General features: G+C 35.5%; 8 protein-coding genes and 1 long non-coding RNA gene across 11 annotated transcripts; 6 read left to right on the forward strand and 3 right to left on the reverse strand.

The window, feature by feature from the left end:
• Nucleotides 1-563: 563 nt before the first annotated feature.
• Nucleotides 564-22,706, forward strand: LOC121416050 (GTP-binding protein 10-like). Its single transcript, XM_041609490.1, has 9 exons — nucleotides 564-696; nucleotides 9,431-9,636; nucleotides 10,516-10,607; nucleotides 13,584-13,728; nucleotides 15,459-15,532; nucleotides 16,135-16,187; nucleotides 16,947-17,132; nucleotides 19,148-19,265; nucleotides 21,438-22,706. Exons 1-9 carry the CDS (start codon nucleotides 640-642, stop codon nucleotides 21,659-21,661), a joined length of 1,155 nt encoding a protein of 384 aa, XP_041465424.1. The 5' UTR covers nucleotides 564-639; the 3' UTR covers nucleotides 21,662-22,706.
• Nucleotides 22,707-25,226: 2,520 nt separating this feature from the next.
• On the forward strand, nucleotides 25,227-27,099 carry LOC121416051 (bis(5'-nucleosyl)-tetraphosphatase [asymmetrical]-like). The gene is made up of 2 exons (XM_041609491.1): nucleotides 25,227-25,404; nucleotides 26,417-27,099. Exons 1-2 carry the CDS (start codon nucleotides 25,287-25,289, stop codon nucleotides 26,719-26,721), a joined length of 423 nt encoding a protein of 140 aa, XP_041465425.1. The 5' UTR covers nucleotides 25,227-25,286; the 3' UTR covers nucleotides 26,722-27,099.
• Nucleotides 27,100-43,935: 16,836 nt separating this feature from the next.
• LOC121416052 (serine/threonine-protein kinase ATR-like) lies at nucleotides 43,936-103,460 on the forward strand. The gene is made up of 62 exons (XM_041609493.1): nucleotides 43,936-44,020; nucleotides 46,258-46,361; nucleotides 48,894-48,985; nucleotides 49,596-49,796; nucleotides 50,321-50,491; nucleotides 50,935-51,047; nucleotides 52,339-52,430; nucleotides 53,244-53,358; nucleotides 53,854-53,990; nucleotides 54,637-54,800; nucleotides 55,629-55,780; nucleotides 56,633-56,889; nucleotides 57,727-57,850; nucleotides 58,279-58,693; nucleotides 59,436-59,503; nucleotides 60,110-60,200; nucleotides 60,662-60,756; nucleotides 61,778-61,881; nucleotides 62,510-62,608; nucleotides 63,519-63,709; nucleotides 64,396-64,528; nucleotides 68,201-68,359; nucleotides 69,027-69,123; nucleotides 69,627-69,848; nucleotides 70,234-70,326; nucleotides 70,928-71,029; nucleotides 71,897-71,992; nucleotides 72,570-72,743; nucleotides 73,185-73,342; nucleotides 73,845-73,964; nucleotides 74,541-74,760; nucleotides 75,415-75,483; nucleotides 76,117-76,254; nucleotides 76,973-77,127; nucleotides 80,555-80,747; nucleotides 81,378-81,515; nucleotides 81,923-82,106; nucleotides 82,566-82,747; nucleotides 84,041-84,146; nucleotides 84,554-84,704; nucleotides 85,574-85,727; nucleotides 86,598-86,713; nucleotides 87,063-87,254; nucleotides 87,574-87,651; nucleotides 87,986-88,085; nucleotides 88,927-89,049; nucleotides 89,344-89,522; nucleotides 90,005-90,185; nucleotides 90,493-90,603; nucleotides 91,302-91,370; nucleotides 91,657-91,743; nucleotides 92,273-92,391; nucleotides 93,242-93,371; nucleotides 94,740-94,829; nucleotides 95,540-95,647; nucleotides 98,194-98,282; nucleotides 99,009-99,077; nucleotides 99,810-99,905; nucleotides 100,313-100,466; nucleotides 101,521-101,672; nucleotides 102,151-102,253; nucleotides 102,663-103,460. Exons 2-62 carry the CDS (start codon nucleotides 46,273-46,275, stop codon nucleotides 102,834-102,836), a joined length of 8,334 nt encoding a protein of 2,777 aa, XP_041465427.1. The 5' UTR covers nucleotides 43,936-44,020; nucleotides 46,258-46,272; the 3' UTR covers nucleotides 102,837-103,460.
• A 5,316-nt stretch (nucleotides 103,461-108,776) lies between these two features.
• LOC121416054 (collagen alpha-1(XVII) chain-like) lies at nucleotides 108,777-144,529 on the reverse strand. Its single transcript, XM_041609494.1, has 13 exons — nucleotides 143,969-144,529; nucleotides 133,456-133,507; nucleotides 122,326-122,397; nucleotides 121,870-121,905; nucleotides 120,823-120,876; nucleotides 116,759-116,833; nucleotides 115,499-116,266; nucleotides 114,580-115,155; nucleotides 114,020-114,145; nucleotides 113,473-113,601; nucleotides 111,722-111,868; nucleotides 110,297-110,469; nucleotides 108,777-110,003 (listed from the first exon to the last, which is right to left on the reverse strand). Exons 1-13 carry the CDS (start codon nucleotides 144,404-144,406, stop codon nucleotides 109,539-109,541), a joined length of 3,111 nt encoding a protein of 1,036 aa, XP_041465428.1. The 5' UTR covers nucleotides 144,407-144,529; the 3' UTR covers nucleotides 108,777-109,538.
• A 1,159-nt stretch (nucleotides 144,530-145,688) lies between these two features.
• On the forward strand, nucleotides 145,689-149,503 carry LOC121416056. Its single transcript, XR_005970094.1, has 3 exons — nucleotides 145,689-145,886; nucleotides 146,508-146,598; nucleotides 147,953-149,503. It is a non-coding gene; the product is annotated as an uncharacterized LOC121416056 (long non-coding RNA).
• Nucleotides 149,504-150,080: 577 nt separating this feature from the next.
• Nucleotides 150,081-156,112, forward strand: LOC121416055 (G-protein coupled receptor Mth2-like). Of its 2 annotated transcripts, XM_041609495.1 has the most exons (4): nucleotides 150,081-150,650; nucleotides 151,629-151,776; nucleotides 152,941-154,974; nucleotides 155,673-156,112. In XM_041609495.1, the coding sequence occupies exons 3-4, from the start codon at nucleotides 153,505-153,507 to the stop codon at nucleotides 156,009-156,011; spliced, it is 1,809 nt and encodes a 602-aa protein (XP_041465429.1). In that variant the 5' UTR covers nucleotides 150,081-150,650; nucleotides 151,629-151,776; nucleotides 152,941-153,504; the 3' UTR covers nucleotides 156,012-156,112. The 2 variants fall into 2 exon arrangements, with proteins under 2 accessions (XP_041465429.1, XP_041465431.1); XM_041609497.1 differs by lacking the exon at nucleotides 151,629-151,776.
• A 7,027-nt stretch (nucleotides 156,113-163,139) lies between these two features.
• On the forward strand, nucleotides 163,140-173,775 carry LOC121416057 (lysyl oxidase homolog 2-like). Its single transcript, XM_041609498.1, has 5 exons — nucleotides 163,140-163,273; nucleotides 165,362-165,691; nucleotides 166,206-166,327; nucleotides 170,794-171,007; nucleotides 171,647-173,775. Exons 1-5 carry the CDS (start codon nucleotides 163,141-163,143, stop codon nucleotides 172,369-172,371), a joined length of 1,524 nt encoding a protein of 507 aa, XP_041465432.1. The 5' UTR covers nucleotide 163,140; the 3' UTR covers nucleotides 172,372-173,775.
• A 16,985-nt stretch (nucleotides 173,776-190,760) lies between these two features.
• On the reverse strand, nucleotides 190,761-217,831 carry LOC446173 (orthopedia). Its single transcript, XM_041609499.1, has 3 exons — nucleotides 217,370-217,831; nucleotides 211,567-211,925; nucleotides 190,761-192,116 (listed from the first exon to the last, which is right to left on the reverse strand). The coding sequence occupies exons 1-3, from the start codon at nucleotides 217,479-217,481 to the stop codon at nucleotides 191,502-191,504; spliced, it is 1,086 nt and encodes a 361-aa protein (XP_041465433.1). The 5' UTR covers nucleotides 217,482-217,831; the 3' UTR covers nucleotides 190,761-191,501.
• Nucleotides 217,832-260,419: 42,588 nt separating this feature from the next.
• On the reverse strand, nucleotides 260,420-280,958 carry LOC121416058 (nucleoprotein TPR-like). Of its 2 annotated transcripts, none has more exons than XM_041609500.1 (8): nucleotides 280,873-280,958; nucleotides 273,860-274,040; nucleotides 273,374-273,434; nucleotides 271,805-271,909; nucleotides 270,714-270,851; nucleotides 265,856-265,912; nucleotides 265,164-265,296; nucleotides 260,420-264,381 (listed from the first exon to the last, which is right to left on the reverse strand). In XM_041609500.1, exons 2-8 carry the CDS (start codon nucleotides 273,943-273,945, stop codon nucleotides 263,186-263,188), a joined length of 1,776 nt encoding a protein of 591 aa, XP_041465434.1. In that variant the 5' UTR covers nucleotides 273,946-274,040; nucleotides 280,873-280,958; the 3' UTR covers nucleotides 260,420-263,185. The 2 variants fall into 2 exon arrangements, with proteins under 2 accessions (XP_041465434.1, XP_041465435.1); XM_041609501.1 differs by having other exon boundaries at nucleotides 273,860-274,074; nucleotides 280,873-280,913.
• Nucleotides 280,959-288,358: the final 7,400 nt, after the last annotated feature.

A 288,358-nucleotide genomic window follows, 5' to 3' on the forward strand; every position in this document is an offset into this window, starting at 1 on the left:
AGGGAGGAAACAGAAGGAGCAAAATAAACCTCAAGACTGCTGTTTAATTCTCAAGAAATTTATTTTTGAATGCTCTAAGAAACGCAACTTTTATACTCCATTTTTACACAAAGTCCTTACCGTGGGGGGGGGGGTCCCACAGCCTCTCCCGCTCGATCGTTTCGGTATCTCACGCTATCAAAAATATTGTGCCCCTTCGGGATTTTGCCCCCCAAAAACTGAAAGTGTTCCGGCGCGCCTGTGCATAAACTATGAGGAGCCCCCGTGCGCCTCCGACAGGCCCCCAGTACCGTAACATATCGCCCCAGTGAGCTCCATGAGTCAACGTACTGGTACAATGATTTTTTTTTTTTTTTAAAACAAGTGCACACCTAGTTACCAATAATGCATATAGCATTTCCATTTATTTGAAAGCAGGATAAAAGAGCATTGTAGATTAAATGCCTTGCTCACGGGCATAGGTGCCGCGGCCGGGGATCGAACCCCGGACTTTCCACGTATAGCCAGGCGCCTTAGACCACTCGGCCACGGCACCTCCACATGATGATCCCATCGATCGCATATCCTATCGATCCCAGCAACTTCTCCCGAAGTTCTGCTCGATTCTGTGCAATGTGACAAGTAGGCTAGGGTCCTACAATGGTACTTCTTACAAGGTTTCTGTTATTTCCTAACAAGACCACAAGAAGATTTCCAGTGAGTATCATCATTTTTCTACCATTTTGAGTTTCAGTTAATGTCAAAATGTGTATATTTGTACCTTTTTGTTATTTGTAGGAGTTCGACACCAGCGCTACTTTCGCACTGAGTGATCTGCTGCTGATCCCCCGTGCGCGCCCCGGCAGAACATAGCACGGGGCCGTTAGCGAGACGAAGGCTCAGACTGCACTGTAGTCCCAGACATAACAATTTTTGTGGTTGGTATGGTATTGATCTTTCTTACTTCATTCTGCTGCTTAGCCACCAATGATGCTTTCCCCCAAATTCGTTATGACCTGCTGCCATTGAATGATATCTACCACTGCTATAGACATAGGCAACGGAAACGGGGGGGGGGGGGGGGGGGGGGGGGGGGACCTGTCCCCCCTTAGTAAATTTGAGGTGGACCCCCTCTGAAAAGTGAAAAGTTGTTTGTTGTCTAAGCTTTTTCGATATACCGGTATTAGTAATACCGTTCGGTATGAAAGTCATACCGGTATGGATACCGCCGTTGAAATTTCAATACCGTCATACCAAAAGTTGAAAATATGATACCGGTATTTTCTTCTGTATTGTCGTTTATGGGTATTTTTACAGTAAAATTAAGCCAAAACAATAAGTTCTTTGGCTCTCTCAACGTATTTAATGAAATCAGAATCCAATAATCTAACCTCGAAATGAATACATCGCCCCTTAACTACTGTCTGAGCTCCGTTAGCCGCTGCATAAGGCCTCGGCCCCACTGATACTGGGGTGCATGTCGGCTCACCTCCATGCACTCGTGTACACAGCTACAGTAAACAACGAAGTCGACCGAGACGGAGAGCATTTCATGAAGAGTTTTTTTCAGTGGTTTCAACAACAGATTTGCTTTCCGCCAATCACATGCGAGGGTTTCCTAGCTTGTAACATCCCTCTACACAAACAAAATCACTGACAAAACTCTTTTTGAAACACTCCCTAGCCTGCCTTTTGACCACGTGGTGTATTGCGGGCTTCAACAAAGTATCAACCTTGGCTTGGGGCGTTGACAGACAAACCACAGGGATTAACACTTGTTTTTTCTTTATGCAAGTTTTTTTTCTCGGACTGCTCTTAACTTGTATGGGAATGTCCACTAATTTTTTTTTTTTTTTTTGGGGGGGGGGGGTGCTGTGCATTGACAGACAAACCACAGGGATTAACACTTTTTTTTTCTTTATGCAATGTTTTTTTCTGGACTGCTCTTGACTTGTTTCAATTATGACAAGTTTACTTTTATACTATAAGCCTGCTACAAAAATCGTCTGACCCCCCCCAAAAAAAATAATAATAATAAATGAATAAATACATAAAGAAAAAATAATACATTAATGAATAAATAAATTAAATATGAAAATAAAAAAAAGACAGAAAATGTTGATAACATTAACAGGAAAAAAAATGTTACGCCATCCCTCTTTGTTTATTTTGATCTGTGATGTGATCGTAAATGGAAGAACGTGGCTTAGAATATTGATTAATGTGATTTGTGATGGGTGTTGTATCCGTTTTGTGCATGTGCGGTCATGAATAAAATAAAATAAACTATTGGATTGATTGTAATTTAAATTTATGATGGTCTCGTGGCGTGATAAGATGTTGATCAACTAAAATTTGGCATGTGTGAAAGATGAAATTGACAAAAAAGAGGGGAAGATCGAGATTCAGAGAAGAGGAGGATGTTGATTGTTCGTGGTATTCGGGGAGAGAATGGGCCGATGGGAAAGAGAGAGTGAAGAATTAAGGGGCTGGGGAGATAAAGGAAAACAAAAGCAAGAAAAAATGAGTGAGAAAGAGGCAGCCGGGGGATAAGAAGTTTAGGGGGAGGGTTTTACTTTTAGACAACGTGGAGATGTACAAGAGGGGGGGGGGGGGGGTTCAACACAATGGACATTTATAAGAAAAGTTATTTACGAGACGTCAAAATTTGAGGTCAACAAACTTTGAACCTTCGACGAACACGTGTTGATGTGAGTGGTAAACAAAAGGGGCGAATCCAAATGTGAATGAGTGGGGCCAGATCGGTGAAGGGAAAATCACGCATATATCCTTGACAGTTTTAGCAGGGAATTTTGGTGATTGGAAGTTAGGGCATGTACACACGTTTAGCAAAGTAAGTAATTAAAGTAGCAGTGAGTTTGTGCGGTGTAGCATTTGGCAACTTGACTTATTCATTTCGTACCATGTGCTTGCTGAGATAATTTTGCACACATGCACAGGTAATTCACAGCTCTCGCTGGGGAGAGAGCATGATCGTATAACTTTTGGTAAAGAAAGAGAAAGTTTTTGTCAATGAGAATGGACCATGCTGAGCATTCCTCAGCTGACCACAAGCATCCCCTCTTTATCCGAGGCCATATCAGGGCTAAACAAACATTGGACACTGTTTGCACAATAAATTGGGAATTTACTCGGTATTAGTCGGTATACCGGTATTGAAGCTATTAGTAATACCGGTATTGAAAATATCAATACCGAAAAAGCTTATTGTTGTCCCCCCTTTTTTTTTTCGCTTGTCAAATTTTTTACCTGTGTCCATTCCAAAATTTCAGGTGGACCCCACCTAAATTTTTTGTCTCCCGCCGCCATTGGCTATACAGCGCGTCCCAAAAAAAACTATACACTTTTGAAATGGCCGCCAAATAAAAAATCTAGCACTTTGGGGAAAAAGACTCATATATATGGAAAGCCAATGAAGTCAACTTTCAAATGACACCAGAAAGTTGGAAAACTATTAATGCTTGAGCGAGCACTGCCCACTGGAACAAAGGGTATGAAAATTAGGGTGGGCTGGAATTAGCCTTCCAATTTGTTTCAGTTGTTGAGAGGCAAATCATTTCGAACTTGCAAAGTTAAGGGCGTTGTGATAAATTATTGATAGTTTTGATATCTTCAGCAAATTTTTTAAGTTATTAAATTGAACTTTTATGCATGAGTGAACACAAATTACACTTTTGGAGCAGCATTTCAACTGTATCATTTGGATCTCTTTTGGGGCAGCATTTTAACTTTATCATGGGGATCTCAGCAATGTGTTCATGTGAGTCGGCTAGTCGGGAGAATAGGGGGTGAGAATTGTGAGATAGGGCTTAAGTGGGAGAAGTAGGTTGATGAAATAAGGGTCAACAGAACATTCAGCCCCTGCCCCCCCCCCTCTTTCCCACCCTCCCCCTCCTGTTGAGAGACTGATGGCTATTCTCATGTACGTGTGAAGTCCAGAGCAGAATGTTGGTTTAATGATTAATTCTTAGGGCATCAACTTTTTCCTATCAATCAACAATTTATCAGTAAATCCACTCATTCAATGTGCAATGTGATCAATAAAACATTCACCTTTTCCAATAAATCATTTCATTAATCATCATAATCATTAAATTTTTTTGGTAATCATTCAAACTGACCATCAGCCACCGGTCACTTGGCAGTTAAGTTTTGAAAAGGTTACAATCCAGGAGATGAGACAGTGAGAGAGAGGGGAGGGGCTGGAAAATGGAGATGAAGAGGGGACGGTACCTATGACTTTTAATTTGTAAAAGAACAAAAAGAAGAGGAATGCCCTTTTAACCAAGTCTTAGCATACCTCGCCCTCTTGCTTGTAACAGGTACATGTACCATCACATTACTCTGACTCTCATGAACACACTTCTGATGTCGACAAGATGAATATGCTACACTAAAATTACAATTCCTGTTCACTCATGCAGTACATTTCAATTTAGTAATTCATGAAATTTGCCTATTAAAACCAAAACTTATCTCACTCATGAATAGCAGAACACCCTTAGCTTTGAAAGTTCCAAAGGACTAACCTCTAAAAAAAACTGTATGGCTAATTCCTGCCCAGCCTAGCCAAGCTTAGTCTCTCAGGAGGAGAGAAGTGGGGGAGGGGGTAGAGATGGAGGGAGGGGTTGCTAAATGTTCTGTTGACCTTTAGCCCATCAACTTACTTCACCTACCTAAGTCATATTACCCCCCTCTTCTGACTGTCATGAACACATTGTTGAGATCCACATGATTAAAGCTGCACTAAAAATTGCAATTCATGATCACTCATGCATTAAATTTAAATTTAATAAGGTATGAAATTTTCACAAACAACAAACTGATCACATCTGATCTTTGATTCACCAAATAACCTTCAACTTTGCAAGTACAAAACAAAAAATCTGAAAGAAGTTGGAAGGCTAATTCCAGCCCACCCTAATTTGCATACCCTCTGTTTCAGTGGGCAGTGCTCGCTCAAGCATGAATAATTTTCCAACTTTTTGGTGTCATTTGAAAGTTGACTTTATTGGCTTTCCATATCTATAAGTCTTTTCCCCCAAAGTGCTACATTTTTTATTTGGCAGCCATTTCAAAAGTGTATAGTTTTTTTTGGGACGCACTGTAGACAGCTGGCAGCCGTTTGTTTTGAGGAGTTTTTTTTTACATTTAAAAAGAAATTCTCCTCTTATACCCTTTTTAGACAGGCTAAAATTTCCTTAACCCCGTACTATTGGTGGGGCTAAATGGCAATTTAGCCCCACCTATAGTACGGGGTTAAGCTTAGCCCACTTTCGTTTTACACAGCGTTTTTGCAAAGTGGGCTAACCCCACCTATAGTACGGGATTATTTGGCCCTGCAAAAAAGCAGGGTTATCCCACCAATTGCGGTGCTAAGAGCAATAGTACGGGGTTAAGATCGCATGTGTAAAACGAAAGTGGGCTAAGCTTAACCCCGTACTATTTGGCCCCACCTATAGTACGGGGTTAAGGAAATTGCGAGTGAAGCACTTGTACTACGAATGATCGACAAAAACCAATGATTTTTTCCACCCAAAATTTTGTCTCACTGAGGTCATAAGCTCATTTGTTTTGTGTGTGATTGACAGCAAAAATCCTTATCAAAACAAAAGTAGACGGTGAAAAGGGGTAATTTGTCATGAGGAATCTGCTTATCACATTTTTATTTGCCGCCAAGGTAATCCTTTTGCCGCAAATGTAAACAATGGAAATTAGTCTCCAAAACTGGAGACTGTCTCTGAAATTGGATACCCAAATTCTTTACAAAAGTCTCTGATATTGGAGATAATTTCCCACGTTGGAGACAGTCTCCAATATTGGCTGTGCGCCTCTACTGATGGCAGTGAGTCCAAACTTTGCATGTGTCCATACTTCGCGGACGGTCGTTATCTCAAAAACTAGGCAATACTCTTTAAAATCTGACATCTTCAACGTGAAAAGCGACTTAAAATTGCCCTTTGTGGTAATTTTTTTTTAGGATTAGTTCAGTATTCATGAAATTATTGACAAAAGATCTGCAAATTTTTCACTGTTAGCGCCCGTTCCGAAGAAATCTTATATTCTCAACAAGCATTATCATCATTTTGCAAACAGATATAAAAAATGTGAGTTAAATGTGGTACTGGCTGATTCTGTAGCATTTTGTTGTCAATCTGATATAAATATCTCACCTTTTAAGATCGAGTTTTTGTTTAAATTTCCTCAAAAACTTTGGTCCGCGAAGTTAGGTCACACTTTTTCAAAACGGTTTTCCAGCACAGCGCACATTCATCGACGGGAATAGAATTTAAAGATCGTGATACCGGCGAAACCCCTTGACCTACTTCACATTTTCGTCAATGATTTTATAGTTTATGATCTTGACGTCAATGTGGTAACTATTTCTTGAATTGGTTTTGTATGAATTGTAAATATTTTGTGAACAAAATTAAGCCTGAAGAATATTTTCGAAAAGTCCGCGAAGTTTGGACACCCCATCATACACAGATGCTCGCTATCGTGCAGCAACTATTAGGGGGTTAACAACGCAAAATCCCCCCGACGGGGCTCATTGATTTTTGTCTTTATTTCATTAAAATATATATATAAAGAACTGTACCAAAATAGAGATTATTATTCCGTTTTGGCCTGAAATGCACCAAAACGGGGAAAAATAAACTTAAAAGGGGGAAAACAGTGACTTATTTCGGCTGTCGTGCAACTTCACTTCCCTGTTTTATCCAAACTTAATACATGATAAGCATATGGCTATTGAGTCCCTGTACAGATCGAGCTAGGACTTCGGTCTCTGTATTTGGTGAGTGGAGCCAATGGAGTTCAGCGGAACAGCCAACATAACAGAGACCAAAGCTTTTGGTCTATGCTAGATGTTATTGAAACCCTTTTGGGGAGGTCTTCATAATTAGGTCAACTATTGGCTTAGAAGACGATTTTCCATTCTCAAAGTTGTGGACACTGGATGCATTTACTAATTCATTACTAAGACCACTAGCGTACCTAAGGGGGGGGGCAGACTGCCCCCCCTGACGAGTCACAACTCATGCAAGGGACTTTCCCCTGTCCCCCCCCCTGACGAGCCACAAGTGGCCCCCTCTTTTGAACTTGAAGACCCTTTTTCTTTTTTTTTTGCTTGTAAATTTTTTTCCTGGTAAGAAATCCTTTTCTTTTTTGCTTGTAAAATTTTTTGGTGGACGATTTTCCCCCCCCTTTGGAAAATCCTAGGTACGCCACTGACTAAGACTATTTCAAGGATTCCTCATCCTTATTTAGAAAGAATTCTTACGTTTCTCAGTGACTGACCTCAGAATTTTTTCATGATAACCTTTAGAAGGCCCATGTACCTGACCCAAATCTGGCACTACCTCGTTGTCATGCATGTACCTGTGAAATGTGAACTTGTATGTTTTTATCATATCTCCTCGCGCACGGCGTTATGCTTATGTAGGAAGTTTTAGTTAAATCAATCTTTGTTCATATGAAAGTTTCTTTACCTCAGGTACCAACTTAATGGCCCTTCTTTGTACATTTTCTAGTGCTTGAATATGTTTAAGTATGGACTCCATTCAGCATGAGCATACTCCAAATGAGGTCTAATCAATGCTTTGGAGTAAAAAGTTCTCCTTGTGAAGATAAACATGCTCTTTTAATAAGCCAGTTCGTAGTTCCTTTCTGCACATGATCAAAAGTTTCTACGCATGATCAGAGGAAGGTCATTTGTACTAAAGTGACATGGTGGTTTAAAATCTAATGAGATAAGCACCATCTTTGATGTCTTGATTATTCATATATTCTTTTGAAAAGTGGTTTTCATTCACATCCACAAAAAACAACAATGCGTCCACGAAGGACTGGTATTTCACAGTTTGCCAAGTACATTGTGCAACTTGCTATGATATGCATTCAAATTAGGAATGCAACAAATACCTTCATAAAGTGTTCATTGGTGTGCTATTCTAGTCACCTGGTCTATTCAATTTCTTCATCCTGCTATGTAGGGCAAGCTTACGTAATATCTTGCTTTGAAATCTGCCTATCATAATGTAAGAAATGAAAGGTCATTTGACCAAAATTGTCCATGAAGTAACTACGAACTGGTCTATTACATTCATTAACATATTGACTTTATTTATCTTTGACTGCAAGTGCTGGTCAAAACTAAGCTTTATGTCGACTATCACACCAAAATCTTTACTTGTTTCATCTTGTGATTGATTATGTGTGGCATTATCATGTGTCATTAAATTCATCATTGTTTTTACCAATTGTAAGTAAGCAACATTTATCTGCGGGTGAACATTTTTGTCCGATCATCTATAACATTGAGTAATTGCAATATTGTTGATTGACCTGATACAAATCTAAATTGTTTTGCACTATTAAGAAGGTTGTTGCTTCTCACATGCTCATATATTTCATCACTCAGTATAGACTCCATTACTTTACATACAATACATGCAAGACTTATTGGTCTGTAGTTTGAAGGGAGTTTATGATCACCCTTCATGAATACGGCACTGACAATTTGACATTGGTTTTTTCCACACATTTGGTAGTGGTACTACGCCTATAAAGGCAAAAGAGTAATATACTCAAAGGTTTTGCAATAACAGGTACCAGTTCATGCAAGACACAGGGTGTAACCCATCTGGACCTGGTGATTTTGATACATTCAGATTTTTTGTCTTTAATACATATTCTTCAGTATCAGTACCCGTAATGTGTCTTAAATATTAACATCCTGATGTTGAAGAGATGGGAGAGTAGAAACGCTAGAAAATGGTTCCATAGTGCATCTTTTTCCCTACATCTGATTCTGTCAATGTTTTACTATTTCCAGTTCCATCCTGGTTGTAATAGTGGTGGTAGTCCACTCTTTACTTTTGTCTTGAATTTTGCATACTATCAGAATTTTTTAGGACTATATTTTACTTCTTTGACTCACTTTATTTCTGATTGTGTTATAAGTTTTCTTTTCTACAGGTTTTTTCATAATAAATCGTTCCCATGAGAATTCATGAAATCCATAATGCAAGCCTGTATCTGACTTCAGTATTAATTGTACGCTGTACTGTGCTGGCTTTTTACGGTCACAGAAGGAAACTTCATCAATTCAATTTTTGAAAATGATTAATAAATTTTGGATTTTATTGAACATTAAATCTCTAAATTGTTAAAAGAATGTGGCGAAGCTTGAAATGAGCTGTCAGAATTTCAGAGTTATCAACAGATTTGAGCTCGTTTTGAGCAGATTACGTTAAATATGATGCTTAATCTAATATGAAAATGCTACTGAAATTCAGCCGGTTTTCAATGAATTCACATTTACCACACAGGAGTACAATCATGGAGGGTTGTGTTCTGCCATACTGCATCACAGTAGTGATAAATTTATTATTTCTTAGTTTCTATTTGTATTTTTCAATGATAGGCTGGAAATAAACGACACAGTTTCATTGATCAGGTCCGCATCTATGCCAGGGGAGGAGGAGGGGGGCAAGGTCATCCCAAATTTGGTGGGATCGGAGGCAAAGGTGGTGATGTATATGTCCAAGCTTCTACAGGGGTCACTCTGAAAAATGTGAAATCTTCTAAAAGGGATCAACGCTATATTGCTGGGCCAGGAGACAACAGCAAGTAAGTTTTTAGCCTTTTTATTTTGGAGTTTTTCTTTTAACCTTTTGTCACTCTGTTGCCAAACTAGTTTTGTAAACCTTAATCTGATTGATTTCCGGTTTATTTTACTGTTGGATGATTGAAGATTTCTGATTCAAGATTCTTTCATTGGTCAATGTGTGCATACAAAGAAATTTGGTTTCCAATGGCTTTATCAGTAAGTATACACAATGATGAAAAATGCAATATATCATACAATGTAGAAAATTCTATAAACAAACAAAAAATATTAATAACTTTCTGTAACTTTTATACCCCTAAAATTTACAATGTGCATGTGGATGATGATTGTCAGTATGCTGCAATAACATCCCCCATATAATCATAACATTGTATGTGATATTTTAAAGATATCATCATAACGTGGTGGGGGGGGGGGGGTTGAGATGAAATTTAATAAGTTCATACCTTATTCAAGATTTAAGTCTTCCAAAACCCAGTAGGCCATTCTGTTAACATAATTTGAGAACAATTTGTTGCAATATCCATCACTATAATGACTGATTTTGGGACACTTTTTTGGGGATTTTGGTTCTTAAGACTTTTAACCCACATCAGGTTGTGAATAGTGTGAGCAGCATGTTTGATTCTGTAAACATTCAGCTCACTGAAGTTGGAATTTCTCAAGCTGATCTCTTCATGTGATGAACATGTAAATGTTAAATCTTCAGGAGGAATTTCATGTGCACATGTACAGGTTCAAGATTTAAAATTCACAAGGTTTAACTTCAGAAGGCTTCAGATGCGATGAGGTTTAAAAGTTTTCGGTCTTATTGTCGCATTTTTAAAGCAGTTAATGGATTTTTTTTTTACATTTTGATATGTTTTTCCTTCTTGCAGAGCCCGCATTCTTCAAGGTGGCAAAGGAAGAGATGTAGTCATCAAAGTGCCTCCTGGAGTTTGTGTAACGGATGATAATAATCGGTTATTAGGTATGAGGATGATATTACCTCTTGAAGCTTTTGATAAGTGTGTGTTGTTACTTTTACACAGAAACCAGTTTATAATGACTGCTCAGTGAAAATGAGAGGTCTAGTTAACCAATTGCACTTTTTGAATACAGTGTGTACAATAAAAGCACATGAAATAGTTCAATTATTTTGAATATTGATGCTTAAAGCTCCCTCATTATGAAATTGCAGTACCCATTTTCAGGGCTCGACACTAGCGGCGGTCCGACGGTCCCAGACCGGTAAAAATCGCTGTTGGGCCAGTAGATTTTCAGAAATTGGAAGATTTACTGGTCCGACATGACCAGTAAAAAATATCATTGTCGGGCCAGTAATTTTTCCAAAAATAGCAAGATTTAAGGGTCCGACATGACCAGTAATAAAAACCATTGTTGGGCCAATAACTTTTCCAGAAATGGTCAAATTCACAGCAAACCATTTCCCCCCGTTCAATTCTTCAATTCACACACAGAATACACACAGAATGAATCGCACGTGTTACTAGAGTACTATACAGCATGCGTGCAGTGTACATGTAGTCAGCCACACAATCCACATGGTGAATTCTCCACTGGCCGCACGAACGAAGCCAGGCTAAACTCTGGCAGAAATCTCTCACAGAACTGTCAAAATTCACGGTTCATACTCATGAAAGGCTCTTATAATGTCCATATTTCCTAAAAATTGGAGTAACTCTGTCATCTGTAAGCAGTAAAAGGGTAAATTTTCACTTCTGTTTGGTTCAAACAGATCGGGTCTCGGGTGGTATCGTCTGAATACAATATAGCCCCACATATGCATTTATGTGTGTGTTGATACACTTGGTTTCTGACTTTCTTTCGTAGCTATTTTAATAATTGAGCCAAAAAAGAAACAAATTATTTATGATAATAGTTTTAGCTTTCTTCCTCTGTTTTCTTCCTGTTTTCTTTCCTTCTTTCTTTTCAATCTTTCTTTTAATTTTTTTTCTCTATTTCTTTCCTTCCTTCTTTCCTTCCTTCTTTCCTTCCTTCCTCCTTTCCTTCCTTCTTTCATTCCTTCCATCCTTTCTTTCTTACTTTCCTTCCTTCTTTCCTCCCTTCCTCCTTCCTTCCTTCCATCCTTTCTTTCTTTCCTCCCTTCCTTCTTTCCTTCCTTCTTTCCTTCCTTCCTTCTTTCCTTCCTTCTTTCCTTCCTTCCTTATTTCCATCCTTCTTTCCTTCCTTCTTTCCTTCCTTCTTTCTTTCCTTCCTTCCTTCTTTCCTTCCTTCTTTCCTTCCTTCTTTCCTTCCTTCCTTCTTTCCTTCCTTCCTCCTTTCCTTCCTTCTTTCATTCCTTCTTTCCTTCCATCCTTTCTTACTTTCCTTCCTTCTTTCCTTCCTTCTTTCCTCCCTTCCTCCTTCCTTCCTTCCATCCTTTCTTTCTTTCCTTCCTTCCTTCTTTCCTTCCTTCTTTCCTTCCTTCCTTATTTCCTTCCTTCTTTCCTTCCTTCTTTCCTTCCTTCCTTCTTTCCTTCCTTCCTTCTTTCCTTCCTTCTTTCCTTCCTTCCTTCTTTCCTTCCTTTCCTTCCTTCTTTCCTTCCTTCCTCCTTTCCTCCCTTCTTTCCTTCCTTCTTTCCTCCCTTCTTTCCTCCCTCCTTCCATCCTTTCTTTCTTTCTTACTTTCCTTCCTTCCTTCTTTCCTTACTTCTTTCCTTCCTTCTTTCCTTCCTTCCATCCTTTCTTCCTTCTTTTCTTCCTTCCTTCCATCCTTTCTTTCTGACTTTCCTTCCTTCTTTCCTTCCTTCCTTCCTTCCTTCTTTCTTTCTTTCCTTCCTTCCTTCTTTCCTTCCTTCCTTCCTTCCTTCCTCCTTTCCTTCCTTCTTTCCTTCCATCCTTTCTTACTTTCCTTCTTTCCTTCCTTCTTTCCTCCCTTCTTTCCTCCCTCCTTCCTTCCTCCCTCCTTTCTTCCATCCTTTCTTTCTTACTTTCCTTCCTTCCATCCTTTCTTTCTTACTGTCCTTCCTTCCTTCTTTCCTTACTTCTTTCCTTCCTTCTTTCCTTCCATCCTTTCTGACTTTCCTTCCTTCTTTCCTTCTTTCTTTCTTTCTTACTCTCTTTGTTTCTGTCTTGCTTTCTTTTTGTCCTTCATTCCTTCGTTTTACGGGGGGGGGGGGGGGTCACGAAAGGCTAGAAAAATAAACTTGCGCCTTTTTTAAATGTTTTCTTTACTTTTTGGGACCAGTAGATTTTCGGTTCGGACCAGTAAAAATTTGAAAAACTGGTTATCTACTGGTCCGACATGAATAGGTTGGACCAGTAGAAAAAATGGGTTAGTGTGGAGCCCTGGTTTAACCATTTTACATGTACTACTGCCAATAACTCACTGTAAAGACAAATCCTATATTACGTCTATGACATTTTGTTTGTTATGTTCAGTTATTCATGGGATTTTTGTCATTTTAAAGTTCCCCTATGGGTTAATGTGTGATGTCAAATCATGCATTCAATGGCACACTCTAATATTGGCTAATTTTAACCACCTTTGTGGATAACACATTTTATCACCCATTATGAAATTTGATACATGATGTGATGTGACTTTATGTTGTGAATGCAGCTACTTGTCAAAATTATTATCCTTGATTTAAAGTAAGTACATGTAATTACATTTAGTGAAATGTTATCATATCATCATCATGTCTTGACATAGTTTGACGAAGTGGGAAAAAGAATGAAAACTAGCTGGAAAAAATATCAAAACTTTAAAGAATGCTAAAAATTGTCAATATTACTATGTGCATGGGGCAATGACACAGTGGATAACAGCATGTCCAATGTCAGAACACCTCGTTTGCAGATTACTGAGCATTTTTCTTAAGTACATGCTTGGTTTAATTTGCTTAGATTCAGTTAGAAGTCATTTTATAAACCACAAATGGAATTCATCTTTGAAGTGCTTCTTGGCAATATAGCATATCCTTTCCCTCTCTTTGTGCAGGAGACTTGAACAATGTTGGTGAAAAGGTGTTAGTTGCTCGAGGTGGTGAAGGTGGATATGAGAAGAATTTATGGAACGGAGCTAAGGGAAGCAGAGGAAGCTTCAAACTCATCTTGAAATTGATTGCTGATGTTGGATTTGTTGGGTAAGTAGGAATGTTGGCATTGTCATTGAAAAAAAATAGTGCATAGATGAACTGATTACATCTAGGTGCAAATGCAGTGCTTGATTCTTCAGAAAGGTGTCGCATTTCTGATGAAACCTACATGCAGCTTTTAGTGAATACATGTATATGCTCTTTAATACTTACATAATGGCAAGTGCTTTATTTCTCTTTCAAACAGCAGGAATATGGTAAATTTAATAAAATGTTCTTTTTAATTTGAATAATGGCAAAAGCTCTACTTATACCCTGGCAAAGTAGTTTTTGTCTCACCTGCGAAGCAAAGTGAGACTATAGGCGCCGCTTTTCCGACGGCGGCGGCGGCGGTGACGGGGGCGGCGGCGGCGGCGTCAACATCAAATCTTAACCTGAGGTTAAGTTTTTGAAATGACATCATAACTTAGAAAGTATATGGACCTAGTTCATGAAACTTGGCCATAAGGTTAATCAAGTATTACTGAACATCCTATTAGAGTTTCATGTCACATGATTAAGGTCAAAGGTCATTTAGGGTCAATGAACTTAGACCATGTTGGAGGAATCAACATCGAAATCTTAACCTGTGGTTAAGTTTTTGAAATGTCATCATAACTTAGAAAATATATGGACCTAGTTCATGAAACTTGGACATAAGGTTAATCAAGTATCACTGAACATCCTGCATGAGTTTCACGTCACATGACCAAGGTCAAAGGTCATTTAGGGTCAATGAACTTTGGCCGAATTGGGGATATCTGTTGAATTCCCATCATAACTTTGAAAGTTTATGGATCTGGTTCATGAAACTTGGACATAAGGTTAATCAAGTATCACTGAACATCCTGCATGAGTTTCACGTCACATGACCAAGGTCAAAGGTCATTTAGGGTCAATGAACTTTGGCCGAATTGGGGATATCTGTTGAATTACCATCAAAACTTTGAAAGTTTATTGGTCTAGTTCATTAAACTTGGACATTAGAGTAATCAAGTATCACAGAACATCCTGTGCACGTTTCAGGTCACATGACCAAGGTCAAAGGTCAATGAACTTTGGCCGAATTGGGTGTATCTGTTGAATTACCATCATAACTTTGAAAGTTTATGGATCTGATTCATGAAACTTGTACATAAGAGTAATCAAGTATCACTGAACATCCTGTTCGAGTTTCAGGTCACATGATCAAGGTCAAAGGTCATGTAAGGTCAATGAACTTTGGCCATGTTGGGTTTTTTTGTTGAATAACCATCATATCTCTGTAAGTTTATTGGTCTAGTTCATAAAAAGTGGACATAAGAGTAACCATGTATCACTGAACATCTTGTGCGAGTTAGAGTAGTATTCAAAGTCAGCACTGCTGCTACATTGAACCGCGTGATGCAGGTGAGATGGCCAGAGGCATTCCACTTGTTACATTTTCAGTATTGATGGTAATCAAGACATCCCACTTTTAAATACTTGAGGTGCATTGGAAGAAAAATCACTTCATTTTATTCCGGTTCATGAAGTGGTGTTTAAAATTGCAGACAACATAATGAAATTACACCACTCAAATGATAAGAAAGGCCGGATTCATGAATACTTTAAGCTTCTGATCAACCATAAACGGCAATATTCTTTACAAATTTTTTTTTTTAGTCTTATTTCTTACAGACAAGATAAAGGAGAGAATATGGTTGGTCAATTGACTTCAAAATAAAAGTTGATTATAATAATTTTGTCTTTAACTATAGTTTCCCTAATGCTGGAAAGTCAACTCTTTTGAAGGCTGTTTCAAGGACTGAGCCTAAGATAGCTGATTATCCATGTAAGATCAATAGTATTATTCCTGTACTTAGTTCAAGTTGAGAATCTCATCCATGTCTTTGTTGTACCGGTAATCCGTGTTTGTAATAGTAACTACACTCTGAAATTTTGTCTTCTCTCATCTCTATTTAATAAGGGTAAAGAAAATACCTTGTTGTAAATTGGAGATTCTTGTATGCTGTCCATATTCAATCATCAGATTTTGTTTTACTTTGAGGTTGATATTGTATTTTGAAATGTACGTAAATTTTATGAGTTTACAATTGATAATCGATTTGAATTGTCAAATATACCATATTATTCATGTTAACCCCCTCAAAGAGAGAGAGAGATTTAGAGGTTCTGCACTTCCAGAACTGTTCTTCCAGTAATTCTAATGAAGTAAGGTCTAAGTTCATCTACATGTAGTCAGTCAGAATATTGTCATAAATGATTATGTAATGTAGGTGATAATTTCAATGTGGTTCCACTTAATACAATTATTGGTGTACATGCGTCATACATCTTTTATGTAGTTTTCTTTTTTTCTTTGATATTCAAGTGCTCAAGTGCTATAGATTCATCACATATTTTCTTCTAATTTTTCCTCTGTCTCCCATGTAGTCACTACTATAAGGCCACAGGTCGGAGTTGTGGAATATGCTGATAAGCGTCAGGTAATTATTTTTCTTATTTATTCTCTCATGGATATCTCATGTTTGCCCCTCCTTTTATTTTGGTAGTTACTTTTTCTAATTCAGGCAAAACTGTTATATTTGTCCTTAAAGCTTGTATATAAAACTTATGGCAAACATTTCATAATGTGAATTATATTGGACTGTCAATCTAACATACAAATCTTAAACTACATGTAAAATCTTGTGACAATCATTCAATTCTCCATTGATCAAAGATTTGAGAAATACAGATTTAACTGTATTGAACTGTTAAATGAGATTTAGCACTCTCTGAATTTAATGTCATTGATTTTCTAAGTCAAACCCTTGAAACACTTCAAACACAATTATTGTTTCCTGAAAACTGTTTGCATCCCAATTTATGCTTGATTAGCTGTTTTTTTACGAAAATGAAGAAAAACGGACAAATCAGGGACCTTTTTTTCCACCTTAGAAAGAAAAATTACATCACATCATTTATACATGAACTTTGTGATAATTATAAACTTGCCTTCTATCTATCTGACAATGAATTTAAGCTGTGAAAGTGATTAAGTTTGATTTACAAATACTTGATATCTCTCCTACTGTCTGAGTATCATGTCCATAGGCTCTGCTTTGATCCTTACAAGACCTCACTATCCATCTCTTTCTCTAGCTCTGTGTGTATAGCTAGGGCTCCATTTCCAATAGCTGATTTTATCTTTCCCGGCAGTTAGTCAAATTTTAATGTCAATTACTCTTGACGTGTCTCCGCAGATCAGTATGGCTGACCTTCCTGGCCTGATAGAGGGCTCTCACCAGAATATGGGAATGGGGCACCGATTCCTCCGCCACGTTGAGCGCACTAAACTCCTTCTCTTTGTCATAGACATCCATGGCTTTCAGCTTTCACCCAGACATGCCTACAGGAATGCATACCAAACGATAAACATCCTTAACAAGGTAGGGCTGAATTAAGTTTGCCTGCATTTTAATTGACAAATGGGTCAAAGATTATCCAACATCAAAATGGCTACACACATTTGGTCTACTATTGATCAATTGGTCTAATGTCTGTTTGGTCCAGTGATCACTTGGGCTGATTATCATTTGTCCTATGCTCAGGAACCTATTGCAGAAAATTAATTGTAATCGGATGCTACTCCTTACCCGATTGAAACTAAATTTTCAACCAATCAGAAGTGCACATATGATTTTTGTCTCACCTGCATAGCATAGCACAGCAAGAACTATTATTCACGCTGTTTTTTCTGGCTGCATTAGGTCATCAACATTAAAATCTTTACCTAAGGTTTAGTTTTTGAAATTTCATCATAACATAGAAAGTATATGGACCTAGTTCATCTAACTTTGACATAATAAGGTAATCAAGTATTACTGAATGTGCTGCCCTAGTGTCATGTCACATGCATAAGGTTAAAGGTCATTTAGGGTCAATGAACGTTGACCATGTTTGAGGAATCAACATCGAAATCTTAACCCAAGGTTAAGTTTTTAAAATGTCATCATAACTTTGTAAGTATATGGATCTAGTTTATGAAACTTAGACATAGGAGTATGAAGTGTCAGTGGATATTCTGTATGACCAAGGCCAAAGGTCATATGAGCTCAATGAACTTTGGCCATGCTAAGGTTATTTGTTGAGTTGCCATCATAATATTGAAATTTTATGGATCTTGTTCATGAAATGTGGAAATAAAAGTAATATGATAATGATGATAATGATATGTCCATTTATACAGCGCAGTAACTATGTGCATATACTCAACTGTGCTTTGATACTTGGTATCCTATTATTACCCTGGTTGTAGCTGAGCTGCCATATTAATAGGCGCTAAAGCGTTGAAGGAATAAATCCTACCGGTTACCAATTCACCTCACCTGGGTCAAGTGCAGTACAATGTCGATAAATTTCTTGCCAAAGGAAATTACGCCATGGCTGGGATATGAACCCATGACCCTCTGTTTTTTATAGTCCTGGCGGGTGTTTCATAAAGCTGTTGGTAAGTTAAGAGCGACTTTAAGAACGACTGGTGATCCAGTCTTGTTGTAAATGGTATATTCATTGGCGATGGCTTAGCGCGTATAAGGAAGGATCACCAGTCGTTCTTAAAGTTGCTCTTAACTTACAAACAGCTTTATGAAACACCCATCAGAGACTAATCCACAGCTTTATGAATGCTCCACGGTGATCAAGTATCACTGATTGTCCTGCACAAGACTTTGGTGAAATATCATTTAAAATCAATGAACATCGTATTTTATTATAGGCCTAATATTTTTTTGTAAATAATTATTCAATAGTTGTTTTCAGCACTACTGCTACATTGAATTGTGTAAGGCAGGCGAGACTGCACGAGGCGCTCCGCTTGAAATAAAGCATAATTCTTTCAGCAATAAGGTCCTTATGGGTGTTTGATAAAGCTGTTCATTAGGTAAGAGCGACAATAAGAAAGACTGGGGATCCTTTCTTGAGGTAAATTGTATATTCATTGGCAAAGGTTTAGCGCATATGAAAGGATCACCGGTTCTTAAAGTTGCTCTTAACTTACAAACAGCTTTATGAAATGGCCCCCTGGATCGTCAGATTTTGGATTATCTTGTTTTATTCATTTTGTCTTATTACCATGTGTTCTTATTACCAGTTCTTTTTTTCATGTTTGACCTATTGGGTGAATAAAGTATACATTCACCTGAAAGGGTTTAAAGTAAAATGATTGATTTACTAGATTTTAATTATGTAAAATAGCATTTAGACATAATTAGACAATGTGATCAGAGACCAAATTGGCATTCTACAGAAAGATTTATAACAAGTGGCAAGTCATCCATTTAGAATAAATGGTTAAATGGACAAAAAAAGGATAGCCTAAATATAAATTCAATATCAATGGAAAAAAAATATCAATAATGTAAATTATTGCAACAATGTTGCTGTTTACTTATTTCACAATCAGGAATTGGAACTTTACAAGTCTGAACTTGTGGAAAAGCCGGCTATCTTGGCGCTAAACAAAGTAGATGTGGAAGGAGCAGATAAATTACTCCAGGAAACAGTAGAGCTCATCCAAGACAGTAAGTATAATAAGATGTCATTTTACTTACAGCCCCAGGATCGGGAAAGCCATTGCTGATGCTAAAGCCTTTCATTAACCATAAATATAATGTTATTTCTGCATATTAGTGTATTTAGTCTGAAGTATTGTTGTACTTTCCTGGTTGCTCAATTTTAGCAAACAGGTGTGTTGGGTATATTTCATTCTGAACAGTTTAAAGGTCAAGTCCACCTCAGAAAAATGTTGATTCAAATCAATAGAGAAAAATCAGACAAGCACAATGCTGAAAATTTCATCAAAATCGGATGTAAAATAAGAAAGTTATGACATTTCAAAGTTTCGCTTATTTTTAATAAAATAGTTATATGAACGAGCCAGTTACATCCAAATGAAGGAGTTGATGATGTCACTCACTCACTATTTCTTTTGTTTTTTATTGTTTGAATTATACAATATATCAATTTTTATGAATTTGACGATTAGGACCTCGTTGCCTGAAGCACAAAATGTTAAAATAATGGAATTCCACGAATTCAGGGAGGAATGAAACTTCATTTCACATGACAATGACGACAAAATAAAAATATTTCATATTTCATATAATAAAATACAAAAGAAATAGTGAGTGATGTCATAAGTTCCTCATTTGCATACCGACCGATATGTGCATATAACTGTTTTGTGAAATGAAGCGAAACTTAAAATGCCATTGTTATGTATATAGATGTAGAACACAATAGACATGCCAGCTGGCAGAGAGTAACTCAGAGCATAACTATTATGCTAAAACATGTACCAGTGAAAGTAAGCAGAGCTAGCCAGTGACATTGGAACAATAGATGTATGCACCTGCCTAACATTCTACTTTAGGATGAATGCCATTGTTGTTCCACTACACTGCACTTCACTTCCAGCAGCCAAGCAGCTAGCATGGACACACCCTTACCTCTAAGGTAATAAGACAGACCAATACATGCTATAGTGGGTATAAGATATAACAGCCATAACTTTCTTATTTTACATCCGATTTTGATGAATTTTTCAGTGTTATGCTTGTTGATTATTTCTCTTTTTATTCAAATCAAGTTTTGTTGGGGTGGACTTGTCCTTTAACACACTCATCAACTTCAATGTATGTAGATGGGTGATCACATTTATGCCATATTGATGCCATATGATCATACTCCTATATTTAGTTTAGGCTTATTATTTGCCAAAATATATCAGTTTTAATACAAATACATGAAATGTTTGATGTCATTCCTTTCATGATCAGATGTGCCCTGAGTAAGTGCCCAACTCAGACCTATGAAATTACAGCATTCATATAGATAAAAGATTTAAGGACTTCGGTGAAAAGATTTCCCGCTGCTTGTTCTCACAAGACACAGACAAGTATGGTTTGGTTCTTTATCCCCCCAAAATGAATATGGCACCAGATTGTACAGATTCTGCATTTCATATTCAAGCAGTGGAAAAGTTCATGAAACCTGGATATAATGGTTATCAAATATCACTGATCATCGCGCCAGAGTTTAATGTCACATGACCAATGTCAAAGGTCATTTAGGGTCAATGGTCTTTGGCCATGTTGGGGGTATTTGTTGATTTCCATTATAACTTTTAATGTTTATTGTTCTGGTTCATGAAACTTGGATATAAGACTAACCAAGTATGACTGAACATCAGATGTGAGTTTCAGGTCACATGACCAAGGTCAAAGGTCATTAGGGTCAATGAACTTACATTATGTTGGAATCAAATCGAAATCTTAACCAAGGTTCATTTTTAAAATATAACTGAAAGTATATGGATTTAGTTCATGAAACTGGAACATAAAAGTAATAAAGCATTCAATGAACTTTCTGGATGAGTTTCAGGTCACATGACCAAGGACAATGAACTTTGGCCTTGTTGGGGGTATTTGTTGATTTGCCATCATAACTTTAAAAGTTTATGGATTTAGCTCATGAAATGTGGACATAAGGGTAATCAAGTATCACTGATCATCTTTCACCAGTCATCGGTCACACAATCATGGTCAAATGTCATAGGGTCAATGAACATAGTATTTTATCATCTGAATTGAGTTTTTTGTGAATGATTATTCTGTAGTTGTCTTCAAAGTCAGCACTGCTGCTATATTGAATCGTTGATTTTGTTCTCATTCTTTATCCTTTACCAAATATAGAATCATTGCACAGTCTGACTGAAAAGGACACTGAGGAGAATGAAGAACACAGATTACCAATTTCCTTTGAAGACATCATCCCAATCTCAGCTAAACATGGAGAAGGCCTTGATAGATTAAAAAGCAGAGTTCGGGAAGTGATTGATGAACACTATGAAAAAGAAAGAACAATACAAGATTTGGAGGTTGAGATGGGAAGGAGAAAAAATATTGGAGTAGTATGAGTTAGGTTGGTGCAGCCAACAATTTGGCTGGTTGTTGCACCATACCTGAAGATGAGGATGTACTGGTCATGGGGAAGATCAAAGAAGTAACCCAGACCAATGGGAGGATCGATGGTGGAAAGAAGATTAATATCTCCCTATAGGGGTGGCAAACCTGGGGGGGGGGGGGGCCGGGAGGGGCACAGTGCCCCCACTTTGTGAAGCTCTGAAAAAGTGCCCTTTTTTATGCAAGAAAAATGCCCCTTACGAACGTGTACTGTGCCACTTTTATCAGAAGGGAACCCGTTTTAGGTGTTACCAAGTGCCCTTTCTCGTATCAGTGCCAAATTTTAACAAAAAAATTCCCCTCCCCTGTGCCCCTTTCACCTGAGAAGGACCTGTTTTATGCCGTTATCAAGTGCCCTTTTGCCATCTTATAGCTGCCCTTTCTCGTGTCAGTGCCCCTTATTGGATATTACCCAAGAAAAGTGCCCCTCATTAGCGTGTTCTCTGCCCCTTTCTCTTGAGAAGGACCTGTTTTATGTCTGAGCAAGTGCTCCTTTGCCTTCTTATAAGTGCCCTTTCTCAAATCATTGCCCCCCCCTGCGGAATTATTTTTGCATACAGCCATGTTTAAGAAAGTGCTCTTTTTTAAAGAAAAGGTGCCCTTTTGTCCCTGTGCCCCCGACCCCCGTGCTCTCCTCCCCCACTTTCAACTTTGCTCTGCAGCCCCGCTCCCTATGATACACACACTTGTCAGGTTTTAGATAGATAGATAAATGGTTTTATTAAAAAAACAATTCATGGTAGCCCAAAGGCTAATTTTACATTGTTTTACATTGTAAAGATCTTGTTACATGTAAGATTAGATACATACAATGACCATTTTGAACAACATGAAAATTTCAAAGTAAACTATCAATATACAAAAATCATAAAAATACAAACATTAGCCTCCAAACCAATTAAGTTAGAATAATAAAAGATAACTCATAAATATATAATGCAAATTAAAATCAGAATTAGAATTGAGGACAGGTCTGGAAATGGGCAACACCAGAGCAACGAAATGTTCACAGATAAAATTGGTGCTGATAGTAAGGGTGGAATATTTTTACTATGGGCAGTCTCTTTAGGTACTGATTTTTCCAAGGATGTATCAAAGAATTATCTCTGTGCTTCAGACAAGGTGAGTTTTACATGAAGCAGATTAGTCAGTGGAAATCACTGAAAAACCTCTTCATGAATATCCTGTGAAGGAGAGTGGGAAGGCATAAATAGAACTGATGTATGAATCTTCTCAACATTGTTTGGTTTTTAGAAAGATATTCATCTTGAACTTTACTGAAAGTTTTTTGAGAATGAATGCTGGCTATGAACTAGCAGTCAGGATTTGTGATTATACTTGTGTAATCTGTATATTTTTTACTGTAGGCATGTTGTAACAGCACATGCTTTTATAGGAATGGGTAGTCTATTTTATTGTATCTTTGAATATTCAAGATAAAAAAACAATTCTTTTTTCAACAGCTATGAATTATTATTCTTTTCCCATATGAATAATAGAGATTTTATTTTGTTTGAAAAGTGTGTGATCCCCAGATTCAGAGGGCACTGTTGGACAATTGTATGCACTTTGGACGGCGCCAGCTGCCCATTGACACCAGCATTATACATCGCGTAAGAAGATGCCATGTTCTGAATGCCCGAGCTCTGACGATTTTCAGTTCACGTATTCTTCGGCTGCTTTTGAAAAATCTTGGCATGTTGGCTGTGAAGTGATGTCAGCAGATGTTTGTGCCTCGGGGAGCCACTTCCATTGACTAGTGGATATCATGCGTGACCATGGGGTTTTGAAAAGCACCCTAAAAAAGTATTTTTCATATTCTGAAAATGCACCCCTTAACAAGTATTGGCACGTGACTAGAAACAAAACGATACTCTTGGCAAGTATTCCCCGTATTGAACCCCTAAACAATTTTCAATACCCTCGCAAATTTGACCTTAAACATGTAGCTTTCCTAGCGAATAGGGTGTTTTTGACACTCTTATTACGTTATGTAGGTAACGTGCCATATCTTGAAAAAGAAATTCTTTTTATGTGTGTTTTTGGTCGCGCATGGTATCCACTCCTCAATGTAAGTGGCCCCTCGCAGTTTGGGTCAATACTGATGTAGTCAAAAGCAGCATAGGGTATGCTAACTTTACATGTGAGCGCATGTTGCACAACTGACTGATGACTGACAACTGCATACAAATTTTATTGATGATTTTCTTGATGAAGATGGCATTGAGTACCAAACTGTCCCACAGCGCTAGGGATCATGCACTTTTTATGAATAAATCAAGAATATTTTCAAAGTTTTGCTAGTTGATAGTTTTGAGGTAAGCTTCCAGCCTTTTGAAAAAAATGGATGACTGTTTTATTAAAATCATGGGAAATCATTCAATTTATGAATAATGAAATGTTTGATGGATATTTCAGATAAAGTTGAAGGACAAGGCCACCCCAACAAAAAGTTGATTTGAATTTAAAGAGAAAATCACTCACTCACTATTTCTTATGTATTTCATTATATTAAATATTCTAATTTTCTCCCCATTGTCCTGTGAAACAAAGTTTTAATCCTCCCTGAACATGTGGAATTACAATTGTTTAACTTTATTATGGTTCAGTCAAGTTCTTCCTTATTGCCAAATTTGGAAAATTTGAAATATTGTATCATTCAAACAATAAAACAACAAAAGAAATAGTGAGAGAGGGACAACATCGATTCTCTCATTTGCATGTGACTAAATTGTGCATATAACTGTTTTGTGAAAAATAAGCAAAATTTCAAAATGTCATAACTTTCTTATTTTACATCCGATTTTGATAAAAGTTTCAGCATTATGCTTGTCTGATTTTTCTCTTTTGATTCAAATCAACATTTTTCTGAGGTAGACTTGACCGTTAGTATTTTGTCATTTTATTTACTTCATCGACGTTTACAAACAATGTATGCATATGTAAAAAGTTTGAAATGTACCAAATAAATATATGTCTTGAGAATAATGTGTTGATGAAATATTTATTGTGAGCTTATAGTGTTACAATTTTTATCACAAGTACAGAATTCAGGTCAGGTGACTTGAGGTCAACTCTCAGGTGTGCATTTCCCAAATATATATATATATATATGTTCCACAACCTTCCTGTGATGTCATCAGTTTTGTGTTTCAAATTTTTTTACACCATATTCCAGTAAAGCTTGATGAAATACCTCCACAACCTAAATATGTGACGGGAATCCGTCAAGGGGGGGATAGGATATTGTGAGAAAATGATGAAGAAATAAATTTTGTTTCTGCAATCAATACTACTTGTAGAGTTAAATTCCTTGATTTTTGTCCCTCCAAATGTGCACTAGCTGTATATTGCCCGATTTTTGTTTAAAATCAAATTTGAAAATTTCAGGAATTGTCTATGATTTTCAGAAAATTGGGGATTCAATTTCGGGAAATTTCAGTGTTTTGGATCTGTGGTAGTGTGAGTACGGTGGTGTGAAGCATAACTCTATGGAAGCAAGCAAGAACGCATATCCGGATATGATCCGGTAAAGCGCTGACGAAATTTTAAACGGCAGCGAACGGGTTGAAAGCCGAAATGAATTCTGAAGTGCTACGAGCAGGAGGGCTTATCATTTTCAGAAGAATCGAGTTAGGAATCCAATACTTGTTACTCCAAACTTCGTATGGGGTACATCATTGGACCCCTCCAAAAGGTAAGTAGTGATATAATTATAAAGGAAACTTGGCAGCTATTGTCGTGGGTTAATCTCGGTCCCATGAACTTATTTTGGCGTTAGATCTAAATGATCTACACCGTCACTGGGCCAACCTGACGCAGCTCAGTGCTAGTGATAATATGTGAAGGGTTGTGGAAAAAAGATCAACATAGAAGGCTACATACTAGTGTTAAAGTTGGACTTGTGAAAAAATATAAAGAATTGGAAGGGAGGGTGAACAAAAGAATGAAGGAGAGAAAGGATAGATGAAAGAAAAGAGATGGATCGACTTTGAGAAAAAGAAAAAAGTAGGGGAAAATGAAGGAAAAAGAAATAGATTTTAAAAAGTTAGAATAAAAGAAGGATGAAAGAAAGAATAAAAGAGAGAATAACAGGGTTTCCATTATTCTTTGAAATGAATATTGAAAGAAAGGAAGGGAAGATGTATTAAATGTGTGAAAGAAAAAATATAGGAGAGAAAGGAAAAAAAGATGAAAGGAGGAAAGAAAAATGTTTCCTTCATTTCTTTGAGAGAAAGGAAAATCACGAAAGGGAGGAAGGAAGGGAAAGAAAGAATGAGGAAATATAAAGAATGAGATCAAAGAGAGGTTGGAAAGAATGGAGGAGAGAATGAAAAAAGAAAGGAAATAAAGGTAAATTAAAAGGTCAATCAGGAAGGCTAAGTATAGGAGGATGAAGAAAGTAGCATAGAAAAAAGAACAAAAATATGCCTTAAAATTCAAGTTTTTGAGAGCTCTGGTGAATAGAATTTAATCATTCCCAAGTTTCTAATGAAAAATGAATTGCAACTGTATGAAAATTAGTATACTATTTTTGGTCACAGAAGTGTTGTTTTAATGTTTTTTTAAGTGTGTGTTGTGTACTGCACTGGCATACCATAGTCCTACCTATAGATTACCCACAGGCAGGATGGTTGCCGTGAGCAAGTGACATATGTTGCAAAAATAAAAGAGGACTAACACTATTTTCTTTATTTTACATAATTTAGGTCATCTTGACCCGGGTGAGGATTACCGCACTGCAGCACTAAGAGAGACAGAGGAAGAAGCAGGCTATACCAGCAATCAACTCACAGTTACAGACTTTAAGAGCACGCTCAATTATATTGTCAAGAATAGACCAAAGGAGGTCGTTTATTGGCTTGCTGAGCTGAAGGATCCAACGGATGGTGTGAAATTGTCAAATGAGCATCAAGATTTCAAGTGGTGCAACCTTGAAGAGGCCTGTCACCTCTCGGGATACAGTGACATGGAAAAGGTTTTACGAGATGCTGATAATTATCTCCATAGCTGATGTACAAGGATAGATTATCCAGATCATTGTGGGGAATAAGACATTGAATATAATATTGAATTATAACTACGCTTCATCAATTCAGGGATCCGGACAAGCTCATGGGACCATAATACACTATAATGTAAAGAGATGTACTGTACATAATATGAATACAAGCATAGGCGAGAAAATTTGTCTCACAACGTCATTTTTTTTTTTATTGAGAGTTGCGGAGCTTTTTTCAACCACTGAGCTGAACGATCCACAGGATGGTGTGAAATTGTCCAATGAGCACCAAGATTTCAAGTGGTGCAACCGGGAAGAAGCCTGTCTGTCGCCTCAGGATAAAGGATGTAAACATTGATTGAACCTTTTTTTTTACGTGGTTTTCCAGGTGCCATGCAATTCTGCTTAATTGAACTATTTATTCTATTGTTCATGCAAGCAACATATTTATGTGGTTTGATAAAATTGAAAAGTGTACGATACGTTTAATCAAGTATGCTACCCTCAGATAGTCTTAAAGACATATGTAGGCTACCATTGATTTGACTTTGAGCTGCCAGGTCACAATTTTCACATATATGTCTGAGATGTGTTGCGTAAAATTTAAGCCCAGAAAAAAGATTGTCCTAAAATCACTATTTAGTGCTTCAGAAAAGTGAAGTATAAAAGTGACCAGAAACACCATCTTAATTATGATGATTATTTTGGACTTTGTCTTATCCCATTACAGAAATTCATAATTGTTTATAAAAATATTTTCATACATACAGTTAAACATTTCCCTTTGAATCCCTTTTAACTCAATGACTGCAATGATTAACTTATACAATTTATTTAATAGTGAATCATATGTAAACATTCTTAGAGATTATAATTCTTACAAATTATTAACTTGGGGAGATAACATTGCGCTTTCATTTATTTTCTTTAGAACTGCTTCTCCAAAATAATTGAAACTTTTGAAATGGTGTGACTTTGTTATTCCTCCAATCTGATTTTGATGACATTTCAGTATTATGATTATGTTAATTTGTCTGATTTTATAAATTGAGTCTTAAGAAATATGACAAAAAAAGGCAGCAAGCTTTCAATACCAAGGTATTCCAATTATCCCATGCTGAAAATTTCATGATTTTGAACAGATAATTTTGTTCAAATCAGAAGAAGTAATTTATTTATGAAAAGGAGTTAAAAGAGTAGACTTTACTGACGGCTGAGAGTGTGCTTTTTTTGTTTTAATGTGAAAAAAGGTTTGTATTTTCTCTGGAAAAAAAATGGGATTGTCATTGTTGCAACCTAATTTGATTCAAGATGCTTCTTTTTTGTCACATCTGCAAAAATTGAAATATTCTGTATTTTCATATAAAAAAATGTGTTATGCATACAACTTTTTTTTCTGAAAAATAAACAAATTTTACTTTAAAATGATGAATTTTCTTATGTTACATTCAATTTGCTTTCAAGAGATTTTCATCAGTATGCTAGTTTAATCCACATGTCCTTAAAATATGGTTTATATTTGATTAAAGACTTTGTTTCATCATTTTTCATCTTATTTTTGTTTGGATTTCTATATGCATCAGGCCTTATTAAAAGATTTAATTAAAGATTAATACCAGTTGTGGTAACAATCTCAAAATGAGTTTGAAAAGAGTCCAATAAAATGATCAGCCAAGTGTTTGTATGTATGAATGGAAAACATGTTCTTATCGGCTCTGGAGAAAAATGTAAAATTGCTGAGAAATGAGCTAAATTCCATAAAATGTCAGGCATTTTTCAAAGTAATATTAGTGCACACTCCGACATTATTATGCCTTTTTGTGTGTGTTATCAATCAGAATTATTGGTTTTCAGCTAAGATTACATGGTTTCACAAAGATCTATGATAATATGGTGCTTAGTTATAGTAACCTTTATTTTAGAGGCTTTCTCTTGGAATACTTTTTTTGCTGCAATTAGTTTCTTTTACTTTTAACAAGAAGTTTTGTTTGAGCATGAAAATAGATGTTTTCTATTCTTATTTGGTCTTGATACATGTATATAGGAGATAAAACAAATGATTTTCAAGAATTTCAACCACTGAATACATTTTGCAAACCTTGGGTTGTGGGCTTATTGATATTGATTGAATTTCCCTCAGACAGCGCCTCATCAAACAAATGCAATTAGGGTCAGAGAGGGAAAGATGGGAGAGAGTTTGAGAGAGGGTAGAGAATGACTGGAGAGGGGGGATAGGAGGGGGAAGGGAAAGAAAGAAAGAAAGAAAACGGATGGGGCGGGCGGGGGTAAACAATTCCTGTTTCACCTGCTCTGACAACCTGCTTCCTGTTTCTTTCTGTATCGCATGTGGTCTAATCATAGTTTTTCTCTAGTCCATAGATCTACTAACCACATGTTCTCACGTATAGGTCTATATAAATTGATAAAATATTCCTATGGCCTGGATATACAGTGTAACACCACAGTCAATACAGCTAGGACTGAATTCACAAACGCAAAGTACAAACAAAATGCATATGATTATAATACTAACATGCTTATACAGCGCATATCACTGCCAAATGCATCCCTACTAGTATATCATTCCCGGATATCATTACCCTGGCTTTTAAAAGCCCTGCAGCTTTTTACACCGCGGTGGCATTTCAAGGAATTCCTGCCATACCCATTTACATCACCTGGGTTGAGTGTAGCACAATGTAGATAAATTTCTTGTCGAAGAAAATTACGCTATGGCTGGGATTCGAACACACGACCCTCTTGTTTCAAAGCCAGAAAAGTCGTCCATGTATATATATATATATATATATATATTGTACAAATAATGTTTACGAGTGCAATGGACAGAATACTTGATGAGGTGAAAGGTGAAATGATCCATCTATCACCGAATGAAGTATTCTGTCAATTGCACTCATAAACATTCATTATTAGGTTTATATGACACCTAAAAATTGATTTTTTTTTTCATATGAAATTTATGAATTTCGATGCAAAACATGCTTGAGCAGTGCGAGTTCGGTCTTGATTTTTACATCATTACAACATGCGCACTGCTGTTGCTCGCAGCTAGCTGCTAGCGCTAGTCTCGGTGATCGTGAGCGCTGCAATGGACAAATTTGTATGCATCCAAAATTGCCTGGTTGATTACGCCTCATTGCAGAATGGGCTGAATGAACGATATCAAACAACCAATCAAATCACAAGGATCTATATAGGTGTCATACAAGAATTATTTGTACATCAAAAACGCTGAAAAATTAGTGCATGGATGCTCATGATGAAAGTAACAAATTTGTAACTTGGCTTTCATAAAGTATAATGTATGTATATATCATATGAAATGGAAATAAAATAGTCTTTGTTTTCCATCTCGTTGCAAATTTTTATCAGTCACCCATGAATGATCATGACTCATAGTGTGATAATGCATATTTTTATACCTTTTTGTTATCATTGAAGCATAACTCACAATGCTTCAATGATCCCGACTTATTTTTTATTTTTTTCTAAGAGGTGAGATGACATGCTTTCATTTCATATAAAATTCAAATCCTTTTTACCCATTTAATCATTTTGACAGGAAATGAAATATTAAAAGTGAATCTTATGACACGCCTGTACAAAAGTCAATGGAACAATAGCAGACAGGCATCAATTCGTTTAAAATCGTTTATGAAATCTGAAAAACTGTCTGGAATATTAAGAACTGTTTATCAAATTAAAGCATATCATCTCATCTCTCTGGGGAAAAAAAGGGAAAGGAAATATACCATGATCAATGAAGTGTTGCACAAAGTCGAAAAATGGTTCAATATTCATAATCATTCATGCATGACTCATCACTATTTTAAAGTAATTGCAAAACAAAGGCCATACTTTTTTCCATTTTTATATTCATTTGACAGGAAATGAAAAATTAATCCAAGTACACCTACTTACAAAAGTCAATGAGGTAAACAGCAGTTAGACATCAATGAAATTTAAATCATTTAGAAAATCTGTAAAACCGACTTAAATGTTAAAAATTGTATACCAAATGAAAGCAACTCATCTCTTGGAAAAATAGAAAACTTCATAAAGCTTTGCTCATACCCCCAGCATCCCCCAAGGACCATTCAAACTCAGAGGCTGCTGAACGATTTTCAAAGTGGGGGGGGGGGCTGACGATGAAAAAATTCACAATCATGTGGTCATTTTTACGTTACTGTTCTCCTCACCTACAAAATTCTCAATGGCCAATCCCCAAAATATCTTACAGATCTCATTTCCGTATGCTCTAGCTCAAGACCTCTCCATCATCGTCTACTGAATTGCAGACTAACTCCTGGACCTTGAACCTCTACAAAGTACAATGACCATGCTTTTTCTTCAATTGCCCCTTCCCTTTGGAATGAGCTACATATCTTACATTCATAGTGCCAAGGCTGTTAATCAGTTTAAAACCCTACTCAAAACCCATCTGTTTATTAAATAGATGATTCACAGTTGTGGGTCGGTCAATTAATTAGATGTCCACACCAGTTTTGATTATCAGTGTAGTTGTATTAGCTGTGTCATTTTCCCCACATTTTTTTATACCCAAGTACAAACCAAAAAACAGAACACAATGCGATTAGAAACACCAGTAGTAAGCGCCTTATCATTATTATTCAGCGGCCTCTGAAACAAGCTAAAAAGAAGGGTGGGTGGGAGATCTTAGGTTGATCTAATTCATAAAGGTCTCAAAAATTAAAACACATTATGAAAGATTTCTGCCTAAATGAGACAGAAAATCGTGTACAACTCTTGAACGCACACACAGGTCACGGAGTGACTCTGAGTGCAAACAGCTGTGTTACAACTTAGGGGTGATACATTTTCACAATAGGGGTGAGGCAAACTCACTGGAGGGACTTTAATTCACTTATAACAAAGAAATGTGTACTACAGTACTCCTGTTGAATGCTCTGATGGAAATTATATGAGTTTCACATTCATTTGAACGGGAGGACAAGATTATTGTATATATCGAGTCATTCGAGTGCATTATGCATAAATCATATACCATTGCGACCCCTGCCTGGCCGATGGTCCAGGCATGACGATCCTGAGTGACGTCACCGATAGAGACCTCAAATGCCAGGAGAGCCTATTCGATAACTGACTTCATCTAAAAAAACACGTATTGAAGATAACATCCAATGGGGAAATGGCTTTCATTTTCATGAAATATACATTCCGTTCCTCAATAAATCTTTAACCCCGTCGTTAACTGCCCATTCATTCTCGAGCAATAGGGGAATGAATACAGAGTCTCAAAGTTTGTGTGAAAAAAGGTGCATTTTCCATAGAACTTCTGCCAAAAAGCAATGCGTAAGGGAAAGATTAGCCCCAAAACACGAATAGATGAGTTAATCAAATGGGATGAATCATGAAAATCAGTGAAATATAGTTTCTCCTGTACTCATTACCAGGCGCGGATCCAGGATTTCGTAGGGAGGGGGGCCCAAATTCGACCTGATTTTGGCGCCCCTGTGTACATTTCGGAAAAATGGCGGCCCCTCCCTCCCCCAGGCAATCATAAGTGCCTTAAATGAATGTTAAATTATCTTATTTCATGGGCACATGAATCAGGGGCGGATCCAGCCTTCGCCAATAAAGGGCCCCGGAATTTTTTCAGCCATATTTTCCCCGATCGGCCGCTCGAAGATGTTTTTTTTTTCGTTTCTTTATTTGAAGGGGGTAGTCCTATAAGTCACTTCTTAACTTTATTCTTTAAATCAACATAAATGTATAATATCATAATCCTTATTTCATAGTGCCTGCGCGAAGCGCGAGCAATTTTTTTTTAAATTGTATGTATTTTTTCCTAAAATTTGAACATTCGGAAAAAAGATGTGCCTGCAATAATTACTGCGAACGCGAAGCACTAGTAGAAATTTTTTATAAACGTTTTCAACTGATCGGAAAGGTAGGCCTACCAGTCCTGTTAAAGACTGCATACAGTTAGCCTTGAAGATGTTATATATTTCAACAATCAAATAATGCGAGCGCGAAGCGCGAGCTGAAAAAATTGACATTACTACAGAATGGAAAACTTTAATCAGTTTTTGTTATCATGAACAGGATAGCTATACAGTATAACTAAACAATTGATGCGAGCGCGAAGTGCGAGCGGAAAAATTCTAGATTTAGACCTAGAACGGGACACTCTATTCATGTTTCCTAAATCATGAAAAAGATGAGTAAGAGGGGATCTTCCTACATTAATCATGCGAGCGCAAAGCGCGAGCAGAAAATGTTTGTATACGTTTGAACTGATTGAAAAGTGCCTTTTAAGGACTTCTTGCATTTAGCCATGAAGACATTACATATTTCATCAATTAAATAATGCGAGCGCGAAGCGCGAGCTTAATTTTTTTTGACATTTCTTTATAAAGAATGGAAAACTTTAATACAATTTACTTAATAAAAGAAAAAAAAAACAATTTCGAATCTGTACTGATTCCCAATATTTCTCACACACAAATCCATTATTCCATAAACTAAAGACTAACAGTATTTGACATAAATATACTTCAAAGTTTACTACTTATGTTTAAGTACGTAAATAACATGCTCCCACCTACCTTCATTCCACAACTTTTATTCTCTGAATACATCTATTCATTCATACCGTACCCATAACTCTTCAAATTTCCATTTAATCAACCCCAAACTGCTTATTGCGCAGAGATCCATAAGACACCATGGTCCAGATTTGTGGAACTCTCTACCAGCAGAGTCTGTAAAACAATCTTCGTCTCTTTACTCATTTAAGGCAAAAGTTAAATCTATGTTATTATCAGAATATTTGAAGTAAAACTTCTGTGTCGTATCCTTTTTATCGTGAATTTATTCCTCCTTCGATTTAGTCATTACAAATATCTTCATCATGACCACCATCATCTCCATGGCCTTCATCATCATCATCATAATCATTATCATCATCATCATCTTCATACTATAATATTGCATGAATTCATGTTTCGTATTTGAAAATATATGCCAATTCTGCTTTATAAATGTATTAATTCAATTAGTATAAGTTTGGGATTGTCATTTTTTTCAAGCAATCTGCTTATGATGACAATTCTCCTGCAAATTGTGAATATCATATAGTTAATCATTTTTGTCAGGAATCATTTTTTTAGTACTCTTTATTTATGATTCATGCCAAAATGCTAACATATTATGTTTATTATGTTGTAAAAAATCATTATACACCTGTATGAATGTTATGGATGCAGAAGAAAACAATAAATCAAATCAATTGATGCGAGCGCGAAGTGCGAGCGGAAAAATTTAGATTTAGACCTAGAACCGGACACCCTATGTTTCCTAAATCATGAAAAAGAGGGGATCTTCCTACATAAATATTGCCAGCGCAGAGCGCGAGCAGAAAATGTTTGTACACGTTTTGAACTGATCGAATAGTGCCTTTTATGGACTGCTTGCATTCAGCCATGAAGACATTACATATTTCACAATCAAATAATACGAGCGCGAAGCGCGAGCTGAAAATTTTTGACATTTCTACATAAAAAATGGAAAACTTTAATCAGTTTTTGTAATGATAGCTATATAACTAAACAATTGATGCGAGCGCGAAGTGCGAACGGAAAAATTTTAGTTTTAGACCTAGAACGGGACACTATTCATGTTTTGTAAATCATGAAAGGGGATCTTCCTACGTTAATAATACGAGCACAAAGGGCGAGCAGAATTTTTTGATATTGTGATCTGAAACTGGATAACTGAATGAAAATGCGCGCGCATGTTTCAGATTTAGACATAGAATCTATGCATTCTAAACAATCTTTTATTATGAAAATAAAAGCGAGCGCGAAGCGCGAGCTTCAAATATTTGATGTTCCGATCTGATATTTCAAACTCTTTGTAGGAAACTTGTAAGGTGGATCGCACTTGATAAAGAGCTGATATGTTTCATTATTACTTTAATTTTGAGACATAGGACATTGACATCCTTAGGACATGTTATCATATGAATATGATGACTATATATCTTCCTATTCATCTTGCTAAGCGCGAGATAAACCAAAAGTGACAATTTAATTATTAAATTGATATCTTAGTATTAATGCATAATGAGGGCGTGGAATCTGATGATATTATGGCCTGAACACTGAACATTTCAAGCACCTTTTTATTTATGAATAGGATGCATCATTAATTAGTTGATATATTTTTTACCATTAATGCGAGCGCAAATCGCGAGCCGAATTTTTTGATAAACTGTGATGAAAAGGGGATTTTAAGTAGTTTGTTATACAATCAATATTGAGACATACATAACCCGCCAATCAAAAAATGCAAGCATAGCAGCGCTAGCTGATGCGTTTTGACAATCAGACCTGAAAAGTGATATTTTGAAAACTTTATGGAATACATGAAAATAATAGGTACCTGATAAATCAAAATTCGCGAAAGCGCAGCGCAATTGGAAAATGTTAATATTCAGACCATAAAACTGACATTTTTACAGAACACTTTTTAAAAATCAATATGTAAATCACAAAAATTAATGAAAGTTCAATTTCCAAGGAGAAATATGTTTTGTATACTGACTTACAAACTTGATATTTAAGCTCCATGTTGAACAAGATATGTGGATCACTTAACAGGCAATGCGAGCGCGAAGCGCGAGCGAAAATTTTATATAGTGACATAAAATATTTTTTTTTCTTCCTCTCATCTTATTTTATTCATTCCTCTTGCTCCTTTTCTTTTTTCTCTTTTCTTTCTCCCCCCTTTTTTGCTCTACCAATAGGGGGGTCCTGGCCCCTCGGGTCCCCACCTGGATCCGCCTATGCATGAAGAAGAGGCAATTGAATAATGGTTTTATAATGATGTGTTCATGAATAAATGTAATATCACCTTAAAAAATAATCAATGCGAGCGGGAAACTCGAGCGATTTTTTTTCAACCATTTGATGCTTTCAATTTCGTTTAACTTCTCATCAGAGTAGGCACTGCTAGAATTATGTGAGTGGGAGCCAGGCGCGGATCCAGGATTTCTTAGGGGGCCCTAATTTCAAGTCAAGTAATAATCGTGCCGAAATATTGACTCCCATTGCCGAATGGGTAATGTCTAGTTCAGTTACTTCTCACAGAAACCTCTCTTGCATTGTAGACATTCTTCGTTCTGGTGGATACTCCCATTTTTTTCTACTTTTTGCTTCAGGGGTTGAACAATCTTACGGGGATGACGCCCCTGTATCGCCGCGTATGAAAACTGGTTGTGCAATAACTAAATTGCATATTCTGCATGAAAGAAAATTAATATTTTATTTTGGGTAAAATATTCTTGAAAAGAATCAAAAGTATAAAAAGGTTATGTATCTTATAATCTTGCTCAAATTTTATATACTCCAAATAGATTTTCAAAAGAAACAGAATGCGTGTAAACGGTGTACATAAAAAGAATATAAGATACTAAAGATAAATACAGATAAAATATACTTTATTGTCAGTGTCTTTATAAATATGAAAACAATGCTCTTAAGTTCGCATCATTTTGGACGATAGGTTCTCATTACGAAAATGTCCCGTTTGATTCTCGACCTCACTTCGGACTGCAAACTGCGGTTTTATACCCCGATTCGCGTTTGGAAACTTTTCCAACCCCGATAAACCCATCTTGGCCAGGTAATCCCCTTGTCTCGATTTCACCACCACGGGCCAGCTAAATGAGCGTTGAGCCAAGGACGAAATGATAAACAACGCTGTGCTATTACGTAAGACTTGTCTGCCTGTAGAAGGATCTTCGGAATGAAATTATTGTATTCGATATTAATCACGTTTTCAAAGGCATATTACATTCAGACATCCAATACTAGTCCATTTTCAATTTCGAACGAAGAAAATCGACCTTGAAATAAGGAAAGTAAGCGAATAGAAATTACGGTATGCTTAGCATGCAAGGACCGCGATGCATGCATAGTTTCTGTCCGTCCAGCAAGAAAATGGGTTCATCACTCGCGCAATGATACAGTCTTAACGTTCGAAAAATAGAAGTAATGGCATACCAACATACAAAGTATAATAATCATGCTGCTGATATGCACAAAAATATGAAATCATTATTTTTTTTTACCCCAAAGTCTTATTCATAATTTGAATACAAACTATGCCTGTAACTATTTTTTAATCGCAAACGTATTATTGCACCATACGTGGTTCTCCGGTAAACTGCCCATGTGCGCTGCATCCATTCCACCGTTTGTTTTGGGTCGTTTATACTTTTAGTTTCCACCATTAAATGTCTAACTTAGATATGTTGTGCTAATTTTTTTGTAAGTCAAAATGTTCATCGTTGGAGAGAGAGTTCAGGCGATTGATGAGTTGGGAAGATGGAGTGTTGGAAAGATCGATCACGTGTCTTAGTTTACAAAACCGCGTGCCCGTTGAACCCGATCCCTTCAGTGCCCATTTTTAATATGTTCCCCTTCCTCAAGTACATCATTCTTGTTGAATAATCACTTTAAAAAGTTGTTTTTTTGCCCCCCCCCCCTTAGCCCCCTTTTCATAGTGAAAGTTCCTTTGCAGTGTCCTTTTTTATCTTTGATCAAGCGACCCATTTGAACATGCCCATATTTGATTGTGATAAATGTCTGTTTTATTTTCTAGTTCAAAATTTATCATTCTGCTAATATGAGGTGATTAAAATTAGCGCCCTGTCCTTTTTGTCGGGAGAAAGAGAGAGAGAGAAATAGAGATGGGGTGGAATTTCCACCCCATCTCTATTTCTCTCTATATATCTTTAACAAGGGCGCCGGAAGCGAGGGGGGCAGGGGGCACTTGCCCCCCCCCCAAATAAATTTTTTGGGGGGCAAAACGAGATTTTGCCCCCCCCCCCCCCAATGTGCCCCCCTGAAAGTAGAAAAATGATAAATTTTTAAATAATTAAAGGGCAAAAGTATACGATGAAGGCACTTTTATGCCCAAAAATTGTCATTTCTATTGTCAAAAATGAACAATTTTGCCCCTGACGGAGCAATGACATTATCATAGTAAGCCTGGCGTCTTTTGACGAACAGTTCCTCTGTGAAACATACCTTTGAAAAGCCCCTTTTCCATCTTATTACAGTGTGATAACGTTTAACCTTTTAATGAATACATTTCAGACTAAAACCGAATGGCAAGCTAATTTTCTTTAATATCTAAACCTACAAATTATGAAAAAGATGGATATCTTCTTAGATAAATGATTTGATTTTATATATTTCGATCCAAAAAAGTGAAAAAAAATCAAGCAGTTTTGAAATAAAAAGATGGCTGTGTATTTATGCAAAGCGCAAGCGATTTTATTATTTTTATAACATGTCCTGAAAGTTTTCTTTTTTCCCAATTATTCACCTCCCTTCCATCATTCAACTTTCTTCCCGGTCCTATCTTTCTTCTTATTTTTCGCCTCACCTTCCGCCGCTTCGCCCCTTGATCTACCTATGATGACCCCTCCCACGGCAGGAATTTTGTGTAAAAATGGAGTATAAGTCTTGTTAATAGAGTGTTTAAAAACAAATTTGGGGGATAAAGCATAGTTAAAGTTCATTGTGAAGGATTAATCATAACTCATGAAAACTATTCTTTATACTGAGTACGCAAACAATGAAAATATTCTCAGTATATTCCAAGTAAATTTGGAATAAAGGGAAAGTGAATTGGATTAACAAAGGTATGATTTTACTGGGTATGGAACATTCTCGTCTAACCGTCTATGCACTAAATTCAGAGGCGATTTTCTTTTTTCATCATTTTTATTAGTTATGAAATTGACAATGGCCATCGATGTCATCAATGTCATCACTCTTTGGCTGGTATAAAGGGCTAGATGAGAGTTGGAGAATAGTTGGGCCGGTATGCCTTTTCTTTTCCTAACCAAGTTCTTAACAAAAACTATCTGTTTATATATATTTCGAAATTCGAGGATATAATTTCGATTTGAAATTATGTATTTTTTCCATAATAAAAGAGCACAAATAGTAGGGGGACATTTGATATTATGTACCCCTTTCCAAAATGGTAGGGGGACGCGTCCCCCCTGTCCCCCGCCCATGGTGATGGGGGAGCTTTTGCATTTTCTAGAATAAAATTGAAAGATTTCGTGCACACTTTGGGTGAATTTTGCCCTCTCGATCGGTGGCCCCCGGATGCATACGGTCATGCATGTTTGTCATCTTAAAGTCTTTAAAAGGCCTATATTACATTGGTTTAAAACAATAGAGTTTGCAATAAGGCTCGTAATTTGCTGGAACTGCGACCCTGATCATGAAGAAACACCAGTCTGGGTCAGAAGGGAGGAAACAGGATCAAAAAGAACCCCAAGACTGTTTAATTCTCAAGAAATTTATTTTTGAATGCTCTTAGAAACGCAACTTTTACACTCAATTTTTACACCCTCAACCACACCCTCTCCCGCTCGATCGCTTCCGTATCTCACGCTTTCAAAAATATTGTGCCCCCTTCGGGATTTTGCCCCCCCCAAAAAAAAAAAAAAAAAAAAACTGAAAGTGTTCCGGCACGCCTTGGTGGAAACAAATCTGAAAGAAAACATGAAACCAAGAAAGGTATTTCAGAGGGAGGTTTACCGTATACACAGGCTATAGGCCTACAAAATAAGAACAATAATGGGAGATAAAGAAGATCACCTGCTAATAACGCATGTGAATTAGAAAACGTTCTGAATAGATATGAATAGAACATTGAAATGCTATCCAAACATTGTGATTCATAATGCTGGTCTTTGTATTTTAATGTTCTATGTATAGGCCTACACCTCAGCTTTGAGAAAAGGACATTCATAGGCCTTACTACAGATATGATTGGCAAATGCACGTTCTTTAGAGGTGTAGATCAAAAGGGGGTGGATGAAGAAAATAAGTCTAGAAAGAAAAGAATTAGACAGCCAGACAGAGAGAAAGAAGGAAAGAAAGGAAGGAAGAAAATAAGTCTAGAAAGAAAAGAATTAGACAGCCAGACAGAGAGAAAGAAGGAAAGAAAGGAAGGAAGAAAGAAAGAAAGAAAGAAAGAAAGGAAGGAAGAGAGAGAGAAAGAAAGAAAGAAAAAAAGAAAGGAAGGAAGGGAGAGAGAGAAAGAAAGAAAGAAAGAAAGAAAGAAAGAAGGAAAGAAAGAAAGAAAGAAAAAACTTTCTATCAACGCGTGTATACATCCATGGCCATGCGCTCGCCGGAACTACACACATTGCAATCCATCGTGTGTGGCCCCCTGCTGTGACCGTAGATGCTGGGGTGAATTATCTTCGCGGACCGAGGTCAAGAAACAGGTGTTTCTATACTTAAATTTAATCTCTTGAGGGCAATAGGATTTGTATTACTGGGAGAAGATATTTGTTGATAAGGAAAAATGGGGTATACAGCCCTCAAACGAGAGATTTTCGTCATTCTTATCTCTCTCTTTCATACAATACTAGTGAAACATGAATTCCAACTTCAAGGTCCCATGTATCTTGTATACATCAACTATTTCAAAATGTAACAATAAATGTAAATGATAGCAGTTTAGGCCTGAGTAAATCCACGTAATAGTTTCAGTGGAATTCGTTTAAAAGAAATAAAACGTGATTTCCCACTGTAGGTTGGAAACGAAAAGGTGTCGTATCAACTGTATATAGCTGTCTTTTACGCATTACTACATGAAACAAAAATATAGGAACGATATAAACCATAGAGTTATTTCAGTTATTTGAGTATTTGACGATTCGTCAAAAAATAAAAAACGCATCCCAAACTTTCACCATTACAATGGAAGTTTAATTTATTCTTTTACATATTGCACACTAAGAAATAAAGGTTCAAAATTGAACCCCGAAAGGTTCATGCAAAATCAGCACGTACCCTATGGGTTAAAAAATTGAACCCTGCGGTTGGGGTTCAGTTCGAACATCATTTTGGCATCCCTTCGAACTCAGTTTGCCTTCCCTAGTTCGAATATCATTTCGCCCCCTAGCTCGAGTATTAATTTTGCGCCCCCCTAGTTTGAACATCAATTCGGCGCCCCCTAGTTTGGGTATAAATTTGGCGCCCCCTACTTCGAACATCGATTCGGCCCCCTCCCTAGTTCGAGTATCAATTTGGCGCCCCCACTTCGAACATCATTTCGGCTTCCTCCTAGTTCGGCGCCCCTACATGTAGGTCGATCATTAATTTGCCCCCCCCCCCCGTTCGAACATCATTTCGGCCCCCAGTTCGCGATCGAACATCATTTTGGCATTCCTTCGAACTCAATGTGCCTTCCCTAGTTCGAATATCATTTCGCCCCCCTAGCTCGAGTATCAATTTTGCGTCCCCCTAGTTTGAACATCGATTCGGCGCCCCCTAGTTTGAGTATCAATTTGGCGCCCCCCTACCTCGAATATCGATTCGGCCCCCTCCCTAGTTCGAGTATCAATTTGGCGCCCCCACTTCGAACATCATTTCGGCGCCCTCCTAGTTCGAATATCAATTCGGCGCCCCTACATGTAGGTCCAACATCAATTTGGCGCCCCTAGTTGAATATTAATTTGGCGCCCAAACATGTAGGTCGATCATCAATTCGCCCCCCCCCCCCCCGTTCAAACATAAATTCGCCCCAGTTCGAACATCATTTTGGCATCCCTTCGACCTCAATTTGCCTTCCCTAGTTCGAATATTATACCCCCCCAGCTCGAGTATCAATTTTGCGCCCCCCCCCCTAGATCGAATATCAATTCGGCGCCCCTACATGTAGGTCGATAATCAGTTCGCCCCCCCCCCCGTTCTAACTTCAATTCGGCCACCAGTTCGAACATCATTTTACATCCCTTCGAGCATCATTTCGGCGCCCTCCTAGTTCGAATATCGATTCGGCCCCCTACATGTAAGTCCAACATCAATTTGGCGCCCCTAGTTCGAATACTATTTCTCCCCCCCCCTAGCTCGAGTATCCATTTGGCGCAACCTAGTTCCAACATCGATTCGCCCCCCCCCCCCTCCCTAGTTCGAGTATCAATTTGGTGCCCCCCTAGTTTGAACATCAATTCTGCGCCCCCTAGTTTGAGTATCAATTTGGCGCCCCCTACTTCGAACATCGATTCGGCCCCCCTCCCTAGTTCGAGTATCAATTTGGCGCCCCCACTACTTCGAACATCATTTTGGCGCCCTCCTAGTTCGAATATCAATTCGGCGCCCCTACATGTAGGTCCAAAATCAATTTGGCGTCCCTAGTTGAATATTAATTTGCCGCCCCTACATGTAGGTCGATCATCAATTCGCCCCCCCCCCTTCGAACATCACTTTGGCATCCCTTCGAACTCAATTTGCCTTCCCTAGTTCGAATATCATCAGTTCGGCCCCCCCCCCCCGGTTCTAACATCAATTCGGCCCTCAGTTCGAACATCATTTCGGCTCCCTTTTGGTTCGAACATCATTTTCTTTCCTCCTCTTCCTCTTTTTCTTCTTCTCGTCCTTCCCCCTCTTCCTCTCCCCTTTTCTTCTCTTCTTTCCCTTTCTCTCTTTCTTTTTTCGTCTCTTCTTTCATCGCTCTTCCTCTTTCCATTTTTTTCCTTTTCCCCTCTCTTTTCACCCTCTTCCTCTTTTTTTTCTCCCCCTCCCCTCCCTTTTCTTCTCTTCCTACCCCCCTCTTCCTCTTTTTTTTCTCTTTCTTTCCCCTCTTCTTTTTCCCCTTTTTCTTCTTTTCTTTCCCCTCTTCTTTTTCCCCTTTTTCTTCTTTTCTTTCCCCTCTTCTTTTTCTTCTTTTCTTTCTCCTCTCTTTTTTTTCTTTCCTCCCTCTTCCTCTCTCTCCTTTTCTTTCCCCTCTCCCTCTTTCCCCTCCTCTTTCCCTCTCTTTTCTTGTCTCCCTTTCCCCTTTTCTTCTCTTCCTTTCGCCTTTTCTTCTCTTCCTTTGCCCTTCTCTCTCTTTTTTTCCTCTTCTTTCTTCCCTCTTCCTCTCTTTCCTTTTTCTCCTTTTCCTCTCTCTTCCCCCTCTTCCTCTTTTTCCTTCTCCCTCCCCCTCCCTTTTACTTCTCTTCCTTCCCCCTCTTCCTCTTTCTTTCCCCTCTTCTTCCTTTTTTCTTTCCCTTCTTCTTTTCTTTCCCCTCTCTTTTTTCTTCTCTTCTTTCCTCCCTCTCCCCCTTTCTTTTCTTCTCTTCCTCCTTTTCTTTCCTCTTTTTCCTCTCTCTCTTTTTCTTCTCTTCCTTTCCCCTCTTCCTTTCTCTCTTCCTTCCCTTCCTTCCCCCTCTTCCCTTTTCTTCTTTTCTTTCCCCCCTTTTCCTCTCTTTTTTCTTCCCTTCTTCCTTTCTTTTTTTCTTCTTTTCTTTCCCCTCTTCCCCTTTTTTTCTCTTTCTTTCCCTCTCTCTTTTTTTTTAGCCGAAGGGGGGGGCCAAGGCCCCCTCGGCCCCCCCTATGGATCCGCGCCTGCTCATTACTGAATACCCCGACTTGATACAATTAATTTTTCCCCCTCTCCATCAACTTTTAAGAAAAAAGGTCCATATTTTCATAAAAATATTATGTGTTATATCGACGGACGCCCGTGCGTACGAGCAGGAGGAAGTCAAATGTCTCGTATTTTTCATAATGAGATCCAGAAAACTATAGTCTCGCCTGAAGCCTTCTTTTCTATATGAAGCTGGATATTTTTTATTTGAAAAGTTGCTTTCAGTTGAACTCAAAAGTGTGAATATTTTTCATTGAAAATTTTTATGAATTGATATTCTTGTAATATGATATTGGAATTCATATTTTTCTTGAGACTAGCAGGGAACATAAAATTTGTTTCTTTCGAAAGAATTGTTATTCAATATTCCTTTAGAATTCATTATCAAGCCAAATGGTGCACTATATTTTTTTTCTTATTCTAGAAATGTCCAGGGGGGGGGCATTTCTGGACCTCGTGCCCTCGTGGTGCCCCCTTGAGAGTCATAGTCATAATTTGTTTTTGTAAATATGTCGTTCATGCACAAGTATGTCACCCTCATCCCCCGTTTTTTTTGGAATTGTCACTTTTTTATTGGAAAACCTATTTATTCATTTTTATTTAGCCCTATTTTATACGCGGGACAAATCGGTCTTCATGTTTTGGTGAAAACTTATTTTTTGGTCAAATTTTCCTTGGGGAAAATCTGCCCCCCACCCTTTTGGGAAAATCTTGGATCTGCGCGCCGCGCTTCTGACCCTTTTTTTTTCTTTTTCATTTTTTCGTTTGGACGTTTCGGCTACACTGTAAGGTCGCAAGATTCAACGCAAAGAGCGGTAAAAATGCAAGAAGTTTGGGATTTTCAGAGAGAAAAAGTGTAAGAATACGAAGTTTTACAAATCGCTTTAAATTGACGATTAAATGATAGATAAGTAGATAGAATTTAGAAGAGTAGGTGACACGGAGATTGGAAAATCAAATAACCTTATCCTTGATTTGCGGTTCCTTTTTTAATTTTGGTAGTCCCATCTTGTCAAATTCATGTCCAGTTTAACACAACAGAGAGGGAGAGAGACAGCTCCGACAGCGCCCACGACCGGCATGACGACCCACCACGCAGTCAAGGGTTAACGCACTCATTCAATGAACAAGGTTATGATATAACCTTGTTCTCAGTTACATCTCCATGTGTGACAAAATACAGAGATGCCAAGTTCAAAGAACAGCTATGCGTGAGATTTTCTGTGAATCTGAGTGAGATCACAGACATTGACATTGTGTACAAAACTAAAATTATGGGGATAAGCTGTGATAGTTGCGTGAGACAGAGATTTGAGGGGATGAACAAGAGTCCAAAATGCTTGAGTCTCACGCATAATGCGTGAGACTTGGTAGCTCTGAAAATAAGGGTGGCAATGTTTGGCTTATTTTCTCTTTTTTTATGGGACAAATGCTTGATTTTCTTACACTGTCAGTTTTCATTACAGCTATTCATCATGTAACTGGGCTCTTATGTAAATTTAATGTTTTCAATTATTTTTTCTTAATTAAAAATAGAGATTGAAAAATGAAAATTTTCTTGCCATATTACTTTTAACCAATAGAGTATAGAGGGCGTACACAAAAATATGCCCAAAATTCAAGTTTTTGAGCGTTCTGGTGAATGCAAAAAATCCAAGTTACTAAATAATGAAAAATAAATTACAACTGTATGGAAATTAGCAATTCTGGTCACAAAAGTGATATTTTAATGATTTTTAAAGTGTGTGCTCAATGCAGCATTGGCATACCATAGTCCTACCTGTAGATTCTCCACAAGCAGGATGGTAGCAGTGAACAAGTGGGTTAACGTTAGAATAGATTTACATGCCGCCGCTTATTATTTAGCTGGACGTATAGTTTTTCAACAAATTTTACCAGCCTGTCAGTGACGTTAATGTCTATTTCACTACTTGCTCTTGTATATGAATCAATTTATATAGATCTACATGTTGACTGGTCATAGATACAGCACGGACATGATAAAAAAGTATTACTAGTGTAACTTGTAACTATGTAAGTAAGCTAGTGTATTATAAAAGGTCAAAATTCAGACATATTCTTTTCCCCATCTAACATGTCTAACGTTGGGTATATACCACTCATTCTATGAACATGGGTATATACTAGGCTTATTGAAGAGTTGGGCTTGGGGGGATTAACCCAGGGAGCCCAGGGGCTTACCGTGTATTTGAGCATACTCACGGGACTAGCGTGATTTAGGGTCTAAATATTTCTCCAAATGAATTGTGAAAAGAGAAATTATGCACTTACCATGATTGTATGGATAAAGGTCTAAAACGAGTGGCAGTTTTCCTGACATCTGGGCACAGACTGGAGCCTCATTAAACCAAAAATTCTCTCCTACCCCTGTCTCAATCGGCCATTTTTGTTATGAATTGTAACAATATGGCCGATCGCAACGGGGGTATAAGGAGAGAACTTTTCATTTTTGGAGGATTGAGGTTCCAGTCTGCCCAGATATCAGGAAAACTGCCACTCGTTAGACCTTCATCCATACAATCATGGTAAGTGCATAATTTCTCTTTTCACGATTCATTTGGAGAAATATTTAGACCATAAATCACGCTAGTCCCGTGACTATGGTCAAATACACGGTAATAAGCCCCTGGGCTCCCTGGGTTAGGGGGGATCAAAGTTATCAGCTTAGGAAATTATAATTACTTATCAACATTGTTGTGGGGATTGCTAATTCAAAAGTAAATAAAGCCTTAAAGGAGATATTTCTTTCATTTTATCAGTTACATTTTTGTGCAACAAGTATCAGTAATTATGCTGTGAAAGCATTTCTCATTATTACTCTGCTGTATGTAGAAAATCGGTTCTAAACTTTTTGAAAGTCCATCTTGAATGTTATTAGTGGTATATCTTTGGACATCTTTAGAAAGGATGGTTGCCCCAAAGCATTCAATTTGGGGAATTTTAAGGGTGACTTGGGATGTCATGAGGCCCTCATTCATTTCCAATGCTGACAGGTACATGTATGGTTTCCGTCATCAGGTAATTAAGATAAAAAAGAATTATTATTTAAAAACTTTGTTCCTCTTGTTTCAGATAATGTAAAGAAACATGGCTAGTTCTGTGCAACAGGATGGAGTGGCTCATCCTGTTCTAGAAGATTTGAAGAAAGAAATCAGCCAACTCGGTAGCATGCAAGTGTAAGTTTACTTTATGGTAACATTAATGTCACCAAGCACATTTTAGTGATGGTAGGAATAATCACACAAGGTTTTTCCACAAGTCCTTAGGGGAACAAAAACGAGTTCAGTTTTAGATATAAAGAATACCATTATCTCGGGTCATTTTCTTTGAGTGAAATACATGTACATCCCTGTAGTGACAACACTGGTAGATGGGACTCAATTTAGTGCTGCAGCCGAACCACCGAACCGAGCGGAAGTTCGCCGAACTTGGCACTTCCGAACCGAACGCAAAGGCCTGGTTCAGAAGTTCGGTAAAAAAAAAGTTAATATGCAATGCGTAAGTGCGATGACTACATAGATTTAAGTATATTTTAAAAGAAATATTGGTTAGTTATTGTGCACAAAGAGAATTCCACTCAATATATTTTTAAAATCCACTATGATAGCTCCCATCTCGTCTTTGATTGAACTGTTATCAACTTAATAATATTTTATTAACATAAATATATTTTTTCTTGATAAAATGAGGGGACATTTTGAAGCTTAACTCGGTATAAAAGTGTGGTGTAATTACGTATTGCCGTAATCGATTGTGATCGTAATCGGACCTAATCATTTTGTATTTGATAAAGAAAAAGAACCAGACATAAATTCATTCCTCGTAAATGACAAAGTATGACAGTTTCGGTCTCGTGTTTGATTGAATTTTTATCATTTTCAATTTTTTTTATAAACATAAATATATTTTTTTTCCTTATAAAATGTGGGGACATTTTAAGCTTAACTCAGTTAAAAAGTGTAGTTGAATTACGTATTGCTGTAATCGGACGTACATTTAATTGTTTTGTATTTAAAAAAAGAAAAAGACAAGACATAAATTAATTCCTTGTGACTGACAAAGTAATGGTAAAGTATATATATTCCACCTTCTGAAATTTCCATATTGATATAAAAGATACATAAATAAGAGATGAAAGAATGAGGGTGAAAAAACAGAAAAAGATAAAATTTCAAACCAAATCAACGCATGTTCCCTGATCGATGTTCCGGAAATGGTTGGTAAGGAAAGTTGAAACAGGAAGTCCAAACAACCTGCTCTCGGTTGCTATTATACAGGTAAAATTCGTATTCCGAACTTTAAACGTTTCTCCGTTGTCAATATTTTCTAAAAAGTGGTTTGATCTGGTCAATTACTGAAAATGAAATGATAAATTATCAGTTCCGTCTTAGTTCTGACGATCAAGGCCCGGAGTGATTTCACAACACTAAAATACACAGTACAGTCCCATGTACTCATTTTCGTGTTGGAAATATGTTTGAAGTCACGTAGCGTTGATCTTTCTGGACCAAGAATGGACTGATATTTTATCGTTTTAAAGTAATTCATTGACCAGATTTTACCACTTTTCAGAAAATAGGGACTTTCAAACACACTCATATTCTTTGGAATGTGAATTTTACCGGTAAAATAACAGTTGAGTGGAGGTTGTTTGTCTACTGTTTTGACATTCCCGATCAACACTTTCCAATTTGAGAAGCTGCGTTGGCAATGACATTGTAATCGATCATGATCATAGCTACATGAAATAATCATGAAAAAAAAATATTCTGATCTTTGTAATTCTATTTCTGTCCTGATTCTCTCGTTATCAATATTTTTTTCTTTTGATTTTTTTAATTTTCATTTTAAAAATGAAAGTAGAAATGACTGGTATTTTTTGTTTATAGATTAAAACAAAAGAAAGTTCAACAATTTTCATAACTATTTTTTTTAGAAACAAAATTGATGATAAATATATGACAGATCATCCTGAAAATTACTTGATTGTGGGTCGGCAATCTTTATTTTTTATATGTTAATTTAATTTGGCATTTACTGCCGAACCCCCAACCGAACCAAAGTTCGGAAAAAAATTGCCGAACCGAACCAAACCCGAACATGCCGCCTGACTTGCAGCACTAATTCGATTAATCTCAGAATCTTTTCATCCATTTCTCAACCTATCATATCATAAGTACAATGTCTTGGACAACCCATATGAAATATGGGCTGTACAGTACATTCCAAGTAAAATGAAACTGATAATTATTGTTGTTTTACCATAATGATGATGATAGGATAAGGAATGACTCATATTTGCAAAGCTCCATGTGGAATTCTGCTATGTTATTTGATGTTTATTGTATGATGCATTTCATACAGGAGTGAATAAAAAAGTTGAAAAAGGGCACCAAATAGCAAATAGTCTTTCTAGATTTCAACAAGAAGGACATTTCCAAGTATTTGATTTCTGCTCTTAAACAAGTGCTAAATGATGGAAAATTAAAAATATATTTTTTGGGGTGCAATTTTTGACTTTTTAACAAGTCTAAATATTTATGTTGTCTCTTTAGGCAATGCAGTAAATTTTTGGTATACAGGAGAGTTTCATTTTAAATTGCCAAGTTGAATAATTCTCTGTAATCCAATTAACCTTGAAAGGCACACAAAGTCAATTCTAATCCTGAATAAAAAAATGAATATTTTACTCCTTCCTCATGTAATAGGTCTTCATCCCAGCAGCGGTATAGGCTGATTAAGATTTACAGAAAGACCATTTGCCGTTTTACTTCAGATTTTCTCTCCAATCTTGATGAAGGTAATATATGAATGACTTTTGCATCAATATTTTTTTCTTAAATTTTTTAATTTCTTTTGCATCAGAGTTAATGCAGTGAAACCCATTACAAATAGTTCTGTATTTTATCAGTGCAAATATAATTTTTTCATCTTCGAAGATGATAGACACTTGTACATGTACTCACATTCTTTTATGCTCTTATTGTTATCAAATTTATATCAGGTTGTAATAATATTCTCATCGCTATGATTGAATGGAGAAATTGAATTTCCATTTTTTATACGCAAATATTTACCAGAAAAGAGCTTTAATGAATTAGAGAAAACATGTTTTTGTTTGAGAAGTAATTATCCTACATGTTTCCTGCCTAAGAGGAGTCGTTCTTGAGTGAGATGCCTAATTGGATTATAGAGGAACGATTACTAGTTGTTGTGCTCCATTCTAGTAATGTAAACCAGAGTTCCCCTTCTCCTTTTGAAATCTGTACATTCCAAAGTGTATTCTTATTTTTACCAACCCGATAGATTATGCTGGTATCCATTAGCAAATATACGTATACATGTTGATGAATATTAGTCTTTTGAAAATATTGTACTTCATATTTCTTTTATGCAATTTGTTTTTCTAGTCTGCAATGAACTTGCTGGAAATTCTTCTGCTAACTCAAGTCGGCATTGTGAAGTACCATTGAATTTCATTCAGTTATGTGTGAACGAGAAGCCCTTGATCTTTGTTGGTTCTGACCCTCCACAAGAGTCTGAAGACACCAACAGCTCTGGCAGCAAAAACTCTATAAGGACTGGACCCTCAGACTTCTATGTAGCTGAGAGTAAGCTTGATTTTTATGAAACCTACATGACATTGTGTCCAAATTTCATATTTTGTATTGGAAAATGACTCTCATACTAGCTTGCAAAAGAGTAGTTGCAGTAACATTTATTCATTTGTTGTTAAAGATTTGAACCTGATTTTGTTTTAATTTGATCTGAAGCACCTTGATCATCTTATTAAGATGGAAAGTGTCCTATATGAGTATTTAAAATATTGTTATTGTTGTTATTATTTTTGTTTTTGTTATTATTATTGTGGTTGTTGTTGTTGTTGCTATTCAATATTGTTATCAATTGTATTAATGTACTGAATCTTGGGTGAACATTTGAATTTGATCCCTAATCAGATTTAGCACCCTTTCAATATCATTTCCCAATTAAAGCATGTAGACTATTAATTGTATGTCTATATTTGATATAGATTAAACATATTGCATTGTAAAATTTTCACCCTCAGGGTAATTATTTGGTTTTTGTTGTACTTTTTAAAGAAGCCCTTTTTTTCATTCTCCTTTTTTTGAAGCTTTGAATAGGTGGCTTCTGTGTCATCTTCTGCAGTTATTGAGTGAGCATGCTTGTCAATCTATACATCAACAAACATCACAGATCATTGTCTCATTGCTCCATCTTATCAAGTTCAAAGAAATCAACACTTTTTATCGCTTCTTCAATGATCTAGCCAGGTTATTAGCAGGTAAGTGCCCTGTTTCATAAGCTACTGTAATTGTGCCATTTAATTGACTGAGAACAAATTTGTGTAATTCAAATTTGTCTTCTGAAACAGGGCAGAACATTCTGCAAGTATTAATATACCTTGCTGCAGGGGGGGGGAGGAGGTGGCTGGTTATGGCTGGTTAACAATGCATGTTTTTTTACAAACTGCATAATTTCGTTGGACACCAGTATCTAGGGATTTGGAGAAAAAAATTCCTGTTCTTAACCATTCAGATATTTTAATAATGCACTTCATAAGAAAAGGAAAACTTGAAATATTTAGTTGTATTATTCACATTAATGGTATTTTCATATTTGTAGGTTGGAAATGGGGATCCTTATGTCCATGTGAGTTGAAATTCTTGAATGTCCCTGATGATGTGATTGTAATGGGTATGTTTTGTGGATTTTATTTCATTCTAGAATTAATGCAGATCAACCATGAGAAGTTTAGTGATGAAGATGATGACTTCCCTGACCCACCGTTTAAAGTTCAACACTTTACTGTGGATGTCAGCAGCTCAGATAATCTTGAGGTGTGATATAGGATAATATATATATTTATTTATATTTACTGTAAGAATCGTGATGTATGATTGGCAAAAAAGGGTCATATTTTTTACTTAACTCATCAATTAGCTAGGATTAAAAAGTTTGATGCACTGTTACAGTGATGCTACTATTTTTTCATTAATTCTCATTAACTATTGTTCTATGAACCACATAGTCAACATGATTGCATCACTTTTTGTAGAGTATGTATGAATTGTGTAAAGATATGTCGCCCTTTGTATTATCTTGGATGAGACATTTTTATTTTGTGTACATAACCAACCTGCCACTTACTGACTTACGGAGTGTTGCAAGAAAATATCCGCTATCAATTGCAATTTTGCAACTGATAGATCAACGTAGCAACTGTAGCAAATCAGATTAAACTTCTTGTTTAAAGGAGCAAATTAGCAATCAATCACTAATTTGAAATTAACTCCAAGATATATGATTGATATAGTTACCAAAAATTGACTTGCTATTGATTGCAAGATTCTTGCACCACCACATTAGCCTTATAATAATAATGAAAAAAAAAATAATGGTGGCTACTTATATAGTGCACAGGTCCACATTTGGTGCTCATGTAGTAGTAGTAGTAAAATGGTATTTTATTGGCAAAAACAACACTGTCATCACAGCCCAAAGGCTGAATTACATGAAGTTTACAATTGTAATGTTACAAATTTGATTACACATTATTTTCACATCTCAATTACTGTACATAATAATATGAAATAACTACATCTTAAGACTAAATACAACTTTTAACAGACTAAGGGTTGAAAGAATGGCATAAAGAAAGAGAGCAAGAGAAAAAGAAAAATAGAAATGAAGGAGAGGGATGAAATATATGGGATGAGAGGAAGGAAAACAAGGAGAGAGAAGAGAGGGAGTGATGTTTAGAAAAGGATAAATCATGGGGTGGAGAATGGCGTATTTTAAAAATGCCCTGCTATTATTGTTGCCCCGGCTAAGCTTGGCAACCGATTAAGGTGCACACAGCTTTTTGAGGAATTACTTCCTGCTGGTACCCATTTACATCAACTGGGTCGAGTGCAGCACACAGTGGATGAATTCCTTGCTGAACGAAATTGTGCCATGGCTAGGATTTTAACCCACAACCCTCTATTTCAAAGTCCGGAGACTAATCCACTGGGTCGCAACACCCCATAATCTCTGCGTTTAGCTGAATCAGTTTCTAATTTCAACAATCAGCTAGATTACAGGTGCATACAACATACAATCACACTTCTTTTATGAATCTGCTTTCAGGAACATCCTGAGTTTAAAATAATCACTTCTCATCCCCGGCACATTGAGATTGGCCATGTCAGCAATTGCTATCTTCTTCAAGTAGCAATCTGGTGAGTACAAAAAGAGGACTGTTTCTGGCAGTCAATGGGGGTATTCTGATTTAATGGTATTTTTATTAAAATTGCAAGGAGTATGTCTCTGTGATTGTCAATATGCCCATCAAATCTGCTTTTCCATATTTGTATGATTTTAATCAAATAAGAGGTGTTTTTCATTCAAAAATACAAGCAAGGATAGTTAGAAAATGATTATTTCAGACATTTCAAGTACATAACTCAAAGTGCAGTCTTATTTTGGCACAATTTTTTTTCAATCTCAAAATTGTATGGTCAGCATTTCTCATGAGAATTTCATATTACTTGCTAGAGTTTTTCATGTTTGTTTTGCACACTTGCTCTTCAAAATTGAGGAACATATCAAATGAAGCTAGTGTTGTGTATGAAAGGAAGTAATGTCAGTTTTAAGAACAAGTATAGGTGCACAGACACGGGACCCTATTTCACACTTATTATTCCAGGCACTGATAAATCAATGTGTACTTAATAGAGAGTTGTTTCACATACATGTATACACATACAGTGATGCTCAAAAGTTAGTGAACCCTACCAGAAAATGAACATATTTAATGTGTTCAAGTTCTGCCATGTTTTGATGTCTAATTGTGAAGTCAGATTATACAATATTTCACATTCGATAAAGTTTGTTTCTCTGGGTTTGCTGAACATTGTAGTTTTGTTGTTACCCATTGATAGCACTCAGCATGAAGGAGTGCATTTTGTGGTGGGGTTCAAATACTATTAAGAAAAACTGTTTACTACTATGGTTAAACCTCTCATTCCACTCCTTTTTTTCTCTGTATGCAGTGATATCCTATGTGAGATGTCTACCGATGTGGAATCGTTCCTATCAAATAACATGCTGTTGCTCTGGACGACGTTGGCATGGCAACTTGAAACTGGACAGCTAGAAATCAAACAGGTAAGTTGGCATTCATTCTATTTCCTTCAGAGGATGTTTTTACATTATAAATGAGTGACCTAGGACTGCCACAAAGCTGTACCACCATTACCCCCCCATCATTTCACACTCAGCTCACTACAGCATATCAATATATTGAATTCATTATGTCCATCATATAGAAGCTTGAATTTAAACCATGGGTTGCTGAATTTTACAATTCTGTCCATGATGATATCTTCCTTGTATTTACAGAATTTCTGAGTAATACTCAATTGTAGCAATAATTCTCAGATAGGTTTTGGAAATTTGAGGGTAGTAAATGCTGATAAGACTTATTCCTCCTATAAATGAGCAATTTCCAGTATATTTACTGCTGCGGCATGAATCTCTATAATCAACAAATGTTGAAGTGTTTCTTTAAGTAGCTTGATCGATGTTATATTTTCTCTACCAATACTCACTCACTCTCCTGTGCCTTCTTTTCATCTCCTACCATAATTGTTCTTTTTTCAGGCTTCCTTGAAAACCCTTGCAATGCTGATCCGCCAAGTTGACTCACCCCCACTGCAGTCCATAGACCATATAGTAGACCTCATGTTCAGTGTTCTAACCTGCTTGCAATCAGGACATGATCTATTCAGGAATTATAAGTAAGTCCAGAAAAAAAGTCTTAAAGCTACTGCATTAAAAGATGCCAATCTTCATGCTTTTGTGTGATTTCATGCCCTTGACAGCTTCTCATGTCAGATTTTTCAGGTTTGGATCATAGGGCATGTATGTGGCTTAAACATATTTGGGCTTTCTTTCAGGACCAGTGAGCAAAACTTCCAGGCATCCCTATCCTGACCATAAGTATGTGCCCACACCATCCACCCATAAAGTGACCTTTGAAGGATATGTGTACTATGTTCAATGTTATTATTTTCTTATTACTCATGATTATTTATAAAAAATTATATTGTTGTATTGCTTAATAGTTTTTCACTTGATTATATATCAAAGAACCTGTCCATAAGGATTGCCCTCATATAAATACCACAATACCTTGTCTCTCTTGAGCTGTTTTATCAAGTTTTCCAATGTTACCCTTTTGAGAATACCAACAATGCTTACATGGTATACCCTTTATATGTTCAAAATGGACATTTTTGTGTGGTTCATTCATTGACTATTCATGAAATGTTAGTATAACTTATTAGAAGGAACATAACACTTCAAACCTGTTATACTACCCTTTTTAATTTTGTGAGATTTTTTGTGTGACATTGCTTCATGTTTTTTTAAAATAATTTTCAGAAGTGTAGATTTACTAGCAGAGAATCTAGCAGCTTGTTTCCAGGAGCTTTTTTCTGAGAACGAAAGAAAGCCCAAATATACAATACCACCTTCAGTGATAGAGATTGTCATGGAAATGCTGTCTTCCAATATTCCCAAATATGGACTGCATGCTTTCAAATCAGGTGAGACTTTTTTATGTTCCTCTTGATTACCATTATCATCATCATCTAGTGATGTATGTTCCTTGAAGGAGGAGGGGGGGGGGAATTATTTTGCATTTCCATTCTCTGCAATCATTGTGGAGATGCAGTGGCCGAGTGGTCTACTCTATCTGACTAGACATGTGAGTACCCTCGTATCTGAGGTTTGATTTCTTGCCACGGCATGTATGCCTGTGAGCAAGGCATCTCATCAGCAATACGCTTTTATCCTACATTCAACTAAATGCAAACACATTCTTGGTAAATCTGTGTACACTTGTTTAAAAAATTCACTATGATACCAATTACCTGATGATATGTTACAGGGGCCGCGGAACCGGGGGGGGGGCTGAGGTGGCTGAAGCCCCCCCCCACTTTTTTCCAAAACCGTGTACAAAAACGTAAAAATGACCATATGATTGTGATTTTTGGTTAGTCAGCCCCCCACTTTTGGCTCAGCCCCCCCCACTTTGAAAACCGTTCCGCGTTCCTGTGTTATATTTTGAGAAATTTGTGTCTGGAATATGAAACATTATTACGGACGGTACCAAAGCTCCCTTGCATATAAAAGAAACAGATTTAGGAATAATGTCGTACACCCTCATCCAGGTTAAATCAAGCCTGTAATATCCAACAGTTACCATAGTAACAGACACCTTTGCTTCTCTGTCACTCAAACCAAAGGAATTCTGTCAGATCTGACAAATGTTGATGTAATGCTCTATTGGTGTCATCACTTGTTCCATGTACCATCAAGGACTAATGATGTATCCTTGTTTGACAAACCCATCTCAATGGTCTTCATTGCAGAATCCCTAAGTACTTCGCTGTGTCACCTCCTGGTCTACATCCAACGTCACATTCCTCCTGGTTATGAGTCTTTAGAGTCTGTGAGAGAGACTAGAATGAAGACGATCACTCGGGCTTTAATACAGCAAATACACATGCTCCAGAATGGACAGGTATGTAACCCCCCTAAAAACACTGGCCTCTTTAAAAAAAAATCATAAATCCAGACTTTGACATATCAGTTGTATTCTTTAGATTGTTATTCATATTCATCAAAATATGTATTATTCCCAATCAAGGTAGACATGAAATTACCGCTTTAGGCATGTTGTTGCAATGGACTGGTTTCCTTCAGTGTGTACCCTAATGATCCTCATTCGGGTGAAACAGAAAAAAAAAGTTGTCCTGTGTGTTTTCTAATGAAAATCATTCTTGAGGAAAATATAAACTGCAATTGATGTGAGGCCATTTATGCATGTTTAGCTTTTAACATGCTTCTGTTGCCAACGGACATCAAATATTGCACCTCACTTCAATTGAGCTGCAATTCATCTGGCATCTTAAAGGGTATTATAAAATGGGATCAAGGATGTAGCCTATAGCAATTCCGTATGATAGTCATCGTGTTCATGCTTTAATTCTACACAACTTCCCAGCCGCGCATTTTGGGTGCATCATTTACCAATAGTGCTTAAAAACTGAGACTGAAATAACCATTCTTTCAAAGAAAGGATGGTGGTAAGGATTTTGATCTGCTTACTTAGGCAAGCATACTATTTATGCTTGTGATGTCATAAAAGAAATTTTTACTGCCGACCTGTTTTAAAAAACAATGCACATTTTAAAATTTGTGATGTTTATGATTAGGCACCTCGGGTATTTGCAATACCATGTAAAAGCACTAGGCGCAAGTGTGTTGTGCTATTGCACAATGCAAATACCCTCAAATATGCTGTATCGCTACAACACACTCATAAATGTGGTGCATTATTATGTACAATCTATGTACCTTTGTGTTCCCCCAGTGTGTGGTTCTGCCCCTGGAGCTAGCCATCCGCTCAGAGCTGAATGCAACACTCCCTAAGGAGTTCGTCACCCATTCTGACCCTGTTGGACCAAAACCTTCGACCAGTGATAGTAACAGAGGAACACATGGTGGTACCGCTGGGGAGATTGTGATAGACCTTACTGATACCAGCAGTGGTGAAGATGTGCCAGAGACGTCAAAGAAAACCAACAAGCTTTCCAGGAGAAAGTCATCTGTAGGACACACTACCATTAAGTAATGGTCTTTCAGTTTTAAAGTTTTTTTTTATGTCTTTGTGTCAGATATTGTGGTATCATCACTGAAATTAAAGTTATTGGATAGTTTTGAAAATGAGACACTTTTCCCATCTTGGGAGAAAGGCAAGCAAAGAGAAACATCCTCCAAAGAACATTTTTGCCATTCTCAAGATTGAAATTTCATACGTAACTCACAATCAGGAGATTAATTCAAAGAGGCCACAACACCTCATAGAGGAAGTTTGGTTGTGGGAATTCTATTAAATGCCCTTACTCAGAAACACTAGTTGTTAGACAAAGTAGGAATTCCTATGTTTTAACTTATTTTGGGCAATAGGAAACACCTATGTGTATACAAAAGTGTACATTCTACTTGATTTTATAATACCTTTTATAGATAAATGGTAGCATTTTTGCATGCAAATTATGACCAGAAATACTTTAATGTTTGAGCTATATTTATTTGATGTTCTATTTGATCGTTCTAAAACTATGCATTTGACATGCAACAGAATTAAGTAAATTTCTAAAGCCATACAAAAAAATTAGCACAGAGTATAATTTGCTGACCTTCCAACCATTTTTAATGTGGAGGATATGCTATGAATTTTGAGTCAATCAGAACCATTGATTTTATAGGATATCCCTAATTCTTATTCATGACTTGATTTAACACCCATACATGAAATGATTTTCTATCTCTTTTTTAGAGCAAAATCATGATTTTAGGATTAACTGATTTCAGATTGGGGGAAAAGTCTGCATTAATGAATTCAGAAATTACATCCTGATACCATCATTTACCCAATCTTTCTATTCAACTGAATTCATACAGAGATGCTGCAGAAGAACCTGATGAAGTTACTCCATGTAGTCCAATGTATGAGAAATCTGGCACTCTACGAGATGTCCTCTACAAATTAGATTCACTGTGTCAGATACATACCACTGATAACAAGGTAGATTTAATTGACTATCGAACCAGATTATCCATGCACAATGCCTATTGGAATGATAGAATTCAGTAGTTGATGGCTTAAACTAATTCTCATTATTTTATCAAGACTAGAGTAATCAGATATTTTGTTAAGTAGCATCCATATTGCTACAATATTGCATCTACTTCCAAAACATTAACTCACTGTTGTAATTGAATAACTACAACCATTTAACCAAACACAATTATTAGGTCCTCTGTTTTTTTGTGATAAAAACTAAATCTTTGATCAATCAATATTTAAAACGGACATGGATGCTTCTCTATTAAAAAGGAAAGCAGGGCTAAAACAAAAACACACAACTATTGTTTTTTCACCTTAAATATGCATAAGTATATTTTAGAAGAATTGATTTAAATTCTTTAAAATCATGCCCATGTTCTCTGCAGAGCTTGTACCATGTCCTGGAGGCGACGAGAACCCTCATGGAAGTTGTGTCAAGAAGCTGCTGCAGATACGGTGAGGACGTCAGAAACCTCACCAACATCCCACCCACAACCAACGCCAAGACCCATTCTACTAAGAAATCACCGAGAGTGGATCAGAGGAATAATGCTGATAGGGGCGGAAGAGACGGATTCTCCTTCAAGAATGCACTGTCAATGTGGATCAGTGTGGAGCTGATGGAGAAGATGTGCGATCTGTGGTTGAGGACATTGCAGATCCTGGCAGGAGCTGGACAGTCTGCTGTGAAGATGGGAGGGGATGGAGACAGGAAGGAGGAGAATGATGAATTCAATCGTCTAGTCCGGTCTTCATATCAGTGTATTTGTACCAGTATTGCAGCTGTGCTCTCACTTTCAGGTAAGGACTGTCATTGCCATTGCTACTTGACTGGTGAAGTTGCAAAATACATATTGATTTTGTTTTCCAATTTTTTCATTAATATTAATTGATTGCAAGCCTTTTTTCTATTGACCATAGACTTTGATTGAACACTCTGACCCCTTATTTTGAGTATCACAGCCTCAACAAGAATTCCAAATTATTTTCAATATCAATACGGATGTTTGTATTATGAAAACAGATGAAATGAAAATTGGATATGAAATTATTTTTAAATACATTACTTGTATGGTTTCCCAAGCAAGAATATATTGGTCCAAATTATTTTTAATATCAATACGGATGTTTGCATTGTGAAAACAGATGAAGTGAAACTGGATATAAAATTCTTGTTAAAGATTTGTATGGTTTCCCAAACAAGAATATATTGGTGCTGTCTTATACAAAGAATGTTATCAATAAAAAGTTACAATCATCTGTTACGTCTTATTTAAATCATGCCATTTTATTGGCCGAGCAATTTTTGTCAGAGAAAAGTAACACTAGTTATTGATAGCAAGTTTGCTGAAACACATTCCTAATTATAAGGTTTGAAAATTGGTTAGATTTTCATGTATATGTTACTGCATTTGTATTTGTTGAGATGATCTGACTAATGCAGGATTTTCTACAGAAACACAGCAGATGTATTCCAGCATTGTTAAAATTTCAGATAGAATATATAAATAGTGACTGGAATGTGTCAAATCTTTCTTTATAGGTGAAGTGAAACTACCAACTGACTTTCTCCATTCTATCACATGGATTGTTTGTTTACCTTGGCTGCCTGTAAGTAAAATGACCACATTTATTTCAACTTTAACTTGTTGCCAGCTTTAAACTCACAAACCCCAAAATTGTATTTTTTGTGATGCCAAATTATGCAGGATTAACTGGATACTATAAAATGATTGTTATTGTATATTTCATAATAATGCCATTTTTCATTTATATGTATTTTGTTTTCTACTATGAAAGAGAACATTCTGGAAAGAGAACATGCCTCTGGTTAATTGTTCACATGCATTCTTTCATTTATGAAATAAACACATGGTTTTCATGTCAAATAATTAAATGGCCAAATTGTTTTATTTTCTACTGATTTTCTCAATGTTTGTCTACTTTGAAATTTCACTTATTATCAGTTTGCTCAATCAGGTAGACTAAATGATATTTGATAAAGTAGGTATTAGACAACTTGAGTAAAGCAAACTGGACATCGTACAGAAAGATAAATGGATTAAATAACAAATAGACTAATATTGATCAGAAAGATTGATTTTAGATGAAATAGAATTAGGCCATATAGATGAGACCAAGTTAACAGTAGACCAAATGGTATTAGACCAAGTGGCAATTTCAGACTAATTAGATGCATTTATTCTTTTTATGCAGATGGAAGCCAATTGGTTAGATCTCAAGATGTTTGGCAAGTCAACAGTGAAGGAAGTAGGAAGTCTGAGCAGTAGACTAGCAGAAAAACTAGGTATCAACTGTTGTTATACTCGTGTGCATGTACTTTGCAAGTTTGCATATTTTCAAAACTAAACAAGACGGAATGCCTTTAGATAGGGGATAAATATCTCTTATATTTATTTCCAATCGCTATTTGTCATTTTCAGCTTTTCGCTTGTATTATTTTGTATTGCTACATGTGTGTTTACCTTAAATGATAATTGTTGTATTAGCCTTTTTTTAAGTTCCACAAATAGTAGAAATACTTGTATGCTATTTTAATTCATTATTCACTAGATGACTTTATCTTGTAATTGTATTTTATTTAATACAGGAGATTTTTCATGAATATTCAGCTAAAATCTCTCATAAATTGTTCATGTCAAATGAAATTTACATCATGTTGATGGACTAAATATTACTTTTACCAATTTAGCAAGATTAGTACCATAAAAAATGCACTACATTGTTTTCTTAAATACTTTTTTTTAGATGATTCTTCAATGCCGCAATGTCTGCCTATTGTTGCTTTACTCTCTAAGGATATTGCCCCAAAATGGAGGATTCATGTTTTCAAGGATTCTATGGTAAATCTTGTATCTTTGTTGTTGATATGTCTCTGATTCATATTACTAGTGATAGTAGATAGAATATATATTTTAGTTTAGTTTTGATTGCCATTGCATTAAAACTGTTCATTTTTTATTAAAGGGGAAGTTCATCTTGACAAAAAGTTTATTGTAAAAATAACAGAAAAAAATAATAAATGATATTGCCAAAGATTTGAGAAAAATCCATCAAAGAATTAAAAAAATATAAGAATGTTAATCATTTAATTTGTGACGTCATATACGAGCAGCATTCCTACACGGTAAATCAATGAAATGTCATTTTCTTAGAAAACCAAAAATGGTTTTTACTGTACCATTTGTATGTCAAAAGACAAATCATTTCACACCCGATCATGATAAGAAAAACAAAAGTCATCAAGAACCATTAACAAAAATGAAATTCATGAATATTATTTTACATAAAATTTTACATATGGGACAGATATGGGACATCACAAATCCATAACTTAAAATTCTAATAAACTTCCTCAAACCTTCACCAATATTTCATATTATTTTTTCTGCTATTTTTACAACAAACTTTTCTTCAGGTTAACATTCCCCTTTAATTAAATAAATTAATCTCTATGTCTGTTCTGTTTTATTTAATTCAGAAAAGATGGAGGAAAAAAATTGAATATGAACGGCAAGATTATTTTACTGCTACCAATCAACATTTTTTTTTTTGAAATTCACTCTTGAAATATCACACTTGTTGGTTGTATCGTCTATTTCATTTGCTTCCTGTAATCTACATCACTGGTATACAAAATTTCTTGTCGATTACATACAGTATTAATCAAAACTAAATTTTGTTTAATTTTAACCTTGTGATTTTTTTTTATTTATGTTTAGAAAGGTGGGAAAGGTATATAACATATTTCATGAAGATGAGGAATGCAATTTTAGACTATTTGCCATACTCTGTGAGCTGTTTATAGTAATAATTTGATAAATAGGGATTAGGGTTTTATTGAATTTTGTTTTGATTTTTCAGACGAGCAGTAAGGAGGATATCCAGATTGCAGCAATTCAATCACTTCCTCTCCTTCTCTTCAACTTGACACCAACCTATTATACACTCATACAAGAGCATCTACAGTGAGTACTTATTACTTCAATTTATTTAGCCCCCCTCCCCTCAAAAAAAGGGTAAATTGTCAAATCATGGTTTTTTGTTGAAGGCTTAGGCCATATAAATGTATGTTTGATTTATCAGCCTCTTGGAGATGAGACTATTGGAAATAGATAGGGGATGATGAGTGAAATGGTTTGTTTTATTGTTAAACAATTAATTAAACAAGTCTTTTAAATGCTAGGAATATAACTCTCAGACAATTCTTATTACCTTTAGTAAATCTAATGTGTGTAAATGTAAATATAATTGTTAGATATTATTATCCCTTAACATTCAATAATGTGGAACTTATATCATTTCATTGATTACATGGTACATACAGTAAAGTTTCATGTTGATGAAGCACAGAATATCAAATGAAAGAAATAACCAAGGAGCTAAAAGGAACTAAGGGATTTACTTTAAGTAAATCCCTTTTTTGGGTGCAATCTTTATTCTCAGGAAAGAAGTGTTATTTGAAGTTGAATTTCCTGATTTTTCAGTTAAGTTCATAATGTGATGTATGAGCCTTGAGCATACTCTTTTAGAAGGAAAATGCATAACATATTCAAGAATATTATAATTATTTTTCACATTCTCTTCCTTTTAAAGCCCCCTATACAAATGTGAATCTGAATCTGTTACAAGTTGTTTAGCTGAGATGATGGGAAAGCTATGTTGTGTACTAGCTACTGGATGTACAATCTGGAGGTATGAGGATCTCAAAATAATTCTTCTTTGTAGCAATGAAGATTATCTTTATATATTTCATGTTTTTAGCTACTTTTCAAGACACCTACATTTGTAATGTCCTTTGTTGGTATTTTCAATATCTAGTGTTGTAGTTTTTTTACTTTGCAATGTTTAATGAAAAATAGTTTTGAATTGAATATTAGTGTAACTAGTGTAACTAAATATCCTTTGAAGAAAAATCCAAGTAAAATTCTATATTTTAAATTGATTAAGCATTAAATTGAAAAACCTACATGTACCACACACCACATGGCCAGAATAAAATGTCATGATATGAACAATGCAAATCATACCATCTGAATTTTTATATTACTGTTCAAGTACTTGATTTAAACTCTGTGGCCCGTATTCCGAACTCTGGTTTAACTTAGACCATGGTCTAACTCTGCACTAAAATTATGGGACGCCATATGTATCAAAATTTTTATCAAGTGGTATGTTTCTTATGTTTACTGTGCTCTTTTCTGATTCATCGATGGTGAAGACAATAATTTATTCATACTTCCTAGACTATTGAGAATGATTTGAGAGCCAAATGAGCTGAAATATGATATCTCTGCTGTTAGTGATTTATTTAACAATTGGCTATCCATGCTTAAACCACAACTTTAAACCCGAGTTTAAGTTGAACCCTACCTCAGAATATGGCCTGGGCATTTGCAAGCATCCTACATCATTTGTGGAACTTCTAAATTTTAAGAATTTGGTTTTATACTTATCACAAAATGTGTCTCTGAGCCTCATATTTTTGTTACTGCGGTACAGAAGAAAAACCACACTGATATGATATAATTCTCCTGCATGAGTGTAGCTCTTTCAAATGCATTGAATTTATTGACAAATACATATTTTTTTTCTTTTCTTCCAGAGAGCTTGACAAGGAGCAAATACCTTTGCACCAAGCATTGCACCTCAGGTGTACCACCTGTAGCCCATGCCACCGCAAAGAGGGACCCATAGCTGACAAGATGCCCCATTCAGTGGAACCAACCATTCTAGATGCTTCAATCATCTCTCCATTCATGGTGATGTTACAAAAAGGAGTCAAAACCAAGCTAGGTACGTACATTTGACATTTAGTTTTCTTTTAAGATAAATGAGGATAGAGGATTTTTTCTACCTTAAAATATGCTAATTAAAAGATAAGACTATATCTCGTAATGCTTAATACTTACCAGATTCTTGCTTGCGATGCACGTAATGTTAACAGTGTTAACGGAGTGGAAAACGTGTTAAACACTTTTTCCACACTGTGGAGAACATTCCAGTACCAGTTTTCAAGCTCAGATGCTCAAAGTGCTATATTCATCTGAAGTCTGCATATTCCTTCTAATTTTGCCAGATTACATTTCACATTTTTAGGGCCATTTTCTTAAACTTTGAGTAAGGATTTTTTTTTTTTTTTTACATTTTGGATGAATTGTCATTTGCATTATTAGACTACATGTACTGCTAAGCATTGTAAGGCCCCCATTCCACAGAGGGGAGACCTTTGAACGACCTTTGAAAGATCAAACAGGTTTCATGGTCTTACAGCAGTCTTTCAGAGGTCTTGCTTTCCGTGGAATGGGGGTTTAAGGGAGTAAGTAACTACACATAGAGTAAGAGGCACAAAATGTACAGAAAGCTGGTTCTTGTTACATAAAACTTGTCATCAGTAGCAACTTAATAGGCAAAGAAATTAATCTTTATTCTCTAAACTTGTAAGACAAAGAAATCCAATATTTTATTCACCACCTGTCCAGGTTTGATTCACAGTTTAAGACAGGTGCTGTCACATTTAGATCTGAAGTTCACCAACTCTGCTGTGACGGGAATACTCAATGCTTATCTCACACTAGTAGTGGATGAAGATCATCTAGTCAGACAATTGTTTAGGTATGACTATATTTTTCTATTATTGTGATTAAAAAAATTGCAGGTTCTTTAAATTTGCACTGCTCTAAACAACATTACTGATTTCATTCCATCAAAGATCAAGAGTCAAAGATTTGACTAATAATGTTCCAAGTGATTGGTGATATATTTTTAAATGTATGATTAGAATTTTTAAGGGTTGGCGGATTTAAATCACGTTGATTTAAATCGTGATTTAAATCGCGATTTAAATCACCATGATTTTTTAAAAAAAATCATTGATTTAAATCACTTCCATTGAAAAATGTACAAATCATGGACAAAGTATTTGTTCAATGCAGTTTTAATTCTTCAAGTCAACTGAAAAACTTTGAATTAACTTTATATCAATAAAAGATCAACAAAGTCTTCATATCTACTTAAAACAAATTAATAAAATCAGGTAATTCCTTAAAAACTACAGATGTATGTTGTCAATAGGTAGGGGAAGGCGGGGTAAGTTGTGACAGTTTTTGCTTTTTGCATGTTAGAATTGATATGATTAATAATCTTGTTGAAATAAGTTCCTTGCCTTGAAATTTAATTCTACTGAAATATTTTCCACCTATATATAACTTTCTATCCCCACACTGAAAGTCATCGTGACCTTTGAAAAAAACGATGTCAAATGGCTCAACTTGCCCCATATATGGGGTAAGTTTGAGCCACCTTCTGGGTTAAGTTGAGCCACAAAAACTATGTACAAAATGTATGAGGGGAGAACCAGCATGTCAATTTTTTGTTTAAAGTCTTTTCACTTGCTAATTCCCTATAAATACTAACATCCTTTAAAAGGAAAAGAGCAGTCATGTAAATTTGTTCCTTTCAGCCAGCATTTCAATCGATTTTTATGGTTTGTTTGTTTTTGAAGATACATTACCATAGGAATTACCATGGCTCAACTTGCCCCATGCTGTTTGGCACAACTTACCCCAGTCCGAACTTAGTGCGATAATTTTGTATCCACACATTAATTATGCATCCATCATATAAAAGACTATGACATGAATGAAGATCCATACCTGGACTACTAATGTTGTTATCATATCTTTATTATATTTAAAGACATGTGTGTTTATAAAGCACTTATCTATTTCACACTCTTTTTTACTTTTTTGGCTGAAATTCATATTTTTCCCTCTAAAAAACTACTTTTTGTTTCAAAGTTGGAAACAATGTGGTGGGGTTAGGGGTTATGCTATGGGTCATCAATACATGACACCACCACAATGTCTGACTCATTCATTATTGGCCTGGGGCTGGTGGCTCAACTTGCCCCTATGCTCAACTTACCCCGCCTTCCCCTACTCATTTTTTGTAAATTATGTCGAGTTTTTCTTCTGAAATTTTACATTCTTTGTCAGTTATTATTAGTCAATTTCTTTCTTAACATAAAGTTTTCACATAATCCAAAGACTTTTCAGAGAGCAGTTTGTAAAAAAAAAATATATAATATATAAAAGTCAATGAGAAAGGTTTGTTGGCAGTTTTCCAGTTTTGATCCTTCGCCTACACATAACTACTTCTGTCATGTAAAATAAAAAAAATGATACCTGCATGTAATCAACATATTTAACATGCCTCTTATTTCGTATTGTTACATTTATCATACGTTTGATGTTATAAATAACATAATTATAAAAATCACATTAACATAATGTAGTACAGTCATAATTTGACTGTTGAGAAAAGCTTTCTCTTATAAACCTTTTAAGTCACTGCAGCCCATTTTATGTTCAGTGCTACAAATAATGGAAGTTTTGTATCTGCATGTAATAATGGAAAGAGCTCTATAACAACAATTTGAAAAACTCAGAATAAACATTTAACACTGCATTTTAATGTTAAGATGCAGGTACTTCAGTTACAATCATTGGCAGTTGTAAGCTGTGTCTCATTTAAAATAAAATACTTCTTTTTGTAATACATATGTTGTAATTTAAGCAGTTTTGCAGTTTTTATCCTTTAAGTTAAAAGTAAGTAGATTTTTTTTCATACTTCATGGATCAAACAGATTTTTTTGTAGAGAATATGGGAATAAAAATTGTAGATTAATGTAAAAAAATCACAGTAACAGAATGTAGTATAGTCACCCTTTGACTAAGCTATCTCCTATATTGTTCTCCAAAACTGAGAGTTTTGCATCTATATCTGTAGCAAGAGAAGAGCTTTTTATCAAAAAGATCCTAAACATATACAGTTGTAGTCTCTCTTTGACTATTGTAAAGCTGTGACTAATTGAAAAAATCATTGATTTGAATTATTTCTCTTACAATATACATGAATACTAGTGATTGGCAAAGGGTTTGTTGGCAGTTTTGATAAGGGATTTTTTCTCTTGGATTTTTTAAATATTTGAATGAAAAATCCCAGAGGGGAATTTTCTCTACTCACTGGGAATTCCCTATGGAATATTCCTTCATAGGCCTATGTATGATAGAATTAAGTTCAGATACATGATTCCTCAAATTTATTTTTAATTGTCCATTTTTACTGGATTTTAATTACAAAATATGTGGTTAAGAACAATATTAGGGGTGAAATGTATAACATCAATATTGATGTCATTGTAAGAGTAAGGGGGGGGGGAATAATTACCCTTTTTTTCGAAGGAACTTTTAAAAAATCAAAAAATTAAAAAAATCTGATTTAAATAAAAAAAATCTGATATAAATCAAATAAATCCGATTTTTTTTATTTAAAAAAAAAAATAAAAAAAATTGCCAACCCTGGATTTGTATAAGTTTAATACATTTTTGTCTCATTTGTTAAATGTCAAAATCACCCATTAGTTATTTTAGTAAGTGCAATATCTGATTATTTTTTGCATCCATGATTGATTAATTGTTGCTTTGTGTCTTTTGATCAATTTACTATGATTTCTATGGCTTTACCAATGCCTGCGATCAGAAAGGCAAACTTGATCACTGTGACCCTTTGGTCTCTCTTCCTGAACTAACTTATTTGGGGTTTGTATGTAGGCTATTACACCAGGGTTTCCCACTTGTATTGTACAAATATTGCGTGGGGTCTTAACGTGACAAACAACACCAACAAAAAGTAGATATGCATAAATTTATGACATCTTGGAAATTTTGCTTATTTTCACAGAACAGTTATATGCCTATCTTGTTGGTATGCAAATGAGGGAGCTTATGACCCACTCACTATTCCTTTTGCATTTTATTGTATGGAATATGAAATAAATTATCTTGATTTTGTCCTCATTATAATGTGAAACAAGGTTTGATTCCTCATATAATATGTGGCATTGCCAATGTGAATTGATGAAGAGTCTCCTTAATGTAAAATTCAAATATGGTGTAATTCATACAATAAAATATTAAAGCAATGGTGAGTGAGTGACATCATCGACTCTTTTATTTGAATATCACAGTGTTGAGCATAAAACTGTTTTGAGAAAATAAGCAAAACATTATGTCATAACATGCACCTTGTTTTACAACTGATTTTGATGAAATGTACAGCTTTATGCTTGCTTGATTTAACTCTGTTTTAGTCATCTCCACTTTTTGTTGGTTTGAATTATCCTTAATATGCAGAGGTGTTAACTCAATTCTACACTCCATTCCTAGTGTTGCTTCCCATTTACTTTGTTGAAATCTACCCTTTTTTCTCACATGTTTCTTTCAGTCGTAACATCAAGTACCTGGTTGGTAACGGTGACCAATGCAGTGATCTGAACATTCAGGCAGTGATCTCTCAACTCAAGTTAGCCTTTCTATCTGGTAAATCATCAGGGAATGGACGTTTACAGGAGACAGTGGTCAGCTCTATTGGAGAGCTGGGCAAGTGAGTGACCAACCATCTGTTGTTTGCTAATCATTGTGTGTGATTAATTTGGTTTATGAGTTATGAGAATTTCATCAATTTATTATCATTCTGTCAATTTCAATCACTTTAACAAAGCAGGTTGGGATCATATCATCAACATTTGTATGTGACACATTTGTCAGATCTGACAACCTTTGTTGATTGAGAAGTGCAGGTGTCTGACTGTTACTATGGTAACTTTTGGATAATGACAACCTTTCTCAGTGCTACCAGCTTTCAGATTCCCAGTTTGCAGGTTCATTTAAACAACATTCCCAAACTCAAAGGCCTGAATTCACAAAGGCGGTTTTTAAAACCATCGGTTGAACCCATGGTTTATGCAGATTTCCTGTATAAATTACGCTTATTTACCACGTATATTAAAAATTGTCCAATGCTAATGCACACACTGCGTCAGATTGATGCCTGTTGCCATTGTTATCCAGGCTATTTTATTCACGTTTTTAATTAATGAGTCTACTCTTCAAACAGTGGACACATAAATAAAATAGTGCATTTAAACCACCCTTGTGAATTCAGGACTTAGTGTTTCGGTCACATTTCAAAGTCAGAAATAAAGATTATTTTTGTTTTATCCATTAACTATATCCCTATGTAATTAAGTGTATTGGTTGATTCCATTTAGGGTTGCTGAAGGAGAGTTACTCATGGTAACCATCGTAAGTCTGTTGGAAAGTTTGCTGTCTACTGTCACTATGGTCAATTCAATTGCTTATATTGAGGTAATTTATTCAATTTATTTTCTTCTGGATTTTGAATTGTAAACCTGCATCTCCTTTAAACTAACAGGCCACATACTGGAATGTATATGCTACATGTTTTAGTGGAAAGACATTTTCCATGCAAATATTTTTTTTATTTTGTACTAGTTGGGTTAAATTTGCAAATTTTGCATAAGAAAACAGTAACATTGGAAATAAGCAGTAAACTTTGTGATGCACGAAAGGTGGACAATAGCAAGTGTCCAATACAACTGAAGAAAGCTACAAGTAGTATCCAGGCCCAGTTTTATGAAACTTAATTTGTGGCAAGTTATACATGGTACCGTAATAAGCTCCCAAAATAGTGCCATTTAATTGGCCAAGAGCCTAATAATCTGAGTATTTTTAACGTATACTAAACTGCAAAGAAATTGTATAAGATACATGTATGGATGAGCCCCTCTGATAGCAATTTTTCTTCATTTGTGATTGATGTAAAAAAAAATCTGTTCTTTTATTCATAGCTTCACGCCATAGCTGACGCCAAGGGAAAGACCATGGCGGCCATCTTGACTCAGTTCAAACAGCCTGTATGTAAGTTTTTGGTAGAGGCCATGCATGATGCTGTCCAGTCCCCTTCACAGAACCAGTCTGAGAGTCCGGATCAGGACAAGGACCCTTGTCTGGACATCATCACCAAGTTTGCGAATGCATTTGGCTTCAAAGAATTGGAGGCATTCTATGAGGTAAGAGAGAAGAGGAATAGTTACCTAGGAGAGAAAGAGTTACCATCAAACTCAACTCAAAGTATTAATTTTAAATTTATTTTAAACTTTCAATAGTGCCGATCTAGGAGTGTTTGCATTTTAATACAGTTTTTCTATTTTCAATGAGACCTAGGAAAGGTAGAAAGTTTAATTTGAAAATATTTACCATTATAGTACTTAGGAGGACTGCTTTGTAATGCCTGTTACAGTGACAAATGCTAGAAATTGCAGACCAACGTCATGTAATGTATATTTAAGACAAAGTTGTATGTAACAGTGTACAACACAAAGCAAACGTTGCAGGTTACTCATTTGATATTTCTTATTGCAAGTTAACATTTTTCGTTTATTCATTATCAAATAGCGTACTTTGGAGTTTCTATTACCTCACATTGTTAGTAAAGCTAGTGCCGAGGCAAGTGTCTTACTCAAAGCCATGGCTAGAACATTGAAAATGGTAAGTATATCCAAAATAACAGAAAGTTATTGCCTTGTAATAGTATAAAACATTCATTTTGCTCCATAAACTTACAAATGTACAGAGGTCGGTGATACATGTAGGCAGCAAATTTATTGAAAATTTTGAATATTCACATGACAAGTTACTGCTAAATTCATCAGCGAATAAATATTGACAAGAATTAACTGTGTAAAAATTGTAGGTAGTCAATTTATTGTGTCTTCTAATCCCAGCTTCCAATTCCCCAATTTGTGTCACCAGGGCCCAGTAAACAAAAGTTAGCAATAAATCACAACTTTTGAAAGAACAATTCTTATTGGTTTCTAGTCAGTTGACTGAGCAAAACTTGCATGCAGTGATGATCTTGATAGGCCATTTCATTTAGCCATTAATCGCTAACCTTTATGGGGCCCAGGTCATGTCAATAGAAGTCTATCCTATTTATTTGATATGTACAGTAAACAGTGTTACACTGTTTTTCGTTATGATAGCCAAGGTTGTTCACTGTCTTAAGCATGAGTTCATCCCCAACTTATTTAGTGTATTAGTACACCGTCCCTTAAATGGAAGTATTGAATTATGTTTTGCTATTAAACAGAGTCACAGAGAGATGTTGGTTGAGAACTTCAAGTTCATATTCTCCTACTTGGTGAGGACACAAGGCAAGACTGAGCTAGAGAAAGCATTACATTACATTCAGGTAAATACCACTTTCAGGTATTCTCCTTAATTAAGCCATGGTTTCAATGAGTTATATTTGGATTGCCAAATGTTATTGAAATTTCTGAAAAGTGAAGTTTGTTTTATTTATACTTGTGTTACTAAAAATACCCGGGTAGTTTATAAGTGGTAGTGTCAAATGCTCATTTGGTGAAAAAGTTTTCTCGTCATTCATGTGATTCTACTCCGATGAGTGCATGTCGAGAAGCTTAAGTATGTCAATTTTTTAAGGCTATTTTACAATTGTTATTATCATCACCCAAAATTGTCTTAGAATGATGAATGAGTGAGAGAGAACCATTATGTATCTGTTGATCCTATAATATATTTTTTTATAATTATTTCTGTGCTTATAGTGGAAACCATTTTTCCTGATATGGAAAATTAATAATTAATCTTACACTTATTGAAATGTGAGATAACAAGTAACAACTCCATTGAATGTAAGAATTGTTACAGTGGAAACAGTTCTCATAGTTGGCTTGTCATAGCTAAACAACTTTTTTTAACAAGATATAATTTTATACAATTTACTGAACTTATACTTCTATTTATTTAGAAAAAAAGGGAAATTGATTGAATTTCCATATTGGTTGATTGATCCAAATGATCCAAATTCTAGATGTAATTCATGTATCAGTTTCTTCTAAGATATGGAAATAATGTATTCATCATATTTCTTTGGGTGACAATTGGTTAATGACCCCATTGCTAGCAAAGTCATGTTCAGGCCAGCTCTGAGTTTCCTCTCTTCATATTGAATGTCAGGGATTTTATTAAATATGGTAGTGTATGAACGATGTGTATACTGTTAACTCACTTCTTTCAATAATTATTTGATGTACAGAGTGAGACTGAGATTGAACTAGGGAGCCTGCTGAGGATGGATTATCAAAGTCTTCATAATGAACTTCTCTTGCATCTTAGTCATAATTATTCACAGGTGAGTCTTATGGAGCATTACAAGAAACTTTCGTTCGCTTGTATATCAGGCAAGTCCCCAAAATAAGTTTGATGGCATGTTGCAAGAAAGCTTGAGATACAATTAAACAAAATCAACCACAAATTACAAAGTACTTATTCTTGATTTATTCACTTACATTTTATTTGGAATTAAATGTTGTTTTCTTGCATCTTTTGATTTGAATTTGAATGATTACAGGACATAGTAAGGGAAAAATGTCTTGAAAGATTGAGAGGTACCCTGTCCTAGTGTGTATCAGCAATAGAGTTTTAGATGAAGTGGAAGTAATCTATCTCACAAAGTAACCAATAATAGACAATTCTTTTAGGATCTTTTGATAGAAGCAGGTGCACATTATACATGTTCATTTAGTTGTTTGAATTTCCCACAGCAAGAAGATATTTACATGTGTGCTTACAAATTTGGCCTTAAAAGATTATGTCTCGCATTTATATTCTCATTGTATTTCAACATAACAGTTCCATTCTGATATGACTAAAATTAGTTCTTGGTCTGCTTATTGTTAAAACCACATTCAAAAAAATGTTTGTTACAGGTGTTCAGTGGCCTTGCAATGCTAGCATCCCGTGATGACGGATACAAGGGACCTCGTCCTATCACACACCCATCAGATATGGCTGACTTCCTACAACCGAGGCTACTAGGAATCCTAGCATTCTTTGATTCTCAGCTTCTTAACAGTAGGATACCCATACAAGACAAGAAACAGGTGAAGATTTGATAGGGAGAAGAGAAGTTATATGGTTTTACACTATTTGGTATACTTCTTAGATGGTCTCATCCAATTCAGTTCATTGTTCTCAAAGCTAATTGCAGTTTTATCCAATCATTATGTGGTCGATTTCTCATATAAGATATTGTTGTTTTGTCTTAAGATCAAATAGTCTATTTGAGGATCTGCAATCTTGTAAATAATGATATCACTGCTATGATAATGAATGATTAGAATATTGATGGTGATTATGACTACAATGATGATGATGATGATGATGGTAATGATGATGATGATGGTGGTGATGATGACGATAGTTATGACAGTAATAATGATGATGGTGGTGGGGATGATGATGATGATGATGATAATGATAAAGAGGATGATGAAAATTAGATAATCTGCTAATCTGCTTTGTTGATATCTTTGTATCTACAGGCATTGGAAAGTCTTGTATGTATCATGAAGCTGATGGGACCTAAGCATATCACAGGTGTTAGAGTCAAGGTCATGACGACACTCAAGATTGGTCTACGTTACAAGGAACATGGCTTCCCAGCACTATCATGCAAGGCATGGGACTGCTTTATTCATAGGTAAGATATTTTTTTGATACCCTTTCATACATGATACTAGTAGAACAAAGAGGCAAACAGTCGGACATCCATTTGGGCAATCGATCAATCAACCAATATAAATCAATCAGACAATCAATTATTATTCAGGCAATCAATTATTCATTCATTCATTTCTTCATTCAGCCAGCCAGCCGTCCGTCCGTCCGTCAATCAATCAATCAATCAGTCAGTCAGTCAATCAAATCAATCAATCTGTTTTTCATTGGTTAATTAATTGCTTTAAGACATCTGCTTATTTATCATTGGATATTTGGATATATCTCGATAGTGTTTGTGTCTCATCTTGGGATATGATGGTCAGTCAGGAGGATATTTTTCTCCTTCCTTTATGTCAAGGGTGTCAATCAATAATCAATTATTCATTTGGTTATTTGATCAATCAATTATTTCATCAAACAATTAGGCAATAAATCATTTGTTAATTAGGTCATTGATTGCTAACTATTTTTTGTATTGACAGTGTTGATGCATCATCTCTTGGTCCAATGTTAAGTCAGGTGATTGTCACCCTATTACCACTCCTCAATCAACTACCTCAGCAAGTCAGTACTATCATACACACTCTCATCATAGATAACAGGTAAGACTTAATCATTTTTAGAAACCCCTTTTTTTCATCTACATGTGTGTGCATTTTTTTGGGCAGAGTCTAGTGGTGTCATGAGCCAACTATTTGAGGGAGGCTAGATATGGTGTTTTGAGTATAATTAATAAAAATTTGCAAGCAAGCAAGCAAAATTTTAACATTTCATTATAAAAATCCCACTTTGTGATAGATTTTGACATAATATTCAGAGAATAATATCATGTCACCCTTCTCTCTTTCTTTTTCTCTTTTCATTCTTGGTTGTGAGTTATTTGGAGGGGGGGGGGCAAGAACCCTCCATCTATGCCACTGGCAGAGTCAGTTCAGGTAACTGATCACTCTTAATTTAATACTAAATAATCAGCCAATATAGGCCAGTTTATTGCTTTCAGTTGGCTTGTCTTTACAAACATTCCCCCCCTGTCCATTGTTCCTGCAAATTGGTATGCCGATTCAATAGCTAGCAGCACATGGAAGCGCTTGTTATCAAAATAACATTACTTTGGGTGTAAGTTAAGTTACCTTAGTTTTTTTTTACATCTGAGAAATTTGTCACTATCCCATGTACAGAGATGTATTCAGTGAGCGGTTCAACGAGATCTACTTCTTGCCAGACATTCCTGAGCTTCAAGAGGTCAACACACTTTTGAAGGAGCAGAGGGAGGATCCCTCAAGCCAGCCTGACCTTCGAACCTTGCTGAAGAGGTCACTGAAAGGGGTCAGTCATGAGAGTGTGGATGTTAGAATCCATGCTCTATCCAACCTCAGGGATCTTCTCCAAGCAAATCAGGTAGTTACTTCCAAATGCGCACATTTGTGAGTTTTATTCATATATTAGGAATATGTTCATTTCCACGATGCATAGATCTACTCCAACTAAATCGGATAGTCATTCCTACATGCATCACTTTAACACTTCAAATATGCACACAAAAAGTGTGTTCATTTTCACCAGACAGTGATCGTCTTAAGCCAATAAGGTGGTATTCCCACAAAGTTGTATGTATGTTGTAATTTTGTATTATACTAAAGCAAAAGTATTGCTATGGTGTGATTGTGCATACATGTAGATGTTGTAACTGAGTCTTAGATATCCAAAACCTTTGAAGCCTTTGACACATACCAAGACGTCAAGACCCAGAGACTAAGAGCATGACAAGGTGTTTTTGACCTGAGATTGAAACTGAGATACTAGTATTGTTGTCTTGTGACGAGTCAGTGATGTATGGTTGGCTTAATTTGTGGGATGAGTATAAGGTTGATCTAATATTCCAGCTCTTTATTTCATCTCAAAAAGATATATGCAGTTTTTAATTACAAGCTGTAATTTTAGGATTTACATTATATGTAATAGAAATTGTTGTATTGATGTGATCTTTCATTTAAGGACTTTAGATTCTAGTGACTATCGAAATTGATAACCTATATTTATTTGTCTTTTCAGAGTTGTCTTCATGAATATGTTGTGGGCAGTGAGACAGTTGCACCAGTCATCAATGAGCTTGTATCAGTTGTAAGTTCTGATTAAAGAAATACTTATCCTATATTTTTGATAAACATTTGATTAGCACATTGCTTTCTAGGGTTTTTCAGTGAAAAATAAATGTGAATGCTCTTGCCTAATATTTGCTACTTGCTTTTAAAAGAAAACTTACTGTACATTGCACAATTTCACAGAATTTGATGCTGCAGTTTTTTCAGGGAAATTATCTTTGATGATCGATAGATTGATTTTTCATTGTTTTGTGGTTTACTTCATTTGACTGCAAATTAAGGGTGAAGGCTCTTAAAGAGTCAAAAGACTGATATCCTATGGTTCCCTCATCTTGACTCTTTAACACAAAGGTTTGCGACAAATTGCAAATATGAAAGAACCGCACTGATTGGTTCTTGGTCAGTATTTTGAGCAGAGCATGTATGCAACAATGACCTTGATTGGTCAATGGTATTTAGCGATTGATTTCAAACCTTCGTGTTACAGAGCCCTGGACATTGTAAAGCATGTCAACTTGATGACCTTCAACTTTGATCCAAACCCAGTTCTTTGATTGCTGAACCATTCATAACATTTGTATAAGCTTGACAATGTAAAATCACTGAATATCCAAGAGAACCTGATGTTGGCATTCCTCTCTCAATCCTCCAGCTTCTATCAGGGTGTCATGACTCTGATCACACAGCTCAGAACCTATTTGGTGAATGTCTTGGTGTCCTAGGAGCTATTGACCCAGGAAGGTTGGATCTCAACACCACATCAAGGAAAGCAGACATGTCCAAGTTTCATGTAAGTGCTTGAAAGCATTGTCACAATTAGCAAGTAGAAGAAGCTATCATTAGGACAATTGGGTGAAAAGAGAAATGAAATGAATATTTTAAGAAAATGGAGAATTCTGTTCTTTTGAAATGACATTGTTTTATCAGCAGAAATAAGGTACAATACCTTGAGGTAAAAGGGGTAAGAAGGAATAGAAAGAAGAAAAAGAATTGATTGACATTTAAGAAAGAGATAACTCTAAACTCAGAAGTTAGCAATGGTGTAGTAGCAGAAAGGAAAGTTGAAGTAGCAACTGAATAGACCATTGCAACAAACTAATGGAATAATATACGAGAGAATAACATTGATTTTGAAAAGCAAATGAAATAGTTGAAGTTAGGACTTTCTGTTAATTTCATAAATGGTGATGTAATCTTATGATTTTTTGCAAGATGGTGAATCTTTTCTCATCATTTTTTGCTCAATTATACTTGTAGATGCTGTTATGTTATGTCGGGTTAGGTTGGGAAGCAATTCTCTTTGCTTTGTTCGATGAACCATGAACCCCTCCCTATCTCTCTCTCTCTCCTTGTTTCCCCTCTCTGCCACTTTCGTCATCTCTGGTCTCTCTCCTCATACTATGCATCTTGCTAATCCTCCCTGCTGCTTTCTTGATGTTTCTCTCGCTTACTCCATTTTCTCCTTTACTTTATACCCCTTTCACTCTTTTATCATCCATGATATACAGGCCAGTGTTGAAGATGTTCATTTTGCCTTTGACCTGATCAATGACCTTGTGAGAGCATTCCTAGCAGCTGCTGACCCCAGGTCACAGGATTGTTCTGCGTATGCCATCCAGGAAATGCTCCAGATATTTGAGTGTAGAAATGTCAGCAAAGATGGGTTAGTTGTCAATGTTGTCTTTCCACATGTATGTACATGTAGCTATATCCTGTCAGTCTATCTACCCAACATATGAAGAAGAGTGGTGCTAAAGTCTTTATTGTGAAAATAGTCTGGTGTTTATCATGAAGTGATATTATTGTTTGTAAAGAATGTTGAGTTGCTTTTGAGGTGTGTTTTGTGGCTGCCTTTTTAAAATTTTTATGGAAGTTTTCTCTATATATATATGTAAGGCCGTACAAATCATTTCCATTTTTACTAAATCCCATTGGTCCCCCCTGCACCTTTCTTCAGATGATTACACCATGTTTAACCCGTTCGCGACGGCATAGTAGAATAGGTTCTACCACCCCAAACGAGATTAATCAGCCGGCCATGTCAAGTTCGAACAGCTCCATTGTTCCGTGCGTGCGAGCTGGATCGTTGATTACAAAAGCGTGTGTGCGATCCACGATGAGTGAATTGATCGATCGATAGTTTTCGCGCATGCGTAGTTCATTTCCTGTTTTGGCTGCACGGAGTCCAGAGCTCACCTGTCGCTCCAGTGCTATAATTATGTCCGTACAGAGTGACTTCTTTGAGAATGTATTGTTGGTGATGTGGGTTTTGAAGTTCTTCTTGGACTTCTTCTTTTTCGATATTACTATTATCATAATATTCTCATAATGTTACTATTATCATAATATTCTCCCTTCCTTTCTTCTTCCTTTTCTTCTTTTTCGATCTTCTTATTATTATCAAAATTATTATTCTCATTTCTTTTCTTCTCATATTCTTCTTTTTCGATATTCTTCTTATCTTATCATCCTCATTTCCTTTCTTCTTTTGTTCGATCTCTGTCTCATCTTTTTGTTCTTATACTTCCTATTTATAGACCCCCCCCCCCCCTCTCCCTTGATATAGTCTTGCTTTGTTTCCTCTTGCAAATGAAATCCTCCTTGTTTTTTTCTTCCTTTTTTATAATGCTCCCTTTTCATTTTCTCCTCCTTCTTCACTGATAATTGTGTAATCCTACACCTCCTCCATCTCCTAAGTTTTCTCTTTCTATTTCCCTTCTATTTATTCTTGTTATGAATTTGCTTGTGCTTCTTTTTTCGCCTTTTTTCTTCGTCATCTTATCTTCTCTTTATACCTATTCTCATTCTTTTATACGTCGTCGAGAAATGTTAAACAAAAACCTCCAAATTATTTCCTTAATTCAAAATCCAACGGAGACGTTGCCATGTATTTGTGTAAAAAAATGAATATTATGTATCAAATGATTCTAGTAATTAAAATTGTATTAAAAACAAGACATTCTGCCTTTCATTATCCAAGAATATACAATAAGTCCCTGCAAACCGTTTTATTTATTGTGAACTTACTCAATTCTCAGTTTATTTCACTAGTTTAGAACGTGTGTGGTTATTTTTCTTGACATTTATGTGCAAAGGATTTAATGGTCAACAAATGATTAGTAATTCATGGAAAATGCAAGAAAAAATAACTTAAGCATATGTTGGACAATTTAAAATGGAAAAACATGAGTGTGACCAGAAAGACATTTTCGGTTTTGCTGGTAATCTAGTTGTCAGAGATCGGCGGTGAACCAAGGAATATTTGGTGGAGGGGACTACAAATGCGCTACTTTTTCTTTACTTTTTTCTGACAAGCAAAATAACTGAATGGACGTATATGGAATCACAATATGCTTTATGCCGTTTTTCTCGCACCCTTCTAACAAGCAATTAACAAAAATTAAACGAGCCGCATGATGATAATGATTAATAATTCATATAATATCCACTAAACATTGTGATCAAGGCGCTCTACTTATTTATTACCCGGCATACATCATTTGTTCCGTGAAAAGCATTATAGGCCTGTTTGCAGACATAAACATAAATATTTTATTTTAATATATTCTGCTTTTCATTCCCTCTATCTTCTCGAATAATATATCCATGGAATGCATATTTACTCCATGCTCTGGATTCCTATCGCATCACATTTTTTTTATATGCAGGTCAAACCAAACCACGATAACATACTCAGTCAGAATAAAATCAATTGGGGAAACCTTAGATTTTTTTTCGAAAATTCATATGAGATTACTGATATGGATAAAACATGCTTCATATACTTTGCACATCGTAAATAACACATATTAGTCTTCATTAGCATGATTATGCCTATGTCACGGCGTTTATCACTCTTTGGTGTTAAACCAAACTGACTTTGACTGTGAATTCATCCGTACATCCTTCCCTTTCAAGTCACTTTTTTACATTGTTAGTAAGTGGCAACTTTATTGACCTTCGCTGGATGCCCTTTTGTGATTTTCAAAGGAAAGGGGGCCATGCCTCCATCAATTACCACATCCGTATCGTTAGAACAAAATAGAGTGTACGTACGATCCGAGGTATTCTCAATAGCCAGCTGTATACACTTTTTGTTTAGGATTATAGAAATCGATATCAACTTAAAGTCGTGTACTCTCTTCTAGTTTGATCTAGCTTGATCAGTTCATGAAGTTGAATATTATGACAGCCATTTTCAAGAGGCAAAATAATGCACCTAAATGAAAGAAGAAAACAAAAATCGATGTGTTATAAACTGAAACCATGATTTTTCTTCTTCCTATATTTTATCAACGGCGCCATTTTTTTTAAAAAGAAGTGCACACCTAGTTAGCAGTAATGCATATAGCATTTTCATTTATTTGAAAGCAGGATAAAAGAGCATTGTAGATTAAATGCCTTGCTCACGGGCATAGGTGCCGCGGCCGGGATCGAACCCCGGACTTTTTGAAACCTCACAAGCAATCTTATAAAGTATCGATCGTTTTCGATCTATCGTTGATCATATCAGCGCACGCACGCAGCTCTGCGTGCGTTTTTGGTTGCATTTCGCTGCTCCCATTGTTTTCCCTCACTTTTATTGATTACGGTATATACGTGGTTCTGCGAAACTGAAAATCGTTGAAATCAAGCTTCCATCGCGGCAATGCCCACTGTACGCCAATATTGGACTCTCTTCGAAGCATAACTCGTTTTATAATGCTTTATAAACTATAGAAACAAAAGGTAAAAACGTATGACTTTCTGGAATGTGTAGTTTAATTAATGGACATTGTAATTATAACACAGAAAAGGCAGAAACATAGTATGAAATTGTATTTTTAAAGCCTGCAAATGGATGCCAGTAATAGCCTTTGGGGAACCGACTATATACGGCTCCCGTACATGAATAAGTTTTAGGGAACCGTATATATCCGGCTCCCGTTGGCAACGGGTTAATCATTTGTCAAGCTGTTCAGAAGAAAATCTGTAACAATTTGTCCTTGAAGTGATAGACCTATTAAATGTAATTTTACACTTTTATGACTATTTAGCAAACAGTATCAAGAACAAACTGTATCGCAGGTTAAATGTATCTTGCGTTTTAGACCTGGCAGGCAACTGTGGCAGCGCTTCCCCGAGCACATCCAGGAAATCTTATCCCCTCTCCAAACCACCAAGTACATTCCCTCAGCAGCTTCATCTATCAGCAAAGTGACTGTTCACCCCATATATCGCAGCAAGAAGGTCAAGACCTTCAAAGATTGGGTGTGCACTTGGACCAGTTACCTGGTCACCAAGGTTAGACTGGTTTATTTGTGTGTACATTGTATGTCACTGTAGGAGCCTTGGGTCTTTAGGAAAGTTCCATGAAAGATATATATCTGACCGCCCCCCCCATATGCTTGACATTTCCCAATGATTTGTCTTCATGCATCATATGAGGTGCAATGCTCTCAAATGATTATGGCTTGAGTGGTTCAGAAAGTGAAGTGATATTGTGGTTGGACATGCAAAAAGGTTGGTCATTTTGTGGCATTTAGAAACGGGTTTCTTGAAAAATGTCAAGGCATGCTTGTAATAAAATAATATAAGAAAATTAAATTATATCTTATTCTCAGTCTTAATTTGATATCAATTGGTGGTTGAGAAAATTATCACTCTTCCATATTATCCAACATATTGATTTAATTGAATTCCAAATACCAGACAAACTACCATATAAGTTAAATTATCAGATTCTTATCCATTCCAAAGGCTTTCATAGTTTTGCTTTGGTTTTTAATGTCAAAGACTCCCAGATTTTTGGAAATTTTATGCTTTATTGATGTTTTGCCTCACAATACAATAATAACAACATGAACATCATTAATACCAAGGTATCTTGTCTGTCCTTCCAGTTTGTTTTGCATCTTTTCTTTCATTGCCTAGGTTAAAGCCACCAAACCTGGTCGTATCTTCCGAGCGTGTAGCATGATCATTAAACATGACATCCACACAGCCATGTTTCTGCTTCCATACACACTACTCTATGCACTACTTGATGCCAATGATGACGATAAGCAAGAGGTTTGGAACTAAGATGTCTTCATAGCATTAGAGTATTTATTCCATCAACTAATGACAAGATCACTTGGTCTTGCTTGGCTTTTCATTATAAAAAAATCCTGCATTCAACAATTCTTGAATAAGAATTAGGTGTTAAGATTTCATTAAAAAGACTAAAATTACTGTATGGCTGTACTTCATTTTTTAAAGGACTTACTTGCAAGACCCCACCCCTGTTTCTTATCAATCTTTACTCTAATAATTATTTTGCCTTGTTTAACTGCAATGTCATGAATTCTATGACAAACATGCTCTTGATTAATAAAAATGCAGAATTTCAGTAGCTGATAACCTAGAGTTAAAACTTACAATCATAAGAAGTTTAATCAATGAGGGTCCAACATAATCATTTATTGATTGAATTATAGATTCAGAATGAGCTTCTAGCTGTACTGACCCATGCAGAGAGAGTAGAGGATCAGAGACCTAGTGAAGATCGTCACATGAGCGCTCAGACGGTCTTCTCTGTTCTTGATCACCTGACTAACTGGAAGAGACAACGTATGCAGATCCTTCAGGCTGCTAAGAGTAGGCGAGGGGCAAGCAACTCTAGTGAGTTTTAAAGAGTGGATTTTAGATTTGTTTGTTCTTTCTTTCGTTTTCTTCCTTCTCTCCATCTTGTTTTTCACCTCCAACTTTCTCTCTTTTCCTCCTCTGAGTTCTGCTTCTTTCCATTTTTATCTTCATTCTCACCATCACTCATTAGATTATGATTATGAAAAAAGATATTGCTGTTATTTCAAGTTCAGCTTAATTGGCTTTCTTTCTTCATGATACATTTAATTTCAAAATAATCATCATGATCTTTGATGTCGTATGTTGTGTGATATGCATCATTGTTAGTTATTCTGTATTCTGTTTGTAAGTTAGGTGGGTTCTTTTGTAAATTAGGTAAGGTTTAAATCAAAAAGTAAATGAAAACGAATTATTTCCTTTATTGTATTGCAGTTGTAAATGATATTTAGAACTGATTGTTGTGATGCTGAGTTTGACAATGCTTGTATATTGCAGGTGAAATAGCCTCTATTGAAAGATACCTTGAATGTGTGAAGGTGTTCCTACAGGAAATCCCACAGGACATCCTAGCGAGGGCATCCTTCAACTGCAGAGCCTATGCCAGATCTCTGATGCACTTTGAGAGTTACATCTTTTCAAACAATCAAGATGTTCAAAACCATTTGGGTTTTCTGCAGGTATGGCAATATCCCAAATTCCTTCTCTAGGTATCTATACTAATGCTGTGGTAATAAATGTAGAGCATTAGGAGCATCACACCTGAAAACACCTGTGACAAGAACTCATTGTCATTATTTGATTATTGTTGGTCTTTGTAAAAACTGTACTTAGCTATGGATGAACCTGTACTAGGGGTGTCTGTGATCAGACTCAAGATGATAACTTTCATTTATTCATAAACACTGTGATATAATGTTATTGGTCTTATATAGAAACTGTACATAGCTATGGATGGACTTAGTGGTGTATTAGGGGTAAATTGTCAATTCGTCCACTCATCATATGATCTACCTTCATTTAGTCTGATGCTATTCCGTCCATCAACATTTCATCTAACGACCATTTGGTCCAATAACCAATTGGTCCAATCATCACTTCGTCTAAGCACCAGTTTGTCTATGACCAATTCGTCTCAGCGACAGCCAGTTGGTCTAATATCTATTTTATTGTTAATTCATTCAGCCAATTATCACTTAGTCCAATTAGACCAAATGGTATATAGACTAAATGGCTATTGGACCAACTGGGTATTATCGCTGATGTGGTTTACGGTACACCATGTGGAGTATTATTGAAATACTGGATAGAAGAAGAAAAATAAATGGATAGGCGAGAAAGTGGAAATTTGAGAGTAGAGTAATCTTTCTTGAATTTAGTCCTGAAAAGGACTGTGAACCAGAAGAGATTGATGACTTGAAACAGCTTGAGTAGTAAGATGGATGAGGAGATGCTGGCTTGAGTTGGCGAGTAGAGATTGGTGGTTGGTGGTGATTTTTTACCTGATTGCTAAGAAAACAAGAATGCTTGTAAGCAAGCAACCAGAGGACCAACGGCTTAAGGTCCTCTCCGAAGGACCTGATACTGAAGATTAATGCCTTACCAAAGGGCACTAGCGCACCAAATGTGAATCGAACCCGGGTCACCGGAATACGAATCCCCCGCTCTACCGCGCAGAAGCAGTAGGAGAGACTTGACATTTTGGGCAGGTTGACTGTCCGTCTTCAGGAGTGTCTTTAAACTGTGAACTGGGTATTAGTCGGAATGGCAAATGAACGAAATGACAATTAGACCATGTGGATAGTTGACGAATTGATGGTAGACCAAATGAAAGTAGACGAGTTGCTTATTGGACGAATTGACATTGGACCAATTGAAAATAAACCGTATTAGGGACATCTGCAATCAGACTTAAGATAATTACATGTACTATCATGTATTCATAAACACTGTTACCCCATTGGTCTTTTTAGAAACTATACATAGCTATGGATGAACCTGATGGTGTATTAGGGGTGTCTGCAATCAGACTCCAAGAACCCAGCTTCAGAGAACAGATCCATGACCATGAAAGCACAGGTATGCACGAACATATTCTAATGAAATCTATTCATTTTGCCATTTTGTTTAACATAGGTTTGTAACAATTTTTGTGAGAGGTCATGGGTAAGTCTATAGAATGAAGTTTTTGCCTCCCCCCCTTTCGTATGGGGAAATGTGCAGAGGGCAAAAATTTCCCATTGCTCTGTTATTCTGGATATGTTGATTTGGATTTGATTAACAGTGTAATAACGCATCTATAAAGTGTTATAAGAGATATAAAGATCTGATAAGCGCCATGTGAAAATGCAGAACTATCAAAACACAGCGTATGTTCATTATTTTGAAGCCACTGCTCAAACAAAATTGACTTATCAATATTTATTAAAAATTTGTGCATTTGCCATGTACGTATCTCAATGAGGCATGTGCTTACTCTCATTCAGGTAACCTGCAGGATGCAGTGGCATGTTATGAGAGAGCTACACAGCTTGAGACTGGAGAGATGGGTCATCATAAAGGACTGGTCAGATGTCTCCTTGACCTTGGTCAGCTTAATACTGCATTGGTTCATGTTAATGGGGTGCTTTCACAAAGGTACAGTATGGGGGAAGGATAGTCAATGCCATGACATTTCTCTGTCACCAATGGCTCTTGTGGAAAATCTGCACATTATTAAGCCAAGTATGTACACCTGTTACTAATTGTTAGTCTAATCCTAGTCTTTTTCTTTAATCAGAACACCAAAACCTATCACAAACCCTAACTCTAAGATTAAGGAATGATTGATTATTGCAGGGGTCAATATCAGGTCACAGAGACAGTCAAAATTTGCAATTTGGAGACACTGTGGCCCGTATTCTGAAGTCAGGTTTAACTTAGACCACAGTCTAACTCTGTGCTGAAATAATGGAAGCCAACAATTCAAAAAATTATGTTTATATTGTATATTTCTAATGTGACTATTTTGTTTCCTTTTGCTTTCATAATGATGAAAAATGCTTCAGTTATCATTCTCAGACAATTATGAACAATTTTTAGGTGTCATGTGAGTTAATAAATTAATGTGTACTGTTAATGATTTGTGCCCCAATTGGCTCTCCATAGTTAAACCACAACACAGGGTTCAATTTAAACCCTAGTTCAGAATATGGGCCTATAAGACCAGATACCCCCCCCCCCCCCGCCCTCCCCTTTACAAACACTGAACCCTGTTTCTTAAACCATTATCAAATGTAAATTCAAGGACAAATTTGCTCATAGACAGTCAGAGCTATTTCTATTAGTGTTGAAGTTGCTTGTAACTTCCCATTGTTATCAGGATTTATGAAACATGGCCCATTCTGGACAATTGATTGTTCAGTTAAGCCCAACTGGACAGCCTTGGGCATATCATGTACAACAAAAGTTAAATTCAATAAATTGTAAATATAAGGCATACATGTATCTCTTTATGCCCCCCTTAGGTCAGACTGGTCAAGCCAACTGAATTCCTATCGCGTTGAGGCATGCTGGAAGCTAGCTAAATGGGATGATCTTGAATCCAATCTCAAACATGAAGGACACAACAGTGATTGGAACATCCTGCTGGGGAAGACATTACTGGCTGCTAGAGAAGGGGTGTGTGAGGAAGCAGTAGTTGAATTAGGATTTTTAAGATATGGGTTAATTGGGAAAAGATAGAGGGTAATTGGGAAGGCAAAAGAAAAATATAGGGCACAGACAAAATATTACTTGACTTTACACTAAACAAAATTATTGTTTGTATACTTATCCACATTGTAATGCTTGTGTGCTAAGAATCAAAACTTCTCTGTTAAACAAAATTTTAATCTAGGAGCTCGAGGGGGAGGGGTGGGGGTCGTGGAGGCAAGGTTCTTGGAGGGGGTAGCATTGTAATGTAATTGTAATGCTTGTGTGCTAAGAATGAAAACTTCTCTGTTAAACAAAATTTTAATCTAGTAGCGGGAGGGGTGGGGGTCGTGGAGGCAAGGTTCTTGGAGGGGGTAGCATTGTCGACGTCCCTCCTAGATCCCACCATTGGTAGCAAAATGAGGAAGTTAACATGAAGACAGTATAAATGAAGTGTTATAACTTTGGTCAAGCCAAGTTAACCAAGGTTCAAAGTATTTTCATCTACTGTGCCACAACTTGAAACTGGGAATTTTGTCAATATTCATCCAATTTCAATGATATTTAATCTCTATTTTTTTTCTCTCTTGATTGATGCTCCTTCATATTTGGTAGACTTAGCTTTTATTCTGAAATTCATTCTGAAATTTATTTTGAAATTCATTTGTTTGTTCGGGGGGGGGGGGCACCCAGTTCCAGTAGGCATCAAATTTTAATGAAATTTCTTCTCATTCTTCTTGGTTGATTTGTCTCTATCGATTCATGTTCCATCGTATTTGGTAGACATGACCTTTAATAAGCCTTTCTATAGCATATTTGTTATGATAAGTGTGGTGTATACTTTTATTGATCACCCAGAATCAAGAAGAGTTCCGAACTCAGTTACAGCTGGCTAGAAGTGCTCAGATGGGGCCACTATCAGCTGCAAGCATGGAGAAAGGCTCATATCAAAGAGCATATGAATATATAGCAAGGTAGGATACACTCCCAAAGAAACGAAAATTATTGAAAATCTGCTCTCGGCCAGTTGAAATGCACAATTTTAGTAGTTTTTTTTGCACTTGTGTCTCGTGATGGAAATGATATAGTGTGCATACCAAGTGCATTTTCTCTACAACTGTTCAATAAAATTTGGCAGATTAATTTTGATGGAACAGAATGTTTAATATGTCTAATGAACTAGACATGAACTGTTTGAATACTTTACATTTTAAATTGTGATGCTTCGAAAACTGTCATATCTGTTGCATGGACGTACCCTACTCTACATCTTCCTTGTTTAATATTTTACATGTACAACTTCTGTTTTGGTTTATGTTGCAGACTGCACATGCTCTGTGACCTGGATCTAGGGGTCACCAATCTCCTTGGATTCTCTGCTGGGGGTGATTGTAAGAGCCAATCACAAGCTGAGCTGATGGAGTGGTGGGATGCCAGGCAAACTATGGCCCAATCATCATTCAGAACACAAGAACCAATGCTATGTCTACGAAGGAGTATACTAGGACTTAACAAGTAAGACACACTTAGACAATTCATCAGTTAATTATTTTAAAGAATAAATGCATAAATAACAGATTAAAAATCAGCTGATATGATGTGAAGTTTATTAGACCCACTGTAATGTGTCAATTATTTTTTTTGTTAAATGATGATCCTGGCTATTAGAGACCTATATGTATTTCTAGTAATTCAAAGCTACTGTATTTGATTTTTTTCAATCGAAACAGTTTAATGATATCCTTTTATTAATTTCCATCATTTCATGAGTTAGGATTTAGATATGGTCATTTTTATTTACATTCATTGAGAATTGTTTGTTGGTTTGTTCCAGCCCTCCGAACACAGAGAGAGCAGAGCTGGATAAAGACATCGGTTACTGCTGGCTGAAGAGTGCTAAAGTTGCAAGAAAGTGAGTAGTTAATTTGTTTTTACCTTCTGTGTACTGTTGATGTTAACAAACTTTGTCTTTTTTAACAGCATGCAGTAATATACACAATAAAGTACATTGAATCATTTTTTTGTTTCAGGTTTTCATAATGAGAGTCAGTCACAGGATGCATAAAGGATACGAAATTCAGAGTTTGTTCCTTTATTCAAAATAAATTTATTCATGTCGTCTTTCCTTCATTATTCTTTTATTTGTTCAATCAATCAACCTGCCAACCATTTATTCATTCGTTTGTTAACTAATCTGATGATTGTTTGATTGATTAATTCTTTCATTTATTGATTTTAATGTAAAGGGCGGGTCATCTCCAGGGTGCCTATAGTTCTCTCCTAAATGCCGGACTCTACTCCTTGCCAGAACTGTGCATCGAGAAAGCAAAGTGGCTTTGGGGGAAGGTAATATCTCAGAGTTGTTGCTCACATACATATTTAAAATAAAAAGTATATGGATAGTCAAGAGTGATTGTTATATGTCAACATATACATCTACCAATAATAAATCACCCACACAATCATATAAGAATGCTGTTTTGATCCATTTACTTTGGTATTGCAATTTTTATTCACTTTCTTAGTGAGTCTTTCACTTCCAAAACATTTATTTGGAAACAATTGTGTATTGATAGCAAAGTTCCAATCCTCTTGTTTTATACAGCAATCTTACATATGTAAGACTTTAAGTCATAGTAGTATTAGATAATCTGGGAATTAGACCAAATGGTATTTGGCCAAGTAGCTGTAAAGTTTTGTTGTTTTGAAACAGATCTTGTCAGAAGCTAATAATTTGCTTGCACTAAATTTTGTGAAGAGCCATGAAAAATATGCACAATAAGGGTTTAGCATTGACAAAACTTCTTTGCCTTGATTTGGGCACATTATGAGACAGAAAGTGATGTAATTATGCCATGTAAAGCAATGGATGGAATATACATATCAATACAAAAGGTCTGCCATTTACAAAACTAGATTCAATTCTTGGTGCAGAACCACACCTGGTGAGTGTTTCATAAAGCTGTTTCTAAGTTAAGAGCGACTTTTAGAACGAACAACGATTCTTGTGGTAAATAGTATACATCGAAATGTTCATTGGTGTTGGTTTAGCACGTAAGAAAGGTTCACCAGTCGTTCCTAAAGTTGCTCTTAACTTGGCCCCCTGTTCCTTAGTTAACATGTGAATGATGTGAAAATTTTCCATGAGAGCTGATCAGTGTCTATGTAATGTCTCTTTTCTGTACAGGGTGACTGCCATCAAGCTTTGATTGACCTGCAGAAGGGCGTGGCCAAGCACTTCTCCCATGGCAACCATCTACACAATGACAAATCACCAGAGGCAAAGGCACAGAGGCTAGCCCATTCAAAGGTTAAATGTTAGATTTTTTGTTGTTTAGTGTATAAGTTTAATATTAAAAAAAAAATTGGCAAATTTCTAAACAATCACAAAAATTTGTTTATTGCCGTTTTGTGAGAAATGATTTCCTTTCATTGAAGTGATAATCTCTTTTCCCCTTTTTTTCAGAAATATCCAAGAAATGTACTTTTTTTCTGTGCCTCATGTGTGAAACCATTGATCCTCCCCTTCATAGATGTTTTAAAAGTTATGATATGATTTGCATAAATGTGGTTGCTTTGCTCCACTTTAACAATCTATTTGAAGGCTTTGCTGCTGGTTGGTCGCTTCATGGAGGACACAGCCAAGTTTCAGAGTAACTCTGTAATGAAGCAATACATGTCAGTGACCGAGGTCAACTCAGAATGGGAAGATGGTCACTTCTATCTGGCCAAGTACTATGACCGTCTGATGCTCAGCTTTGCAGATAGACCAGAGAAAGCAGGGTAAAAATTCAAAGCCTTTTAGTAATATGATTATTTAGGAGTGTTAAGATCGGAGATTAAACCGAGTTTATTGGGCTTATTAGAAGTGTGAAACTTAGAAGCACTTAAACTTTAATGTTTACTTTGAAATTAGCATTGAGAAAGGACATGTAAATTTATAATAATGATAACAGATAGGATTTTGTTTTAAATCAGAATTTCTCACATTTTTTATCTGTATTTATGAAATCAGACTTTTAGTTTTGTATTAATTTATTTGAAAAGTCTCCATCATCAGTCTTTGTCATAAATCTCATTATTCAAGTTCATCCAAGTTGTATACCATCATGGGCCTGTTCCATAAAGACTTTAAACATATTTTACTTTCTCATTATTTCATGTCAATGGAATCCATGATTATGATTTCCTGCTGAGGCCTCTTACCATGGTACAGGTAGTTACAATAATGATATTGGCCCTTTATTTCTCACTTGTATTGTCAGGGAGTTTGTTGTACATGTAGTGAAGAACTTTGGTCAATCTTTGATGTATGGTAATCAGTACATCTACCAGTCCATGCCACGCCTACTCACTCTCTGGTTAGATTATGGTGCTCATGTTTCTGACCTAGAGAAAGGCAACAAGGTCAACAAAGCTGCACAGGCCATGGCTAAACTTCATAAGGTCAGTAAAAATGAATTCATTGCTTATTGAAACCTGTAATTCCTATAGACACCCTCTACAGTCCCAATAAATTGTACTGTTACAAGGTTGAGTGTATTAGATATATGGCTGATAATTTATTCAGCCATGTTTTGTAACTCCATTCACCATGTGCTCGATATCTTATTCTTAGCTCAGCAGCTAAACTTGATAGCTCTGTTTCTCATTGATTTCTTTATAGATCATTGCTGAGCTCACAGATAGTCTAGCCCTGTATCAATTTCTGACATCATTTTCTCAACCCTATATTTCATTGGTTTCTTTGCAGATCATTGCTGAGTTCACAGATAGGCTAGCCCCATATCAGTTTCTGACATCCTTCTCTCAACTCATCTCTAGGATCTGTCATTCACACAAAGAAGTCTCCCTTCAGCTACAGGTAAAGCCATTATCTTATTTTATTAGAAACCTTGACAAAATTTGTGTCTTATGGCTTTTCTGCATGTAGGATTACACAACAGTTTTCTGAATCCCATCATCAATTTGTCTTCTAACAAGAATGTGGTATATTAGAATAAGATGATGTTAAGAAGTATTCCTGCATTAAGTCATAGTTGTAAGTGGATTAGACAGTGCCTTATACAAGTAGAGGTGTGGTGGATTAAAAGATGAACTTTCATACTCCAAGCCTGTTGCATAAAAGTTACTATTATGGTAACTTGCATGGAATCCCAGGGTAGCCACTTCAGTTCCGAAAACTGTTCTCCCAGCAGGCCCTGCTATTACTATTACCCCGGCTTTAGCACGGCTACCTTGATCGGGCGCTCGAGCATTCAAGGAATTTCTTCCTACTGGGTACCCATTCACCTCACCTGGGTCAAGTGCGGCACAATGTGGATAAATTTCTTGCCGAAGGAAATTATGCCATGGCTTGGATTCGAACCCACGACCCTCTGTTTCAAAGTCCGGAGACTAATCCACTGGGCCACAACGCTCCACTTAGTACCTTTACCGTACAATGGTAACTACCATGTTAATGCTTATCAGCCTATCATTTTTGTGGAGAGAGAATAGATAGTGAAGAAGTATAATGATTGTTTGATTTGACTATTGTTGTGACATGAATCTTTGTTTCAGGAGATAATAGCTAGAGTGGTTGTGGCCTTCCCTCAGCAGGCTGTGTGGATGTCAATGGCTGTCTCTAAGGTAGGCATAGTTCACTTCTCATATTCAAGATCCATAGTGTAGTTTAACAATCGAGTCCATCTCAACATAAAGTTGAATGAATAGAGCAAAATTGAACAAGTCTTGCTCTGCAAATAGAGATTTATGTTATAAATTTTGAAAATGCGTTTAATGAGTTTGATTCATTGTGAAATATCTAAAATCATTAAAATTATGAATCATGATTTATTGGAGGTCCTCTTTATAATCAAATCAATGAACAAATATGTTTACTCTTTGATTTTGATTATTATTTTTTACTTTCCAGAGTTCGTATCAAATGAGGCAGAGGCGATGTGCTGAAATCTTCAGTCGAGCCAAGACATTGGATAAGAAGCTGCAGAAATTCATCCATGTAAGTGTCACCAATCTTATGATAATACATTATTCAATTCTGATTCTTCTCTGCTGTAGAATACAGGAAGATAGGCTGAATGCTGAATTATTTCTCTTTATGTCGATTTCAAAGTTATTTTATATTTTGTTTTTATTTTGTCTTCTATTTTGCATTGCGGTTTTCAACTTATCATATGAGAAGATAGAAATATTTTTAGATTCACCCTGCATTTCTCAATAATTTAGGTTTTTCAGTAAGACCCTGTGTATGCATACCATCTTGCAAGTGCTCAATATTTACAGTTCAACTTGGTAATTTTTGCCTTCCATTGGTAACTACCTTGGTTACAGCTAATCAAAAACAAGATTTCAGTGACAAAGTGACCAGTATAGTTCTGTAGCAAGACTCTGCTTTCCACATAAAGTTCAAACAATATTCCTTCTGTGTTATGTTTCTGTACACCATTTTTATATTATGAATAATCCAATAGTCATGGTTGCCATGAATAAATTACTTCATTTTCTCTCATTGAATATTATCTGAATAGGATGCTACTAAACTGACTGATAGATTACTAGATCTGTGCAATAGACAGGTAGAAACAGGGTGTCAAAGACTCAGCATCAACAATGATTTCAGATCACTCAAGAGACTTCTAGCCGATAGGTAGGTACTAATCTAATTTGTTTACGGTTGATGGGGCAGTAAGAATTTAGTTTTTAATTCAGATTTGTGCAGTGATTAGACTGTAGTTTATGTGTGATATTAGGTTTTCCCTCTGAGCCTTGCATGTTTATATGTTTTCAGCTTTTCATTTATGGTATTTGTGTTAAAAATTATATCAGGGAGGTTTTTGTATAAAGAAGAGAGACATAGTTTTGTTGTTAACTTTCCACTGTGTCCATGGCTCTTCTCCCCAGTACCTCACTTCACTGATCAAAAGTTATACCCCTTCAAGATCCTTACTTTCCTCCTCTTCCAGTTCTCTTGTTACCCCCAAAGTTTCCAAAACCTAGGGGGGGGGAGATCATTTGTTCACTTATCCTCCAAGTTATGGAATAGCCTACCTGAAAACATTAAACAGTGCTTGACCTCTGAAACTTTCAAACAATACCTTTAAACGTTTCTCTTCAATTCTTCTTAATTTCCTTTATTATTTCCTGATAAGCGCCTTGAGCACTCTACAGAGTGGATTTGGCACGATATAAGTCTATTTATTATTATTATCATTTTCATTTTTTATGAAGTTATTACATACTATTCATTTCTATATGAATTTGGTTGAAAAATCAGTTTGTATTGCTGATATTTTTCAATAAATAACAGTTTAAAACAAATTTGGTCTGATGTGCAAGCATAAAATATTGCACAGATTAGAGGATAGATTGTAAATATCCCTTCCTATTTATTACAATTAAATCTCATGCAAATAATGACCTTTTATAGCTATTAAACCTACATTGAAATTAAGAAATAGTCAAGTATAAGACCTAATATTACTATTATGGTATTACAGCAACTTCAGTAAGATCATCGTTCCTCTTCAGTCAGCCATGACAGTCACTCTACCCACCAGTCAGTCAGTACATCATACTCATGATCCCTTTCCAATGACTGAGGTTTATATCATTGGATTTGATGATACTGTAAGTGTTTTCATGTGTAGTATTTGATTTCTTTTGTAATTTGTTCCTATTCCTTGGTCGTCAGGGTTTGTACATGTATATATATATATATATATATGCTCAAAATGGCAATTGCCAGCAGAGAAAAATATACTACAACTACAAATAGGGGAAGGCGGGGTAAGTTGAGCATAGGGGCAAGTTGAGCCACCAGCCCCAGGCCAATAATGAATGAGTCAGACATTGTGGTGGTGTTATGTATTGATGACCCATAGCATGACCCCTAACCCCACCACATTGTTTTCCATTTTGAAACAAAAAGTAGTTTTTTAGAGGGAAAAGTATGAATTTCAGCCAAAAAAGTAAAAAAGAGTGTGAAATAGATAAGTGCTTTATACACACACACGTCTTTGAATATAAGTAAAGACATGATAACAAAATTGTTAGTCCAGGTATGGATCTTCATTCTTATTATAGTCTTTTATATGATGGATGCATAATAAATGTGTGGATACAAAATTATCGCACTAAGTTCGGACTGGGGTAAGTTGAGCCAAACAGCATGGGGCAAGTTGAGCCATGGTAATTCTTATGGTAATGTATCTTAAAAAACAAACAAACCATAAAAATCGATTGAAATGCAGGCTGAAAGGAGCAAATTAACATGACTGCTCTTTTCCTTTTATAGGACATTAGTATTTATAGAGAAGTAGCAAGTGAAAAGACTTTAAACAAAAAAATGACATGGTGGTTCTCCCCCCATACATTTTATACATAGTTTTTGTGGCTCAACTTACCCCAGACGGTGGCACAACTTACCCCATTTATGGGGCAAGTTGAGCCATTTGACATCGTTTTTTTCAAAGGTCACGATGACTTTCAGTGTGGGGTTAGAAAGTTATATGTAGGTGAAAAACATTTCCCAGGAATCAAATTTAAAGGCAAGGTACTTATTTCTACAATAGTACAAGTCATATCAATTCTAACATGCAAAATGCAAAAGTGTCACAACTTACCCCGCCTTCCCCTACATATATCACATGGTATGAACTGATAAACGATGGTATGATTGAGAATATGATTCTAAGAACAATAAGATTTCAAAAGTTGATGATTTTCAAAGTAATTGGATGAATTTGGAAAATGTTGATGAATTTCAAAGTAAATAGATGTATTTTGAAATATTATTTGCAGCCTGGAAGGTCATGGTTGGCCAAAAAATGTGAATACATACATTGTATGACATGAATATTATGTAAGTAGGGTAACCCAGCTACATTTATGTGCATGCCTTAGAATGAAAAAGTGTAGTGTAGTGTGCACTTTTGCAACAATTGATTGAAAAGGCTACCTTAATTACAACTAGGTTTACTGGATTTATCATTGCAGGTGGAAGTGCTTCCATCTTTACAAAGACCTAAGAAGATTGGAATACAGGGAAGTGATGGTAGACTCTATGTCATGATGTGTAAACCAAAGGTATGCTATTTGAATAGAGAATGAATGTAGGCATAATGAAATCACAAGATAGGAATGTCATCAAGATGTACTTGAATTGTAAATTAACCTTATAATTTTTTTTTTTTTTTTTTTTTTAATCCTTTAAATGAAACTTGCCTAAGAATTTCTTGTAAATTTTATGCTCGATTCTCCCCCCCCCCAAAAAAAAGTGAATGTATCAAATCTTTTGGTTGCTTTTAATTTGTTATAATTTCATGTTAAATGTATAGTAAGCTTTTAGAAATCTACAATTAAGATCATTGCCAGATGGTATGAAGTATATTATAATACTTGCAATAAATGAAAGATGATATGTACAAATTAATATAAATGAATGCTCTCTATATGAATTGCAAACAGATCATAACAATTTGCTTATTATTTATTATCTTGTATAGAAAGACTTTTTATGGGAATAGGAGGAAATTCATGATTATTCACATCATTTAAAATATTAATTTCTAGTTAAAGAACTTGGAGGACTGAAAATATTAAAATTATGGGGAGAGGTAGTTGAGTGTCTTTCATGAAGTCTTAATTTTCACTAACAGTCTTTTAAAGAAAAGTTATGTGGCTGACACTTCCTGTTTGATGGATTTTCAGAAATCATCCATATGATCCATATTTTTTACTCATTACCATAACTAAATGAATACCAGCTTTAAATATGGTAACCTCTGTCTTTTCAGGATGATCTGAGGAAAGATAATCGTCTCATGGAATTCAATGGTATCATCAACAAATGTCTAAGAAAGGATGTAGAATCCAGAAGAAGAGAGCTACATATCAGAACTTATGTAAGTTAATATTTCAATCATAATAATGATAAATAATATTTATATAGCACTTAATATGTATTGTCTCTAAGCACTAGCTACATGAAAAAAAAAATATTGTGTGAAGTGGTGAATCTAGCATTTAAAGATAGAAAAACTATTATGTGGAAAGGTAGTTAGAAAATTGAGATCAAATATGTGTGATAAGACTGCAGTGAAGGGATGGGGGGGGGGGGTCTCAAATACAAAGTAAATATAGCCAATGCTAATTAAATATACCAAGTGTTATGATATACGAGATGGAAAACTACAAAGAATTTGATGAAATTACTTGGAGTTATAAGCAGCGTTCTCGCCAGTGTATAATACGCATGGTTCAAACACCATGCGTGCGGAAATGGAGATCAAGTGGAACCATGCGTAAAATTTCAGCGACATGCGTGGAAAAATTAAATGGAAATATTCATAAAAAAATAATACACTCCATGAACTCATCTTAGTGATATCAACTTAATTTATCGGGTTGCGCCGAAGTCCCACCAACTTAAGACCACTTACAGGCCTACTACGGCTAGGAAAGTGGCAAGGCGCCCAGCTAGCTCGCGGCTGCTCGCTACGGTTCTCCTCCCGACTCCCTGGTCCTTTCATTCTCTCCCAGTCATCCATGCAGACATAAAAACCACACACACAAATTCTCTCCCCATCATCACAAGATCAACTCACTGCAAACATTATACACACACAGGACACAACGCAAGCACATGTTTGACCGTGGTTTGACCCTGGCAATTGTTTCTTCGAAGTGATTGTTTATATTTTTTAATGCTGTGATGATAGAGTGATTTCCGTGCTTGACTGATATCTGATTTGATTTAATCCAAGTTTGAATGTGTGGTACTTGGTTTACTTGAGGTCTGTATGTTTACTGTTTAGTATTTTTAGCCCATTATTTGTCAAGAAACATCTGCATTCGTGTCCAAATACAATGTAAAAAGATAAAGTTTTTGTAGAACTTTCGTACAATTCTGAAAAAAGTAATTTTATCATACAATATACCTGCAAGCCTGCAAATGTGAAGTTGAAATTATTTAAATGATGCATTAAAAAAAAAGACTGTCCATCATGAATGCCGTCCAAAGCCTCTCTTTGCAATTAAATTTACCCTGACCTAATTTCTCAACACAGGCCATGTAGCAGCCAAACCCAACACAGAATGAAAAGGGCGGCAATCTTGTAACCCCTCCCCCCCCACCGCAAGAATATCAGATTTCCAAACATGTGCTTCTCAAGATTGTGCAATACTAGCGGAGACAAAGAAAGTTATGTAAACAACTCGCAGAGGGTTGGGACTAGTCTTTGTTTTCAGTCACTTAAGAAAATGGCAAACTGGATAAAGGTGAAATACATCCTTAAAAAATGATTGTTTGGAATGACAAGACTAAGATTAAAGGAAATATGACTGAAAAATATCCATAGTTCAATCGCTAATTTCATTACTGACAGAACAATAATATGTGTTTTATTAACTTCTGGTCAATATTCCAATATGACAAGACTCCCATTTAAGACTAGCGAGCAAATGATGGTGGGGGGTTCTGGAATGAAAAAAAAAAAAAAAAAAACTTCTCACAAAAGTCACACACAAATCCCAATACACTAACTTTGATGATACAATCACGAGTGTTGCTTAAAGCAACGCACGTGCTCTCTACTGGCTTTGTACAGTCACAGAAATACAACACACACGATAAATCCTCAGTCACATGCACACGGCATACACTGCAGGCTCCAACTCCAAGCAGAGAAAGTTTGTCCTCTGCTCGAAGTAAATCATTCTGTCAGCTCCAAATTCCATGTTTTTTCTATCTCAGTGCTTGGATTCGGCGCTGGCTCCCAAGCCTACTGAACGGCAAGTATCTGTGCATTTGTGTGGGCTTAAAAATACGCCACAATGGGGCTTCCTTAGCGTCTCTATTTGATGAAAAGGCCGTCGCTTCCGCACCCACCCCCCAGGAGTGCCAGCACAAGTCCCCGACATGCATGATTTTTTTTCTGGCGAGAACGCTGGTTATAATCTATTTTAGATCTTTTCTTATTATTAAAATTAATCTACATGTATGCAAGACTTCATCAACATTTAGGCCTGGTAATATTTGATGCAATCAATTATTAAATTTCAAAATATAATTTGAAAGAGAAGAGTCACCTAAATCCCTGAAATTGGCAATGTGATAGAAACGTAAATTCTTTGGGGTTTTTTAATACAAATATCATATTTCTAAATTCTGAAGACATTCTTTATCATTCTCTATATATTACTTGTCTATTCACTTTCTGATAAACTGTAGCTTGAAGAATAAAAGATGATTGAATTATTATACAGATAATTCATTACTTGAAATTCAATTTTGAAAAATGAATTCAGATTCAGCATAGATTCTAAAGTTTGAGAAAAATAGTTATTTATTTCTATTCTATACCCGTAAATTATATTCAACAATAAAGTAGTAAAAACAATTTTTGTGCAGTGAAAAGTGCATTTTGTTTAATTGCTTTTTAAATTTTAGACCGTGATCCCACTGAATGAGGAATGTGGTTTGATTGAATGGGTTCCAAACACAGCTGGACTCAGACCAATACTGCATAAAATATACAGGTAACATCACATTATATAGTATGTTCTTTAATATGCCAAGTCCCTGAAACCTTAATGATACATACTATGTTTTCTTAAAAGCAACAATGTTTACAGTCTCCCTGATTCATGCTTGTATTGTTTATAATGTAGAGAGATCACTGCGGTTTCCCCCAATAATTTTTTCATGAAGTCTTTAATTAATGAGTTAAAAAAAAGGATATATACCCTAATTGATAAGTTGCCAGAACCTTTCCATCATAATCTCATCAGAGATGTAAGTGACCATGTAAAGATGACAGGGATTTCTTGAGGCTTGGAGGAAGATTAGAATGAGGGTGTATGATATTTCAATTTTAATTTGAAATTATGTTTTTTAATAGGACTAGCTTAGCTTGTTATGATGCATGGTGTGATACATCCTGCCTTTCATTGATTTGATATATCTCTGTTCAATGTATTTCATTTCAATACGATTCAGTTATCTTCAGTTCAAGTGGCTGTTTCATAAAGCTTTCCGTAAGCTCGGAATGATTTTATACATGACTGGTGACCCTTTTTTGTGTTGAATGATGTATTTCTATCTCACTGACTTAGCACCTAAAACATATTCCAGCCCCAAACAATTTCATGAGCAGCTTTGTGAAATACCCACCTGTTCCATTTAATCCATTCTAGTTCATTTCAATTCAGCTCAATGTAATTCAACTTCCATTTAATTGAATTTTAATCCTGTAATATTCTCAGGGAGAAAGGCTTGTATACATCAGGCAGTGAACTCAAAGCTATGATTCCAAGTCTCTCAGCACCTCTTGAGTAAGTATAGAATATTAACTCTGTAAAATTGTATTGATCAATATTCATTTGATGTCTTGTGTGTGTGTGTGTCTTTACCCTGTATCTTCAATTTAATGACAGATGCTCTTTTAAAAGTTGTTACCTTGAAAAGATGCAATTTATGCCAAATGTGAAGCCAAACCACATGCATAGTTTATCCCATTCCCTTTGTAAATCACATTATTGTGAATTACCTCATTCATTACAATCCTAATCTGAGATACATGTAGTTTGAACTGATGTTACAAAATTGGCAAAAATACCATGAATCCTAAATATGATGTCACAACCCGGGAATAGTACCGAGAGCCGTGATGTCAGACATAAATACTTAAAAAAATATTTACGGCTATGGGCGAGGCTAGGCTAAAACCAAACTCATGTGAAAGCACGATTGGCATTTGTGGTAAAGGGGATAAATCATATCACCAAAGCTAATTAAAGAATTATCTTTCTAAGATTGTTACTCATTCAATTAGATCTATATTCTTATCATTCAATTTGAATGACGGATATAAACCAAATATATACAGCCTTCGATCAGAGGTTTGGTGAAACTATGATCCTTTCAAGTGTTGCGAATGCGACCATTTTCCTTCAGGGCTGCACCGCTCAGGAAAATAGTCACATTCCAGCGTCACTTCGGGAACCATAGTTTCAACCACCTCCTCTGGCAGCCCTACACATTTGCTCACATTATTTTGTTTGCAGAGAGAAGCTAAATATCTTTGAGAATAAACTGATGCCTCGTTATCCTCCAGTCTTTGGTGAATGGTTCCAGAAAACATTCACAGATCCTACATCATGGTGAGCATGGTTTCCTTGTCATTCCGTTTCAAACGGGAACATTTCACGAAACTTAGTCTGTGATTTCTACTGATATGAGCTATACAAGTACTTGAATCTGATTGGCTCATAGCAATTTTTGAAGTAAAAATCATTGATTATTGTTTCACGAAACACTCCCCAGTTAATTTGGATACTATGTTAAGTATGAACTGCATGACCCTCTGTCCCTACCTACCTGCTATTAAAACCATCTGGTATTGTGTAAAATGAAGATCTGAAAATTCATCTCAACATATCATGGTTTGCTTACAGATTTAAGTAAAGAGGTAGAAAGAGTTGTTAAAAAGAATTGCCATCTGTTTTTTCCATCATCAATACACATGCCCTGGCTGGTATTTACTTTTTGAATTGAACTTTTCATCTAGGTACCTGAGTCGCCTTGCGTATGCCCGTACCTCAGCTGTGATGTCTATGGTTGGTTACATCCTTGGTCTAGGTGATCGGCATGGAGAGAATATCCTCTTTGATTCTACCAATGGAGACTGTGTTCATGTTGACTTTAACTGTCTTTTCAACAAGGTATGATACACTTAAATGTTCAGGGAATTTCATAGGATTGTCAGTATCAGAATAATACTGCAATATTGTGACATTGAATCATCAGTGAATAGATGATATTGGGTCCATTGTATAAACATTGCCAACACAAGATTACACAAAATTAAAACCATCAAGGTTTTATATCACTTCCCCCTTACAAGAGTTTTTGGGGTCAGACAAAAAAATTTGTTTTGCAGTGCTATAAAAAACAGACACGATTCCAATTACTCCAATCAAACTCACCATGGTCCCAGGCACTGGTTATAATGATTTCTTCTTAAACCAATATTTTATCCCCCCCCCCTCTCCATTCTGTTAGTCTTAGCTGAGAAAGTGGTATGCCATGTGAATATTTCTTGACAGTATTTGAAATATATTAGTTGTGGAGGAAATATTGCCATATGGTTTTCACAGCTGGTGAAAATCGCTTCTCGAAAATGCATTACCACATCTTTCACCACCAATACTACCACCATCATCACTACCACCTCCGCTACCTGTATCATCACCATCACCGCGATTGTCATAACTTCATTACTCAACTACCAATGCCAAATTCACAATCACCACTTTTCCCAAAGTCACCTTCAACTGTATACCAAGCTAACAATCTTAGTTACAAGAACCAACATAACCCCTCCCACACCATCCATTAATACCAAGACCAACACCAACCACCATAACAAACACCAATACCGCAACCATCATCACCACTTTCACATTACCTATACTGTAAACACTGCCACAATCACTAACAAAATTGCAACCACACTACCACATCCTTGCTACCAACACCGATATACATTCTAATTCAGGTAAATCAAAGGCAACTCTACCTTGAATCGTTGAATAACATGTTAATGAAGAGAGATGATGTAAGAGGAGCAAGATCTAAATTCAAACCCTTGCAAGTTAATAAAAATTGGTTCTATATCACATTTTCCAGACCAAAAAGAGGTGGATAATATATACGTGGAAGCAAAAATGTGAACATAGAGAAATAATGGTGAATTGATGCATTTTGTCTTTATAGGGTGAGACCTTTGACTGGCCTGAGAGAGTTCCATTTCGTCTAACTCACAACATGGTGTGTGCTATGGGACCGATGGGATATGAAGGGGTGTTCAGACGCGCTTGTGAAGGCACCATGAAAGTCATGAGGGACCAGAGAGATCCACTCATGAGGTAAGCCTGCCATTTCGCCAATATCGATACATGTGGAATATGTAAAGATGTCATTAGGAACTGCAAGAAATAGATGGGGAGTTGCTTAGAACGTCAAGTCATCTACTCTGACCTACTCTTTGCCGTGGAGACTCCTCCCCCTCATGTACATGTACTCCTCACTTCTGAGACTCCTCATCTCATGTTCTCTCTGGTCCAAGCCATCATTGTCTCATCTGGTTTACAGTTTTTTTTTTAAGAACTTCACCTTATGTCATGAAAGAATGCTCTCCTTGCTCATTTATTACTTTCTTGCCTTCAAAATCCCACTTCAACATTAATAAAAAAAAAATGTGACATATGACCTCATCCTAAGAAGATATTCTGTGTATTTTCATATTTGTGACCAGGTACATAGTTAATACTTGATTTTATCAACAAATTTAAAGAACATAAGACTGATCTTGAATGAGTTTCTCTTTGGGTTTGATACCAACAGTGTACTGAAGACATTTATCTATGATCCTTTGGTTGAATGGAGTAAACCTTCCAGAGGACGAAGTAATGCTCTCAGTGAATCAGGAGAAATCAACAATGAAAAAGTAAGTTTTATCGTAATGCTGTGACATGTGGTTCAAGCCAATATGGAGAACTAGGTAAAGAATTCAGAATAATTTACCACAAAATGTGTTGTGTATAAATTATGTATATCAAATGCATGGGATTGAACATTGACTAATGAATATTTTGTTAAGTTGATGATGATGATTCTGTGGGTAGTGGTGACAATAGGGTCAATGGTGGTGGTGTTTCAAATATCGGTGATGAATGTGATTACAATATCAGTTTTGTTCAGAATCTTTAATTAATCAACTTGTACTAATAAATTAATTGATTCAATCAAAATACTTTCAGTGAGCATATTATTTTATTTTTTTTTTAATAATTGTGCTGAGGTAGCTTCTTTGCAAACATCTACAGTATTTCTGATCCATCTTCCTCCTTCTATAGGCATTGGTTCATGTGCGTGACATAGAGCAGAGACTGCAGGGCATCTTGAAGAACAAGAACAAATCGCGGACTCTACCCCTGTCCATTGAAGGCCATGTTGACCATCTCATCAGGGAGGCTACAAACAAGAAGAATCTATGCGAGATGTATATTGGATGGGCTGCTTACATGTGAACATGCCATTCTCATTACTTTATGTAAACTGTAGGAATATTTCACCTTGAACACCTGATCAGAGGCTACAGACAAGAATCTCTGTGAGATGTACTTGGATGGACTGGTTACATGTGAAGATACCTTTGTTAATGCTTTATCTTTGGTTATTTCGCCTTGATCACATGAGCCGGGAAGCTACAGACAAGAAACAAGAAGCTGTATACATACTTGTATAGTAATAAGTGTATTCATTTACATGGAAGATTTTACCATTGTCTCTGCAAAAAATATTAAAATAATTGATTTTCATGAAAAATCCAAGATAGCCGCCAAGATGGCCGCTAAAAATTGCCAATTTTGAAACCTATGGGACACGATTGGGCAAAGGGTACATCAAGATTCATTAACTATACACTTTAGGCAATACAAAAAAGTTAGTTCAAAATATATCATGGGGTGCACCCTATCACAAATTCTTTTTTGCCAGCTGCTTGGGTTGTTATGTCATCTCGATCATAGAAATTAAGAATGCCTATATAAAGGACATCACCATTTATAGAGTACCAAATCGATGATGTCAGTTGCCATGGTGTCATGGCGGCCTGGTTCTAAACAAAATAACCAGGGGGCCGTTTCATAAAGCTGTTTGTAAGTTAGGAGCAACTTTAAGAACGACTGGTGATCCTTTCTTACATGCTAAAACATTGCCAATTTATGATGACATTTACCACAAGGATCACCGGTCGTTCTTAAAGTCACTCTTAAGCTACGACTAGCTTTATAAACCAGTGCCCTTTTATGACTCTCAGAATGATGGTAACAACCAGGGACAACACACATCACCATTTTTGCAAATACAAATGTGTATTGACGATCATGCAGCTGCGACTCAGTTTAGAACCGGCCGATTCGATGTCATGACATCGTGACGTCACATTCGGTACTCTGCAAATTGCGCATGTTACTTTCTATTGGCAGGCGGCAGGAATGATTCTAAGAAAACTTGATTGCAAGCTTCTGAAAAACTTTTTGGCATTTACAGGGGCTGGTAGGGAGCGCTGTATGTGCCCTTTAAATATCTCTGCTCATGGTTTACTTATGCATATGCATCTGAGGACTGGTGCTCTTATTTTGACAGGATCCACAGGATTGCTCAACTACAAAATTTGTGACTGATGGGACATTGCAATAAGTTTAGTTTCCATGGAACTATATACCAAGTTCACATCATATGTAATCATATGTATGTGGATGCATACTCCAAGGAGACAAGAAAACCAAGAGAGTGATCTGGACCTTGAAAAAATGAATAAAAGCTGGGGTGAAAAAAACTCAATTAAACTGTACTCAAGCTTTGCATTTTAGCGATTATATTCAGTTTTCTCCTTTTTGGGGGATGGGCACACAATCCAAACTTTTTTTTTTGTTCCATGCACTGCCTGTGATATTCTGACTGTTTTTTCTGACAGTCAGCATACTGTTCTCCAGCTTTTAAGCATTCTCATCTCACTCTTTGATGTCATGGACAGCTTTAAGGTGGCATGGTTTACGAACTGTATGTGTGACTTATGGGACTTAAATGTATGTCCCCCCAGTATAGCTATTTCAAGTCCAATGCAGATACAGCTTGATTTGTTGAAGCAAGCATGTACTGTGGTAGATAAAAAAGTCCAATACTTGTCTCCAGGAGTCTATGGCAGCATATGAGGGAAACTTAATGCTTAAAACTGTGACTTATGGGACATCGAACATACATACATTGAAATGTATTTTGTGCCTCACCGTTTCACTGCAGCATGTAAAACAATTCAGCTAATAGTAAATTACTGCTTGGAGATCACATGGACAGTGGAATTTTTCGTCAGCACCCTTTGCATGCCAGGAGCCAGGGATGGGTCAAAGTTGTACAATTTCTATGAAATCTTAGTACCAAAGTGCAACAGAGTGCACATTGTGTATTTTATGAATGAATGAGTGTATAGTAAATATAATTGTGTTTTTGTAAACCTTAAACTGTATACTTTCAAACAGAATTAACAAAATTGCTCAGAAAAGAAATTTTTAAAAATGGAAAAATGCAACATTTGGCTGGAATTGACCTATATTTTGTGTTAAGAAACACATTAGGATTTTTAATCAATGGCAGTCGCAATTACCGAAAAGACAGATAAATGATGATAATATAATTAAATTCAATAGAAAACTGTGTGAAGTTGATTGGAGTCATGTATATAGTACTGATAATGCTAATAATTGTTACGATATTTTTATGTCAATATTCTACTCAATTTATAATACATGTTTTCCAGAATTGAAGTCAAAATCAAAAGCGAAAGTCACTTTTAAGAAACCTTGGCTATCAAATGGCCTCATGAAATCAATAAATAAGAAGAATAAAATGTATAAAAAGTTACTAAACAAATATTCTGACAAGCATAAGAAAATTTACATTAAGTACAAAAATAAATTGATAAACTTATTACGCAGTGCTAAATCTGAATATTATTCTAAACTTTTTAATCAAATTAGAGGAAATACACAAAAGATTTGGAATAACATAAATAATATACTGGGTAATAAACGCTTTAAGAAGTTACCATCAGTTATGTATTGCAATGATTCAAAGTTAAATTCATCAAAAGATATAGTAGAACATTTTAATTCTTATTTTTTGAATATTGGTAAGAATATCGCTGACAGAATTCCTCCTGTGCGTGTGTCATATGATTCATTCTTAAACGGAAACAAATCACCGAACTCTTTGTTTTTCAGACCTACTTCTCCAAATGAAATATTAAAGATTGTCCGTTCTTTAAATTCTTCAAAATCAAGCGGCCCCGATGGTATAGACCCTAAAGTTATAAAGAAATCTATACATTACTTCATTGAACCACTATGTTTTATATTCAATACATCAATTTCTACAGGAATAGTGCCTAATCATCTGAAATTTGCTAAGGTAGTACCAGTTTTCAAAAAAGGAAATGCAAACGATTTAACTAATTATAGGCCAATTGCTTTCCTTCCTCTTTTTGCAAAGATTCTTGAAATAATAATTCATGAACGTTTATATACATTTTTACAGTTAAATAATTTTTTAACTGATGCTCAATTTGGTTTCAGGAAAAAATTCTCGACTTCATTAGCTGTCTCTAATTTATGTACTTATATTCAAAATGAACTTGAAAAGGATAATTTTTGCATTGGACTTTTTATGGACTTGTCAAAAGCATTTGACACCATTGACCATCACATACTGCTAAAAAGACTTGACTCTTGTGGTGTCAGAGGTCTTGCCCTTAAATGGTTTGAAGATTATCTATCTAACAGAAGTCAATATGTGATGGTCAATGGTGTCAGATCCTCAATACAGCATCTCAACTGTGGTGTTCCTCAAGGATCTGTCTTGGGCCCTCTCTTGTTCCTTATATATGTCAATGATATTATCAAATCTTCTTAAGTTTTCCCTGTTTGCCGACGATACTTGTGCACTCATGAGTAGCAGTAACATTAAAACACTTGTCTTGTCGGTAAACAGGGAAATAGCAAAAGTCTCTACATGGTTCAAAGCAAATAAATTATCTCTGAATATAGCCAAAACAAACTATATTATATTTAGATCAAGGAACAAGAGAGTGCCCCATGACCTACCACATATTATAATTGATAATCTTGTAATTTCTAAATTAAAAAATATAAAGTTTCTTGGAGTTACTTTTAATGAGCTCATGGATTGGAGTATACACATATCAGAAATTTGTAAATCATTATCTAAATATGTTGGTATCTTATATAAATTGAAATTCATATTACCTTCTAATATTTTAAATATCCTTTATAATAGCCTTATCTTGCCACATCTGAATTATTGTATTTGGGGTAATACATACAAATCACGCCTTCTAAAACCATATATCCTACAGAAAAAATCAATCCGGTTAATTACTAAGTCCCATATGCAAAGTGCTAGTAAACCCCTTTTCAAAAAGATGAATATTTTACCTCTCCATGAACTAATTACTTTAAATACTCTAATCTTTATGTACTCAGTTAAAAATCATATTTTTCCATTGAAGTATTGCAATATGTTTTCACTCAATTTAAATGTTCATTCTTATGCTACTAGACAAAAAGATAATTTCCATGTTCCGAAAGTGAGACTTTCTTCTTCTTTAAATTCACTAGCTTTAGTCGGTATAAAAAAATGGAATCAACTCCCAACTTCACTGAAAGATTGTTCAACTGTATCCTGTTTCAAAAAAATGTGTAGGGCCTATTTAATGGAAAATCTATAAAATCACCAGGGTTTGTGTGTGTGTGCGTGTGTGTGTTGCTGTGTGTATGTGTGTATGTTTATACATTTATATATTTTCTGATAAAATTTGTGTTTTCTCAGTTTTTTGTTTTTGATTTTAAATTATGTCAATGATATTGTTTTGGGGGCCATTATCTACAAGCAGTTTGCTTTTTTATGGTCCTAGCCATATTTTGTTTGTATAATTATGTATGATTTGTATATACACATTTTTATGGTTGAATAAACTTGAATTGAATTGAAGATTCCTAGAAATCAAAGATTCTAAGTGTTTAGCGATGATCCTTTTTTTTTGGGGGGGGGAGCATCATCGTTATTTGGGTGGATTTGGATTGTCAGAGTGTGTAGCTCCCTTCAAAGAGGACATTTTATTAAAATTCTTGACATTCATGTACAGAGGTATGTGCAATGGCGCCCTCATTATGTATAACAGAACAAATCATAATTTAAGATGACCATGTTCAATTATTATGAAGCTAGATTGCATAAGCCGGATGAAAGAAAATTTACTAGAACAGAGGCACCAAATAAGGACCAAAGATAGCTTTTGTAGATATTAAATTATTCCCCTTTGCACATTCCAATTAGTGCATGTGTGTATGATCTATAATGCCAAAGATATATAAATGAGTATTGGTGGTTCTTTTGAAGGAAGAAAATACTCAAAATAGCAATCGTTTTATTTTGTGAGGTTTATTACCAAGTCTGACTAGCTTTTAATTAATGTACTAAAATTATACACTGTCTAAAGAAGCTATAGTTGGTTTCAAGAAAGTTACTCCTGGTCAGAGACTATTCATTTACATGTTTTACCAAAAAGGACTCGCTCAGAATGGCTGAAAAGTAGTACAAGTATATAGCATTCCATAACTGTATAACATGATATCAAAATAGCTGGCATTGAAATATGACATTGTCTGCAAACTTTTATGTTATGGATTCCAAATTGTTCCATGTCATCTTTTCATTACGTCCTAATAACATTTCTATTTGATATCAAGTTTTAGGTTTATTTGTACCTCGTGCCATGAAGAACATATTACATAGAAAGGCAAACAATGTTGATATACATGTAGATGAGAAGAAAGTGCTGACGAAAAGTAGAAACAAAATGATCAATATCCCAGAATTGAGTTCTTTCTTATTTTGTGAAAATGATGTATTGATATGTTACAAGCAGCATTTTTCACCATGCATATCCGGATTTTGTTAGTGATTTTCACTGATTAATTTGCTCTTTGCCAATCAGATGCAAGAATCCACTGTAGCTTATAACTGACTATTTGTATCATGATGTGCTTCCTTGATGGTACTGTGGTTAAATTGTCATCGAATTTCTTTTACATTTTTATACCTAAAATACACATTACCTGTCCATGTAAAACTTGTCCATACACCTTTTTTTATAAGGTTATACACAGTACTTGTAAATAGAAAAGTACACATTCTCTTTTCATATATCCTTTGACATGGTTGTGTACATATACTTAAAGTGTTAATTTTTTTGCCCATCTTGTCATGTTAACATGCATAAAAAGAAAATATGAATAAAATTATTTTGTTACTCAGAAAAATCTAAAATTTGTGATTGTTTTTTTTTTTAATGAATAGACATATTTTTTGCAGCATGTGTATATAAAATACAGGATGTTATCTAAGAAGGAAACCAAAGCTGGAATATCTTGATCTGATACTCCATAGCATGAAGCTATTTAGGACAGACATTAGGGACAGATTTCAGTTTAAAAGAATTAAGAAAGAAAAATTTGTTAATTTTTGCTATTATTGAAAGGATATCTACAGCTGTGCATTTGCCATTTTACCATAAAATTATTTAGAATAAGACTGATATCACGAATTGATGTAAAATATATACATATTTACATTTTATACATAAGTTATAGCACCTTAAAAGAAATAAACATGTACATGACATCCTCTTTATGCAAGAAATGTTATTAAATTATCAAAAAGGATGGTTTCTCTACCTTACATGAGTAATGTTTTTTTACCCAAATGATCGTTGACTGCTCCCTGAAAAAAAGCGTAGTGGTATTCTTGATGTAGAGGAATTAAATGTATGCAGTCTGTCTCGCTTGTTTCTTTATTCTCAAAGAACTGTTGTTACTCTGACTTAAACTTTGGACAAATTAATCAAAAAAAATTATTTCATTATGAGATAATATTGATAGCATGATCATTGGACTTTACAATGTGGTTATTAGTGTTCAATTTGGATGGCTTATTTCAACGTTGTAATTAATATTATCAAGGTAATTATTCGATACATAATTTATCTATAAAAGAACTCCTCTCAGTTCAATCTCTGTATCAACTATACCAGTGCATTTACAATATCATAATACACATATTTACAATGCTGCATACAGCATGTTTGTCTTTTTTTAATCATCTGTATATTCCTTAATTGTCACATGATATGTAAGAAGTCTGCCTTTATCCCATCCATACAACAGTCTATCTCGAGGATTATACGAGAGCATAACAGTTCTACGATGTCTGTTCTCAATGTTCATACTGATATCCTCCAAAACGACCTCTCTTAGCAAGTCAAAAGCAAAATCAACCCTTGATGGTCTGCTATGCGGTCCTTTTGTCGTGTACAACACACCGCAGATAATAAAGGCATTGGCCGTTGACTGGAAGTTATGATCTGTTGTGATAGTTGTGATGATTTCCAGCGAGTCAGGGTCAAGTTTGGAGACGGCGAGTTTACCGATGGATCCAGGGCGAGTGAGTGGGTATATGATCCACAGACCATTTTCATCTACTGCAAAGTCAACATTGGTGTATCCTGAAGACAGTTGGAACAAGTCATCGTCTTGGTAACCTAGAGATGTTATTGGTACCTGTAGAAGATCAACAAAATCAGCTTAAAAACCAGTAAGTTATAAAAATATTTGAAAAAAATACTTTTCTCAAATGTTGCTAATTTCTTCTGCTGATCAACACCATTGTACATTTTGGTGTTTATTTCAAGATAATTTATTTCAATGTGAATCCGACTAGTGATGGATGCTGTCCCAAAGAAAGCAATATGGTTCTTTTAAGGGCAATATATTTGATGTTTCCCGAGTCAATAGTATTATGATAACCTGCAGCTGTATGTCTTGGACATCTTGAAAGTAAATGTGAGACTTACACGTTTGATAATGGATCCACTACTCAAGTTATATCGAATGATACAACCTGTGTTTCTATGATGATAGTAGAAAGATCCATTGTATACCACATGGCCATTACCATCCCACTGGAAGGGTAATGCGTAGGTGGATGAAAGTCGTCGGTCTTTCATTTCATCAAGGTTTTTGTATTCTGTAAAGTGACAGAAAGAAACAAATCAGACGATGCTTTGTTTTTTGTTTAAAAATAAAAGTGATATTTCAGATGAGGATCTGGATTACTACACAAGAAAAAAATAATGCAAAGACTGCAAAACTCCTGTTAATCAGATGCTTTTGTGCAGAGTTAAACTCAATTTGGTGTCAATCATAATTTGCCGCATGGCATCATGGTGACTAGAACTCAATTAATTTCATGATGATAACAAAGTCTGCAGTAGGGGAAGGCGGGGTAAGTTGTGACAGTTTTTGCTTTTTGCATGTTAGAATTGATATGATTAATAATCTTGTCGAAATAAGTACCTTGCTTTGAAATTTCATTCTTCTGAAATATTTTCCACCTATATATAACTTTCTACCCCAACACTGAAAGTCATCGTGACCTTTGAAAAAAACGATGTCAAATGGCTCAACTTGCCCCATATATGGGGTAAGTTTGAGCCACCTTCTGGGGTAAGTTGAGCCACAAAAACTATGTACAAAATGTATGGGGGGAGAACCAGCATGTCAATGTTTTGTTTAAAGTCTTTTCACTTGCTAATTCTCTATTTAAATACTAACATCCTGTAAAAGGAAAAGAGCAGTCATGTTAATTTGCTCCTTTCAGCCTGTATTTCAATCGATTTTTATGGTTTGTTTGTTTTTTTAAGATACATTACCATAGGAATTTCCATGGCTCAACTTGCCCCATGCTGTTTGGCTCAACTTACCCCAGTCCGAACTTAGTGCGATAATTTTGTATCCACACATTTATTATGCATCCATCATATAAAAGACTATGACAAGAATGAAGATCCATACCTGGACTAATAATGTTGTTATCATGTCTTTATTATATTTAAAGACGTGTGTGTTTATAAAGCACTTATCTATTTCACACTCTTTTTTACTTTTTTGGCTGAAATTCATGTTTTTCCCTCTAAAAAACTACTTTTTGTTTCAAAGTTGGAAACAATGTGGTGGGGTTAGGGGTTATGCTATGGGTCATCAATACACGACACCACCACAATGTCTGACTCATTCATTATTGGCCTGGGGCTGGTGGCTCAACTTGCCCCTATGCTCAACTTACCCCGCCTTCCCCTATTCATGATATCCAACTATTCTTATTAACAAAAAACAAGAAATTCACACAGTGAAATTTTACAGGTTCTAATTTTTACATCAACATTTTGTTCAGAACATAGTTTCACAGACCAATGGTAAGTAGAAAGAGAGATTCCTACCTATGAGTATAGCCCCATGATGATGCATGGTGAGCCATATAACATCAGTCTGTCTGCTATCTTCAGATGTGTCTGTCATCCAAGTTCCGTAGGATCTTTTCACAGTATGGATCTCATGTGGGGCAGAAATGTTCGTCAGCCGGCACTCTTAATGATATAAAAGAAGATCGTTACTACGTGTGATCCACCAAAATCAGACTCGCTAGTAAAGAAACAATCATAATTGTTTTCCAAATGTTTACATTCATTGGACCAGGTCCTGATTTGATTGGGTATAATGGTATAATTCAGCACTTGTCAACCTTTTTTTACTCGAGGACCACTTTTACTCTCAGATTTTTTTCGAGGCCCACCTACCAAAATTTTAAGAAAGCGATATGACTACTTGTCTCAACTCAAAGATAGATAATGATTATAATGAGCATATAAGTGCGTATGAATTTCAGTAGCCCGGCCTTTGAGCCCCTCCTCTAAATATATACAACCATTACAACATAACTTAATAACAAGAATGCTGAATACCTTCAACATTCGACACACATTGCTTTAATATGGCTTTGCGTCATTGCCAGGCATGATGAATCCAAATTTAATGTATTCAGGGTCAGATTTTCTTACAATTACATTCAGAGATTTGTCAATTTGTATCCTCCCTCGCAATTTTTAAATCGTTTTAAAAAGGTCCATTTTGATGAAAATATAATGATTTTGAACCTAAAGCCCTGAAGCACGTTCGAAAAGAACAGTTCAGGAACAAACTGCATTCGTAAAGGTCCGGTAAAAATAATATAGGCCCCCCCCCCTCCATATTTTTATATTCCTCTGCAGCTTGTCGCGGCCCACCTGGGAGAGCTTCGCGGTCCACTGTTTGAGGTGTATTGTTGAGTAACATGCGTGATTTGTTTCTATATAATAACTGTAAATTATTAAATGAATATGATTATGTGGCATTCAAGTGGCACTCACAGAAGAAACTTTTTATATGTTCTATTTATGATCTCAAGACTTCTTGACTTCGTAACACAAACGTTTGTGATGAATTGCAAATATGACAGCACCGCACTGATTAGTGTGCATGCAACAATTGTCTTGATTGGTCATTGGTATTTATGCAGTTAAGGAGCCCAGCAGTGGGCAACTTTACTTTGTTTCAAATTTTACAGTTTCCCTGTCTTTTTCATTACTATACTACACTTTTCTGAAAAACAGTTATAGAAATGTAATTACAAATATGTATCCCTGTTCAGGAACATATGATTTGTTCTTGATTTGATCTTATTACTGTGTGAACTCAATCTTATTAAAAAAGAAAAATCCTAATGCGGCAGACAAGTTTAATATATTTGGTTAATATCAAACACATAGAAGACATATATAACGGGCAGTGTGATCAAGGAAGACACCGAGGGCAGAAAAGCAACAAGTAACAATGGTTTCAATGAATGATATTTGGTAAGAACACAATCATCTGAACTCTAATTTACAGTAGTGTTTTTTTTTACTATGGACAGCGAATTGTGACAAAAATCTGTAACAGCACAGGTTCAATTTATCAGGTCATTTGGCACTCAAATCATTCATAACTGACTGGGAATAATTACTGAAATAGTTCTCTTTATCATTGAAACATTAAGAAAGAGTCAAGAAATCACAGATTTTTTCATCCCACAAATTTAGCAAAAGTTAGACCATAGCCTAAGTTAACCCGGACTTCAGAGTACGGGCCTTGGTGTTTAACAGTTGAGACTTACTTGATTTCACAATTGGTTCATATATCTTGAACATCTTTTCCTCAGGCTCAATGTTTGCAGGTTTGGTTGTTGGGTTTGGGCTAGGAGGGGTTGGAGAGAAATACTCAGTAGGTTGCACATGTTCACCGCCTGTTAACAGACAGAGAATAAGTGAACTCGTGTAGATTTTTTTATTCTTTTGATGTTATGTCAACAATTTCAACATGCACTGAGTGATATCAAACATGCTGTGAAGACTAACTGTAATTCAGATTTCCTTCTTTAGTTATCTTGTCTCAGTCAGAGTTAGTAGTTGAAAGCCCCAAAACAAGTACGCTTATTTAATTAATCTTTATTTGACTGTCATAGAAACATTCATATCAATATAGCAATCGTCATCCGTGTAACATAGGAATATAATGGATACTTATAAAACATTACATTTTTACAAATGAACCCTATTCTTAATTTACATCAATCAAATCTTCAAGAAAATAACTTCATTTCCACCTTGTCATGATTACAGTTACATGTATGTCCCAATCAACATGAATGATCAATGTCTAACCTGGCAGCACATAGACATGGCGTTCTCCTTTTTGTCCTTTCATTCCATTTCGACCTGGGGTTCCAGGTTCCCCTGGTGGACCTGATGAACCTGTAAGACCAGGGTAGCCTCTTTCACCTCTCTTACCTGGTTTAGCGATTGAAAGAGGTATCAGCTGATAAATGATTTATATTTTGTAAGCATAAGCATAGAAAATGATACATATTCACTGCTCTTATACAATAGAATGGTATAGAGGTTACCTCTTAGCTGCTGTAATATACATTAGTTCTGATCTACTGGTAATTGTTAACATCTTAAAAAAAGATTTGCTCAGTGTTTGAAACCAGAATTTGAATCAGCTCACGAATAACCCCCAAATGTTCTTTTTAAAAAATTTTTTGATTCTCTGATCCGATTGCTATAATAGGAACAATACAAATGTAGATGATGTCCAATGTATCAGGCCTAGAAGAAGTTTGCCAATCGATAGTAAAAATCTTTCAACATTCCTACTTTTGGGGTGATACAGAGTCCTGTTTTAGAGGAACAGTGAAAGAAGCAAAATATGATTCATTTACCCTGCTCTCCCTTGATTCCTTTTGGTCCAAACGGTCCTGTTGATCCAGGAACACCTCTGTGTCCTCTTACACCAGGTTCACCCTTGCTACCTTTCTGGCCATCATAACCGATTTGTCCCCTGGTTCCCATCGGACCCATATCCCCTTTGGAACCCTTTATTCCCATCGGTCCAGGATCCCCCTCTTCACCTGGAAGACCACGAGGACCAGGTTCTCCTTGAACGCCCGGTAGACCCGTCATCCCATCCATTCCGTCAATACCTGGTTCCCCCTTACGTCCTCTTGAGCCAGCGACGCCTCTGTCTCCTTTTGGTCCAGGTGGACCCTGGAGGATATGTCCTTCGCCGTCGATGAGTGACCCACGATCGCCCTTATCCCCTTTCTCTCCTATGGCTCCTGGAAGGCCCTTCACACCCTGATCTCCCTTTGGCCCAACATATCCACGTGGACCGATTGGACCTGGGGGTCCCGGACACCCACATGTACTCTTTGTTGCCATTTGAACAAAATCCAAGAGAGACGTTCTATTGGCTGTCAGCTCGTTCAGACGTTGCAAGAGAGCCGATATATTCATCACTGGAATTTAACAAAACAAAGTTAAGCAATTTGAATACAACTAAAGTTAAAGTTTTGTAACAGTTCTATAAAGTTCACTTAACTAGTAGCAAATAAAAGGAAAATTCTGCGCTCGGAGCAGAACACAAAGTTTTATGCTCCTTTTTTCCAAGTGCTTCTTTAAATAGTTATTCATTACATTTAATTTTCCCCTTCTATTTTTTCTATGATTTTCAATTCCCCTTACTTTCGTAATGTTTGCTCCCTTTGGAATGCATTCTCAAATTCAATTTCTTCGGAATCAAATTCATTATTCATTCGAAAATGATTTCAAGATTGAATTGAAATACTCAACCATACACACATTTCTGGTCATCTATGCTCATCCTTGTCATTCCATCAGCGGTGCCCCCAGGTGTTGTGATCTGCTGATCAGGCATGTCGGGATCGGAAGTCATTTTTGATGATTGAGTGACCATCATTAACTGATCTTCACCAAAGTTGACGCTATTGCTTCCACCGTGGCCACGGCGGTCATTGATGAACAGTGATCCCTCTGCCTCATTTTCTGAAGTCTCTTGCGGGTCAACGATCATAGTCCTGCTGTCCGTGCTCAAAGCTTGGGCTGGTAACGATGTCGGCATGTCTGTCGTCGCTACATGGTCTACAAAAAGGTTTCCGGCATCGCCATCACTTCCGGCCCGTAGTCGAGAATTACCAGATTCTTTCAACGTCCTGCCCTGATCAAGATGCTGTGGTTTGCGAGCTGTAGTGTTACCACTACCAGGTGGAGCGAATGCATGATTTGGATGTATATTCGAAATATGAGAAAGACCATCACCAGGGTTATCATTTCCAATATCAACGTCAGAATCTTGATCAGAAGATGCTTCACCGATGACGTCATTCTGCACACCTGTCGACCCATCACCTGACGCCATCAGAGGAGCAGGAGGGCCACGCTTAACGGATTTAAAACTGCTAATGATGACTTCTGCTTTATCTGAACTGTCATTGGCGATGATAAACCCGGAGATTGATGACTGAAGGAGGATTCTCCGCATCTTAGTTTCCAGCTCTTCCAATGGAATACTGGCTACACCATGGTTTTCATCTGCCGATCTACGATTACCTAATTTCAAGAGAAGATGAATTCAATCTAATACATTTTGTTTTAATAAAAAAAGGTACTTTGATAGATTAGAAGCCAACAATGGTTTGATTGATGATTATTATTGTAGGGTTAATTGAATGGCTTGCCATGATTCCGGTATCAGTATCATTTATCAACTTTGATTACAAAATGCAATTTCAAAGTTGCCCATGTTATACATGGAGTGACCTTCGTTAGATCGCTCACCCGTGTTCATTGCAAATGCAATTCTTCAAAGTACTGTTTATACGAGTTTTACAATCGATCTCCATTTATGTCTTTCTTTTCATCCAAATCAGGTACCCATTAATCAATGCTATACCAAACATCCAGCAATCGTGATTTTCATTACATATGACGCGTGTCTTGCACACAAAAGCAACATCTACTTGAATTTGTGATGTTCAATTGTAAGAAAAAAGAAGAAGTATAGTTTAGTTTACCAAAATGCCAATCGAAGAGATCATTTACCTTGGCACGAACAGTTATCGATCCGGGTTCCTTGGAGACCAGGTGGACCTTGTGGTCCAGGTAAACCAATGTCTCCTTTAAAGAAGAAAAGAGATATAAAAGTTACAAATATTTACGAATCTGTAATAGCGACATCTTTAAGCCTGTGGTTATGGGAGGATGTGAGGACATTAGGATATGGTAGTGTAATGTGAGGGTTTGCACGAGATGTGTGTGCGCGTATGTATGTGTGACAGAGAGAGAGTCGGGGTGACCATTATGTGCATGATTTATGAGGTTTGAAAATTAATGAACGAACGTGCTTCTTAGAACTGGAAAGCAGTTGGTGGGTAGGAAGGGTAGGGGTGATTTGCGGTACATATCACAGAATTAAACAAAACAAAAAGAAAAGAGCTGTTAAAGATTTCAAATAAACTATTAGATCAACAGCTCTCGAGACAATCGAATTGGTGATTCTCAAATGTGATTAACCTCCTCCTACGCAAAGAGAGCTCATCTTCTTACTTGGATATGGTTATCTTTCTTATCTCTAAAATAATGAATTAAAATTATGAACCCTCATCTTGACTTTGAGAGTGATAAGCCTCAACAGGGTTTGAAACCTTTATTCTTAAAACCTAGCCTTTAGAGACACGAAAGTTGAAATGAATCGGTGACCATGGTAACTCCACGTACTGGAACTAATTCCGCAAAGCGAGGGGGACTTCTTGTCAGCATATCATTCTCCAGATATCCCTACATACATCATCATCAGATGAAACACTGAAGTCATTCTCTCCTTCTCGACTTTTTCATAGTTATTATTTTATGACAAAACATTTTATCCTGTTTGCATCGCTGCCTTGATAATGGGGTCAGACGAAGAACATTAGAAATGAACTTACGGAGCCTTTCTCCTCCCATAAGGCCTAAACCGTCTGGGCTTGGACTATGATTAATGGTAGAAGGAAAAACTGTGACGGATTATTTGTAGGTTTCTGTCACTGAAATCTTGTCTTTCCGTTGATGCCCACAATCAAGGTTTTGATTATCATGGCAAAGTTGAAATGCTTTGTTTCTTCAGGTAGAATTTATTTTTCGAATCATGCACACTACACTTTCGGTTCTCTAACTCTAGGCATAACTGCTCTTTCGTAATGAAGCCCCAACATAAATGAGGTATCATTATTCAATTCCCAAAGTGGAGTGAATTGATCCCATTTAAAATGAAGATGACGACGAGTATTAATTTCGGATCACCCCTCCTCCAATACTTTGTTATGGATGGTAAACATTGAATAGATATCTGCACGTTTTCTTTTAACTTCTGATAATGATAAAAAATAATTAGTTCTGTAGATGCTGTTAAAGTTGTCTAATGTCATGCTAACTAGGAAGTCATCTGCGTCATCTTCAAATCATGAAATTTGGGTCAACTTCCAGCCAAAGATAGAGCAAAGACATGGGCACTGTCTTACAAAGATCTACCAACGATCAACCTTAAGTGTATGGAAAACCACCAATGTCATATTTTTCCTTCGTGATATTTGCTCAAGCTCCTTTTTAGAAAGAGAGAAGCACACTGGATTTTTAAGAAAACAACCAATGTATGAATATACTTCATATCTAGATATTATTTTGAAGAAAAAATGTATTTTAGATGTTGATGTTGCTGGCCATCCATAGTTGTGGATGAACGGAACAATCGCAACTCTCTTTAAGACGTGGCCCTGTTTTCAATTCTGTCAACTACTGGTCCTTCCTTCAGGCTAACCTTTTTCGCAGGCCCGTATAGAATCATCACTTATCGCAACAGGTGACCCTTCTACAAAGGTAAACATTTGGGAGGTGAAAAACCTCTCAGCTTAGCTGGGTGTTAGCAAAATATTTCTATGGAAAATGCACTTAATGCATGCAAGTGTGTGGAACGACTCGGCTTTGTCTTACTTGCACATGTAAGAGGGAATCCAAAGATATTGGCCGGCTTCATGTTATCCGTTTGACCACTTCGACCCATTTTATAAAAACCTGACAAAAGGGGACACAAGACGGCCAACTGGTCAAGTAAAGCTTACACATGAAGATTATAATGGTGATGGTGGTGGTGATGATGGTGATGAATGGTGATGATATTAATCATGACGAATTGACGATGATGATGATGATGGTGATGATGATGATGATAATGATGATATTGCCGTAGCTTTATGATGATGTTATCATGATTATGATTAGGAGGACGGCTCGAGGAGGACGAATTTTGTGTGACATTTTATAGTCACCTCTGTTTAAAAACGATTCAAAAGAAACAACTTCTTTGTGAGAGTTATATTAACTGACCCGTTGCATATTGGCAAATTAACAAAACTTATAAGGTACCAAATAAAAAAAAAAGACAAATACAAAACAATATGGAGCCATGTAATCAAATTAAAACTTATTCATGTAATAAGGGCCTACCTAATTCATGGGAGTCATAACTGGACGATTGTATGATGATGTACGTATGGCAATTGTTTTAACATTTAGTTCCCTTTTTTATGTAAATAAATTTCTGAAGAAGAAAAAGAATTCTTGTTAATGATAATCCACTTATATATATATATATATATGTATATATATATATATGTATCAAAGATTAATATCCTGACATCAACAAATCACGTCGATAAAGCTGAATAAGACAGCTGGTCATATGTACGTCTGTATAAAATTGCTGGTCCAAAAAGTTAACCGATCGGACAGCTTTCGTTGAATTTGATTGCCTGAAATGCGTTGTTACTATGATAACAGTTTGATAAAACAGACTTCGTCAGATAAAACATCCGACTAAGAAGTCCTCTCATGGAACGCTCCCGAGGTGAAATAATCCCTTTATATTTTCATCTTGCTATTTCTTCATACATGTCATACGATACTTTCAAAATGCGTATAAATGAAACCTTGTAATTTTTTTTATATATAGACATCACCAATCTTCAGTTGGAAAGTACATTTAACCCATTTTTATTTCAATTAACTTTCTGAAAGTTTCCAGGAATAAGGCTATAATCCGATAGATGATTGCAAATATTTTGATGAATTTATTGTTAATAATCCCCGCGTCACATTTGAGTATTACTAAACATTTCTCGGTCATTTACCTCTCCAAATAGCTCAGCTTTAAAATCCTAAGGCTTACACATCAAGCGAACGCTATTCCATCTCACTTTATACTTTTCTCGGCGTCTACTTAAAATCAATTGTAAAAATACTTTTCTTCATTAGTTTAACAAATCACTGTGAAGGTCTTTTGAGTGAAGGAAAAGTAAAGGAAAAGTGCAAATAACGTCATGGGAATTGACCGGGAATTATTTCTGCAAATCCTTCACGCAAATCGGGTTTTTCGTGGTTGCGCACGGGGCACTAAATTTTCTCATACAATATTTCTTTATATTCCAAGTCACCTTGCTTTCTAGTTATGATTTCTATCAATATTATTGTAAGAATTGGTCACAATAGAAGCGAGCGATGCTGGAGAAAGGATATGGACTGCCACGTTTGCATTGCCTAAATGGATCCGAAAACAGTATCCGACGAACTATCAAAACCCCACTTCACAATTCATACCTAAATTCATAGTAGATATTCAATTGAACATCATTGCAAGGACTTCTGAACTTTATGTTCCCTTACACACATTATTTCGTAAAACATCATGATCCCTAGCAAAGCTTTTAATACAGCACATCAACAATTCTATGATTTTTGGATTAGGCGCTCAAAATATTTAAGCCGAAGTAAATCGACAAAATAGGGCAAAAATGTTCCTAAAATGTGATTTGCTGTAGCTTTATTTCAACATTCTTAAAATCTCGACCACATATTCTGAATTAGAACTTAAGTAGCTTACAATGTTACTAACTCATACACTTTATGACCCTCCATGAAGATATGCACGCTTCCATTACATCGGTTTCTTTTGAACAAGAATTGAAACATGAATAAATCTTTAAACAAACCCTGTAGGCCCTATGATAACAGAAGCAAGTGTAACATTGGTTCTTTTTCCCGCTCTTTGACGAAAGAGTAAAAATAACCCTCACCCTTTTCTCCTCGTGCTCCTGGCTCTCCATTACTACCTGCGTGGCCTTTGGGTCCTTGTAATGAGAGAAAGGGGTAGGGGAGAGAGAGAGGAAAGACGGATAATGGAGAAAGGGTTAAGATAGTCAAGCGGAGTAGGGGAAAGTAGTCACAAAAAATGACAGAAAAGGAAGACAGCGATAAAGAATTAGATAAATCAAAGAAGTAAAGAAATAAAGGAAGGGAGAAAGACAGAAAATAAGAGAAAGCGACAGAGGGAAAATGAAAAAAAAAGCATTAAACAGGGAAAAAATGGTAAAAAACATATAAGAAATAACGAAAAAAATCAAGAGAGGGAGCAGAAGGAGAAAAAAAGTAAAAAGAAACAAATGAAAAAAAGGGAGAAATAATGAATTGCATGAAACAAAAGAAAATGGGGAAAAATAAGCAAGAAGAAAAATTGTTAAATTAAAAGATATTTCGTTTCAATAACAAATACCAAAAGGTAAATGTTTGCTTTGTATTCCACATCAGAAACTTCCTGATTATAGAAATAAGGAGCACTATACGTATACTCCGGATATAAATAACGTTTGATGTGACTCTATGGATCACCCGGGATGGATCATAACTATTGACTTGATAGATGAGCGAAAATAAAACATTTCTTGATAGAAAATTTAGTGACGTGATTTACTTTTCACCAATCGCACAGCAACATCTCAGTGTCTCTGCTTGATTGTTATATACATTGCAATGTTTTCTTTAAATCTTAAGAAATATAATGCATAAGTAATTCCATCGAATACAGAATGATTTGGGAAGGAGAAATGACAAAACGAATATTTCTCGTGCTTTATCACAAATACATAATGCGGTTGAAAACATAATATACTTGCTTTTATCAGATGAATACATATGAAAATCAGTTTGACGTGGCTACAAATAAAGAACACTATACAATATTCAATATCCGTTATGCATACGAAGAAAGAATGATAGTTTCAGTTCCTTCAAGTAACAGTGGATAAAAACCATAAATGTAAATAAAATTAAGTCTTTCCATTTACCTCGATCTCCTCGCTTCCCTCTCGGACCAGCCTCTCCTATACATGGATTTAAAAACAGTTATTCAAAGGATGAATTTACATCAGATGAAAGGAAAAAATAGCACACAAGTGCCCAAATTTTAAGTAACATAATAATGAATACGTTTTTTATGTTAATGCAATCAATGTCAAATGACATGCAAAATATGATTTAAGGTTTGCTAGGCGAAGTTGCGGAATTGGAGGAAAAAATACACAGATTAAATATTACCAAGTAAATATGACCTACAGATTGATATAATGAATTAAGAGAGAAAAAAAATAGAGAAGTGAACCTTGTTTATCAAGAGAATTGCACAATTTGGTTCTGCTACTATAGATTCCCCTTATATGGGAAATACAGTATGATACAAGATCTAGTAGTTATCACTGAGGTTATCACAATGATCACTAACAGTACATCAGGGAATTACATACCACGTGTTCCTGGGAGTCCCCTCTGACCGATCTGACCAGTAAGCCCTGTAGGACCAGGATCTCCTTTTGGACCTGTTAAGACAGAACACAGACCAGTATGAATCAATAGTTGGGTTTCGTGGCTGATCCAGAGGGTGGGGGAGGGGGGCTAGCTGGAAGGGGATGGGTGAGCGGGCCGCACAGACATAGGTTCCTAAACCTATCAAAAAGAAACATGAAAATATTGATTGGGACTCTGGATTTTCTATTAATCCCTTTTTTTTCTTACCATTTTTTTTTTTTTTGGGGGGAAGAAAATGTCAGTCCCATTCCTGGTAAGCCCTGTACTTTTGCCGGTTGGATAATTCATAGAGAGTTGTGAAGGTACGGTACCGTGTGGTCAATCATTCGATCATTATAAGGGTAGAATATGAAATAATGTGAAAAGTATTAAAAATAAATTTAAAGGACGAATATTTCTCCGATACCCGTCAACATTCAGTTCAGGTCATGTATTCATTAAAAAAAACCCAATGATTACAGATTATATATATATATTTATAAAAAAATACACTTCGAATATATACATCATCAATGTAAACAGGCAAAAAAAAACTTAATACAATGATATTTGTGTATAATTAGGTCTGTGTACATGTGTACAGTAATAATATGAGAACTTCAAATAGAGCCAATAGTGGCCTTGTGAGATAAAGTCTCATTGTCCTGGATTAAACGTAGAAAGAACATTGTCCTGGATTGAATATGTGAAAATTATTTCTACCCAATAATGTGATTTTCTGATAAATCTCGAAATTGACATAAAAATTCAAACTGTATACGTAAAGACGATGTGCATTAATCTCTACTGCGTGTGCGCGTGTGTTATATTTTGTGAATGGGTGCGTGAGGGTGTGTGTGTGTGTGTGTGGAGATGAGGGTGGGTGTGAGTTGTGTCTAATTAGCAAATTTCTTTTATTGAATTATAATTGTGAATTTAATCTATCCTTCATTCATAATTTTCCCTATCTCTAGGACATATGAACGACATAAAGCAGTATATCTAAATAATACACGTCGAGTGAACTGATCCGTCCAAAAGCGGCATGTACAGGTGCCTCGAAAGACATCTTTCTCTATCCATGATAGTACAGTCTTACATATATTTCTGTCTAAGTACAGTCTTACATATCTTTCTATCTAAGTACAGTCTTACATATCTTTCTATCTATAAACATAATAAATCTTATATTTGAAGTGTGAAAATGTTGACAGAAGGAGAAGATACTGCCCGGTGTCACTGCTGTCACCCTCCCATTGGCGGTTGTTCTTTAAGTGGGTAGATAATGTTGATCCAAAGTTTATGATATAAATCTCGACATTTGGAATGGAAAATCCTCTTCCATTCATAGCTGTCAAAGTTCACCCTGTCTAACGGATGTCATCTATTTATTTCAACAGGTTGTATACAATCATGCTTGTTTCTGCGAGTTCACTTTAGAGTCACACGATAGCACTGGCATGTTGAAAAAAAAAGACTCGAGGGGCACAATGTGCAGTGAAATTAGGGGCGAATTCTAAAACTGACCATTATGAATTGAAATTATATTTTTGACATATTTTTACATACACAGTATCCTGAAAATCATTTCATATTTTACCCTGTCCTTTTTATTTCCTTTCGTTTCTTGTTTTTTTTTAATCGGATGTGGAACTTGTGGGGGCCCAGTGCCCCCAGGTCCCCCTCCACTATTTGTACGCCAGTAAACGATACCATAATGCTTGAGGAACAGACAATGATGACTGCTGTGTCAATTTGCGTGAATTCAGATCTGATGTTCTAATATCTTGATATATTTGGGATGAAAATCGACCAATATAGAAATCAATCCTTTAACAACGGTTGTCGATATTTTGGGGGTGGTTGATGATGAGTCGTAATTACTTAGCGTTGAGAGATTGAACCGATTTTTTTTAAATTATTCTCTGTTCCTCCTTTTCGTAGAGCAGGAAGCAATTTCAGCTAAATTATTTCCAGGGAAATTGAAAGTCTTGTTCGGCTTGCCCTTGGTATTGTACCTTTTGATCTGACAACTGGCAATTTTGAAACTACCAACGAGGAAATAAACTTCAGCTTGCTGCAGTAGAACAATGGTCGCTGATTTGTATAACTATCATATTTTGTCTCAAAACATACATTTTAATGGTCCCATGGTTAATGCTACCTGGTACCAATGAGGTTGACTATTTTCAAGGAGTTTACAAAATAATCTGTTTTTATTCGGGATTGTAAAGAAGCATTACCTAAGTATGAATCAAGTTATATAACCATGAAAACATTATAACTCATCTTTTTCATAGAATTCACAGTTGAATTGAATAAGTATATTTACATACATTTCATACGAAATTATCTTGGATGATAAACATTATTTGTTGCTTTCTTTTATTATTATAGGTGATTGTGATTTGCTATGATGAATACTGGGGAGTTAAAAGGAGGGGAGTACTGATGCTGACTTTTCACACTGAAACGTATATACTAATTCAGACACGTTTATTTCTTTTGGGTGTCTTTTATCCTTTTATTTCGTCCATCAGATATGTATCACTAATGAGCCTGAGCAGCCACTGATTGCATCACATTGCCTGACATTCAACCACACTGATTTGGAAACCGCCTTGTAAATCATCTTTCTGATGGCAAGAAACATGTAATATTCATCAGGTTGAAACATACTCGAGACAGACCCTCGTCAAATATCCCTCAAACACATGATTCTCCAATGATTTCTCTTTCCTATCTTCTTTTTATCTGATCGACCAGTGCTAATTAGCACCACATAGTATATGGTACTCCAATCGTGTTATATGTTTTGCACGTTAAAAGGCAAGTACAGCTTGTAGTAAATCTGCCACTGAAGCAGCACGGAAACAAGAAAAGAGTTAGCGCACATATTCTATTTTATTGTATTCTCCAATGATTTTCATATTTCGCATTTTTTATCGCTTTATCATTTAGCTAACCAATTATAACCATTTCCTCACGAGTTCATTCTCACTGTCAATCCCTGCTTTCATCTTAAGTTTGATACCACCCTCTCCCTCACAGTCGTAATGCCTCCCCCTTTAATTTCTCGTTTTCCCTTCTGTCCATATCCATGTATCAGTGCCTCACGATTTATTTTAATGGTACAAGCCATCTGGAGATGGTAGAAAGAATAGCGAATGAATAGCAAGCACAAGGATTACAATAAGTACAATTACTTCACTATTATATTAAGCGTTAAGGCTAGACTGAAAGAATAAAAAAGGCTTTCGACTACACCAAACAGTTAAAGAGAAATTCCAGTAGTTGCAGTAAATACTGATTTCATGAGAAAGTCTGTAAAACAAGGCTTAATTGTCAGTATATCATAGAGGATCTAGATCTGGTACAGTTACATTAACTGAACTTTGTGAAATCTTGAAATCTACGCTGAAAAATGTTCACACCGAAGATCCCCAACACAGATAAGCGCACGTGGGACAATGTATAATTATTGCTTAGGGCGTCGGGCCCGACGCCCTACCCGATTCCTGTGCTTATATGTTGATTTCTCAGCAATTACACAATTTCTTCCAGAATTCTTTGGCACACGCGTTTTATTTATACTAACAGACACTTTGGTGGTCATTTCATTGGATTCTGTACGAACTCATTTTGATATCGTTACCAAAACTAGCATTTACCTTTAAGGGGGTTAATCTTCTCCGACCCCTCCTCTTCCTTCATGACCTAGCTCAAAAGAAGAAACCTAAACTGACAAGCAATGCCAAGACCCGTCAAGAGACAAAAGAAAAATACCTTTTAGCAAACAAAGCCAAGATTTTCCTCATCCAAAAAGAGCTCGGTAGAAATAGAACTATACCTCAGGGAAAATTTGACAGTGACAAAAATCCAGGTCCACGAAGAGGTTGTACTCTAATGGCTTCATTTAAAAGGAAAACCGTGAATGAAGTTGTAACCGCAAGTATAACATGTATAATGCATACGCTTCGCTTTTTACCAGGGAAGGGGTTATTGATGAAGAGAAATCACAAGCTTATAATATCATAACGTTAAGTTTCACCAGACCATTTACCTTTGTATGACTAGGAGCTTCATGTCTACACGAGGCAGAAGCTATTGATATTCTTGGTAAAAAAAATACTAATACTACTACTACTAATAATAATAACGGCATATTTACCCAGGGTAGCCACTTAAGTTCCGAAAACTTCTCCCAGCAGGCCCTGCTATCATTATTACCTGGCTAATTTGTAATTTGTAAATGGTAAGAAAATTTCAACTGTTTTGTTTTTTGCGTTTGATATTTTGAGTTGCGTTAAATTTGGTGATGAAGGTAGTAACCTTATATATGTCTCACATTAATGTATATATATATTTATCTATCTATTTAGTTCAGCAATAGGGTTCTGGATTACAAGTTCAATGATGTGAAAAAGATACACTCACTGAAATAAACTTGTAGTGGATTTTGCCCAAGGAACTGATTGAACTAAGATTATTAGATAATTGGAATAAAATAGTATACATACATGAATGGTTATGAGAGTGTCTTTATAGGTAACATCATCACCGAATAGTCGAAGATTAAGAACATACAACCTGATACATGAACTCAAGTACAATGGAGATCAAAATTTATTATCACAATTCATTCAAGCATCCCTAATGTTATCCCTCAAAACAGAAGGATACCGCTTACTTTTCTTCTGAATATTGGTGGTAAATGATACCGGAGAATAATGCCTCTTGCTATCATTCATTCTATATTTCTTAACGTTATCTGACTATTTAACGGAGATACAAAGGTCTCTCAAAGCGAAAATCCTCACATCAATGGTTAAACGCATCTCTAGCGCATCTATGGTTTCAGTTTGTCCACTTGTTGATGGGTTTCTATTTACATCAGATATGATGGTTTTTCGATAAAATGTTTGCTCAGATGAAAATCAGAGTGTTTAGGTCAAAGCCTGCTCAGTATGGATCCATTATCTCTCTCGTCCTTATTCATCGTTGGGTAAGCATTATTATCTGGGTAGGCCTATGTGAATGTTTACAGCCTAATGAATATTGGTCAATCAAATACATGTATCAATCGTATATAATAATAATAATAGCCAATTTTGATAAAGCGCTTTTCTCATAATGGCCCAAAGCGCGTTACAGCATACTATTACCCCGGTCATTGGATTCATTTCAATCAAGCACGAAAAGTGCACAATTTCCACTCCCTGGGGAGCATTCCTTGCATTCATCGCAGCCACATTATGGCGCTGGCAAAATCAAACATACAATATCTTTCGCATCCTACCGGGTACCCATTTAGCACCTGGGTCGAGAGTGGCAAAGTGTGGATTAACGCCTTGCCAAAGGACGCTAGACCGCGGTGGGATTCGAACACACGACCCTCTGTTTACAAGGCGAGAGTCTGAACCACTACACCACGGCTCTTCCACCTGTATATATAGATATATATACATGTAAATGTGAGAAATCATACGTTTACAGCAGTTTTAGCAACTCTTGTATTGAAATATGTTGTAAAAGGAATGAAAGGGTAGGTAGCTCTGGGGAACCTTGATCAGTTAAGCTACGCCTACCTTTGTTATCGTTATTCATTCCATTCTCCAGTGATCTAGATTCTTGTTACCTTGTCAAATTATGAGTAATAGCCTCTTTTACCCAGGGTAGCCACTTCAGCTATTAGTTAGATCGACTGTCTCCCAGTTTACTTTTCCCGACACTACACAACAGATTTCAACAAACACCGAGCGCCCGTTAAGAAGGGAAGAGGTCCGATTCTTTAATGTTTTTGGCCAGTGCCTGGACCAACAACAACATGAACAATTACTCCTTTTCCTGAAGCATGCAAACCTTAAGGAAAAGGGGGCAATGCCCGATGTACACACTGCGTGTACATCTTTTAATACCTGGGATGTATTCTAGGCAAGTACTATTATCATAAGATTACTTACAATGCTTAGACAACTGAACTTCTGCATCTGGCCTGGTTTATCTTCAAACTGTTACACATATGGAGAAAACTTTCACAGTCTCATCTTGGACTTTGGAAATTTTTATCATTTGTCATCCTGTCATTTGCTGATTGAAATCAATATTTCATATTCTAAACCTAGCTTTGTGGATTTCCTAATGAAAGTTTTATATATTCATAATTTTACATTCACCTGTGATACCCCTTCATATAGCACCCTTTCCTGTTTTATCATTGAGGATTTAGAAAGCTTTTGACTGTGTATCAGCTGCGATAGAAGCATCAAGGTCACCTTCCCATCCTATTGTATAACAAATTAATAAAACATTCATGAACCGGAAGCTATATTTGAATGGTCGCAATCAGTCATTCGTATTTTACAATTAGACTCAGTCAGAAGGTCTATACTCCCATCTAAACTCCCACCATCCCCATGGTTAGATATCTTTTCTTTAATGCCTGCTAACAACGAACATGTTTCAACTCTGAACTTATATTTTTATACACTTTCTCCTCAGTGTATGGCCTTCTCTGTATTCCCCTTTCTATACGAAATCATGGGACCTACGCTGTAAAACTCACTTCCACAGGACCTAAGAAATGCAAACTCTACAATTTCCTTTTAAGAAGAATTTGAAGTTCCATTTTTGTCAACATGTTTTGAATGAAAGTTCTCATACTCTTCCCTTTTCTACTTTTACTTCTGTCTTCAGAAACTACCTTGAGCATTTTTTCGGAATTGGTTAAGGCGCTATAGGTTAAAATATCTTGTATTGATTATTGAACATTAGTAATCGTTGATTTTCTCTGCTAGTGCAAAGTGATGATGAGAAACTAGAGTTGCGATTGGATGATCCTCCAAAAGATCAAATGCAACGCGCTTTACGGACTTCCTGTGTGGTCTTTTTAAAGTCTTTTTTAAGCTCTTCTGATAATACGTCTACATCTACCATAGATAAGCACTACCATGGTATATGTAACCATGAAACATTAAAAATTCAAATCGTGGTCCATCCTGCTCCACCAAGCTTTTATCACTAACAGCTGAAATCATGAAACACATTTTCTTTCAGCAAACGAAATGAGTTCACTAGCTGATGACATTCGACTATTGCTTCAAATTGGTGGCGTTTCGTAAAAGAAACCCCAATGTATAAAGAAATGTACAACTATAATGCAGCTCTATTTAAGTACATTAACACCCCCCAAACAAAATCCAAAAGGACATAAATCTATAACTTTGAAATGACAAGCACATATCAAATGGCTATTCTTATTTACATCAAATAATGAAGTCAATGTATACGTATATAATACGTTAAAATTATCCGATACTACCGCAGAACATACGTTACATTGTCTCAAACGCACAAGAAAGCTACAGTTTTGTCGGTAAGATATTATCTACGAGGTCTGTGCTTTGACCGATTCGAAAAGCATGAATTGCGCCTCACACATCCTGGTATTTTCATCTACGCCTCGTGATTGTATCAGGACACGCCATGCTTCCTTATAATTAGGCATTTAATTGAGTGAAATTGAAAGCTCGAGTGTGATGTGCAAAGGTTGCAGGCAGGTGAAGGAAACTGTAAGATGGATTGATGATTAGAACATGGACAACAAGAGGTCAATAAGGTCAGGAATAGGAGGGCAGTAATGTTTCTTAGCTCGTCAAAAGAGAATTATTAAGAGTATCGTTGCCCCTTGAGAAAGAGCATGCACATAGATACCAATATGTATATTTTATGTAATTTGTTTGTTATTTTGATGGAAAAGAAATATTGAAATCTTAAAAGAAATGAATAATATGGATGATACTAGAAAAACACAGAGTTGGAAACAACCATTATTATAGCTCGGGAGAATAAATTGAATTCCAATGATTGGTTCAATTTTAACATGTCAGAATTTAATATTGTATTGAATCTTGAATCTCTAATTTATATCACTACTATACTATTACTACTATACTATTGTTACTAGTCTACTACTACTACTACTACTACTACTACTTATTATTAAATATAGCGCTTATCACATCATCAAAAAAGGAGATAGAATATCGTAATGTGTTCCAGACTAAAGCAAAATAAATCTTGGTATACACTTTTTCAAGTGTGTAGAAAGAGCAGTTTCAAATCTAGGTAATTTTCACTGGTATAGAATTCAGGAAGTTATTTCATATAATCCATAGGCGAAAAAAAAATCGGCATTTAACGACCGATCACGGAAAATATCCCCCCTTATGAAATGCTTTCTAGGCAAAATGACACTTAAAACGTGCACTCTAAAAAATATTGGGTAATTATGTGTCCCACCAATATTGGGCATTTTCATTTATCCAGTGGGATGAAAATTTTGCCCATTCTAATGTGATTGCTGCTTACTTTCTAACCGTACTGGACAATATGCTTCCCGCATTTGGTAAAATACTGCCTACAAATTGGTTGGACACGTAATTACCCTCGTGGTGGTAAAACAATTACCCAATATTTTCATAATGTATAAGATTCTGAGGGATTTATTGAAACTCAACCTTTGTAACATAAATGTAAGTATTTGATTTCGAATGTTAATGATGTTTGATAATACATGTTGTAATACTCTATAACGATATGAAGTGAATGAGTCTTAGAGAGAAAAAAGCATAGGTCGCAGTGACCTCTTATTAACAATGTCTATATCAATCGGTCATGCCAATTCGAGTGACTCTCGGCTTTTAATCTCAATTTAGAATTCACTGGTGAATGAAGGAAGCGTTTGATATGGCCGACTCCTACTTGATCGTGTGAGATGATAACATCTTATCGACATCAACAGAATCCATCCTCTCTACTTAAATTCCTCCAGAGATGTGCTCCATTGAGATAATTTTACTACCGTTTTTATTATAGTCGGGATTAAAGGAACAAGTTTAAATGTGTGAAAATAAAAACACTTACAATCCAGTGCTGTGAAGTCATCAGACATAACTGATTTAAGATACAGACAAAATGTTGTTCACACATAACCTTTTAATGGTGTAAAATGCAACCCCTTAAAAAAAATACATTGAGATTCGAGAATCCAAAACATAAATTTAGATTACACATTCTTAAAATGCATGGTGTCTTACCGATTTAATGAAATTGGTTTTAAGTAAAACATGTATACAGTGCGTCCCAGAAAAAACGAAACCGAGATTTAGCGATCATTTATCATTACTTAATCATAAATAAAATAGACAAATGACCTACCAATTTAAAGCTTAGAATCTCCTCTTTCATCTGATGTTACTTAGATTATTTCTCATTCACGCATGAGTGAGCAAAAACAATTTGAAAAAAGGATACCAAAAACTCATTTGGCGGGGGGTATCTGGGTTTAAAAAAGAAAACCACATTTCTGAAAAGTTCAATATCTCCTCTTTAATTTGATACCTAAATTACAGAAAATGGTCAAGAAATAAAAAAGTTCTGGTCATTTGAAATAAGGCTTGAATTTCAATAATTTCATAAAATGAAGATGTTCTCCAGGCTGGCTTTCAAACTCTCTCGACACTCTGTTTTGTTGACGATCAGCCATGCATTAAATCTTTTGTTCACCATACGAAAGCTTCTGTGAGAAACCGGTGGAAACACGTTTATCTCATGAAATTATGGAAATACAAGCCTTATTTCAAATGACCAGAACTTTTTTATTTCTTGACCATTTTCTGTAATTTAGGCACCAAATTAAAGAGCAGATATTGAACTTTTCAGAAATGTGGTTTTCTTTTTGAAACCCAGATACCCCCCGCCAAATGAGTTTTTGGTATCCTTTCTTCAAATTGTTTTTGCTCACTCATGCGTGAATGAGAAATAACCTAAGTAATATCAGATGAAAGAGGAGATTCTCAGCTTTAAATTGATAGGTCATTTGTCTATTCTATTTATGATTAAGTTATGAAAAATGATCGCTAAATCTCGGTTTCGTTTATTCTGGGACGCACTGTATTACGCTAAATCAGCATGAAATTGAATAGTAATGGTAAAAGTTATAAGGTCAATACAACCAAGGTGTTTGGTAGTTGATGGGTGTGGTGTGGATGTGTGTGTGAGACGGTCTGTGGGGTGTATGAGGGTAGGCTAAAACTAGTTGAGACGTTATAGTGGTATCAAAATTGTGTCGCGTTTTTCTCCATGGTAATGTAATGATATTTATTGGTATTTGATTTTTCAAATCTAATGACATGGCATAATATTTATTTGGATGTTAGTTTGGATGAATATAGACTTACATTAATTCAAAGTAGCTATACAGACTTTCAATGCACATTTTAGGAAGTACATCCGAGTTCTTATCGTAGCGGTTTGGGTAAGTGTACGGTATGGACCCATTATGCTTGACACATATTTCGTCATGCCATCTTCAATGTTACCCATAGTCTGTAAGGATCACCTTAAACAAACCAATCCGTTATGCTGCTATATTGTAACGCAAAGCTCGAGTGCTGGCATCTTTAAGACACCTTTTACCGTATCTCAGAACATCGCAATACGAGACATGAACGCAAAGAACATCTTTAAGCTACCTTGTAGATCACCGAGTGGGTTTCCGAATAGAAGAGAAGTGATGTATAGATTGTTACTGAAGATCTACTTAATTGAGTTGGAAGATGCCTCTTCTTTACCCTTTAATGATAAGAATCAGTAATCAAGCGAGCGCAGGTCCTCTTCACTGGATGGAATACACTGATAAAAAGCCCTCCTAGATTTTCTACCAGACGTTCTCGGATAGGGTGACACTGGGAGAAGCTGAAAGAGACTTCCATATCTTTCCTAAGAAATATCTAGGTAACTTTCAGTTTGTGTAGAGCTGGAAAAGGCGTTTTTTAAAGCTTGATGAAACTTTACTTTTGAAATAATAAGTATACTATTATATAGGACGGGTAAATCAACAAGATTAAAGTAGCACTAAAAATTCAATATGATATTATTCCCACCAGTTTTCACAATATTCGGTACCGTTAATTAAAGAATGTTGTCCTATTGCAAGACATTTTTATGTCACCGCGTCAAAGCATTTTTCAAATACAATTAAAGCCATTTATCACAGTAAGCACAATAACAGGAAAATAATGTTTTACCTCTTGGGCATTCATCGTTTGTCCAGTTACAAACATTTGCGATTGATGAAAGCTGAAAGAAAACAATGAGAAACAGAAATTAGATATTAATAGTCGTTTGAAAATCATTTTCAGACATTTTCCCCCTCCGATATACCAAAGTGACTATAAGACAGAAACACAATTTCATTTCTGATCGATTACGGCATTCAAAATTAAAATCATTTGGGATTATCTCATTACTAAAGTTATTACCATGTAAAAGAAAAGAAATACGTGTAATTATTTCAGAATATTTTAAATTGGTGAACACATATTTGAATAAAAAAAATGGCACAGCTATGATCATGTATAAACCTCTCCAGATTGAGAGTTCAATGTATTCCAAACTTCTCCGTTACCTGAGTAAAATTTATGTTGGTTGACACCTACAGGTTAAAGTTTAATGCACATCATACGTTATTGGAATGTCATCATGATGGGAAATAGAGAACTTGATCTTACAACAGAATTTATATGTTACATCCCATACTTGCATTTCTTCTGAATCAAGGGTCCTCTTAAAGTCTCATACCGCTGACATTGCTGAAATCAGCACCAAGACCAACCGGGATTCTGGACATTCTATTTCGTTTTAGGCCGAGTGTTTTGGTCTACTTTATTATCATGAAAATACTGTGTTTTATTCCCATTGTACAGTTGTTTTTTAACTATCTTCTTAATTTCCTATCTATTTTGAACATTCGTTATCTATCGAAGGACTACATTAAAATATATTCATCATGGTTTCATGTTTTCTTTCCTTATTTGCACTCGTACAAACTGAGTTGTTTCATCATGTCTGCACATGTATATGATCTACCTTCAGCCATTTACTCGAACACACTTTGACTGACTGATTAGGGCTTTTAAGATTAAAACATTCAAGAGCCAGTAATATCACCGTTGGGATACTGTGAAATATGAATGGCTGCTTTTCTACATTGACATCAAGGCTTTCTGATATAGTTCATGATAAATGCTCTAGGTGTGTTGGGTGTAAATATTTTATGAGAAAACGTGACCTACTTACACCTGTCTAATGGTAGAATGTATTTGAAATTGGGTTGGAAAGTCTATAAATTACTTCTTTATGTTTAATAAAGTGAAACAAAATATTGCATTAGCCTTTATTATATCATGGTATCACGGTTACAGAATTCAATTCATTTTTATCAAAAGATACGTCCAGTCAAGTCCTTTTGTCCTTCGGAAATTGATAGCAGTAATTATGAACTATGATATTCTACAATCAAATATGTTTCCTACATTTTGACAGCAATATTCAAGAGAGAGTAGATAGGAGCAAGTTTGTTTTATCAACAACTACTAATTAGCCTTTTAACAAGTTTAATGTGCGTTGGTGTGTATGGCTTGGTGGTGCGTAGGTGATGTGTGGTACCTAATATTTGTGGTGTGAGGATGTGTGTGTGCGCGTGTAGTTGAAGGTTGGTTGTGTGGGTGTGTTGTTCGTCCGTATATGAATCATGTGCGTTGATTTATGAGGTTGAGGGGGTTTGAGTGTTGAGTATTGTTTTTTTTTTGGGGGGGAGTATGGTTTGTACGTAAGAAAAGAGGTGATGTTTATTGGACAAGAAACAAAGATAAAACATAATAAAGTTGTTTTTCTCTTTGCCTCTGAATATTTTGAGATTTTTGTTAGTTCAAGAGCAATAATATTGTGCTCTGCATTTAAAAAAAAATAAATAAACATATGGCACAGAATTATAAGCCACCAGCAGTGAATTACCACAACAAACCGTGCATGTTATTTGATATACCAAACATGACACTATCGGAAGGAGAAGTATGTGATTCAATAAAGGTCGTTTGTGCCAAGATTACCCTATCTGAGAGAGATAGTTTTCCGCTCCACGCTACGCTTATGGTACACCTCCCAAGCCTCGGAGCACATGCCAGTACTCCAATTTCCAGATGAAAACTTCATTGCGTTGCCATAGCAACAGGTGCAGATCATGTTGTTAGCATCATGCTCTAGTGCTACCGGTAAGTGGACTTCGCCTCGCACCTTACCGTTTCCCCGCCAGGGATTAGGGCGAACTATGCCAAGGTACTCCGTTTACTTGACCTCCGTATGAGAGGATGATTACAGTGAAAGTCCTGAAAAATACCTTGTTTACTTATTGATGAAACAGCTCTAGGAGAGGTATTCGATAGGCTGTGTGATATTGAAATTGATTGATTTGTCGGGAACAAGGGGGAACAAGACTTTCGAAATCTAATTTCGGTTGCACAATATTCACTCGATGGAACAATAAACATGACTACACGAAATATACGACAAATCAGTAAAATTACCATTAATTTCGAGAATATTTCAGATGTCTTTAAGTACTTGACATATACCAGACGTAGGGCATGATGTATATTATATTAAGTAACAAAATCAAAGATTTATTTAATGATCAGCATTGTTCGGAATGGTGAAGAGCGTAGAATATTTTTTTTTAATTCATGTATATCGCTGTATAGCAAAATTTAGTAATCGTTTATATAGAATTTTCTTTAAAAATTCATTCAAGCACTATATGCTGTGAAATAACGAAGTTTGCAACTATTCAATCATATAAATTATGTGTCTATAATATGTTACACTGTTCGGGGATAGACAGAAGTGGCAGTTACCATCGTCGTACATGTAGCTGAGAAGATTTATTTCATTAACTGTTTTCAAAATAAGCTCAAATTTGAAGGCATGACAAGCTCCCCCTATTACAGCATATTGGGGAGACATAAAATTACAATTATTCTGTACTCCTGTGACGCCCTCGAAATGCACCTCGAGCGGGCTTGTCAGGATAACGTGCTAAATACAGGGCAGGAGAGGTGGTCTTGAACGAATTTCCTAAGAACTTTTCTTTCCTCTCTTTCCTTTACCTTTTCTACATGATATAGCTTCAACAAAGAAGCTATTCTGTTTTGAAGGAAAAAAGAAAGCAAAGTAACAAGACAACGATAATCAACACTGACTACTTTGCCTATTTTTAATCAATTATAAGCCATGGAATATGCTTTGCAGTTAAAGATTGCTGCGCAAAACTTGCGACAGGTTGGGCATGTTTTTTTAAATAAAGTATGTAAAGGAGTTACTTCGCTATGTTTTCCTGTTTGTTGATATTTCGTTGCACGGAGCTACGAGAGTGCATGGTCGGAAAAGCAGAAGTACGAAAGTGTTGGAAGTAATGACTAGAAGGAGAGAGAATACTAACTTTACTGAAATACGGAAAATACCGAATTTACCGAGATACTGAAAAATACTGCTCAGAATACTGAGATGAGTGAGTGAGGATACTGAAAGTACTGAAATTTCTGAGGTACCGAAATAATGAAAACATGGAGGTACTGAATACTGGAATGATTGAGATAATGGAGATACGGAATGACGGAAATGTTGAAATCAATGAGATTTAATTTAAGTTATTGAGAAGGAGCAAAGAGTCAGAAGTGAAAAGGACAAACTTTACACCAACTGGATGTATATTGCAGCCGAAACGAACCAGTTCGTCTGGAAAGTAAGGTGATTCGGCTACATTATATATATGTATTATATATATAAACATGTATACCATGACCATATAACAAAACTAAACAAGACCTAATCAAAACATTACATTCCAAAGACTTATAAAGAGATTCCAGGAACATCTAATCAATTAATGAACACACAGCTCATTTCCTTTCACAATTCTGATTTATTTGCTTGGTTCTTGATTTCACAAAATATAATGTCCAGCCTGTAAGGCCTATACATATTACTAGCCCCTATTTCATAACCCTTTTAGGCGGGGGAGTGCTATTAGCCCGGTTTTTTGTTGGCATTACAAAGCTACAAAATCTACCTTAAAATGCCGACCAGAATGTTAATTGGATCCAGAATAAGAATTCAGGATTTTGCCAAGAATCTGTTCGTTTGTTCACCTTTTGACACCAACAACAATCGATGATTACATGATTTAGGTGGTGGGAATAGTGGACTCCAGTCAAAATCAAGTTTGAGAGGCGTTCTCCTCTCAGCTTCTCAGTTGCTCCTCCACCTATTTTTCTTTCTTATTCCCATTAATAGCCGTTCTGTCTCCGTTTCGTTAATTAGACTACTCGAAAATGAACTAGTGTAATATCATCGATCTGTCAAATCTTATAGAAATTCGTCAATACATTATTTCTGTCAACAATAAAAAGTGTACTTTGCTTTCCTAATATGGCTTGCCTGGAGCGATTCTATTTTTGATAACGTATTTATGTGACAAGATGTATGAAATGGCCTTCATCAATCACGGATCAATATTTCTTTAGGCCCATTATACCTTTTGAAAAACCGATGTTAATGTATCCTTTACTGAATTAAATATATTAATTTTCTATTGTGCGATTTTAGGAATTCAAACTAGGCATATTTCATTATGAACACAAAGTAGAAAATGCGGCAAAAAGGGCAAAGTAAAACGTTTATATATCGATAACCTTTCAGAATCATGTTAAGGTGATAACCGTGGCTCCTCACATTATTATTGAAAAGAAAAAAAAAGAACAAAAATGCCAATAAGAATCATCGTGGGGTGATCTTGATTTCCTTGCCGAGAAAACATGCAGTTCAAAATCTTGAGCGAGGCTTATGGATTCGATCTCTTATATGTCATGTGAGCGAGGCATTGAATTACATTCTTTTCATTATACGTTATTGAAAGAAACGTTAATTGCCTTAATGATTTATGTGTAAGTATTTCTTTACAACCACCCAGAATCATATGGATTATATCTAATGTTATTGGTGTTACAGCGCACTTTATCAAAGAGAATTAAAGAGCTAGCATACAATCAGACACTGTCTGTACATCTCTGCATTTTGGTTGACAACATCGGAGACTGACACATCATAGCTTCAAGTTATAAGGACACATAGATTACCTGATGACCTTCGGAAGACTAGAATAGACATCGCCCATTGGGATTTATTGACACATCATCCCTCCATGGGAAATAGCGAGGGTTGTTGGACGAAATCTCTAGGTCATTACTTACTCCTTTGTGAAACCCCTGAGCGACCAACTCTACTTGACGTTGGTCTTCCATAGCCACAGTGAGTATACACGACGTCATTCCAACATCTTTTAAAGCAGAGAACTCACAATTCCCCGTTCATAACCATGAGAAGTAATGTCTGCGATGGTTACCTACAATCTAAGCCTGACTGATAACCCCCTCAAATAATCATATAAAATACCGTCACATACAGAACGCACACTCATCCGAATATAGTGAACCAGAAGCGACGGAAAGTGAACATTTGCACTTTATTCTTTTAGATATTTTGTCATTTTTGTCAATATATAACTTTTATTCATATCTTTTTAATGTAATTTTAAACGAATCATACTCCAAAGGTCAGTTAAGATGAATTTTCTGTATATAGCGCACCATACATTTCAAATTCTCTTATTAAATGTTCTTTACCTCCGATCTTACCAATAATCAATGAATACAGACCTTTGAATATTTGCATCTTTCCATTGTAATCAACGTCTCTGATTTATGTACTTTTATACTTCGTTGTTGGGTTTCGAGCAGAGGCGGACAACAATTGACATTTTTAACTGACACAATTTCGTGTTCTATCCTTCTTTCATGAGAAACAGTAACCCTCCAATATCCTGGCTGTACGTTAGACAGCAATTGTAGACCACTTAAAGGAAATTTCTTTCCACAAAACCAACTCGTGTGGAATAAGAGGCTTGGCCTGAGTTGTTCATTGATCCCAAGTTTATGGGAGCGTGCACGAAAATTGTGTTTATTCTAAAAATATTTTTGACGATATTCAACTTGATAAATTGCATTTCACGTGCTGGGTGGCTTGTGGGTTTTGTTTAGATACAATGATATCTCTAGTGACTTGGCGAGGGACTTGATCACAACCAGACGGTCTGGTTAACTTATGTGAGACTGAAATCAGGACGTATTCCGACATGGGAAATCTTTGGAGTTTTCAATGAACTTTGAAACAATTTACCTTCAGTGTCATCGATCAAACTGGCAAGATCTTAAGGGTAATTTTAAACTGAAAGCCTTAAAATTAATATGACTTTAAAGAATCTGCGTAGTAGGGTCATATCTTTTTTTCCTATTTTAAGAAATATAATACAAACCAAATTAAAGCGTTAAAACAGTAACAAAACGCCATCCTAATTTTATTTAATCTAAAAGTATTATATTTGATACAATAAAAAAACATGATACATATATCTTAAGAGCGACTGCAAAAAATGATTTTCTTGTTTTCTAGGGTGTTTATTGTATCCATATGAACAATGTTCGATACAACATCAATGTTTAACAAGGCATTTGTAATGCTAATCAATTTATTCGTACTGAAACCTGGAAGAGAAATACTTTATTTCGAGTGTATAAATCATGACACACATTGAAAAAGGTTCCAAAATCATTCGGATGAGGGTTTTCCTACGTATATTTGGTAACATACACAAAATTTCATCTATCTGCAAATTGTATTGTGATTCTGGAATTATAAGTATTTGCATTTTATAAAGTTTTCAAGAATATAACTTAGAACGCCACTATAATGCACATTAATCATACACGAAGAGAGTTTGGATTACCAATATAAGAGTAAGCCAATCTTGAAATTGCCTTCTTCGAAAACTTTTCATGCAAATACGAGATTGTTGAATTTAAATTGAAAATTACAAATATTTTTCTCATGATTGAGATTAAATATCAAGTCTGATTTTCAGGCATGATGGCTCATCTATCAGATGGTGTAACGATACATTGTTTCTTGCTTGAGGTAGATGAAGGTATCTATGTCACGGATACCCAACTATTAACATAGAAAACATCCAATGTGGAATGAAAACATGTCCATGGACATTTCTCCAGGCGATTGTTCTGTCATGATGGGAATACATCTCTTTGACATTTTGATGAATGTATAAATGATTAATGTAAGGGGTGTGAATTACATCCATCGAAGTGAGAGGGCCGAAGAGGGGGGGGGGGCAGGGAAAAGGGGGGGGGGGGGGGAGGGGAAAGGGGGGGGGGGGTTGTCAGGAATTTGATGGTTTACGCCAAGATGATGGGGACAAAATTCTAGACCCATTCATTTCAACTATGACCGTCACTATAACCCTTCACTTCAATTTGACTTCGTGTCTGTGTGATTGCATTTGTTATGTGTGAGGGTGCAGGTGTGTGGGTCTGTGTTAAAACAAAGATTATTGTCATAGGCAGATCCAGGGGGCCCGCCCCCCCCCCCTATTGGCGGAGCAAAAAAGGAAAAAAAAGGGAAAAGAAAGGAAAAAAGAAAAAGAAGGTAAAAGAAAGGAGAAAAGAAGGCAAACATAAGAGGAGGAAGATGAGTTAAAAAATAAGATGAGGGAAGACTTGGAAAATAATTTTTCAACAGTCTTTCATGTCGGGCTATAAAATTTTCGCTCGCGCTTCGTGCTCACATTGCCTGATTTACATATCTTGCTCAATGTGGAGCTTAATATACCAAATTTTGAAGTCAATATACCAACCTATTTCAGCTGGAAAATTGAACTTTCATTATTTTGTTTGATTTTCAAATTGATTTTTAAAAAGTGCTCTATAAAAATGTCTGTTTTATGGTCTGAATATTAACATGTTCTGCTTGCGCTGCGCGGTCGCAAAATTTGATTTGTCAGGTACCTATTATTTTCCTGTATTCCATAAAGTTCTCAAAATATCCCTATTCAGATCAGATTGTCAAAACGTATCAGCTAGTGCTGCACGCTCGCATTTTGATTAGTGAGTTATGAATATCTCAATATTAATTCTCGAACTAACTACTTTAAAACAACATTTGATGACAGTTTATCAAAAATTTCGGCTCGCGATTTCCGCTCGCATTGATAGATATTAGCTCATGAATCTTATGAATAATTACAAAAGTGCTTTAAATGCAGCTTTCTGGCAATAATATTAACAGATTTCGTGCTCTCTTGCTTAGGAAGAGAAATAGGAAGAAAGTCATCATTTTCATATGATGACATAATGTCCTTATAGAATGTCCCGCGGTCCTATGTAAAAACTCAAAGTAATAATAATGAAAAATATCAGCTCCTTTTTTAACTGTGATCTATATCCACTTCACAATTTTCCCACAGACTGCTTGCAATACAGAGCTTAAATTGACCCTTTTTTCAGATCGGAATAATATCAGCTCCTTTTAAACTGTGATCTATATCCACCTCACAATTTTCCCACTCGCTCGCTTTATTGATTTTCATGATGAGAAAGGTATTTAGAATACCCAAATTCTAGGTCGAAATCTGAAACACGCGTTTATTCAGCCTGTTCTCTATTCAAATTATTATCCAGTTTCAGATCACAATATCAAAAATTGTCTGCTCGTGCTTTGCGCTCGCATTATTAATGTATGAAAATTTCCAATAACATATCCTTTTCATGATTTACAAAACATTAATAGAGTGTCCAGAATTTTTCCTCTCGCGCTTCGTGCCCGCATCCGCATCAATAATGTTTAGTTTATATACTTATCCTTTCCACGATTACAAAAAGTGCTTAGAATTTCCATTATTCAGGTAGATATGTCAAAAAAATTCAGCTTGCGCTTCGTGCTCGCAATATTTTTTTTTTTTTTTTTAAATATGTAACGTCTTCATGGCTAACTGCAAGCAAGTCTTTGACAATACCATTTCCATCACTTCATTTCTGCTCACGCTTCACGTTCGTAGTAATTATTCACTTGCATACAATTTTTTTTTTCAGGATAACAAACATTGCCCAGAATGTTCAAAATTTTAGGAAAAAAGAACATAAGATTTCCAAAATATTTAGCTTGCGCTTCGTGCTCGCACTATATAAATAAAGATTATGGTATTATATTTTTATGTTTATTCATAGGAATAAAGCTTAGAAGTTACTATTAGGACTACTCCTTCAAAGAAAACAAAAATCCCGGCAAAAATCATATTCGAGCGGCCGTTCGGGGAAAATATGGCCTAAATAAATTCCGACCCCCCCCCCTATTGGCGAAGGCTGGATCCTCCCCTGAATTATCATGTTTATGAACAGCTCTTTGGTGATTCCATCGTGCCGTTTTTAAGCGAGATGTTGGCCTTTTATGCCCGAAAAGAGATTAACGCAAGCTGACAAGACATTAATGTCCATTTCAGACAATAATAGTGATTAAATTTCTATGTCGGAAAGTAAGATTATGGATAGACTGACATTGTTTATCATTTGATTTCGGTTTAAGATTTATTCATCATATTTTTCTCAAACGGTTGCTTGGGGTTTTTTGGTACACAATTTTTAAACTTAGTTTGTTTTTTCTTCATTATGTCGATGCATGGAGTAATATGTGCCTTGAATTAAGATATATAAAATATGATTTCAAAATATTAATAATTTAGGATATAGAAATTTGAAGGTCAGGGTGTGCTTAAGCGGGTTCGGCTAAATCATAAACGTGATTTATGTCTTTGATTGTCATGACCAACCCCAATACATGTCGGATGATATGATTTATACATTGGCGTAAGGGGGTGGGGCACAACAAAATAAAAATTAAAACGGCTGAAACAAAAAAAAGGAAAGGAAACGGGGGTAAATATGATTATTATTTGTTTGATATTATGAGAACTTTAGTACGAAATTATACATTTTCATTCTAGAAGAGGTGAACATTTTCATTCGGTGGGGGGGGCTCATTCCACCGCTAAATTTATCTATCCGAATAATGATATGTGAAGGAGATATCCCATTCAAATTTGATGCATCGATCAATACGTTTAGTTTACTAGACTTAATGGTTGTACTCATGTTCAAAGATGTCCTCGACAGAAATATACTAAAATATATCAGATCATCAGAACAAAACATACTCTTCTGAAAAATAAAAACCTTTGAATAACGTAGGCCTACATGCCTATCTATCCAGACCATCATGAATTAGAAAAAAACCATTTATTTATCCATTCAATGAGTTCATGTTTGTAAGGAATGGGTTCCGACTGGGTTAGGAAATTCATACCTGGCTCATCTATACAGTATAATATATTTTTCTGCCAGGTCGGAAATATTCTTAGAGAGCTTGAAGAATGTGCAATAGCAAGAAGTAGAATGCTCACATTTCGTTTTACATATCCTCATATGTTGTTTAGAAGTCTCTTTCCAATATTGTAATTCCTTTTGTCTGATAGCGATACATCATGTGTTTCATTTCAGACAAATGTTAAATAAGTCTTAGGAGAAGCCTGTCATGAAAAATTTTATACCCATTATAGCCTGCAAACACGACTTGACCTAGCAATTAGTACGTAGCAGTTAAAGACTTTATGGAATGATATTTAGCACACACCACATACATTAGATACTGTAAACACCAGCCAAATTAATCACCTTCTTGTACTATATAGAAGATCATTATCAGAAATAAGATGAGTGAATGATATGTGACGTAGCTTATACTTACGGGAATTGATATTGGAACAGTTGCTAAGACCTGAAGTCTTCTATCATCTTGGCCGTTTACATCCCTTCTTGATCGACCCAAAACACTCGCATCTTCCTTTTCGTTTGTACCAAACTTACTATCACTGTTAATTCCATTATCTTCTCTTTCATCACCCCAATGGCCATCTTTGTCATGTTCTAAATCCTTTCCAGGTCTGTAAATTGGAGGAAAGTCTTCATTCAAAGTACTTGCATTTGGGTATTCTCCCTTGCCAGAAGGTTCGTAGGGCTCCCCTGAAGATTCGGAGAGGCAGAGCCGGGTTTCCCTTAACTGCGATACGTAACAGAATGTTAACACGAACATCGATATGGTAAGAAAACAGAGAACTGAAAAAGCAAAATAGAGAATTCTGATATGGAATGAACATGAACATTCATTTTGTTTATCCATGGCCATTTTGTTTATGCTTGCCAACACAGCTATTATGAACTGATATCGGAAACGCACCAAACATCACTTCACCACGTTCACCCTGTCAATCCAAGAAGAGCAAGTGAGCGGTGTCTCTGAAAATATCGTAACTCGCGCTCCTATTCGCCAAGAGTCCTAGCGAATTCACGAATGAGAGATCAGAGATTATTCTGATGAAATGTAGAGGGCGCTTTATCACTTCAAACAATAACCGCAATCGTGGAGATTTTGAGGTCTGAAACGGCACATAGGCCTACAGTACTTAAAACAATCCCAAATAAAACATCTTTAAATTTTAAATGTTTTCAAAACAATACTGATTCGATCATTACAAAATGGCTTCCAATGAGTATAAGTGACATTTGGATTATCTAGCAGTTAATTAATTTATTGATCTATTTTACTTGATCATTTTATTATCGACATGTATAATATTTTTGAGCTCGGCCTATTCATTTTCAAACGTATAATATGCCCATCGAGATTACATGATTATTGCAGAGAAAATAACCTAAAATATATCAATAATATAAAGTATGTTTGTCACCGACGCTGATTGATTTTTTTTTATATATTGTATGAAATTGATCTTCTCTGTGTGTGATACTTTAAACGAAGATGATCCAACGCACGTGATTTTTTTTTGGTAAAATTTTGGGGAATATAGTTACACCATTAAACAAATGTAATCATGATTAATCTTGATAAGTATTTTGCTGAGAGAACTCGCCACCAGGAATGTATTCTTATACTCTCATGCTTATAATTTCAGATATTTTGAGTGATACAGCTTGATTGTTAGGGCAGTCCAGAAGCGATTATTTGCAGTGGAAATTTTCATATTTCTCTAAATTACATGAAAAGATTTACTGTTTTCATCTTTCCCAACAGATTCTTGTTTAAATGCAAAAAGGAAATGAAAAGGAAATCCCAAAATATGCAATCCGAATTAGTTGAAAATCACTGAGTTTGAAATTATGTTCAACAGTAACAGTGTCTACGGACACCTGGGTCCGTTGCACAACAGTTACTATAATGGTAATTTTATCTATTGGTAAGTAGCATGGAAGCAATCTTTAAAAGCCAATCGAATTAACGATTGTATCAAAGATACCATTTTGGATAGCAGAGTTATTATAATAGTAGATTCTTAAAAACAGGGCCCTGGCCATACATCTATTGTATTTACGAAAGTCGAGAATAATTGAATACGGAAATGTTTCTGAACTCTGGACACAAAATCATATTGGGATCTACTACATTAGATTAATGTAGGGGTTAAAGTACAGGCCCATTGTTATTGGATATTGTTTTGATCATGTTATACTTGACTTATCTCCATTGAAGTGTCACAATCATGTCCAAATATACACTGCATGGAACAATCTAACGAGTAGACCTGTTTGGGTTTTCTGTTCATAGAATGGACTAGCCTGAATCGTCTATAATAATACACCGAGGAATTGTAAGTACGCTAGACCGTCGTTTCTATATATTTTAGAAGAGAGAAGGAGAGAGAGAAAGAGAGAGAGAGAGGGAGGGGGAGAGATTGATAGATAGATAGATAAATAGATAGATAGGAAGAGAGCCAGAAATAGTAAATGAGGAGCGGGGTTAATAGGAATACTACTATTATTATCACTAATTACTACTACTTCTACTACTATTACTTGTACTACTACTACTACTACTACTACTACTACTACTACTAGTTTTACTACTACTACTAATACTAATACTACTACTACTACAACTACTACTAATGCCACTTATACTGAAGCCTATGCTTACGGGAGGGACAAACTTATGTAATTAAAACTTACATCAGGGCAGAGAGTGGTATGCTATAAAGCGAAACGATGATGTCGACACTGGTTTGTTATAATTTTATTCTTGGTCAACACAAGGGAGGGGGGGGGGGGTGTTCACAGATATCACATTATCACATTGCAACTATGTACACTAGCACATACAGCTTCTAACAAATCCATCGCTGTTTTTTTTTTCTTTTGCCTGTCAAGAACTCTTACTTTTCTTTTATAAATGTTTTTGAAAACCACTTTTATCATATCCTTTGTTGTTTTAGGAGTGAACACTGATAACACCGCTTGCACGTCATACGGAATAACCCCCTTTGGGATTAGCAGTAGGACTGTTGTTCTGTATTGCAGAAATATGTAAGAATTTAATATTATCATTTTTAAAAATACTATGTAATAATTACAAAGAAAGTCGATTGAAAGCTTGTGCCTCCGGAACGTGCCCACACTCCATTTCTTTCTCACTGTCTCCTTTTCTCTTCCTTTTTTCTCTCTTTCTTCTTCTTCACTCTTTACTAAATGTATACGCCTTCATCTATAAACCTAACATGCACATATTTGTATTCTTCATGAAAAACTGATTTTTGTATGAATTCATGTTTACGTAAAATGTAGAAATTTGTGAAACGGAAGAAATTAAATGTTTATTCGATTTAAATCTAATTGAATTCAGAATGAATTGTATACGTAATTTTGTTTATTTCACTCAAATTCAGTAATTTCTTGAGTGATCCATGCGGTCACAGATAGATAAACACATTTTCACTTAATAATCAATCTACTTTACACCTACTTCTAAAAGAGTGAACATTTACATTTCCCAAAAGAGTGGGTCCTGTTTAATTATCTGGTTTGTAAAAAAAAAGTGTATTCAATTTTCATGTGTGAGGTTCAATCCTTAACCGAATATCATGGAAGGAACGTAGATGGCAGTAGAGCAACTATCGATCACAGATTCATCGATTTCTAAGCACGAATCCGTGGCACAAACGTGCCAGCGAGATCAGCGAGTTTTCGCTCAGCAACCTATACAGGGCTTCCAGCGACACGGGCATTTTTAACATTTATTCCGATTTACATATCAAGAAATTCGATTCTTGATGTAATAATAATAGTGATAATCCGCTTTTATATAGCGCTTAATACATGGGAACGCCGTGTATATAAAGCGCTCTACAGATACATGATTACCCCGGTCATCGGATTCAATCAGTCATTCCCGCACATAATGTGTGCACATCCACCACTCCCTGGGGAGTATTCCAGTCAGTCGCTGGTGAAGCGCACAAAGTATACTGGACAAGCTACAATGAATTTCACATCCTACAGCGTGCCCTGGGTCGAGAGTGGCAAAGTGTGGATTAACGCCTTGCCAAAGGATGCCAGACCGCGGGGGATTCGAACACACGACCCTCTGTTTATAACAAGGCGAAAGTCAGAACCACTACACCATGAGCTCCACATAAAAAATATGATTCTTCATATGTAAAAAAAAACCCATTGAGATCAAATTATAGAATTATTAATAATCACATGAGAATTGTTGTATTTCATGATCAGAAATAAAAATTAGTGGCAAAAAGGGATTGTAGCCGAAAGCCTTACGTCGCTGAGCTAAAAATCGTTATTATAAGCAGAGTAACCAATAACCAAATAAATATTAGCACTCTCTCTAACTAACTAACTTTCTTTCTCTCTCTCTCTCTCTCAGGTATGTTACAGATGCTCAGCTAGACGAGCTATCAGGCTCGATCCCATCGTCCCAATACTTCACTGTCTGTCAGTCGTTGGGTGTACTAACCAATCAGGGAGCTATGGTCTTAGAGATGAGAGGGAACAACTACCAGAAAGCTTTCGGGATAGTTCTTCGATTGTGGAATGAGAGAACTGGAGGAACCCGAACACGTCTCCGTGCAGCCCTGAAGGACGCAGGAGCAGGGGATCTCATGAAGGAATGAAAGCAATGATTTACAATATTAGGTTAAAGGCGTGTTGCAATCGTATAGATCAAGACGGTTAGAAAGTACTTTTATTGAAAAAAAACTTCCCTAGAAAAAGATAATTAATGTAAAAGCAGAAATAACAAATGAAATTAGGAGATTTGTTATATTTTAAAGGTTCCAATATTCTGTGAAAGATAAATATTAAACTAATTACAGAAGGCGGCTCCAGGATATTTTGATGGGGGGGGGGTAAGACGACCTGAAGATGATTTCATATTCTTCTTGATTTAATTCTAGGGATATATGATAAAGTTGAACGTCCTAGGCTTTCATTTTCACATTTTTCTTTATAATTCCCCTTTTCCCCCCTCTTTTTCAATTTATAGAGAACTACTTGAAAAGATCATAAGGGTCAGCGCCCCTAGCCCCCTCCCACACTGTGGAGTCTGCCTTAATGCGAATGGTAGCTGAAGATGATGGGGGGGGGAAGAACACCTAACTAGAAATTTAAAGTATCAAATATCATATACTTGAGGGGTGTACGTTAAAAACATCATTGTTATTTTGAGTGTAACATTTTTCAAAAATCATTCTCATTATTTTCTTCCGCAATCAATTTTTATTTTCATCCATCGTGCCCAAGATAACAGGGTTTCGGGGTTAACATTCCATAATGATGTGATGAACAATGTCACCGCATGAATCATTGCCATGATTGATGGCTGAGTGTGTTTTCTTATACGTAATGGCCTCAAATAACAGAAAAAAATACACATACAAATGAGACATCGCTTTACATTTTTTTTACAAGTAAAGTACTATTTTCATGCAATATTTCATTTGCAGTAGTAATGTCCCTCACGATTTGTAGATCATGTTGATTCTGTAAAAAGTGACCTTTTGTATATTTCATTAGCATCATAAAAGTTATTAGTGTTACGCTATATTCGATCACTCTGTTGAAGAATCTTTCATCATTGCAATTTTTCGTCTTCTAAGCCTTATATATTGGTGGGCAATTTTCTTTTATTCATCTTTTTATACCACCACTGCATTACGTCACTGGACATTACTTCTTCTGTAAACGTATATGGATTAAAACATAATATCTTATGAGGAGAAAAAAAAATCATATCAAAGGTATAAAATAACCGCATGATTAAACCTGATATCAACAGAGAGGTCGCATCATCATTCATTTTTATGTTCCTTTTTTTTCATTGCAGTTTGTAACTTAAACATGAATAATTCAGTAATTTTTTGTACTTTTGAGTTGAATAAAATCAACATTTCGTAATCATTGTAATAAAGGAGTTTCTTCGCGTTTGTCAAAACCTGTGTTTCATTAGAATTTTCATTTCTCATCATAGTATGACTCGAAGATTCAAGGAATAGGAAGTATGATAAGAGTCCTGAAAATATTAGTCAATGTATTTGATATAATGTCTTGAATCTTTTTGTGTATTTCATTCATAGTTTCACTTTGATGAAACGAATCCAATATGATCGCTTGCAGACTGGATTGGGATCTGAGAACATAAAACTACACATATACAATTTTATATAGACATGGAACTACAAGAAAAAATAATAAAATAAACGAGAGCGGAGGGAGATGACAAACAGAGACAGAGATACTGATACAGAGAAAGCAAGAGTGGGAGGGGGAGGGGGAGAAAACTTAAAAATAAAGATTAAGTAGCGGAAGTAGAAAAAGAAAGGTGAAGAAGAAGGAGGAGGAGAAGGAGGAGAAGAAAAAGAAGAAGAAAAGAAAATAACAGGAACAAGAAGAAAGAAAGAAATAAAAAAAGAGACTGAAATAGAACAAAAAGAACAGGGAGAAGTGAAGGAGGGAAGAAAAAAGGTTAAGAGATATTTCTGAAAATCATGTTTGTTTTTTACACCTAATATCACTGGCGTAGATTCATGCAGCAATACGATACAATTGCTCGGGGTGCGGGGGTCGTTGTGTCACACAATAGTATGACGTCATGTATCTACGTCCTTGTAAACGACAGAGTCAAATCAACCAGATATGAACTGAAATTTGATAACAACCTGAGAAACAACAATTTGGACAGTGAGGTTATAAGGGGGGGGGGGTGTTTTCAGACCCACTCCTTTACTACCAGTCAATGCAGTCAGGGAAATGATTTTTGCAAGCGTTAGTGGGGTGAGTGGTCACATGTAATGTCAAATCAGGCAGCTGAGTTAGATTTACTGTACGGTGCCATCAAGGAAAGTTTCCTCAACGAGTAATAGGTATACCAATTGAAACTTCTGACTTCACTTTCGTTATCAACTCGTCCTTTAATCATTGTATAAAACTTTGAACAGGATCCCCAAACACTTCAAATACTTTTCTGTGCGTACCCACTGCACTGAATTGAAACTGATAACAGCCACCATTTTCCGCTTTCCTCTTTCACACTTTCCTGCTCAAGCATGCAGTCACAGTAAAGTACGGTGAGTATATCCTTTATACCAATTACGTATACTAAATAAATGCATGTGGTATCGAACAGATCACATTGAACAGGTTTTTTACCCTCAATGATTGTACCGATTATTGTCAATTTCTGAACTAGTATAAACACTCATTTTAAGCCTACATATCGACAGCTGAGGTATATGTACACACATATCGAATGGCCTCCCTTCTTCTGTTTGTAGAGGTTTGATTCTAGCCAGAGTTCGACCTTCATCATTCAACAAACCTCACTGGTGAACCATTCTCACGCGTTTAACCATCGCCAATGAATATACCATTTACCACAAGAACGGATCACCAGTCGATCTTAAAGTCGCTCTTAACTTACAGACAGCTTTATGAAACACCCACCAGGTACTAATTCAAATTTCATGCACATGTCTACTTGGACTGCTATAAATAATATCAATATAAACAATATAATGATAATCGCATGGGCCTACATTAATTGTTCCTATAGTTCTACATGTATAGCATTATATGATCACTTTAATGTCTATAATTATGTTAAGCTATTGAAAAAATAAGCCTGAAAGGGAATGGAATACCTTTTCTTCAAAATAAATTGTGATCATTTTGAATGCTTTACAATATAACGGGTCAATTGATACGGATCAAATAATCATAAAGAGTTAAGTAATATTTACCCTTCATATTCCAAATTCTTTGGGTAGATGGCTGAAATCGTCTCTCTGGACATAATATAATATGTCAACTCTAACGGGCGAGGAATCATTTTGCCGTCATTTTGGTAAGAGCCTCGGCTATGGATGAAGGTTTATTACCACATGACTAGTACGTTCTAGATCCTGTTAACTTGCGATCACTGAATTGTTACCGCATCGTATATAATAGGACCGCTCATTCGTGAAATGAATACAATAACTGCGTTTAAGGTTGGAATTCTGTCTTTTGAACGAATGTAGCAGCTCTTGTTTACTTATATATTTTAGGAGAACACCGGTAGACGAAATCAATTGGTCTACATATTCTTGTTCCACGAACATGAGCATGATTTTCATCTTGAACAAGCGGATTTTACCAATACCTAGGAAAGTTTAAAGTGTTCAATCATGCGATGTATTCTCTACTGTCCTTAGGGTAAGAAAGCTGTTCAACTGTCATGTAGGCGTATCTCGTAGGTTTTTTTTAGAACATTTCTTGTACTAAGAGCATGAACCTAGTATAAGAGATTGACACTCATCGCTAATACCTTGGTCACATTTGCTCTACGGCGGCCGTACGGCGAGTCGAAAACAGCCGTTTTATCAATTTTAATTCAAACCACCTATATCGAGTTGGACAAAAAATGCTAAAACGGCTGTTCTCGACTCGCCGTACGGCCGCCGTAGAACAAATGTGACAAAGGTATTAGTTAAACTAACATGTGACTGTTAATGTCCTCTGAACAACATTCATTTCATATATCTACTTTGATCCATGTCCGACGTCAATTAAGCCACAAGTTGAAGGAAGCATTTCTTGATTTAACCTCCTCAGTCGCGCAGAAGATAATAAATTACTTAAAACTCTGAAATAAATGTGTAGTTATGCTTCTTTTTTGTAATATTAGTTCGAAGTGTCTGATTTTTGATAATCTATGCATATTTTAACCATATTTTAACTGGGCTATATTTCGGATTAGGAGGCTTTTATGGGGGGGGCGTCAGTTTGATTATGTTGATTCCCTCCGGATCTTGGCCGCCAGTCGCGAAAACTTCACGCGCGTGTATATTGTATAGCCTGACGTATACCTTTTTGAAGGATTGTATACATATATGGTAGAAAATAAGAATAATTTCATATAACTTTAAAAGATTAGTTATGTAAATAATTCTATGAAATCATTAAATCATAGTTACATCATAATAGATAACCACATGAGTGATGGATGCACTTATGATGATGATGATAATGAGGATGATGAGGATGATGTTGATGATAATGTGGATGATGAGGATGATGGTGTTAATGATAATAACGTTAATAATGTACCCGTTAATATAGCAAAAACCTATGTGCATATTCTTCTGAAGAAACAGTACGTTGCTTTAAAACACAATGTATTGTATCTTTTTCGTAGAATGTACAATATGGTAGACCTATCATTGCAATTACATTGTATCAACATCAGACCTTGTAAAAGTAATTTTACGAAAGAAATTTGGATAGTCTTGAGTCTAGAAAAGATTTTGGAAAAAAAATAGTCAAAGGAAAAAAGATTGTTTTCACCTCGCAATTATGTTTCCTTTCCCCCGTGTACAGAATCCTGCACGACATGGCAAGTTACACCCTGACTCGGATCGTTTTATGAAAGAACTTGTCAGACGTTTTCTGTGTACAGTAACCATAGTAACAGTATCTCTCAGCCAATCAGAATCAAGGAAAATTGTCAGATCTGACAACTTGTCGAAGTTGTCGGACAAAAATGTTGATGGAATGCTCCCCTGATATGGGCTCTACCCACTCATCAAGGATCTGACCATGACCATTTGTGGAAATGATCTGACAAGGAAAAGTACCCAAGGTCTGATAAAAAGACGTGAATTGTTTTTATATCATTACCGATTCTATCATTTCAAAGATCTGTCACAAAAGTCGCTCTAATTTCATGAAAAATGAATCTAGACGGAATGAATTACTCTTCGAAAGCTTCTTCAAAACAGTGACCTCAATTGCATCTGAATAGCGGATGATTATTGAACAGTCAATATTATCAGACCTTTATCGTCACAATCTCTTATGATTGGAGCGATTGGAACTTGAGTTGTACAACATCAGTAACTTCAAAATCGTGTGTAGGCTACAGGAGTATGATGGTTTAAGGGAATGACTTATTCAATTTCGAAACACTTATTTACTCGTTACAAAATGGATGAGAAACATACCACCACCATTCTCATTTTCCTGCTTATGGCAGTCAATTTTTCGGAGACTGTTAAGACTTTCAGCGGAATTACGGAACTTATACTCCCGCAATCGTCAAACCTGAACATTACGAAAGACTTCGTTGATCATCTTGATGCTTCTCTAGAAAATATACTCTCAGGAGTTGTTGATGATGTTATAGTGTCTCCGATTCATAGTACTGAAGCTAATCCGATGATGGTTTCTTTCCTAGCACATTTTGAAGACTTCGAAATAATCCCTGCTTGTCTTTCGAGAGGTGTATTTTATTACACGAGTGGAATGTCTTCTTTTTCATATACAATAAGTAACGTATCATTGCAGAACTTTCGAAATAATTTTCATAACGAATGCTTTGACAATAAATACAATGTAGCATATTTTGAATATGTTGAAGAGGATTGTAAATTTGAGACATTGGCGTGCGAATTGGACTTTGATTTAAATCGGATATCAAGATATGAAATTAATAAGGGCGGATCAGTTTTGTACAATTTTTACTGCATCTCTGTGGATTACGCAGATGGAGACTGTGTGGTGGTAGATGAGTGGTTAATACTTGAATGGGATCAGCGAAATTATTCAAATTGCTTAATCAATCAAAATGTGATTATATCGTCGAGACCGGACTTTGAATTCATCGATGATACTGAACTGCAAGAATCAAGTCGTATCGATATATTCCCCATCTTGCTTTCCTGCCTAGATCTAAATATTTCACCACCAATCATCCCAGTAAGTGGTGATCAGACGTGGGATAAACTCCCAAATTGGTTAAAGGTGTGTCTACGTATCCTAAATGGCATATCTTTATGCGCTCTTCTCTTCTGCTTGCTAACGTTCGCCATGTTCAAAGAGCTTCGTAATGCGCATGGCAAGAATGTTTTGTGCCTCGTAGTTGCAACATTGCTATCTCTCTTTTATACATCAGGATATATACCACTCCAAACTGACAATCCTGGACTTTGTGTCTTAATAGCTACTCTCATCTACTTCTTCGTACTCGTACCCAACTACTGGTGGACAGCAGTTGCCATTTTCCTAGCGTGGACTCTTGGCAGGAAAGGAATACATCGCATGGAAGAAATCTCTGGGACCCGGTTCTTCACTCTCCTGTCCCTTTTTGGATGGGGTCTTCCTCTCATATTCTCCCTTATCCCCATATTTCTTTTCATGAGAGGCATCAAGGTATATGATATCGACGAATATTGCTGGATAACAAACGGCTGGCCGATCCTTGTCCTAACAGCCCAATCTTTCATACCATTCCTCATTGATTGTATATTGTTCGGTCTGGTGATTTACAGATTAAGAGAAACTCGACATAATCTGGCATCTATGGATTCTACAGGAAAGAACAGACGAATAGCCGACCGTCAATTAACAATAAAGGTATATTGCTAAACTCCAAATCAAAAGGAGTTTTATGTTTTCATAGATTGGATATTAGGCAAATCTTACAACATATGTGTCAAATAGTCATCGGTCCTAGTAGAGATGTGACCAAATACCTAGCTCTTGCTGGAAAACTTTGGATAAAACCAATGAATATTAGGGTAGAATTCAGCAGGATTTTTTAACGTAATGATAGGGGGTATTTTGTTTGTTGTGAGTAATAAATTGAGATGTCAAAATTGTGTAACTTGCATGTTCATAAACATGATTGTAGGCGAAAAGGTGAATATGTTCATAGTGGCAAGTTTTAATTGAAATTGAATTGCAGTGAAATTTCAATCTCGAGTGTACATTTGGTTAAAAACATGTAATCGAAAATTAGGTTTTGAAAAATTTGAATGGGGAAGGGGTTGGGCAACTGCCATAAGTTTCATATTTCTCCCCTCATCAGTGAGGTAAAATAGCGTAAAATTTGTAACGAAATTATTATTCCAGATGGATAACGAATATTCGTGAAACAATCATTATACTTGAGCTTGGAGGGTGATTAAGTAATTTGTGACAACTTAGGTATATACCACGTCCATAGAAATATATCTCAATGTCCAAATCCTATCTAAAGTGCACCGGAAGCAACTAAATTTTGGCCGTAGGAAATTATTATATTCAACCATTTTCTTTCCTTCATTTACAAGATGATGGCAATCTTTGGAGTCTTCTGGCTTCCTTCTTGGATCTTCTTTGTGGCTTTTCTTATCCATCCCATCAGCAGTCTAGCAATCATCGCTCAAGTTCTAAACCAACTCTCGACTTTCATCCTTCCAATTGTGTTGTGTTGTAACAAGCGTGTTGCTGCACTATGGAAGGCCAAATTGGCGCCACTAAGGGATCGTCTCAGCAGCTCAACTAACTCAACTACCATTGACTCCCGTAATGCTACTAAAAAACACACAGCGAATGATAAACCATTTATTCCCAGTGACAATACTCCAAGAGATCACAGAAACGTAGAGCTCCATGAAATGCAAACCTGATGGGCCTATTTTAGGCGGAGGAACGTGTTTTGATCCGAAAAAAAAAGATTTAGACGATCGCTTTGTTTATGTAAATCCAATAACCAAGTTTTATTATTTTTCTATCACTCCCCATGTATAATTACTTTATGTTTTTTTTAGAGTGATATAATGGTATGTTATTTTAAGACTGATTCACAGCATGAACTGAATAAATTGTACGAATCTCTTACAGATAAAAAACAAAAAGAATAGTATTACAAAAATATATACAGAGCATGGGTAGCAATAACATATTTTTCGGGCTATACATGAATGAACTTAACATAATCAGCAGCCTATTTCAAATAATTATCATGACTATAGTTAATCCCGGTTACTTCTCCATATGCTTGAGAAATTGAAAAATATGGAAAGGTGGATATTATCATATAAATGAGTTGTAACATAATTACAAAGAATATCAGTGCCTATTGTACATTGTCTTATTTACGGAAAAGGTAATTTCAGGGATATGGATATTATTGTGAGTGCTGACGTGTTAACGACTTCAAATTTAAGAGGCACATCATTTTCAAATTGAATTGTAAAATATTCCGAATATTGACGCTAATCACGCTATAAAAAGCGATATTCAATAGATCTATACATTTGCAATTAAAGTTTTTGTAAATTGATTAGGCCCTACCACAAACTTATAATTTCTTATTTGTATCAATATGTTACTCGGACTCGAATATTATAAACAATCTCATAGACTAGTCATCATTTTGTGCGGAAACCGCCTTTGATGTAAATTAATTAATTTTCCATTTTTGTATTATAGGCAGCAATGTGATTTTACATGATTATTCAATAATTGGGATTAAAAATTCATTATTATTCAAAATAATAAAAATGAAAAAAATGATAGTAATAATGAAAATAATGCTAATAATAATAATAATATCAATGTAATAATGATAATAAGAATGATAAAAATAATAATAAAATGGTACTTGTAAAGCACAAGACTGATTAGCACTGCTTTATATAATAATTCTCCAATATTACACCTATATCAGGGGCGGATCCATGATTTTTCGAAGGGGGGGGCACATTTTCCCGAGAAAAAAATTGACAATAAAAAAAAAGAAAAAAAGGGTTTCAACCAAAAATCAATGGTATTTCGTCCACAAATAAATTTGACAAGCAAAAAAGGTCTTCACTTTCAAGGAGGGGGGAGGGGGCATACTGCTGTTTTAACGGCATGTTTATATTACAAATTTCAATCATGCCTCTTAAATGATCAAGAGCAACCCTCACAAGTACTTGATTCAATGCAGAAGAAACTAAGCGAGAGCCTAATAAGTAAAGGAGAAAACAATTTTTGAAGTTTAGGGTTCACTCAAATTATATGTGCTCATTGTAAGCAGTATGCAATCAAAAATATCGTGTCCAATAAACTCTTAAATCTTGTTATCTATTCAATTTTACAACTTTAGATTTTGACAGCATGAAGAAGAAGAATCACTCGTATAGATAAGCTAATTTTCTTATTTCTTTTTTTTCTGGCATTTTCATGACCAAATAACTGTTTCGGCATTTTACAGAGAATTCCCCGGCGACTTATTGTTGGATTTTGCATGGCTGCATGGTCAGTATTATCATATCCTCTAGCTAGGTTATTTTCCAGCTTCGTAAACCGAAAATCAAACCTATTCCACACAAAAATGATATCAAATGATTTGGGACAAAGCATTATGCCATATTATGGTGGATAGAGAGTTGTTAGTTCTCGTTTTAGCCACTTTTCTCGCCTTTCTTCCTTTTTTTTCGTATTGTCATGATTGAGTATTTTTATTGTATTTGTTTTGCAGGCCGGGCGTATCCCTGCGCAAGATTTTTTGCTTTCAAGGATACGCCCTCTTTTTTAATAAATATGTTATATATTCATATTTTTATGACACGTGATTTTGTATGACTCATATTGAAAAATGATACTTCGAAAAGGAAGAAAATGAATGTTTAATTTGAATTAAATTGTTCACATATTGTATTAGATATAGACGTGTTTGATTAACTGTGTATAACAAAGGAAAACAAAAAATGAATCAACAAGAACGAAGTGGGTAAGAAAAATAATGATCGATATGGTCAAGAGGCGAGTTGAATGACAAGATAACATTCGAATAATGCGTTAAAAACACACCTCTTTCGTGTTATCCCCCTTATTCATTATGAGTACGTGGATATAATAGACGAGCAGTAAGAAAAAAAATGGAAAAGCGAAAACGAATTAAGTTTAATAATGATTAGTTTTAAACTCTCTTTTTAAATATATGTTTTAAATCTATTGTTTTGCCTGAAAACAGGAACAAATAGCTATGATAGGATTAGAAGCTAATTTACCCTAGGCTTGAACATGTTGAAGCTATTACTTCAACACCTACCAGCATGACCAGTAACAATGTCTGGATCGATTTCGCAATCTATCTTCAGAAATATTGAGTATCCAACTATACTGTTCTTAAAATTATTTTTACATGATTAAAGACCACATCAGAAGCCAAGACAATTATGTATCATCATATCATCAATTATGAAGCAAGGGAATACAGCAATAAACGTTTCATTATTTTTTTAACCATTTATCAGCTTAGCATTCTTGTAACTTCTGAAGTTTTCCATGGCGAAGAAGAAAGGTGCGTTGGGTTTCACGGTATACCATGTATGGTATTGGGCAAATTCTTGGGAAAATATTGGTTGCAAAAATGACCACCCGAACTCTTCGCATTCTTCTTTCATGTCTTTAGAAGCTCTAAAAATCGCGAGAATCGGTTTTATTGCGCTTATAACCGGTCTATATGTAAGTCTCTGATATGTCATGTCAAATGAGTTATTATTACACGTTTTTATATCGAAAGGTGTGATTATTTTATTCTTTTTATGGACGGCCGAATTCAAAATTTAAATGATTTGGACTGAAAATAGCATTAGTGGTATTTCTTGTTCAAAATTACGAACCTACAATATTATAAGACATTTTTGCCCATTTCCCAGCTTCTTTGGTGCATCTTTTCATCAATCGAGGATTTATCTACATTTAAATTGTATGTAACAGATTATGCTGGACATAAAATACATACTAAAGTAACTGAGAAAACAAATTATGTCCTTAGACCACTATGTTTCCGTTCATTTGAGCACCGAACATTGCTAATGCCATCTTCCTTTTCATGTGTTTATTTCTAATTATTCAAATTATTAATCTTGGAAACAAAAAGATAATGTAACTATTCTAAAAATAAAGTCATGTGATCCCAACTCATTTTACCTAAAAAATAGACTCCTAGCCGGTGAAAAGCGCAATAGAATCCATCGTCAAAGCATTTTTTAGCTTTCCATAAATTTTTGTTTAATTCATCAACTTTACTTTTGCTCACAATAAGGTCTTTAAACAACACCATTTTATGTCGCTCGAACGTGTCAGTTGAAAGTTCAGAGGAAAGTCTGCTACAAAAGGCAGCTAAATTGAATACGGGTAGTAGTTTGATGCAATTTTGTCACACCGGGAGCACCTTCACGGTGCAACTTTGAGCCTTTTCGGAAAGGTGCAACTTTGCACCTCTCTGCAAGGTGCAAATTAGGGAAAGAGTTCCATTTGTACCCATACCAAAAATAACAAAATATTTTCGAGACTTCCGGTTTGTTCACTTTAAAATTTTCCTAAGGATTTTTAAATGTTACTTACCTTGCTTGGGACTCGTACGATCATCTCGTTGTAAATGTATCTTCCCGCAGCGGCTATGCTAGCGAGGAGCGCTGATACTGGAAGAGTTTGTTAGTGATAAAATGGAGATAATTTGACTATAGTCTATACTTACAGACCCTTTACTGACTAAATAAACAGATCTCTATGGACAGTTACACGCACTCGATCCTGTTCGAAAATTTGACGGAATAAAGCCATATTTTGGTATGTATTACCGCTCTCCCATCATGTTCTATATTAGGACTAGATATATTATTTTGAACCTTCTCCATATATGTTTATTTTCAATTTTAGTGTGGATACATAATATGGACCTGTTCCCTCAAATTAGCACCTATGTCATCCCATATCAGAATACATATTTTGTTTAGCCAAATTTCCAGTGTACGGAATTCTTATTCGATGCACATTATCAGAATTAGTGATTTATTATTCTACCTTTTATTCCGCAATAATTAATTGGCACAAAAAAAATGGTGGATCGTGTGTATGTAGTAGTACAGAAAGCATCAAAACACGCGCCTATATAATTAATACGTTTGGTTCCCCGCACATTTACGATTTACAAAAAGCTTACTGAAACAGTGATTAAAATGACTATCTTTGCCAAACGACCTGATTCCCCAAATAAAAACTAGAATAAACATGCTTAAATCACTTTTCTTATGCTCTTCTTCATAAACTATGCGAATTATGCAGTTATTTTGTTAATTCACATACCCCCTCAATATACAGTATATGATTTTTAAGTAGTTTGTTCCTAGACCCTATAAACTCTATACATTATTTAGAAGAAATTTCGCAAATAAAATATAGTTTTGTTGTCATTACACGTACACAATACGCACACTTCTACACACACAAACAAGAAAAAGTATTTTTTCATTGCCGGTAGGTTGAACTTTGCGAGCATTTTGATAAGGATAAAGTATGACAGGAACTAACGCGAAGTTAAAACTTGCATCCAAACCACCCGCTGTGTGCCTGCGCAGGCGCGATGGCGTGTGAACAGGGGTCGATGGCCAAGGGGGGGGGGTGCAAGAGGGAAAAATATGTTCATAAAATTATCATTGTATGAACATACAGGCAGTGGTGTAATGAGGCACAATTTTTGAGGGGGGCATGCAGACATGGCGTATTGGCCAGCAATTTATTCGAAAGAAAAAGTTGCGAGTGAACGAAGCGCGCGAGCAAAAATTTTGACATTTTTATTAAAGAAATCACATTTTGTGACAGATTTTGAAATAGTATTCAGAAAATGATATCATTTGTCACCTTTCTCTCTTTCCTTTTTTGTCTGTACGCGACTGTGAACAGGATTCTTTATTAAACGTCAAGTACACCCTAGAAAAATCCTGATTTGAATCAATAAAATCAGACAAGCATATAATGCTGAAAATGTCATCAAAATCGGACGTAAAATAAGAAAGTTATGACATTTTAAAGTTTCGCTTATTTTTCAAAAAATAGTTATATGCACAATTTAGTCACATGTAAATGAGATAATCGATGATGTTCCTGACGCACTATTTCTTTTGTTTTTCATTGTTTGAATTATATAATATTTTCATTTTTACAGATTTGACAAGAAGGGCCAATTTGACCGCGGAACAATAGAATGTTGACAAATGGTGATTCCACATGTTCATGAAGGAATTATTCGTTGTTTCACTTGACAAAGAGGAGAGAATTAGAATATTTCATATTTCCTATCATAAAATACAAAAAAAAACAACAGTGAGTGGATGACCTCGTCAGTCTTCTCATTTGCATTTAGACCAGGATGTGCATATAAATGTTTTGTGAAATTAAGCGAAAATTTAAAATGTCATACTTTAATCGCTAGAGGGTATTCATTTGTCTCGCAATCTACTATGGTCAACTAGGAAATTCATGATCAATCTCGCAAAAAGCGTTCACTGGCTTTCTAGGAAATTCAGTGAACACTTTTTGCGAGAGTGCCTGCCCCCCCCCCGCCTGTTACGCCACTGCGTGTGAAAGGTGCAACTGTGTTCGAAATCTCACTCTGCACCTTTTCTGGCAAGGTTGTACCTTGCTTGCACCCCTATTTCTTAGTGTGTTGAGTACCAAAAAGGATTTATACCTTTTAAGGTCAAGTCCATCACTACCCGATCCCGTGAACCCTTACTAAAAAGGTTTATTGATAAAATTCGGGTGTCAAATAAGGATCCACTACTCCGACTAAGTCAACGGTGTCCTTTATTTGCGAGGATCAAAGTCTAGATTTCGGGTATCCATTCGTCATGAAATATGTCACCTGAATTGAATTTATATTGTTTTGACGTTCGAAAAAAAGGATTTATCTGTCTGTGTTTGACCCAGGAAATATCAAAATAATTCCATTAATAATTGATAAGGGACTACCAATACAAACGACTTAAGGTTTAGTCTTCTAGTTTCAGCAAAATGTATTTTTTATTAATAAGAAAAAAAATGGTGAACATGAATATAAAAAGAACTAGGGTGTAAAGAGTCTGCATTAGTTATTCGTAAGATTAAGACTACATTTAGCTTTGACATTATTGGGCCAATACCAAGTAGAGTACTTCAGGAATAAGTTGGTTAGAATAAATAGAGACAAAAATGCACGATTATAACGATGAAAAATATCAAGAACGTTTGATGACGGATAACTTCGCAAAACTATTTATGCACAAGGTAGACCGTACGCACATGAGGGGATCATTACGTCATCCGCTCAGTAATTCTTCAAGTTGGTTTGATCTTTCTCTATGAACTAATGATGGAGTATACTTGGCCAAAGAATATTACAGCTGCTGAACTTCCACATTCTAGAGTCTAGATTGGAAAATTGAAATTGACATAAGATGATTCAGAGTAATTTTAAAGATTCTTAATTGTTCAGGTCAGTTTTGATATCTCTACTGTAATATATATATAGATACAATAAAAAGAATTATTTAGTGCGTAATTTGGCAATACCTAAGTAAATCATCTTGACCTTCTCCGTTATCACATAGAACAGAAGGGGTCGGATTTTAAACCTTGTGGAACTCCTTTAATAGCTTTACTGTAAACTGAGGATCATTGTTGAATCACTATGTGATCAGTAAAATAATATCTAACAAAGAGATCTTCTTGCATATCACTACAATTAAAGACATCGACTCTTATTTTAAGAGGTCTATAATTATCACATGCCAGTTGCTACCATGGCTTGTTTGCTTCAAAATAATCCCCTAAAGACCAGTGAAGTAATTGAACGTCACGAGCATTGGATCAGCTTGTACATATCATTCATACAAACATAATTTACGTCATTTTTAGTGCCATAACAATAAAATCGAACGATGAATGCCATTTATGGGATGCATGACTACACTTTGCAAATAGTACAAAGAATTGTGCAAATTCATGATCGTTTCTATTTCCATAACGCGGGCACGAAGTGTATTCAAGAGAGAAAACATGGCGTTGGGAAGCACAACACAGGCTTCACGATTTCGGAGCTTATTTTGGGTTCTACTTTGTTATATGATACCAACGGGTATGTATTCTTTGCATCAATATTAATGTTGAATATAATTTTGGAGAAAAGTGTGAATAAAACATGTTAAATGACAGACCAATTAAACGTACACTGAGTCCAAGTTTGAGGAAGTTCCTGTTTCAAAACTCACATTTAATTGTAGTCATCAATTGCATGGGAAGAAAACTGTCAGTGATTTGACTATGCAATGACTATGAAAATACTACTTAAAAAGTGTTTAAAAAACAACAAATGATTGTTTGAATCTACACAGCAAAAACAGTGGTGTTATCCGGTGTACATAGAGGACCACACCAGTTACTTTACACCGGTGTTAAATTAGTGGTGTTAGTTTTACACCTATAGGTGTTATTACAACACCTATGGTTGTTACATTTACACTCTTTGGTGTTATGTTCAATCTCTAGGGTGTTATTTTAACACCTCAGGGTGTGGTCCTCTATTAACACCAATTAGTGTCAGTTTTACCACCACAGTTTTTACAGTGTATGATTGACGAATCCTATTTAAATGTAGAATGATATAAAATACTTAGAGGGATAGATTGATAATGAAGCAAAGAGTACTATTGTTTATAGATGTGGGTAATTATATACCAGTCATTAACATATTAATCACGATTTTCACTATGCTTTAGATGACGCGTTAAATCAAAACGAGGATGAATTTCAGAGTCAACTTTATGTATAAAAAATCTGTTGGTTTTTGTTATCAAGGGAAACATTGAGAAATAATATAAATTCATTCCAATCAATACGACTGTGATGCGATTTCAGGTCCTACATTGGAATTTCAAATTATTATTTTTTTTTAGATGGAGCAATTATGATTCCTGATAGTTTTAATAATGCATGAGACTTGAAAAGCGCACTTTCCATCTTGATTAAATAGTAGTAGTAGTAGTAGTAGAAGTAGTAAAACTAGTATTATTAGTATTAATATAAGTAGTAGTGTAGCAGCAGCAGCAGCAGCAGGAGAAGTAGTAATAATGACAACAAAAACTGTGCAGTAATAGATCTAGTAGCAGTAGAAGCAGCAGCAGCAGCAGCAGCAGCAGTAGGAGTAGTAGTAGTAGTAGTAGTAGTAGTTAGCAGCAGCAGTAGTAGTAACAGCAGTAGTAGTAGTTGTTGTTGTAGTATTAGTAGTAGTAGTAGTAGTAGTAGTAGTAGTAGGGGGAGTAGTGGTAGTAGTAGTAGTAGTAGTAGTAGCAGTAGTAGTAGTAGTAGGGGTAGTAGTAGTAGTAGTAGTAGTAGGGGCAATAGTAGGGGTAGTAGTAGGAGTAATAGAAGTAGTAGTAGTAGTAGTATTAGTAGTAGGGGCAGTAGTGGGGTAGTAGTAGTAGTAGTAGTAGTAGTAGTAGTAGTAGTAGTAGTAGTAGTAGTAGAAGAAATAGTAGTAGTAGTAGTAGTAGTAGAAGTAGTAGTAGTAGTAGTAGTAGTAGTAGTAGTAGTAGTAGTAGTAGTAGAAGTAGTAGTAGTAGTAGTAGTAGTAGTAGTAGTAGTAGTAGTAGTAGTAGTAGTAGTAGTAGTAGTAGTAGTAGTAGTAGTAGTAGTAGTAGTGGTGGTAGTAGTGGTAGTAGTAGTGGTGGTGGTAGTAGTGGTGGTGGTGGTGGTAGAAAGTGCCTTACATATAGTACCATTATTAGCAGATTTTATGGTGCATATATACATGAAAAACCGGATAATTTGGGGGACTGTTTGTAAGATAGGTGACGAACAGCTACTAGTATTCTACAGACTTTTTGTTGTCATGAGCAGGATGCGTATCTAATGAAAAAAGTCATGTAGATGAAAGGGCGAACTGATATGTGTATACATGTATGTACAGGAGTTCGTGACCAAGATACGCTTACACTGAACAAATATAATGCCTATGATGTGAACACATAGCGTGAGCTGAGTCGTTTTGTATCCAGACCTGACGGAAAAGCACTTTTTGTATACATAATGTGAGATGCGTTAAACAAAAGCGCGAAACGCGAGCTGAAATATTTTTGTACATTGACTTATTATGCGATATATTCAAGTGTCATTCAATCGTCATGTATCTCATGAAATTTTAAATGCCGTCATTTTTTATTAACAGGTTCAGGTAATCTTGATTGGGTGATTCGCCTGGATGGCTCACAGCTATCCACCGAGGGGAGAATAGAAGTGTTCTTAGATGGCCAATGGGGGACCATCACGAATATTAATACGTGGGGCTACAATGAAGTTAGTGTAGTCTGCAAGCAGCTTGGATTCCATGGCAAACAAGTTGCGGTTCTTGGAGGAGGTTATTATGGTCGAGGCAGTGGCCCAGTCCATCTTGCGAATGTGAAGTGTCGGGAGGAAGCAACTTCCTTGGAACAATGTTCACATGTCCAAGTGAAAGGAGAATACATTGACCATGAATTCGACGTGGCCATTACTTGCGGTATGTCCAAACCGGACTCTTTGTGTCTAATTATACTCTGTTCAGAATACTTCCTCCTTTCCCGTAAATGAACGGCTGAAATTAAATGCATCTGAATTGGGTGTGTAGGGAAAAAATAAAATCATACTATTGCCATTTCGCGTTTATGAAGTAATGCCGGAAAAGATTTGATCATTTTTTACGAGGTTTTTCAAATGTGGAATAAACATGAAATCTGGAGTTTGGACCTGAATATTGTTTATTTTGGTCAGGCCTAGGGACGCCCTCTGTAGTCAAGAATTAGATTTTATAGCCTACCATATCAATTAATGTGTCACAGTCTTATGACTATCTAGGAAACGGCTTTCAATCGAATTTAATCTACATTTGAAGGCACATGTAAAATTGTAGGCCTAATTACCGTAGTCCTATAGTAAAAGGTGAGGGAAATATTCGGTCTCACTGCGAGTAAAACTGAAGCACTGAACTTGAGCTATTAACTTGCCGGATTTTTTTTATAACGTTCTGCGTTTAGATGCTGCAATTCGCCTCAAAGGGAGTCGAACTAGTGGAAATTTTTTGAACGGCATTGTTCAAGTATATACCAACGAATGGATCACCTTATGCACGTCTTACTGGACAAGTGCCAACTCGAAGGTTTGTTATTTCCTAAGTTTATTTTCGAATTGAAACACATATGATCGCTAACCGCCAAACAGACAACTTGACATACATACGCACATCTAGCCGACCATAATTCCATGTAGTGTTACGATACTGCAACAAATAACAATGAAAATTTAGTTTTAAATTTTATTTCCTTTTTTTATTACAGGAAATAGATCAGTCATACACTAAACAACACAAAAATAATAATCTTACATCTCTTAAAGTGTCAGTTCTGATTAGTCCCTTTGTATATTCCAAATGATATACATATCAAGGTTGGCTGGCAAAAGTTCCTTAATAAAATTAATGTCCACAATGCTGGCGATGATGAAGTTGATGTTCAAACACGACGAATAATAAGAGTCACTGTAACGAGTTGAAATGTCTGTGAAGATGATGTTGATGATGATTAACAGTCAATTTCAGCATTCCATGGGTTGAAAGCGTTCATTAAAACAGGTTGATGATCTCGATGAGAACTGAGAATTTCTCTCTCAAAGTAACTGCAAACAGTTAATTGATGGCGTGCAAATAATTCCACAGAAGATAAATTTTGAATTCCAGTTGGAAATAATCTATGCTCTGACCTAATGTTTGGTGTGAAACTCTGAGTTCTGATCTGATATGATGAAGAAACTGCCAGCTTATTTATATTAATTTCAACTATTCTGGAAGATTGTCTTTAAAAGAGAAGATTATCCTTCTTTCTAGAATAGTCCACTTCTAGAAGACTCTTGAATGAGCTCAGCGAAATTAACATTGTAAACAGCATAGCTAATCCTATTGTCCTTTCCACTACCACTAGGACTCTTTTATATATACAATTCTTATATATAATAGTAAGCTACTTCAAGATAGTCCAAGCGTTATTTTATTAATTGGTATTGTCATTTAAAGGGATGGTCCGGGCTGAAAGTTTTTATAGCTTAATAAATAGAGTAGAATTCACCGAGCAAAATGTCGAAATTTCATCAAAATCCGATAGCAAATTTATTGAATTTTAAAGTTTAGCAATATTTTGTGAAAACAGTCGTCATGAATATTCATTAGATGGGCTGATGATGTCACATCACCACTTGCTCTTTTGTATTTTATTATATGAAATTAGGTTTATTCAATTTTTTCCTCCAAGAATTAGAAAATTTGGATTGAAAACCGATTTAGTGCATTATATATTTATTGCTGCAACTTATTTCATTATAAGGGAGGCGTATTATTCAGACAAGTATGAAATAATGAAAAAAAATATCATTTTTTAATAACATAAGAAAGCGGAAAGTGGGGATGTGACATCATCACCCTACCCAACTGAAAATTCATGACGACTGTTTTCACAAAATATTGCTAAATTTTAAACTTCAATAACTTTATCATTCTTTATCCGATTTTGATGACATTTTTGGCATTTTACTCTGTGAATTCTACTCTTTGTATAAAGATATAAATATTTTCAGCCTGGACCATCCCTTTAAAGACATATTTACGTCAGTTTCCATTGTGAGAATAACCTCATTTGCAGTGATTGTAGAAATAAGCTTGAAAATATGCTCTGCGATAAAAATGAAAGTGATGGAGGTGGCATCTAAGTCTTCTTAAAGGTCAAGTCCACCCCAGAAAAAAATGTTGATTTTAATAGATAGAGATAAATCGAACTAGCAAAACGCTGAAAATTTCATCAAAATCGGATGTAATATAAGAAAGTTATCGTCCGGGTGCTGATCATGAATAATGGTGAATGACATAATGTAATCCAGTGCACATCGTACACATTGTGTAGTAAAGTCATCAGCTCACTCTCCTTTGCCGAAATGATTGTCTTAGGTTAAGGCGAGATTTTTTTGTAGGGAATGTATCAAAGGACACGTCCACCCAAACAAAAAGTTGATTCGAATAAAAAGAAAAAAAATCCAACAATCATAAACTGAAAATTTCATCCAACATATCAAAGGAATTCATTTTGTTTTTCCAAGCAAAGTTTTATCGATATATTGACATTCTTTATGTGTGAAGGTATTAAATGATTTTCTATATTCTTTTCACAATTTTCAACATTTACTCGATATCGACACTTCATTGTTTGACTAATAAAAAAATAAGACAAATAATTATCTTGATTTTTTTTGTTCACATTCATCATGAGTAAGTAAATATCCATTATCATCTACAGTGCGTCCCAAAAAAAACTATACACTTTTGAAATGGCTGCCAAATAAAAAATGTAGCACTTTGGGGGAAAAGACTTATAGATATGGAAAGCCAATAAAGTCAACTTTCAAATGACACCAAAAAATTGGAAAATTATTCATGCTTGAGCGAGCACTGCCCACTGAAACAGAGGGTATGAAAATTAGGGTGGGCTGGAATTAGCCTTCCAATTTCTTTCAGATTTTTTGTTTGGTACTTGCAAAGTTGAAGGTTATTTGGTGAATTAAAGATCAGATGTGATCAGTTTGTTGTTTGTGAAAATTTCATACGTTATTAAATTGAAATTTAATGCATGAGTGATCATGAATTGCAATTTTTAGTGCAGCTTTATCATGTGGATCATGTGGATCTCAACAATGTGTTCATGACAGTCAGGAGAAGAGGGGGTAATATGACTTAGGTAGGTGAAGTAAGTTGATGGGCTAAAGGTCAGCAGAACATTTAGCAACCCCTCCCTCCATCTCTACCCCCTCCCCCCACTTCTCTCCTCCTGAGAGACTAAGTTTGGCTAGGCTGGGCAGGAATTAGCCATACAGTTTTTTGAGAGGTTAGTCCTTTGGAACTTACAAAGCTAAGGGTGTTCTGCTATTCATGAGTGAGATAAGTTTTGGTTTTAATAGGCAAATTTCATGAATTACTAAATTGAAATGTACTGCATGAGTGAACAGGAATTGTAATTTTAGTGTAGCATATTCATCTTGTGGACATCAGAAGTGTGTTCATGAGAGTCAGAGTAATGTGATGGTACATGTACCTGTTACAAGCAAGAGGGCGAGGTATGCTAAGACTTGGTTAAAAGGGCATTCCTCTTCTTTTTGTCCTTTTACAAATTAAAAGTCATAGGTACCCTCCCCTCTTCATCTCCATTTTCCAGCCCCCCCCCCCTCTCTCTCTCTCTGTCTCATCTCCTGGATTGTAGCCTTTTCAAAACTTAACTGCCAAGTGACCGGTGGCTGATGGTCAGTTTGAATGATTACCAAAAATATAATGATTATGATGATTAATGAAATAATTTATTGGAAAAAATGAATGTTTTATTGATCACATTGCACATTGAATGAGTTGATTTACTGATAAATTGTTGATTGAATGATTGATAGGAAAGAGTTGATGCTCTGGACTTCACGCGTACATGAGAATAGCCATCAGTCTCTCAACAGGAGGGGAGGGTGGGAAAGAGGGGGGGGGGCAGGGGCTGAATGTTCTGTTGACCCTTATTTCATCAACCTACTTCTCCCACTTAAGCCCTATCTCACGATTTTCACCCTCTATTCTCCCGACTGGCCGACTCACATGAACACATTGCTGAGATCCCCATGATAAAGTTGAAATGCTGCCCCAAAAGAGATCCAAATGATAAAGTTGAAATGCTGCTCCAAAAGTGTAATTTGTGTTCACTCATGCATAAAATAATAACTTAAAAAATTTGCTTAAGCTATCAAAACTGATCAAGGTTGATCATTGATCTATCACAACGCCCTTAACTTTGCAAGTTCGAAATGATTTGCCTCTCAACAACTGAAATAAATTGGAAGGCTAATTCCAGCCCACCCTAATTTTCATACCCTTTGTTTCAGTGGGCAGTGCTCGCTCAAGCATTAATAGTTTTCCAACTTTCTGGTGTCATTTGAAAGTTGACTTCATTGGCTTTCCATATATGTGAGTCTTTTTCCCCAAAGTGCTAGATTTTTTATTTGGCGGCCATTTCAAAAGTGTATAGCCAGACGCCTTAGACTACTCGGCTACGGCACCTCCACACTGGGCGTTGTGGCATGCGCCTGTAATCCAAGCAATGTGGGGAAGTTAAATTGATGCAGAGGTTCGAGGGTCGAGCCCTGGGGAGCGTTTCATGAAAGGACCCGTCAGACGTTTTATCCGACAAGTCCTGTTTTATCCGACAGTTACTATAGTAACAGTGCTTCTCAACCAATCAGAATCCAGGAAAGTTGTCAGATCTGCAACTTGTCGGACGAAAATATTGATGAAACGCCCCCCAGGTCACGTCTTTCGGATGGTTACGTTAAAAGTCGACGTAAATAATCATATCTAATTGATACACATCTGACAAATCTCAAATATACATACACACACCCTTATCATCAATCAAGTCATTCATAAATCTAATGCCCCAGATCACTGAAGGTTCTTTGCCAAAAATTAGGCCAATCTGGAAAAACATTATAATGACTCACGTTGGTTAAAATACTTTGTTTGTTACTAAATCTGGATGTTTTATTCAATATTTGCAGGTGGCGTGTAGACGACTAGGGTATCCAGTAGGACGTGCTTCTTCGATTAGGGTTCCTGAGACATTAACCTCAGTATACAGGAGGGATTACCAATGCACCGGCAATGAATGGGCATTGGAAGAATGTCCCAACAATGTTAATAATTTAACATCTTGTCAATCGCAAGTCCCTTATATAAATTGCAGCAATGTGGAGACATCTTCACCCTCATACGGTGAGTATAAAGAATACAAGATCATTTAGGGCTGGTAACCGGATTGTGCCCTTAATAGAAAGCGCGATTTAGGGAAAGCCCTGATGAGAACTTCCACGAAACCTCCATTTCCATTGGCTGCTGAAGCCTGTGCCCAGTTCTTTATATTACGCCTCGGGATCTGTACCATAACACAAAGTTTGCAATCATAGTTGGTTGCACATAATATCCCACATTATACCCACTATGAACCAATCGCAATCATTGTTTCAGAGTGCACTAACTCTCAAATTACCGAGCTATGTGGTTAGGAAAGTTAGGAAGGGATTATTTTACAATGGGTAGTGGATTGTTTTACCATGGTATGTCAGTAACAAAGTCCATCTGAAAACATTCAAGGTAAATTTTCAAGTGTGTGAGAAAAAAATCAGTATACCGGATAGACCAGAGATTCCATTTTGAGTAAAGCCTCACTGGAGACAACAAGAACCCTGGAATTATCAGATCCTTACACCTTAGCGGAAAATGACAAGCGTCGACACATTCTTTATAATATCGACATGACGCAAGTATCAAGACACTATGATCATGATGATATCGAATGCTTATCTGCCTAATTTTGAGGGGTAATTAAAAAAAAACTTGTTTTTTCTTTTACAGATAAGTCATCATTTACACTGTCCACAATCTCTGGATCTATAGTCTTCCTCGTGATCATCATCATGGTCCTCCTAGGTTACCTTGTCAGTGTGAGGAAAAGATCCAGCAGACACAGGCGATGGATCACATTAGCTAATGGACGGCAACAAGATCGACCAAGTGAGACGGAGAGAAGAAGGAGGAGGAGGAGGAGGTCAGGAAGAGTGAGAAGGGGTACCCAAAGACGTCAAGCACCTAATGTCAATACCATCAGTAATGGTCAACAGGGGAACGACTTGCCTCCTTACTCCCGCCTTGAGGAAGACATACCACCGCCGTACTCACAGCTGTCTCTTCCACGGATTGAGATCCCGGTTGTAGGAAGAGAGGAACGTTATACCGAACAACCTCCGCGTTATACCGAAACTGACGCTCTCGATTTCTTCCAAGAGCTTGACGCCGATCAGTTGCGATTACAGTATGAGAACAGGGCGGACGCTGAACGGTTAGCGGCTCGCTGCGGTCAACAATCACCTCCGGACTATTCCACAGCGGTTGAATCGCCGCAGATGAATACTCAGTCTGTAAGTCAACATAATGAACTGGAAACTATTTCCTTGCAAGGCCCCTCAAGCTCTGGCGATGAGGGCGATGATATATCCCTATCAGGTTGCCGAAACCCAATCCCCATTATCCCTAAAGACATGGTCAATATGGACGCAACTGTAACATCAGTTGAAGTGTAGTAACTACGAAAGAGGCTTAGTTTATTTAGAGGTACTTTTAGAAAAAAAAATCAGTAGCATAAATTATACATTCTTTAAAAGACAAAAAAATGAACATACAAGCATGGCACTAATCAAAACTATTAACAACAAGGGTTTGCAAGGTAAAGTATGAAAATAAACAAGAACAATTTTTAAGTTCTACGTAGAATGCCTGAATATTCGTCTGACAATAAGATTTTGATTGAACGCAAACTATATAAAGAAGTCTGAGCTAAAATATATATGTGACAATAATAAAGTGGGGTTACTCAATGAATAACTCTGGGTATTTTCACTACGAGTCTCGTAGTAAGAATAATGAACATTTCCTTTCGTTTACTCTTAATTTGCAATGATTATTTTCGTATTCTGAAAATTACAAGAAGGTGAGATGACGGTGCTGGATATAGGTATTGGGAAATGAACGGAACTGTACAAAATTTTCACCAACATTATGTTGCCGTTTAAATAAATTATTGTATTTGTTGATATAATATTTCCTATCTGGCAGATTCTTGTCGCTTTTCACGAGAAATATTTACTGTTTATTCAATAATATCCTCCTAGCTGGCGCACTTCACTCACTGCTCGAAGAAGTAGAGTCCTTCGACAATTCAGTCCAACATGTTTGTATGAATGGACGGTATTCTGGTATTGTGATGGCGTCCTAATTATAAAACTCCTTTTCTCTCTTCTGGTGATTTTAGTCATTATCATGGTCATTATAAACTTTTCCTTTTCATCTTCGTGTTAATTCAGGCAACCAAAACAGCCAAGTACAATCGTGTCTATTTTTGTTCGTTGTCCACACATGGGCTGCATAGCTCTTCTCAGCCGAACGGTTGTTCTTCTGACGGGTCCAGATATGAATAGGACCTACACAAAAATACAGGTTTGACAAACCCGCATAAGTTTGTATCCCCGATACAATGGGAAGAGTACAAGAAGACTGCATCAACATAAGATTGGACATTACAAATTTAAGATTTGACGTTATTTGAAAGACATAAAGAATTATATAAATCCCACCCTGTCCTATCAGAAAGACGTGGTGATACGGCAAATAACAATGGAAGTAATACAAGATTTTATGATAGGCTATGTAAGATATGAATTATCTTTAATTGATATGAAATGAGATGTATCTATTATCATGCTGTGTCATAAAATGAAAGATTTGTTATACGACATTCTATGCAAGTCAGTACTAATGCTTAAATATTATATGCACGTATTCACATTCTTAATTTGAAATAAAGGTAACATGATGTGACATATATTTTATTGTATATAAACTACGTAATCACTTAATTAAATGATCTGTCTACATAATGATTTATATTTTGTTAATCATTGATATTAAATTGTGTATTACCCCAAGGATATTGTTTAACATGTTTTGAAAATATTGATTATAAAAAGAATAGAATTACAAAATAACTGATAATACAAACCCTTAAGTGAGAATGACGAAACAAAGAAGAATGTGTTTGCAGCTACAGAAAGAGAGAGAGAGAACTGCTATTTATTAAATTAAAAAAGGGACATGAAGACGGGGGATGGGGTGAAGGAGTGTGTGTGTGTGTGTGATGGTGTGTGCGTGAGTGTGTGTGGAGGTGCCGTGGCCAAGTGGTCTAAGGCGCCTGGCTATACAGGCTTATGTCGAAAGGGTGGGTGCTGTCGCGTTAGGGTGCGTCAACGCGAACGCGAAGATTCGTCCAAAGCCCCCCCGGTTTAGCCGAAAGGGTGCGTCGGGAGCGCCACGTCGCGTCGCGTTCACTGGAACGCGCCCTTTCGTCCAAAGCCCCCCCGGTTTGGACGAAAGGGTGTGTTTAATAATAATGAATGAATAAATAAATAAAAATACAAATATTTATAAGAAAGCTGAATATAAGGTATTTTGCCAATTTGCACGTAAAATAGTGGATTTTCAATCATTTAAAGCATTGACAATTTGAGGAAAAGAAAGAAAAGTTCAACTAATAATAATAATGATAATAATAATAATAATGATAATAATAATAATTATGATAATAAAATCAGATACCCACCCTTGCAATAAGCCACTTGGCGCCAATTTTTCACTCCAAATTCAATTTCCATAAATTCACTCTTTGGGGTGAAAATTATTATTATTATCATGATTATTATTATTATCATTATTATCATTAGTTGAACTTTTCTTTCTTTTCCTCAAATTGTCACTGCTTTAAATGATTGAAAATCCACTATTTTACGTGCAAATTGGCAAAATACCTTATATTCAGCTTTCTTATAAATATTTGTATTTTTATTTATTTATTCATTCATTATTATTAAACACACCCTTTCGTCCAAACCGGGGGGGCTTTGGACGAAAGGGCGCGTTCCAGTGAACGCGACGCGACGTGGCGCTCCCGACGCACCCTTTCGGCTAAACCGGGGGGGCTTTGGACGAATCTTCGCGTTCGCGTTGACGCACCCTAACGCGACAGCACCCACCCTTTCGAAATAAGCCGGCTATACATGGAAAATCCGAAGTTCGATCCCCGGCCGCGGCACCTATGCCTGTGAGCAAGGCATTTAATTTACATTGCTCTTTTATCCTGCTTTCAAATAAATGGAAATGCTATATGCATTATTGGTAACTAGGTGTACACTTGTGTTAAAAAAAAGTGTGTGTGTGTCAGAGAGAGAGAGAGAGAGTACGAGGGAGAGGGTGTGTCTTCAAGTCTATCATATCACTGTTCAGATTGCTTAAGTTTTTAATCAGAATGCAAGGAAGATGTAACATGTTATTTATAGCAGGATACAAAATCCATTCCAGTAACTCTTTTTTTATTATTTGAAGCACATAATGATATCAGTCATACAAATTTGGAAGAGTACTTGATAATGCCATATGATTATTTTGTAAACAGCGCCACCACACTCGAATCATTTACTCAATTTGCTGAGACGGAAACTTGAATTCGAGCTGAAGGTTTTTATTCAATGGAAAAACAAAATCAATACGAAAAATATACACCGGATAATGATATAAAGTTAGAAAACTAAATTTGATATGGTCTTTATACACAAGACATGATTTCTACTATATCCAAAATGATAACCTTATACCACTTTTGTGATATCGAGTTCAGTTGTTGCCGCGAAAAAAAAATAGCACGCTTTGTCGCAGCACTCAGAAGCGCCGGTATCTTACCAAATACATTTCAGTATTATAGAACAAGAATTGTTGAGCCCTTTATTGTTTAATTCTTTAATAGAAATGCAAACAGCAAAATAATAATAAAAAGTATTTACATTGCATTTGTTATGTATTTCTTACATATCTTATTTACGTGTATACATACATGTACACTCTTAAAAATGTTGGGCAACACAATTGTCCACACAAAACAATTAGTTAAAACTTTATGCAATTTTGGGCAGTTTTAAGCCAATAATGTGTGCTTTGGGTGAAAACTACACAGTATTGGTTGAAACTACACAGAGTTGGATAAATTTTTAACCAATTGTGTGGACAGCATGTTGCCCAACATTTTAAGAATGTATACTGTGAAAAAGTTCAGCCATTGGCTGAAAGTGACCCCATATCTAACTGGAAAAAAAGAACAGCAAAGGGTCAAGATTATCAAGAATCCCTTCTTTTTCGCCCATTTTAATTGCTTTTCTTGTCCCCGGTTCTCGCTATCTATTTTCCAATAAAGTAATGTTTTTGATATTCATTATCTGAGTCATAACGGGACCGTAAAATCAAGGTTGTAAATGTAGTTCATAAGTAATCTCTATTGCAATAAATCTAGGAAAGAATACAGAGATTTTGAAATACAATCATTTGAAATGATGTAATACATTATCTAATGCAAAAACATGCATCCAAAAAAAAGTTATTAATTTTTTTTCATAACAGGAATGTTTTCTGAAATACTAAATCTGGAAAAAAAGAAAGAAAATATTTGCCCTCTGCATCTCCTCCTCCCCCTCTTTCCCTCTCTCTCCTTCTCCCTATCTCTCTCACTAACTCACTCTCCCTCACTCCCCCTGCTGCTGCCCCCTGCAATTCCTATCTACCCCCTTCCTCCCATCCAGCTTTCTTTTACTTTACCATTGTTACCTTGTCTTATCTTCATTTCAATGTACAGTTTTATATTCAAGATAATCCCACCTATTCTAACTGTTTTGAATTTTATAATCTCCCCGGTTTTTTCATCATTGACTTAATTTATGCCAAAGGTTAACACATTTCTCCGATATTCATCCATTCTCTTCGAGTTCTTTCGCTAACATCTTATTTTGTTTTCATTTTATCCGCGTTGTTTGTTTTCCTCCAGCTACTTTCATGGTAATGTGGTCGATTTTTCAAAGCATGTACTTAATACCTGACTGGCCCCAATCTTTTGAGATTTTCCATCCAAATATGCTCTTCCTAAAATATGATGATTAATCAAATAACTACAGTGATGATATTCGATTGATCTGTGCTGCAAATTTTCAGTTTTATTTAGGACTATATAAAACAGTTTATTATCGTATATTGCCTATCAATCATGTTAGTTTGACGAAATCATGATTAATCTGAATAGAATACAAACAAACGTGAAGAAAGTATGTTTTATGGCTCCGGCGACAGTTTAATAACATGTAACATTTCGAAAGAATTGTTCTTTAGTTCTGTAAAGATTCCATGATCATAGGCCCATAAAGCAATTCAACGAACGAAATGATATAATGAATATGAGTTACCTCAAGAACATTTTTTAATCTAACGATATTCGATTTTTGAAAATGATAAAGCAGTTTTATTTTCTTTCAGATGTGGTATTTGAATAATAAGGTCATGTGCGGCTTATTTCAAGTCAAGGTGGCATTGTTTACGAGATAGACAATGTGATACAAAGAAAACCCCTATCCGAGGAAAAATAGATGATATAAGTGTTAGCAAGTTGTATCCTTAAAATCTTATTAATGTCATGATTATAGAGAGAAAAGGAAAGAGAGAGAGAGGGGGGGGGGGGGAACTGGGAGAGTGTTCTTTGATGGGCAAGAGCGCATGTGCGAATGGGGTGGAGAGGGGGGGGGGGTGGTAACCGAGTGAGGCCTATTATATCTAGAACAGGTTGTATTAGAGGGTAATAAACATGTAAATATGGTGTAGAAATGGAAAGAGGATGAGTTATTATACACGTAACACGGAAAATGAGTGGAAGGAGAAAATTATAAAATATAGAAAGAATAAGCATTTTTATAGACAATATTATTGAAGATATAAGAAAGAAGAAATTAGAGAATAGAATGTGTGTGTGCATATGTTTATGTGGGTGAGGGTGTGTACGTGTGGTGTAGAGGGAATACGAGTGAGATGTGTGCATGTGCGAGAAGAAGCGAGACAGAGATGTAGTGAGATAAACAAAAACAAACAACAAAAAATAAAGAAAGAAAGAGAGAGAGAGAGAGAAAGAAAGGAAGAATGAAAGAAAGAAAGAAAAAAGAAAGAGAGAAAGGAAGAAAGAAAGAATGAAAGAAAGAAAGAAAGAAAGAGAGAGAGAGAGAGAGAAAGAAAGAAAGAAAGAAAGAAAGAGGGAGAGAAAAGGGGAGAGAGGGAAACTGAGAGGGGGTGCAAGGGGAATGAATGAGATGGGGTTTATAAGCACTGGGGTATCACAAGATAATACCAACAGGTGCATGAAGTTGAAAATATTCTTTGGCTGACATCAGGAGTCCGTGAGCATTCAGAATACCCCTTTCAGTAAAGAACAGGATTAAAGTAACCTCTCATCTCCTTCATATTTGTCTGGACAAAGGCAGAAAAGAGAAAAAATGACTTTTAACGTCTTCTCTATAAAGCCTAGTCACCCTTTCCGTTACATTTCTCTTTTGTAAACAACTCTTTGTGTTCATAGAGCAAACGCTAACCTCTAATAACGCCAAATCTTATTGCCAGCTACACAAATGTTTGTTAAACGTTTATATCGTGAAAAGGTGTGGACATACAGTGTCATTGTTGTCTCAATTATTGTCGCAGCACACTGTAATTTCGCCACAAAAGATGTTGATACCTCCTTCATATTTTCCACTTTCATCCGGCGAAGGAGCTAAGGGGAATGACGGACAATGGCCCTGGGGCTACTCCGGCCGACAAGCCTTAGTGACTGACACCGTTATTTATGCATGAAGCCAATTTCCTGCTAAGACGTCGTGACAATGGAAAGCATGCAACAGGTATCAATGGCGACGTTTACGCGAGCCGATTCAACGCTTGAATACAAATGTAATTAAGATTCGCCAAGAAAAGAACTCGCGATCCATGTATCCACACATCTTTCATGTTATGCCACCATTCTCTCTATCTCTCTATCTCTGTCTCTTTCTTTCTCTTTCTTTCAAATTTTCCATCTCCTTCTCTTTTCTTTAACATAATAAAGCTGGGTTTCTGTAATGAGATAGGGTTATGTTGATCTTGGTGTATTCATGCAATTTCCTTTCGGGGCTTTGCCCGTGTAGTCAACTGCCGCTTACAGCTAGTTGACTCCGGTTAATTTCCGCCATGAAAATCGATATGTATTTCCATATGAAAATATCAAGCCGTGAAAAGAATAGATACAATCGACGCAAGTTGTTTAATAATCACGGCTTTCCATGAACCTTAGCATTCTCTATTGTCTATGGATATCCCCTCAGGATTTGCTCCCCTGAGCGCCCTAGTTTTCTCAAGATATTACGCGTTAACAAAATATTGGCGGGAACAAATAGACTCAAATAAAAACTAATTAATAGCTTTCAATGGGGAAAAAGAATGCAATAGTCTTGCTAATACAATGGTGAAATGTGATTTCATCACGTGATCATAAAATTTACACCATTTATTCAAAGAATGTTTATGACATTTTAGAATATAGTATTTCGATTTTTCTCTTTTATCTTGTATGAAATTTTGTTCATATTAAGCGATGATAAACACAAATGAATATGAAAAAAATATCATCACTGATTTCATCACCCTACGTTATTCATTGACGTATTTTTTCTGAGTCTTTTGTGTTATAAAGCGATAATTTTCCTCGTTTTAATAAATTAACTCAAGATATTCATATCGATGGGAATCCGAATTTCCCAATCTGAACAATAAAGACAACAGTAATAATAATAAAAATAATATAGGGTATTTATATTGCGCGCATATCCACCTTGTTAGGTGCTCAATTAGGCGCTCTTATATTACCCGGCTAAGCTAGGCGTTCATAGCGCACACAGCTTTTTATTAAAGGAATTACTTCCTACCGGTACCCATTTACCTCACCTGGGTTGAGTGCAGCACATTGTGGATCAGTTTCTTGCTGAAGGAAATTACGCCATGGCTGGGATTCGAACCCATGACCCTCTGTTTCAAAGTCCGAAGACTAATCCACTGGGCCACAACGCTCCACTTTTTTGGTAACACTTTTGTGGTGCAGTAGTGCCACCCTCATTGAAAATAAGATATAAAAATGATACATCATTTGTGGACGAAAAAATATCATGAATTTTAAGACTACAAAGTGTGCTTTTCCTTATGATAATTCAGGATTAGGCTAAATGCAAAGATGAAAAATGGGACAGCATAATTGCAATTAACGATTGCAAAGAAATATAATATTTAGAATGATTGTTTTTCTCTCTCTTAAAATCTGTCTCAAAAGGACCGGACAAACATCAAGAGGTTAATAGGTAAGAATATGCAATCACAAATTCTGGTTTCCCATCATTTTTATAATAATTTCTGTATCGAGCAAATAATTGGTCTTACTTCACCAATCGCAAAGTGGATTCCATGCAAAATTTGCTTTCAGATTTTATGCCTATAAAGTGTGGAATTCCACAGGGGAGAATATTAGGTCCCATTCTTTTTATGTGCTATATCAATGATAGGTGTATTGTGTCAATGAAAGTAAATAACTTTTATATGCAGACGACAGTGTGTTACTATATTCTGATACAAGTCCTAAGCTGATTGAAATATCAAATTATGTCAAATGGATTTCAGATAATAAGCTTAGCTTACATATTGGTAAAACTGAGAGTATTTAGTTTTGTTCGCAGGGTAAGTCTAAACATATATACAGACGATTTCAATATATACTATAATAATCAATTAATTAAGAGACAGAATTCCGTGAAGTATTTAGGCCTGATATTAAATAGTGATCTCTCATGTACATCTATGGTTGACTCTATTGTAAAAGAAAAAGAAGAGAAGCTAATGCTCGCCTGAAATTTTTGTATACCGGTACCAAAATTGCATGAATACGAAACCCAGACGCATTTTAAGTTTTTAATTAGTACAGTGTGTATTTGATTATGCTAATGCAGCACGGTACCGCAGTCTTAAAGGTTGATAAAAAAAAACGTTTATAATAATTCAAAGAAAGATTGTTAGATTAATTACTTGTTTACATTAAGGACACATATTGGGAAGAATGAAATTGAAAAAGCTGGCCGCCTTCGCATCGACCTGAGGTCGCAACAGCTTATACATCACCATATTTATAAAATGTTCAATTCAAACGAATATCATTACATATAAACAAAATTTACACGGTCATCTAGTATTCATGGGCATGAAGCAAGAAATAGTCAATTTAACTTTGTTGTGCCTATGATAAAGGGTCAAATTGGAAACATTTTATTCTAAAGGTATACAATTTTGGAATTCCCTCCCTAATCGTGTTAATGTGTTGGGGCGTCGTGAAAATTACGTTGCTATTGATAAAGATAATAAGAATCTCTTTATTAACACTATTTTTTCCCACCTATGTTATACAATGGATCAAAAACATTTACATACAATGTACACGTTGAAGAAAATCTATGTCACATCCTTTCCTATTAAGTTAATTTATATAATTTTTCTAACAAGCCAATTCATTCCAGGCATAATTCTAATGCACTTTATTGAGGTGATTGCATATCACATTATAACAGTAATGGGTATCCAGCCAAAATCTACATTTCGATTGTGCAAGCAATTAGTTCCCGCCAAAACACGATCGTTTTGAGCGAGCCGATAATAGAGTAAGTCTCATTACGTCTTATGAATTGCATTTAGGTGAGGTTTACGTTTGAAATTAGGTCTATATCAACGATATACGAATAGGGTCAACATGGCTGGCTATACCGTCAATTCCCGACCGGAAAATTATGCCTTGGAAGGTAGTGCTTACATGTAGCCAAGTTAGACTGACAGTTTAATCAACGGACATCATTTCATAACAAAATTATCATCATATAATATGTATTGTGCAATGTCAGTGTAGTTTGGCACAAATATTACGATTATACGCTTAAAATAGCTGAAAGATAACAATCATGGGCGGAAATTCCAGGGGGACACAATATCAAATGTCCCCCTACTAAATGACCTTACATTTTGGGTGAAACCTTTTTTTTCTTTTTTTGCTTGTCAAATTTTAGGTTAAAATGACCTAACATTGTCGGTAATAACCCTTTTTTTTGGCTTGTCAAATTTTCCAGCCCCTGCCCCCTGCCTTTGGAAACAGATTTCCTTCCATGATAACAATTATAGACTTTCTACTCGTGTTAAGTAGATAATTCTTTGTGAAATACACTAAGGGACACACACTGTATCTCCCATGTCCATACGTTTCGGATGTACTGATACTGATGTACATGATCTGAATTTGCATTAATTATTTTTAGAATGGTACATAGTATACACACAAAACCAAACATGCGGCATATTTGATAATAAATTTGGAAAAATTTCTTTATTGTGGCCTGTGTTAGAAATTTGTAACTTACTATAAGTGTGTGTAATTATGATGAAAAATAAATCAATTGGCATTTGGTGAAAGTTTGATCATGTGAATCAATTCATGTGGTGTATCATCTTACTTTTCAGTCTTAAAAAAAACGAGGCGACAGTTTTCTCTTTTCATCCGTTTATCTTTTTGAGAATTTTAATTATACATATTTGATGATATTTTGCTCCCCTCTTGGCAATATTTTTGATTTTCTTTCAAAAAGATATTCAAATCAAGATCGTATCTTAATAGCTTAATACCCGTTCCGTGCTAGCAAATGGTTTTTATTGGCCCAAAACACACATTCATTTTTTTGGGGGGGGGGCTGCTCCCGACCAAATTATTTTTTTCATTTAAGATCGCAAAATACAATTTTTTAAACACTTTTTTGAATTTCATATCATCCATATCCTTACAAATTAAGGCTGCTCAAAGATGTTAATAGAGGCCTAACCCTCATTGTTCCAAAATTATTTGAATTTATTTTTACTCAATTATTCATGCTAATTAATGCATGCATAAGATCATAATTTGCCTGTAAATCTTTAAATATAGCCCTCAAAATGGTAAATTTTGGTCTGGACAATCCTCTTAAGGCTTGGCCCCACTGCACTTACGGATGCAGAGAGGACGTAAAACGGTAAAGAATCTTGCCTTCCGTGGAAAACCTTATGTATCCATTGTGTACTCATCGCATACTTGTTTTATACGCTCTACATGTATATCATCTAGCATCCGTTCACTGTGATTTCATTGTTCGCCCATTTTTTTTTCATTGTCTGGAGCGGATGAAAATGGATGGAGCCACCCCGAAATATAGCTTGTCCGCTGTATCCGTTTTGAATAAGTTTTGTGCCCGTCGGCCAGTGGGACCAGGCCTTTAGGATTATTATCCACTATATATATATATATATATATATATATATATAATGTGACAATATTGACATTTTCTTATGTATTCTATATATATATTTCTTTGTGTTTTTTACTTTATGTTTTTCATTGTTTTTTTTTCGATGGAAATCGTCGGCAAAACAATTTCAATCATAAATAACATGAAGTCTATTACTTTTGATCAGTAAAAATAAAACAAAATTAATGATACATTTATGCATTTTGGTTACATACTGAATTTGCATTGGATTTGTACATGGAATCAAGTTTTTTTTAGCAATGTTGGGTATGAAATGTAATTTATTTTACTTTACTCCAACGATTATGTAGGACTAAGCCTGTCCATTATCAAGTAGAGATGTCCATTGCTGCTCTCCTTCAGACAAATTTATACAGATGCACTACTTGTGTTAGCTGGCAGGGGTATCGTGGACGGCTAAAAAAATCCATGAAAACACTCGAAAATCATTTAGAATCATAGGCAATATTCTATCAATGCTTTATCAAGTCTATTCTTAATTGCATTCACTGAAAAAACAGTAACTACAACTTCTGGGAGACTGTTCCACACATCTATCACTCGGTTAGCAAAGAAAAATGTACTTACAAAATATTACGTCACTGCGGAACTTCGTAACCCCGTGTCCCAAAGTTGCGCGAGACTTGAATGAAAAAAGTAATGAAACGTCACGGCGCGATCTTTTCGTGTTACAGATTTATCGTTAAAAAATGTCGAGGGGTGCAGTTTGAGCCCCCTCCCCCATCCCTTAGCTGGCTTTACCTCGTAAGGAGAGCGATTTATCCGTCTGTGTGTTTGCATTAGTAGAAACGAGTGAATACATGGAGTTCACTGTTACGGGAGTATGATGGGTGTTAGGAGGAGGGAGTGTGGGTGTGCGACGGCATGCGCGCGCGCGCGTGTGTGTGTGTGTGTGTGTGAAGGGCAGGTGAGAAGACAGTGCGCGTTTTTGTGCGTATAGTTCGTGCATAACGAAAATTGCTTCAGTTGATATTATCAAACGGTAACAATAATAATAATATTAATCCAGCTTGCAATTGTCTCCTTCAACTCTGCAAGGTGATCAACATGAGTTGCAAAGGCATCATCAGAATTAGATACACATTTAAGTTCCTAGAAGTATAGCAGGATTAATAAAGTTTGACTTTCATGTTACTAATCGAAAACTTTTTTGAGATTCACAATCTTTTCAAAATAACAAAGGAAAGCAAAGCGACATGTAGCAATATTATTAGCGGGTCCACTCTCTGCACTCTAGCAAAGTCACTTCATATACTCTTAATTTCAGTTATGATACCGGAAGATGAAACAACGGAATAGTGTATAGGCAAGAAAGCAACAAAAAATAATAAAAAATAAAAGAAATAAAAGCACTAGGAGGAAAGTACGGGAAAGTAATTTGCCTTGATCTATTTTGATCTACATCAGCCATCTTCTATAGCCATTGAGAATTCGGTTAGGTAAGGGTAGAACGTAGATGTACGAAGAGTATAAAGTTCAGTGGAAGAGGAGAGGCAAACTACGAAGGGGGAACATAAAGCGAGCGAAACAGCGGAAAATTTCAGCGCACTATATATTTTCGTCATTACAGTTAGTTTTTACATATCAGGGCGACATTGCCGGGTCTCAATTAGGAGCTGCCTGCCTTTTCCCTCATTTCTTCCTCACTCACTCTCGTTCGTTCAGTTTGGGGGAGTGCTTGAAAGCGAAGACAGCCAGCTTTATTTAACTCCGCCAATATAGGAGAGATTAGATCTAATTGCGCGGGCTTTTTCTCGTCTGCGCTTCCTCACTAGGATCTCCCGCTACAAAAAAAATCAAAGCGGTGAAGATATTTTTTCCCCTTCTCCCTCTTTCACTTCACTCCATCTACTTTCCTGCCCCCTTTCCGATCCTTCCTTGGAAATAGATTTGTGGAAATGGCAAAACCTATGCCTGGGGCGTCTAAAAATTGGAAGCTTACAACACAAAACATTTCTGCATTTCTAACGCCCATCACTTCACTTTGTTTTTTTCCTAGTCGACGGCGTATAGGGGAGCTTCAATAATTGCATCAGAATTGAGATACGCGCAAGGGCTTAAAATTCAAAAACAATTATATCTCCTCTCGTCTTTCTGTCCATCCCATTTTGTTCATTCTCTCCTAGTCTCTCATTCCACTTCTCTTCTTAGCTGTATAAGATGAGAAGATGAGTTAGATTATCTTTTGCCAACTGAAAAAGTGCGTTGTCTAAACTGATATCAAATGTAAATACAAATTGCTGGTTTTTTGAAGAATAGTCTGGGTTTGTGAGTGACAGTGATAAGGGTGCAGAGAAAAAAAACTAAGAAATATGCGTATGTGCTTGTGCGTTAAGATGTATGTGTGTGTATGAAAGAGAGAGAGTGTGTGTGTGTGACAGGGGGAGAGAGACAAGGAGAGATAGAGTGGGAGAGGAGAGAAGGAAGAGAGAGAGAGGAGAAAGAAAGAGGGGGAGGGATGGGGGTAAAACAGTGAAACTACGATGGAAGAGGAATAGCAGACGCATAAAGAGAAGGAGATATGACAGTTACGGCAGAAGAGTGGAAAATGCAAAGGCTAACTTCAGAAGCGCTTTTATAACATGGGCTTCAATTAAGGGCTTAGCAAGGCGTTTTCGAGCTTCAGGCCGGCTTTCATTAACTCCGCCAATTTTCAATAATGGCGGTTATTATCAAACTTGTTAATAATACCCCAGCATTAATGGAATATTGCATTAGAGTTCAGGTAAACCTCGCACTTTTCTCCCAGTTCAACCCCCATCAGAAGTTGTACATTCGAATGACCTACTTTTTGTATTAGTACTCTCTAAACTTTCCAGTTCTGCCTGTGACCAACATGCCCCCAAAACTCAATTTGATTTGATACATAAATCAAGTTGTGCAATTTCATATCGTACTTTTTTCCGTTAATTTTGAAGAATTACTATTATGCAATTTTAAATGGAACTTTTCCAATATAAAATAAGATGCGAATTCTAAGAGATCAAGTTATACAAATTGCAGTCTCTTTAATTCGCGAACATTTGATAAAGATGGATAAAATTTTAGTCGAAACAGCGGTAACACTTCAGTAAGGTACCAGAATAGTAAAACTTTTTTTTTCCTTCTGGATATTTCAATTTGACTGTTTTTCTTTACTAAATATGACTAGAGTGGTTTTAACGATGAAATACGGAACTGGAATATAAAAAAATCTTTCTATTTGATTTAAACCGATTAATGAGTGAAATGTAACGGAATGGGAATTGTGCAAATGCACCTCTTTTTTATGATACTGTAAAATGTGGTGAATAACAAAATGATAAGAAATCAATGGCTTAGACAAAGGAATGAAAGATATGTAGTTTTGGAAGGGATGGGTTGGGAATTAAATAAATGGGATAGATTGTGTGAATATTCAAAATATGGTATTTTATGAAAAAAGGAAAAAAAAATAGACGAAGACAGTCAGAGAAAAAAGAGAGCGGGAAAAGAGAAGGAGAGGAAGGATGTGCGTTGGCGGGAGAGGGTGTGGTAGGGTATCAGTGCTCGTGTGTGGGTGTGTTTATGTGTGTATATTATAATGTTCATAAATTATTGTAAAAGCGTGATAAAACTCAATCCATATCTAAAAAGAGGCATGGAAAGAGTACTATTTAAAGACTATGTAAAGTTCGATTACTCGCGTGTAAAGACACACACACACACACAAACCTGCACTCCCTCATACACATACACACCCAACCCACAAGCACAAACATAACTCATACATAAACGGTTCTTATCTCTTTCATGTATTGATTAGCACTTGTATAGTGATTATTGTGTACTTCATGTTTTTTAAGGCACAACCGTTTGCCCCAAATAATTATTAAAAAACAATTTTTTTTTCATTTTCAATACTTTTAATTTCCTATAAAAATTGAGTTTTTCCTAATCTGTAACTGGCAAAATAACTTGCTTCGTTATTTTGTATAAATAGTTCATGATGGCCTTTCGCATAAATAATGATGACAATTTCGATTAATTAACAAAACACCATCTGTTTCTCTACACTCTAAAAAAGGTTTACCCAATACGGGGTAAAATGGGAACATGCATGTTGGTTGAGTAAAAAGATATATAAAGATACCCAATATTTTGTAAATTTTACGCAATGTTGCGTTGAAATAGCCCAATGGGGTAAAAACACATACTCAGCAAACATGCATGTTCCCTTAATACCCAATATTTGGTAAAATTCTACTCAGTGTTTTTAGAGTGTAGAAAATATTGGGGGCAAAATAAGAAAGGAGGGGTCGTCATCGTGAGTATCATGTAGTTGAGGCGTGGTATATTTAAATATGACTTTCAAAGGGCATTGCCGTATTTTGCCAATCCATACTTTTGGAAGGACTTTCCATCACTGAATGATAATCATACGAATGCCACAATAACCCTCCATTCAGAAAGCACAATGCCACACAATCAGATAATTCCATCATTCATTCATTCAGTCAGTCAGTCACTAACTCACTCACTCAGACAATTAATTTATTTATCTATCTATCTATCTATCTATCTTTCTTTCTTTCTTTCTATCTATATATCTATCTATCTATCTATTTATTTATCTATCTATCTGTCTGTCTATCTATTTATCTATCAATCAGTCAATCAATCAATCAATCAATCAATCAATCAATTAATCAATTAATTAATCAATCAATCAATCATTTATTCAATCAAACCATTACCCAACCAGTCAAATTGATCATAAATCCATTGAAATAAGTCATAAAATACAGCCATCATGTATACCACTAACAGTAACATGATTTATGACTTAACATGGCTCACAATCAACACGATCAAGGATACATTCTCAGTGCACATGAAATGTAGGATTAAAATAACATGTTGAAGTTCTCATTTAGATTTCCTCACTCTTTTAATAAATAATAAACCATCAGTAATCACATAATACATTTTACAATATATATAAATTGCACATCATCGGCGGGGAGCCTTGATTTACGACTGGCAAGCCTAATCCTTATTAATTATTTACAAATTGTAAAGCCAAAACATGATTCTGAAGGGGCATTTTTATGTAACATAATGTTTTCCAGATACTTTTATGAAATAATTATTAGTCAAATTGTTTATACTTCCCAATGTTTCATAACGATGAAACAGCACACGTGTGAAAAAAGACAGTCGATTCAATTTAATGTATTTTGTCTTTCACACAAATTAGATTTAATATCAAAAGTGGGTTGTCATCAAAATCAATCATTTTAAACTCGTGTGCAATTCTACACCGTCTTAATGAATTTAAAAGAAGAAAGTTAATTATCCCACGTAATGTTTATAACAAGAGAACCTTTTTACAACACTAATTATAACAGCAGTGCACAATGTTGAACACGCATTTTACGATCGCAGTGTAAGACAGAATACGAGACTGTGCAATACTTCAAAGATCAATATTGTTTACCTTCGATATCTCTTTTTATGCGACACGCAAGTATCATAATGATATATTATAACACCATTTTAGTGTAAAATTTGGATGAATATTTTGCAAATTCTTGCATAGTGAAGTGTAATATGGGAACGTGCTGATGAATGAGAAATTAATCAATTTCTTACATAATTAAATAAAACAAATCATTTCAAAATGTAGGTGAAAGATTCATTGAAAATACAATGACAGCAAATTATATCGAAAATACTTAAAAATATAAATAGCATTAAAGGAACCCATTTATTATAGAAATAATATAGAAATTTGCGCAAAATTCTACATTTATGTTAATACTTTCATTCATTATTAGCTTTCAGTTTCAGTAAGGAAATAAAATGTCAACGAAACGTATCGTACATAATACCAAATCATGCAAAAAAAAAGAATGGCCATGATTTTATGTCATTCAGGTCTTATGTTATCTTAACATATAAAAACCCGTAAAAGAGAGCCATGCTGAAAACAGGTTCCCACAGTAGTGTGTTCACTGTGCGAAAGACAATCTTAAATTAATTTCACACTATTAGATTTGAAAATTGAAATATTGTGAGACACATTTTTACATCGTCAACTATGACACACTAACACTGTCGTCGTAAAACAATATGAAATTATGTTCACGCAGGTAAAATCGAGTAATCAATGTGAATCGCATATTCAATTAGTCCACTATGCGATCACACTGCGAACACACTGTGATCACGTTGTGAGCACACTGCGATCACACTGCGAACACACTGTGATCACGTTGTGAGCACACTGCGAACACACTGTGATCACGTTGTGAGCACACTGCGAACACACTGTGAACACATTGTTTGACACTGCATTTTTTTTCCAGCAAGAATCAGTTGAAATTTTGATTTACAGTATGTAAACTTAAAATTAATGTTATACTCTTATATAGATGGGAAGGAAATATGAAAAGTTACATCCTTAAATATATGTATAAGGGAAATTGTTATTTCACGGTCTTCATATATCAAACTAAACATAAACAAAAAAAGAACACAACCAGTTACCATTCTAACTGACTTGTTTTCATTCAATCTGTACATGAATCATCATAAAAGTTATGTGCACATTTCGAAACTGGCCTGTGTCGTGGACACGGTTTTCTTAATAAACATTTCAACTGTAAATCCATTTATATACATACATGAAGTAAGTAATGATGAATGGTTCCAATCCATCAGGAACACCCGTACAGGGAAACAACAAACGATCTCTCCTTTTTTTTATAAAAAAGGTAGATCTAGAGAATTTCTTCTATACATACACATTGACATTATAAACAACCATGGCTCACCGTGTTTGGGCAGTGTTGGGTAGCAAAGCTTCAGAGATCCCCAAAACATTCGCAAAAACTGGTTCTAGGACTAAAGACTGTATTTTTGAAGACAGAATGTGATGTATGTGTGTATAATTGTTCAAGTAACGCACAATGCATTCTGCCTTCCTATATACCTTCCTCTATGATAATACGAGTTGATGGTCGCTTAAGATAGATCGTAATGAAAATAATTACTTCCTAATGTGATGATCATTATCAGAAATTTCTTTCATGAAGGACAAAAAAAACGAGTATAATTTTTGTTTGGTCTCCATCAAATAAAAAAGAAGTCGTTAGATTCGATTTTGACTATAGATTATTTGTTCTCGTCAATTTTATTCATTTTCGTCAAAATATGTCGATATTTCTGAGTGGAAGAAAGTGTAAGAAATATTCCTGGATTTGTATTGGTAATATTCTTAGGCTAAACAGAACGTGATAAGTTTAATTCTGGTCGCCTTACGTTAGACATGTTAGGATTATAGGTTGATTTTTTAATGAATTTGATAAAATCCCAAATGTAATAACATTTTCTTGGATTATAAAGTAACATACCGTAGTTAAGCTACAGGACCTAGTATTTCTAAATCGCTAAAATACTTCAAAACGAAAAGGACTTCTTCTTTATTATTATGAAATTAGGTAACTGATATAAATCACTGGTAGAAATCTGGATAGAAAAAGAGGCGATGCTAGTTCACATCCATATCTCTGTGATTTTAACGAGTGAAATAAATATCGTCGTGACATTAAGAATAAGCTCACCCATTAAGCGGCAACATAATTTACGAGTTTCTTCACGGCGAGAATTTATGCCCCATTTTTCCCGCGTTTTGTACACGATGTTCTTTCAACACGTCGTGGATCTGTGAATGAAATCGTTCCCTTGGGCGATGTGAATACCCCATGTTTCATGTGCTTTGCGCTCCACTATCCAATCTGACATTAACAATATTTTGGCTTGATTTATCTCCTTATCTAATAGGAGTAAATTGCCCGAGTGATATCAGAGAGTGACGATCCCCTCCATTCGATACCCAGATTTTAAAAAAAATATGGTAATTGATAGCATCGTTTTCTATTGGAGAGTGGGATAAATATTTACTCAATCTGAAAACATTTTTATTTCGACATCGTTCTTTGCAGATACGTTCATATCTAATCTTGATACCAAGATTAAATCTGATTGAACAACGATTAACTTTCTGCGGCATTTTTCTCTTGGAACAATTATAATTGACACAATTGAAAATGTACCCTGAAAACCTTTTGTATTTTTAAATGCGAATATTTGCTTTTATAATCATTTCAGAGGAATGAGCCATGTAAAATAATTCACACAATTTATGTCGCATCAATATTCACATTTGCATTTCTTTTGAGTCCTTTCTCGTTTGAATGGCAAATAGGATATCGATGTCATTCTATCTCTTTCTAATCTTATATAATACATAGTCACTGCAGAATGTGATAAATAACGATGAGAAATTTGTACAGCCTCTTTATGCCAAGCATACGTTGCAACGCATGTGACTGATGAAATTAAATTAAAATTTTCAGGTTTTAAGAAAATCATCTAAAGATTCCATTGAGGGAGGCGGCATGCTCGAGAGCTTTCCGGCGTAACGATGCAATGCTGGTCCCCCTCCACATATCACCCGCATCAGATACACTGCAGGAGAGATCGGTCGAGCTGTCGGACACGGGGAGATTCGGCGGGGACGGACTGGACAAGCCGCTGGACATGCTTCCCGTTGTCATTCCTCCCAACGAAGGTTGATACATCGACGTCATTGAGCCCATGGAACCGTTAGTTCCCATCGAGAGGGTGTTGAGGCCCGTGCTTTGTCCCATGGTACAGTTGACGGTCTGCTGCTGCATGCTCTGCCCTAAACCTTGGCGGGGTATTGATGGGGGAAGGGCCAGTGCCGAGCCTGGTCCACCACCCATTTGGGACATTTGATGTGAGGGCATGTGGGTGGTCATGTGCGGTGCCATGTGTGTCGTCATACCCGACATCGCCGGCCAGCCTCGTGTGTCCTGGCCGTGGAAATTGCAGAAGGAGTCGTTCATAGGTGACGGAAACTGAGCGAGGCCGTGAGATGGGAGAAGTGCCCCTGGGGTACGGAATACATTTGTGGTCTTCTTGCGTTTCTTCCACTTTGCTCTGCGGTTCTGAAACCAGACCTGTGAAAAGGGAATGAGGGGGGGGGGGGGGGGGGTGAGAGATGAAAGATTGATCATCATGAATATCACCAACAATGAACAAGAGTCTGCATTATAGGTATACAGTTTATGTTTACAAATTCTTTGTTTTCCTTTCGCATCAGAACTTCCTCATATTTATAGATATCATTTGATAAAGAAACATCCGCGTACAAATAAACTCAAGGGAAACTTTTCTGTATTGAGCGTAAAAAAATAATCCTCAGATTCGCACATACAAAGCATGTATTTGGGTTAATATATTGAAGTTAGTGTACTCTGTATGCAATATTGTTATTGCCATGCAAAACGTTTTTTTTTATTCAGTTGATTATTGGTTCTTCGAATATTTTGTGAAAATGTAGAAACTAATGTGATATACATGTGAATCAACGTATAAGTGATGATATGGTGCATGTATGGTAACCAATGCAACTATTTGCTCACTTAACTTAAGAAGAAAAAAATCAAATGTTAGTTGCGTGTTATGGTCAAATAGAGTATAAATTCCTTACTCTATGTTGTAAAATGTATACGTTTGTTCAGTTTTTATCTTCATTCGCTCATACTGCAAGGCAATGTTGATATTACACCCCCCCTCCCTCATGTAACACAAGCGCGACAAGTGAGCTTAGATTTATAGACTTACGATCCGTCAACACCCCTAGCTTGCATAGTTAAATGATCGCACTTTGTCGGATGTTACTCGGAATCTGACAAGCACATTTACGAAATAAATTGGGCCAGGGGAAAAGCGCGCTAATGCATTGTTTACATCTTAATGCTACTTGTATTTGTGGCTTCAAGACGCGTGCGATATAAACTATCGCCAGTGCTATAGGGGTATCCATTTCAGGTGGTCATGTGCTCGCCATATTGCTACAGTCAGAAGAGAGAGGTATTGAATTTCCAGCCTGAATTTAAGAATGAATGCGATATTAGGTGAAATAACATGTCCTATTTTACACTGAATCTTCATAGATTCCTATTATATTCAAAATTATTGTTTTAGAAAAGAGACTTCTTTTCTAGCCATCTTTGCTTCACGCTTCATTCCTTAAAAGATACATTTAAAGCCAGTTTTAGGAATCGGCTTTTAGTGAATTATATTGGATAGGATTGTTTTTACTTTCTATATGATTACGACATATTGCATCATCACCTGCCTATAATGAGCAATACAGGTTTACTTTCCTTATTTTTTTTTTGGTTGTTGCTATAGCCATTGTGACGTAAGGAATAGCGCTCAGAAGCGGTCAGGTTCCCCCGATTTTTAAAGTTTATCTTGATATTCATTTCATCATGTAGATAAAATGTTGTAATGTCATAATATGAATTATATTTATTTTGTTGCTTTGAATGTAATAGTTTTTGTTTTCTTTATTTGTGTATTATTGAAGAAAAGAAATCGATCAGCAAGTCAATCAATTGATGATTTTTGTCAATGACATTCGGCACGGCTTGATATAATATGACCACCGAGAAGCCATTAAAAGTATAAATAGAAACTTTAGAAAATCAAAATTGAAAATAATAGCCATAACTAACTCTTAGCTAAAATGAAATTTGGAGAAGAATCTATGTTATCTTTCGGCTGAGCAATACGTAATTTAATGGATTCGAGAAAACAAAATAGCGCTCTTTATAGATCCGTTCATTTGAAAGTTTGTGACGTCGGTTGCCATGGTGAGGATGTCAAAATATAAAGATTAAATGAAGTGATCATTTTTTTTATGTACAGTTTCAGTTTTGTCTAGCATGCATGTTGGCTCATTGACTGCCAATAGAGAGCTAATGAAGAGACGGCTGAACTTGATCATGTTGTTTGAAACCAAAATATGCAGTTACATTTCTGATATTAACTGAATAAGATTTAAGGCACATTTTGAAAGTTTAATAAACAACAAAAAAATGGTATTTGAAAGAAGAGAACGTTTTAACTATACAAGATATGAACGATGAGCGTGTTCGCATTTACACAAGTTAATATAGAACTTAATATAGAATGTAAGTAATAAACTCTATCGCAACCTTTCCGTGTAAGCTCTAATTTTATTTCAAAGAGTTTTTCCCCTCTTTCCTTCCTGTTTCCCAATAGCGCTTAGAGAAATAAACATGTATTAAACAGTGGAGCTATGATGACTACGTCTGGCTTTTATAGCTCTCCCCTATCTCAACCACTAATGGATGCCGTCCATCACGGCGAAGTATCGCGAGCGAGAAGGCGGCAAGCACGAGACACGACGCGCCTCGCGTGTGACAGTGTCGGGGGAAACATAAGAAGGAGAAAGTAAGAAGGGTGGGAGAAGAAGTGGTAACATTAGCTGTGTGAGAGTGGCCTCGAGCGTCCGTACGGGCCCGTCACTAAGGGTTAAACTCGCAAGAGCTCTCCTTTACAATTCTCCACGGTTACGATTTTTTTCTTTTTCTTTCTTTTTTTTCTGCTAAATAATAGGGGACATAAACTTCTTCATTTTCCCTTTTTTATTTTATTTCTAAAATTTACACGATTCTCTCTTTAGATCGATGAAGAAATACAGGTTTAAAATGGAAGAGCTTCGTGCTATTCATTTGAACCTATATAGGCATATTTGCACTATATAACTAGTGCCTTTTCCAATGAATTATATCACCCAAATCACTTTATCTATATACATGTAGGCCCTATATCCATCTCTCCCTCTTTTTATTCGCCTCCCCTCATTATCTCTTTCCCTCTCTCTCCCTCCCTCTATGATAATATTGTCTTCTCTCTGCTATCTTGTATGTTTTCATATCATTTCTTAGGTAAGCCCAATACTGCGCCAGGTCATTTTAATTATTTTCTTGATGTCTCATTTAAAGATGTTTGTAAAATACCATCGTCATAAATGATCTTTCCCCTTTATATTTTCCAAGCAATGAATACAACAGAATAAAGTCATATAATAATCGTAATCATGCAGACGAAGCCTTCGTTATTTCATGCGACGTCAATTTCCTGTCTTTGTACATTTTGACATTTCCAACGTTTTCTCTCTCTTTTTAATATTCTATATGCTTGAGTGTTTTCTTGCTGTTTTTTCAATCTTTACAACATTCTCATTTTAATAATTAAAATTAGTTTTACTTTTCTTTAATTTCTGTATTCTTCTCTTGAGATCTTGGCCTTTCAACAGACCTCTTGTGTCATACTCTCTTTCCATTTAACATTTCTCGTTTCTTTTTTTTTCTTCAAATTATTGCCCTTGTAAAGTAATTCAAACATTATTCTTGTTTTCCTAGAGTGTTTTCTTCTATTTTCCTCACTCTCCTCCACCCTAACTCTTTAAACCTCTTCTAATCTCCTCCAGTATTTATCCCTCTCCCGTCTCTTTCGTGTAAGATAAACGCCCATATTTTTTTCGAGTCTTGTGTCAATCTTATTTTCCCCCATGGGGAAATAGATGGGATATCTTAAACCCCCCGGTAGACCTGAGGGAGAGGGAGAAAGCACTCCGACCCGAGCTAAACACTATTAATCTACTGTTTTTGTTTCTGAAGCTGAGCTCTCTAGAGAAGGGTCTTGTTTCCACTGATTTTTTTTTTTCTCTCTCTCTCTCATTTGGCGCGTGCCCTGTTCATGTAAGAAACGGTAGATTTAATATTATAAGCTATATTCAGTTGTTTTAGGTAGAAACAAAGCACATGATCCACTGAGGGATAAAAATAAAATAGGCAGTGTGAACAGTCGTTAAGAAGGGTTATAAATCTCGTCTGGTTTGGACGTAGAATCCTCGGCTGGCGCGTGCTAAGTGAGTGTTAATGGAGTAACTATCAGCATCAGAAAAACATTGCATGTCTCGAGCGACTCGCGCCGGAAAAGCGAGCCACATTTTGCTTGGGTATATTGACGAAATCCCGTATCAGGTGTAGCCGTTAGATAGCGGGGCCTAAGGGGTACTTCACGCCGTTTAAACGTTCCCAAAACGACTCTACCATGGAGAGAAAACTCGAGAAAGTGGAGGTCCCACAGGGGATTCGGGTGATAATTTTTCGAACAGGATAATGATTTTGGATGAGTATTGTAGGATGGGAATAACAGGGGGAATAGCATACTAGGATAAGGGGATAAGGAGTTGGGTTACACAAAACGGAAGACCGTAAGCTAGAAAGCATGTAAATTGTTTGTGTTGGGTCTCACTCCATTCTGAAGAGCTTGACATTTGGGCATGCACTTGATACCCAAGTGACAGAGGAAATACGTACTCAAAGTACCACAAAGATATTGCTATACTTTAGTGGTTAATGCCAGAGGTAATGTATATTGAGGGCTCACAATATAAATAATGGAACATGGGCAACTTATAGAAAATAATATTTCAAAACACAATAAAATGTTTAAGGGATGTTTTCTCGAAAAAGAAAATGATCATCAGTATAGAAGTGATAATACATAATTTCACAAGTTGTAGTACGAAGACTAATCTGAATATCACATCAAAATTAAAATTTCCATCTACCTATCTGATTTTTTTCATTGAAGGAATGATTTATGGAAATTCTACTTATCATACGTCTTCGGTAGATTGTAAACTACTGTCATCATATAATAGTTTAAAGAATCGAACTCATAATACAGTTTCTAGAAACCCATGATAATTAATCGTTATTTTTTGTAATGATGATCATGATGGTGCGACTGGAGGTATCATATCTTGATCACGTATCAATAGAAAAACATTAGTGAAAAAGCTATCTACAGTAGATCGAGATATACTCCTTGAAATTCAGACAGTACAAAATATTTATTTAATTCTGTCATTTGATCATGATGGTACGACGATTAAATTATATCTTCAGTACAAACATGCATCATCATTAATCAAGCTATCTACTGTAGATCGAGATATACTTGAGTTAAAAAAACCTTGATTTTCACTAGATTTCCTGATATGTCGCTTGCGTATGCTAATTGTTTTACGAATGCACTGAAAGCTGAAACTAGCTGAACAAAATTTTCATTACATCATTGTATATGGACATGATGATATGACGATTGGTGCAATTACTTCTTGGTCGGCCATTAAATACATCATCAATAACCGAGCTATCTACTGTAGATCGAGAAATACTCCGATATATAATTCGTACCGACAAGGACATTTTTATGTCATTCAATCATGACGATGTGATTGGTTCTATCATTTCTCGATTAACTCTTTGAAAAAATACATAATTAAAGGGGAACTTAATTTCAAGGAGCTCAAAAAGACACTTTAAATATCATGTAATAGCTCTTTTTTGTACTAGGTTAGTATTGATATACCCTTTCACCAAAAAATAATTATTGTGAACATTATTGTAATGTTAGTTATGTTGCTTTCATGGTAAATATTGTGGAATAATGTTAACAATGTAATGCAAAACATGTTTTATGGTAATAATGTCGAATTTTATGAAAGAAAAACTGTCATGCAAGTTGAAATGTATGAGCTGATTATTTATGAGTATATCTTGGTCTTAAGCGTGTCCTATATTGACATTTGCTGTTGCAGATTGGCTGTAATTGCTAAGCTATTTAAATTAGATTAGATTGTGCCTTTTTGCATGGAATTTTTATCATCGAAATTACGAATTTCTCCACAGAGAACCAAAGCAGTGGTAGTAGAAGTAGTGGTAGTAGTGGTAGTAGTAGTAGTAGTAGTAGAATATAGTAGTAGTAGACGTAGTAGTAGTAGTGGTAGTAATAGTAGTAGTAGTAGTAGTAGTAGTAGTAGTAGTAGTAGTAGTAGTAGTAGTAGTAGAAGTAGTGGTAGTAGTGGTAGAAGTAGTAGTAGTAGTAGTAGTAGTAGTAGTAGTAGTAGTAGTAGTAGTAGTAGTAGTAGAAGTAGTGGTAGTAGTGGTAGAAGTAGTAGTAGTAGTAGTAGTAGTAGTAGTAGTTAGTAGTAGTAATGATAATAATGTTAATATCATACGATTATCATTATCGTTGTCTTCATCAACGTCCCAAATCATCATCACCGTGTTTATCACGGTGGCTTCCTTTTGCATCTGATTATTTCATTTCCTTTTTTTAGAGATATTATCATTTACCTTCAATCTCTAACGTCACTACTGGTATATGGTTTTGTTCAGCATTTATTTGAATCACTGACCATGCAGAGCCTTTGAAACTTTTCCATATCATTGAAAAGTGCTCGGTATGAATTATTGCTGAATTTGACTGAACATATATATAATGACTAAAACATGTTAATTATTAAGTAATTGTGTAAATAATAAAGGTAGATGATAAAGATAATATCCCAGCCATGGCGTAGTTTCTTTCAGCAAAAAACTGATCCACAATGTGCTGCACTCAACCCAGGTGAGGTCAACGGGTACCTGTAGGAAGTAATTCCTTGAAAAGCTGTGTGCGCATGAACGCCTAAGCTTAGCCGTGTAATATAGGAGCGCCTTGAGAATCTAACAAGGTGGGTATGTTTGCAATATAAATACCCTATATTATTATTATTATTATTGATGATAAATTTTAAAATAAATTATAAAGATATAATGGGGTCTCAATCATGGGGGTAAAGATGTGTTACAAACTGGACAACTGAAACCTCCTTTCAATGCACAAAGGAAAACATGTTAACTATTTATACTAAAAAAAAACACACAGAGCTCTACTCATTAAATCATTTCCTAAAATAAAACCACACAATTAAAACAATTTTACGCTAAACATTTATCACCACTTTCAACACAGGCCAATCTCTATGTGAATGAAATAATGTGGCTACAAATTCGCTTTGCTGATGTTTGGGTATTTTCGCGGCTCTGTATCCTCTATTGCTGCTCGCTTTTCTCGTTTCCTTTTCGTATCGAGTCACTGCTTGTTCCAGCAGAATCTCCGCCAGAGAATGGTTCCCATATTTCCAATCACTGTTGAATTGATTTCTGAGATCCACTGAATACATCATCGTTCGTCTTCCGTTCGACATCAGTTTGTCTTTTGATAGGGATATTGATCTGATAACGGGAGGTTTTATCATAACAATACAGACCTGTTTGTTCTTATTACACTCTCATTAAAATCTAATTTAAGACCACGCGTTCACACGTGAATGCGTCTATTATCCATACTCAATTTTCTGACATAGTTCTCATTCCTTTGCAAAGTACTGCAATAACAGTGTCAAAAAAGAGTGATATTGTAAGCTATCTTGCCAAAAAATAGAATAAGCGCTTTTATGAAAACACTTGGCATTTCATAAATTTAGACCACTTCTTTTAATGAAATCAGAGCCTCACAATAATTGCATGTAAAAAGGCCAATTCATTAAGCTATGCAGTGCGTATAAACATACCATTTACATCGTAAACTTTTGGGGGTGAAATATTAAGGAAATTTTGTTTTTCTAATATCGAATAAAAACACAATATGCATAATACAGACACAACTTAGGACAAAAGGTTTATCTCTAGCCATTTACAAAGTATTCATTATGAGCTGTATTAAAAAGAATGCCGGAATAATCATCATTATTCAACATTACAAGTGGGAAGTGGCAATATAGATCTTGACAGATATAAACTCTAAAAAAATATTGGGTAAAAGTGCTCAATGAGGATAATCATGTGTCAAACAAACATTGGGCATTTCTTTAGGGTTTTTTTTACTTGTCCAGTGTGATGAAAATTTTGTCCATTCTTATCTAAAGTAATTGCTAGTTATATTTTAAACTTACTGGACAATATGCTTCCCGCATAGGGTAAAATACTTCCCCGAATTGGTTGGACACATAATTACCCTCGTGGTGGCAAAAATTTTACCCAATATTTTTTTTTACAGTGTAGAGCAATATAGACTATAAAACTATTCCGAACCCACACTTCAATTCCTTCATCTGATTTCCCTTTAATTTAACCTTTAATCTTTAATTCAATCTGTGATCGAAAAATACTCCTTTCCTATTTCCAAACTTCTAGCCACGTAAGTATTGTATTTAAGCATGGCAATGGATATTTCCTTCCAACATTTATGAATAATTGAAAATGAATTAAAAACAGGTGGATTTTCTTTATGCACAGATTTCTGAAAATAAAAATAAAGTAAAGATAAATCTGTTATTCTCGTATCAACAGTACAGTAATGTTGTCGGCGATCTGAAAATGAATTATATTAGATATATATGAGATAATAAAACTGAATTTAATGTTGAAGGCTTATACTCTTTTTATGTGAAGTAGAAAAGTCACTAGGCCGTGTTATGAATTCATTTTATTCATGATCTGAGGAAAAAATGTAAGGAAGTATCAAAAAATCTCTGTCGGCTTTTTGTTCTTAACCTCTACATGGCGTCCTCCAAACCTCTTTTGACAAGGGCATCGATACGACACCAAAACAAACACACTACTTCCTATTAAAGAAGAACACTTCTTATACCATCTCCATTCTCCAGCTCATTGAGAAAATGTCGTGTCTGAAAATAAACACCTAAGAAATAGGTTTTGTGTTATTTTGCCCGACGCATAATCCTCACGATATTGATTTTCTTCTGTTAGGCGCGAGCGTTGAGGAATTAGAAGTGCACTGTGGAGAGTCACTGACAACTATAGCTCCCAGTTGGGCGTCATTGCTCATAATGTTAAACATCATTGTCACGGAGAAAATGAGTTAATGAAGAGAATACAGAGTTTTTCAACGGAGATGTCGAAACATCGGAGAGATAAAAAAAGAAAAGGAGAGGGATACGTGGACGCGAAACAAGAGGGAAGAATAAAAATCACAGAACATAAAATTTATTAAAAATTAATAGATTATAGATTTCTACTCTGTATTAAAGCAAAATATATGTTGATCATTTAAAAATACTCAAGGCAGAGTGCATTCATAATATCGAGTGAGAAAATAATTTTGAATATCTTTTTTTTATATGTATTTGATTTTTTTCCTTCGAGATGACAAAATTTTCATGTAATTTTTCAAACATATCTGTAGACATATCAAAACAGTGTGTCTTCAAAGTAGTATTTACAAACAATGCGAACTTAAAAACTACACACAGACATAAGAATCATGCAAATTCTATTCTTTAGAATCGCAGTCCTATAAAATAAATCAATAATAATCACGACCGGTTGATGAAATTGTTATTGAGCTTTTTAGATACATCTATAGATTCTCGACCAGTATAACTGCTCTATTCAAGAACTGTCAAGTTTAGTTTATGATATAACCATGACAGAAGGGATTTTATCCAGGCCAAATACAGCTAGACGATGTTATTATTCAACAAATACCCGTAGCTGGCCTAGGTAAAGGTCAAGTATGAAGTGCTAACAAGATGTAATGGGAAGGCCATGAAAAATGATATTACATTATTGCCTTCTAGTCCAGTAGGGACATTGTTTCCTTTTTCATCCATTTTCCTCATGGTCATTGTGATTTATCGAAAACATTTTCAACAGCAATTCAAAGATCCGCTATACTGTATCTCCTTTTCAGATAATAATTTTGTTTCTGAAGGGACTTGAATCACCCTATAGGATCGGTGCTCATTGATGTCTTTATAGCCCATCAAATACAGGGAATATCCTTACTTATAATAGAATGCAATATTTATTAACTCGTTTTGTTTTAATTTATCAAAAAAAGAGTTTAAATCATTATGTTCCGAATTTCAACTCGAATGTACATGAATTGTCAGAAATTTCAACAACGGTTTATCAATACTTACTCACATAATATGCTAGGTATCATTATGGTTTTTTTTTATCTACTCTCTTTGAGTTAATAAGACAGGGGCTATGTTTTTTTTAATTAATTGGTTGTTATTGTCATTAACAAATCGTAACTTCCAAATAAAGACAGCAAGATGTTGTAAAGAAATGCATCACTGGGCTGTTATATGTCCGTGTTGACCGACACCGACTCATGAATGTACCACATCACAAAACAATTCAAGACATAACCCACTTAATAAATGACAACTCCCGTTTCCTTTTAATTATAGAAACACAAAGTCAATGAAACTTCTATTTTAAAGAATATTGTGGTTCGTGGTTTGGAGCGAAGAGGTTGCAGAAATTAAGATTCGCTATGTACAACGCACGTAAAACATCGTGTAGGATTATTTGACGCTATTATTTGGATGCCTTTTTACCCATATTGTAGTCGTGGTTATGGAAAAAACATGTGTCTCTTTACCCGCTTATGTTTTTGTTCTAGTCTATCTCTCCCTTATCCCATCAATATCGATATAAGGCTTAAGAAGAAGATCTATCTTCTGTTATATCGTCTCTACGTATTTGCTCTCCAACGTTGATTTATGAAATGCGTGTCACAAATGCTCTGTATTCCTTGTTCATGCGTGTGGAGTATAAGGCAAGAAGAGAAGAATTATTAGTCTCTGGGATTCTAGAGTGATGGAAACACCCATGACAAGTTAATTTGATTTCTGGACTTATCCTGCCTACCACCGAATCAACTTGCTTTTCTTCTGTATCATTATTCATTCTCCTCGTTGTTTTTCATCGCCGCGACGGTATCAGAAATGGAGGATTTTCAAATAAAATATGATTTCGCATTCTGTCTCTTCATGAATACATCTTAAGGCGTCCCTCACTATTGCTCAAAGTCGTCACTCCTCTAACATCGCTTTCTCTAATACTTGATATACCTTCAAAATATTATGACAACCTATAGACCCGTTGAAAAACAGAGTCGTGTTTAAGACGCAACTTTTAAAATATAACGTCCCAAATCAGAGTTTCAGAATCAGAAATAAAAAATTTCTTATCGATTGTCTGGTTGAATTTATCAAACTATGAACATTTCATGACCGTGTCAGTATGACAGAAAATAAAGGAAATTTGATAAAGCTCAGCATGAGCAGTTAAGGCGACTGATAAATTTTTAATTTTCTTAATTTTCCATTGGATCAATTCCACATCTTATATTAATGATATTTAGGATATCTTAACACGTTTGCTGTAGAAGGGATGAACATTTAAAAAAAAGTCTAATCAAACGACCTAATATCATATGTGGTTTTACTAACAATGAATTTTTCAATAATTTTGCCACCGTGAACGGTTTTTCGTTTTCCGAAATCTATGATCATGGTATTATACTTTTTATAGAAAGATTATTAATTGCAATGACACGTCATATTTGATGACAGTCAGTTATCAATTGTAGCTATTTTGTCATTGATAAATAAGGAATTCTCACTTTTTTAATGAAAGGCAATATGTGAATTTAGACATTTTGATCCACGATTTAAAATGCATGAAATTATTTTAGAGATCCATATAATGATCACTATACTTGTGCCTGATTATCAATGTATTTAAATCCCATACAACTCAAAGTGCCCACATCAACCTTATTACGATTCTGCCCTTACGTTATGGACTGTGGCATGAATAATGCTTGTTTTTAGACGACTTCTATGAATTCATTCAAAAACCTAAACTCTTAACCATCCCTACCATCCATCCAACTTGATCAAATGTGACATGGTAAGAGATGGCCATACTCACAGAATCCGTGCGTGTTTCATCGGAAACCCTACCGGATAAAAAGAAGGAGAAGGGTACACCTTTTTGCCGAGCATGCCCTGAATAAATATTACTATTCATGTGCTTGCATGCCCTGCAATGAAAGGAAATACACCTACATACATTCAATACTGCATTATGCGTCGAAAAAAATGTTTCGGGTTTCGATAAGTATAAGGATCAGAGAGTCAATTTTGCCATGTTTGTTTATGACGCTATTTCTATTATAACAAATTCATTATATGCAATTACCGTTTAATAGTAGGTCATTTTTTTGCTGTCTAATTCATTGCAATGAAACAAGAAAATACAACGATTTGTTGATAAATATAATAACCGCAATTTCGATATTAAACTGAATTGTAATATTAATGCCTGTAATAAATCGCTTTAGCTTTAATTTCATCTATGAGTTAGTAATGGTATATGTATAACTATATATATATATATATATATATATATATATATATATATATATATATGTACACTCTAAAAAATGAAGTGCTAATTCAGCTCTTAAAGAGCGTGTATATAGTGACTGCACTTCGGAGTGCTAATTTGTCTAGTTCAAATTTGAACGAGAAAAATCAGCACTCCGAAGTGCAGTCACTATACACGCTCTTTAAGAGCTGAATTAGCTCTTCATTTTTTAGAGTGTATTTATATGTATATGCATGTATAAATTCGTGAATAAAAATTATCGTAATGACATTGCTGCTATAAATAAATTGTACGAAAAGTCATATCCATATTGGTAATACAGTCTAATATATTCTAAGCAAGTACAATAATGGATTCATATAGTTGGCTCATGATTGCACTATTACTCAAATGTAAATATTACTTTGGTCTGGGCTCTCTTGCAATTTGAAGGTTTCTGTTTGGATGGGGGAATAGTGTGTATGGTCGATACAGAAGCTCGCTTATGACTATCAGGGGAAGGATTCCTTTTAATTCAAGTTCCGAAAAGGCGCGGACTCGCATGGCAGATAATGTCAATATTTCTGGTCATCCATCTTATTTCATTCGTCATGACAATGGACCATGAAACACCATGGATGATCAGGGTGGTGGAGAAGACAAAAAGATAAAAAGAATTTCTTCACAATGGTCATGGAAGGAGTGGATGAAACGGAGGGAGATAATATTCTAGTGCGTGCTTAGGTGTCTATTCGTATCGTGCCGATTGCCAAAACCTGGCTTTAATTTGTGACATGCTACCATCGAATTATCTATTTTCTTTTCTTCCCCTTTCTCCCCTCTCTGTTTCTTTCTTTCTCTCTCTTTCTACTTCTCTCCTTCACGTTCTTCCACTCTTGTTCAGTTAGAACCCCTCTCGTGACAACCTAGGCGCATGACTTCGACATAGTACACACATCTCGGCAGACACGCACATACACTGGCAAAAACCAAATATCACCGTCAATTTTAGCATGATAAAAGACCGCCTAATTGTGCATCCGAAATTTCATTAAAATCACATTAAATTCAGTAATCAAAATGGACTCGGTGTAGCACAGTGCTTTATGTCATCTATCAACTTTGTCCGGCCATCCTACGTTTGTGATTCCCTTTCAGACTTCTCTCTCTCTCTCTCTATCTCTCTCATTTTATTTTTCCTCCTCTCTGCCGCCACTTTCCCGGCCCAACTCGGTTCTCGGTACTTTTTTTTTGCTACCGCCTCGAATGAAGCAGCGCCTACAGGCCGAAGTCTTTTAATCGAGGTTGAAATTATTATAGTATCTTTCCCTTATCGTCTGATGCTCGTTTGAACTGGGTTCCAAGCATTTATAATCTAAGCTTTAAAACCTTTACCTCCGGGAATAATAGAAAACGCAAATTGTATCAAACAGTCGCCGACAAACATAAAACTGAATACGGAACAATCCATTTTAAAATTTGTTATGCATTGTTACAATTTTTCAATAATCTGTAAAACCCCTTTGGGGTGTTTTTGTGACATCGTATATTAATAAAAATCATAATAATAATAGACCAATGAGATCTTATTTGAGAGTGATAAAGTTTGAAAATGAACATTTGTATGTTTATACTGACCACTTAATTTTGATTTTTGTTGATTTCATGATTTGAATTAGGTCATTACACATCTTACTGGTTTTTCATCAACACTCCTGTGGTTAACATTATGTAATAAAAGGAAGAAAATAATGGCAAAATCAGCCTTTTTTTTCTTCATTCAAAAGTGTGATATAAATCGTAATATTGTTTTCTTTTTTTAATATCTGAAGTTGTTACCTTAAAAATATTTGTTTTATTGTAAATTCAACAAAATTAATTTGTTTCATACTTTTCCTGCTATTTTGGCAATTTTGGGTGTCAATTCACATATAATTATACTTGAAGACTTATTTATCCACTTTTCAAAATCCAAAATATTTGTAAATTAGCTAAAATATTTTGTGAAATTAATCGATACCAAAAAGTGGTCTGTTATTTGAAATCGGACAGAAAAACAGATGCACTCTTTAAACATCATAAAACAAAGGAAAGGTGAGATCTTGTATTGACAACTATATAAATATATCTCAAAACTCTATTTATACATATATTTGTAACTTGATATTTTGTAGTTTCACAAAATGTTATAATTGTGTTTTTAGAGGAATGTTTTTATTTTCCTTGATGTTTTCCTTTTAAATCGATTTAATTATGCCATTAATTGTCAAATTATCAAAACTGTACAACATGAAGCAACTTGGTTGCAAGGGATCACTTCCAATAAAACAATTTCAATCAATTCAAACCAATTCGCTCAAATCCCAAAATGGACACTATTAGAATAAACCTGATAACTTTAGCAATACGCATATAGTATCTTTTACTGGAGATATTTACACATTTCTGAACCATGAATACCAGACGATACCTTTTAAAGATGCTCCCAATGTGATATTTGGTTTCATCTTTTAAAGGAGTAATTTGTAGAAACTTTCACAATGTAGCTCTTTATGCAGAGCTTTTGGCTAAAAATACTAATGGTTAAGCAAGATTTAACTTTTGACTGAACAATACATTGCGATAAAGATATCGCAATAAAATGAGCGATTATACTCAGTAAATGAATGGAAGTTTGAAGTTTCGCCCGCGTTATGCTTGTTAACATTTTCGATTTTCTTCTGAATCGCATTTATAAGAGACTTCTCTCCCGTGATCGAATTATGCGAGCTCCATTGACAATTTTATTTTCATGCAGTTCTGTCTTTTTATTGCACAAAAATAATACTGCTATCACAATGGGTTAAGAGAATCCCGTTATAATCTTTGCGTGACGTATTTAGTCTCAACTGCGTACAAGCGAGATCCCCCTTAAGAGCTGACTTAAGTCTCTCCATGCACGGTTACAAAATAGAAAAAGCGTCTAATTATAAATCACTGGACGAGGCTAGTAAAGAAACAAAATGGAACCCATAGAAGTCAGGTAGCTTTAATTTAAAGTACGTGTTTCAATACCACGATTCGCTTTTAATTAAACGCAAATTAATTTCCGGTTCTTTTGGGGAACGCGGAGATAAAGAGCACGGAGAGTGAATCTCACTCTTTTTCTCGTTCCACATGAGGTTATCCGCTAATCGACTAGGTATCCCGAAAACAAAAGGAAGATGAACAATAATATAAGTGTAATACATTCTCGACTCAAAATGAACCCAAACCCAACCAATCTCTCTCTCTCATCGTCTTATATATCTCCCTCTTACATTGTGATACTGATACCGTGTTTAAACTGATCTGACACCATTCTCTCTTTCTATCCCTCTATCTTTGCTTTTTATCAAGAGATGTATACCCCTCTCTCCCTCTATTTCTTTCCATTACTATCATTTCTCTCCTTCTTCTTCTCTCCCTTTTCCCCTTTGCTTATTTCTCCCTTTCTCAAACTTCTATTTATGAGATACATCTTTTAATTGGATCTAAGTTTTGATGTAGAATACTGTAATAACGTTTTTATTCATTTGCTTTGTTATATCTGTATATTGTACTTCATGAATTTTTGTAAATTTGCCCTTTCAGCTTGTGCTGCTGGTCAATTTTTACGTGCATAATACCAATAAATAAATAAATAGAAATAAATAATAAGGATGATGCTTGCTATTTGTAGAATGTTATACCCCCCCCCACTTTCTCTCTCTCTCTCATTCACACTCAATCTCTGACACACATACCCTCACAAAGATTTGCTCGTGTTATTTTAATCATTATTTAAATCATTTAAATATTTTTTTCGGGGAAACCGAATGATTATGTTAAAAGTTTCGTGTCAACAGATAACCTACTGATCCTCAATTAACAATAATCAGCTAAATTATTACTTCAATTTTCTTAGAGTATGGGTTGATTGGTTGAGAATATACTTTGATTTTTTTTCTTTTTACTGTTCAATAAATATTTTTCTGTTGGATAAATGTCTAATTTAATGAAACATAAGATCCTGTCAGACTAGTGCTTACTCGAATTACTCTATACGAACATGAATAAAAAAAACCATGGTGTTCAAAAAAGGATAGAATAAATGGTGCCTACATAACGTACACTACTATCTCTGATCTGTGTATATAGATATCGTTGACTATTCTACATGTAATGAAGCAGACACTCCCTTTGGATTGGCGTATAATGTGGCTCGACTTACTAGATCCAAGATATTTTAAATAGAGTAATGGACTTTGGAGAAGACATTGCTTGACAAATTATCCAGTCACTGAGATGAAAATAAAATTTACAAAACAAAATGACGTTTAAGAAGATAAGGGATACAAATATTGAAAATTGAAATAATTCTCATACTGATAGATGGAAACATTGACAAGAAGACAGTTTTCAATGTATATGTATTGTTTCATGCTACTAAATCATCATAACTTAATCAAAATGAACGAACATCAATGCTGTTTTAGGAGAACTGGTTTCCATTATACGTAAACGTTTTGGAAATATCACCAAAAATGTCTTTAAACAATTGTAAGTCACTATATAATATGCCGTACATATTAATATGATTAAGATCATAATAAGATAAAGAACTTTCAGAAATAATACGTTTTTTAGACAGGTGCGAAATTCAAATGTTATTGATTGCCTTGGGGAAAACATAGATTATGAACATGATGAATAGCAGCATGTAAGAAGGATAATTACTCAGTTTGACTATAATAGTCAACGACGTGACTCATCAAAGCCATTTAAAACTAGAACAATTCCAGACTAGATGTCCTACTACAACAAATTTAATCAATTCATTACAAAGATTTACTCTGTAATTTGCTCATTAGGTATAATACAATAGTTCCTTGGCAATATGAAGTCGCCCGGTCGTACTAATTTTGAATATGATCTTCTTTATATCGGAATTCATTCATAAAAAAGGACCAGCTGCCTTTGATCGCAATTTGTTCCAGTTTTATTAAAGGGGAATGCCCTGGCAAAACACATTCCTATCAAGACCATCCAATTTATTTGCCTTTTTTCATTCTTTTTTTTTCCTGTTCTTACCCTTGGAAGAGCCGTGAGCAAGATTTCATTTCAATAATAAACTATCCATGGAAAAATATTCTGGCGTCTTACAAAAACGGGTTTAGGCCCAAAATAGTATCAGACCTGGAAAAATGGAGGTCGTTGAATTTATGATAAATTCTATAGAATATGATGACTCTATCATGGATATTTCCTCCCTTCCCTTTCTTCCTTCTTCTCTCACTCCATCTCCTTCTCTCTCTCTCTCTATCTTTCCTAGAATTAAATAACTCTGATCAATACTATGCACTTTTAAAGTTTTATGTGGATACAGTGCTTCAAGCGTTTTGTTTTATAAATTTATGTAATAGACAAAAAAGTGGAGATTTTTAGTGTCTTTATTTTTATTTTTTGTTAAACTGAAGAAGCAAATTTTATACAATGACATATTTATATCATCGAGATGAAGATTATATTGTCGAGGAGAAGGAGCGATTTTGCCATTCGTAATATCAGACTGATCTTTTCCTTAAAAGCTAGAGATCCTGACATACATGTATTCATGCCATGCAGTATGGATATCTTTAACGAAAACATTCTATCATTTTAAAATCAACGATCAATTCGCATTCAACTTTTATCTACATTTGTATTATTATCTTACAGTATTGAGAAATATTTTTGTGTCTATCATTGTAATAATGTTTATGTTTACTATCATGAATATGACGAGGCAACATTCTGCTAAAACCTTATATGTTTAAAGTATAAAGAAGAAATGTGATTTGCGGCAAACAGGATACAAGATATTGAATGGAAAGAAACACATGCAAACATTCCTTATAAAGCTCCATCTTTAAGAATTCACATGACAATTCATAAAATCTACTGTCCACAGTATATTCCGCGTTTTCATCCAACAGGCACGCATATATTGAAGATGTTAACAAATGAAATTTATAAAAAAGAATATCTTTTTACGGAGTATTGGCAATCGACTATAATGTAATCAATTTAAACAGACTTGTTATATTTTCATACAACATTTTGCACTCTTAGCACCAAAAAGTACTGAGTTGTGAAATATAATAATGTCACCTGCGGCGCTTGATAATATTTCGTGTCCACTTTACAAAACATGCTATTAATAGTCTGATTCCTTTTCAATCCTTGCAAGAATATTATCGAGGGAAAATAAACAGATCAAATTTGACGTAGAAATATGTTTCTGCTATCAATCTGATCTGGGGAAGCTAATGATGAATTCATTTCATCCGACTTTTGACAATCTTGATAGCCATCTTAAGAAGGAGGGGGGAAATAAACACTATGATTGCTGTAAGAGTGTTCAACAGACCGTTGTAAGCGGATTCCCTCCCGCCATTCCTCTCGGGGGGATTCGGTGCAGCGATTGCCGATAATGACTGGCGCATACACGAGATGCTAAGACTGAATGAAATTGAGCGTATAGTTGGGCTAGATTTCTTGCTCTATTGCCCAACCAGCTGCCTGTATAGAACAATGATAGCTACATAAGACAGGTTATTAATATAGATATCACACCAAAGTAATTGCTCAGATTTACGACCACTTTGTCACATGTTGCTGTTCGTGTATCTTCTGTGTTAACTCCATGCGCTTCGAGATCTATCATTTTCAAACAAATGAAATCAGTATGCATCATGCAGTAACACTAAAATAACAGATCGTTCTTTCACTAAAACACAGTTACATGACGTTATTAAAGAAACAAATCATTGTGTTATAGGTTTATCCTTATCTAGGTCTTGAAGGCTTCTACAAAAATGGCATGAAAACGCTGTGAAATAAAAGACTTGTTGTCAGAGCAGTACAGAAACGCAATCATTGTATCGTATATTCTTCTTCTTTTTTATTTGTATGGTAGTGTCATGTAATATATTAAACTGCATTATTCTGTATTTTGTTGTGTTGTTCATTACATTGCCCAGGATTTTTTTTCTGAATTGGATTTTATATCGAATAATTGTATTGGTTTGATTTCATTATAATTATGTATTGGTGAAATATTTAGTTTAAGTAAGTCAAGTACATGTTTTTATTATGAATGTCTCGTTTATTCATTTAGCAAATCTAATTGATATAATGAAGGAACAATGAACTAATGAAATATTCAACAGCATTTTGACTATAAATAAGGAAGAATAGAGAACCACTGTGTATAAAACATGTAAGAAACATAGGATATTGAAAACAAAAAATTCTAGACGCATCTCGCCAGTGGCTGTGTTTTCCATAAAAAAGACGCAATGATATACGGATTTTCTTTTTCTTATTCAATTTTAATGCAACATCATGATCTCGGTCTTTGTTGCGGATTAAGCACCATGAGCGCGGCATGAGCGTCTGAGCTTCATTATCATAATGATAATTAAGATGATATGTATATAAAAAAAAAAGTATTTACCTGAACTCGTGATTCGGTCAAACCAACCCTCATTGCAATCTCCTCCCTCATAAAGATATCAGGATAATGCGTCTTGGCAAAGTTTCTCTCCAGTTCGTTGAGTTGGGCTGGAGTGAACCGAGTACGATGTCGTTTCTGCTTTGCCGGTTTATCATCATCGTTTCCGCTGGCCGATGACCCGACCGAATGTCCAGTGCCGTCCCCGACCATGCCACCGCCACCACCTCCGCCGCCGCCGATGCCGTTGCCTTCGCTGCCTCCACCGGCGGCCGTTACTGGCGGCGTGGAACCATCCGGTGCCCCGCTGGTGCCGTACGAGACTTTCTCGCTATGTTGGCTGATCATCGTGCCGTCGTCATCTACAAGATACAGAAGTGATATGAAAATATTATTCCAGGGGTACACTTATGATTATAAATATTTGTATTTTATTATCAAAGACATTGAAATCGATGACAGTTGAGGTTATGTCATCATGGGGGAGGGGCGAGGCATGTAATATATCTTTCGCACGGAATTATTTTTTTTTTCGGGGGGGGTAAGATATGGAAAGCCTTGCAGCATAAAACAGTATTAAATCAATATGATAAAAGTCTAAATTGGTGATATGACATCAAAAGCTTTATGAGACAAGAATGTGGTTACGTAATGCAGTCAGAGAAAAAAAAGCGAAACTATCCCCCATGTTAATGACTCGAGAACAATGAATGAAGTTATTCAGAATTTTAAATACTGTATATATCACAGCTATTGGCAGAGCACTGCAATTGTAAAAATATTAAGTAAGTACCTATCTGACTGTAGAACTAAAACAATGCAAAGTCCACTGAACTTCCTAAGTAAAAGTGATACATTTACCAAACAATCGCAAGCTTTATAAGGAAAGAAGATGGGTAAAAGCTAGTCAGATCACGTGAAACCCCTTCCATTCCAATTTTAAGATCGTTTATGAAGTTTAGTAAATTGGCTAGTCTTCAATCATGATTTGACAAGTCGGATATTAGAAATCGCCGTATCCATGCAAGGAGTTGGATCTACTACCCATCTCGTATCAGTCAGCATCCTTTAGTTATTTGATCCAAGACAATATTATCTACTGGGTTTTAAAGAAAGAAAATAACATGGAAAGGGTGGGGACATGACGTTGTAATGTCGATATTAGTAAACGAAAATTAACAGATACGGGGGGGGGGATATCCCCTTACTTATGTTACTACTCGAAGTATTGCGTATACTCTTCTTAAATTACCCTTTGTAAGTTTAAAGTCTAAAGGTTCCGTGTTAATTTTATCAAAGTAAAAGTACTCTAAATTTGATAAATGATAATTAGACATGAAATATCGACCAGGTGCTCCACATGCAAGATACGGATTATCTACATAAGTACTTCCAAGAGAGTTGAATTTATTTTCTCTGTTTAGTCTATTAATTTCGACTCCTACATTACTCTTTCGATTCTGGAATGTAATATTTGTGTTTACTTACCATTGATTTTATTATATATGTTATTATATACAGGGTAGCTTATTCAGTGGTCTAACTATTTACAGAAAGTGTATGGTAAGCTATCCCCACTGAATCGTACGATCCAGAAAATAAAGTGATGCGAATAAAGACAAAGATATTTACACTCTTAAAATGTTGGGCAACATACTGTCCACACAAGAATATACGTTTTAAAAATGTATCCAACTATGGGTAGCTTTCAACCAATACTGTGTAGTTTTCACACAAAACACTCATTACTGGTTTAAAACTACCCCGAAGTGGACAAAGTTTTAACCAATTACTGTTGTGTGGACAGCATGTTGCCCAACATTTTTAAGAGTGTAGAGACATTTTCTGATAAATAGGTAAGTAAGAGGTCGACGGAAATAGAGAGGGACGGGGATCGGTAAGAGGTGTGGGTCTTGAGAAAAGTTGGATGTAGAATACAGAGAGAGAGGGGGGGGGCGAACATCAAATGAAGATATAAAATAATTACCTCTTAAGTCTGCAATCAAGGAAGAGAAAAGGGAATTATAATTCTTTTAAAGCCGATGAGATTTATAAAGAAATAAAGTTGTAAAAAAAAGTTATGCATGATGATTTTATAAAGAAGATTGAAGCTTGAAAATCTGTAGAAGAAACTATAATGACATGAGGAGCAAGGGGATAAACAGATAAGCAGGAGTTAGATACAAACGAAGAGAGAAAGAAAACATAGAGGAAAAATGAGAAACGAAGAGAGAGACAGAGAAAGAAAGAGACAGTAATGGGTAGAGAGAGATAAATATAAAAATGGGAGAGAGATATAAAGGGAAGATGAAGATTTAAAAAAGAAACAAGTCATGAATGTTCATATGACATATTTTCTTAATAAAATGGGAGAAGAGAAATACGAGAAGGGGTGTGGGAGAACTATGGGAGAAAAAAAAATTCAACACACCACAAACACAAGGGGAAAAACACATAATTTCAGACTTCTATTGATTCTACTAATGGCCAGAGTTACGGCCAGGTAATCTTTTTATCACAGTTAATATATTTTGTCATGATGACCCATAGCTCAATGATATATTTTTCGTCAGCTGAAAACCATAACTGGACATTCTAATGTTTGTCACTCTCCGCGCGACCTCACCCTCACGCACACACGCGCACGTGTAGTAGCCAAGGAAACTCCAATCCTAATCATATCAAGTTTGAATCAATTGTCAGTACATCAGTCTTTATGTCGGAATAGATAATTCATGGCGGGTCCAAATCGCATTAGCAATCCCTTTTCTTTTCTATCGCATGGAGTGGATAATGAATTAGCATATTAGAATTGAGGACTTTGACAAAGGACAATGATTACATTCGTGATGTAATCAAACTACTTTGGTTTGTTGAGTTTTAGCAGCATACTACTGTATTTTATAACCACAAGGGAATAAATTTTGTTGCTTTAAATGTATATTTTAATTGTTTATTACCTCCGATTTGATTTAAAAAAATCTCACTAAGAAGGCCCTTTCATTATCATGTACATGATGTATAGGTTGATATCTAAATTGATGTACAAACTCAGTTTGTATGAAAGAAGTGTATTTTGTGATTCGTTAGATAAGCTGAGAGGGAACTTGAATACATCTTGTCTGGGAGATGAACTGGAATACATGTACCCTCGTGGTTTCATTTCAAATAAATAAAGAGCATTAGAAATACTAGGAAGCATTTTCACTAATTGACGAGTTCAATTTATGATAAAGCCCTGAACATGGGCTAGCAATAATGTGCAAATAATTGTTAAGTGTTTGCTTTGCAATGCGAATCCATAGAGTGCTTTCGTATTCTGAAAAAAGAAAAACTGGTGTTTTCTTTTCATTAAGATATTTTCCTAGCTATATAGAAAGTGGCCGTAATTGATAACCAATTTGTTTAGGTGTCGTGTGCACGATTAAACATAATTTGATTTAGATAGAGTAATGTAATACAATTAGCAGCATACTTATAATCGACGTAGTAACAATATATCAATGATGTAATCAAAGCAATAAATTGTCATTAGACGAGGAAAGATTATAATTAACAAATCTCAATTAATATTGAAAGTAAATACTATAAAGAATTCTGACAAACCTACTTAACTACATACCGCTTTCTGATTTCAAAGCTTACAGTTAGAAAAGTAGGAGTCGTGGCCAAAGTATATATAAAGATTGACGTATCCATGGTTATTTGCAAGCCTTAATTGTTTTGTAGAGCTTATCCTGCTCATTAAATGTCGGAATTCCCGTTGCGTGTCCAAAATAAGTATGTATGTTGATTACAGCATATACGCCCTTGAGTATTATTAAAGGATATCATCGTTTTATAACTTCTTAAAATTTTCCCTTTTCGAAAATGGACATACCTGATTCATTTACTCATTATTTGTGAAGCAATATTCTTATCTACAATGTGACATGTTTTAAGTTTTATGTAAAAGGAAAAGGGAAAGTGAATGTTGGATAGAAAAATGATAGGAACAAATTGAACTATTTACAATTTATTGCAGTGAGGAAATAACAAACAAAAAACACGTCGATTTAGTGGCTGACACCATTACCTATATGTGTTAAAAATCTACCTGAACGTTTATGCATGTATATTAATGACAAATAGATTTTTATCGAAATTAAAAACATTTCGCACGAAATATCTCCCACAAATTGAAAAAATAGATAAACCTTTTCGAAGACTCGATTCTGCATTAATTTAAGTTCTATTTAGTGCTCATGAAACGCCACTTTTCATTTAATTGAAAATCTCGTTGTGCAAAAATTAAGTTAATTTGTCGGAACCATCAAGATAATTCGTATGATTATTGATTTTGTTAAACTGAGGTAGCAATGCCGTCTTTACACGCAATCATTTTCATTGTGTTATGGTATTCTCTGGGTGAGCTTATTCTCTAAAATTTTGGTGAGTAGTAAATGAATTTCATTTGTATTATATTTTATAAATGACGGAGGTGCTCAAAATTTAAATGGTTCACAATGATAAAGCTGCATTATAGTGATGTTTTTTCTTGATTGAAATCATATGACAAACATTGACGTTATGTGGTTTTAGATCTGTTCATTAATTGATCACGGTGGTAACTTTCGCCAATAACCATGGTAACCTGGTACACGATACGAATGGCTATATACGTGTTGTGATTCTTGACCTTGAAGTCACTCCTTATAACAGGAAATTGACAAAAGTATATGAGAAATATTGTAGAGCTTGAAAATAAATTAGGAATTTAAAGAATAACTGGATAACAAAACTGATTTTTGTTGCGGTACTCGAGTGTAACATTTTGAGAGCAATGTAAGTTTTATTAGTTCCAAAGACCTATAAATTGTAATGTTATCATAGTGCCAATGATAAACAAACAGGCCATGATATAATGACAACCGTTTATTCAAGTTCATATCACCATCCAGGATAACATCTGTTTACTTCTGTTCGGAGCGAGAGTGGTGTACATGAATATATGTATTGATGATTTTATCACAGTCAAAATACTACTCATACCTAAGTAAATACGATAATCAGTTTTAACATCCTGTCTCAAAAACGATAATTGATTTCAACATTAAAAACTTTATCATGGAATATTGCTTCTTATAAAATGAATGGTTTAATACTGAATGCTTGAACGTAACACGCGACTTCAACATGACTTCAATTCAACATTTATTTCCTTAGATAAAAGCATTAATACATAATACATTTTCAAAAGATGAATTAAACAATGCAATGGAGGTAACAACTCAGTAAGCAGAGCTTGTGACGAGTGGCACGTGACATATAGACAATAAAATTATAATACATGAAAAAAAGTATCCATACAAAGTACATTACATAAAAAGGGGAAAACATAAACGAAAACAAAACAGGGCAACTCTATGTACTCTATATCAAATGAAACAGTAAACAAATCGTCAAACCAATCAACCCACAACTGAAACTAAGCATATCACTCAATTCAGGGACCGGACGTAAGTTTTTTTTTCTAAAGTTTTATTTCTTTAATATCTTTAAGCTTCTTTTATTTTCTTTAATTGGTTAATGGAACAATGACGACAGGTAATGTAAGTTAGACACGTTTCTAAAATGGTTTAACTTGCCATGATAAATGAGCATCATTAACATGACTAGAAAATAACATTTGATGAAGATAAATTTATCTGTAATCTTTAATCTCTATATATGCCTACGCAGAACTTAATACTTGAGGCCACGTACAAGGGATGTTTATATAAATCATCAAAATGCTAAGTGTTTATCTTGCTCGTCTAATACTCACTTCTGACTGCCGATGATGTAATCATCTTGTTAGTATTATCCAATCCACCAGTGACAAGAAGAGCCTCTGTGGATAGTTCCATTGACGGAACATGGGCTAGAGTTCGCTCCATTCTATCAAAGATACCCGGAGACAAGTCCTGAGGAAAGTGGCCCGATGCTGGGTGATGGTATCTCGCTACAAACGCCACCTTTAACAATTATCTTTCCCTTCACCGACGTGCAAGAAATAATCAGACTAGAGAACCATTCCTCATGTAACACAATGAGTAAAAATGTACCGAATACCCGAAAAATCTAGTCGTCTGGCCAGCGTCTGTCAATATTGTCAATATTTCTCAGTCATGAACAACGTGACTAGTGTCTGGTTGTCGCAATGAATCAGTTGATATTGACGGAGGAGAGTAGGGAGAGAAGAGGACTTGGAAAGCCCTTGCGGAGTTTTATGCGGTCAACTAACGATATCCCGGCCTGGTGGCGTCCTGTTATACAGGTGGTTCGCGTGGCGCCGCGCGAATTATCGCTAGCGCTGATTGGTTGAACGAGTAGAGGACAGCGATCGGCGAGATCGGCTACGTCACGTTCTGAACGCCCAATAACGTACCTCGAATCGCATTGAACAAGAAGAAGGACTAGGTTGGAGAGAGAAAAAAAGACAGAACACATAGAGATGATAAAGAGGTTGAGAACAATAAAGAGGAGGGGAAATCACGAAATGTGGCTTGTTTTGTGGTTATATTGACGTGGTTTTATTGTTATTATCTGTCTTGGGCATGATGGGTAGTGAAATGTATAACCGCGTGTTTATATTTTGCTTTTTTTAAAACTATATGAACGCATTACTACTAAACTTAAGGCAGTCGAAAAATGTAGATTCTCTCAATCTAGACAATCCTATCACACTGTGATGTTTAATAAGCATATAAATCGAAGTGTGTTGATAGTAGGTTGATATGGTAAAAAATTTAAATAATGCCATTAATTATTATTCATTTCTGTTTTTTTTCTCTCTCTCTCTTTCCTTTTTTCTTTCTTTCTCTAACCAATGCCTCTAGCATGGATTTTCCAGAGATCATTGTATACCCTGGTTTAATGTAAACCTTTACAAATTTGTTTTTAGCTATTACTAGCATTTCTATTTATTTATGTTATCACGTTTGATATTATGAGTGTCTTTTTCTGATGATTGCTATTATGAAATATTTCAATTTGAAAGGATGACCCCTTTTTTCTGACGAAGGAAAGATCAATCCAACAGGTTTTCTTATATTTTTCTCTGGTACTATTTCAATTTCAACTTCTGCACGATAGTATTTAAATAGTTTTGGTGCTTTATGACAAACAAAGCGTCATAACCTAAAAATAATGGATTGGAAATGATGGTGTGCATAGCTGCGATTCTACTCATAGATTGTTTCAAGTTATGTTTCATTAAAAAAAAAAGTTCATGGTTGAAGAGTGTAGATTTTTAACAGTGATGAGAAAAAGAGTTCTATAATTAAACACAGACACACAATAATGAATAGACGTGAATTTAAAAGACAAACCCACCCTAACAAAAACTTGATTCGAGTAAAAAGAGAAGAATCCAACAAGTATAACACTGAAAATGTCATCAAAATCGGATGTAAAATAAAAAAAGTTATGACATTTTAAAGTTTCGCTTAATTTCACAAAACAGTTATATGCACATCCTGGTCGATATGCAAATGATGAGACTGATGACATCTTCCACTCACTATTTCTTTTGTATTTTAATCTATAATATGTGAAATATTCCAATTTTCTCCTCATTGTCAAGTGAATCAATTATTAATTCCTCCCTGAACATGGGGAATTAAAATTGTTTAATACTATATGGTTCAATCAAGTTAGCCCTTTTTATCAAATCTGTAAAAAATGAAATATTACACAATTCAAATAATTAAAAAAAAAGGGGAAAAGTAGTGAGTGGTGGACATTATCGACTGTCTCATTTGCATGTCACTGAGTTGTGCATATCACTAATTTGTGAAAAAAAGGCGAAACTTTAAATGTCATAACTTTTTCATTTTACATCCGAATTCGATGGAATTTTCAGTGTTATGCTAGTTTGATTTTCTCTTCTTATTCAATTCAACATTTTTCTGGGTAGGACTTGACCTTTAAGCAAGTAAATATTAAAATTAACTATTGAACGCCCACGCTCTATAAAAACACCGGGATCACTTTCTAATTTTCCAGAGCTGTGATCGGCAGATCATTATTACTATCACTCTTATTCATCACAAAATAAAATATCGAGCACTTGTTTTTATTCAAAGTAGTTAACTGAATCCAATATTCAGTTATCTGCATGACATAGAAACCATTAAATCAAGAGAGAAAAGAAAGGACAGGATCCATCACATTGTCTTAATTATGAGAAGTATGCGTATAACCAGATGACAGGAGATTTGTGTGAAACAGAGAGAAAGAGAGAAATAGAGCAGTAAGGATGATTAAAAGGGAAAAGTGTGTTTATTTTCATTATGTTTTTACTCAAAGTATGGTAACCCTCCCCCAAGTCTGCGCAGTTCCCCCTTGTCTACGCACACGCGCACACACGTATCTGCGCGATTCTCGTAAAAAAAATACGCAACCACAACAACGTATCCGATTTATTGTTGTCTTTGTTGCCTTTTCTTCTTTTTCTATTTCTTTTTCTTCTTCTTCTTACTCATTACAACCATCTTCTTCTTCTCCCCCCTTCTTCCTCTTCTTCTGCGTCTTCATTTCTTTTTTATCTTTTCTGCCTTGTATTCATTTCAGTGTATACAATGTACATAGTTTTGTAAATAGTATGTAAATATTTAAAATGCAAAAGAATAATTCATTTTACATTGCAAAATTTGCACGAAAGTGGCTCCAATACCCGAATAAGGGTGACATGGGTCAAATAAATTCATTGTTATTGTCACAAACTTTACAGCTGCAATACACAGACAGATTTTCATGAAAAGACGGACTTAAAATGGTGGGAAAATGAATTTAAGGCATTTCTCGTGACGGCCTCAAAATACAGCCTTTCTCATCAAAATCTTAAAATCGTGTGTAAAGTGAATGGGTGCGCAGACACGGGGAACCATTTTTTTGATCAATATTAAGACAACTTGCCGAGTCTTTTCGCCAGAAAATCTTAATTTATATATTTCTTTAATTTTTTGTAGACTTTTGGCACACTCACAAGAATACCAGGAGCATTACATTATAACAAATATTGGGTAAAATTTTTTACCACCACGAGGGTAATTTTGTGTCCAACCAATTTGGGTCAGTATTTTATCCAATGCAGGAAGCATAAGTCCAGTAAGATAAAAAAAAAATAAGCAGCAATTACTTTAGAATGGGCAAAATTTTCATCCCACTGGATAAAAAAATGCCCAAAAGAAATGCCCAATGTTGGTTGGACACATTTTAACCTTCATGGAGCACTTTTACCCAATATTTAAAAAAAAGAAAACTGCCTGTTCATCACCAATTTTTCCAAAGGGTAGATAGCTCTGGGGAACCTTGATTTAAGCTACGCCTACCATTGATCTCTTCATCCATTTCTTTACAATATTTAAGTAAAAAAGAGTTGCCAAAAAGATGTCGTACATGTAAAGCTTTACACACACACACACCCACACACACACACACACACACACACACACACATATATATATATATATATATATATATATTTTGAATATATTTATTTTGAATATATTTATTTTGAATTCCAAATTTTCGACGTTAAACATACGTTTTCTTCAGGGATCCAAACAAGAATGCTCACAATGACAAGAACATGTGAGCATTCTTGTATGGATCCCTGAAGAAGACTTATGTTTAACGTCGAAAATTTGGACTTCAAAAAAATCAGTTGGAACTAAGTACAATGCATTACCACTTTGCCTCATTAATATAATCTATGTCCAACACGTGGAATGCAATGTCGTTTCATATCGTTAATAATATCGTTTAATATATATATATATATATATATTGTGTGACAGAAGTGGATGAAGAGAACAAAGGTAGGCGTAGCTTAAATCAATGTTCCCCAGAGCTATCTACCCTTTTGGAAAAATTGGTGATGCCGAAAAAATGTCTCTGCCGATAATCTAACTCGGGCCCCCAGCTTTGAACGCAGGTGCCTTAACCACTAGACCACAGAGGCGGGCTAGTGGCTAGAGCGACCCCGATCCGATTGACCGTCAGATAGACAGATTTTCGACACCATACCAATTATAATTTCTTTTGTCGGGTTTGTTGGGTTTTGAACAATGATAAGCCGTCATGCCTCAGCTGGATAAAAGCTATAGCTTCGGATCAAAGTTATTGCTTTGATACAGTACACGAATGGGAGAAAGTATGCAAATGTGTGAAGTTATACACGTACTACAGCTTTGGCAAATCTTTTTTATTTAAATATTTATATAGACCACAGAGACGGTTTAGTGGCTAGAGCGACCCCGAGGTGCTGTTTATTATATATATATTTGTATTATTAAATTTGTATTATTCGAGCATCACCACTTAACTGATCGTTTATTGAAAATACTCATTCATGAATATTCACAGAAGGGGATACTACATATATTTTATATTCACTTGGTCTACAGAAAGATCTACTTCTCAGATACTCTACCCCCTCGGAAATTAAGTAAGATGGAGGCCCCGTGTACAGGACAGTCAGCACCTTTGCACGTGAAAGGGATGTTCTGGGCTGAAAATATGTATATCTGAATATATATATAGGAAAATTCACGAAGCAAAATGCTAAAAATTTCATCAAAATCGGATAATAAATAACGAAGTTATTGAATTTTAAAGTTTATCAATATTTTGTGAAAACAGTTATGCACATCGTCATGAATATTCATTAGGTGGGATGATGATGTCACCTCTCCACTGTCCCTTTTCTTGCGTTATTACATGAAATAATAAATGTTTAATTTTTTCATATTATGTGTAAATTATGTTTCTCCATTATGATGAAATAAGTTGCGGCAATAAATAACTAGTGCACTTAATCAGCATGATCAGTTGTCAATCCAATTGTTTTTGTTCTTGGTATAGAAACTTTTTTAATATACCTAATTTCAAATAATAAAATACAAAAGAATAATTCAGCATTTTTCTTTGTGAATTTTACTCTATTTGTTGAGATATAAATATCTCCAGCCATGGCCATCACTTTAAGAACCCACTGAATTATTCGTATAGAGTAGGGGGAAACACTGGTGTAGTGGTCCACCTGCACTCCCCAAATCAGTGATATCAGGCACAGGTGACGCCAATCAAATCATATAATGAATGTAAAACGGGCTAAACTAAGTTTTTACTATTAATTAGGTGTAAGTGCCGTTTGGCCTAGGCCTACACTATACCCGCTTGGTCTAATTTTCATTTAGTCTAATGCCCTGGGGCCCGTTGCAGAAAGAGTTGCAATCAATTGCAACTCTAAAAATCATGCGCAACTTGATTTTCAACCAATCAACACCGCGCATTTGGGACTTGCGATTGACTTATTGACTTGCGTTTGAACGCAACTCTTTCTGCACTGGGCCCCAGGTCATGTGGGCCCCAGATTGTCTAATTTACTTTTTCACTTTGTCGAAAGCAAATTTTGTTCATAAGAAGCTCATGTTACGTACCATATGCCTCGAGACTACATGACGTTAGTCCCAGCGGATAATATGTGAAATGGCATGAATGGTTATCACCGAGCTAGACATTAGACAAAATGGTGAACGGGTTAACTAATAGTTAGGTAAAATGGTTAGTAGATGTAGATATAGACGAACAAGGAATGTTTTTTGGAGGTAATCCTTATTATTCATTCAAATTTAATTCAAACATACTTGATCAAGAAAATATAAAAGAAAATGATAATTGCAACTGTGAATACACAAATCAAATAACACTCTAATAAACATGGCAGATAAATTGTATGAGAACAGAGACATAATCCGAAATCATGCAAAAGTAACATTTTAACAAGTAATATGTGCAGCTAAAGCAAAAAAAAAATGAATAAAAAAAAAATAACGTAACAGCTACGCAAACTGAAAGAATTAATGTATATTGAGCATTCTCACGCCCCATGAGTCCCCCCCCCCCTCCCATCAGACCCCGAAGCTTAACAAACTCACACAACTACACCAACAAACAGGAGAAATAGACAGAAAAAATACCATACACATGAAGGAGATAGAGAGGGCGAGAGAGAGGGTGAGAGAGAAAAGACAGGAACAGGACGTGATACATGGAATGTGAATAAATTGGGCGTATAAAATCCGCAATTATTCTGATGATATCCATTTAATTAACAAAATCAGTCATACGAAAAAGGATAAAAAGAGATAAAGGGGAAATACAAATCATTGACCTTTATACTCAAGAACAAAGTCACATTTATTTTTCCTTTTTGCAATTTTTTGAAGGTGGATTTAACACTTTAGGAGAAAAAATGATTATTTTATTTACAATAATAATACCCAATTTTTATAAAGCGCTTTTCCCAGAATGGCCCAAAGCGCGTTACAGCATATTATTACCCGGTCATTGGATTCATTTCAATCCCGCACGAAAAGTGCACAATTTCCACTCCCTGGGGAGCATTCCTTGCATTCATCGCAGCCTCATTATGGCGCTGGCAAAATCAAACATACAATATCTTTCGCATCCTACCGGGTACCCATTTAGCACCTGGGTCGAGAGTGGCAAATTGTGGATTAACGCCTTTCTAAAGGACGCTAGACCGCAGTGGGATTCGAACACACGACCCTCTGTTTACAAGGCGAGAGTCAGAACCACTACACCACGGCTCTTCCACTCTTACAATAATGGGATGAGTATTTGTCTAAAGTACAGATAGGATACGAACACTGGTGAGCTCAAAAGTAGAGATCAAAGCCTTAAAACCTTAAATTTAAGCCTTATTACATCCGATGTGGATTTATTTCAAATTCATGTTATTTAATGCCATTGTGATTTGTACATCAGAGTGATGAAATTTCTTTTACGGTAAAGTTACGGTTTTTAAAGAAAATCAAAGCATAGATGATCATTGAAATTTATTATACATGCAATTAATTTTCCCCTTTTAATCTTGCAATGATATTTATCATGTTTATGACAGCCAGATAATGGTTTAAGACTGATTTTCAATGGTTCTTTTTTTACTTCATTTTCCTGCACTTTGAAGCATTTTTCAAGAAACCTATTTTATTCTTTTTTTTTCTTGTTTCAACTCCTTTCCATTCATTTTTCATCTTTCGTTTTATTCCACTTTCCAGAAGAGAATCCAGGCCTTTTCAAAGATGGTCAGTCACTCTATTCTGATGGTAAGTTTGTATGAGTAAATGACTCGGTGGTTGAGGCGGATATGAGAAGGCTATCGTCTCGGCTCGCCTTGCTTCTCCCGTTAGATCAGACGTCGAGGCACCGCCCGTCACTTTTCATTCCAACCCGCATCCATCTTACCATTACCGCCTAACCCATCTAAAAGAGATTTTATTCCCCCTGAACGTGTTCTGCTAATTCTGAAATCAATTTCGTCCCCACTAGGTCGCATTAAAGCACGAAATTTAATGCATCAGCGCCGAAGCGGTACGCTCTCTGTGTGTATTACCGTGGCGGGCTTCGAGATGGAGTGCATGGTGCTTATATGTATGGAAAAAGAAGAAGAAAAAAAAAACCTATTTTGTTTTAAATACTATGCTTCTCTTACGCTGCTCGCTCCTGAGGTATGTATATATGAACAGTATCGTTTGGAAAGGTGCAGTCTATTTTGTTCTATGCATTAGCTGGTTTTATTACAATGGTATTATTTACGCTACCAAAGAATAGGGATCTTTGACTTAGAAATAAGTAAAGGAAGGATAGTTTTTTTATATCATGGTGTTCTTATGAAAAATGGAAAGGGGCACAGAAAATAGAGGTCTGTTACATTAAGACTAAGGCTGATCAGTGTAACGAAGAGAAGGTACTCTCGCGTGAGTTTTAATAGCGTACAGGATGATACATAGCTTCCTGTTACTGCACGCGGGAGTATAGGAGAAGCGGGGCTTCGGGGCTATGCAACCCTGGCGAGATAACGCATCCAAAGCACGTTTTGGATCACTAGATGGGGGAACTATGGTGGCGTGCAGGAGAGGTTCCTTGAAAAACATTGGAAAATCAGACGTACTTTAAATGGGGGTTGGCTTCCGCGAGACCCGCGTTTCATTTCCGCAAGGCAAGCTCGAGGGCGGCTTCGTGTCGCCTGGGTTTGCTTGAGAGTAAATTGAACGAAAGGGGCAGGGAAGGGGGAAAGGAACATTGAGAGAAAAATAAAAACTGAAGAAAAAAGTTACAACGCGCTTTGAAACAGAGCAAAGAGAGATGAGAGTAAAAGAAAATCGTTTTGAGCCCTGAGGCTAGTGATGAGATTCTAAACAAGTGCAAATCCTCTAACAAATTGGAAATCAACCATCTTGATGGAGAAGCTTCACTTTCGGCCCTACCATTTTTTTTCTTCTCTCTCTCTCTCTTATCTCATAGATATCACCGCTTGATATCTCGTTTGGTCAAAGAGATCAACAATCATTGTGCGCATGCGTGCTGTCTTTCTTAATGTTAGTAGTGCGTAAAAATTTCCTTTTCTCAAGTTGACACAGATAGGTAAAGAGTAAAATAGAGAGGTGAGGAAAGGAAGAGAGAGGGGGAGCACGTGACGAGAAGGAGGGTGTTACAGGATAATATTCCCTGTACCAACTTAACAAGAATCATAGAACAGTTTTCAGAACTGAAGTAGCTACCCTGGCTAAAATATGACGTTATCAATATTATTATAACCTTTTATGGCTAAACAAAATACATGTGTATCAGTGCTCAAGTCTCAAGAAAATAGAATTTAACTACAAGAAAGAAACTAACCGACACGAAATAATATTATTCGTATAGCAATATAGGATTTGTAACATAATATTTGCACAATGGAATCAACCCAACTCATCGAAAACTGTTTGTTAAAGAATTGATTTATTACATGTGGTTGTCTTATGATATTGAAATTAAATCTTATCTAGATTCTGCGTTATCAAATCTTCAGACTCATATCAATCAGGCCTTTAAACGTTTAATTTTAATGAAGGGATTTGCGCCATTGAACGTTCTCAATGTTCTTGTGTATATCGCAAACTTTTGTAATCATCATCATCATCAAGATCGACAGCATCATCGTGGTCGCTGTTGTCTTTTACACTGTTGATATTTTACACATAATACTTGACATTCAATTAATTCAATTTCTTTATTTGTCATAGTGACGTGAAAATGTGGCGTGGTCACACATTAAAAATACATAAACAATCATTGCACATGCTTAATTATCGCATAATATACTATCAGTTGTATGTACTTATAAGAATTGGTTGGGTTGATATAAAACTATATGAATTAGGAAATGAAGTGTTTAAGGGAAAAAAAATTATAAACTGAAATACTACATATTTGAAAAATGATAAAAATCCAAATATATATTCATAATTATATTACAACAATAGTAACTTACAAAGTTTATTGTTTTCAATATTTTATATTGTTTAAAACTTGTTTGTTCAAAACTTTATTCGTAACCTGTGTGACTTATAGCTGAGCTTTTTATTTATTTATTCATTTATTTATTCATTTATTTATTCATTTATTTATTCATTTATTCATTTATTTATTTATTTATTTATTTATTTATTTATTCATTTATTCATGTATTTATTCATTTATTTATTCATTCATTTATTTATTCATTTATTTTTTTCATTTATTTATTTATTCATTTATTTATTTATTCATTTATCTATTTATTTATTCATCTATCTATTTATTTATCACTGTTTTCTTTAGACAGGGTGGTCTCTTCAGTACATAAAAACTGACGGGGAGATTGGGGATTTGCCTGAGTTTATACAATGGTTAAAGTGCTTAATAAAAATAAAAGCTAAAGCACGAACAACATTCCACTCACTAGAAGCTAGTTATCAAAACCGACTCCGCAGCGACTGATGATACGACATGAGAAATAACGTAAATAACATGCACACACACACACACCTCACCTCCTCTCCCGCCTCTCCCCGGACCCCCCCCCCCCCCCTCCACCTCCTCTCTCTTATAATATTGACCCCCTCACACAGTCGTACAATGTTTTATTCTGATCAGTTTCTTCTACATTAACGGATCAACACTTTAATATTCGTTATTCGTTAGATATCAATAGCTTATTAAGCTGTATACAATCACGTATAAATTGTGAGAATAATAGTTATGAAAACGGCTATAATAAAAAAATAACCTATAAAACATTTTGCTTTCAAACTTTAACTTTTGTAGATAGTGATATATCACTGTTGGGTGCATAGCAATTATTGTACATATGAAGAGTTTAGTTGCAAAAGGGGTTAGGTCCACTTTTTACCATTCCGAGAAAAACCGTGTTTTTTATTCTCACTTACTGCAATACTCTTATGAGAAACTAATTTGTAATGATGTACTACCCTATCATGTGAACATAAAATTGGGTATAAAAGAAATCTACCTGTCTTCAATTTTTTTCTACATATTCTTTTAAAAATTATCTTTGTGGACCTAACCCCTTTTGCAACTAAACAGAAATGAATCCAATCTATTTTGATTAAAAAGTTGATTTTTCTTTGCCACTTTTAATCACGTTTTCATTTGAATTTTAATTTTCGTTGTTTTCATCAGAACGACTAAAAATTTAGAGGTTTTGAGACAGAAAACAATAAAATGTATGAACAATGGACCTGACCCCTTTTGACAAATGAGCTCTTCAGAATATTTTGTTTGCGAAGGGGTTAGGTCCACTCCAAGAAATCACTTTTTTATTCTCCCATATTGCAATATTCTTATGCAAAACTAAATTTTTGTGATAACCTACCATAAGAACATAAAATTGGGTATAAAAGAAATCCACCTGTCTTCATATTTTTGTAAATATTCTTTTCCAAAAAAATATGTGTGGACCTAACCCCTTTTGCAACTAAACTGAAATGGACCTAACCCCTTTTGAAAAAAAAGGGATTTTTCTTTGCCATTTTATATCACTTTTTAATGGGAATTTCAACTTTTCTTTGGTATCATCTCATAGAGCTACAAAACTCTATACATTGAGACAAAAAAAAATCAAATTTGATGAAAAATGGACCTAACCCTTTTGCAAGTGAGCTCTTCATATATTGTATACATTATCTTTAGGTCATACATGCAATGTATGCTCCTTTTTGAAAAGAAATGAAATAAATGTAATCAAGTACCATATCAATTACTTTGTTTGAATTAACTTTTTCTATTAAATTCACAAGAGGGATCTTACGAATTATACAATATAATTCAAGTATAAGTGTATTTGAGTGTATTTGTTTATACTTGAGCTCGACTACATGTTGTGCTGTCTGGTCGCCGATTTATCAATTTTATCTTCACTCGGCCGTAGAGTTCCAGGGATAAACTACAGTCAATAGCAATCAAATTTTCAAGCAAAATGAATTACCTTTCTGACTGTCTTGAGTAATCGTCAGTCCGGCTAGCAATCAGTTATTATTTACAATTCATTTTTGCACAAATACCCAGCAATAATTCTTTCGTAAAACTTGGTATAAGCTTCGTTCCTCTGCCTCATACATCATTCATGTCAACGTTTGTAGCAGTATGTTACAAACACATGAGATTCATCGAGAGAAGAGTTGAATTATTGCATGGGAGATTCCTATCCCCTATCGCTATGGATTGTCAAAATTTCACATCGTACACAACAACATGAATTATTTCCTGAATTTTGAGGGGAAAAGAGAAAGACATGTCTTTTCGAAATCTACCAGCGGCGCAAATATATAGGTGGGCTATTTTAGATTTGTATGTGAATATTGGCTGGATGATTCAAACATTTGTATATACAAATATGCGACCTTCCCCTTTCGATACCCAGTAGCAATCATCAACTGAAAGGCTTAAATTATATCATAAAAATAGATTGTAGTTTATGAGAAAATAACGATCTGTGAAAAAAATAAACACGAGACACAGTAAATATATAACATTTCTTACGTTTTTTGTATAGGTTTTCTTTCTTCAAAATGTAATTTAGATTTGTCTGTATTATCAAATTGTTAAAAATCTGTAGATATAGCCAAGTTTTTTTTTATATACTTTGTTGTTTCACCGTGACAACAATATTATTATTTTTGTTATATATCTATATTTGTTTATGAATTCATTCATACGTTTTTTATATATATATATTTTTGTTGTACTTATATTTTGCCAGAATGAAATAAAACTAAGGTAATGTTTTAGGAGTTAACGTTTGCACTATCTTCACAGCCACAAAGCAAAATCAATACTGAAATATACTGTCGTGCATCTTCATGGATAAAAATAACATTTATTTCTCTGCTGTCTGATGTCAAAACAAATATTGTCAGAACGTACCATTACACCTGGAAGAGAATGTCCAGACATTATCGAAGGTCTTAGAAAAATATATGATATTGCCGTGGATATGAACCCAGCTCTTCAATCTATCACCACCACCCGTGAAAAGACATTCGTTATGACGCACAAAACGAATGGAAAAATGGCAGGTTAGAGTCTTACAAATACTTGAAAATGGGAGAGAAGGGAGTATGACTTGGTTGGAGAGTGAACAAGGGAGAGATGGTACTAAAGTTAGCTCTTCTTAGGTATTAGGTCTGACAAACTGCCAATGAATCGAAGGGAAAATAACAAAATTTGGACTTTGACTAATGCCACGGGGTGGAAGCTGACTTCAACCTATGGCATTTGAAATTGAAGCGAAAATCAAGCTCCTTTGTAGCATTATGAAAAAGCCGCCGACACTCATGCGCGGCCATTATTTATCCATTTAGCTTTGCCCTCGGATGCATTTTCAATTGATCTCGACTTTGGATGACAGGCAAGAAAGAAGAAGAGGGGGACAGATCAACAGAAAGGATTGTGATTTTTAAGGAAGAACGGAATAGAATGAAGCTTAGTTTAAAACATTAAGAGAAAAAGAAGAAATACATTTTAAACTGTTTGTTCCCTTCTTAAATCAATGCATCGCAAAAAGACCATCGAAAAAAAAATTCAAATCGTTGGAAGTTAGTTCTCAAAGGTCGAATAAAAAAATTAAAATTTCCGCCAAAATCTAAAACTATAATCCTTAAATGAGAATATACACCTACGCTTTTATTTGAATTGATAGACCACCATTTTGGCCATTTCCCATTTTTTTTACCAAAATACACGTAAATCCAAGCTCATCACATCCCTAAAGATTTCATTATTATATCAAACTTACTCCCACAAACGAAGATGGAAAGCAAACCAAAGGAGGACAACAAAAGAAAAAAAAAGATTGAGGAAACTCTGTATGACACACTGCCATAAAATTTAGTGTTTGTTATAATAGTGGTATCTATTTCATTCACACAGAGCGAACGATGGCAGGAAAAAAAGAAAATCAAGAACATGAATTCTCTGCTTTTTACTGATTTTCTTTAAACTTGAACCAAACAAAAGTGGGTAATTCATATACTTTGAAGTATAGAAATCTCACCTACTGGGAACTTTGGATAGACGAAATCAAGAAAACATATTTCAGTCACAGTTAACGTAACATATTACTAAGATGACTAAGTATTTACTTTTACATTATGACCGTATAACAAATATATAATATGAACATAATGTTTAATACTTATACATAGCGACAGCATTTATGAATAAATTGTTGAATATATTTTTATGATTCGCCTTCTTAGATGTATTTTTAAATCTTTGATTCAAGAAAGATTAAGATATTTTGGGGATTATAATAATCAAAAGTGGTTTTTATTCATACGTTGTCCACGGCCCGGCTGCTGTGAATCAAAGTGCTAATAGGGGAACAGGCGTGTCAATAATGGTAGAAATCTATTTAGAAAATATTAATGACTGCTGGAGATTGGATAATGGCCCGAAGCTGTGTGTCCTATTCATTGGGACACTCACCTTAATAATCTTTGTATAAGGGACCTAATACGGGGCTAACCTGCCTAAGTAGGTATCATATTTAACCGAGTTAGGGGGAGTCTCTCTCACTTGAGAATCTAATCAGTAATTTGTTAGGTGTAAATGAATACTGCCATGTATGGTTAGTCGAGCACCTTCCTGCTTGCCTCTTTGATATTCCTTCTATCTTGCTGCTCCTTCGTATCTCTCCTACATGTCATACCCGTATGAAATTATATAATACATGCTAGCTAACTCACAGGATATCCATCAGGAAATTAATGAGCCTAATTCATGCACCATGAATCAGAGTTTGTCAAGATAAATGACCATACTAAGTACTATAGTAAACCACGCAGTATTAAAAAAATAAAAATAAACATAATATTTATATGATAATATACATAATACACACACACACACACACCCTCACACACACACATATATATATATATATATATATATATATATATATATATATATACATGTATATATATATATATATATATATATATATATATATATATATATATATATATATATATATATATATATGTATATACACCCTTGTTAACCACATGATTTTCCGGTTGTTCTTCGACATATTTTCGAGTTTAAACGTAAATTTAAAACTTTAAATAATGTTAAACTTCAAGCGATATCATATTTGGAATTGAACGTTCCTTGACCAGTTCACAGAGCAAACCGCTTTATATATCCGATTATCACACACCCATTTTGTTCAACAATATACGGTTATAGTAACTTACATTATACAGCCTAAAATGAAATATCATAGTATGTGACTGGAAATGTCTCTTGACATAATTATTGTAATACTATACCGTGTGTCTAAAAAAAAACGTAACACTTTTGAAATGGTTGCCAAATTGAGCATATGTAATTTTATGAAGAAATGTTGATATGTATAGAAAGCTGAAGGACCAACCTTTCATATGAAATGAAAAATTGGAAAAAAAAATCATGCTCCGATGAACAGTGTTCACTTAAGTTAGAGGTATGAAAATGTGCCTGCGCAGGATTTTTCCTTCATAATTTTTGACAGGTAAGTTACTTGTAGCTTACAAAAGAAGGTCGATATGAGATATTCATGATCGATGGATCAACAGGATATTTTGAATACCTTGAATACCATTCCTTTTTCTCTGTTATTTATCAATCCTGAAACACCACCGCCCACCCCCACACACACACGCACACACACTTCCACTCCCATCTTATTGTATCATTGATCTGGTAGATGTGAACGGGATTAAGGATGAATGGGAATTGGCTAAATTGAAATATTCCAAATCATAATTAACATTACGCAACCCACTGTCCTCCCCCTCCCACACACACACACATACAACCTTCTTCCTATCCTCTCACCTACTCCTTCCTTTTTATCACTTTTCTTCTGAAAGTTTGTAGGATCATTTTTTTCCCATTAATAATCAAATTATTAACCAGTCACTCATTTTGATCAATGAAATCAATCGATAAATCACTGAAACATTAATTCCATCAAGCAATTGCTCAAACCAATTATCACACGCACACAAACCACACACACACACGCACGTACACACACACACGCGCGCGCGCACACACACACCCACACACACACACACATTAGGGCAGACATGACAAAAACAAGTTATTTTTTTTTTAAGATGTGATAAAATGTGATTGATGATCCACCAAATTTACGGAAGAAAACAGATAAAGAAAAGGCAAGGGGTAGGTGATGGGATGGGAAAAGGTTGTGGGGGAGGAGAGTGGGTTGCATGTCGATTATGATTTTTTAATATTTCAATTAAACATTTTCCAATTCTTCCTTCATCCTGTTCACATCTACCAGATCAATGATACATTAAGATGGGAGTGGAAGTTGGTGAGGGTGTGTGTGTGTGTGTGGCATGGGTGGTGTTTGGGGATTGATAAATGACAGAGAGAAAGGACTGGTATTCAAAACATCCTTTTAACTCTTAATCCATCGATCATGAATATCTCATATCAAATTTATTTTGTATGCTATACCTGTCCAAAATTTGAAGGAAAAATCCTGCGCAGGCCCATTTTCATACCTCTAACTTAAGTGAACCCTGTTCATCGAAACATGATTTTTTTTTCAATTTTTTCATTTCATATGAAAGGTTGGTCCTTTAGCTTTCCATACATATTGACATTTTTTCATGAAATAATATATGCTCAATTTGGCAACCATTTCAAAAGTGTTACGTTTTTTTTTTGAGACACACGGTATATTGCAAGATTCAAGTTATCAAAATTGACATATGATTCATGATTCTAGAAGTTTAGAAAATACCACTTGAGTGTGTTTCGAGAAAGGTATTCGAACTTATGCACGAGAATCAGTTATATCGGGAGGAGAGACCTGCGGGTGATTCAGTTTGCTTTTCGCCTCCCAGGCACAGGTGACGCCAAACAAATAATAATAATAATAATAATAAAAAGTCATGTTCTTTGGAGCGAAATCAAAATATAAATCATTTTGCTTCCCTTCAGGGATTTAAATCTTCTCAGTCTTCTACTATATTTTCTTCTTCTTCTTTTTATCCGCCTCCTCTTCCTCATTCTTCTTCTTCTTCTTTGTTGTTGTTGTTGTTCTTCTTCTACTTCTACTTATGCATTTGCTTCTACCTCTATCTCTGCCATGTCTGCGTCTACTTCTAATTTTACTTCTTCTTGTACTGTAGAGAGGTCATGTTACCCTTTAATTCTTTCATCATGTTCACCTTTACTTGTTTACCAACTCCTCAATGATATCCAAGAATATCATATTAGTCCACAATATTATTCAACTTCCTGACTGACTATGAGAAACCAACTCCACAGTCAGTCAGCTATAGCTTCAAAGTTAAATGTTAATGGTGGATCATGTATTCTTATATGTCATCGGGGGAGTTTGTAAACAAGTAAAGATGAATGACTTAAAAAAAAAAAACAGAAGGATTTTTTTTCCTTATCAGACAAAAAAATAAATGTTTACTGTTGCTAATTATTGACATCGAATAAATACATCATGAACCTCTTCGTATTCGTCTTCGTATACTTTTACTTCTGCGTCTACTTCTCCGTCGACTTCTTCTTCTTCTTCTTCTACGTCTATACTTCAATATCTACGTCTACTTCTATGTCTTCTTCTACTTCGACTTGTACATCTACTTCTGCTTCTATTTCTAAATCTAAATTGTGGAGTTAAAACTGACACCAGTTGGTGTCTATACAGTGCGAGTCAGAAAAAATGTTACACTTTATAAGTATTTTTTAAGAAAATGTGGGATTCAGGGAGAATTTTTAGCATGTATGGATAGAGTAGATATTCCTTAACAACAACACTGAAACAAATTTTACCAAGTGACAAAGAATATGTACTATATCCTTACATGCTAGAATTTTTCTATGAATCCCATATTTTCTTGAAAAAATACTTAATTTAAAAATTGTAACATTTTTTCTGACTCACACTGTAGAGGATAACAACCTGAGGTGGTAAAATCACTCCCTAGGGATTAAACATAATACCATAGTGTCAATGTCGGAGTAAACTAATTGGTTTAGTCCTCTATTTAAACCGGTTAACGCCACAGTTTTTGCTGTGATACGTCTACTTCTACTTCTATTTCTACGTCTACCCCTACATCTACTTCTCGTCTACTTTTACATTTACTTCTACTTCTATGTCTATTTCTACTTCTACGTCTACGTCTTCTTCTCGTCTACTTTAACTTCTCGTCTACTTCTACTTCGATTTATATTTCTACGTCTACTTTTAAGCCAACTTTTACTTCTAATTCTTCTTCTACGCCTACTTTTACGTCTACTCCTATTTCTACTTCATCTACTACTTCGACTTCTGCTTCTACGTCTATTTCTACTTTTACTTATAGGTCTTTATCTAACTCTACATCATCTTCTACTTTCAATTCAACTTTTATACTTCTAGTTGTAATTCTCTGCACTTCTATTTTCTATTAAACTTATTACTACTTAAGTGAATGTATTTTTCATTTTTATTACACAAGAAACCTACCTCTACTAAAGGCCTAAGCCGGTGATTAAGAACAACGCAGGAGATTGAACCCCGAACCCACTTCAGGTGTCTTAGACCACTGAGCTACGGTATCTTCATAATACACATAAGTGCTCCTACATACAAGTACTATCATACATCCCACACCACGCAATAGATACGAACCCACACGCACACATTCTATTTTTTCTGATATCATGCTAAAGTAATGCAGAACATTATAAGAGGGATGATACTGGTAACATGAGTGGAAGAACTAAAAAAGATAGGCAATAAGATATGTAAACAAAGTATAGAGAGCCAGACACATACACATTAAATGAAGAGAGGGACAATTTAGAATCATACACCACCCTCACACTCACCCTACCAACACACACACATAGAACATAAGTTAGAGAGAGACGGGGGGAGGGGGACTGGGCGGAGAAAGTGAAGAACGGACACACGCTCACATATAAGTATAATTAGAAATACATGTAGTCAAACACATAGCATAGAGTGAGAAAAGAGAAGGATATAAATAGGGAGAGTATGGAGTAGAGCATGCAGAGCGTGGAGTCAAAATAGTCAAAATCAAACTAACTCGGCGCGTTGTCTAGTGAAGTAAAACAATGTGAAGTTAATTAAACCCTGTGGAAAATACGCGCAGTGAATCTTAATTAACATTTAATGAAAACGAGGTTGAGATTAAATCGATTTACTATGACGTATATAGAGAGATGTATCAGGGTACAGAAGGGCCCAATCACATCAAGCTCAACGATGGATCACAGGGTTGATTTATACGATTGATTGCATTCATTATTGTGTATGATCGATCGTGAAAATTAGCCCCACGATCAATCGCTAAGCTTTATGTTACTTGCCCCTCCCCTCGTCTGTTTTAGGAGTCATTTCTCAAATGTCCTCAGATTCATGAATGATGACCGAATGAAGAATGGAAGGCGATAAAAGAATGATAGACTTCTAACAAACTTGAAATCTAACATTAAAATCAAGATATATTAATATTAACAAGCGAGGACCATATTGAAAATGAGCGTCATACGTTTTAGTGTAATGTCGAGGGTGATATACTGCCCAGTGTATTTTATTTTCACACGATGCAATATGACCGCGAAAATACGTACCTCCCGTCACCATGATCACAACACCTCCACTCCCCGTGGTGCGGGCGTGAATATCCCGTTCTTTCGACCCCAGAAAATGTGTTTTAAAAATTAAAGTGTCAACATGCACTGTATAAAAAGAAACACTTCAATTTACAGTTAATTCAACTGAAGATTTAAATGTGATTAAAGAAAATTCGAGTACTCTAGTTTCAGTCCATAAGTTCTCTTCATAAACAGTCAACTTTGTGACCTTCTTATACAGAGAGATGAAATCTGGCCGTTGTGGTGTGCGCCTGTAATCCAAGCTATGTGGGCAAGTCAATTGATACAGAGGTTCGAGTCCTGGTCACGTCTTTCGGAGGGTGACGTTAAAGGTCGATCCCAGACGTAAATAATATCTGATTGATACACGTCTGGCAAAACTCAAATACACACACACGCACATACATTGAATTTCGTATGGTAAGTGTCGTTAAACTTACCTCATTAAAGAGTTTTAAGATGACTCTTTTTTGGGGGGTGGCTTAAAATTATAGAAATAGTAGACAGGACCCAATGAATTGTTATTCAGGGAGGTGTAGATCCAAGAGGACAGATTTCATTTATTCATTCGACTCCATTGATTTGAAAAAGTACTCAATTCAAACTCCCAGTACTAATGCGTTTACTCTGTAGTAGTTTTTTTTATCTTTTAAAAGCGGTTGAAAAAAAATCATATTTCTTTTTAGATTTCACATAATTTATATATGTTTGCTCAAGTTTGAAAATATATCACATGATTAATAATATTGTCGATTTGACAGTCAAAACCAGGGATATTTATATCTTTGAGGAGCACGAACTGACGGTGGATTATGAATACATGCAAACAGTAAGGTTGTCTGAAATATAATTTACGAATGAAAGCTATAAACTGTCTAGATTTCAGGGTTTTTATGTAGATTTAGTTGAAGAAGAATGACTGTCATAACCTAACAGCTTAAGGAATATCTTGGAATAAAATGACAGCAAACATCATTAAATCTTTAAATTCAAATTCTTTTCCGCGCGATGTTCTTGTGTTTTTAATTTTGAATACCAAGAAGGGTTTTCAATGATATCACGATGAATGGTTAACTGGATATCTGACCAGTTTACTTCATAATAACCCTATAAGAATCGACCATTTTGATTTATTATACGTTTAATAGAAAATCACTATCCAATATACTCGGTGAATGGCATTGGTCAACGACATTGAGTGATAAAGAATTAATAAAGAGAAATTGAGATGAGAGAGAGAGGGAGAGAGAAGGGGAATTAGAGAGAAAGGTTGTGGGATGGGAGGGATGAGTTTTCGAGATGGGATGTACGCGCCTATTATTTTCAAGACGACTAATTGGTTTTTGTATAACTCTTGGCTTTCTCGGAGATTTGAGGACAAAGCGTTCCCTTTCCAAAATCACTCTTTCTCTCCTAGACCACTTTTGAGGCTCAAAAACTCTTCTTATTTAGCCGTATCATTGGACGTGTATTGCCGCTTAATGAGATATAGCCACGGGGCAAAGAAGGACGACTCGGAGATGAAAGCCTCGCCGGGGGTTTGCCGACGACTCATCATGAGCTCACCGCTGGCTGGGTCGGGGCGAGCTTGTCATCAAGTATACAAGAACTCCATGAATACATTTCAAAGTTAGGGGCCCCTTCTTTTAGATTACAATTTTTCCCTTAGTTTCATGACCAACTATTTTTCTCTTCATTTGATTCTCCATCCCCCTTGTTCTCTAAGCACACTTACTTGTCTGTCGTTGTAGAATATGAGTCTTTTTCTAACAAAATGAATACTTTAAGTTAGCTGAAATAACGTCTTTAACGTTTTATTTATCCTACAACATAACATTGATTTCGTGTCAGATGAGAAAAATGTATCTAAGCCGTTATTTTTATTTTTCTCTACATTATAACTCTATTTTCTTGTACATTATCACCCGTTTGTGTCTCTGATTGATAATACATTATGATCTGGGAATCATCAGAATAAAGTTTGTAATATTCAACATTTGAAAAAATAAATAAAGGAAAACAGAGCATTGTCCCTGTTTACATGAATGTACACGATCTAAGTATCCAGTTTGGTTTTCCAGTTCTGGATATCAATTTAAAAACGCCATTTCGAATTACAATGGCTATAGATTGAACTTCATTGCTTTTGAGAGCGCAAATGAAAGAGTGAATGAGCCTGTGTACTTCAATTCATCTTTAATGTTATCATTACTTACTGTAGTGGACGTTAAGGAGCCAAGAAAGCAATCATTTTTAATCTATTTTTTTGAGAAATATAAGTAACAATATGCCGTTATAAATGTCATACTTATTAATTTTATAAACATTCGTAATCAGTTGGGTGCTTGTATTCATTTCAAATGTTTTCATATAAATTAACATGATTTTGATTGACTCCAGTTACTACATTGCATTTTGTTGGAAATTAAGAAAAAAGAAGAATGAAAAGACAAGACTAATGATCCAGTCTTGTAGTCTGGACTTGTTGAGATTACTGTGCTTAGTGAGCTACTAACCTCGATTCATTAATGCTCATTTTGTCTCATTCCAACATTGGATTAGATTATTTGTCTGCCCAATTGGCTTTAATTTCCTTCTTAAAGACGATCGAGGTGTTTGCCTTATGACTTAAATTAGAAGACTAAGTGAGAGAAAGAACGCCCAATAAAGTCGCAAGCGTCTAGAAACACCTTCCCGTATATACTCTTAGCATGTTCTGCTCGTAATAGGATTACGTCTATGAAACAAAATAGTATTCCCACGGGAAAATATGTTTATCAAAACAAATTATTATCTTAATCGGATTAACTCTTAACGATGGCAGACTGACTGCCATTTATGTACGCAAAATCATTTTTGCCGAACATCAATTTTAGGTTTGTTTTGTTGTGTCTTAATCAAAATGTTGGCATCCGAGTGTATACGGATCCATAAAGACTTACGACTGTGGTAACTTGTTCATTATTGTGATCACCATGGCAACTTTGATTGTGATTGATGGATGAGCCATATAGCTTCCATAATGTCTAAGTTATTAAATGAACCCCATATCAATACATGCATTATTTATCTAAATTTTCCTTATCAAGACCGTTGTTTTATTTTGGGATACCGTAGCTACAAATAGTTTATTTCAATAGCATTTGGTTTGCAAAGAAGTAACTGTTATTATATCCAATTTATGTTGCAGTCCGCAATTAGATATGTGGATAATTATGATAACCTTAAATATTATTTATATCCCCATTCTCATGGTTCGCAGTTTCTAACATTTATCAGAATAATTATATAGAACCATATAAGAAAATAAAGTATTCCTATCATTATTATTGAAATGTTTATGTTTGTATTATTTAAAGGCTGCATATAAGGAGATTTTTTTTTGAAACAGAAAACAAAAATGATTGGTGAAAAATCAGGGGAAATAGAGAAAGTGTGACATAGAGAGGGAGGGAGAGAGAGAGAGAGAGAGAGAGAGAGAGAGAGAGAAATGGAAGTCGATTTAGTCGGTATGAATTCAGCTTTATATATTTTTTCTTAAACAATACATTTGTTTTAATTTCGTTATTTCCAAGCTAAAATATTATGTTACATTAGTCATTAAAATACGAATGAGCACCAAGAAAGATCACCACATAACCTCTTCTGACTAGTGAACTCTATGATATCTCAAGGATCGTTTGCTGATGAAACTCGGTCGTCATTTATTAAGTGTTTATTGAATGCATCATTAGCAATATTATTGGAAGCGAGAAAATCGCTTCCGCGAGTCGAGCGTGTATCGCTACGGCATCTCGCCAGTGACACGCCTTGACCAAGGGTTGTTACGCAATCAAACACTCAACGGTTTTGTGGGTGTCCTTCCTTAATTCTTCTCTCATTTTTCTTTCATCTCTCCCTTCCTTCTTCTGCTTCTTCATTCTTTTTTTTTTTCTTTATCTGTTTGTAAAATCCTCTCTTCTTCTTTATGTATTCCTTTCCATACAAATTTCACCAGTACTCAGAAGATCTTTGCAAATTCTTCCTCCAAAATTATGAAGGGCATATAATATACAAGCTTGATTTTTACATTTCTCTTGTAAATCACTAGCATATTTTTCTTTTCCTTTCATCTGTCCTCCCCCTTCTTTCTTTGCTATTTTTTGTGCTTTTATGTTTACCAATAATGTCACACATGCAAAGTATTGGATTACCAGAAACATCGTTTGGCCTAATTGTTTATTAGCATTACGATGGTGATGATGCGACGTCAAATTTGCTGAAAAAGAAAAATACAAACGGTTAATTTGTAATGAGAGTGAAGTTTAAACATTTTGTCAGGAATAGAACGAAAAATATATAGTACTAAAAACAAGATCTTGTTTAGTACTTATCCCGCACGTATACCAAAAGTCTTTATCGTAAGTCAGACACCCGAGCAAACCGAAGCTATCGGGTACATGACACTGCTAGGATGGAATCGGTATCAAGCTCCATAATGAATACAATTCTTTGTTTCCAAACAAACATTCAGATAATCATTTATTTATCTGACAAATGTGGGTTTCAATAGCAACAATTTTAAGAAAGCGGGTAGGGCAGCAAACACGCTTTCATAATATTTTGCTTTTGTGCTAACCTATAGACTATCACAGGCCATATTTTTTTTGGGGGGGGCATAGTGGTGTATGGAAAACATTCTAAAGAGGCACGAGCGGACAAAGATTTTGCCTTTTTAATATGAAAGTGTAAATGTGCATGACATTTCTTAACCTATAATGATAATTATAAAAAAACATGTCATCTTTTTCATTCATCTTTCTTTCTGTTTTTTTTTCTTTTTTATTTGTCGTAGAACAACCTTATTCAAATAATACTTGAATAGTTGATATGACTTTAAAACACTGTCCAGTGCTGCATTAATCAAAAAATATAATTGATTATGTTATTTAACAAGTAAGGTAATAAACATGTACCATAACCCTTGCAAGCATAAAGGTAAAGCGAGTAATCTCACTCATACAAACAAAAGACTACTCTTAAAAATATTTCAAGGGCATCCACGTACTTTACCACACCATTTCTACGCTCGTTTCTGAAAATAAAATCTGATCCCTTTCTGGACGAAAAATCCGAATAAGGTTTATTCCCTTAATTGAAACTTGATGAGTCATTTGTGGTTTCTAACCCAAAAGTACATTAGGCTTGACTTTGATGACATTGATGCACAACAAAGAATGGTTCGAGAAAATATAATAAACTGGTCTTTTTCCAATGTTTTTCACGCAACAACAGCTCCTCGAGTCATTAATTACTAAAACATTTTTGAGGTATTCATACCCTTTCAAACTGCACGTGTATATTGGTCATTACAGCATTTATAAATTATAAAGTCAATAGACCATGACTTCTATTTGCACTGGCTCGCATGCCGTGAGGATACGGTCGTCAAGTTTTCAACTGGAACGTAGTTCCTTTAGAACTTTGTTGTTTCATTATTATTGTCGCTATATACATTCTAAAAATGGCATGTTAAATTGACATTAAAAGTTGTAAGAGTGACAACCTTTTCCAAATGTTATATCCAACTTTTCATGAAGCTGAATCCAACATTTTAACGGGGCGTTGCAAGAAACTTGCGATCAATTGCAAGTCTATTTTCGTTTCCGAAATCAAGTATAAGTCTTGCAATTAATTGCAAATTTGCGACTGATTGCTAATCTGCTGCATGAAACAAGGAGTGTAACTGATTTGCTATAGTTAAAATTGATCAATGAATTGTAAAATTGCAACAGAATATTTGCGATTGATTGCAAATATTCAAATAAGTGTTGGGTCGAACCATTTAAGTGTTAAATGCAACATTTAGAAATAGCTGTCGCTCCTCCGATCTTTGAGTTTGACATTGTAGAACTCTATATCTATCGAAATAATAATAGTAATTATCCATTTGCAAAACAGGGTGACCTATAACTTGTATTTATGCATGTTCTGTGGAATCACAGGTTGTGTAGTGGTTATCACCTTTGTATTCTTAATTTCGTATTTTTTAAATATGAATTCAAACAATAGCCTCGTTATATTTGTTTTCGCAAATTCACATATCAAAAAAGCTACCTAAACAATATAAAACGTGTGTAAAGCAACAAAAAAAGCCAACAAAACAATGTTGCTATTTATTTTTGTGTAAATGATGAAGATTAACTAACTCTTTCCAGTTATTTTTAAGAAAATATATATTATTGATATGCTAAAGTAAATCAGTAACATTTGGCATTTTCAGGTCGATACGCCGATATAAAATTATTTACGATTCTCACTTTCAATAAGGGAAAGAAAATCTTGAAGAGAAAGTCGTCGGAGTCTGAAGGTAATTTTGCACCCTTTCTAAACATTTGTTTACCGATGATAACCGACTATCAGTATATACTGTCATACAACTTCTTGAAAAGATTGGAAAAACAATTTTCATATTCGTTTGTGTCAATAGTATTTCATATTCTTTTGAGGGATTGATTTAACTGTCTTTGTTTCATGACGGCTGAAAAAGTTCAATTTCCTCTCGAACGAAGAAACATTAAAAATTACCATTTGTATAATGAGTAGAGAGTGGAGTCTAGAGAGAAAAAAACAGAAGTAAACCGATTCTTTATTTTTCGACATTTCCAACCAATGCCAAATTGCATCTTAGAGCGTGCCTCTTTTCTATACCTTTTTTGTTTGGATAATTGAAAAGATCTTTCCATCAAGAATTGAACAAATCTTTATTGAATTGAGAAATAGATTAACCGATGAAATGAGCACTGAACTTTTTTTTTGCCTTTTTCCATTTTTCTCTCAGAATCATATTTTGAAGTTTTTGTCGTCAATTACTTCATTGCCTCGGGGAAAATTGCCCGTATCCGGTGGGGAATGGCATTTGAGGAGGGGGCGTACACAATGGTGTTCGTATTTAGATGGCCCTTTCCTTTAACTACCGATACCATAGAATGATAACATTATGAGAGAAGTCAATACGATTGTGACCACACCGATCTATGCCGTATATCAGTATATCGCATGAAGGAGAGCTGCGATAAGGGAGGGAATTGATACAGTCATTTGTAGGGTTATGCGAAGGGGAGGGGGCGAGATATGACAGAGATGATAAAGGAAAGATAACTATCTTCATCATGAAAGGAACAGGGGTTTCCTTTGTTACGCGTGTCCCTGCGAGCAACGATAATTTTCCACCTTTTTTTAACAATAGCTGCACGTGTTTCTGGAAAGTTAAGCTTGCAGCCGTATCTCCTGGTTCTGTTTTTACGGCTTAGGCACGCGAGCGATAGAAGTAGATGAGCGTGACCGAGTATCTCTTCTACCGTAGATAACCATAGAACGACACAGAGAGGAGGGAGAAAGAAAACAATGAATTTGGCAGTTAACTGCGAATTTTCACGGCGTCTCCGTTTAAGCCGCCACGGAGCTGCTAAACCTCTGCGATTATACCCCCGAAAGCTTGGCAGAGCGGAGAAAAGACATCGCTACACGCATCGGCGCACGACTATGCCAACTTTCCTGTCAAAATCGGCACGCGTGCATATTTGCTCTGTCAAACCCACAACAAAAGATTTGCTACACTTTAAATCACCATTAATAAGGTCGGAGAGATAGTGAGATAGAAAAGGGGTAACAGTTAGCAAGAGGGGGAGGGAGAATAAAATACACCAGCGTCGATTTTAATTAAGGGTCTTGTGTACTATTTTGTTTGAGGTTACTCATGGATTGCATGAGCAACGATGCCAAAAAAAAATCGATATCATCATAATTATGACATTCTTTCTCCCCCTTTACATTTTAATCCATCATTCTCCTTCTCTGTCTACCCTTACTGATGTATACCCCTTCTCTTTTATACCATCGTTTTAGTAATATAATTTCAGTCATAAGAAGAAACCAATAAATTGTCATTCACTATTTAATCTCAAACTGAACAATATTTTTTTACATTATATGATTTGCCTAGCTTACATTAAGCTCCATTCCTTTTCTGAATAACATTTGAAGTTGTATGTCAAGAATGATTTTAGAATTATACAATGTAATGTAAAACGCTTAGAAAAAAATTAATGGGCCCTAAATAAATCTTGATTTATTATTATTATACATTTTCAATTCCAAAGGACTGCTATAAAAAGGTGAACAATTTGCATGATTCTTAAAAAACTTCTAAGGTAAGTGAAAATCATATTTTATTTCTAGAAGTGATTTTTTAAATAACCTGGTTTTTAAGTAAAATACACAAGTTCTATCTACCTTCATTTTGGAAGGACTTCAGTAATCACTAAAAGATAATTGTTAACTATTTTCATTCCATGTTCACTTCAAATTCGATCACACTTCGTTCTTACATATCTTCACCCTCTCATCAACAACGAACAATAAGTCATTTCCAAATCAAGAAAACAGGCTGGCTTTTATTCTTTTCAGTTCCTTACCCCATATTTTTGGAACAAATTCCCTTCAACTTTACGAACATTTTCTCACTTGACTTATAAAAAAACTTCTGAAATACACCTTTATATTTGACGCTCTTTTTCATGTGTGTGTCTTCTGGAAAAAGGGCTTAGTAAATGCAATTATAATTATCATTTTTACTAATAATATTATTATTGTTATTACTATTATTATCATCATCATAATCATCATTATTATTATCACCATTAACATTTCGATATCATATCATTTCGTATTTTTCTCAGACAGTATAATTCCAACAACAACAAATATTTCGATGAAAATATGGTTGTCCCTCCCATCTTTTCAAAGATTTAGGTAAATTGTTTTCGATTGAATATGCTATGAATAAGACTTACAAAGATGATTTGTTGACAATGAACGATGGCCCTGTCATAATATCATATCATAATTCATATCCCATAAGGACAACAATAACGAAATTAATGATCGCCATCATAAAAATAATGTGAGGTCATTAATATCACCATCTTATTTTTTTTCTCTGAATCAGTGAAAAATAAATAGTAGATGAAATGTGATTCAGATTTGTCAAAAGTCACATTTCATGCATTCAAACACCAAACAAACCAAAAATGATATTATCAAACAAGCCATGAATGACAGAAAAATATTCCAGGAATATACAAATCAGTGGCTCAAAATGGTGTAGGTCTTTATTTCTTAAGAGTTGAATCATTTCATTCTATTTCTTTAATTATGAATGAATGATACGATATATACCAAGCCCTTTAAGTTGACCTTCACAATTAAACAGTTAGAAAATAAAGGAGGGAAATGAAAGCCTAGGGAAATGAGCAAGCAAATAAGGCCATAAATAGTGCATTGTGCTGTTTGTTTTATATAACATTGTATTCACAGGGACAGATAGTATTTCATCATGTACTTTACGTGGGCTGATTTTAAATAAAACCCCGGACACCGAAAGCCTCGCAAATTTGAGCCCGTGCAATGTCGACTTTTGATGTTAAACTCATAGTACGCAAATATAAGCAATATTACCTTCCGTAATTTCATCAGAATAAAGTAGCCGTCTAAATCCCTCCTATCTTTCTTTGGTTTGATAAAAAGGACTTTTTCTACCTCTGTTTTCTGAAATGATACAGCCTCGGTGAGCTAATATTAACCCCCATCCAGCGCTATATTCGCGGCTCGAAGCTTTAGACCGGGGCTCTGTTCATCCCTAAAGCGACAGACTGCCGTTTAGCTAGGGTATTTTACCAGCTAAGCGGCAAATTTCAGAGCCCACTTTTCTTCATCCGTAATTTTCATATATCTCTCCGAACATTACCTTCCTTCCCGATCTCATGTCTTTTTTTTTAGCTGAAGTCACTACATATCGACAGTATGATCCGCTTCTACAAAGATTAAAACTGCGAAATGCCAAAAGTAGATAGAACTTTGTCACCCTTTGAAATGTGAGTTGTTCTCCGATTTGAACGTAATAAAGAAGGGTAGAATATTGTCTACTATGCAGAATAGCCATTGACATCATGATTTCATATCATTTCAACTTTGAAAATCGTGAAAACTATTATGTAGTACAATTCGCAGAATCCATTATTGCAGTAAATGTCAACTCCATCGTTATCATTATCATATTCTTCAGAAAAATGAATTGTTTTTAACAGGAAATCAAATGAAAGCAGAAACATATTATATGTGTACCCCCCCCCCCCCCTCCTTTGGGGACACATTTTGTCTACCCCTCCATCTTTCGGGGCACATAGCAATAATATGAGATTGAATAAGATTGCATGATGAAATCGCAAAACGATTTAAAAAAAACTCTTGACAACGTCTAAACACGGTGATACAAGTTCCTGTTTGAAATATACATGTATTATAGCGATGTTTTATTTTGGTAGAAACATTAAAATGCGCTGAATACTGAATTAGTTGAGGTACATACCAGAACAAAATACCATGATACTATTGCCACAAGCATTAAAACGTTCTTATAACTTTTTATTTGCAGTTTGTAACTTCTAAATGATTAGTTTATCATGTTTGCTGCTGATTGGTTCTTGAGTAGGTTGGTTGGATGGTTGGTTGGATGGATGGTTGGTTGGTTGGATGATTGGTTGGTTGGATGGTTGGATGGATGGTTGGTTGGATGGTTGGTTGGATGGTTGGATGGTTGGTTGGATGGATGGTTGGTTGGATGGTTGGATGGTTGGTTGGTTGGTTGGATGGTTGGTTGGTTGGATGGATGATTGGTTGGATGGTTGGTCTTGTTTGGTTGGTAGGTTGGTTTGGTCGGTCGGTTGGCCGGTCGGTCGGTCGGTTAGCTTTGGCTTAATGTAGTTGTCTGATTTGTTGGTTGGTACATGTAGGTAGGTAGATTGAAGTTGGTAAGTTGTTTGGTCAGTTGTTCGGTGGTTGGTTGACGTTGACTTTTGATTTATTAGTTGAGTACGTGTTTGTTTACTTGGTGTCTTGTTTGGTTGTTTGGTTGGCTGGTTGGTATGTTGTCGGTAGTAAACTGATAGGTAGGTAGGCTGGTTGATCTGTTTGGGAGTTGGTTGGTTGATCATTTGCATAATTTGGATGGTTACTTGATTTGGTTGGATGACTGGTTGTTGGGTTGGTTGATTGTTTAGTTGGTATGTTGATATGGTTGATTGATTTGATAGTTGGTTGGTAGGTTGTTCGGTAACTTAAGTTGGTTGTTTATACTTTATCCGTTGGTTTGTCTAGATCGGCTGTTTCGGTATACAGGTATACTTAATCTGTTTGTGGGATGGATGGTTGATTGATAGTTGGTTGGTAAGTTGCCCTAAGGTTGGTTGGTTTACTTGATCCGTCTGCTTGGTTGTCGATTGGTTGATGATTAGGTTGGTAGCTCTATCGGCTGTTTGGCTAGTTGTTCGGTATACTTCTGTTTATTGGATTGATGGTTGGTTGATTGCTTGGATAGGTGGTTTATTTTTTTCAGTCGATTGGTTATTGATATGATTGTTTGATGAGTTGGTTGGTTGGTCGTTTTGTTAGTTGGCCGGTTGATTGGTTAGTTAGTTCGTCGGTTGGGACGTTGATTGGTTGTGGACGGTCGACTAGTTGGTTCGGTAGCTATCTTGTGACATGAAGATATTAATGGTGTTAGATAATTGGTTGGCTTAATAGTTGGCTTTGTGCTTGGCTGGAGCTACACTCAATCTCTCTTTTTTTTTCTTATTATAATACATACACACACACGCGCGCACCCCCAAATATATATATATATATATATATATATATATATATATATATATATATATATATATATATATATATATATATATGTATACATTGTTACGATACTGCAACAAATAACAATGAAAATGTCGTTTTTAATATGAATCCTTTTCTTTCATTACAGGAATAGATCAATCATACACTAAACAAAACAAAAAAACAATAATGATCTTACATCTCTTGAAGTATCATTTCCGATTGGTCAATTTGTATATTCCAAATGATATATATATATCCAGGTTGGCTGGCAATGGTTCCTTAAATTAATGTCCACAATGCTGGCGATGATGAAATTGATGTTGAAACACGATGAAAAATAAGAGTCACTGTAACGAGTTGAAATGTCTGCGAAGACGATGTTAATGATGATTAACAGTCAATTTCAGCAATCCATGGGTTCATTAAAACAGGTTGATGATCTCGATGAGAATTGAGAATTCCTCTCTCAAAGTAACTGCAATTAGTTCATTGATGGCGTGCGAAAAATTGCACAGAAGATGAATATTGTATTCCAGTAGGAAATAAACTATGCTCTAACATAAGGTCTGGTGTGAAATTATAAGTTCTGATCTGATGTCATGATGTAGAAACTGCCAGCTTATAAATATAAATTTTCACTATTCTGGAAGCTTCTAATATTGTCTATAAAAGAACATTATCCTTTTTTCTAGAATAGTCCACTTGTAGAAAACTCTCAATGACGTCAGTGAAATTAACAATGTAAACAACAAAGCTAATCATATTGTCCATTTCCACTACCAATAGGAGTCTCTATTGTGTATCTTTGTTCATTCCAGAAATAAGAAAAATTACTCATTCAATAGCATGCCTAATAAAGCTTAACTGAGACATTCTGGAATATTCTTAATCAATCTATGCTATAATTATCCTTGAAGAGAAAAATAACTAAATAAATGAATGTTATCGCTCTTACAATTCGTATATATATATATATTCTGTGAAGGACGCGGTGACACTAATTGATTACACCATAACAGACTGTAATTTTTTTTTAGATTAATGTTTTATTAATTACCGTTACAGAATAAAATAAAACACAATGGACCCGTACATGACAAAATTAAATCATACTACGAACAAAGGTGTACGTTATCAAACATTATAGTAATAATCATAATATGTAACATTTATGAGACTCCGATTTACCTAGTTTCCTATTCAATGGCGCACTATATATTACCCCGGCTATAGCTCCAGCTGCGGAAGACACCCATTCACCACACCTGGGTTCTGGGTTGGGTGCAGCACAATGTGGATAAATTTCTCGCTGAAGGAAAACACGCCATGGCTGAGATTCGAACCCAAGTCCCTCTCATTGAAAGACGAGATTCGTAACCACTAGACCACGACACCCCACGCAGTAGTAGACACTAGCGTAGACATTTTTTTTTTTTTTTTTTTGCTTGTCAATTTTTTTTTCTGGTACGAAATCCTTTATTTGTGATTGAATACCTTTCCCGGATTTTTGCTTGTCAATTTTTTTGGCGGACGTTTTTGCCCCCCCCCACCCCCTGTGGAAAAGCCTAGGTACGCCACTGGTAGTAGAGTACGAAATACAAATGTCTGAATCATACGAAATGCAAATGCGTTCAGAATACTTTTATTATTAGTTAAAAGTCGGTAATGGTTTACATTTTGACCAACTTTGATTGATTGATTGATTTTATTTCTCATGATAAAAACAACACAAAATATGTACATTCAAACAATAAACACATAATAATTGAATCAATAACATACTGGATAGGTATATGAATTTGGAATTATAAAACTTATGTTGTATAAGAGAAATATGGGAAAAACCACAAAGCTGGAAGGAGCGTGATAGGGGTTAGGGGTTGTGAATCGCACAGTCGTTGTTTAAACAAGCGTTTAACATCTTAAAAAACTAAGTTTGGTTTTAAATATTTAATTATCAGTAATTTAAGCATGGTTGTTTAAGACTTTAAACACTTGTTTAAACTGTTTAATCAACTACTGTGCGATTCACTTATAGCAAACAGCGTCGTTTAGATCATTTTTAACAGTGTACACTCTAAAAAAATATTTGGTAAAATTGAGGGTAATTATGTGTCCAACCAAAATATTGCATTTTTATTTATCCGGTGTGATGAAAATTTTGCATATTCTAAAGTAATTGCTGCTTACACTCTAAAAACACAGAGTAAAATTTTACCCAAATTGGGTAGAAAGGGAACATGCATGTTTGCTTGGTATTTTTTTTACCCAAAATTGGGCTATTTCAACGCAACATTGCGTAAAATTTACAACATATTTGGTATCTTTCTACCCAACCAACATGCATGTTCTCATTTTACCCAATATTGGGTAAACCTTTTTTTAGTGTATTGTTTAACGTTCCTGGGCAATATGCTTCCCGCATTGGGTAAAATACTGCCCCTAAATTGGTTGGACACACGATTACCCTCGTAATGGTAAAAATTTTACCCAATATTTTTACAGTGTATGTAAATTCATTTCATTTCTAGTCAACATTATAAAAGAAACTTGCGACCGATTTCAAAACTGTTTGGGGTTCCCATATCAATCGTATGTCTTGCAGTTGATAGCAATTTATAATTGATAACTGATCATCTTCTTACAGCAAGGATTATAAACTGATTTGCCACAGCTAAGATTGATATATTAAATTTCAAAATTGCAATATGAATTTGGGGAAATTTTCTGATTGCAAATATTGTCTTGCGATATACCCCTAACTCTGCTATATAAAAATGCCATTCTGTGACAATTGTATTGTTGGACAAATTTAAGGACTGTGAATTAATCGCTATTTGAATGGACATAATAATCTTTTTTGAAAAATAGATTCCGAAACCATTTTTACATTTGCATGGAAACATCTTTTTTAATCAAATTTGTCAACAGTGTGAATAGGAGAAAGATCACCCCTAAAATGTTGAAAATCTTGTTTTTCATCCCCTCCTTTTCTGTTGTTTCATTTTATCTTTATTTTGGTCATTGTATGATTTATGTATTTTCGTTTGATATCAACTCGGCGATTCGTTGACCCTCATTTTACCGGAAAGCCGGAGCAAAGTGATGCAAATCAAAACCGATCGACCACCGAAGCACGTCAAACTTATCATCCTCATTGAATTCGCTCACATCATCATTATCAACTACGACCGAGCCTGGCCGGTCATCCCACCGCCAACCAAACGGACTTTGCTAGGGCGAGCCCGAAATCGTACGGAGGAAATGCCCCGTTTCTGCAAGCCTGGTAAATGAACAGTGACAGTCAGCGCAAAATGGGCAACTTCGATCAGTGTGTGGGAACACGTGAGATTAGTTCGACCGGAGTTAGATCTGACATTTTCATTACCAGTAGTACATCCCTCTTTAAATTCTGCCATTGTGAATACTATTCTTTATCATGCTTAACTTTCAATACAGTTGGCATATTTTGCTTGGATGCCTTGTTTGGTCAGGTTACAGATTTTGGATGCAGATTTTCGCTGAACGCCATACAAAATAATGTTTAAGATTTCCGTGCAAGAAATAAACAAAACTAACCATCTGAGCAAAGTAGGGTAGTTCACGCACGTTTTGTATATTCAAAATATAGAATCGATTGCCCTATTTCACGCAAAACTCTACTATCAGAGTTGCCATCTGAAAGGGGAGACTTTTCTGAAGCATTGTGTATTATTTAAATTAATCTCGATTATGAATATGCAAAGTTTCGTCTGTATGAAAAAGCTAGCAAGATGTTCAGATCACAAGGGATCCATGTTTCCGGCCTATTTCGTGTAGGCCCATTTTGAAATGCATTTTCATTAAAAAACACAAATGTTCAAACCCTTAATTGTGCCTATTCCCTGTCATAAAAGCTGTTTTTCTATAAGATATACATTTTAAGTCAATTTTCACAAACAACGCGAGCTAGTCTAACTCTGTTCAATGAACTCAGAGTCACTCTTTCACCTCAAAATGCCTAATTTTTTAAGGACATTGTCCTAAAAAACTTACTCTACTGCTTCAATGAAAAGCCATCTTTCGGTCACATCGACAGCAAGCAAAGGGTTTAGAAATGGGGAGATGAACAAAAAGTTATCTCGTGACGGTTTCCCTAATTATTTGAACGATACAACAACGACACAATACTTAATTACTGATCGTTTCAAATGCGCTTTGCACTTTTCTATAAACTGCATTGGTTTTTAGTCATTAATAGCGGACGCCGCCACGTGTAATGCATGCGTCTGTAAAGCTCTTTATTATCTAAGCCCACACTTTCCGTATATCCTTCACGTTTCTACCAGGGATGTCCTTCTACTAATGGTTTTAATTTTTGGAGATGTTTTTTTATGTGTAGGAGCGCAATATTCCCCGTTTTTATCAATGTTTTTAGTTGTTGTTTTTTTAGTTGTGTACTTAGTTTGAAAGACAGGGTCAATTATCGGTTAGTGTATGAAATAAAAAAAATACACTGAAATGATCATAATCATTCATCTAGGTTTAAAAGTAAAGTAGTGAAGGTGGTTAGAAAAAGGCGATCATGTAGCATAAAATATAGCTATTGATCGTAGTGATGTTTGAAGATTGATTTTGTTTATCATTGTGTACAATATAGCCGTCCATACCTACAACATAGGCAGGACCGCAAGCCACAATGGCAGGTAGCAGTTGCCTCCTCATTTATTGTCTCGCCTGCATAGCAGAGATAGACTATCATTCATGACTATGGGCGCCGCTTTTCCGACGGCGGCGTCAACATCAAATCTTAATCTATCTTAAGTTTTTGAAATGACATCATAACCTAGAAAATATGGACCAAGTTCATGAAACTTGGACATAAGGGAATCAAGTATTACTAAACATCTTGCTTTGGTTTAAGGTCACATGACCAAGGTTAAATGTCATTTAGGGTCAATGAACTTTGACCATGTTGGGGTATCAATATCGAAGTCTTAACATAAGGTTAAGTTTTTAGAATCTCATCATAACCTAGAAATTATATGAACCTAGTTCATGAGACTTGGACATAATGTGCAATCAAGTATCACTTAACATCTTGCATTGGTTTCAGGTCACATGATCAAGTCAAAGGTCATTTAGGGTCAATGAACTTAGACCATGCATGTTAGGGGAATCAATATCGAAATCTTAACCTAAGGTTAAGTTTTTGAAATGTCATAACTATATAAGTATATAAATCTTGTTCATGAGACTTACACATAATGATAATGAAGTATTACTGAACATCCTGTCCGAGTTTCAGGTCACATGATCGAGATCAAATGTCGTTTAGGGTCATTGAATTTTTGGCATGTTAGGGGTATTTGTTGAATTACCATCGTAACTTTTTTAAGTTTATGGATCTAGTTCACAAGACTTAGACATATGAGTAATCAAGTATCACGGAATGTTCTTTGTGAGTTTCAGTTCACATGACCATGGTCAAAGGTCATTTAGGGTCAATGAACTTAGATTATGTTGGGGATCAACACAAATCTTAACCAAGTTTAAATGTTTTAAATATCCTGACTCTGAAAGTATATGGATCTAGTTCATGAAACTTGGACACAAGAGTAATCAAGCATCAGTGAACATCCTGCGTGAGTCACATGAACAAGGTCAATGAACTATGGCCATGTTGGGGGCATTTGTTGAATTAATTGCCATCATAACTTTTAATTTCTATGGATCTAGTTCACGAAATGTTGACATTCACTAATCGTCTTGAACAAGTCTTTGGTCACACGATCAAGGTCAAATGTCATTTAGGGTCAGTGAGCAAAGTATTTCATCATCATATAAATGGTGTTTTTTGTGAATGATTATTCTATAGTCGTTTGTAAGTCAGCACTGCTGCTATATTGAATCGCGTAATGAAGGCGAGACTACTAGAGGCGCTCCTCTTGTTTATCATTCCATTCTGATTCCATAAAATGCAAATGCTGCCGCTCGATCGCTTTGCTCCCTTGTGTGTATCCTCGAATACCATAGATGCCATGTCATGCTGGCACGTTTTATGAAAGATTATTAACGTTAAAAATAATCATTGGTTATTTGAAAAAAAGTATGATAGTTGTAATTTTCTAAACAATCTTGGATTACCTCACTCTCATTCGTGTAAAACATCAGGAAGTCGAGTTACTTAATTGAACAGGTTAAACATTCAGATGTGACCTTTTCTTTATTCTGTCTGTAATGTGAATAAAGGTTGAAGTTTAAATCATTTACTAGTGTGTTCTTTTACACAAGCAGGTTTAGAACATAGTTCCCCATTCTATTATGTAAACTAACTAGGAGTATATAGTAAACTAACTAGGAGTATATAGTTAAATAATAATGACAATAATCTTGATGATAAATCATAATACATCCATTCAAGTTTACCATTTCAGTTTGTAATATTGGTCAAGAGAGTGGTCGTTTTTTTTTACAAATTGAAATTACTTTTAACTGAGGGGCGGATCTACTTTTTTTTCCAAGAGGGGGATTGACCGAGGAATTTGATAAAAAAAGAAAAATCACTACAAAATGAAGGTAATATTTGGTATCGAGAAACTTGACAAGCAAAAAAAAGGGGGGTTCACTACCAAATGAAGGTCATTTTGGTACCGAGATATTTTTTACAAGCAAAAAAAGGGGATTCACTATAAAATGAAGGATTAGTTGGCTTCAAAATGTCACTACTTTTTACTTGGCAGCCAAGGGGGGGAGGGATTAATCGGCCTAACCCCCCCCCCCCCCCGCCCCCCGTAGATCCATCACTGCAACTCTTCCAAAATATGACGCTAAAATGCATTTTTGTTGTTTATTGAACATTTCTCAGCATAATGACAGGATTATTATCATGAATATTTTCACCACTTACAGATTTCCCACATTTTTTTTCAAATTGAACGATACATAATGACGGAATATGCGAGTCAATTTTTTTTTCATTTTTACTCTGTTATAAATTGCAAAAAAAACTTTCATTCTTTCATTCGCACATTCTTTTTCCATTTTTTTTTTCTTTCTTTCTTTCCTTCATTCGATCCTTCCTTCCTTTTTTTGTAATTTCTTTCTTTCTTTCTGTCTTTCTTTCTTTGTCTTTCTTTCTCGTCTTTCTTTTGCCCGTTTGCTTCATTATTTTTTCTCCCTATGTTATCATATGTGTGGTAGATATATGTTATAGCTAATACATGCCAGTTTAGCAGTTAAAAGGCACTTGCCACGCATGGTTCCAACCATTCCATCGTTTGCGACAAGCCCGCATTGGTGTACCGCAGAATCATCGGCCAACCTCCAGCTCGACTGCATGCCTGGGAACTGCTATAGGTCCATGAAGGTTGCTAGCTACCCTAGCAATGTGCGGGGTGGAGATTTTATTTATTGTGATGACGTTGATTATGGTGGTGAAGATGATGGTGGTAATGATGATTTTGATGATGATGATGATGATAATGATGTTGACGATGATGACAATTTACGATGTTGGTGGTGATGATGACGATGATGATGTTGATGGTAGTAGTGGTGGTGATGCTGTTGGTGGTCGTGTAGATAATGGTGCTATTGAAGAGGAAGATGATAATATGAAAGGATAAACGATAAAAGTATTTCGATTATTTTTAGAGCCTTTAGATTTTAATGTGTAACTACCATTTTCAACACTTAGTCATACTTTTTAAGTAAGAGTTTATCAAACCTATTCTAGAACATTACTTAAGAAGAAATAAAATGAATATAATACTTATATTCCGCTAAAATATTCAAATCAATCATTCTATAGAAATATACAATTATGTTTTCTTTGTTTTATCTAATCATTATCGGCAGTATTGTTCGATTTCTCAGGTAAAAAGCTGAAACTGTTAGTCAAACTTAAATTTAATGCTTGACCGCGTTGTATCACAGAATTAATTTTTAAAATCGTTACAGATTTACCTGATGAAATAATGAAAAATCATTTCGCGCATCATAATTACGTCTGGCAAAAAAATAAAAAGGACTGAGAGCGGAAAAGGGGGATTCCGTTTGTAATCCAATTTTAAAAATCAATCGGCTGACTTTCATGCATTTTGTCAATTACCGCAACAAGCTTTGTTTCTAACGTGCAAGCGTCCGAACGAGATTTGTGTTACGGAGGTTCGTGTGTTATATTATCAATAGTGATCTTTCTTTGCCCCTTTTCCCTCACATTTTCCTGTAGTGTCAAAACAGCCTTGACTATACACGGTCGACAAGATGACGTATTTCATGGTAGAAGGGTGAAGGTTTAAACAACGCTATTCCAATTAGAGGTCCATATGATATTTAAAATACATGTTTATTTCATCAAATCAGATCGACCAGCCATATAGGGGGAAAAATGAATCGAGGTTGCGCGTACTTTTTTGGTTGTGAAATTGGTGCATACAAACTTGGAGCGGGACCGTATGAAGTTAAGCAAAAATAAGAAGGGCGGTCAAAATATATGAACAAGAATAAATCACAAGAGGATAATAACTACCGTTTCATGAAAATTTAATCGAAATTTTTACAAGAATTTATTTACATGTATAAGTTCAATTGTTTCATTATATACAAATTGTCCACATGGCATGTATAATTGCAGCGAGTTTAACTTTTGTCAAAATTTATCCCCATAGATGTATTATAAGCCGTTAACAAATTTTCTTCGTTACTGCAATTTTTAATTTTATCCAATATAGCAGAATGACATACGAAAATTTCTTTTAAAATAATGGTTTGATTTTTCTAAAAATAAAGTTAATATGAATCTTTGACAAACTAACTTGTCGCACGCCTTTATGTAAAACTCTCAAATGGAAGATCTTCATGACAATATTATAAAACAACACTCCGTGCTTTACCCAATTGCTAAGAAATCATAATTGCTTGTAAGCATGCAATCAGAGAACCAAATGATTAACGTCCTATTCGAGGGACCTGGTAGTGTGAAATGCCTTACCAAAGTGCACTTGGCGCATCAAGTTGGAATAGAACCCGCTTCACTAGAAACCAGCGCTGTCCCGACTGACCTATCACGCCTCTTCAAAATGGAATGCAAATTCATTCTTATGTGGACAGTTTTTATTATGTTGAAACCAGACCTTGTTGAAAGTCATGCAAGTAGAGCTTTGTATTTGCAACTTGTAATATTCCTGGGCGAATCATAGGGGCCGATAGACGATCCCAGTTGGTGGCACACAAAAAATAGATAAAAGGGGAGAAGAGAAAAAGAAAGCAAAACATATCTTGTTCAATAGGAAGAAAATGACACAATATCCCGTTTTGAAGTCATTATGATATTCGCGTTTTCATTATTTTGTTTAGTGAGATATGCATCGGGTTCAAGAGCATGCGGGTGGACGAAAAGGGGGCGCCAAAAAAAGAAGAGAAAAAGAAAAAAAAGAGAAAGAGAGAAGGGGAAAAAAGAAAAAAGGAAGGGGACGCCGAACTGACGTTCGAAGAGGGGGGCGCCGAATTGATATTCTACCTATATAGGGGCGCCTAATTGATGTTCGACATAGGGGGAAGCCGAATCGATGTTCAACCGAGGGGGGGGGTGGGCACCGAGTTGATATTTTAACATGGAGACGCCAAATTGACTTTCGACATAGGGGTGCCGAAGTGATGTTTTACTTGGGGGCGCCGAATTGATGTTCGACATAGGGGCGCAAATTTGATATTTGTCCTGGGGCGTCAAATTCATGTTCAACCAAGGGAGGGGGCGCCAAATTCATATTCGACCTTTGGGGCGCCAATTTGATGTTTGACCGGGGCGCCAAATTCTTGTTGAACCTAGGGAGGGGGTGCCGAATTCATATTCGACCTTTGGGGCGCCAATTTCATGTTTAACCGGAGGCGCCAAATTCATCTTTCACATGGGTTTGGCGCTCGCATCAAATGCATAGTTAGATGCCTGTTCATGATTACTAAAAGTGCTTAGAAAGTCAAAATTTAAGGTCAGAATATCAAAACATTTCATCTCGCTCTTCGCATCAATAATTTTTTTTAATAAGGTGACGATCGATCCTGTTTATGGTTCGAGAAGTGTTTAGAGTGTCCAACTTTGGGTCGAAATATAACAAATTTCAGCTCCCACTTCGCGCTCGCATAAAATGTTTTGTTAGATACCAAAAATGCTTACTCGAAATAATGTCCAAATTTTAGGTCAGAATATAGTTTTTTTAAGCTCGCACTTCAAGGGGAATAAATTTTTGATCAGATAGATACTCATACTGTTTATGGTCACAAAAAGTGCTTAGAATTACGCCCTTTACGTCCATATTTGCGACGAAATTAAAAAAAAAAACTTTCAGTTCGAGCATTGCGCTCACATCGATTAGTTAGATGCCCATCCTGTTTATGATTACAGAAATAGCTTGGGATATTCAAATTTTAAGGCAGAATATCAAAAATTTTCAGCTCGCGCTTCGCGCTCGCACCATTTTCATGTTTACCAAAAGGCTGAGAATGTCCAAATTTTAGGTCAGAATATCACATATTTTCAGCTCGCGCTTCCCGCTTGCATAAATTATTATAAAAGATACCCATGTTGTTCATAGTTACAAAAAGTGTTTAGAATGTCCAGTTTTGGGTCGGAAATTAAAAAAAAGCTCGTGCTTTGAGCTTGCATAAAATGTTGAGATAAATACCCATCCTGTTCTTGATTACCAAAAGTGATTATAGACTTTCCAAATTTGAGGTCAGAATATCGTAAATTTTCAGCTCGCGTTTTGCACTCGCATCAATTGTTTGGATATATACCCATATTGTTCAGGGTTACAAATGTGCTTAGAATATCCGATCGCAAACATAAAGATGAAAATACACCCCCCCCCCCCTCCCCATAGCGAAAGCTGGATCCGCCCCTGGTAAAGAAATGTCAGCTCCCGCTCAGATAATTTTAGTAGGGCCTACTCTGATTAAAAGTTAAACTAAATTGAAATCCCGAAATGCCTAAAATTCTATTCCTTCTGGTAGCATTTACTGTATTCTATTCTAAAGGTGGTATAATAACAATATTCATGGAGCCAACTGATGTCAATTGATATCCTTCAATTAATTAATCAATCCTTCTATCAAGTTTTTTTTTAATTGTAAAAATATATCAGCAAATAATAATTGTAAAAAATACTACATAAATAAAAAGAAATTCATTGCATTTTGATGTTCAGAATATTTTAAGAACTATACCCAATGATGTCAAAGCCGACTTACTTATTTTGTATTTTGTTATTATGAAATCTTAAGTAGGTAATATCAATGACGATTATCATACATTCATTGACGAGTCGGACCAGGTTTTACATTTTAAGAGCAGAAAATTGCATTAAAAAAAGAAAAAGTAAAGGTGTGATTATGACATCATCAACTCACTCATCGGCACACAATCTTCTTCAGTATTCATGTTATAATTTGAATATAAAATTGTTGCAACTTACAAAAAATATATCTATTTCATTATTTACCAGTGAAATATTTCAAAACTTTTATAGAAACCATTTTGATCTTACAGTCTGCGACTGCCTCTCTTGCACAAACTGAAATAAATCTGAATTCTTTTAAGGCCATACATCATGCGGCTACTAGTTTAAATCATTTGTAAGGTACCGAGTATTTTATCTTAATTGCTGAGGCGACAAACAGTTGTATATCAAATAAAAATAAATGATCAAGAATGGATAGGAATGACAGATACCATCCTATATCAGTTACTTTGCTTGTATTTGTTTTATTTTTTTTGGTGGGTTTGGCTTCTTTTTTTTAACCTTTTTTAACATATATTTACAGTTTGAATCAGATATTGCTTTATGATTATATTTTCATTAAAACAAATGAAATTATTTTTCCAAAACCTATGATGCCTTGTCTTACTTCCCTGTATTAAATAGATTGATATAAGTCAAACAGCTGAAAAATGTATCAATCACAATTCTATGGCAAACAATTTACTATAGTTACAATTGATCATAAAATTGATTAACCAAAGTTCCGCACAAAGGTAAATCGACAGAAAGAATCACAATGGACATAATCACGAGAAAGTCTGAATTCTGAAAGAAATGTGTGTTTAATAATTCCTTCATTTACATATTACACTCAAACATTTCTTAGATAAAATGGACGGAATGTGCTAAGGCTTTTAAACTTTCTAATTTATGATGCCATTTCAAAAACTTAAACTTTGGTTAAGATTTGATGTGACGCCGCCGTCGTAAAAGCGGCGCCTATAGTCTCACTCTGCTATCCAGGTGATACAAAAAAATGTTGCTCTTCAGACGCCTCCCCCCCCCCTCAAAATACCCTGGGACTGCCCCTGTTAACAACAATTACTTAATTTGATATTTCTTTAATGTGTGCTCATTAAGCTTTCAAAAAATTATTTTGGGGTTCAAAGCAGGAAAAATTCTTTCTGTACTGCTTGTTTTTATTAAACTCTACTTTTCAAATTTACCAGGATATTCCTTTTGTCTGAATTATTTCCATTCCACCCAGGTCCCAGTAAATATTTTGTGCATACATAGTCCGCTAAATAAGATATTATGTAATGCATGTAAATCTTTCATATCATTAGTATGTAATGCTGTACCGTACAGCGACAACTCTGCACATTTTGGGGGAAATGAACTGAGAATAAAAAGGAAAACAAATCAATATGATTTATATCAGTACAATCATAAACTTAATCAACAGATCAACAGATATGATAAACATAATACAATCAGATTAAAATTCCTGTCTCTATATAATTTGCCTAACTGTACTGAAGTAGCCATAATTGTTGAAAAATGAATGAAGAGGAATTCTACCCAACTCTAGAAAGCACTGTAGCACTGGAATCCAAAACTGCCTAACTGTAAACAACACTGACAACTTTTTTGTGTGATTGTGTGTGGCTTTTATAAAATGTTCACCACTGATTCTTCAATAAAGCATTATCTTTCTATTATCAGAAATCAAACAAGATATAAAGTGTACATGTAACTACCCCCATATATCAATAACAAGAGAAGCTAAATGAACACAATGAAGGTATTATGTTGATGTTAATATTCATGAATGTCAAGATTGCATTTAACCATGCTTACTTACCAATACATATGATAATAATAGTAGTACCTTGTAGTTCCATTCCCTGAAGTCCTCCACCAGGAAGGGTAACTCAGGGCTGATGAGAGTGGGAGTATTTTTACTCTGTTTTTTGTTGTTGCAGGTTTTGCATGTTTAGTTTTATTTTAAGTATGTCAGTGCTAGTAGTAGTAGTAATAAAAATGAAAATAATAATAAATACAATATTTTGTACATTTAAATTGCACAATTTCTATATGTATATACTCAACTGAGCATTACAATACTTAAAAGGTGAAATAGTTAATAAGTAAACAAAAAATACTATTGAGTGATAATTATGGGAAAAGAGAAGCCTTCTTTCTCTACAAATTACATAACAAAAAAGGACTTATTTATTGAACCGCTCTTGAAAAAAGTACATGTAGGTTGTTAGTTTAGTTTTGAACATGGTAAGAGATCATGTGTTTCTTACTGAGGATGGGAGACTATTCTAGAGTTTGAGTGCAGCACTAACAAAGGCACCATCACCTAGTTTAATCATTGTGTTGACAGGTGGGTGACTGGTCTGTAGGACTGGGTGGGTGATTTCAGTGTTAGGTGTTCACTGATGGGAGCCATGCCATGCAGTATGTGAACAGCATTATTTTGAATTTAATTTGAGGACACGCTGGCCTGAGATGCAATCAACTCATCTTAAAAAATCAAAATAAAACTTGATTTTCAATCAATCAGAAGAGTGTCTTTGGGATTACATTGATGCCTTTCATAGTGCATTTAAATGCAACTCTCTTTGTAAAGAGACAAACAGGCCAAAATGACTACATATATTTCATAAACATTTTCTGGAGTCTTTCTGTGAATCAAGACAAAAACAAGCATTAAAAAGGATCATGAGAGTGACTTCTTACAATTCTTATTAGACCTATAATAAGAACAGTAGAATCCATACAGGCACCCTTCTTCGTGAATAACCAGTCTTGTGGTTTGTTTGGAATTGTAATGAATAAAAATAATAATTCAATATCTTTATAAGCGCTACCATGGAAACAATACTTAACTGTCAACCAAAGTGAAGTATTCCATGATAATAATGCATGCTGGCAGATCTGAAATCCATGTCATTAATAAAATGGGAGTCGGGTTTGATGGATGCAATATTCAGTCTGTTTCCTACCCTCAAATCAAATTAACAATTTGGTTGCCACTTACAGACTGCCTAAGCCAAATTTCCAGGGATCACTGAAATATGTTTGACTTTGGTTAACTTCAACTTAGAACAAGTAATTAGCACATTTTTTTCATAGTCTGGTTTGAAATGATGCTTCCAGTTAGGTGATTATTTGATACATGTAAATGGAGGGTCAAATTATGCATAGTCTAGTGTACATATATAAAACCCCAAATAAAATATATATGTATTCCCCAGTACACCAATGCTTTCTGTGTTTTCATGTTGATGTAATATGTTAGGTGACCCAAATTGATAGACTCTGAAAATTACAAATCAGTATGTACCACATTTATAAAAAAAGAAAAAAAAAGAAAAAAAATGATGGTCCACCCATCAAGGTGAAAAAGAAAAAAGGTTGTAAAAATGTATTTAAAAAACAAACCTCTTGACAATCGCTGTAGTTACATGTATCAATTGGTTGTCATTTCTCCTATTTCAGATCAGATACAAACTCCATATCTTGCGGGCTATTTGTGTTGGTTAGCACATCCAATGAGCAAAACTAGGGTCTCATCAGGACGCACTATCAGATAGCAAGCTCCGAATTTTTTCTTCTGAAACCCCAAACCCATGATTTGAATTTGAATTTTTCTTCCACCCTGTGTCCTTAGAGCCTTCATCACTCATGAGTTCTTGTAACAGGTCGTCCAAATCCTGATCACATTCCTTTGTACACGTAGATCTACTTGACACTGGACCTAAGTCATTACCAACCCCCGAGTCCCGCTCATACAGGTTTGTTTCGGGTTTTAGTGGTGGTTTGGGAGATGTTAAGCCACTATGGTCTATTGTTTCAAGTGATGAGGCCCGTTGCTGAGCCGCCTTCAATCTTCGACGGTGCCGACTTGTCCCAGCACTAGAGGGCGCGCTCTTTGTCCCTTCCAATGGGCTTTCATGGAAAGCAGAATCCTGGCTTCCTGCCGAGTTTATTCTGATCTGATCCCTTGTCAAGTTCTCAGTAGTGTCCGCATATGCACTGTGGGTGTTTGAATTCCCTTCAGCTACAAAGCCATCATTAGGTAGTTCAGCAGCGGAAGCATCGTTTGGTTGACTTCCAGAAGTACTTTTTTTCCTCCTATGACCTCTAACCTCCTTGACGTCTGCACTGCTAGACCTTTCAGAATATCTCCTTCCACCACCACGTGTCCTTTCATCCTGATTGCCACTCTTCCTTCTCTCTTGAGATGAGCTTTGTCTCCTGCCCGATTTACCAGATGAAGTCCTTTCCTTATCTCTGGGAATATCATCACATTCACCAACAGTACTACCAGAGACATGTCTCCCGATGACTTCTTGATGATCACCTACATGTACATGTACATCTAGTTCATCACCCTGAATACCTTCAGATGATTTTCCTGACCTCACTGATCTTTCACTACCTTTCCTAGCCTCCACATGTCCACTCCTTGAAGATTGCTGCTGACTCCTTCCACTCAATGGCCTAGTGGTGGCTCCACTTGGTGGCCTGCTACCCAATTCACTTAGAGCTTGACTCACTGTCCTCACATGATCAAGATGATTGGTTAGTTCCTTGATGGTTTTGTCTTTCTCTTGCAGCTGCTCTTGTAGCTGGATGATTTGATCTTCTTGAGCAGACACTTGGTTGGACAACTCAAGAATGACCATCATCCTGGAATCATCACCCCCTGTCTGGTTTGATGATAGCTCCGTCTTGCTAGGTCTACTGTTGGCTAGATCAAGTCGTTCTGTTTAGTATGAAGAAAGAATAAAAAATTCTAAATATAATCAAAGGAGGATTTATACATATTTGTTGGATATTTACCTCGATCTATCCAACACTTTTTTTTTGCAATGAACTCTTGGTCAATAAAATGCATTTACATTACATTGTACATTTCTGTCATGTGTATGTACTAAAATGTCTGACCCTTACACTTTGCATGCATGCATGCAGTAGTAGGACTGTGAAATAAGAAATGGAATTCATTTTATCACACAGAGGAATGAAATGTATCACCCCATCACAACTCTGACTTGACAGATACAGTGTAAATAATTAAAGGAAAACAGAATCAACATGAACTGGAGCCACTAAGCAACTGATAGAGATATGAAACACATCAAAATATTATTAAGTCTGTCTGAAGTAGATGATTGAATCCAAATTGTTCATGTCTTGAAAGGAGATTAGAGGTCTACTTTTTAACTAATCTAATTCAATACTATCATTTAGTCTAATTTCATTTTGCCCTAATCATTACTTGTTATAACCATTTGACCAACTGCTATTTCCCCTCAAGATCTAGTGTTCTAAGTCTCTTTGCCACTGCAGAAACCACATGCGCAATTATCAAATCAATATCAATAAGGAAGTTGTCGCTGTGGAACAAATACAAATTTTGTAATCTTGATTCAGTTATCCATACCAGACATTCCTAATGTTCCCAAGTGAGAAAGTGGCAACAGAACATTTTAAGTAAGGCCAATAAGAATTATGTTTCAATCAGCAAAGACACCATAGCCTCACCTGTAAGTTTAAGGTTCTCTTCCTCGAGCTGTTTAATCTGATCTTTAAGACTGTACAGTTTGAGAGATGCATCCTGTTTAGACTCTGTCACCTCTGTGTTTGCTGCCCTCAACTTCTTACGAAACTTAGAACGCTACGAAGGCAAATTACATATGTGAAATTATTACCATGAATTGAATATGATTCTTCTTGATCAACAACATAAATGTACAAATTCGTGAGAAAATTTTACCTCAAAGAGTAACTTTACAGTAAAGAAAAAGGGTTTAACAAAATGCCTAATATCAATATGTAATACATTCACTTTGAATAATTTCCTTTTCATATTTCATTTTTGTCTACTGAATCTGCTTTTTATAGAAATAAAATTTGAAGAAAAAAATTACAAATTAATCAATCAATAAACATGTTATCAGAACATTTCAATTGTGATGCTATAAGTTTTCTGCTAACAGATGCCTGAAAGCAAATAGCTATGTTGTTTTTTGTTCAAAAATCATGAAAGGGCAACTGAAAATCACCTTTTTTTACTATATTATAATATATTTATCTATTTCTTTTTAATTAGAGTAGGCGATTAACAAGGTGAATCAGAGCTGAAGACATATTGTTGAAATTCATGAGGATACACCTGAATGTATACACTGTGAGTGGACATTACCATTCTACAAATGTTTATACAAGGTACTTACCATGCTAGCCATTTGCTCTTCTAATAATTTAACATGCATCTCCAACTTCTCAACTTGCTGAAAAACATAGAGGGAAAAAAGTCAAAAAAAAGTCAAAGATATGCTTATGAAAAAAAATCTGTATCATATGTTTAATATTCATAACATGAAACTAATACTGGAATCATGACAGAATAAAAAAAATATATAAGAAAAGGGGAATCGATAAATTCTTGAATGAATTATGGACAAATGCATGAAATATATAAATGTATTATTTGATAAAGAAATGAATTAAGATTAAATGAATGAACACAAATAAGTAATTAATTAATCAAAAGAATGATGAAAAAATGTTTGACTGAAAGATGAAAAGATGAAATTTTTATTTCCATAAATTAATGGATAAATAAACAAATGTATGAACCAATGTATAAATGAGCAATCAGTAGAATAATGGATACATGAATAATTGCAAAACAAATATTAAATGAATAAATCACTAAAAGGATGAGAATAAAGGAATGAAGGAATATGACAGAATTGAAATCAAACTTAAAAGTCAAGTCTACCCCAGGAAAAATGCTGATTTGAATAAATAAAGAAAAATAAAACTAGCATTAAGCTGAAAGTTTCATTAAAATCAAATGTCATGTTAAATAAGAAAGTTATGACATTTTAAAGTTTCACTTATTTTTACAAAACAGTGATATGCACAACCCAATGACATACAATGAGACAGTCGATGGTGTCCCTCGCTCACTATTTCTTTTGTTTTTTGATTGTTTGAATTATTCAATATTTCATTTTTTACAGATTTGACAATAAGGACCAACTTGACTGAACCATATAGTATCAAACAATGCTAATTACAAATATTCATGGAGGAATTAATTGTTGTTTTACTTGACGATGAGGACAAAATTTGAATATTTCATATTTCAGATAATAAAATACAAAAGAAATAGTGAGTGGATAATGTCATCAGTCTCCTCATTCGCATACCGACCATGATGTGCATATAACTGTTTTGTGAAATGAAATGTAATTTTAAGATGTCATAATTTCCAGCATTATGCTTGTTGGAATTTTTATTTTTATTCAAATCAATTTGTTTTAGGTGGACATGTCCTTTTAGTATATGAATATATTGTCAGCGGTCATGCAAACCGTTGTATCACTCATACGACAGAGCAAACCTATTTCAGAGAAAATTAACTTCAAAGTTTGCAATAATTTCCACTTTGTTCTCCAGCCCAATAACCCTTTCATTACTAGAAAATACATGGTTGGAACGACCAAGACAATTGTTTGACATTGGTACTTTTATTCTTACACAAAACAAAGAATCAAAGAAAAGAGCTACCTGCATGTAATTTTGGTTTGAGCGGTTTAGATTTTCCCTGAACAAAAACACCATAGGGTAGTGCTTCTCAACCTTTTTTTACTCGAGGACCACTTTGACTCTCAGATTTTTTTCGAGGCCCACCTCCTACCAAACTTTTTTTTTTGAAGGATGTGACTTCTTGTCTCAATCGACTCAAGATTGTCTCGACAATTATTGTAAGGAGCATATTAGTGCATAAGTTTATGATCTTCTGTTGCAGTGGCATGAGCCAAAAAATTAAGGGGGCTTGATATGGCGTATTGCATACAATTAATAAAATGTTGGGAGCGAGCATGGCGAGCAAGCAAAAATTTCGACATTTTTATTACAAAAATCTGAGTTTGTGTCAGATTTTGATACAATATTCTAAAAATAATATGTTTCACCCTTATTCCTTTTCCTTTTATTTAATTAGGTGGTCTGTCTTTGACAGATCACCTCTTAATTTCGTTAGAATTTTCTTATTTATTTATTTCTTTATTTATTTTTACGGATTTTTCTTGTCGCCAAGTTATCTCAAAATGGACTTGGTCAATTTCATTGAATTTCATGTCATCTATAGGATCTGTCATGGACACGTCAAAATAAGCTTTTCAAGGTCATCAGGTCATGATGACGTCATCTAGGCGCCATTTTGTAAAATTCTTCATTTTATCATATCTTCATTATCAATTATCAAAAATTAACAATATTTACATGACATTAACTTCAGGTCAAGGGTCAACTGTCAATGTCATCAAAGGTCATGTAAAGGTCATGACGCGCGCGTCAAAGGTAAAAAAATTCTCCAAATGGCCTATAAAAGTTTTTGGGTACGTTTCAGGTCATTCTAAGCATTTCAAAAATTTGCGCGTGCGTTTCCGCGCGTAATGCCTTAACGCAGTGCAAAAACACCGTTTTTTTTACACCATTGCATTGATAATATAATTCTGAGCAATTTGATGCCTTTATCGACCTTCTACGACCAATAATAACGAAATCAACCCCCGTTAAAGTTTGCAGCACGTGTGCGCGCGAGCTCTCACTATAGGCCATATATGGGCAAAAACATGCCTATTGCAAATTCACTGTAGCTCTTTAAATAGTCCATTGACCCCCCATTTTTTTCATATATCGATAGAGTATTAGTTGTAGATTTGATTTCATGTCACCATTGTCCCTAAATTATATCGTGACGTCATCAAAATGGCGCCTAAACTAAAAATTTCATTTTTTCAAAAATGACGTCATCAAATTTATGCAAATTTGGCTGTAACTTCTCGAATATAGATCGTTTTTCGCCCAGATTTCAATATGTTGTAGTTTAGAATGTACTCTTTCTCCTCAGTTAACATGAATATTCGTTTTGAGAAACGCATCATTGCGTAAAACAGCGATGAAAAGAGGCCTGTCATTTTTCCTCATTTTGCGTGTAATCTCTATGGGACATGACTTTTTCTCAAAACTAGATTCGACATTCCTCTATTTCGTGAGCCATATCTCCATTTTTTCTGGTCAGTTTTCTTTAAGCTTTTAGTATGTTGTAGCTGTGATTCTAAGCTTTCGGAAATGTGCCCTTCATTTTTTGATCAGATGCCGGGATCATGCCCGTATTTCACTTGCAAAATTGGACTTGTAATTCTCAAAATTGCTTACGTGTATTCTCTATGGGGAATATCGTGGCTTTGACTGCTTTCTAAAGGGCGCGGGTTCGAGTCCTGGGGTGAACAAGATGATTTTTTTTTCAATTTTTTTTCTTTTTGCCACTTCTTACATGATCCTTTATGATAATTAAAAGGTATAAAAGTTTAAATTTAGCAAGATAAAACAGATTATAATTGCTTTTTTCATATCACATGTGTTTTGCGTGTAATCTCTATGGGACATGACTTTTTCTCAAAACTAGATTCGATATTCCTCTATTTCGTGAGCCATATCTCCATTTTTTCTGGTCAGTTTTCTTTAAGCTTTTAGTATGTTGTAGCTGAGATTCTAAGCTTTCGGAAATGTGCCCTTCATTTTTTGATCAGATGCCGGGATCATGCCCGTATTTCGCTTGCAAAATTGGACTTGTAATTCTCAAAATTAGCAATGGTCAAAACTTATTCTTAGGATGTCTACGATCAAGATTATCAATGTATCTAAATGATTTATTTCATACATTAGCCGACACTGAATGACAAATCATGACAGACCACCTAATTCGTCCGCATGACGAATTAAATTCTAGTTTCTTTTTGTCTTTTTTTTCTTGGTCATGACATATCTGGGGTCAAGTGCCCCCCCCCCCCATCTGTACGCAGTGTTCTGCAGTGAATTAAATCCAGCGTTTTTCCTCTCGAAACACTCTTTTGGCTTTCCTGCACTCTTCGGAGGTTTAATACATGTAGGTGTCTCTGAAGCTATGAACGGTTTAAGTGCCCTAATTATTTGACAATAACTTCAGCACATTCGACACACATTGCTTTTAGTTTTGCACTTCTGCGCAGTTATGATAAATCCAAATTTAATGTATCCGGTGTCTTACGTACAGTTACCTCCTGGGACTTTTCAACAGTAGACTTGTTTCCTCCCTCACCCTTTCGCTTTAAAACACGGTCCATTTTGATGAAAGTGTGTTTCGTGATATTTGAACGTAAAGCTCTTAAGCACATTCAAAGCAATCAGTTTGAGAAATTAATGCATTTGCAAAGGTCCGGTGAATGGGCGATATGCATGCATATGAGGCCTGATGTTCACATCAAAGTTAGATCGAAACCAACATACAATGTGTATGTCTATATCACAACAGGCTACCTAGATAGGCGTGCCTTTAGCTTTGTTTGACTCACGGAGACAGATCAAACATACCACTTTCGGACATTAAATAGAACATGTTAAACATACGATAATTTTCCCCCTATTTTTTTTTCTTTTCTGGAGCTTCTTGCCGCCCACCTGGGAGAGCTTCGCGGCCCACCGGTTGTGAAGCGCTGCCATAGGGGATACACAAACTTGACCATGATTTCAATAAGTGCAAGCAAGCAAAACTTTATATCGCTCTTTCACGCGCAAAGTCAACGCAGTACATATTCGACAGTTTGGCTGACTGCGCATTTGCATATCAAGTGCAGCTGTTGTTTGCTTTGCTACATGAAAATGTTTCCATTAGGATTTTCGCATTTTACCAAAAATTTGTATGGCATTACCATGAAAATCCCAACATATCTCAGAAACTAAAATAAACTGCTGCCTAGAAATTTAATTTTGTATAAAAACATGAGTGACATGACTGTTAGGATGACTGCAAATGATGTGAATGAATAGGTCAAATAAAAATCCAACAAATGAAAGGAGATAGTAATTAATTAATAAATTAACAAAATCAAATTAGGAGAAGAAAAGAATTGAGTGATACGAAGGTTTGGATGAATAATGATGATATGAATGTATGGATAAAACCCAACAAATGAAAGAAGGAATTGGTAATTAATAAATTAACAAAATTACAAAGAAAATATATTTTTTTTTTACCTGAATGCTAGTAGTCAATTCCTCCTCTAGCTGTCTGTTGACCTCTGACCCGGAGTTAGCTTGAAGAGACTCTAGTTGCTGCTGAAGATCACTTACTGTGTCCGTCAGCTCAAAGTTTACTCCTTCTACTTCCGCAAGCTTTGGTAAAAATACAAAATAAGAACAGATCTGATAGTACACCTATATCATAGACTACTTACAGACCCATTAAACTTGGATGATATTTTCAATGATAGTACTGGGATCTTCAGGAATCTGTATTTGAGTACAAGGTATGTTTCAAATAGCTGTTTGGTAGTTTAAATTCTCAATAATTTACACCAATAAGAAAAAAATAATGCAAATTTTGCAGGATAATTTTTTTGTTTAAAGAATCTGAATTCAGAGTTGATTATATGTCAATGTTTGATGAGGGTTGGGAGAAAATTCTCTCCCACTATCTGTATGTTAGAACAGGCATTATAGGAGAAAATCTTATTCAAAGCATAACAGGTAAACAGAAAAGTATTGGCAATGTTTGATTGAAAAAGCTTTGTATAATACCTACATGTAGGAAGAGGCATTTCATAAAGCTGCTTGGAGATTTATGAACAACTTCACAAATACATGTATCTACACTTGTATAATGGTAACTCAAGTGGGTTGCACTATCGTATTTCATAATGAATTATTTGAAGTTGAAATATTTTGATGTTGATAACCATTACAATATAACAATATAAGAATAACACAAACTTTGATTTTCTGTAATAAATTGACGTTTTTATAGTCGTACTTCATTTAATTGTTAGGAACAGCTTTGGCCTTCTATCACTTTTGGCACTTCATAACCCCATTGGCCCGCATTCTGAAGTCAGGTGTAACTTCATGGATAAACCACATTTTCAAACCAGGGCTTAATTTAAACTGGAGTTCAAATATGGGCCAGTGTTTGTAAAATTATTCATAACAGTTAGAGCAACTTAATAACAGAGCCTTCAGAATTGGCTTTACATCAAAATATATAATTGTGCAATAAGTGATGTTTACACAAAAATGAACTTTGAATCACAAACTGAACATGATTCTGAAAGGCATCAGATAAAACCCACCTGTTTTTCTAGAGTATTGGCTCTGTCCACTGTTTCTTCTAATTTAAGCTCTGATGTCCTGAATAATTCTTTATACTCAGAGACCTGTTGATCTAGTAAATCTACCTGTAATACAGAAAGAATCACACAACATTATTCATAGTATTGCAAGCAGTACATTGGGTGGACGGACATTGTTACAATTTGTCACTTATATATCGTAAAAATTGACTTTGAAGTACGATCCACTTTTTATTTCACTGCATATATTTTGAATACTAATAGACAGCATTTCACTAAGGGCAATGGTCAACCAAACATCAAATTGAATTAAAAACATTGAAAAAAAAATAACATGAATACAAGTTACAGAAACAAAGTGAAAATATGTTCAGACAAAATATGATAAATTGGCTGTCTATGTGTTTGTATGCATACCAGTAAATAAAAGAAGTCCAACATGATTCTGGCAGAAAATATGTATGTGGTATTGCTGAAAGATTGAAAAAATAAGCATGGCAATCCAGCAAGGCATCTTTTCCAATGCAATAATGATGAATTCATTACTGCTGGAACTATATATAATGAACTTATGAGACAAGCATAACAATAAAAATTTCAGATTTGAAACAAGAAAAAAAAAATCACATTTCAAAGCTTCTATAAACTTTTGGAGAACAATTATATGCAAACTCGCAAGCAAATGAGGTAATGTAGGCCATGCACTAACTACCATAATACTTCTTTTGTAGTTTATTATATGAACTGTAGAGTATTTCAATTTGACAGAAAAGAATTCTGTGATTGATTCACAGTGGGGTACAACAATGCTCCATGTTTACTGAGGAATTAAACTATGTTTGGCATTGGGTTGTATCAAGAAAAGCAGTCTTTGATTAATTAAAACTACGGTATGACAGCCATTTGCTAATCTAAAAAGCCTTTGTAATAACCAAGAAACAAGAACAATAACTTTCTTCTTAGTTTTCAGGAATAGGAATGAAAGCTCATAACAAAACAAGTTCTGCTTATTTCATAGTAATGACTTCCATGAAAGCTTAGCAAATGCATTTACTTTAGAACTTGCTACAAGTAGTTTTGTTGATATGGCATAAAGACTGGGGAAAATTTTAAATAATCTCATTCAAAATAAAACAATACAAACAAAACGAGAGGGAAATATCATACCCTCCCTTATTTACATTATATACGTTTTACATTTAAAAAATAGACATCATTTAAAGTACAAGTTTGTATCATGTTTCCCAAATATTTTTCTGCTTGAATTTAATATCAAATACGCATAAAGCAGGGTTTTAATTATACCAACATTTACTAGCCAAGGACTAAAGCGATTTTTCAAACATTTTCATTCCTCTTTCGTTTTGTTTAAACACTAATAGCCATGCAAATTATGAGAGCTATATAAATATGTTTAATTCAAAAGAGGAAAACTTTCTCGAATAGATTGATGAACCTATTCACATTCTAAACACCCTTTTCTTAACCGATCTCAAATTCATATTTCACACTAAAAAAAATGTACCCTATCCCAGCCATAAGCAAAGAATGTACGGAGGTATTGCATACCTTGGTTTTACTGGAATTCAGATTCTCAACGATGCAACCATCCGAGTTTGATCTTGTCCATCTGCATAAAAGAATAAAATACATGTGAATTTCAAAGCATCCTTTTATAATATTGTCCAATCTTTTTTTTTTATATGCACAGCCATAAAGAATACACTTGAAGAATCACACAAACTACCAAATCTCATTGCATTATGTATTTATTTATTATTCATAAAATGTATAGGAAATATTGCTTAAAGAAAGAATAAATCTGGTGTTGCCAATCTGAGGAATGAATCAAACATTTTGAAAATTCATTGTCCTCTATATATTGCTCCACTCATTTTACATATTGAGGGAAAATTGTAGTGCTTTTTAAATCACAATGTTTTTCAATCAGGAGTAGATAAAATTCTGAAATCCATTTGGGGCAAAACTAGTTTTATGTCACCCATCTTTTAATTTGGCATATATGCACAATGAATAAAACAAAAAATAACCTACACTGGTCTGGAGTCATCAGAGTCCTCTAAACCTTGATCTTTGATTAGGGCAACCTTCTTCACATTGGTACTAGCCCCGTGACCCATGCTAGCAGCTGTCAAAAGACGTCCAGAAATTTGATATCGTCAACAGCCTCTCCTTACTCTCCATCCAATAAGTTAGTGTAAGACTGAAAGTTCATCTACAAGCAAACAGGAACAGAAAAGAAAACAACCCTGAAAGTATAGAAAAATCATTCAAATGGTTTAAAATTCTATAGACTCTATGCTTTTTTTTTTGTTTTTGTGCAGCATTGTATTCCGATTGAAAAGTATTGTCTCGCACATGTGTGCAAGACAGCAATTGGGAACTCTGAAATCAATATTTCATAAATTGTTTTGAGAGTTGGTAATGTGTAGAAAACCCAAACAAAATTGTTGATGTTTTTACCTGCTCAAGTGTGCAGACATTGGATCGGCACAACTGCACAACGCATGCAACGCTTCCATGGGATTGCACAAAATTAATACATTTGACTAGTTTAAAAAATCTTTTGTAACACTTGACGATCAAAATGAAGCCACTTTTCCGAAATATTCATCAGTAGGATAAATTTTAAAGCTGATTTTTCTTCTTGTTGAGCATTGGAGGTCACTCGCGGATTCAGAATTCTTCTCCTTAAGAGGCAGCACAATTTATATTCATATCAAAAACACTAAAAGGGAAAGACTAGGCACTCAAATTATTTTACATGCAAATCGATGCAAAAAATATACGTGAAGTCGGCAGTGTCCAATCTTTTTACTGTAAAGACTTTGGTGGAACATTAATTGACAAATGAACAGTAGCACTTGCGAGGGTTCGTTCAAGGTATGTAGAATTTTCTATATTTTTGGTTTAATTTGTCATTGCTTTGAATATTTTCCAAAAAGTATTATCATCAGCAAAAATCATATAAAAAGTACATTTTCAAAGTTATTGCATTTGTTGGTGTTTTTAAAACAATCATTGGAATTGCGCATACAATGAATCAAGAATCTAGTTTTTTAAATGACAAGCTGAATTAAGGTTGTGAATTGTATTAGCGCCACCAATGTCCTTCCTTTTATTTCCATGGAAGAGACATGTGAAGCCCTTTTCGCCGGGGGGGGGGGGGCCACTTCCATTCACGAGTGGATACCAAGTGCGACAATGAGGTCTCAAAAAGCATTCTAAACACGTAATTTCCATATTCTGAAAATGCACCCCTTCACAAGTACTATTGGCGTGTTAAACCCTACCCTTAACAAGTATTGGAAACAAAACGATACTCTTGGCAAATATTCCCTGAAATGAACCCCTAAACAAGTACAGGAATGTTTTATTTTTACGGGTCCTTCGGTCGTCGGGTTTACCTTATTTGGTTTAGTACGACCCCACCTTGTACACCTTGCGCAAATCGGACTCTAAACACGAAGTGTTGGGGCAAAAAGGACATCCTTTATAAAACATTTTAATTTTGTTTCATCATCCCCGCGCATGGTATCCACTCGTCAACGTAAGTGGCTCCCCCCTCGGCCCTTTCCAGTCTGTGGTTAGCATTTTTTTAATGTCCTTTTTACATGTAGGCCTAGATCTATATTAACAAAATATGTTAAAAATTGAAATGGAACGCTCAAGTTTCGGCTATCACTCATTCATGTATTGTTACTGTATGAAGCGATGTTAACCGACAACTCTAAATCGATTACGTAAATACATTGGTGGTGCGAAATTAGTAGAGTAAACTAACCTCGCAATACGTGTGAGCGACTCTAACTTTGTACCACTCCTAGTACCAATGAGGTCCAAACATTACATGTATGGACCTCATAGGTGACATCAGTGGAATTGCCGGGTTAGAAATCTTGAGTACATGATATTTCGATATTATTTCACAAGTACGCGCTCTATTTCCTTTTTTTTTTAAAATTATAATTAAGGATCGTAAATACATTGTTAGAAACAACAATAAAATGAAAGATATTAAATGAAACTTACATTTTGACGACTTTTTCCTGATTTTCTTGGCAGTTGCTCTTCACTTCTGACTCGCGATCGAAGCTGATATGCAGATCACGTGATACGCTTTCTCGTCAGGTGATCGGTTGGTTATTCTTTTCGCCAGACGTTGATAATGATATATTTCATAACGCTAGCATTCATCGCAAATTCAGGTGAATTGGAGTTAAACAGCGCAAGCTTTAAATTTTTCAAAAAATAAAGTTTAATTTATTGCATAAGTTTCGCCGCGGACATGAAGGATCATTTGGTCCCATATTGGTGTAATGCATAACTACGGGGGTTCCTGATGCGCTGCTAGGGGGGGGGGGGGGGGGGTGTCCCTACCACTTCAACCACTATAGCCAGCAATTATGATTTTTTTTTTTTCTCTCCTTTTTTAACCAAAATACCCCCCCCCCCAAAAAAAAAAGGGAACCAGTGTTAAAGAGAAAGAGAATTATGATAGAGGAACACAAAATACTTTATTTTTTCAGCTTTTACTGTTTTATTCGACTTATAATCAAATATTGAATGGGGCTTCCACAGTTTTTTAAGCCCGGGGCCACTTACATTGACGAGTGGATACCATGCGCGACCAAAAAACACGTAAAAAGAATGTCTTTTTCACTAGGGCACGTTATGTACGTAACATGATAAGGGTGTCAAAAACACAAAAATAATGAAAAAAGGGTATCTATTTCGCTAGGAAAATTACGTGTTTAGGGTCGAATTTGAGGGGATGATAAAACAAAATTAAAATGTTTTATAAAGGATGTCCTTGTTTTCCCCAACACTTAGTGTTTAGTGTCCGATTTGCGCAAGGTGTAGAAGGTGGGGTCGTACTAAACCAAATAAGGTAAAGCCGTAGACCGAAGGACCCTAACAATAAACATTCCTGTACTTGTTTAGGGGTTCATTTCAGGGAATATTTGAAGAGTATCATTTTGTTTCCAATTCTCGTTAAGGGTATGGTACACGTCAATACTTGTTAAGGGGTGCATTTTCAGAATCAGGAAATTACGTGTTTAGGGTGCTTTTGAGACCCCATGATCGCGCATGGTATCCACCCGTGAATGGAAGTGGCCCCCGGGTTTTAAAGTCAATTCATAAAAATATTCCTCCTCGGGATTTGAGCTTTCTTTCATGAAATATAAATCTATTTCATGATTACCAAAAAAATTAAAATGACAAATTTTTTTATCTTTGTATAAAGCTTTAGCTCATGCGTTGTGCCTGCAATATTTTAATGTTGAGATACAACTTTATGCTTTTAATGAATTCCTAAAAACACTAAATTCTCAGATCATTTGTCGCAATCGAATGATTGGAAATGAATGATTACCGGTAATAAGTTTCATGAATAATGTTTAAAATGCGTCTATCAGTTATGAATATTTAAAAAAAATGTCAGCTCGTGCCTTTTGCTCGCAATATTTTGATTAGTAAGAAGTTCTTGTATGTGCGAGTTTGATAGATAAATAAATAGAGAGAGGGGGGGTCCCTCAGCTACTTGTCCTCTCTTATTCCATATTTTTTTTTATTATGCTTGTGTTGTGAGGTTTTCAAAGTCTTCTTTTTCTCACCCTTTTTATTGTCTCGGAGCTTCCCTCAATTTCTTTGCTACGATTTATAGCCCTTCTTACTTGTTTCAATTCTTTTATGTTCTCATTTCACTGAAAACATAATTATTAAACTGACGTAGAAGAGTTTACAACAAAATTTTGATACTGTTTTTTCTTGTTTGGCTTTCTTTTTTCTTCTCCTCATTTCTTGTTTTTCTTCTTAGTTTCACTTTCCTTATTTTCTCTTATTTCATTTCATGAGGCATCCGCCAAGTTATATACAACAACAAACATGTTTAGAGGCCGATATCCAGTGAGGGGGTGTGGTGGTGTGCCCCTCTAAAAAAGGAGGAAAATAGGAAGGACAAAAAGAAGGGAAGGGGAAAAAATAAGAAAAAAAGAAAGACGATGATGATGAAAATTATCTTGGTGAAGATGATAGTGGTGGTGATGGTGGCGGTGATGATGATAATGATGGTGGTAGTGGTGATGAAGATGAGAATGAAGTTGGTGACGATGATATGATGATGATGAATAGATGTAATTTTGTTATTTTGTCTTTAAAAAAAATAATAGTGCAAAGGCGAAATCATATAAAGTTTATTATGAAAATAGCAGAAAAAAATAATTTGAAAAATTGTACGTATGCGTATCTAGTGGAAAATCCATCCCCCACCAAAAAAAGAAAAAAAAGTGAGATTTTGTTTTGTTATTTGTGACGGCGTAGGCCTATGCGAGCAGCTATGAGATATAATATGGTAAAAAAAAGTAAATGAAATGTCAAGAAATACATGATGACTTTTATTGTACATTCAGTATATCAGTAGATAACTTCATACTCGTTCCAAAAAAGAAAAAAATCGGGTATATTATGGACCATTAAAAATGGGCAGTTGCTCTATATATTATATTACATAGAATATATAGAGCAACTGCTCGTGTATAGCGGTAAGTTATTCACCTGATCTACATAATTCATGCGGCGCACGGCGCGTGCGCAATGTTTAATAATTGTTGCTGTGAATGTCATCAAAAACATAATCTCACAGATCAAATAATGCCAGCTCGACGCGCAAAATCAGAAAAAAAATATATTTTCTGCCCTGATAATTTGATAACCCTAACCTAACCCAATTTCTAAGTATTTTTATCATAAACAGGATAACTATATAGACAATGATTGAAATTAATATTTTTTTGCAAAAATGAATATGAAGGACAGCTTTTTGATAAAGAACACAGTTTTAGAGCGTTAGAGCGCGATTTATACCTACAACCACTAAATCCTGTCACTGTCGGTATACATGAAGCAGTGATTCCATCAGCTTACGGTAATAATTTTTGCAACACGGGCGCCAGTCCGAGAAACAGACAGGCATTTGCCCAAACGGACATCTCAACCTCTGCTCATTTCTTTTTGCACGGGCACATAAAATCTCAACGTAACCCATCACATTTCTCCCTTTTATTTTCCATTAATTTTTCTTTCGTTCACTTTTTTTCTGTCCTCTTTTCCCATGATTTTTTTTACCCATCACATTTCTCCCTATTTTCTCTTCCCTTTTATTTTCCATTAATTTTTCTTTCTTTCACTTTTTTTCTGTCCTCTTTTCCCTTCTATTTTTGTTCTCGTCTCACCGCATTTGCTCATCCCCCAACGCCCGTGCAGATTCGCAAACAATATCAAGAGTATGTCTACTTGCAAGGGTGGAAATCTCTCCCCAAAGGTATAGGGGGACCAGGGGCTGGAAAATTTGACAAGCAAAAAACAAACAAACAAAAAAAGAAGGTTTATCACCCCCTAAAGAAGGTCATCTTGACCAAAAGAAATTTAAGCAAACAAGCAAAAAAGGGGGGGGCATCCCAAAAGTAAGATCGTCTCTTCCAAAATACGTTTTATTTCGATTTTGAATGAAATGACCAAAAATAGTAGGGGGACATTTCATATGTGCCCCCTACTATTTTGGGTGAGGGGGACATGTCCCCCGGCCCTGGGATTTGCGCCCATGTGGGTGGGGGTGTTGCGCCTCCCTATCGGGATCATATCACAGCGAGTATACACTCTTCCATATGGAAGAGTGTTTACTCGCTGTGATTTCGATCTCACACATCTAAAAAATAGAACAGCTACGCCTTGAACACAGCCACAGCCAGGCCAAAATGCCTAACGATTTCTCCGCGGCATTAACAACTCTTGTAAGGGGCGCTCCATTTATAAATAAAGTTGCATGAACAGCTGTCTATGGCGACAAAATTTAAGGCAGAATTGTTGCCAGAAGCGTGGGAAATTGGCAGAAAATTCAAGAAAAGAACCGGTGAGTACCGATTTAAGTTTTAACATTATGTATTTATTAGGCAGTGTATACAGCCACACGCGTGTGTCTTTACCATCCAGCCACACGCGTGTGGTTATATCCAGAACACCTATCTGTGGATACCGCCACACGCCGCCAGTAATAACAGTAAAACACGTATGTAGGTCTGACCGTCTATATCACCATCAAAATAACCTCATTTCTTCATTAAATTCTTACATTCTAAACCCCTTTGATAACTTGAGATCGTTTCAATTTCATTCTCACCGTCTTCTCTCCTTGCTTTTCTTGTCTTGTTACAAACGGTCGTCTGTTTAACAGCAAATTCTCTTTTTCTACTTGTGTCGATTCCGGCTTCCTTCGCGGTGGCAGACCCATACAGCGTTAGCGCAGCGCAGTAGTAGACCTACACAGTTTGGGTTTCGTACATACGCACGTACGCGCACATAGCCTAGAGTCAGTAGAGAATCGACACAAGTAGAAAAAGTGTGGAAATTTGCTATTTAACAGGCGGCCTTTTGTAACAAGACAAGAAAAGCAAGGAAAGAAGACGGTGAGAATAAAATTGAAACGATTTAAAGAAATCAGAGTGGTTTAGAATGTAAGAATTTAATGAAGAAATAAGGTTATTTTGATCGTGATATAGACGGTCAGACCTATACGCGTTTTACTGTTATTACTGGCGGCGTGTGGCGGTATCCACAGTCCAGATGGGTGTTCTGGATATAACCACACGCGTGTGGCTGGATGGTAAAGACACACGCGTGTGGCTGTATACACTGCCATTTATTAACATTTATTGAATCATAAGAATAAAGTTTTACGGAAAGAAAGCTTAGTTCTAAGCTAGGGCTGCCCAAATGCGCGTGAGTGGAGTCCCAGTTTCTTAACACGGGTAAGTATTGCGGTGTCGCCTTGGCTAGAGTGCTTTGTACGACTCTACGACTACGAGTACCGTACGAAGCCTGGGTTAGATCACACTCAAGAATAAACGTATCGGACTGAGATTAGATTTATGTACCCATCTAGCACGGTTGGTTTAAATATCAAGCAAGTCCGACCTCTGTTATTTCTTTAAAATATACCCTGACATCATAATCAATTCACATCGTATATCAGTTTAACTAAAAGTTACCTCCAATTCTCAAAAAAGAACCAACTTTAGTCATAGCAACCAGCCAGCGTCTCAGTGTAATCGTGATGAACGGAATGCATTCGATAATGAACAAAGATGGCGCACTTCCAGTGCTAGCAAGATGCCCCGTCGTCTGATCCAATCAATTGAAACTCTATAAATCCATCAGTGTCATAATTTTTTCTATACAGGAAAATTGCAAAATGTTCTTTGTAAACAAAGGAAAACACACAAAATTTTCAAGAAATCAATAACTTTATGGATATACATTCATATCTAGAACAATTTTTGAACAAACATGCATTTCATGTGTTGACTTTCCTGGTTTTCCATAGTTGCGATTGATCAGATCAATGGTAACTCTTTGTGAGACGGGGCCCCAGGGCTCTGTCATACATAGAGTTATGATTGATCCGATCATCGTAACTCTATGGAAATCCATCAGTGTCATAATTATTTTCCATGAAAATTTTGCACAATGTCCTTTGTAAGCAAAGAGAAGCGCAGTGAAATTTCAAGAAAACAATGAATGCATCACATCATAGCTAGAAAATATTTTGAACAAGCAATGCATAATAGTTGACGTTGCTGGCCGTCCATAGTTACGATTGATCCGATCAATCGTAACTCTTTGAAAGACGGAGCCCTGGTGGCGGTGCCGTGGCCGAGTGGTTAAGGCGCCTGGCTATACATGGAAAGTCCGGGATTCGATCCCAGGCCGCGACACCTATGCCCGTGAGCAAGGCATTTAATCTACATTATAATGCTTTCAAAATGTAAAATGGAAATACTTTGTGAATTATTGGTAACTAGGCGTGCACTTGTTTTAAAAAATGATATATGTATACACTGTATATCATTGTTAAAAATAACGAATGCTTCACGTGCGAGCAGAGATATTTTCTTGCAAACAGGATACATGCACCTCCGTACATGGAGGAGGAGTGAGGGCTCTAGCTTTTTTTTTTGGGGGGGGCGCTAAGGCCTCCCAATTAACTCCTTTATTATATCAATCTAATCTAGTGGGCAGATGCTATTTCTTTTTAACTTCCTTGATCGATCCTTCCATGTCAGTTATTTGTCCTCTCTTCGCGAGTCTCTACTCTCTTTCTCCCTCCCTCCCCCTCTCTCCCTTTCTTGTGCTTCTATTTCTATTTATTCTACCCTTCGCCATCCTTTAGTTTCCTCTCTATCCCTTTCCATTCTCTCTCTTTCCCCCCTTCCTTTCATTCCCACTTCGTCTCCCTTCTTTTCTGTTTGTCTAAAAATAAAAAAAAAGAAATCTTTCCAGATTCCTGATGGAAATTATGTTTGCCTGTATTGTCACAAAATTAGAATAAAAATTATTAAATTTCAAAATCATGCAATCATAATATGACAAAAATAACATGACGTAATGTGGTAAAACATATATCTGATTATTTCTACACATATCACTTTAAACCTTATTATAGGGGGCAACACCCCCCCCCCCCTCCCCATCTCCCTTGATAAATTTCGTGACTATACACTGCCGCTCGATGACTTTTTACTTTCAAGTCTGGCGCATCTTTGAGACCAAATTATTTTGTGATGCACGGCTATAATAAAGGTTCCGAAATTACGTAACATTTTGTAAAAAGCACGTCAGATTCAAATTGCTCAAAAACGTTATTTCATGTACAAAGTCATATTATTTTTGCTTTTTTCTGGCTTAAATGGATTATTTTACAGTTGTTTACATTATTATTTTTTTATCACATAAGAGTGCTTGGCAAAGTTAATCGAAAAAATAAAAACGAAAGGTAGCCCCCCCCCCCAGAAATGCATAAGAAATTCACAAAGCAATAAAATACATAACAAATTAATTGTGTTTTGACAATGTATTGTAGATGTTTGTTAAAATTTCAAAATTAATATTTTCACCAAATTGGTGAAAAATATTGTCACGCAGTTTGGTTGATGTCATTCTTTACTACTTAAATAGTGGAATATCTACATAGTTTTTTTTTGTGGAAACATTGTGACATTGAGGTCTCATCATCCTTAACAACATCTGTGCTGTAACTTTCTTTATTTTCTGGACCTCCTCAAGCTCTATTCTATACTTGTATCATTATCATGGCGATCGCGACCAACTTCAATTGCTTTGGAGATGAACTTCAAATTGTGCACCAAGTTGGGCCCCAGGGGCAGGACACGCCTCTCCTTGATGAAAATTATTCGCCCATCTCGAATGCTGGTGACGTGGCAGACCAGTTACTAAGTCAAGACACTCGGACGGAGATGGGGGAACAAAACAATATGCCAACGTGTTTCCAACCGATACCCCTACCGGTCGGCAGAAAACCCCAAAAGCGTCAGAGAAAGAAAAATGAATCAGAGGATGTGCCACCAAACAAGCTAATCAAGAGAATCGAAAAAATGGAGTCTAAACTTTCGGGGGAAATGTCTTCACTAAAAACTGATATTCAGCGGCTGCAGAGCACGGTGAACAATCTTACGGAACTTATTGAGGGTCGGGAGGACCAGCAAAGACTGTATATTGAGCACATCCAAGATAATTTAACCTTAGGTGTAAACCACATTGCGACTCTAGTTGGAAAACAGAAGGAGAAGATTCACAAAGCAACATCCATTCTAAATGAACTCTTAACCGATGGAAGATGATTGACTCGATTTTATTTACCATACCTTTTGCAACAGTAGATTTGGAAATGTTATTGTACGATATAAGTTCTTTGTTCTCTCTCCTATTCTCTTCCAGATCTACACTTGCCTCCCTTTTTTTACAGTCTACTCCGCTCTCGACTTTCTACCTTTTCTCTTCTTCCATTACTCACCCCTGCTTGATTCTTCTTCAATGTGTAAAATTATAATTCACAAATAATGTTTCTGAATGAATTGACACCTGGATGTTATTTTAATTTTTGTGTCGTTTTGTTATCATGAATTTCTATTCTGCTCTCATTATAAATTCTTATGCAGTTTATTTCATGTTGATCACATTAATGTGTTTATTTGTTTGCTATTCTTACGATTGCAACATTGGGGATGATCGCTTTTGTTGTTGAATCACAACCACAACCCACGTGCCTTTATCCTAATCTGTATATTCCTTATTTATGTCAGTTTTGTGTATTTGTGTAACAATATGGTTCCATTTGAGATTTTTGTTTTTTGTTTTAAGGGACGTATAATCTAATTTCTACCACGATATGTTATTGTTATGTTACTGATAGGTCTGCAAGGCAATTGTTGTTGAACAAATTCTCCTTTTCTTTACCCTCTCTCTTTTTCTCCAGTAGCCACTCCTTGGTTTTCTTTGGCTAATATTCATGCCTGTATCTACCTTTTCCTCTTCACTCTATTCTGTCATCTTCGCACTATATTTTTCTTTTTCCTTTTAAATATGAAATGTTGTATCGCTTGTATATAGTAGGAAGAAAACAAAAGGAGAGAAAGCATTAGGCGTATGTACTTTCTATTATTTTGTTCATGATTTTTTATTGTTTGTGTTGTAATTTTGTTCATAAATGTTACGTTGTTAAATTCTACCAAAAGCATATCTGCTCAATGTAAAGTATTTTCTAGTTCTATGTCATAATCCAGTTTTACGTTGTACTGATATTTTAAAGTCTTTTGGTGTACTTTTGAGATTATTTGGTGATTCGATTTGCTGACTATCAGAGTTTGCTCATAGATGTTTGTTCTTTTTTTCTGATCACAAGGAAATTGAGAATATACAGTAGTGCCACACATGTCATATTATTTCCATGTAGGGAACAGTTTTTGCTGGTTATTTTATGTGTCTAGCCTTCATTGGGGATCACTGCGTGCTCTCCCGAGACCCTTTCCTCCTTTTCTCCTCAGTTTTTCTTTCTCCTTTCTCTAACACTCATGCAACTTTCCAATTTCTCATTTAAATTGTTGTTCTTGGGTCTGGTTCTCTTTTTTTTGTAATATATCTATATTTTTTTGTCACTTGCTACATTTTGATTGTCAATACTAAATAATTGTCAGAGTTTGCTACGCTGCCTGTTTGTATATGTATACTTGTGTTTATAATGTTATCATGTTCAGTTATGATGATATATTATGCCCAATATATTTTTTATTCTTGCTGTTTTCCTTCATTCTATCCCTCTTCTTCATCTTAATTCGTCCTTCTCCCTCTATCTTTTTCTTTCGCTCTTTCTCTTCTCTATTGTATTCCCATTTCATCGCTGGGGACAGCGATATCTTCCGTGGGGGGAGAATAGTGTCACGCATTTTGGTTGATGTTCGATATTCTCTCATCATGTTTATGTATATATTCCATTCTTATGCTTTAATTAGTACTGATTATTCTATTAAATTGTATTATACTCATTGATTTAATGAATGTCTTGCTAAGATCAATTGTGAATGTCACTTTCAACTTGCCCAGTAACCAGCACACAGCCAAGCCCTCTCTTGTACTGTAACTTGCTCAGGGTCAAACTCTTCTGGTCTGTCCACTCTGTATTCTATTTGGCTTTCCTTCGTCTTTCAGAAATGCGAACAGTGCATCTCCCTTCTTTACGACCTTGCATCTACTTTCAGATAGTTTTACTCTCCTCACTTTCTCTTTCTAGTGACTTTCAACCCTCGTTCCTCACTCTCTCTTCCCAGTGACTTTCAACTCTTGTTCCTCGCTTTCTCTTTCCAGTGACTTTCAACCCTCCTCACTTACCCTTCCAGTAACTTTCATCCCTCCTCTCTTTCCCTTTCCAGTGACTTTCAAACCTGTGTAATTCCCTTAACCTTGCGACTACTTTCAGAAACTCGTTCTTGTTTATTACCTTGGCTACACATTTATGTTCAGTAACTCCCTCCGCTCTCTCTCTCCTCACTTCGACTTTGCCCTGCCCTTCAGACTTCTCTCCCTCTACTCCTAATGTCCAAACTATAGCTCTATGATTTAACCTTGTGGTCAGTGTATTGGTCTTTATGTGCTTATTCTATTACTTGACTTTATCCTATCCTTGTTTGGAATGATTTATCCTCTCTCTCTCTCCCCTCTCTGAATCTGGGTTTTCGCTGTGTGCTGGGGATGACCTTCATGCTATGTCCAGAAAGTGTATATAAGCGAGTAGCATCTCAGTCAAGTGGAGTTCTTAGTTCTGAGTAATTAGTTTGAGTTTTTTGGAGTTCAGGTTTTTAGTTCTTAGTTTTAGTTTTGGAGTTAAGAGTTTTACTTCAGAGTTTCCTACATGATTCCAGTCGTATGTATACTTCAGAATTATCACAAGTAAAATTCTTATGATCGTTCCAGCATCGTTCGACGTTATCTCAGTTATCATATTCAATGTATAGCTGGAGTTTGTTTAATTGTCATCATCACATACTCTGTTGCACCTTCATTAAGTTTTGAGAAGTAATAAACTACTGAACTTTAATTTCCTGTGTAATGACTGTTATTCGCTTCAACTGTGTTATTTAAGCTCTGGCCATCCTCGACATTTATTTTAGACTCTTATAGCGAGACTCGTAGGACAAACCGAGCCGTCGTTACAATATACCACCTCATAAAGGGTCTATCTTCATTTTATTTAGTAAATAGTCTAGTATTATCGGATTGTTTTTAACAAGCAGGTCTAAATAAGTTCTACGTAGTTAATTACAATTTATATCTTCTGAAATCATTTAATCCATTGTATCATTTGGTTGGTCGCAGGGGCGACGGAACGTATATTCGTTTGGGGGCAAAGCCAAAAAAGGGCACTTATATGTCAAAATGGGCATTTTGGTGCAAACTAATATTTTCACCATGAGACTATCAGATTCTGCGTAAAGTAGAAGTGTGTTTTGTAGTAATTAAGTTGAGCAAAGCCTTTTTAAAATGATTTCTGATTGATAAATATGATATTTAGGTTTCATTTTTCAGCGAGCGCTTTGGAAACATTTTCAAATCTGAAGTTGTGAAACTCGCTTTTTGGTCAATTATGGTGCTAATTACTGTTAAAAGGGCATCCTCATGAGAAGTTTCAAGAGTAATGATAATAATGGTAGTAATAATAATAAAAATAAATAATATTAATAATAGCGGTATATTTACCCAGGGTAGCCATGCACTTCAGTTCCGAAAACTTTTCTCCCAGCGGGCCCAGCTATTATTACCCAGGCTTTAGCTGGGCTGCCTGGGCGCTCAAGCATTCAATGATTGAATCATGCCGGGTACCCATTCACCTCACCTGGGTTGAGTGCAGCACAGTGTGGATAAATTCTTGCTGAAGGAAAACACGCCATGGCTAGGATTCGAACCCACGGCCCTCTGTTTGACAGGCAAGAGTCAGAACCACTAGACCACGAAGAGCCAGGACCAGTAAAGGGACCTGATAAGGACTGCATTTTGTGATTGATTAATAGGATACATATTTCACCAATCGAATAATGCGAGCCCAAAACGCGAGCCAAAAGTATGTGATATTTCAACCAGAAAACTGGACATTCTAAGCTTTTATTAACCAAGAACAAAATGATTACTTTACTTAAAGGAAAATCAAACCTTTGGAAAAAGATAGCTTGTACGAAAACAGAAAAATCAAAGAACAGATCAACAAAAGTTTGAGAAAAATTGAATAGATAATAAGAAGGTTATGAGCATTTAAAGTTTACATCATTATTGTAATGTAGATCCCCCACTGGCAATGCGACGAAGAATTGTGTGATGTCACAATTTGCCTTTTCATCACATCTATCAGTATATTATGTATTCTTTCAATCGCAACATTCAAATGCTCGTAACTATTATATTATTTGTCCGATTTTTCTCAAACTTTCATAAAACTTATTCTTTGCTGTTTCTGTTTCCACACAAACCGATTGTTCCAAAGGTCTCTTTCCACTTTAATAATAATTGATTCGAGCGACTCAGCACTCCGCTTCCCAGGACCAGACTTTACTCTAGATATTGTTATTGAGAATTCACAAGAAAACAAATGTACTCCTTCAGAATTTAATTACGAATTTGGCATACTCCAGATATTTATTTCTATAATCCATGCCAATATAAGAAGTCTAAATAGAAATTTTGAATATTTAGTAAACCTATACACTCGTTAAAACAACTTTCCGTTTTCCATCATCTGCTTAAGCGGAACATGGCTACATGATTGTATTCTCCAGATATGTTTAGTCTACCTAATCATAAATTAATAAGGGCTGACCGTAATGGAACGAGGGGTCGCGATGTTGCTTTACATGTTTTCACAAAATCTAACATTCAAGATTCGTAATCATGATATTCAACTATCACATGCAGAGTCTGTGTTTATGAAAGATTGAAAATCGTCTTGTGTTGACGGAATCAGTGTGTCTCTACTTAAACAAATAATCCCCCCCCCTTGCTAACCATTTGACTTACATGATTTTTTTTTATATTTTCCTCAGAACGTTTTCCAAGATTTATTTAAATTAGTGAAACAAAATTATAATTACTCAATATTTTAATGACATTATCAAAACCTCCTCATTTTTGTAATTT

Source organism: Lytechinus variegatus, chromosome 5, assembly GCF_018143015.1.
Source record: "Lytechinus variegatus isolate NC3 chromosome 5, Lvar_3.0, whole genome shotgun sequence".
Classification (NCBI taxonomy): domain Eukaryota; kingdom Metazoa; phylum Echinodermata; class Echinoidea; order Temnopleuroida; family Toxopneustidae; genus Lytechinus; species Lytechinus variegatus.

Excerpts from the sequence above, each read along its gene's own strand:
- LOC121416057 (XM_041609498.1), top strand. The coding sequence starts at position 163,141 with ATGATCGTTTCTATTTCCATAACGCGGGCACGAAGTGTATTCAAGAGA. Across the intron at positions 163,274-165,361 it reads TTGTTATATGATACCAACGG|GTTCAGGTAATCTTGATTGG; the intron begins GTATGTATTCTT and ends TTTTATTAACAG. Across the intron at positions 171,008-171,646 it reads GACATCTTCACCCTCATACG|ATAAGTCATCATTTACACTG; the intron begins GTGAGTATAAAG and ends TTTCTTTTACAG.
- LOC446173 (XM_041609499.1), bottom strand. The coding sequence starts at position 217,481 with ATGGAGCGAACTCTAGCCCATGTTCCGTCAATGGAACTATCCACAGAG. Across the intron at positions 211,926-217,369 it reads TACATCATCGGCAGTCAGAA|ATGACGACGGCACGATGATC; the intron begins GTGAGTATTAGA and ends TGTATCTTGTAG. Across the intron at positions 192,117-211,566 it reads TGACCGAATCACGAGTTCAG|GTCTGGTTTCAGAACCGCAG; the intron begins GTAAATACTTTT and ends CCCTTTTCACAG.
- LOC121416052 (XM_041609493.1), top strand. The coding sequence starts at position 46,273 with ATGGCTAGTTCTGTGCAACAGGATGGAGTGGCTCATCCTGTTCTAGAA. Across the intron at positions 62,609-63,518 it reads ACTGGATGTACAATCTGGAG|AGAGCTTGACAAGGAGCAAA; the intron begins GTATGAGGATCT and ends CTTTTCTTCCAG. Across the intron at positions 88,086-88,926 it reads CAAAGTGGCTTTGGGGGAAG|GGTGACTGCCATCAAGCTTT; the intron begins GTAATATCTCAG and ends TTTTCTGTACAG.
- LOC121416051 (XM_041609491.1), top strand. The coding sequence starts at position 25,287 with ATGAATTCTGAAGTGCTACGAGCAGGAGGGCTTATCATTTTCAGAAGA. Across the intron at positions 25,405-26,416 it reads TCATTGGACCCCTCCAAAAG|GTCATCTTGACCCGGGTGAG; the intron begins GTAAGTAGTGAT and ends TACATAATTTAG.
- LOC121416054 (XM_041609494.1), bottom strand. The coding sequence starts at position 144,406 with ATGGCCATGGATAAACAAAATGAATGTTCATGTTCATTCCATATCAGA. Across the intron at positions 122,398-133,455 it reads AAACGATGAATGCCCAAGAG|GTCCAAAAGGAGATCCTGGT; the intron begins GTAAAACATTAT and ends CTGTCTTAACAG. Across the intron at positions 116,834-120,822 it reads AGGAGCACGAGGAGAAAAGG|GAGACATTGGTTTACCTGGA; the intron begins GTGAGGGTTATT and ends TCTTCTTTAAAG.
- LOC121416055 (XM_041609495.1), top strand. The coding sequence starts at position 153,505 with ATGACTTATTCAATTTCGAAACACTTATTTACTCGTTACAAAATGGAT. Across the intron at positions 154,975-155,672 it reads ACCGTCAATTAACAATAAAG|ATGATGGCAATCTTTGGAGT; the intron begins GTATATTGCTAA and ends TTCATTTACAAG.
- LOC121416050 (XM_041609490.1), top strand. The coding sequence starts at position 640 with ATGGTACTTCTTACAAGGTTTCTGTTATTTCCTAACAAGACCACAAGA. Across the intron at positions 10,608-13,583 it reads TGATAATAATCGGTTATTAG|GAGACTTGAACAATGTTGGT; the intron begins GTATGAGGATGA and ends CTCTTTGTGCAG. Across the intron at positions 13,729-15,458 it reads GCTGATGTTGGATTTGTTGG|TTTCCCTAATGCTGGAAAGT; the intron begins GTAAGTAGGAAT and ends CTTTAACTATAG.
- LOC121416058 (XM_041609500.1), bottom strand. The coding sequence starts at position 273,945 with ATGGGTCACGGGGCTAGTACCAATGTGAAGAAGGTTGCCCTAATCAAA. Across the intron at positions 273,435-273,859 it reads TCTGATGACTCCAGACCAGT|ATGGACAAGATCAAACTCGG; the intron begins GTAGGTTATTTT and ends TCTTTTATGCAG. Across the intron at positions 270,852-271,804 it reads CCAATACTCTAGAAAAACAG|CTTGCGGAAGTAGAAGGAGT; the intron begins GTGGGTTTTATC and ends TTTTTACCAAAG.